The sequence below is a fragment of the Carassius gibelio genome, chromosome B8 (assembly GCF_023724105.1).
Source record: "Carassius gibelio isolate Cgi1373 ecotype wild population from Czech Republic chromosome B8, carGib1.2-hapl.c, whole genome shotgun sequence".
NCBI classification, from domain to species: domain Eukaryota; kingdom Metazoa; phylum Chordata; class Actinopteri; order Cypriniformes; family Cyprinidae; genus Carassius; species Carassius gibelio.
This window is the reverse complement of record NC_068403.1, coordinates 11,922,345-12,206,662: the sequence shown is the minus strand read 5'-3', so window position 1 is coordinate 12,206,662 and position 284,318 is coordinate 11,922,345. Positions and strand designations below refer to the sequence as shown.

The 284,318-nt window shown below is 36.5% G+C and overlaps 7 protein-coding genes, 5 long non-coding RNA genes and 2 pseudogenes across 20 annotated transcripts; 6 read left to right on the top strand and 8 right to left on the bottom strand.

The window, feature by feature from the left end:
- Window positions 1-25,992: 25,992 nt before the first annotated feature.
- Window positions 25,993-27,841, bottom strand: LOC127963863 (uncharacterized). Its single transcript, XR_008154927.1, has 3 exons — window positions 27,728-27,841; window positions 27,530-27,599; window positions 25,993-26,822 (listed from the first exon to the last, which is right to left on the bottom strand). It is a non-coding gene; the product is annotated as an uncharacterized LOC127963863 (long non-coding RNA).
- A 19-nt stretch (window positions 27,842-27,860) lies between these two features.
- LOC127963862 (uncharacterized) lies at window positions 27,861-29,118 on the bottom strand. The gene is made up of 3 exons (XR_008154926.1): window positions 28,904-29,118; window positions 28,197-28,448; window positions 27,861-27,955 (listed from the first exon to the last, which is right to left on the bottom strand). It is a non-coding gene; the product is annotated as an uncharacterized LOC127963862 (long non-coding RNA).
- Window positions 29,119-40,803: 11,685 nt separating this feature from the next.
- Window positions 40,804-64,451, bottom strand: LOC127963559 (tumor necrosis factor receptor superfamily member 14). 3 transcript variants are annotated; one of them, XM_052563533.1, is made up of 10 exons: window positions 58,972-59,160; window positions 57,807-58,786; window positions 57,418-57,554; window positions 51,629-52,005; window positions 51,175-51,300; window positions 42,811-42,966; window positions 42,576-42,663; window positions 41,628-42,493; window positions 41,502-41,544; window positions 40,804-41,292 (listed from the first exon to the last, which is right to left on the bottom strand). In XM_052563533.1, exons 4-8 carry the CDS (start codon window positions 51,753-51,755, stop codon window positions 42,106-42,108), a joined length of 885 nt encoding a protein of 294 aa, XP_052419493.1. In that variant the 5' UTR covers window positions 51,756-52,005; window positions 57,418-57,554; window positions 57,807-58,786; window positions 58,972-59,160; the 3' UTR covers window positions 40,804-41,292; window positions 41,502-41,544; window positions 41,628-42,105. The 3 variants fall into 3 exon arrangements, with proteins under 3 accessions (XP_052419493.1, XP_052419495.1, XP_052419494.1); XM_052563535.1 differs by lacking the exons at window positions 40,804-41,292; window positions 41,502-41,544; window positions 41,628-42,493; ... (1 more) ...; window positions 42,811-42,966; window positions 51,175-51,300 and adding exons at window positions 59,204-59,379; window positions 59,454-59,541; window positions 59,632-59,787; ... (1 more) ...; window positions 60,310-60,497; window positions 64,167-64,451 and having other exon boundaries at window positions 51,755-52,005; window positions 58,972-59,125; XM_052563534.1 differs by lacking the exons at window positions 40,804-41,292; window positions 41,502-41,544; window positions 41,628-42,493; ... (1 more) ...; window positions 42,811-42,966; window positions 51,175-51,300 and adding exons at window positions 59,454-59,541; window positions 59,632-59,787; window positions 60,030-60,155; window positions 60,310-60,497; window positions 64,167-64,451 and having other exon boundaries at window positions 51,755-52,005; window positions 58,972-59,379.
- On the top strand, window positions 44,166-56,082 carry LOC127963562 (uncharacterized). The gene is made up of 3 exons (XR_008154866.1): window positions 44,166-44,287; window positions 44,787-44,871; window positions 55,904-56,082. It is a non-coding gene; the product is annotated as an uncharacterized LOC127963562 (long non-coding RNA).
- A 3,487-nt stretch (window positions 64,452-67,938) lies between the features above and the next one.
- Window positions 67,939-72,212, bottom strand: LOC127963561 (uncharacterized). 2 transcript variants are annotated; one of them, XR_008154865.1, is made up of 6 exons: window positions 72,033-72,212; window positions 69,594-69,726; window positions 69,072-69,196; window positions 68,805-68,957; window positions 68,253-68,334; window positions 67,939-68,115 (listed from the first exon to the last, which is right to left on the bottom strand). It is a non-coding gene; the product is annotated as an uncharacterized LOC127963561 (long non-coding RNA). The 2 variants fall into 2 exon arrangements; XR_008154864.1 differs by having other exon boundaries at window positions 69,072-69,209; window positions 72,033-72,203.
- A 2,847-nt stretch (window positions 72,213-75,059) lies between these two features.
- LOC127963558 (mitotic spindle assembly checkpoint protein MAD2B-like) lies at window positions 75,060-78,039 on the bottom strand. Of its 3 annotated transcripts, none has more exons than XM_052563530.1 (9): window positions 77,954-78,039; window positions 77,666-77,734; window positions 77,455-77,573; window positions 77,256-77,327; window positions 77,030-77,130; window positions 76,848-76,942; window positions 76,658-76,731; window positions 76,207-76,299; window positions 75,060-75,466 (listed from the first exon to the last, which is right to left on the bottom strand). In XM_052563530.1, the coding sequence occupies exons 2-9, from the start codon at window positions 77,703-77,705 to the stop codon at window positions 75,410-75,412; spliced, it is 651 nt and encodes a 216-aa protein (XP_052419490.1). In that variant the 5' UTR covers window positions 77,706-77,734; window positions 77,954-78,039; the 3' UTR covers window positions 75,060-75,409. The 3 variants fall into 3 exon arrangements, with proteins under 3 accessions (XP_052419490.1, XP_052419491.1, XP_052419492.1); XM_052563531.1 differs by having other exon boundaries at window positions 77,854-77,954; XM_052563532.1 differs by lacking the exons at window positions 75,060-75,466; window positions 76,207-76,299; window positions 77,954-78,039 and adding an exon at window positions 76,335-76,592 and having other exon boundaries at window positions 77,666-77,947.
- Window positions 78,040-78,785: 746 nt separating this feature from the next.
- On the top strand, window positions 78,786-79,377 carry LOC127963103 (small integral membrane protein 1-like). Its single transcript, XM_052562811.1, has 2 exons — window positions 78,786-79,135; window positions 79,238-79,377. The coding sequence occupies exons 1-2, from the start codon at window positions 79,044-79,046 to the stop codon at window positions 79,359-79,361; spliced, it is 216 nt and encodes a 71-aa protein (XP_052418771.1). The 5' UTR covers window positions 78,786-79,043; the 3' UTR covers window positions 79,362-79,377.
- A 2,223-nt stretch (window positions 79,378-81,600) lies between these two features.
- On the bottom strand, window positions 81,601-86,499 carry LOC127964155 (leucine-rich repeat-containing protein 47-like; annotated as a pseudogene).
- Window positions 86,500-87,223: 724 nt separating this feature from the next.
- Window positions 87,224-88,374, top strand: LOC127962887 (uncharacterized). The gene is made up of 3 exons (XR_008154680.1): window positions 87,224-87,377; window positions 87,766-87,908; window positions 88,016-88,374. It is a non-coding gene; the product is annotated as an uncharacterized LOC127962887 (long non-coding RNA).
- A 111-nt stretch (window positions 88,375-88,485) lies between these two features.
- LOC127964154 (centrosomal protein of 104 kDa-like) lies at window positions 88,486-110,946 on the top strand (annotated as a pseudogene).
- Window positions 110,947-111,271: 325 nt separating this feature from the next.
- On the bottom strand, window positions 111,272-113,605 carry LOC127962885 (UDP-GlcNAc:betaGal beta-1,3-N-acetylglucosaminyltransferase 7). Its single transcript, XM_052562485.1, has one exon. It carries the CDS (start codon window positions 112,821-112,823, stop codon window positions 111,576-111,578), a length of 1,248 nt encoding a protein of 415 aa, XP_052418445.1. The 5' UTR covers window positions 112,824-113,605; the 3' UTR covers window positions 111,272-111,575.
- An 843-nt stretch (window positions 113,606-114,448) lies between these two features.
- Window positions 114,449-117,920, top strand: cb8h1orf174 (chromosome B8 C1orf174 homolog). Of its 2 annotated transcripts, none has more exons than XM_052563310.1 (4): window positions 114,449-114,577; window positions 115,330-115,407; window positions 115,571-115,960; window positions 116,775-117,920. In XM_052563310.1, exons 1-4 carry the CDS (start codon window positions 114,563-114,565, stop codon window positions 116,874-116,876), a joined length of 585 nt encoding a protein of 194 aa, XP_052419270.1. In that variant the 5' UTR covers window positions 114,449-114,562; the 3' UTR covers window positions 116,877-117,920. The 2 variants fall into 2 exon arrangements, with proteins under 2 accessions (XP_052419270.1, XP_052419271.1); XM_052563311.1 differs by lacking the exon at window positions 114,449-114,577 and adding an exon at window positions 115,197-115,219.
- A 117-nt stretch (window positions 117,921-118,037) lies between these two features.
- Window positions 118,038-120,536, bottom strand: dffb (DNA fragmentation factor, beta polypeptide (caspase-activated DNase)). The gene is made up of 7 exons (XM_052563309.1): window positions 120,330-120,536; window positions 120,100-120,226; window positions 119,775-119,960; window positions 119,248-119,327; window positions 118,938-119,111; window positions 118,705-118,805; window positions 118,038-118,522 (listed from the first exon to the last, which is right to left on the bottom strand). The coding sequence occupies exons 1-7, from the start codon at window positions 120,447-120,449 to the stop codon at window positions 118,312-118,314; spliced, it is 999 nt and encodes a 332-aa protein (XP_052419269.1). The 5' UTR covers window positions 120,450-120,536; the 3' UTR covers window positions 118,038-118,311.
- A 417-nt stretch (window positions 120,537-120,953) lies between these two features.
- Window positions 120,954-271,441, top strand: nphp4 (nephronophthisis 4). 3 transcript variants are annotated; one of them, XM_052563306.1, is made up of 29 exons: window positions 120,954-121,557; window positions 122,357-122,503; window positions 142,550-142,719; window positions 147,579-147,643; window positions 155,673-155,831; window positions 161,570-161,706; window positions 184,292-184,485; window positions 189,738-189,852; window positions 210,930-211,100; window positions 213,490-213,619; window positions 224,278-224,333; window positions 229,901-230,035; window positions 233,555-233,703; window positions 237,404-237,595; window positions 242,437-242,627; window positions 245,994-246,154; window positions 247,623-247,803; window positions 252,604-252,735; window positions 254,559-254,773; window positions 255,563-255,789; window positions 258,992-259,181; window positions 260,174-260,257; window positions 262,469-262,628; window positions 262,768-262,832; window positions 263,916-264,001; window positions 265,849-266,020; window positions 267,533-267,712; window positions 269,234-269,377; window positions 270,717-271,441. In XM_052563306.1, the coding sequence occupies exons 1-29, from the start codon at window positions 121,423-121,425 to the stop codon at window positions 270,855-270,857; spliced, it is 4,284 nt and encodes a 1,427-aa protein (XP_052419266.1). In that variant the 5' UTR covers window positions 120,954-121,422; the 3' UTR covers window positions 270,858-271,441. The 3 variants fall into 3 exon arrangements, with proteins under 3 accessions (XP_052419266.1, XP_052419267.1, XP_052419268.1); XM_052563307.1 differs by having other exon boundaries at window positions 120,955-121,557; window positions 161,573-161,706; XM_052563308.1 differs by lacking the exons at window positions 120,954-121,557; window positions 122,357-122,503 and adding an exon at window positions 129,162-129,503.
- Window positions 271,442-284,318: the final 12,877 nt, after the last annotated feature.

Below are 284,318 nucleotides of genomic sequence, written 5' to 3'. Positions count from 1 at the left end.
AATTTCAACACTGACAAATGGACAGCAACTCCTCTAAGCAGCACTTATAGCACAGCTACGTGATTGTTGGGAAACGCACATGAAACGATTAATGAACCATCGTAAAATTACTGGTAGAAAACGCTCTTAAGTGCTAAGATCAATAGTTATCGGGAAACCCAGCCCAGAACTTTACACACAGGCAAAATCGGCTTGTGTAACGCAGGAAAGCACATTCCTATAGTCTAGTAAAGTAGTGTAGTTACCAATAATATTAGGGTAATGCGTTACTTTACATTGTTACCCAAAAAAGTAATATAGTTAATGTAATCCGTTACTTTGTAACTTGTTACCCCCAACACTGCTGTGTACCTAACTAGTCTTCTACCACGTTACAATCCATCATGCTCAATAAGGTCTCTAATGCTGGACTTTTGGTAGTTCCTAGGATAGCAAAGTCCACTTAAGGAGGTAGAGCTTTTTCACATTTGGGTCCCAAACTCTGGAATAGCCTTCCTGATAATGTTCGGGGTTCAGACACACTCTCTCTGTTTAAATCTAGATTAAAAACAGATCTCTTTCACCAAGCATTCGAATAATGCATGTCTTAAATTGTGACTGCAGTTGCATCTGATCAAATGTGCATTCTTATTCTTTATCTTGGGTTAAACTAATTAATTTTGGAACAGCAGCTATGCTAATGATTTCTCTATTTGTTTCTCTGTTTTGCCACAGGATTTACATCCCGTGGTAACTAGGATATACACAAGCTCCAGTCTGGAACCAGAACACCTGATAAAAGATGATAGCAACCCCTCAGAGGACCCCAGATGATGCTAACCCTGAATCAACAAACATAACTAACGAATATTGCTATAATAATTGCTGTTAATAATATTCATCGTCTGGCTGACTACGTCTTGTATTAATTTTTCTGAAAAATCCTGTAATATGCACACAAACTGACAGTCACCACTTATAAGCTACTACTAAATATTGTAGAAACATAATTTTCTGTAAAGTTGCTTTTTAATGATTTTTATCATAAAAAGCGCTATACAAATAAACTTGAATTGAACTTTTTTTAAAAATCAGCTACTGCTTTGCTGAGTCCTGTCACGCCGAAACGGTCTTTGCGTCCAACAGTTGTTTTTCAACTGTTGCGTGACTGATGCAAGTGGCACATGTATGGCATGTATGCAGTGTTGGGAGTAACGGCGTTTAAGTATAATGGCGTTACTAACAGAGTTTAATTTTCAGTAATGGAGTAATCTAATTAATTACTTTTCCCATCTTTACAACGCCGTTATATTTACTGAGAATGTAAAGTGTCACGTAACTACAATTTGGTTGAATAAAGCGCGAGGTGTCATGCTTTTGGCTACACATCAGCTGCCTTGAGAGAGCAGTAGTGATGTCCAATTCGTGAACGAATCGTTCAATTTAACCGGTTCTTCTTAGTGAACCGGTTGAACCAGTTCACCAAATCAAACTGAATCGTTTGAAATGGTTCGCGTCTCTAATAAGCATTAATCCACAAATTACTTAAGCTGTTAACTTTTTTAACGTGACTGACACTCCCTCTGAGTCAGAATAAGCCAATATCCCGGAATAATTCATCTATTCAAACAGTACACTGACCGAACTGAAGATGAACACCCAGCCGAGCCAGATAATGAACGAACACACCCACTGCTGGAGCAGTTCTCGTTCTCGAATCAAGAACTGGTTGCATCAGTTTTCGGATCAGCAGTACACTGAACCGAGAATCGTTTCTGTCGGACGCGTCCGATTTGAGAACCGATGAGCTGATTCTCGTTCTCGAGTCAAGAACCGGTTGCATCGGTTTTCGGATCACCAGTACACTGAACCGAAAACCGTTTCTTTCGGACATGTCCGATTTGAGAACCGATGAACTGATGATACTGCGCATGCGTGTAATTTTTTTTAAAAGTATATTGTTAAACATCAGAAAGTGTGATAAAATAACTATATTTTATTTTGCTTTTTTTTTTTTTTTTTTTAAGATGAATGTTTCTAATCTGTATATTGTGGATAATGTATAGGCCAAAGGGGTTTTCAGGGAAGTTGGACAATAATTAAGACTCTAAAGGCTCTATGTTTAATAGGAATAAGGGATGATTTATGAAACATCTGTAGTGTATTTATAGTTAATGATGACACATTCACAAATTGAGTTTGTAGTAAACAGAACATGAACATGAGTAGAGCAGTTGATGATACTGAACTGCAGCATGTGCCGGTTAGAGTGATTCTCGTTCTCGAGTCAAGAACCGGTCGCATCGGTTTTCGGATCACCAGTACACCAAACCGAAAACCGTTTCTTTTCTTACGCGTCCGATTCAAGAACCTAGGAGCTGATGATACGTGATTCAGCGTGAAGCCAACTGTCTCATAGCGCGTCTGAACCAAACTGATTCTTTTGGTTATTTGGTTATTTATTCTGAACTGATTCTGTGCTAATGTTATGAGGGCTTGAATGAAGGGCAATCTGGCGAAACGTAAGTTCATTTAATAACAAATACATCGCAATGGATTATGTATAGTAAGTGGATCATGGTTTCTGCGCTGATGACACCTAATTTATTTACTTTATATCTTCAATACTAGGGCTGCTCCGATCACGATCGGCCGATCGTTATGCGCATCTCATCACTAAACCCGGTTGAGAAGATGCGCAAATCCACGTTCATTTTCAGCGTTTATTTGTGCATCTTCTCAGTTAACAACGGCTCTGTGTAGTAACAACTGCTCTATGTGAAATCACGCACCTGAGGGAATTTACCGCTGATTAGAGAACTGTCTTTACTGACGAGATGCGCATAACGATCATGATCGGCTGATCTTGATCGGCACAGCCCTATTCAATACTTAAATCCTCGTATGCACATTATTGCTGTTACTGTTTTTTGTTGCGTTGTTGCAAAACTTAATTGTAAACTTTTCATGATTACGAGGTTTTTAACTGACTAAAGTTATGATTACTGACTTTATATATTTGAATGTTTGATAGACTTGACATCATTACGTCGAGCATAAAAGAACCGGTGAACCGTTTTTTTAACCGGTTTATTGAATCGAACCGTTCGAAAGAACCGGTTTGCGGAAAAGAATCGAACTTCCCATCAATAGAGAGCAGGAGTGGGGATGATGACGCTGTTGCAAATCCAATGATGATTGGCTGGGTGGACGGTGGGCGGTGATCTGCTCACGCTGTCTCACTGCACGGCACGCTAATGAAGGGAAGTTCAGTTCTTTTCTGCGAACCGGTTCTTTCAGATGGTTCGATTCAATAAACCGGTTGAAAAAAACGATACAGCCGGTTCTTGACTCGCGAATCAGCTCATCGGTTCTCAAATTGGACACGTCCGACAGAAACGGTTCTCGGTTCAGTCAGTGTACTGGTGATCCGAAAACTGATGCAACCGATTCTTCGCATTGGGCATGTAGTTCGTCATCTGGCTCGGCTCGGTGTTCATCATCAGTTCTCTCTTCACAGCAGTTCAGTCAGTGTACTGTTTGAGTAAATTAATTACTCTGGGATATTGGTTTATTCTGAGGGATTGTCAGCCACATTAAAAAGTTAACAGCTTAAGTCATTTGTTGATTAATGCGTATTGGAGATGCAAACCGTTTCAAATGATTCATTTCGATTTGGTGAACTGGTTCAACCGATTAACTGAGAAGAACCAATTAAATCGAACGATTTGTTCGCGAATCGGACATCATTACTGCACGCTCTGACAACCACTAAACACAACATAGAGCACTACTTCTCGTTAATTGAAATTAAAGGCAAGAATGTTTCTGTAACATGCACCCTATGCCTAGGAAAAAATACTTTATCCACGTCTGCCTCAAGCAACTCAAATCTTATGAACCACCTCACATCAACACATGCTAACTTGTTACTGTACTGAATATTTAAGAGTTGGATAGTGTTCTGTTTATTGTGCAGTACCTTAGGCCTAATATACAGTTACAGAGATTTGGACTAATGGCCAGGTTTCCTTTGTTTCTTTTTACCCAAGTTTAAATTTGTTTGACTTAACTTTGCACTTGAATTTTATTTTCATTATTTATTCTTTATATGTTTTTATTTCTATGCATATCATATGGCAGTCTACAATCGATTGAATTCAAATAAATACAGCATTTTATAAAATACTTAGTGTTTTTTTCTTCAATCAGTTCATATAAACATCTTATATATTAAAGATGTTAAAGGACGTAATAGCGTTATAGAACATAAAAAATAACGTCACAGTTACTTTGCTGAGTAACTAATTACTTTTACAATGTGGTAACTGAGTTACTAACTCAATTACAGTTTGGGAGAAGTAATTTTTAACTGTAACTAATTACTTTTTAAAAGTAGGATGACCAACATTGCATGTATGGCACATGTATGACACCAGTGACACATTTACGCAAAGACCGTTTCGGCCTGACAGGACTCAGCGAAGCAGTAGCAGATTTTTTTTAAAGTAAACTTTCAAAATGTAGTGTTTTGTTTTGAGTTCTTTGTAGTTGATTATCCACTTCATCCAGGGTCAATGTACATTTTGATTTCATTTCCTATTTGGAATTCCATAGTGAGAAATTTAAAAATGGCTTGTTTATTAGTTTTTCCGTTTAGTTTAACAAACAGAAAATTTAATTTTGGCTCAATTTCATATTTTTCGTTTTGGATATACAAATCGGTTTATGGCTTCAATATTTCATTCGCACTTGTGGGCGAGTTGAAATGCTCCTTTCATCTGATTGGTCATTCTTTCAGGCAGAATAAGAGTGAGTGTGAGTGCTGCACTGTGATGTCTGAAACCAACACTCACTGTTAATTAGCATAATATTTGAATCAGATGTTGCTGGGCACATAATTTGTGCTGCTGCAACTAGCAAGTGACCTCTTTATATTATTTATAGGTTATAGTATTTAATGAATATTGTCCCACTGATGAATACAGTGCAAATAGTTCTATCTTTGAAAAAAGTGAAGTGGAAATAAGAATCAATAATAGACAGAACAGTTCAAAGATAATATGTCTGTAACATTTACCACTCTTGTCTTTTAATTCAAAAGGCACTAGATAGGTGTGTGTGACATTAATAAATAATTGTGAAAATGAATGTGGTTAAATTTATGAAATAAATTGGTAATATTAGTTGTATTACATTATAAATTGGTTGATGTTTCTCTTCTTAGTCTTCTGTGTTGGGCTTGAGATAGCCAACATATATTTAAACATTATTATTATTTATTTTATTATGAGAGTAATTGACACCAAACAAAACTTTCACCAAATTTAGCTCAGATATTCAGACTCGTCTGACTAACGTTGCAGTATAACTGGTCATACTTACCTTCCCAAAAATCCTGTTGACTTTCTTTATCTGACCAATGAAGGCCTTAATACTTAATGTCCACTAGAGGGGTGACAGCTTTAAAAAAATCCAGTGTACTCTTTTTCTGTTTACAGCAGTTTAAATGAAAAATAAATACATGAATTTCATGTGTACTGCCATGAATATGCCTTATACAAGAATAAACTTCACACTTCAAGCTGTAAAACTACTTAAAACGTCCCATTCTGGCTTTTTCAAATTACCTCCAAATTTCTTTTTAGATATTGTTTATTTGTACTGGTTTATGCATTTACTGTTTGTCCATATTGAACTTTTATTTTACATGAGCTGTATATTTTAAAATGTACTAGGTTTTGATAAATCACATGTAATGAATTTAAAGAGCTAATGTCAGGGCTCTCAGTCCTGCTCTTGGATGGCCAGTGTCCTACAAAGTTTAGCTGCCCCGAATAACACACCTAAGCTAAGCAAGGTCTTCAGGATCAGTAGCAATGTCCAAGTAAGTGTGTTGGAACTGAACTCTGCAGAACATGGTTCTCCAGGTTCAGGACTGGGTTTTAAATCTATAAATTAATTTGTACAGTTGGGTGTCTGCATGCAGAGGTATACGTCAGTAAGTATAATGGAAAATGTAATCTGTAAAAACTTAACTGAATCTTCACAAAACATACAAACAAAACTGCAATGTTTTAGAAAACTATCACATTTGCACATTCCCTGCTTGGACCTTACTGACTAAACAAATTTTACGGCAAGAAGTGGAAAAAAATTCAAACTGTTCTACAGAGAATTACACAAAACTCTTAGTGAATTCAAGAACCTTGGATAGGACTTCAACTTCTGTGATGACACAATCTACAGTTCTGCATTTAGGGCACTGCCTTGAGGTCTCCATCCATTGGTCAATACAGACCTCGCACCCCAACCACACTCCTGTAGCATGAGGTGAACACAGGTTCTTCAATGATAGCTTGGGGGCAGGGGATATACCTTAGCTCAATTATAGCTGGGGGGCTATCTATTTGTAACTACTGCAGCTGGTGCCGAATTAAAATGATTATGTTTTGAAAAACAGCAAGTCAAGTGTAGAATAGAGGGCCACGCAGTTGCACTGAATTTAGCGTTGAATAGACTGAACATGAGCAATACCCGTGTTACCGTTTTACCATATTTGTTTCTTCTAGTTTACTGTGTTTTGGTTAGGATATTATAAGGTGCAGTTTTTTAGTGTGGGTACCTCTGCCTCCAACAGCTCCTCGATTTGCGATTTGAGGTTATGAAAAACAGAGGGATCAGCATCACTGCGACAATAAAAAAATGGTAACACTTTAGTATAATAACTAGCTGCTTATTAGCATGCCTATTATTAACATATTGCCTGTTTATTAGTGCTTATAAAGTACATATAATGCATGACATCCGTAATCAGTGTTTGGAATAACGCAGTTCAAAAGAACGGCGTTAGGTAACGACGTTATTTTTTCAGTAATGGGGTAATCTAACTAATTACTTTTCCCGTCATTAGAACGCATTTAACATTACTGGACGTTAAATGCGGTGTGTTACTATTGATTTAATAAACTATGTAATCCGAACGCACCCCTGGCTCACACAGCGAGTGAGGAGGTGGGTTAATTGATAACGAGATAAGCAATTATGATTGGCTAAGGCAGAGTCATGTGTTTCATGGTAGCCAATCAGAGCCAGTGTTTTTACACACATGCTATGGAGCTATTATTATGACAAAATGATTTGGATTTGAATTGTGTAAATTTGAATTATTTGCAAGTGTAATCTAACAAAATTGAAATTTAGGTGGTAGTTTAAATAGTTCTGAATTTGATTTTTTTAAACGAATATTGAACATTTGAAATTTAACAAACTGAAATGTTTTTATGGCTCAATTTTATAGACATGTATTTTCAAACAGCTAGTTTTTTTGTTCTGAATTCTTATACTGCAAATATTCAGTAAAAAAAATCAGATTCAAGTTTTAAAGATAAAGAAATTCGGAACTTCGAATTCAGATTTCTAAAATTCAATGTCAAAAATTCAAAGTCAAAAATTCAGATCTTACAGAAAATAGGTCACAGGTCATCCACAAGGAAGAGTAGATGATCTCAGAAAAGTCGAACAGAGATTTGACGAGCGTGCACTGATATTGGCAGTTCCATTCGTTTGCACATTGTTTCAAGGACACGTCCACAATAAGGGAACTAATGAATATTCATGTTAACTACACCTACGGGAACAGTTTTTCACGGGACCGAATATAACACAACACCGGGCAATTCATGATCATAGTCAGAGAGTGGCAACCTCTTGAACCACCACCACGTTCGCGCTGGAAAACTTCCGCAGTCCCCAATTGGCCAAAATGCTCTGTTAGACTTTTCTGAGATCATCTACTCTTCCCTGTGGATCAGTGATGCGCGGGTTGAATCCAAAATGAGCGGGTGCCCGCGGTCACCCGCGGGTGCCCACGGTTACGAGTCATCCAAAAATATTTTTAATGATATTCGGGTCGCGGTCTGTCGGGTCGTTTGAAATAAAGATGCCAATTAAACCTTTGTAATTTATATAGTACTAGACACAATTTTGAAATACATAGGCCTACACTTTATTGGCTGAATAACTGGTCGCGAAGATGATGCACAAGCTCAGTCTGCACGTAGAGATGGAAGCAGCACGAGAAAAGGTGAAGATGCTGTTTTTGGTAAAACATGATTTTGACGACTTCATTAAGTTTTGTTTTATAGAAAACCCTTTTTAACCCTCTGGAGTCAATTAACACGTATACGCGTTATGAGTCATTTTCTCCTGATAACCCCGAACTTAAATTACACTTTCAGTTTTAATCATACAGATAAGAGCAATACATCAATCGAATCTGTTAAGGGTCTACTTTTTTTTGAATATAGACATAATAACAACAGAACTTTGTGCACTTATAAAATAAAGATAACAAACAAGGTGTGCTGTCTGCAGCCTTTGTCTGTGCTGATCTTCATTTACAAACACGTCATTAAAATGAACCGTAAGTCCGTGAATACTCAACGAAGAGACATGAGAGAAATATCTATAGAAAGCTTGACATGTCTGCTTTTAAACTAAACAAGTGGCACCGAAAACAAATATTCTGTGATGAAAGTAATCCATATGAAAACAACGCAATGTCCGTTTTTCACGTCTCCCTTCATTATATCTAATGCCCCCGGGCTGAATGCGCTATTCATATTCAAACTGAAGCGCGCGGCTTGAATACGCCCACACAGAAGAAAACGCAGCGAGACTGTTCTTCAAGTTTTTTTTATTTTACCGTTTGCTTCGCTATGAGAGGAATAAGACATAATTCACCCCAAAAAGATGTGATGTGGTTGAGGATTTGAGATCTGGATTTCCTCAGAAAAAAAGGATGAAGTGCTTTATTCAGCAGAGATCATAAACATGAGTAAGTCTCTATTTATTTATATACTTGTACTAGTTTTCACATAACGTCTAAACATTTTACTAGTTAGACTTTTTCCAAAGACTTTTTCCAAAATACTATTCCTGACTAATGTTACAAATAGGTGTTTATGGGATGGAGGATACAGACAATATACTACACTTCACAAATAGGTTAAGCTACATATACAGATACAGCATTAACATAGACATTGACATTCACATGCAGATCCAATCACGGACGAGGAGGAACTGAACAGAACGGGTATTTAAACACACAGAAGGTAATGAGAGAACTGGAGACAGGTGGGGAATAATCAATTAACCAAAACAAGGAGGAAGGTGCCCAAATAAGGGAACAGAAAGATCATAAATGTAACAGTTCACCCCCTCCCGGAAAGGTGCATCCTCGCACCGCAAGAGGAATACCAGTGGAGGGAGGGTGGGGATTCTGGAGGCGGGCGAGGAGCAGGTGAAGAGGGAGCATGGAGGTAGGGACCAGGGCGGAGTGGATGGAGGGAGGAGCCCGGAGCAGGAGGAGCCAGATGGTCCTCCAGAGACCAGCCAGGATGGAGATCCAAGGTGGAGTCGACGGCGAGAGGAGCCATGGTGGGGAATGGGCCGACGACACCAGGGGGCCAATAGGCGGAGACTGCACCAGAGGGTGAGGAGCCCAAGATGGAGCAGCACAGCCGCAGAGTCAGGGTGATGTCGAGGATCTGGAGGGCCTAGGTGGAGCAGAAGGCTCAGGCGACCAAGGCGGAGGCAGGGTCCTGGAAGACCGCTGTGGAGCCAGAGTTACTGAGGATAAAGGTGGAACCAGAGGGAAGGAGGAGCCTGACAGAGCCGGAGGGATGGAGTGACGAGGTGCAACCAGAGGAATGGATTCCCAAGGCGGCGGATGGTCGATGACTGACCAAGGTGGAGCCGGAGGGACGAGGGAGCCCGGTGGAGCAGGTGGGATGCCAGGCCATGGTGGAGACAAGGGAGCTAAGAGCCAAGGCGGAGCCGCTGGGTCGAAGGACCGAGGAGGAGTCCAGAGCTCGGAGGCTGGAGGCAAAGACAGGGCCTTAACACACAAAGGCGGAGCTGGAGACTGGCAGTCCAGCGGTGAACCATTGTGCGCCCAGATGGCGTGGACTGAGGGTGAGCTGCGAGACTGACTGGCACCAGCAGAGATGATGTCGATGAACGGGCTGGTCTAGGAGGAGGAGAGAGAGGAAGGATGGGAGGGAAAACAGGAGGATCAGGGCTGGACGGAACCAGCGGAAGTGGAGCAGAGGGACTGGCAGGTTTAGGAGGAGGTGGGAGAGGGAGGCTGGGAGGGAATATAGGAGACACAGGAACTTCAGAGCTGGGCGGAACCAGCGGAGACACAGAAACTTCAGAGCTGGGCAGAACCAGCAGAGACACAGCAGATCCAGAGCTGGGCGGAACCAGCGGAGAAACAGAAAATTCAGGGCTGGGTGGAACCAGCGGAGACACAGAAGATTCAGGGCTGGGCGGAACCAGCGGAGACACAGGAAATTCAGGGCTGGGCGGAACCAGCGGAGAAACAGAAAATTCAGGGCTGGGCGGAACCAGCGGAGAAACAGAAAATTCAGGGCTGGGCGGAACCAGCGGAGAAACAGAAAATTCAGGGCTGGGCGGAACCAGCTGAGAAACTGAAAATTCAGGGCTGGGCGGAACCAGCGGAGAAAATGAAAATTCAGGGCTGGGCGGAACCAGCGGAGAAACTGAAAATTCAGGGCTGGGCGGAACCAGCGGAGAAACAGAAAATTCAGGGCATACCTCCATAGTCCAGTCCATAAAATCCAATAGTTGCTCCATATAATTTCCTGAGACTGAATACAGCTCACCCTCAGTTGCGGAAGTGTGGGCAGGGCTTTCCTCCACGCCATCGATCTCCACTAAGACTCCCACGATGCACGGTGTTGCCGGCTCACACACCTGGTCAGTCGCACTTTCGAGTTCCTGCACCCTGTCAGTGATTGGCTTGGGCTCTGCGGCTGCGGTGGGCTCTGGCTCCGTGCAGCTTGATGGTGGCTGGCTGGTCTCTGGGTCGGGAGTGGGGCTGGAGATATCCTCTTCAGTGGTGCTGATGGTCCATGAAGATCCATACTTCTCCAGCACCCACTCCACAAAAGCGGCGAAATCCTCTCAGGGACCGTTCGCTGGTAGGCGTGCCTTACACCGCTTGCTCAGGCCGGTGTAGAAGAAGTCTGAGAGCGAGCGGTCGGGGAAGTGGGTAAGGCACGCCAGATCTAAAAAGTCCTCCAGCGAACGGTCCAGTTGCTTCAGGCTCAGGAGACGGACTGCTGGAATGGCCATTCCGGGAGAGGGAGGAAAATAAAAAAACAAAAGAAAGAAAAAACACCGCTAAATAAACTATACTGTTTAGGTCCGTGATTCTGTTACAAATAGGTGTAGTGCTTAACGAAAGACTAAAGTGCTCGAGGAGGATGGTGATCAAAATGAGGAGTTTACTGGATGAGGAAGGAGGATACAGACAATATACTACACTTCACAAATAGGTTAAGTTACATATACAGATACAGCATTAACATAGACATTGACATACACATGCACATTCAATCATGGATGAGGAGGAACTGAACTTGTGTGTGTAGAAAAGCAGATTGTTAAGATCTCGTCTTAATTTTGATCAATGTTTTATCAATCAATTGTCCGTATTTTATAAATTAGAAGCAAATATATAGCAGACAATGTAATGCACGATCACTTGCATGTGACCTGGAGGGCGCCGAAACTCAGCTTGTGCCTCACAGATTTGAGAAATATAGGCTATATATTACAGAAAGCTTGAAATGTCTACTTTTAAACGAAAATATTAAAACCAAAATAAATAGGATACTCTCTGATTATGTAATCCATATGAAATGTGCATTTCTCTCTGGCATGGCGAGTCCGCATCGTCAACTTCATCTTTGCAGCAACACAGAAAAAACACCAGTTTATTACTAAACAATTAAATGTCTCCTTGCATATTTTCGAACCAGGCCATTCTGGGTTGAGCGAGACCTCACGGAATGAGCGAACGGAGCGTAATATATTCAGAAATGCGCTCACAAATTCTGAGCGGAACAAACCCGAGCGTCACTGTCTGCGGAACAGAAACATCAAAATAGACATAGCCAGACTAGACTATTTTAGAACAAATTATGAGCTTATTGACGTTGTGTTTTTTTTTCTTTACGAAATTTGAATATATTAAGGATTTTTATTGTTTGTTTGTTTTTTTAGTTTTCTTTTTTTTTGCCTAGTTCTTATGTCTATGGCCCAATGACGATATGATGAGCATTTACTACATTTAAAAAATGCGGGTCAGGAAGCGGGTCAGGTACAATATTTTCTTTTCCTTTTTTGCAGTGCGAGTTACGGGCGGGTTAGTTGAAAATGTCGGTCGGGTGCGGGTTATTAATACATTTTACTGCGCATCACTGCTGTGGATGACCTGTGACCTACTTTCTGTAAGATCTGAATTTTTGAGTTTGAATTTTTGACATTGAATTTTAGAATTTTTCTTCATCTTGTGTTTATTTTAAATTCACACAAAATCCTAATTTTTCTGCTACATATATGTAAGAAAAGAAAATTATTATTTTTTATGAGTTGTGTTTTATGTTAGTGTGAAAGTTGGCCTGTGAAGCGTGTTTTCTATGTTTGACAAGAGACGGCTGATCAAATATGCAATACACTGAATGCAACAGATAATTACTGTATTTTTCAACTCATGCAGGTATGTATATGTATTGGTTTTATGATTTCTTTGTTATCTGTGTTCAACTTAATTGGTTATATAAAATGCTGTTATGTGGGTGATTTAAAGATGTATATTTTATGAGTTTGGTTAGTGTCAATGTATGTATATATATATATATATATATATATATATATATATATATATATATATATATATATATATTGTATTATTTCACTGACTGTTGATACACATGATGTGATATTAATTATTACTATTTTCTTTATATTCTTTATTACTGTAAATGAGGAGAAGGCTGAGCAAATATGCACTTCACTGAATGCAACAAATAATTACTGTATTTTTCAACTCATGCAGATAAAGAACCTCTGAACCAGCGATTGGATTATATTAATTTTCACAATTATTTTGTAACACTAATGAGCTGATGGTATTTCAGCCATCTGTTCAATATTAATGAATCCTGACTCTAACACATCCTGCCTTGAGTGACGGTTATTACACCTACAAGAAATTCCAGAGTCACGTGGGCGAGCCTCAAAGGGGACATGAAACCCCCCCCCCCCCCACACACACACCCAAGCACACACACACAAACAAACCTTTCTTAAGGTCCTGTATCTTCGTCATTTTATTAATATGTATTTTGAATGTTTGTGTATTGCATAAAATGGTTAATCCTTGTTATGCGAGGATTATATTTTTACTAGCTTATAAATTGTAAATGTTTCTCCTCATTTTAACTTTCTCAAATAGAGTCATGTTTTTCTGTAACCCCACTCCTGACCAGGTCGTAAAATTTTATGATCCCACTGGGAAACAGGACAGGAATGCTATCTCTTACAAAAAGAAAGTTAAAATGTACTCAGACGTAGTCTAAAAGTACATAGTATTCTTCTTGTTGGTGCATTGAGATGTTTCCCATATAAATTGGGACTATCTGCAATTTATTAGCGTGTGTTAATCTTTAAATGTGTGTAATTCTGCATTTGAATGTAACTTCATGTTTTGATCATATATATATATATATATATATATATATATAATATTTTTGGTATCTGTTTAATCATCATGCTTTGACAGACCCATTTATCTAAAGCAAAGTAATGAAAAATGTATTAATCTGGAATTACGAACTTGCTAGAATATCCCTGCTGAAATCTGATAAGCCCCAAAGTTAGTAGGGTGGGTGTTTCCACAGAGACAAAGGAACTTTTCCCCCGCTTCAGATCGCGGACGTTCATTGGTTGTTCATGCGAACAGAGGCGTGAACCATCCCAAGCCATAAGAGCCGACCGAACAAGGTCCGCCCTCTCTCTCCGTTCTCTGACACGCTGCTAACCAGCTGCTAACCACTCGTGCCTCTGCGGGGCCTTGGGCCGCGCTCATATCGCCGTCCCCCTTAGCACAGGGACTTCTCATGGCTCCTCCGGAAGCTTTCGTTTTCGTTGTTTTGTTTTTTTTTCTTTTCATTACTAAGTTTATTCAACTATTCGCTTCTCCACACAAGGATGACGAATTCTGGAACATTGTTTGTTGAACCTTTCAAATACCGCGCGATTCCGCAGCAGCCCCGGGCCGGAAGACAAAGGACCACGCTGCTCCAGCGTGCGCCGGTCTCCAGCACGCGCACGCTGGTTTTAAAAGACCAGCGCACAAAGCGTCACGAAAAGACCACGCTCACGCACACTGGACACTTTGCAAGTATAATTTTTCTATGGAGATTTAAATGCTGCTTTAAAGTTGGTCTATGATTTGAATTGTTGGCTTCTAAGGGTTACTGTCTGTGATTTTCATACCTGAGCTCATTCTGTGATCTCTCTCTCTCTCTTTCTCTCTCTCTCTCTCTCTCTCTCTCTCCCTTATTTGGATTCCGTTATGTCTTGTACAAAGTTTACTGTCTGTATTGTCGTACGCATATTTACTCTGTGTGATTTATAGCTTGATGTATTATTAGTCAATTATTAAAAACCCATATATTCATGATTGCCTGATTTGCCTCCACCCCGCTCACATTACGAGTCACTGAGATGTCTGATCTAGCTACAAGTTTTAAATTTAGAAACTAAATTTATCATGATGATAGGATAATGTTTTCATGGCCAGAGAATATTCTTCCTTGAATTATAAGAAGTGATAACTTTATTGAAAATTGATAGGTTAATCTTACGGCCGTTTGCTGGACAAACCACTGTTTGATTTGCAGTAATTTACAGTAAGAGATATCACAATAATTGATATGAAGAATGGAATATTGACATATTAATGAGTAAATTACAGTGCCCTGTAATTAGTTATTGGTATAGTCAATTGATCTATTTTTCATCTTCAATAAAATTTAGTGTAACTGTCATATGAGATGTATATTAATCATATTCCTGATTAATTATTCAAATTCCCTATATATCATTTGAGTTAATTATTATGTACAACCCATTGTTGTTACAATTTATTAGGACCCTAATTCTACCTCTATAATTTAACTTAAACTAATGGCCTCTCTTACTCAATGCGGTGGTTTAGAATTCCCATAATCCTCATCTATTGCCATTTACATGATCATCCTCATCGTATTTCTGTCAAGATTAGACTCTAAACTATTTCACGTAAAACCCAAGGTACAATATAGTACTGTTTGCAAACTACTGGTGGTGGTCCTTCAGATATGCTTCTAATGTTATGTTATGTTATGTTATGAAAACAATCACGGTCTTCTCATACAATGGCCTATCGTGATCATCTACACACAAGGCTTTCATGTCACACAGCCAGTCGGGCCTGACATGGCCTAACGAAGCTTCACATTACTCACCCTATAGCAGCTTTTGCTCATTTGTCCTATTGTGACCTTCAGGTAAGTGACTATTTCGTTTACATAACTGTCTATTATTGTCCTTCACAAAACTGGCCTGTGATGGATTTTCTCTGCCAAGCTAGGCTTTTCTCCGCGACCATTGTGGCTTTTCTTTTAAGGCCTATCGGGGCCATTCCATCTTCTGTGCCCCGCCGGGGCCTTTTCTGTGGCCTAACTCTCAGCATGGCCTATCGTGGCCTCTATCACTGTCCGGCCTATCGTGGAACATCTCCTCTACTCTATAAGCTAAATCCTTTTAAGGTCTAACCTGATACATCTTTAAAGGCTTTCATAATACCTTCTATTTTGACTATCTATTTGTAATTACTGGTGGTGAAATACTATTCTTATTACTACTTTCAACCAATGTTTTTTCTTTTTGTGACCTCTACGGACAGAGCAGGGAGTGCAGCAAGACAATCCCCCCTCGGGTACAGAACAGAACCATTATGAGCATACATAATTACAATTCACAATTACATGAGTTGTAAACAAAATGTGATTGAGACTGCTTCCAAAGAAGAGACTGTAAAGAAAGAACAAAGTTAGATTGGATTACAGGTTCAGTTGGTGGAGTTGGGGTTGGAGGAGGGAGTTAATTGCAAGCAGCGATGCGATGGAAGAGACACTGAAAAATGGAAATTTAAATAGACTGCATGTGATAGGTGTCAAGACTGGATTGGTACATGTCAGGAACAACTGACTGTCAGCTGATGCAAGCGTGACTAACGTGGCCTGACTGAACTAACGCGATGCTCGATTTCTGTTATTTTTTCTGCCCCTTTTAATTATTTCATTTATAAATGTATAAAAAGAAAAAAAGAAAATGAGTCAAGTGTACAATAAAACACAATCAAATCCTTATATTATAATCACATTGTACTTAAATCAAGTTAAAGGTGTAATCTGCCGATTGTCCTGCAGGTGACCACATAAATCTGTCTTCTTGCAATGCATTTAGGGCTTTACGATGACCCAAGAGCACCTGTAGATCTACGATGATTTTCAAGTGCTACTTAACCCTTTGGAGTCTAAGGGTATTTTGGGGGCCTGGAGAAGTTTTGTCATGCCCTGACATTTGTACTTTTTTTTTGTATCTACGTGGCATTTTCTTTCTGTATCCTGTTTCTCTGGCCTTCCCCTCATGGCATTCTTTCTGAGCCTATCTTCCTTTTTGGGTTTACCCATTGTAGCTATGAGGTAGATCTCCTGGGGCCCGCCGGGGCCTCTTTTCCTCAGTACGGCCCATGGATCTTTATCACTGTCTTACTTCACCCGGTGCGTATTACATTTTTCTTCTTTCTTTTGGGGTAGGCTCCGCCCTGCCTTCATCTTCGGCAGGATTAGCTGGTATCTACAAACTTCTGATCCACGCCACGGATGGGGCCTACACCAAAATAATTCTGTTTTTTGTATGTTTTCCTAAATAAATACTCCAGTCTTATCTACATCTCCTGAGTCTTTCTGGTAGAAATGAAAGTGTAAGCGCAAGTTCTACTAGGAAGACTTAATGCCACGTCACATTGCAATTAAGGTCTAGCCAATCGGCTCTCAACACGAGGGATATAAAAGTGCACTTCTCACATCCTATTGTGTTTGCAGATCCTGCCGCTGTTGTTTCCCTCCATCCTCCCCACCACCACCAGGTTGGCCCTGTTCATGCGGGGAGTAGGCTCCGCCCTGCCTTCGTCTTCGGCAGGATTAGCTGGTATCTACAAACTTCAGATCCACGCTACGGATGGGGCCTAAGCCAAAATAATTCTGTTTTTTGTATGTTTTTGTAAATAAATACTCCAGTCTTCTCTACACCTCCTGAGTCTTTCTGGTAGAAGTCCTAGTAACATGAAAAAAGATACTACTATGGCTTATAGATTAAATGTTACCAAGGCTTGTCATACACAGACTTTCCAGTACAGTTTGGTCTCTGTGTTCTTGTTTGCTTCAGATGATTCAACATAGGCAATGAATCAGCTCCTGGGCAAAAGGCTAAAGGTAGTCTAATGTAATGTATTAGCTATGCTTTTTAAGAACACTTTTTAAGACAAACACAAGATATGGGTGTCATGTCATAAAATATTTATCTATGCTACTGTAAAATTATGGTTTATTAATGTCTACACCTACAACCCTAAACCTAATCTTATAATGGAGCAAATACAGTAATTATGTGTTACATTCACGGTTGTAGCTAGAAGGGATACATCTACAGGAAACCAACAATAGATAATTTTATCTACCTATTAGATTGTGTTTTATTAATGTCTATGTTGCAGGCCCCGCCTCCGGAGGCCCGTCAGACAGATTACTGTACCTGTAAAAACAGGATAAAATGAAAAGACCGGGAGAGTCACGTCTGCTCCTTCACAGCTCCTCTGTTGGTATGAGGAAGCATGCGCAGTTCGCCAGTACGTTCGCAACTCCCGGGTCAGAATATCAAAATAAGAGTCCTTTTTCTTTGTCCATGTAAACCAATATACATAACTTAATTTGCACACTGCATAAAGAAATAAGGTGATCATTGAACTTATAACAATATACAGATTTCAGTGAAAAATAAAAAAACACAATTATATACATACTTTGTGTGTATCACATCTACACCTACCTCAATGCTAAACCTATTCAGATACATTAAATATTGTTGTTCAGCATGAGACAAAGGACCCTCTGGGCCTGAGTTTGAGGACCCCTGGTATACACTGTGAAAAGTCATCATATGTACAGTACAGACCAAAAGTCTGGACACACTTTCTCATTCAAAGAGTTTTCTTTATTTTCATGACTTTGAAAATTGTAGATTCACACTGAAGGCATCAAAACGTCTGAGGTTATGTATGTAACCCTGGTTCCTCTTCAGGAACTCGAGCTGCATCAAGAACGTTTGGGAAACACGTCCAGCGTGATGTCTCTGAATAATGTGTATAATCAGTCTAAAGGAAGGGCGAGACGTCATAGGCAGGTGACGTCAGAGACCAGGAAGCATAAAAGCATGAGCGGCGAAGCCAGTAATCAGCCTCAAAGGATGAAGCAAGCGCTGGCCAGAGATGCCGGAAGTGTGGCACTGCGACACAGCTCGAGTTCCTGAAGAGGAAACAGGGTTACATACGCAACCTTAGACGTTCCTCTTCAGGAACTCTAGATGCGTCGAGAACGTTTGGGGAACGAGAATGCCCACGCTGCCAGACTTTCAAATCTCTGCCTAGTGTGGAAGAGCACAGCTAAAGCAAGAGAAGGAGAAGGAACCTGGCAGAAATCAGGGACAAACCGGCCAATGGCCAAATTCAGAAGGAGTGAGTCTTGACCCCCAGGAAATGGGAGATCAGAGGACTCGAGGCTTACGTTAGCATCCTGATCACTGCTTAGCATAAGCTTCTTCCGGCCGGAGGCCTCAGCCTCAGCGCACCATGGAGGAAACATGTAACCAGAGTGTTTCTGCTCACTGACTGGACACCGAGAGGGGCACGGTAGGCCACCCTGGCCGCCACGTAGACCTTCAGGGTGGAGCTCTGGATTGGAGAACGGTCTGACAACCTCGGTTGAAAGACCGGAAGCTAAGAGTTGTGCCTCCTAGAGACAACACCTACAGCCTCTAAGCTCCATGCAGGGGCACTCCCTCCGCCTGCGAGAGGAGATCTCTCCTGATGGGAACCTCCCATGGAGTGCCATCAAAAAGAGAAATCAGGCCCAGGAACCATACCCGGCCCATCCAGAACGGGGCTACTAACAGCAGCCGGACTCCGTCCTGGCGCACTCTCTCCAGAACTCCAGAGAGCAGAGCAATCGGGGGAAAAATTTACAGATGAAGCCTCGGCCATGTCTGTACCATGGCGTCCAGCCCCAGTGAAGCCAGACGGGACAGTGCGATGTCTCTCGAGTCGCAAACAGATCCACCCAAGTCTGGCCAACATCTCCAACTCTGCTTCATCACCTCAGTGTGAAGCCGCCATTCCCTGGGCCTCGGCCCCTGCCTCAACTGGATGTCTGCTCCCATATTAAGATGCCCAGGAATGTGAACTGCTCTGAGTGAGAGGAATTTGTCCTGGGCCCACAGAAGGATCTGGTATGCTAGTTGTTTAAACGGCGTGAGTGCAGACCTCCTTGGTGGTTGATGTAAGAGACCACCGCTGTGTTGTCGGTGCGCACCAACACATGGTGACCTCTTAGGTCTGGGAGAAAATAACGAAGTGCACGAAGCACGGCTAGCATCTCCATGCAGTTGATGTGCCATGTCAGATGGCGACCACTCCACAGATCACGGGCAGGGTGGCCACTCATGACCGCACTCCAGCCGGTGAGGGGCACGTCCGTCGCTAGCATCACGCGGCGACAAGGAGCTCCCAGCACCGGGCCCTGGGACAATAACTAAGGATTCCTCCACATATCCAAGGCATGTAGGCAGCGCCGCATGACCTTTAGCATGCGAAGTGGATTTCCCCTCAGGGAGAACCCCTTGGTCTTGAGCCACCACTGAAGGGGTCTCATGTACAGCAGGCCAATAGTATTCACGTTGGACGCAGCTGCCATCAGACCAAGCAATCTGCGTGACTGCTTGACAGTGAGTGACCGGCCTTCTCTCACTCTCGCAACTGCAGTGAGGATCGACTGGATCCGAGCAGGTGACATACGTGCCTGCATCGTGGTCGAATCCCACAGCATGCCCAGATAATTGGTTCTCTGAACTGGAGAAAGCACACTTTTCTTGCCGTTAAGTCTTAACCCCAGCTCTTTCATGTGAGCGAGAACGACACCTCGGTGCCGAACCGTCATCTGCTCAGATTGAGCTGATATTAACCAATCGTCAATGTGGTTGAGTCGAGAAAGTGTGGGGTGAAAGTGCAAGGCCAGTGGAAGATCCGTATTGGTAGGCTTTTGCCCCCTCAGAAAAAGTGCATCTTCTGATAGATCGTGACACGCCAGTCCTCAGACTTGGCCTGTGCAGGCATGCTAAATTTCAGTAACCTGACTGAGAGGTTCAAAAAGCACAGATCTAGAAAAGGACACAACACCTCATCCTTCCTCGGAACAGTGAAGTACCGGCTGTAGGACCCGGACTCTGCAACCCAAGGAGGGACCACCTCGATGGTCTCCGTCCTCAGAGAGAGTCTACTTCTGTTCAATTACCAGAGCTTGCTTGGGGCCAACCAGAACTGGATTCTGTGGTCTCTCACTACAGTGTGCAGGACCCACTGAGACAAATTTGGCAGTAGTTTTCACACTGCAATATAGTCTACTAAGGGAATCAGCCTCTCAAGACTGATCTCTGATTGCATCAGAGCAATTAGCTCGGTGTCCTGAAGTGGCGCAACGGCAGGAGATGGCCGAACTAGCTGCTCTGGAAACCTCCCAGGAGGTCGCGAGCCTCTTAGCACCGCTACGTTTCTGGGCGGTAACTGAGAGAAGCGCTCGCTGGAGACCGCTGCACCCTGGAACACCAGCAGGGTTGGCAGATCGATCTCCTGAGGGCACTGAGGAGAGACGGGCACCGTGTAATGCGGTGTACACCACACTTCCCCAGAGGGGCCTGCCCTCGTAGGTCCTGAGCCGCAACATCCGGACTCTCGTAGCTAAAGTCTCTTAAAAATGACGGTCCTCAGACCCACATGGTCTGCTAGGAAGACTAGACCAGAGCCTGCTCTGGGAAGGACCCTGTGAAGTACACTTTGCAGGGGCTCCCACAGCGCCATGTGACCTCCTAAGGGAACCAGTCTCTCGAGACTGGCCTCTGGTGTGCCTAGAGCCACTAGCTCGGTGCCCTGAAGCGGTGGACCGCCTGGGGACAACCGTACTAGCTGCTCTAGAGACCTCCATAGAGGTAGCGAGCCTCTCAGCACCACTACGTTTCCGGGTGGTAACTGAGCAGTGTTAATTTCGTTGACTAAATATTTTCGTCATTATTTTCGTCACGAATATATTTTTGCGGACGAAAACGAAACGAAAACTAAAATATAAGGCACTGATGGAGACTAAAACTATGACTAAATTGATTGACATTATCGTCAATGAATAAAGGACGAGACGAAAATAGACTGTGACGAAAATCAAATCAGCAGACGGGAGAGATGCGAGGAATGAACAAAAGAACCGGCAAAACATAACAGGCAAGACTGGATGAGAGAAGAGAACCAATCCGAGCCTGACTTATTGAGACGTGAAGCGAAGGTTTTCAGTTTTTAAATGAGCTCCCGGGAAGACGGCATTCGAAGAGGTGATGTCTAAAAGAGCGACAAAATGTCCACAGCTCACTTCACGTTTGACGACGAACAAAACAAAACAAACTGTAAAGCACGCGGAGCGCTCATTCGTGGTAAGAACACAACCAATTTGAAAAGACATTTACAGACGAGCCACCCGGACATTTTCTCAAATGTAATTTCACAACGATGTTCTTTTGTTTATTGAGCTAAGCAAAATTGGAATAGTGCAGTGCGTAGATGTTGTAGCATTAAATATTACGAACTGAAAAGTACTGTAAAATAGCCCCTTCTTCAAGTTAGATGAGAGCACAATACTAATACGTAATATCATGATAAATACATTTGATTAATACTAATGTTTAGTATATTTTATAATGTTCTACTTGTTGACAATATCACAAATATTTCTATATTAGTCATGTGAAACATGAATGTTCACATCCTATCATTATACATACAAATCTAGCAATATTGTAGTATTTAAAACATACAATATTGCTAGACAAATGAATACCTTATAAAATCTTGTTACTTTTTTTTTATCCACCTAGCTGCCAACTTATTAAATATTTACTTTAAATGTATGCACTTATTGTTCAGCTCAGCTGTAAGCTTTAAGGTCCTGGACCTAACGTTATTTTTCTTTTATTGATGGTCAATTGGCAGCTAGTTATTGTTTACATTATCATGACAGTGTTTGTTGCTGCATAAAAGCTTTTGAATCGAAATAAAGACACAGTTGTGTTGAAATAAAGTTGAATTTGTGTTTTATATATTTTGGTTAAGTTTGTTTCCTATACCAGCTGTAAAAAATTGTCTAGTAAATCTGTTATTGATTTTAGTCTTATTTTAGTCGACTAAAATACCAAGCAATTTTAGTCGACTAAAATACCAAGCAATTTTAGTCGACTAAAATAAGACTAAAATTAAAACAAATCAGATGACTAAAACTCGACTAAAACTAAAAAGAATTATAGTCAAAAGACTAAGACTAAAACTAAATAAAAATTTCGTGTCAAAATTAACACTGTAACTGAGAGAAGCGCTCGCCGGAGATCGCTTCGCCCTGGAACACTGGCAGGGTTGGCAGAACGATCTCCTGAGGACACTGAGGAGAGATGGGCACCGTGTAATGCGGTGTTCACCACTCTTCCCCAGAGGGAGCTGGCCCTCAAAACGTCCTAGGCCTAGGCATCAGGACTTTATGATGAAGGCTATCCAGCGAAACAACGGTTGGTAGAACTGCTTTCCACTAAAAGCCTTCGGCCTGGGAGTGCCACTTTGACTCTAGCGTCTGCGGAGTACAAAAGTGACACCCCCGGCACATAGGGCTGGAACACGGTTGGGACTGCTCCACCCAGCAGCCCCTGACTGCCTCAACCTCCTCAGAGGAAGAGCGGTACACACGTGTTCTCACACAAGAAATCACATCCCTAGAGCCCCTGTACATCTAACTTCACTTAGTCAGATAAATATGCCATTTTTTTCCTTAGAATTAAATGTAGTCAGCAACCAGACTAGTCAACACGGTCTGGTGCAGAAAAAAACTCACATAAAAATGAAATATTTTTAAATATACATATATATTATTTTATGCTACTCAGTCACACAAACAACATCAATCTCCTCAGAGAAAGATGGATGCTACAGCGAGCTGTCTCAGAGGGCGAAGAAACTGTAGCACTGGTTTCCAAGCCTTGAGAATGAGCTCTAGATCTAGTGAACACGGGTGGAGATAGGATGAACCGTCTCCAACTCGTTCGCCAGATCATGTGCGATTCCCGCTCTAGCGGTCGCCGCCGTGCCTCAGCACCAGCGAGACCGCGACCGCAAGATCGCATGCACGGACACACTCCTCGGAGCGTGCCCGGCAAGAGCAGAGCGCTCAACAGCGAGAAAAGCACAATCAGCCCCCCGAGAGCTGACTGCGCGAGCTCCACTCTTCATTAATGCTGTTTATGTTAATTTATGTTAATATTAGGCATAATATGCTTGTGTAACTGGTGCTTGTGTGACTGGTACTTGTGCAACTGGCGAGCTCATCGACGCTTATCTACATCAATGTCCTTAGAGAAAGACAGGCAGCATGTCGCGCCCTCTCATCGGGGAGAAAGTACCGCAAACGCGGGCTTCCGACCACCGAGAGCAGGCGCCGGATCTGGTGGCTAAGAAAGAAGATAGGGACTTGCCCGTCTTACATTCCTTCCAGCAGATCCGAAATCGAATCCCGCGAGCACAACTACCGCTCCGCCTCGGCGAAAGCGGGGTTGGCACAGCGAGAAACGCCAGTGAAAGCTCTCTCCTCAAAGAGAGCCTTCTCAGAGTGAAGCAAAGGCTCGCATTGCAGCCCTCAACTCCCTCGAGAGCTGACAGTGCGCGCTTCACTCTCAAGAAGACAACACGCTTGTGTCCCTACCTTTTATTTTATTTTTTTTTATGGTAGGGGAAACACACAGCCTGAACACTGCCTGCTCTCGCCCAAAACTTCTCTTGATTGAAGCTTTGACAATGGAGTTTATCAGTGGAGAAACGACACTAAATAAGACTCACAAACAGATAGCGACTGACACACACACACAGAGCGCTTGCTGAAGACACAAGGCTGATTACCGGCTTCGCCACTCATGCTTTTATGCTTCCTGGTCTCTGACGTCACCCGCCTATGACGTCTCGCCCTTCCTTTGGACTGATTATACACGTTATTCAGAGACGTCACGCTGGATGCGTTCCCCAAACATCTCGACGCAGCTCAAGGTCTTGAAGAGGAACTATGAATTAACACGTGGAATTATATATGGAATTATATACATAACTAAAAAGTGTGAAACAACTGAAAATATGTAATATTCTAGGTTCTTCAAAAGTAGCCACCTTTTGCTTTGATTACTGCTTTGCACACTCTTGGCATTCTCTTGATGAGCTTCAAGAGGCAGTCACCTGAAATGGTCTTCCAACAGTCTTGAAGGAGTTCCCCGAGAGATGCTTAGCACTTGTTGGCCCTTTTGACTTGCCTTGTTTGCCGCAATCAACTCTTTCACTTTCACTCTATTCAAGACAGCCGTATTAGATTTAGACCCTGTCCACCAAAGACACGTTTAGCTGCATACGTACATTTTTTGTATTGCATGTTCCATGAGAGAGGTCCAAATGCATTCGGCCAGTTCACCTTATAGGGGTCATATAATGCTATTTCAAGTTTTCCTTTTTCTCTTTGGAGTTTTACAATCTCTTGGTGCATAAATAATATTTGTAAAGTTGCAAATATTAAATAAGTCTCAAACCCAAAGAGATATTCTTTTTAAAAGTTAAGACTCATCTATGCCCTACTAAAATGCCTCGTTTAAACATGCCCCCACGTCACTACATCCCTATGTGGGAAGATTTGCATAATGCTGCCCAAATGTTCACCCTAAGAAAGGAGGCGTAACCTTTGATTCTCGCTGTTGCCGTCTGCCCCATGTTGTGTAGACGCTGTTTCATTGTGAAAATGAAACTACTTTGGCCTTCCAAAAGAGGACACAACTAGAAATCAGTAGTTAAGTTGTATTTACAACACTGTTTCAGAACAGTCCAACCCAAATATTCAGATGTGTGTAACACATTTTCTGGAGGACTGTTTCCTGATCCTGGGAGAGAAGACTACAATGCCAGCTGTTCTGACTCACAGACTATAATTACGTTTACATTTGTAAAGGATTTGCCACTAATGATTCAAACTCCAGTTTTGAGCAGTATAGAGCAGCGGTTCTCAATTCCAGTCCTCACGTCCCCCATGCTCTGCACATTCTGCACATCTGCACATTTCTCTTATGGCTTCAAATGTTTGTTATTTTTGAATGTAAGTGCCCTGCGAAGTAGACATCACAGGATATTCTGCCATGATACCAGTTCAAAGCAAATTTATATGTTCCATTCAAAGTGCATTGAAGTATGTGACACGTGAATTTAAATTGTATTTATTTACTGAGGTATATGATGTCACACAGGGGTGGACTGGCCATCTGGAGAAGTCCAGAAAATCTGTCCATCAATGGCCTTCGGCCTGGCTGGTTCATCATAAGAGAAAAAAGGGGTTGCTAATGCTACTTTAACACTGCACTCTAAAAACTGCTGGGTTGAAAACAACCCAATTTGGGTTATTTTGACAACCCAGCGCTGGGTTATTTTAACCCAACCAGTTGGGTTATCATATTTAACCCAGCCTGCTGGGTTGCCTTTTTTTATGGTTTAAAATGACTATATTGCAGGGTTTCAAAAACCAGAGCGGGTGTTTTTTTATCACTGTATTTCAGAAGGAAAACTACTGTATTTAGAAAATGTTCGGTATCATTTCGCATGTGCTTGATAAGGCAGCGTTTGTGAGCTCAGCACCGCTCTGCAGCCGTTACCGGAGAAACCTACCTCTCCCGCTCTCAGCGCCTCCTGCTGGCAGAAAATAAACTCGCAGAGTGCAGCCATGTGGGGAAACGATGCATTTCTACGTTAAAATTAACCCAAATTGAGCTAGGCATTAAACCTACAAATGTTGTTCATTTTAAATATCACTTTTACACACAAATAATAATTATCAAAAGGAAAATATTTATTAAAAACAAGAGAAAAGTCAAAAAGTAACATGTTAGAAGAAATGCAGAAAAGGATGGCATTAACAGCTACAGAGTTCATAAAAAAGCATTGAACATTTGATGAATATAACTTAAGATCAAATTGGACTTTGTTCAATTGTATATATTGTATAAAAATATACGAAAACACTTATACAATAAATCTATAATTAGTTACGTTCTTTACCAACTATTCTGGCATGACAGTACACAAATAAATCACAACATTAACTTTGATATTATAACATTTAACAGACGCATGTGTGTGTGTGTGTGAAAGAATGTGAGCAGGTGTATGAATGACAGAGTGTAAACTCTTCTACTAAACAACACAGAAAAAGCATTTAACTTTTTTTTTTTTTTAACAAATTATACACTTACAGTTTGTTTCATAGTCCATGAATACAGATCATGCATCACAGTCAATTTTCATGATCTCTTTAGCATAACTGATGTAGTCATGAAGAAGCCCCATCAGCACAGCATCTGACATCTTCTACATCATCCAGGGCAGCGTCCTCCTTTAAAACCACCGCTGCATCAGTTTAGGGGAAAGAAGATTCTCCTCTCTGACCAGCATTCATCCCAGTCACCGCCTGTTCTTCATCAGTGGCCTAAGAGAAACACATTTGAAAAAATTAAACATTTAATTAAACTATCGATTTTCAGGTAGAGGTGTATTCACATCCGTAAGGATAGGTAATTAATCGGTGTTAAAGTTTCAACACTTTGTGTGGTTGTTTAATGTCTCAGTCCACCACAGCTCTCGTGAAGGCTACAATGGCAGCACTAGTGTGAGGGCAGGTGATATTGTTTGAATAAATATCGCTTTCAGAAAGCTTCTTTACTGAAACATTAAAACAGTCATGACATTCACATACCTCACAAATGTTCATGTACGTGGAGGGCTGCTCTTCAAACCGTTAGTTCACCAAATAATTAAAATGTTCATAATTTACTCTCCCCATGTTTTTCCAGACTCATACAAACTCTGCTCATTTTTTGGAAAGCATATGAATATATTTAATATTCTCTTTTTGTGTCCTCCATTGCTGGTCTGGGAGACCAGTATTTTATTTTGAACATACATGTTTGCTATCATATAATTTAAGATGTATTCATATATAAATATCAGAATTTACTTCTACAATAACTCTATATTTATGAAGCTTGAAAACACTGATTATCTAAACTATAAATGGATTAACAAATATTATGAGAAAACTAAAAATATATTAATTTATGTTGTAAAGACAGACAAAAGTCTTATAGGTTTGGAATGACTTGAGGGCAAGTAAATTATTTTTTGTGTGAACTTTACCTCTAATAGCGAAGACCAAGAATAATGACTCTCCAAATCAGACAAGACAACTCCAAAGTTGGTTTGATTTCTGCAATAAAAAACACAGACATCAATGGTCTTAATGAAATGAGCATGTAATCACACTGTTGTTGCATCAAAATGTGAAGTAAACCGGCAGGAGACAACAGAAAAATTTATTTTCTAAAAATAACTTACATAAAATCTCAAAGGAATGATGCTCTCCCATGTCTCTTGCTTTTAACATCTACAAAAACAAAAAACAAACATTATTTTACTCTTAGTAAAACACAACAACAACTGATAACATGAAATTATGAAGTTTACTTGCCTTAAACGATCCTTCCCTCTCTTCAGAAGAAGCTGAGAAAACCACCTCCTCACACAAGCAGACTTGTGTGTCCTTAACTCCAGTTAGTTTGAGTTCTGCAAAGAGGGACATCAATGGTTTCAATAATATATTAACATATACATACATATATATACACACATATATATACACACATATATAATCACACATATATATATATATATATATATACACACACATATATATATATATATATATAATCACACTGTTTTTGCATCAAAATGTGAAGTTAACAGGCAGGACACAACATAAACATTAATTTTCTAAAAAAAAAAAAGTAATAATAACTTAACTTACATCAGTCTCAAAAGAATGAAGTTATCTTGTCTCTGGATTGCAACATCTAAAAAAACAACAACATTATTTTAGTCTTAGTAAAAATAAAGATAACGATGTTATTCTGAAGTTTACTCTCCTTAAACCGTCTGTCCCTCTCTTCAGAAGAACACCTCCTCCTCATCCTCACACAGGTCTGTGACTCCTCACACAAACAGCTTCTGTGTCTTTAACTCTCAGCGCGAGGACAATGAAGACACAAGCTTGACAAGTCTGAAATATTACATGTAAAACATACTTTAAACAGTTACCACTTCAACAGCCTCAAAATAATTATGCTAGTCTTTACTACACAATGCCGTTTCCTTTAGGAGACAAACATACATTCAGTTTAACCGCGAAAAAAAAGACAAATTCACATGAGCGTAACCGTGACCATAACCGTCTGTTAACGCCTCAAAAAGTACAGATAATGTAAAATCTTATGTAAATATGACAAAATACATTCACAGACGTTATATTAAAAGTACATCCTCCGTTCAGTACCGTTACATGAGGCAGTTAAGACCTCCGTGTCTGAGGCGAAAACCGCGTCCGTTTTTTTTTTTAATATATATATATATATATAACGTTAAGCTCCTTTGTTTCCGCCTTTCATAAAACCTTCCGCCTTTCATACAACCGGGTAAACAATAAAAGATAACTTTACATTTTGAATATTTACTTACCATAGTCTTTCACTCGCTTCTCGCTTCTATCACGCTGAGAAAATGGCGGCTGCTCGCACTGGAGACGTACGATCTTGACGTGACGTGCGTGCTCTCCTTCACGTCCGCGTCCTCAACCCAGACCCGCTGGGTTAAATTTTTTTTTTTTAAACCTTATTTTCAACCCAAACTTGGGTTAAAACATCCCAAAGTCCTATCCAACGGCCTCAACCCAGCAGTTGGTTTGAAAAAACAACCCAGCGTTTTTTAGAGTGTGTTGACTGGGGTTGTTTTCATGACAACCCAGAATGAAAAAATACCTCAATAACCTGATATTTAGCCCATGAAATGCAAATTATACAAGGGGAAGCCCGCCAAAATGTGTATTTTATCCACGAAAGCGATTGGGCTAGTTTGGGCTAGTTTTGAGTACCGATAGGGATGGCAGGCAAAAGACATGAAGATAAAAGCAATTGGGAGAAGCTAAAAGGAAAAAAAGTTAACAGTTACATCAGGTTACCTTTGCCCACCTCTCTCACTAGACACAGCATGTAGCCTACAGCACTATAGTAAAATTCCAGGCCCGTACATCCACTGATATTTATTACTCCGCATTGTCTGGAATGACTATTCCATTAATTCATAAAGAGACAGCAGTGATTCCACAACAGATTACATTTGAGAGCTATTGAGTTAGAAAATAGAGTAAATGAAGTAGCCTATAAGGTGATTAGTCTCATTAACATGACACACACAAGCAAAGACATATGAATACTCAAATTAAAGAATTTTGTTGTTTCAGGTTTCTAGATTCTAGGTTTATGTTTATGTTTATCATTGTCATATACATTTTTCATTATGTTCTTTTTATGTAGATTTCAAGTATTTTGGTTCATAAAATAATACATTTATTTCAATCCAATGTTGAAAAAATAAGATAAGCACATAATTTGCAATGGTTATGCAGGTTATAGTTAAAATTGTAAAATGTATTGGTTTTAATGGAAACTGTAATGGCTCCTGTTTGTCTCTGCAGGTAATTGGTCACTATCTATTCATGGCTTTTATTAAAGTTACTAAATCCTTATGTAATATTTCCCAAAAAACACTACAGGAAGCCATTATTTGTTGGTTATAATGGTTAAAAGTTGATGGTTTGTAATGTTTGTAATGGTATTTGTATTGGAAATTATTCAACTTTCTGTGATGGTTTCAATTGTTTTTGTAAGCACTCAGCATGGGTTTTGTGATGTTATCTGCCATAAATACGATAGGATTGCTGTAATATTGTGAGATAGTAGCGACTGTTTGTAGTTGTGATGGACCTATTTGGGAGAAAATCCAGGGCAATTTTCTACTCCCAGTCTGTCCCTGATGTCACACTTGTCCGTGTGTGAAGACATTGCATGGTGCAAATCCATGAATGAATGCTCCAAAGTGAGGTAACTAAAACAGATTTCCCCTGCTCAAGGAGTAGGGAGCAATGAACACCGTGTAGGGACCATGTCAATGGGAACTCAGTTCATGCACGGAGCTCAATTCAAACGAGCTGATTATCTGAATCAGGTGTGTTAACAAAGAGAGACATACAAAATATGCATAGCTGGTGGGTGCGAGGACTGGAATTGCAAATTGAGAACCGCTGGTCTAGAATATCACTTGTTGTTTGTCGTTTCTCCAATCACAAATGCAGAAATTGTTTTATTTTTACGCTGCGCGATGAAACGCAACACATAAAAACAGAGTATAAGATTTTAGAATCAGTAATTATGTTCCCCACTGGATGCAACAAATTGCTTGTTTGTAATGGGTTTTATTGTTTTTGTCTTGTAGTGCTGGTGTTTTGACTGGGACACAGATCACAGTATGGCAAGGGACGTAACATTTCCATCACATGCTTTTACAGAGAAATTGTTTCTCAGGTCAGTCAGCACTTATGGTATATACTTACTGTGTGTACAGCCAAGTGTTGCTTTTGTCAACGATAATTATGACTAAATATTGTTGAATAAAAACTAAATGTGGTTTACAAAATAAAAACTATGCTAAAATGTCTCTTCATTTTCATTGACCAAAACGAGATGAAACAAAATGTTATGTTATTTTGTCTCATTTAGTCATGTTATTATTTTGCAGTATTTCTGTTCCTGTGTCTCACTTCAGGGGCATCATCAGGTTGCACTGTGCAGACGCAGGTGTCGTCACTTCCTCAAGCCCCATTCGGGGCATTATTTAGATTCAAGATGACAACAAAAAAAGTTAAGTCTGACACAGAGAAAGGGACCGATGTATGTAGTTCTAATATGTTTGGTTGGTAAAATAAATGTTGTAAATTCAAATCAGAGGGTCTTCCGTGTCTGGAATGGATGTATTCTTGAGTCTATAAGGTAACAATAATATAATAAGATAACCTTGTTTGAAATGGGTTTGGCTAAAAGAAAATTTTGGTTTCGTCTATACTACTTGGTACTTATACTATATTGACTGGGTTAAATAGAAATCAATAACTAAAAAGAAACTAAAATACAACTTTCATTGACTAAAACTAGACTTAAAGGGTTAGTTCGCCCAAAAATGAAAATGATGTCATTAATAACTCACCCTTATGCTGTTCCAAACATGTAAGGCCTCCTTTTATCTTCGGAACACAGTTTAAGATATTTTAGATTTAGTCCGAGAGCTCTCAGTCCCTCCATTGAAGCTGTGTGTACGGTATACTGTCCATGTCCAGAAAGGTAAGAAAAACATCATCAAAGTAGTCCATGTGACATCAGAGGGTCCGTTGGAATTTTTTGAAGCATCGAAAATACATTTTGGTCCAAAAATAGCAAAAACGACGACTTTATTCAGCATTGTCTTCTCTTCCGTGTCTGTGTGAGAGAGAGTTCAAATCAAAGCAGCTGGATTTCCGGTTCGCGAACGAATCATTCAGTTCACCAAATCGAACTGAATCGTTTTAAACTGTTCAGATCTCTAATACGCATTAATCCACAAATGACTTAAGCTGTTAACTTTTTAAATGTGGCTCACACTCCCTCTGAGTTCAAACAAACAAATATCCCGGAGTCATGCACTCAAACAGTAAACTGACTGAACTGCTGTGATGAACACCGAGCCGAGCCAGATAACGAACAATAGACTGACTCGTTCACGAGTGAAGAACCGTTTCTGTTAGACGCGTCCGATTCGTGAACCGAGGAGCCGTGAAGCAGGCCGACACATAGAGCGTCTGAACTGAACTGATTCTTTTGGTGATTGATTCTGAACTGATTCTGTGCTAGTGTTATGGGTGCGGGTAAACCGAAGGCTTGAATCAAGGGCAATCATCGCCAATGATGCCATTATGTCGAGCGCAAAAGAACTGGTGAACCGTTTTCATCAACCGGTTTATTGAATCGAACTGTCCGAAAGAACTACTGGTGATCCGAACAGCGATGCAACCGGTTCTTCACTCGTGAACGATTAATACGTATTAGAGATGCCAACCGTTTGAAACGATTCAGTTTCCAGTTCCAGTTCCAGCTGCTTTGATTTGAACTCTCTCTCACACAGACACGGAAGAGAAGACAATGCTGAATAAATTCGTCGTTTTTGCTATTTTTGGACCAAAATGTATTTTCGATGCTTCAAAAAATTCCAACGGACCCTCTGATGTCACATGGACTACTTTGATGATGTTTTTCTTACCTTTCTGGACATGGACAGTATACCGTACACACAACTTCAATGGAGGGACTGAGAGCTCTCGGACTAAATCTAAAATATCTTAAACTGTGTTCCGAAGATAAAAGGAGGCCTTACATGTTTGGAACAGCATAAGGGTGAGTTATTAATGACATAATTTTCATTTTTGGGCGAACTAACCCTTTAATCTCATCAGTTTTCGTCAACTAAAACTAGACGAAAATAGTCATGGATAATTCTGACTAAAATAAAACTAAAATTCTCAGACTTTTAGTTGACTGAAATTTGACTAGACTAAAAAGAGTATGAACAACATTAATAAAACTAATAAAAACTAAAATGACAGCTTCACACAAGGACTAATCTAAAACTAAAATTTAAACAGGTCACCCAAAATAACACTAGTACAGCGTGTACAGGTGGTCCTGCACACAAGTATAACTGGATTTCCAAATGTAGATGCTACAGTAGGGGTGTTGCTATAGGGTCGGAAAAGATAATGGGCTTAAAAAAAGACTTAAAAGATTTTCTATCTTTCTGTCTTTACTTAAAATAGAGATCATGCTGCTCCCATAATTCTGAAAAAAGACAACTAAACAAAATGACGTAATAGGGAAATAATGAGAACTATAATAACGTGCAGTAAATGGTAAACTGTTTGCACTACAAACCATTGTGCTCATTATTAAGAAAATACATGAAAATAATATGGTAAGACACACCCATTTGCAATATCAAGCAGCAACACAAGCTTTTCTGTACAGCTATAAAATTGCTGGACACGGATAAGACAGGAAGCCAGACCCATAAAAAGTGACTGTTCCCACTCTTACGATAAGAAAAAGGTGGAGATGTGATGGTAAAGTTAGTGACCTTGCTTTCTGGAATTCCCCTTGGGCCTGCCAGATTACACAATTTAACAAAAATTTGTTTCACTTACTGTTTCACTCTCAAAATATGTTTATGGTTCTTCAGTGCTAGTTTTTATGTACTATTTAATTTTCACGTAACATCAGTATTTTGGTAAATATTTAGGTTAGGTGAATTTTAGATCTTCCATCATTATGAATTCATGTGCAGATATGCTATTGTATAAATTGTACTAAAACTATCTGCTTTTTCAAGGATGGGAACATTCCAGAACACTGTATAACTAGTCATAGACAAACAATCACCCAACATACACTTCTGATGTTCTGGACAACTCACTGTTAATGCTAAACTGTTGTTGTTGGATAAGTATTATGTGTAATTTCAATGCATAATAACAAATTAGCTTTTATAAGCTGTCAAAATATTTTTATTTTTAATTATTACTGTTAATGATACAAAAAATGTGATTTTCAAATTCAGCATGTCAAACTTCATGAGAAGACATTAAAAATAAAGTGAAACAAAACATATAAAAATAGTTTCACATTGTTATGGATGCTTTTCAAATGGAAAGCATGCATAACATCTAGGCTGCCATGTCATCAAGATCCTTCGAAAGAAGTCTCAATGTTTTTGAGTCTTAGTTTTGCATCCTTCATTCAGCTTATTTAGACGAATGCATTAGCACTGCGAAAAACCTCACAAATGAAAGCAAAAACAGAAATGAGCTGCAAAAACTTACAGCACAAGCAGATACAATACAGAAATGTACTGCAATACACACAACCAAATATAGATCAGGATGTTAAAATAAACAAAAACTCACCTTGCAGGTTATTTATTAGTTACAGCTGTTACAGCTTTTGTCACTTATGAGGATTCCTCTTGAAACATTTCTGTTGTGGTCTTTGCTTTTTGCAACACATCTCTGTATTTGGTTGCATTGTACAAAACTGACAAAGTTGTTTCCTGAATTTGCTGGTGTTTTGCAATGTGTTCATCTCTATTGGTTGCTGTACCGTACATACCATGAAACATTTTGTAACAGTTTGTACACAACATGTCTGAACTTTGAATTTGCGCTGTACAGTGAGGCAAATAGTGTGACAGTATAATAGATATGTATAATAATGTTTTTGTTTTGTATTTACAAAAAAATGGAGGCAGAAGTATATATAAGTAAATATAAAATGGAGTAACAAATACATTTAGAACATATGCAGAGATTCAGACTCAAATTGGAAAAAGTTACAGATTTTTTATATATTTACCAATAAATGTCATGTCACAAAATTATTCACAAGTACTGTTATATTGTGTTCTAATTTCAACATATCATGCAAGTAGTGTCAAAATTACTAATTATTAATATTAATAGCGAGTGTGTTGATATCCATTTCATTACAGATGTAACTGGTTAAGAATAATTATTTTTATGACATAACATTGTCTTCTTCTTGTAATCTTTTACAGTGTTTAATCTGTACCATAGTAGTGTTAATACATTTTATTATAGGCAAGAAAACACGTGTGCATAGTTGACCTCTCAGTGACCAGCTTGTCTACTATCAGTAACAAGAAAAGTTTTTCTTTTTGTTTCACTTTGACTGGTTGAAATGTAATAAGTAACATTATGTCCATGGATTATGTAAGTACTTTAAGAGCCCTCCACCAACATTTTGTACAGACCTGAAACATTAAAGAGGTATACAAATTATTATTAAATTAATCAGATTAATGCAAAGTACATTATAATGGGGGAAAACTGTCAAAGCCTTACCTTATCACTGGACGAGCCTTTGATTTGTGTTTGAATATGACGAACTGGGTTACTGAGACTATAATAACAACAATAACAACAATGACCACAACACCAGTCACGATTCCAATAACAAGACCATTCGGAGTATATTCACATTTAGCATCAGATGATGTTGTTCCTGTTTCTATTTGTTTACGACCCATACTCTGACATCTGTAGATATGCAACAGTGTGATGTTAGCAAGTACAGACCTATTAGAACAGGAATTTAATGTAAAACTTAATGTAAAGCTACTCACTTTGTATGTGGCTTACAAGCTGTAAAAGTGCCATCAGAGTAGGTGCCATTTGTGCATTCACCACACACAGTATCAGTGCTGGCTGTTCCTGTTAAGATATTAGGACACCGAGTTATTTGAAAAATAAACTTTCAAAAATTCACTCAGTCTAAATTAAATTCAAAACACTACAAGGCTTTAATTAGTATTCAATATTTAGTTTTTAACATTGATTATTCAATATTAAGAATATTGCGAACAGTATACGTACATACGTTGGATCAGTTTTTCTAAAATTGGTAATTTTGACAATAAGTTTTCATTTTTCAAAAAAATAAGTTACAGTGTAAGACTTTGTTTGCTTAGTACCAAAAACTATGATCCACAAGATCCACTTGTGCTTGCTAAAGAGTGCAGATACTTGATTTAGATAGATATAAACTATACTGTAGCTAGAATTACTATATCTCCAGAAAGTTGATAAAGATAGCTGTGGCATTTTCATCATAAAAAAGGTATATAGCTAATTAAATATATTAAATAAGGTCTAGTTTAGTGATTATCCTTTTCTGCTTATTCTAATATGCAAGTAACTTGTGAGTAGTATTTGCCAATTATTTGTGCACTTGCTTCAGTAACATCTACACAAATAATGAGAACATCCGTACCTTTTTGTTGGATGTATTCTCCAGGATTACATTGAGAATGTTTAACAGCTAATTTACAGCTGCCTTTTTCTCTGACCATACAGAAGAATCCTTTAAGTGGCTCACAAACAGTATTTGATAACCGTGTACAGGCCTTCTGTAGCCTTAAACCTAAATATATTGAAACATAACATTTATTAATGAATAATGAAGCATGTTAAATGATTGTACTCATTTGGATATCCTGAACTCTCTGCTTAATAAATGTAAAACCATCACCTGCATCACAGGTTGAGCAAGAAAAGCAAATTTCAAGCCCATTAGGTTCATCAGTGTATGTGGATGCACTACAGGATACACAAGTCGTGCTGGTATCCACTGTGCAATGCCATAAAACACGACTACCTTTAAAAGTATATAGGATATTAGAAGGTTCCTTTTTACAATGCAAACTTTTCTATAAAAGTTTTTCTAAGCCCCGAGTCAAGATATCTTGAAATTCTTCTTGTAAACAATTGTACTAAAAATGAAATATCTCTTTTATTACTATGAACTATTCACTCACCAGGTGCACAAATAGGGCAGCAATGTCCGTTTATCTCATATTCATCACTGGAACAGATACAATAAGCTAGTTCTATGTGTAGCAAGGCAATAGAAACAATGTACAAAATAATCAACAAAAGCTTCATTTTCATAAAGATGCAAAATGAGTCAACTCAGTGTGTCTGTGCAAAGAGCTGATAGTGGATTTTGTCTTTCTATCAGACTTCAGAAGCACTTCTCTGTGTTGAATGTCGCAGGTTCTGATCATTTTCTGATGGATATAATTTTCTGTGGAGTGGGGGGGGGGGGCAGTAAAGGACCCAATACAGTCTAAAATAAAGGAAAAAATATGCTGTTATATACCCAAAACACAAATAAAAGATATTCAACCAAAAATAAACGATCAGTTCAACAGTAATTCTTTTAAAAACCATGAAACAATGCTATTTTTAAAAGCAGCTTCTTCAGTAAGAACACAATTTCTTACTTCTCAAGATCCTAAAAAATTATATTTGGCGTTACCCAATCAACTTGACAAGAAGTGAAGACATTCCTTAAACAAATTTACCAACACAAAAGCATAAGAAAAGCACTTACTTTAAAGGAATAAGATGTTTCTCACAGCTGCAGACCAATCTATTGATAGGGGTGGCAATAGTAATGAATAAAGCATGTGACTGATTGTGTACAATGTGAAAGATGTGATTGTTTCCGCTAGGGAAACAAAAAAAAACTCAAACAATGACTGATTTGTATTTGGCGTCTTTTTTTTCTGTAGTACAAGCTAATCATTGTCCATCGGGTCAGAGTAATTTTTATGTTCCCATGATGCCGTGGAATTACATGGCGCATAACAAACACATGACAAAATGTCCTACTGTGTGTTCACAAAATTATCAGTTAGCAGGCAAAAATACTAAACTTTGTTTTTCGCCTTCAGCACAAAGCGATGTGTTCTTTTACTGAGCAAGCAAATTGCTACTATAGTTAAAACAGTAAAACAAATGTATTAAAATGTTGTTGTTTTCTTTACTTTGAACCGCTGTATCCAGCTAAAATATTAGCTTATTTATTAAGCTTTATCGACTATTATCCTGTGAAAATGCCATCTGACTCAGAAGAGAAATAAGTAGAGATCAAGCACTGGAAGATAGACTTGAATTTACAGAAAATTCACCTGTTCCACTATGTTCAACTATGACTGCTATAGTCACAATTTCAAACACAGTTTAATTTAAAAACTACAAAAAACTAACTTTATGCAAATACAGTATAAACCAATAATATCACTGCATTATAAAGTTTAAAATCATATATATATATATATATATTTGTTACACTCAGGGTCATGTAGGCAAGGTCGGATCCAAATGCAGGCTTTATTGTAGAGAATGGTGAAACAGGCAGTAATCAATGAGCGTCAAGTATGTCGAAGGATATCCAAAATCAGAAACGGTCCAAGGCAGAGGTCAGGGCAGGCAGCAAAACAATCAATAAACCAGGTAATCAGTCCAAGGTCAAAAACAGGTAGGCAAGGCAAAGCAATGAAACAGAAACAGGGTACAGGCTAAACCATAATCAGCAAACTGTGTGTGGATGTGTCCAACCTTTATAGTGTGAGACTGATGAGGTGATGAGAGACAGGTGATTGCAATTGATGAGTCCTGGCAAAGGATTATGGGAAATGGAGTTATTTATATATATTTTTTATATCTTAAAAATAAGGGGTGCTAAACCAACAGGACTTGATTATGATCAAATCACAAACAATCCTAAAATCATAACAAACAATTCAGAAATATTTAATGATTATTTCCCTTTATTATGTCTTTCTTGAGGGTGAGCGTGATTTCACCATGTACAACATCGGCCTGGATCAACATCCTGGTCTAAGTCTATATTTTGGACAATAATGTTGACCCAGGATTATCAAAAGATGTGGATCCAGGAACATTTCTTACTTGGCAAAACGACCCCTTCTTGAGTCCAGTTTGGTTTTCTTTTAAGTTTTCACAATATCTTACTATCAGCCATGACAATTCTAGTCTTTTAATTACAATTCTGCTTATTTACATATCTGCTAATTGTTCATGATTTTTAATGTGTCTGATAATTAGCTGAACTTGTTTAATTTATTTGAATATGGAAACACTTTTATATATATATATATATATATATATATATATATATATATATATATATATAATTATTTGAATATTGGCAATGTGATTCCTTGTACAATACTTCTATGATTAAATCACTCACATATTTAGTAAGATTGATGACATCTTCCATAGCCTTTTCTCTTAATTTAAGATTTTTTTTCATTTCTTCAGCAGCTTTGTGAATAGGTCTTCAGAAAGCATTTTAATGCTAAAATTAGCTCCTAAATCTGTGAAAGGTTAGGAATAATGAAGAGGACTCCTAAGTCACTAAGACCAAATCTGAAATATCCTAAAATGGCTGTTGCTAGCAATCTACCTCGGAATATAAACATTTTAGAAACATTTTTTCTAATTGGTTTGGTTTGGAGGTTATCCCAGTTGTAAATGTTAGATTATGTCCTTGTCATGATCTGGTGATTGAACTTCCAATTATTCACCATCAGAGGCCATTATCCACAACACAGACTCACACTACATGGTACACCCCGGATTAGAGCTGAAGATCTTTGCCCGAACCCGATGGGACACGCGCTTGCGCTCCGGTTTGCGAGGTAAACAAGCGGTCATGTGATGTGTTTCGATTAGCGCGATAAAGATGCGAAAATGAATGCTGAGCAGGTGTAACGGAGGCTTGCCTCTGGTGATTACGTTTTGGTTGCACAAGCAACTAAAGCAAACTCTGAGGTGTGGAAAAGTTTTGACCATGTTTATAATGAGAATAATGAGTGAATAATGACGCACCATCCGTGAGCGCAGGAACGCGCTGAAGACGTCTACAGTGGATTCAATCATTTTCCTCCACAAAAACATGTAGACCTAGCCTAATCTCTGTGAGTAAAGGTTTTTCAAATGATAACTAAATATTCATTGAGTCTTAAATGCATAATGTTGACAGAGTATTTACGCTAATGTTGGCATATTCTTTTATTAAATAAAGCAAATCCGGCGGAGCCTTTATCTTAATTTCGTTATTGCCAAATCTTAATTTAAAATGTATCTTAATTTATTTTTAAATGACTCGTTTTTATTGATGTGTTGGTCTATTTATAGGTTAAATGAGCCTATGTCTAGAATGCTGAGATGTTAAGATGTCACAGAGGACTTATTTTATTTCTTTATTCCAACTTCAAAGTGGTCTAGTCTAGTCTACCTTAGTTATGAGTAAATTATGTTAAAACATGAATAAATTACTCATTGGTGACAAAAGGCAAAAGAGCTGTGTGCGTGCGCACATTTGAATAATGTCGGGCTGTAAACTGGTTCGGGCTTTAAAAAAAGCTGTCAATCAAAATGTACTTGTCGGGCTCAGCCGAAACCTGTCGGGCTCGGGTCCTGTCAGGCCTAACTTTTAAGGCCCGATTACAGCTCTACCCCGGACTACATTCTTCATGCTCAATTGCACCAATCACATTCACCTGATAACAATCACACCATTGGCCTGAGACCAATCACACACACGGCACAATCATCAGACACGCTTAATAAGCATTGGACTTCCCCTCACATACTGCAGAGAATTGTTCTGCACATATCCCTCCCCTAGCCATACCAAGCCTTTCCGTGTTTGTTTTCACAGTTCCACTTGTTTTGGTTCATAGTTTTCATAGTCTTGCTTCAGTTTATAGTTTAGTCTTTTTCTTGCTTTGCCTTGTTTCTCGTGTTTTGACCCTTTGCTCTGGATTCTGGATTAACCCTCTTGCTTAGCCCTCTGGATCGTAGACCCACGCTTGCCATAGGAACATTCTTTGTCTTCTCCTATATATACCCGTTTGCCAGTGTTTGACCCATGCCTGTTATGAACATGTCTTAGTGTAATAAAAGCTTGCACATGGATCTGCATGTCTCACATCTCATCGGCTCCCACGTTACAGTCCTATAGCCTAGCTGTTCTCATGTCCAGTTTGCTTTTCTTTTATGTTTTTGCATCTCTTATGATCACCCATGATTATGCTGCCAATTTAAAGGCTTTTTATATGTATATAACCAACATTTTATTTTGCGATCATTTGCTTTTAAAATACTTCGTCATTTTTTGTCATACAGATCATCATATTTGCCAGTGCAGTCTGACAAGGTTTTTTTGCATGCACTTGATCGATAATTAGCCTTTGTATAATACTTATAAAAAAACATTTAAATACTGTCAGATGCCGTCTTATAGAAAGTGCTAATGGAGTTTTATTCCGTCTCATGTACTTGTTGCTACGTTAAATATTACTATTATTATTATTTTTAGGCTTGACACACACAGTAGTTCATTAGTAGTTGATTAAATAGATGATGACAAAATAATTTGATGCTGTTTGACTTGTTTCAATGACTCTGGCTCAAACTGCTAAATCTCACTCCTTTGATAAATGTAGTGAAAGATCTGAGTAGTGTAGAAACTGTAGTCATTCACAGGTTGTCAGGACTTCTGTTTCAAATGGTTCAGCAATTTTCCTGTCACCATCAACTGAAAAAACAATTGAACCATTACTTTTCAGCTTGCAGTAGCACAAATTTTTTTTACATTAATTTATTGACACAGTCAAATAACCATAGAAGAACAAAATATTATATCATTCACATAATTAAAATCTAATATTGGATCGTTATCTATATAAGCTGAATAAACTGCATCTAGCATGTCTTTGTACTGTATACGATATACATTAATCTTACCTTTAGAACTGTCATTTTCAACAGTAAACGGTAAACCTGTTTCCTTTTAAACAAAAACAAACATTATTAAAACATAGTAAACAAACTGTTTTACCTTCTCTATTTCATGTAAAAAGTTGAACATACCTGTATCCCTGTTTGAACAACAACAACAAAAAAAAGTATATATTAATGTAACTCACAAAAAACTACCTGTCAAATATTTGTAATAATTTTTTGTTGGTTTAGAAATGCATCTTTTATGCTCACCAAAAGTGATTTTATTTGCTCAAAAACACAGTTTAAACATTAATACCGTAAAATAGTATATATTTTATAATTTAATGTATTTTACAATATTATACAGCCATAAGCAGCCATTATTACAGTCTTCAGTGTCACAAGACTATCATTCTAACATGACGTTATACATTTTTTATTATTATTATTATAGTTGAAAACAGTATTTGCTGCTTAATATTTTTGTGGAAACCCTGATGTAATTTATTTTACGATTTATTTGATATTATTTGTATAGAATCATTAAAATGAATGCCACTGATTTATGTTTATTTTTTGTTTTTTTCTTACCCCAAACCTCTAAATGCTACTTTATCACAAAAATTTAAATTGATAATAATAATAATAAATCTGTAGAAAATCCTCTGTACAACACCATCATTTTAAAATGTAGCAATATACTGTGTATATGAATGATTATCAAAGTGACCCAGCCTGGAATAATTGATGAATTTTCAAAGAAAATTCCATTATATAAAAAACACAACATAGATCTCATATTACAAAATATAACTGAATAGCCCTTACCTGTACTTTTTGATTGCTTCTTCTTCCAAATATGTTTAAATATGAAAAATAATATTACTAAAATTATTATTAAAGTAACTATAACAATAGGGGCAGTTATTGCTACAGCTGTAGAGGGATTTGCACATTTGGTGTCAGATGAATTTGTTCCTGGATTTGTTTCAGTAAGTCCCAGGGCCTCACATCTGTGAAATAATATTGCATGCAGAATCAGATTTGTTAAAAAATGACCAACAGCACACATAAACAGCATAAGTGAGCACTTACTTTGTGTGTGCTAAACAGGATGAGAAAGATCCATTTGAATATGTGTCACCTGTACAGTCAGCACATACAGTATCTGTAGAGCCAGTACCTGCAGAGACAGTCAGCAAATTAAACTGTCACTGTTGTGTTTCTCTATTCATTTCTTCCTTTTTCTTTTCCATTTAATGCAGCACAGATAACAATTAAGCAATGTTTCATATGTTTTTATACTTGGATTTTTTTTTAAATAATGTACCTGCTTGTTTGATATATTGGCCAGGGCTACATTCTGAATGTTGCAAAGCTAAAGAACAGTAGCCTTTCTTTTTTGCAATGCAGTAGAATCTCTCTAGAGGCCCACAAACAGTGTCTGATGACCGAGTGCATTTTTTATTCACTCTTAAACCACGGCCTAGGATAAAAAATAAAAAATAAGCATTGCATTTATTGTCTTTTATGCCTTCTTCATACTGTCAGCCAAAATCAGATTTTTGTGCAAGTCTGCAGGGAATCAGATTCTATCCAGATATGCACAAAATCTGATTTGGGCTGACAATCTGAATGGGGCTTCAGAAGACACTGGCACAGTTACATCTGAAGCCACTGACACTATATTCTTGTCAGGCACAGTTTCCTGGAGCAACTAGATTGCAACAATGCAGTTCTTAAATGACTTGAATAAACAGACATGATAACCTTTCGAGGGAACACCAACTGCATCCTCTAGCACCTTGACCTTCGAGTGACCTGTGTTTGAATCACACACCTAAACACAACCACAACACTGGATGACGAATGCCTGTGCATCAGTACTGGCACGACCATCCCAGCAAACATTGGTCCGACGGCGACGTCGTGTGGCCGGCCAAAAATAGTCGCGGTAGGACGGCATAAATCGGTAGAAATATGTAACACAGAACATTTCCTAAAAATGCATTCAGATATGTTTGTACACGTTTATAGTTCTATGGGGTTTCATGTATAATTGTTTCTTTGACTTTTAGATACGCGTAGTTCAAAATTTACCCACGTTGTGAATCGGTTGTGAGAGGACGTCACCTAGTGACGTCATTTACACGTGCGTTACACGTCCATCATGACCCTATGTGAAATCCTTGTGGAATATGCAAAAGCTGTGCTTACACCTTGATTAATACTGCAATATTTAATTAAAGTGCACCAAGTAGTTTTTAAGAGGTTTTAAAGAGGTTGTGAATAGACGTCCGCTGACGTCTTTTACACGTCTCGTCATGGTTTGTGAAAAAATGTCCAAGCAAGACTAGCAGGAAAATATATATATATATATACAAAGTAAATATATTCACTTTATCTTGTTTAAAAAAAATTATAATCACAAAGAGCCCAGTGTAGTTAAGTGATTGCAAAGCAATGCTGCAATTTAGTCATTATTTCAACCTGTTTTATGTATTTGTTGTTATTATTTTTATTGAATATATGCATACACATGTAAAACAGATATATACCCGGTCACAATTTCGGTCTGAGTTGGATGTAATTGCCAAAACGGTGCTGCCAAGATGTAGACACAAAACCTACTGATATATTTCGTGATATTACAAAATCCCGCGATAGATAGATTTATCTCGCGAGATCTCGCTTTCTTCCGGAAGTTCCGGTACATCAAGCAGGCAACCACCACGAGGAGGTGAGGACTCGAAGAGGACTCTTGGAGGGAGATTTGTCGATATAAATTACATAAAATCTACTGTGGGGTAAGTACATTTTGTATTATTTGATTAACGTGCTTGAGTTTTACTTGTTTGACACGAAGGAACCGAGATAAATAATGCCCACGTTGTCAACTGAAATTCACTGAGTATGGCTAAAATTAGCTAACGTTAGAAGGCTAAAAGTTACTTATATTGATGTAATTTTTATTGGTACGCTTTAATTAATTATTCAGGGGACATCACAGCTCTCCTGTCTTATCAGAAATGTCCTGTTCACTTTCTCACAGTTACACTGTGAGTGTTTCTCAAGGGCATCACATTAAAGCATTACACCTTTTGTACAATACAAATAAAATCTAATTCTTGTTGATAACCTTTTTTTCCTAATGTTTCATTCATGATTCATTCATCTTGGTCCAAGTTTTTTTTTTTTTTTTTTTTTGCGGTAGACCATAAAGATATTTTGAAATTAAGTGCATGTCATTTATCTCAAATGTTTTATTTTATTTATTTTAAAAAGAAATGTATTCTCTTGCCTCAGATGCTGTGAAGAGGTGGAGACTCTGAATGGGATGCAGCAATGACAGAACACCTGAAGCTTGTTCCGGGAAGAGATGGGGGTGGAGGTTACAAGAAATGAGCCAAACTACTGTAATGTGTTTAAGGGATAGTTCATACATAAATGAAAATAGTCATAATTTTCTCACCCTCATGTTACGATCATAATAATTTTTCCTACAGTGGCAGTTAATGGATTGTGAGACCTGCTTGGTTACAAACATTTTTCCAAATATCTTTGTGTTTATAAGACAACTGTGTAAGTCAATGACAAGATTAATGAAGAATTGATAAAAAGAAACCATCTTTTAACATTCTAGTAGAAAACATTCTCAGAAATGAAATTTTAATTAATGTTGGTTCTATACCGTTAAAAATCATTTACACCACTTTGATTTCATAAATAGCAATGATTTCAAACATATTTTATGAAGAGGGTCTTATGTTTTATGATTTTCTTGTCACATGACAACAATGGCTCCTGCAAGGTGTTTATGCCACATGTTCAAATATTAATAATATTCTTAATATTATATGATTAAAGTATTTTAAAATAAATACAATTAATATTGATTTATATTATATATTAAAAACATTAATAAACCAACACTGCAAATATAAATTTTTAACAATAATAATGCACTTTAAGATTGAGTATTTCAGCACTTTTTATTCAGTGATGGCCCTCATTAAATCATATTTCTGATGAAAAAAATGGTAGGCCTGTAAACTTATTTCAGAAATCCAAAATGGATACAAAGATAACATTGAAAAACACATTTTTAAATATATTATCATCTTTAAGATTCTTATTTGTCATTGTCCCAGTAAAGCAAACATGAAAACAATATCGTCAGAACACAGAAAAGTATACAGGTTTGAAACATGAGGTTGAGTAAATGAAAGAATTTTCCCTTTATGTAATTCAGTATTTTGTCATTAGTATTTTAGTTTGGTTAACAGATGCTAAACTGTTCAAAAACAATAAAGTGTGCTAAATCAGAACATGCTTCTTTTTTGCATATGTCCACAAATAATGTGTTATTGTTAGTGATGTACACGTGATTAAGATGTTTTATGAACGTTCATGTCTGACTGGACCAATCTTGAACTTTTGTCAAGATGTTTTAAACCTCAAGACATAATTGTGACACAGTGGGTGTGTGATTATTTTATATGCAGGCTTATATATACACTGTAAAAAATTTCCTGTAGAAATTACAGTAACTTACTGGCAGCAGTTTGCCAGTAACTTACTGTAAATTAAACTTACAGTAAAAATACTGTATTCATATTTACAGTACCATTTAACTTGCTGTAAATGTATTTGCAGTAATATATTTTTTTACTGTAAAACACAATTATGTTTTTTTCTCCTTTTATATATTTTAAAACAATAAAATATTACTTTACACTGTGAAATTTACTGTAATTGGTTCACTTTTATTATGTATTGTAAAACTTTACAAATTATTGTATTTCAACAGGTCTCATGTCTCAGTAGTAAAAACTATAAAAAGAAACAAAAGACTGTTTAACTTCTTTTATTGGTTTAATAGTTAAATTGTAATACTTGAAATAACATTTTAATATTCTTGCAGATTGTACTTTCAGTTTTCCAAAAACTTGAATACATTTAATTTATACATAAAAGTTTCATATTAAGAGCATTTTAAAACAACAGACATGAACAGATTCAGTCATAAGAACAATCTTAAAAATTTACAAATTCAGAAAACTCCTGTGTAGAATGTATTTGCTCTTAGTAGCTTAATAGTTTTGCCAGCTGAAATCCAGAAACTCCTTAAAGGGATAGTTCACCCAAAAATCAGAATTAGGTCATTAATAACTTACCCTCATGTCGTTCCAAACCCGTGAGACTTCCGTTTATCTTCAGAACACAGTTTAAGATATTTTAGATTTAGTCCGAGAGCTCTCAGTCCCTCCATTGAAGCTGTGTGAACGGTATACTGTCCCTGTTCAGAAAGGTAATAAAAACATCATCAAAGTAGTCCATGTGACATCAGAGGGTCAGTTAGAATTTTTTGAAGCGTCGAAAATACATTTTGGTCCAAAAATAGCAAAAACTACGACTTTATTCAGCATTGTCTTCTCTTCCGGGTCTGTTGTGAGACAGTTCAAAACAAAGCAGTTTGTGATATCCAGTTCATGAATCATTCGATGTAACCGGATCTTTTTGAACCAGTTCACCAAATCAAACTGAATCTTTTTATACTGTTCGCGTCTCCAATACGCATTAATTCACAAATTACTTAAGCTGTTAACTTTTTTAATGTGGCTGACTCGAGAACGAGTCAGTATTTTGTTCATTATCTGGCTCAGCTCGGTGTTCATCTTCAGTTCTCTCCTCACAGCAGTTCAGTCAGTGTACTTTTTGAGTAAATGAATTACTCCGGGATATTGGTTTGTTTGAACTCAGAAGTGTCAGCCACATTAAAAAAAGTTAACAGTTTAAGTAATTTGTGGATTAATGCGTATTGGAGATGCGAACCATTTAAAATGATTCAGTTCGATTTGGTGAACTGGTTCAAAAGGATCCAATTACATGGAGTGATTAGTTCGCGAACCAGATATCACAAACTGCTTTGTTTTGAACTCTCTCTCACAACAGACACGGAAGAGAAGACAATGCTGAATAAAGTTGTAGTCTTTGCTATTTTTGGACAAAAACGTATTTTCGATGCTTCAAAAAATTCTAACTGACCCTCTGATGTCACATGGACTACTTTGATGATGTTTTTCTTACCTTTCTGGACATGGACAGCAGACCGAACACACAGCTTCAATGGAGGGACAGAGGACATAAATGGAGGTCTCACGGGTTTGGAACGACATGAGGGTGAGTTATTAATGGGTGAATTAATTTTTTGGGTGAACTATCCCTTTAATGAAGGAGGATACATGAGGGTTCAGACCAGAGTTCTTCCTTTGCACCATCTTCCCACTTTGAGGAGCACTTGCTGCTGTCAGGGTTAACATTGAACCTTTACATAACAGAAAAAAAAGTTAGATCATTTGATGTGAAAAATGTCTAACAAAACAACCAAATATTCACAACACAACCAAATACAGAAATGCACTGCAAATGGCACAGAACACAACGGAAATATTTCCAGGGGACCCAATATGTGACGAACCCGGATGGAGCATGTTTAGTACTCAACGTCTACTTTTGTTTTCTTGCAAAAAATACAGAGATTACATATTTATGACATACAACTTTATATGCAATATAAAAAATGTAAAAAGAACATGAGGGTGAGATATTAATCTATACATTAGTAACATTGTAAAAAAAATTGTAATGTTATGTTTAAATAAGTTTCATAGGTAAGAAATGTAAGGTAATGTAGGGTCCAAAGATGAAACAGCTAATTTTAAAGTTGAGACACACACAGATAAATAAAGCATATTACGAAAACTTTTTTGTATAAAATGTATTTATTTGCAACAGTTATTTTAACAGCAATAATAAGACATGTATGTCCTAAGTACAGCTATTAAGCTGATACGAGAACATCCCAGGTTAAAATAATGAGGAAATTACGTTGGCTAAATCCGAAATCGCCCCCTTAACACTCATTCACTCATTTCTACATTAGTCCACTAATACGGTTCACTTGAAGCTGTGAATGAAAACGAGTGAGTGAATTCGGACAGCCGTTGATCGCGCATTGGATGTACACAGTCGGGTTCGTCACTTACTGGGGTCCCCTGAAAACATTTCCATTATGTTCTGTGCCATTTGCGGCGCATTTTCGCGAACGAGATTATGTTATTCTCCCGATGCTGATGTACAGAACAAATGTTACATTTGAAGTAGACATATTTTTCTCTTGGTTGTTTAGTTTCCTTTATGTGTTTAAGGTAACGTTAAATATGAGACTGAGGGGCGGAGAGGCTTTGGAAAGTGTATGGGCATTCAGGAACTGCACACGAAAACCTTAAATTCGCCGTGTTTTTATTCCCTTTGTCATGATTAATAAAGGCGTATAATGTCTCCACAGAGACGCCAGTGTTTGCACACGACACGAACATTGCGGGTTTTACTCTAGCACTACAAGCATGACGTGCATTTATATGGGGTAATCAGTTAACAGCAAGCGATAATAGCGGGAAAAAATCCGACTGACTTTAAGCTAAATCCACGAAAGCTTTGTTGTTCGGCTAACAGTTCACATGAACACTCACCAGCTCCTGGAGTGGTCAAACCCAAGGCAGAGACCCGTTAATGTCCATATTTTGACGGTGAAACGTTCAGAAAAGGGAAAGAAAGGAAAGAAATATGAATGTTTGCACAGTGTCCCCACAACTCTCTCTAGCTCTCTTCACAGCATAAATGTGAGGTGACTGCGCGCTGATCAGTGGCAGCGTTTTTTTTATTTATATTTTTGTTTTAGTTAAACCAAAGATATAATATATTTAAAGTAAAATAAGTAATATTTGTACCCACCTTTGCATCTGACTGGTTCTTTTCGCATCTGTGTGTCTTGTTTTCTTCTTTCTCCAAGTGGGAAATAAAACTTGATCTGTGATTGGTCAGGTTTCGCGCTCATTTTTTCTTTACTGTATTTAGATTTACAGTAAATTAAAAATACTGTAATTTATTGTCGCCAAGAGGGTATTCCCCAAAATGTAACTTTAAAATACAGTAATATGCTGTATAACTGTCCTACAGTAAAATACAGTTCATTTTACAGTTAAATACTGTTAAATTTACAGACATTTCTAACAGTGTACATACACTTAAACTATGCAGCAACGCATTTAAAAATCCAGAAGACAACGACGTCCAGAAATCGACGCATTTAGACGTCCAGAAGACGACACATTTAGACGTCCAGGGACGTGCGGAAAAGACGTGCAGTTCACGTCTAGAAGACGTCAAAGACGTCGGTTCAACTTTCATTTTGGAACTATTTTTCAACCATGACGGGACGTCTCGGATGGACGTCTTTTCAACGGTCAAAAGACGTCCAAATGTTTGCTGGGATGTTATAAAAGGTGCCAGAGAATACGTCATCCACTTCACTCTGGTGATCTTGATTTTGTTGTCTACTATACTTTCCCAATTACTGTAGGCTTTCAACGGCTCTTTCCAGGCCTTGCTGTCTTGGATCCCCCTCCCCTTACTCAGGTATTTGATTGAGCATATGAGTTCTCCTCTCAATCTGTGGGTCAAGTACTCCACTACTTTCAGCTCTGTGAGGCAGTTATACCAGGTTGATAGGCCTTCCTTGGCCTCCCTAATGGGCTGCCATTATGGCTGAATTTTGCAGTGGTTCCCCCTCTCCAGAATGGTTTTCTATCAGCATGCTGCTCCCAGATTGAGTATGTGAGTCCTCCTCTCGATCTGAGAGTTGAGTACTCCACTCCCTAAGCTCTGTGTTGTGGTCACACCAGGCTGATAGGCTTCCCTTTAACCTTCCTGATGGACTGCCTTCAAGGTTGAGTTTGGCCCTGCTCCCCTTACTTTACAAGGTCTCCTATGAGCATGCCATTCCCCGAGCCCTATGTTGTGCTACTATGCGGACTGCCCATATAATGGAGCTTGACAGTGCTCCCCTCGATTTAGAGGGTTGCTACCAGGAGCAGCGTTATGTGTAGTTTGAACCTGTGAGGTTTCCTCTTAATCTGAAAGTCAAGTACTCCACTCCTTTGAGGTCAGTGAGGTAGTCATACCAGGTTGATAGGCATTCCTTGGCCTCCCTGATGGTCTGCCCTCATGGTTGAGCTTGGTAGTGCCCTTTCTAAAATCCATGCTTATGCCAAGCGCACATGCTGAGCATCATGTGCACTTTCTAATATCCATATACATGGTAATGTTTACTCACTACGGGCATCGTACCCTTTTGGGTCCCACTCTAGGTGTGTATTGTCACAGATACCAATGACAAACACTTCCCACTTGGGGTGGGGTATGCCAGTGATGGCTTTCCATCTCATGGGATCTGGAAAAAGGAATCTATAGGAAATCTCCTTTTCTGCTCCAGTGGAAGGTGTTTATTTCCGGTACATTGCAATTTTCTTTGCACTGGATATCTTTTTATCATATCAGCCCTTATCAGGTAAGTTATTGGGTATGTAGTCGATGACGTATTCTCCCAGCACCCTTTTGTACAATGCTGGTAGTGAAGTCATAGGCTGTCACCAGACAATGTTATTATCATATTTAGACATGTACTTCAGACACCACACTGAAGGACTTCCCCACATTAACTGCTAGAGGATGTAGTGTCTTGTTGCCTTTTCAGGGAACCATGGTTACATGCATATAACCTGAGACGTTTGCCACCATCAGTCTGACATTTTCAGATGACCACATATCAAGTGGAAATGGAAACACTCACTTGCATCACATACAGTACAAGGAAAGCATCCAGTGAGACCATTTGGTTCATCAGTGAAAGTTGATGAAGGGCATGGAACACAGGTTGTGCTGGTGTCATCTGTGCAGTGCCAATGAACATGGTTTCCTGAAAAGGCAGCACATAAAATTTGTTGTTGACTTCTAACAATATTGAATAATATTTTTACCATTTTGGAAAAAAATCAAATCAAAATATCAGAGTATTTAGAAAGCATTGGAAAAGCCCTTCATAATTTCAGATAGTTAATTAGTAATTAAATAAAAGAAAAGCCCTTTATAATGTGTGAATGAATTTAAACTGAAACAAATTCTTTATGGCAGACAACAACAAACTTCTAATACTGTAAATCAATAAACAAATAAACAAACATATAAAGATGAAAAAATATATTAATAAAGTTATGAAGTATATATGTTATAACTTGCAGTCTTACCAGGGGCACACATTGGGCAGCATTGCTTGTGTATCTCATATTCAGCATGAGAACACTGACAGGAACAAAGTTTATAGTTAAGAGGAACAATTAGTGTAATAAAAATAATGATCCTTAAAGCAAACATAGCCACAGTCTAGATTTATTCAGTCGATCTTGGATGTCATTAGTACTGTGCTGTCTACAGCACAACCTTCGGAAGCTTTGATTCCTGCGATGATAGATGGTAGATTTATCTCTTAACTGTAAACATTATGGAGTGATTTCGTAGAAAACTGAAAGTCAAGGTGACAGTAGTTCAAGACTCTTCAAGTCTCAGTTCTTCTACAGGTCATGCTTCCACAAGCTTCTTGCAGACATATGCATTCTTCGGAAAACTAAATTGAAACAGAAAAAGCAGAAAAAGGATCAGCTCATTGTAAACCTCATTTATACACTGTATAAAATTATAAAAAATGTCAGCAGCAAAAACTGTAAATTATACTACAAAACCCTGTTAATTGTTTAATGGTATTTCATTTTGTCATTTTACAGTAAAGTACTGCTAAATGTACAATTCTGTGGAGTGTTCTCTGTTTGTCAGCCAACATTTGATTTTTTAAACTGAAATAACTGCTTCATAGTTATTTTCACCAGTTAAGCACATTATAGAGATGTACGTTACATCTTATGTTAAATTAATGTTAACTGCATTATTTTTTATGTTGTGTGTAACCATGATAGTGTTTTGTATTTGTGTGACCACTTTTAGTAATTCGGTATATGAACAATATTTCAGTTGATGAAAAAATGTTTGTACTGTAAATTTTATAAAACTGTAGAAGGTTATAAATCTTAAAAATGTTCCTACAATACTGTATGGTAATATTCTGCCAACTGGCAATTTTTCAGAAATTTCACCTTTTTTAAAACCGGTGTTTCTCCAACAAATGAATTTGCTTGTGGATTTTCGGGGGGTGGGGGGGGGATACTAGTTTCACCATCTCACAGTTTTATTTATTTGTCTACTAACAATGTCCAACAATAAACAGTCATACATCACAAGGCAATTCTGTAATTTTCATTTTTTTTTAACATTACAAACATTTAAAACACAGTCATTCTGACTAAATATATCAAATACATAGGCTATTGCATTCTACAACAGAAATAGTTGAAAAAAAAATTGACATTATTTTGCAGAATAAATGGATGACTATGTTTCATACTAATTTCAGAGGTTTCCATAATGAATTATGCATATGTGCTATGTGCTCAGTGTTGAAACTTAAGTATTATAAACCTTTTTAAATAATAGTTTATTTTCATTAATAGTTTATTTTCATTATTCCTTATATTACATTACTACACAATACTAATAACATATTTTAGGGTTTATATACTGTAAAGCAAATTGGACAATAATTATTGCTTAATGTGAATACATCAATAAATGATAAGTGACATGAATAAACAGATGAAAAAATAAAACAAAATAACCACACAAAATAAACGTGATGAAGTCCAAGTTCCAGTGTAAAATGTCTTGACAATGTTTTTACATCCATCATTATGTGTTTTTTTTAAACTGAATGGCAGTATCTGATGATGAAGTTCTAGGATTTGACAACATCTGTCTGTGAACACAAATCCGTTTAGACAGCGAGTCTCTTTCATAGAAGCAAAAACATAACAGTTTGTGAGCTCTTCACAATGTTAAAATGAAAATTAAATAGAAGCTAATGGTAGTGCATGCTTATACATAAACCAAGTAAAAAATGTAATTTAAAAACTGTTGAAAAATAAAAGAAACAAAGAAAAGGGCGGTCGCTATAAGTTCCGACTCCATCAGCTGACAGTTGCATCAGAGCGCGTCACGAGGGAGCGCCAAATTTCAAATATACTATCTTTCGCCTGTCTTTCATTCATTCTTTTTTCCGGTGGATCGCCTCATTCTGTTTGTGACCCTGTACGCTGCAAAACCATGCTGTGTTTTTACTACCAAGATACAGTTTCCGACCGTGAGTTATTCCATAACGGACGCGAACAGTTCTGTCGTTGAAGAACTGAAATGTAAACAAAGCAATTATGATCCATATTACAACATTATTGCTTCGTTGGACTAAACGTGCTTCATGAGATGCCGTTCAGTGAACCCTTACCCTTAACTAAACCGGGATTTACAGCTGTGCATGTTTATGACTTGTTATTACGATGGATCTTGAATGTACAGCTTTTCTAATGTTCATGTTTTTATGTGTACTGCTTACACAAATGTAGCAAATACAGTCTTTATTAGCTTTCCATTTAAAAACAGCGATCTGTCGTCAATGCTTGAGGTTTAGATCTTTATAATGATACATAGTTTATCAAGATTTAATTTTTCTCGTTTCATTTAATCTATTCATAAACACTGACACATGCAAGTTGAGGGGCGTTCAGGACGAGGGCGTCGGGGTCCAGGCTAAGAGGTTAAGTAATTTGTGGATTAATGCTTATTGGAGACGTGAACCATTTTAAACGATTCAGTTCGATTTGGTGAACTAGTTCAAGAAGATCCGGTTACATCGAATGATTCGTTCGCGAACCGGATATCACTACACTGCAAAGTTTTTAACTTTCTCACAACAGACACGGAAGAGAAGACCATGCTGAATAAAGTTGTAGTTTTTGCTATTTTTGGACCTAAATGTATTTTCAATGCTTCAAAAAATTCTAACTGACCCTCCGATGTCACATGGACTACTTTGATGATGTTTTTCTTACCTTTCTGGACATGGACAGTATACCGTACACACAGTTTCAATGAAGGGATTGAGAGCTCCCTGACTAAATCTAAAATATCTTAAACTGTGTTCCGAAGATAAACGGAGGTCTCACGGATTTGAAACGACATGAGAGTTATTAATGACATCATTTTGATTATTGGGTGAACTAACCCTTTAATTAGCTGTGCAACATTAGGTAAAATATAATCATGCAATATTTCTTTCATGAAAACAGCTAAACTGGATTAAATGGAATGGTGGATGAGAGATGTAAAATCTAAATAAAAATGAAGGATATAAAGAAACACTACCATCATAGGCTTTAGTATCATAGTGGTTTAAACACAGTAATAGACTCCCAGCAAACATTGGTCCGACGGCGACGTCGTGTGGCCGGCCAAAAATAGTCGCGGTAGGATGGCATAAATTGGTAGAAATATGTAACGCAGAACATTTCCTAAAAATGCATTCAGATATGTTTGTACACGTTTATAGTTCTATGAGGTTTCATGTATAATTGTTTCTTTGACTTTTAGATACGTGTAGTTAAATATTTACCCGCGTTGGGAATCGGTTGTGAGAGGACGTCACCTAGTGACGTCATTTACACGTGCGTTACACGTCCATCATGACCCTCTGTGAAATCCTTGTGGAATATGCAAACGCTGTGCTTACAGCTTGATTAATACTGCAATATTTAATTAAAGTGCACCAAGTAGTTTTTAAGAGGTTTTAAAGAGGTTGTGAATAGACGTCCACTGACGTCTTTTACACGTCTCGTCATGGTTTGTGAAAAGATGTCCAAGCAAGACTAGGAGGAAAAAAAATTATATACAAAGTAAATATATTCACTTTATCTTGTTTAAAAAATATATAATCACAGAGCCCAGTGTGGTTAAGTGATTGCAAAGCAATGCTGCAATTTAGTAATTATTTCAACCTGTTTTATGTATTTGTTGTTATTATTTTTTATTGAATCTATGCATATACATGTAAAACAGATATATACCCGGTCACAATTTCGGTCTGAGTTGGATGTAATTGCCAAAACGGTGCTGCCAAGATGTAGACACAAAACATACTGATATATTTCGTGATATTACAAAATCCCGCGATAGGATAGATTATCTCGCGAGATCTCGCTTTCTTCCGGAAGTTCCGGTACATCAAGCAGGCAACCACCACGAGGAGGAGAGGACTCGAAGAGGACTCTTGGAGGGGGATTTGTCGATATAAATTACATAAAATCTACTGTGGGGTAAGTACATTTTTGTTGATTACCTTTTTTCCCTAATGTTTCATTCATGATTCATTCATCTTGGTCCATGGTAATTTTTCTTTTTTTTGCTGTAGACCATAAAGATATTTTGAAAATAAGTGCATGTCATTTATCTCAAATGTTTTATTTTATTTATTTTAAAAAGAAATGTATTCTCTTGCCTCAGCTGCTGTGAAGAGGTGGATGGTGAATGGGATGCAGCAATGACAGAACGCCTGAAGCTCACTCCAGGAAGAGATGGGGTTGGAGGTTACAAGAAATGAGCCAAACAACTGTAGTTTGTTTAAGGGATAGTTCATACAAAAATGAAAATAGTCATAATTTTCTCACCCTCATGTTACGATCATAATAATTTTTCCTACAATGGCAGTTAATGGATTGTGAGATCTGCTTGGTTGCTAACATTCTTCCAAATATCTTCTTCCAAAAGAAACCATCTTTTAACATTCTAGTAGAAAACACGTGAACGCATTCTCAGAAATGTAATATTTGAATTCATGTTGGTTCTATACAGCTTAAAAATCATTTACACCACTTTGATTTTATAAATAGCAATGATTTCAAACATATTTTATGATGAGGGTCTTATGTTTTATGATTTTCTTGTCACATGACAACAATGGCTCCTGCAAGGTGTTTATGCCACATGTTCAAATATTAATAATATTCTTAATATTATATGATTAAAGTATTTAAAAATAAATGCAATTAATATTGATTTATATTATTATATATTAAAAACATTAATAAAGTCAAAACTCAAAAATTTCTATTTGCGTTTGTTTAAGATTGTGTATTTCAGCACTTTTTATTCAGTGATAACCCTCATTAAATCATATTTCTAATGAAAATGCTAGGCCTGTAAACTTATTTCAGAAATCCAAAATAGATACAAAGATTACATTGAAAAACATATTTTTAAATAGATTATCATCTTGAAGATTCTTATTTGTCATTGTCCCAGTAAAGCAAACATGAAAACAATATCGTCAGAACACAGAAAGGTATAAAGATTTGAAACATGAGGGTGAGTAAATGACAGAATTTTCATTTTTGGGTAAACTATCCCTTTATATAATAATACAGTATTTTGTAATTGGTATTTTAGTTTGGTTAACAGATGCTAAACTGTTCAAAAACAATAAAATGTGCTAAATCAGAACATGCTTCTTTTTTTGCATATGTCCACAAATAATGTGTTATTGTTAGTGATGTACACGTGATTAAGACGTTTTATGAACGTTCATGTCGGACCAATCTTGAACTTTTGTCAAGATATGTTAAACCTCAAGACATAATTGATTGCCTTTCACGATGTTATATACAGTGGGTGTGTGATTATTTTATATGCAGGCTTATATATACATAAACTTAAACTATGCAGCAATGCATTTAAAAATCCAGAAGACAACGACGTCCAGAAATCGGCGCATTTAGACGTCCAGAAGACGACACATTTAGACATCCAGGCCAGGGACGTGCAGAAAAGACGTGCAGTTCACGTCTAGAAGACGTCAAAGACGTCGGTTCAACTTTCATTTTGGAACTATTTTTCAACCATGACGGGACGTCTCGGATGGACGTCTTTTCAACGGTCAAAAGACGTCCGAATGTTTGCTGGGCTATAGCTTGTACTGGTCTATGTTTTTCAGTTGCTCTCACAATCCGGACATTTTTTTAACAAGACTTGTGATAAGCTAATTTGGAGTTTAAAACTGCAGGTCACTCGTTTTCCTCAATAATAAAATGTTAAAACCACTTACTTGCAGAAAGGGCTAATACCACTTCTTCTACTTTCACAAAACATAAGTCACAGACGTTGGTTGTCTCGAAATATAGCCGCGTTGTTTCAGTTTGTATTCTGATATGGCGTCGGGACAGACCAAGCCCAGTGTTCTCACTGCCAATTCACAAAAAAATGTCTTTTATTAAGGAGGATTGCGATAACTGAAACCGAAACTACAGCCAGTGTTGTGCAAGTCTTCCAAACTCTAATACATTATAACTTGTTACTGTCATTTAAAAGTAATTCCTAACCTTACAATATTACTGTCTCAGAATTGTAATGCGTTACATATTAATATTAGACACACCAGGACTATATATAAAATCTAATGTCATATGCAATTGTAAATTGTCAAAATGTGCATACGTCCATCTCGCAAGTGTACAGTCTTCTGCCATCATCAGCCGCTTTTCCACTATCCTCAAGCCGGAGCTAACAGCGAGCCGGGCGGAGCTAATAGCCTCGGGCCTCGGGAGTCGGACCTCGAGCACAGAGGCCGATGTCATGCCGCGTCATGCAAGTACCTCGCCTACACTGGTCTACGTCACACAATACAAACAAAATTCCACCAGCGAGAGAGAGAAGAATAAAAATAAAATCGCTAAAAAATATATATATCAGAAGCTGTCGATTGTCTTTATTTCCAAACGTGGACACCACACGCAGCTGACCACGAAAAGAAAATATAACTTATTTGGTGGTTGTAACCATAGAATGTATAAAAACGTTTGTAACGCAAGCTTTACTGAACATGTAGGCTACTAAAATATTACCAAGAGGGTGCCCGTCCAACTAAAATGCAAATACAACTAGTCAATATTCAGTAGCCTAAATAATAATAATAATAATACAAATAATAATTTAAAAACATTTCTACAAAATGCTGAAACAGTTTTTAAAGGTTATCACTGAAGTAGACCATAGTCTATTAAATAAAATGTAAGTGAACACATACTTTTTGTTATTAAAAAAGCCTGTTTTAATATAATTTCCTAAAATTAATTAATTAATTAATAATACTTTTTTTATAAATCTATACAAATATTTATTGTGACTAAACTAATTTAATATACTGTTTCTTTAAAAAAAAGAAGTGTTTTAGAAAGTGAATAGTGCAGATATACAATTTTGTAATAAGGTTATGTTAGCTCATTCATATTGCTGCTACGTTTTACAATACTTAATAAGAAAATCGTAAGTGCCCCTCAGTTTGTTTCATTGGGGTTTTGTTGGGGTCTCTGCTGGACTTCAGACATGGAAACTCTTTCATGTAGATTGAGTTGAAACTGTTGTTAGGGCTTGTTCTTCCATTTTGTCTCCCTCAATATTTTCTCGGCCAGCAACAACTGTATACACAGTGAAGGAAAGCATTACTTTTCAGCTTGTATAAATACAAATAATGTTTTGCATTGCTATCTCAAAGTCAAAATATTATTTCAGAATTAAGATCTAATATGTCACTGAAATTTATCATCTTGTTCATAAGCTGTCATGGATATGTCTACAGTATATCTATATGACTTACTCTCACCTTTTGAGCTGGATTTTTCATTTAAATGCTTTTCTGTTTCCTTACAACAAAGGCAAATAAACATTGTGTTATTTAAAACTTGGCAAATATTTGTTTTATTTAATCATTTTTAATGTTATTTTTTTCTTCAATAATTTTCAGTATACCTGTATTCCTGTGTGAACAGAAAATAAATCATTAGTAATTTAACTAATAAGATAAGATCTATTAAAAAAAATAAAATAATGCTTACTAGATTTTTTTGATTGTTTCTTTTTCAGAACAAAAAAACCTGTGAAAACACTTAAACACATTAAAGAAACTACAACACTAGGACAAATGATTGCTACAGAAGTATAGGGATTTAGACATTCTGTGTCAGAAGAATATGTTCCTGAATTTGTTTCTGTAAGTCCCATGTCCTCACATCTGTTGATAAAAACCAGTATAAGATGAAAAATGATGACCAACAGCACACATAAACAGCTTAAGCGTGCACTTACTTTGTGTGTGGTAAACAGGATGAGAACGAGCCATTTGAATATGTTTCACCTGTACAGTCAGCACAAACAGTATCTGTAGAGCCAGTACCTGCAGAGACAGTAAACATTGTGTTTGTCAGTATGTAAAAAGTGTTTCATGTTGCACTGTCCATTTAAGCAATAGATTTTTATAATTTACCTGCTTGTTTGATATATTGTCCAGGACTACATTCAGAATGTTGCACAGCTGAAATGCAGCTACCTTTCATTTTGTTAATGCAGTAGAATCTCTTTAGTGGCCCACAGACAGTATCTGATGACCGAGTACATGCTTTATTCACTTTTAAACCTTGGCCTGGAAATTAATCAGTAAAAACAATCATGCATTCGGTTACATGTTTTTTTTTTTATCACCATCATTATTATTATTATTATATACACAGAAACAGAACAGTTACATTTTATGTAATTTAAGGGACATGTTTATTGAAGCAACTAATAATTTGCATTTACATACATGATTCCTCACCATCAAGCTTATGCTAAACAATCTATAACAAATTTGTATATTTTTAAATGAACAGTGGAAACACTCACTTGCATCACACACAGTACAGGGGAAGCATCTCATGAGGCCATTGGGTTCATCACTAAAAGTGAATTCAGGGCATGGATGACAAGTTGTGCTGGTATCATCTGTGCAGTGCCATTGAACATGGTTCCCTACATATGTAGTGCATGTCTTTTTAAGATAGGCCTACTTGGAACATTTGTATTATTTTAAGGAGAGGTATTTCAAAGTACTTTTAATAGTTAATTAATTATTAATTAATTATTTCCTATACATACGGCATATACTTTGTTTTGGCATCCTTACCAGGAGCACACATGGGGCAGCACTGATTGTCTATCTCATATTCAGCACGTGCACATCCACAAGCACTAAGTTCATAATTAAAAGGAACAATCACAAGTAGAACAGTGATGCTTAAAATGATCATGATAACAAATCTCAGTTGAGTTTACTTCACATTAATGGCACAGTCTGATGGGTGCCTTACATTTCTAGGAATAAACAAGAGAGAGAGAGAGAGAGAGAGAGAGAGGTGTTAAAAATGTTACAAATAATGATCATGTCTACTAAACTCTGATAATTTATGGAATATTATATTAAAAGGCTATCCAATTTATTTTGAAAAGGACATCAGATGCCCATTTTCCACAAGATATATAGATATGAAAATGAAGTGACATACAGCCAAGTATGGTGATCCATACTCAGACTTTCTGCTCTGCATTTAACCCATCCAAAGTGCACACACACGCAGCAGTGAACACACACCCAGAGCAGTGGGCAGCCATTTATGCTACGGCACCCAGGGAGCAGTTGGGGGTTCAGTGCCTTGCTAAAGGGCACCTCAGTCATGGTATTCCCGGCCCGAGACTCGAACCAACAACCTTAGGGTTAGGAGTGAAACGCTCTAACCACTAGGCCTCATTAACACATTAATAAATTGTTGCATGTTCATCTTGTTTTTGTGTTGGGTTTGTATACAGTGTGCAAGCTTTATGCGCATGCTTCAAATCTTCTCTTCTCTGATCTCTATGGCAAAATTACAGTGCCACATACGTTCATCTCTGAAGGAAGGAATACAGGGCTAAGGAGACTGCCAATATTTCCAGGCAGTTGATATAGGCATCACTGCTGAGCTGTCCAGGAGCCAAATGTCGGAGTGCCCTCGAACAGTGCGCCCCACCCAGAGTTGGATATGTCCGTCATGATCACTTTCCTTCTGGACACCACGCCATCCTCACTCCTGTCTGAAACAGATGAGGGATCCTCCAGGGGGCCACAGCTTCGATACAGCGTTGGTCCACCCTTACCAGAAACCTCTTCAACCGCCATGCGTGGGGCGGGACTTGGCTTTTTTTTAGGGAGGGGAGGGGCCGCATATGGATGTCATTTATTTATTAATTTTTAATAACGATTTAATCAGATAATAGATAAGGTAGCTGATCAAAAACAAGGTGAGATTTATAAGGCTTTCATAAAACAAAGCTACTAATACAAATTATGTGTTGTTATATTCCTATACAGCTGGCTGGCTCTGTTAACTGTTGGATCTTCAAATTGATGGTGAGGAAATAGAAGAATGTATGTGTGTGTGTGTGTGTGTGTGTAATGATCAAAAATGATCAAAGACTATAGAAAAGGACTTTGATATGATGCAGGGCAACTATTTCATAAATGCCTAAAATTCTAGAAATTGGGGCATGTTTGCTGTTTGTCCCAAATGTGATTTTACACAACCGTTCAGTAAATAAGATATAATTTTACATAAAATATTACATATAAAGTAAAACCACAGCAGAATTGTTGTGCATCTCAGAGAAGACAAAGATGTGTGTTTTTATTTTTTATTTTTAATGAATCCACATTTTGAACTAATCCAGTGAACCAATAATTCAAAACCCCATTAATAAACCCCAAGTGTTTACTGAATTCCTGAGTGAATCACCACGAATCAAATGAATGACTCATAAGGACATTTACCGCCACCTGCTGGCTGTTTTAGTTTCTTATTTAGATTATTATTTCATAAAAAGGTGGTGGTGGGGTGGGGGGGGGGGGGGACTAACTATTTAAAGGTATTATTCACACAAAAACATGTAATTATGTCATTATTTACTCAAACCTGAATGACATACTTTCTTCTGTGGAACATGAAAGAAGGTATTTTGAAGATTTGGTTACCAACGACTTCCGTGAATGAACAAACAGTTTCTCAAATGATCTTCCTTTATGTTGAATAGTTTATGTTAGGCTGTTGTAGCCTAAACGTGTAATACATTTTATGTTGAATCAAATAAATTATTTCTTTCTTTTGGGGGTATTTTCATAGCCAAATTTAGTTTGTGATTAATTAGATCAATTAATCAACACATAATATAATTCATTAGATGGAAAAAAAGATAAACTGACAGCAATTATATATATAGGGTGAATACTGATAAAGTGGGACAATGGGTAAAGTGGGACAGTTAAGCTTAATAATTTATATATTTACATGGATATGTTTCTTTTACTAAGAATCAACACTGAGCTCATCAGTAGCAAGTATGTGATAAAAAAAATAAAAAAATCCTGTGGCTATGACATCACTTCCGGGGTGTGGCACATCATATTTAACAACCTTGCAGTCAACTGTGATGGTAAGTAAAATGACATAGCATTTTGGGGTAAATAATGTTAAGGTTATAAAAAATAAAACAACACATGGATAATTTGTAATTGTTACATATTTTTTTATAGGATGTAATGGTGAATCAGAATTTTTAAAAATCACAATCATATTAATCTTCTTGGGGTTTTTTTATGCGATTTTGACACTGTCCCAGTTTCCCAATAGCATATTGTTAAATTACTGGCAAACTGGGACAGCCATTCAAGTCATTCTAATGGAAGAATTGAGTTACCTTTTTATATGTCCCTCATACATTTAGTTAGTTAGCTAGATATTTCAGCAAAGACTGACTTAAACTATGCCAGCTCTCACGCATTCACCGTGAGATACACGCAATTAACACTTTTCAAAAAACAAACAAAGCCTAACAAAAAACAAAATAAAAAAAAAAAACAAGAAAGATGGAGGGTACAAGTTCGGATGGCCAGGACATTTGAAATATTTGTAAAGCCGAATTTGGTGATGCAAATGATCCAAAGAACACTGGATCATGTGCATTGTTTGTGAGGACTGGTTCCATGAGACGTGTGGCGAGGAGAATGGCCTCATTGAAGACGGGGAGGCGTTCACTTGCACTGGCTGTATTGACGTGTAGATTAACCTACCATACAGAAATTAAATTAAGCCTGTGTGCAATAAGTTTATTCCTACAAGAAGAGATGTTAATGAAGTTATTTTTTTTATTTTATTTTTTTTTGTATGAAATAAATTTAACCAAATATAACATTTTGTGGGCAGGCGAGGGAGGGGGTGGGTTGAATTTGCTGTACCTGCACCCCTTCTTAAAAAAAGTGATGTTTATATTATTGTTGTTGTTGTTTATATTGTTGTTTATATTGTTATTGTGTATTTAATTTATAAGGCATACACTTGAATAACAACTGAATGTGTTTTAAGTGTCCCAGTTTTCCAATAAAGGTGTCCCAGTTTAACAGTAGCGCCTTGAAAAATATGGTTTGGGGACATTGTGTGTTTGAGGAAGAGTCATCCATCCTGTGTTTAATGTTTCTTTCTTTTTTTATTGTCTATAGTATAGTAGAGCTCCTAAGCTATTTAGAATAGTATCATATGAGCGGCTAATACATTTGGATCATAATAAAAAAAGTATGCAGAATATAAATTATCAGAAAGTGTCCCACTTTACCAGTATTCACCCTATTAGAATGGATAAACAAAAGTGCCTTCCGTGACATTATATTGTAGCTGGATGATTATTATTATTTTGTAAATAAAAAGTCCCAAATATTAAAAAGATTATAATAAAATTTGTTTAAAGAAGTTGTTACAGAATAAGAATAGGGACTATGTGAATAAATCAGTTTTGACAGATATGTCTGAAGAAGCCTTACAATTCGAATGTGACGAAAATTGGGCTACTGTAGGCAACAGCCTGTTTGAGCGCCTTTACAGTACAGACAGCAAAAGCGTGTAGTTATTATTTAGTAGGCTAGCCTTGCACCGGCGCGTCATAAATGTAATAAAAACTTACCAGCTGTACAGCAAAGTCAGTTCACAAAAAGGGTGTAGGCTATGTATTTTTCGCGTCGTCATTCAAGTCAAGTTTTGCTTTCAGATTGTTGCTTTCAAATATTTTGTTTGCCAAGCCGAGCTTTTAGAATATTGATCCTTCTAAATATATAGTTAAACCATACTGTAATTAACTAAACTGTAATAAGTATTATTAATGAAAAAATTCAAACACTAAGAGCAATGGATTCTACAGCAGTGGGGATTTCCATGTGTTCTGTTCGATAGCGTTGGAAAGTCCCATGACCTCGCATCATGTGAAAGAAAATCAGGATTAAAATTGTTGAAATTTTTTTTACCAGTAGGCTACACCAAAACAGCAAAAGACTCGTGTTCTGTGTGGTTAACAGGATGAGAAATATCCATTGAATATCCTGTACAGTCAGCATACCTGCAGAGACGGTCAATAAACTGTGTTTGTCTTATTGTCTCGTTATCTGTTGTGACAGCAGCACACAACAACAGATATGAGTTTAATGCAGTTTAATCCTCTTGTATTTATATACACAACCGGTCAAAAGTTTAGGATCACAACATTTTTTTTTTTTTTTTGCAATGTAATAATGATGTAAAATAAAGATTTTCTAGTTTAATATACATTAAAATTAAATGTATTCCTGTGATGCAAACTTTAATTTTCAGCATCATTATGCCAGCCTTCAGAGTCACATTCAGAAATCATTCTAACAAGCTGATTTATTGCTGGAAACTGTTGTGCTGGTTATTATTTTTTTCTGGATATATAATTTATTTAGGAAATATAGGAATATAGGAAATATATTTTATTAAAAAAAAAAAATTCAGGATTCTTTAATGAATAAAAAGGTAAAAAAGAATAGCCTTTATTTAAAATATTTTCTAACAATAATCAGTAAATTTTTATTCTTTTTTTTTTTTTATAAAAATAAAAACTTTTATTCAGTAAGGATGAGTAGAAGTGATAGCAAATATTTATATTGTTAGAAAAGTAGATTTTGAATAAATTATGCTCTTTCTTAATTCATCAAAGAATCCTGAAGAGTATCCCAATTTCCAAAAAAAAAAAACCGGGGGCCCCTTTTTAGGCGGCAAGGAAGTCGACCGGAAGTTGAAGTCGGGGGCTTCGGCTGTTTCCTGGGCGGTAGACTCCAGTTGTGGATGGAGTCCAGAAGGGCCAGAAGCAGGGTTGATGGGACATAACTTTTCCCTTCCTCACCTCCAAGCAGAGCAGTTTCTGTGAGAGTGGCGGCTTGGATTTGGTCTGCAAAAAGCCCTTTGCCCAGTGGCTTTCCTTGGACAGTGGTGATCTGGTAGGTAGTGTCATTTTTGCAGCGGGGAATTTAGAATCCAGCAAGGCTGTGGGAGAAGATGAAATTTCCAGATGCTCCAGAGTCCACAAGGATTTTGACAGCAAAGGATTGGTTTTGATACATTAGGAGTGCATCTGTATGAGGCATGCAAGATACATCTGGAGTGATTTGGATAGTACTCACCGGTGGGCATGGTGGACGAACGGGGCAGGAGAGGAGCTGGTGCTTATTAAATCCACAACAGAGACAGAGGCCATGGATGAGTTGACGGTCCGTTCCGTGGAGGGTAGGTGGTAATTATCCGTGATTATGGCCTCTGGTGCTGGAGGTGAGAGGCTGGGTGAGGCAGCTGCAGCAGGTATGGATTCCATATGACAAGCTGGTGGTGTGGTGGTGACGGTCAGTGGGAGCTGTGATTCAGATGAGGATGTGCTGAGGATCCATGTGAGTTTTGCTGAATATACTGTTTATTTTTTGGGCTGGTCTTCTGTCACAACTGGCCAAGGAAGCAATCAGGCAGATTCAAACAAGTAAGTGAGTTAATTAAGGCAACTGAGGAGAAGCTTCCAACTTTGGAGAATCAAGTGATTAAAGTGATCAATGGAAGCAGTGAAAATAGTCTTATCTGAGCTGCAACTTCTAGTCCTTCAGTAGATAGAATAGGCTTCCAGGATCGACAGGCTGACCTAACCTAACAAAACAAACATTATGTTGTTAAAAATATGATGATCCTCCATTAACATTGATTGAGATTCTGTTATAATATAACCCAGACCAATATAGGATGCTAACTATTAATTGATAAGATTATTTTCTGGCTTCAGTATAGAGAGATAACTTCCAGTTCCTAGGAGCTGTCTTATCTCCCTGACAGATTAATTATTTATGCATATAAAATGTATACATATAGAATTCTAGAGGAATGTCCATCAATACTGGCTGATTTACCCTTTTTCAATTCACTTAGAGTTTGTTTAATGTCATCTACTGACAATTTGGAATCACAAATTAGACTAACCTCACTATTAGTAACTGGAAAACGAAATCAGCATCTTCAAAAAGCTGGTCAGCAGAAGGAAGCATGAAGTGCTCCAAGATTTCTTGGTTAATGGGTGCAGTGACTTTGGTTTTCAAAAAACACAATGGACCAACATCAGCAGATGGCATTAAACCCCAAATCATCACAGATTGTGGAAACTTAAAGGGTTAGTTCACCAGAAAATTCCTCAAATAAAAACCAGTAGTCTTATAAACGCGGGGCCTCTTATAGTGGCCGGGGGCGTGGTCAATATGGACAAATAAAGGCCGGGGGAAGATTTGTGCAGCAGAGCCAGATAATGAACGTACACGCCCACTGCCGGAGTATTTCTCCTCGTTCTTGAGTCAAGAACCGGTTGCATTGGTTTTCAGATCACCAGTACACTGAACCGAGAAGCGTTTCTGTCGGACACGTCCGATTTGAGAGGAACTAATGATACTGCGCATGTGTGATTCAGCATGAAGCAGACTGACACAAAGTGCGTCTGAACCAATTCTTTTGGTGATTGATTCTGAACTAATTCTGTGCTAATGTTATGATCTCTGTCCTCTGGAACGCTAACGCTTTTAATTTAAAACGGGTTATTTAAAACAATTACTTATCAAACAGATGGAATGAGAAATAAAGGCCTGCCTCTAATAAAAGCCTGCTTCAAATAAAAGCCTGTTACCTTCTGCAGTTCAGGTAAAAAAAAGCCCCACAATTCTGATTGTAAAGTACCTTACCATTAATATAAAAGCGTATAACATCATTTTTAGAAGTTGAAGAAGCAGCACAAGTGGCACAACGTGATAAGGAGGGTGGATGATTAGTGATGGATACCTAATGCACCTTCGCGTGAAGTGGAAAACCCAATGTTTCAGTGCAAATGTAATTTTAACAACCATTTAAATTGTAATTAACGTACATTATTTCCCTTGAATAGCAGTGAACTTGCTTGCAGTATGATGTGCAGATTTTAGATGCTTCTTTTTAAGTTGTAAGAATTCCATGGAAGAAAATTATTAAGATCTAAGCTGAGTTTTGTTAATTTGCATTAAAATCTATTAAAATAAAATAAAATAAAATAAAATAAAATGATCTGGAAAATTAAAGCTTTGGGAAAGTAAAGTTAAAATCATCAAATAACTACTAAAACTTAGGGTCAAAGGTGCACAGCAAAGAAGAAGGTGGTCTAAAGACCATTTTGAAATCTGTCTCTCATTCACTCATTAGACACTGGGTAACAGTGTTTGTTAAACAAATTTTTTGATACAATTTTCAAACCACATATACAAGGTATAAAAAATCTGGCAGATTCTGAAATGACCACAACAAGGCATTTTATATGGTCTATTATAAAAAATGTATTTTCACAAAATTGACAAATTACATACAAATGAAAAAATAAATCCTGATTTGCTTGATGACAGTGCAGGGTATTTATTTTCTTTACAATAACTAAAACTGAGCCTATAACAAACACCAACGCACACACTCCACACACAGACAGAATCAGTACATGAGAAGGTTCTCCATTACTACACTCAGCATCAGTCGTCTCAGTTCCTGCCTTGACTGTAGTTTTACCAAGAGATTCACACCTGTTAGAGAGAGGGGTAGAGATCAAGTTCAACTTTAACTTGCCTTATGTTTATAACTTTACTCTTGAAACCTTTGGAAAATCAGTGTTTAAATATCAAATGATAAATATGAAAAATAGAGATGAAATGATGATTACTTTGTATGTAATTTGCAGAGTATTCCATCTGAATATGAACCAGCAGGACATTCCTCACACACTGTATCACTGAATTCTGTTCCTACAGAAACAAACTGAAATAGTTAACACACAATTAATTGAACAGCTCTAATTAAATGGTGTGATACTTATAACCTTTGACCTAAGATCAGTTATGTTCTAGCTTAAAATTTCCCTACAAAAACAACACTACAACTTGTAACAGTGTTCACATCTCATAAATTAACTAGTGACATTATTGTTTAGTAGAATCTGGCACACAATAATTTGCCAAATCTGCCTAATCGCAATTGAGCAGACTTTGCCAGATGGTTGTGCTATCAGTCACAAACAAACACTGTGGTAAAAACCTAACCATTGTTTGTGTGTCAGTGTTGCGTATGCAGTATAAAGCTGGAAAACTTTGGAACAATATGCAGAATTCCACATTTATATATTATAAATGCAAGCAATGTTATTGTCCTCGTCATCTCAGCCTATCAGTTTGTGTGGATAAAAATAGGTCATTTAGACAGATTGCAATAGACTGACCCGTTTGGTTGATGTATTGTCCAGGTGAGCAGTTTGAATGTTTAATCGCCTTTTGACAGTTTGAGAAAAAGTCTATACAGTAATATCCTGGCAGAGGTTCACAAACTGTATTTGATTTTAATGTACATGCCTTCTTTACTCTCAGCCTATTACCTTTGACACGAAAGGAAACAAATGAGTCAACTGTAGTCAATTTGATAATGAGAATTCAATAAAAATAAATTCAAAAACCACCATGACTCATTTGAAACAAACAGCTTTACTCACTTGGATCACATAATGAACAAGGCAGACATTCTATCAGTCCATTGGGGCATCAGTGTAGGTGTTCACATGACATGAATCACATGTTGTGCTTGTGTACTCATCACAATGTTTATGAACTCGCTTTCCTAGAAAATAAGTCTGGAGTAAATAATCAGAAAAATAAAAGTAATTAGACTTGAGTAGGGTTGGGTCAAAATACACATGTCCTATCAACAATCAGTATATTGATTCTGTATTGATTCTTGATTGATATTTTAATTTATGCCTATTTTCAGTGAAACCTATATAAATAGATATGACACTGTATCTACATAACTTGGCCTGCCCCAGATACCAAATGCAAATGAATGAAAAGTCCCCTAAAAAGTATAGTTTATGCTAATGAGATTGCACCTGTTGCTTTGCATAGCCAACAGAAAAACTGCCAAAATGGAACCAGGGGAAAAAAAAATATTATATGACCCCTTTAAGTATCTGACTTCTCCTGCATTGTGGTGATAAGTGAAGGACAATCAGACTTACCTTGATCACACATTGGGCAACACTGTCCATTAATTTCATATTCTGCATTATTGCAAATTGCCACACACAGCACGATGTTCATGATGAGAAGTAGCAGCATTGCTAATAGATTATTTTGCCTGAGCTGAAGAAGCTGAAATTGTTAGAAAGAAGAGACTTGTGTTAGATGGCTTTCAGAGAAAAATTACACAGACAAATTGTTTAATTATTAAACATGTCTTCAATGTGGTCATTTGTGCTTTTGTCTCAATTACCCACTTGCCTTCTCTTTTAAATCCATTATACTAAAATGTATGGGTATTATAACTAAACACCAAACATGTCTGTCTTAAGTTTTATTCATATTTCTGTTTTCATGTCTTTTTTTATTTTTGAAATTGTTTCGTTTCACATGATTCCCACATATCTTCATATTAAAGAGGTCAGTGTGTGTTCTTTTGATGTACCTCAACTGTAAGTCACTTTGGAAAAAATACACCTGCTAAATAAATACATGAAAATGTAAATGAAAGAGCAGTTTTGATAAATGTGGCTGGTTGATTATATGTAAAATAATATACAATGGGAAAACAGAAAAAGAATAGAAAAGCCGTATTCTGTCGATTCGGTCAGTGGGATCAAATATGTCACTTTTTTTGCCATGTCACTGTTCCTGTAATTTTGTCTTGCCCAGCCAGTCAGTGGTGGGCAGAACTAGTCTTCAGCAACAGTATGGGCTACTTACATATATATACATAAGATATACACTTAGCCTATTTATTTAATATTATTTATAAAATTATTAATATTGTTATTATTAATATAATTTTTTTTGATAATTGCAATTCTATTAAATCTGATTCTGAGGCAGTTTACTATGACTGGCTGAAGTATGGTCATAAACTCTGCCCTCTTCTTGTAAATAAATGCGACTTGGGAAATGGGAAAAAAATTGTTAGTACCATTTACTGCACTTCGTTATTTGAAGTGAAAGGGAAGTGAAAGTGACGTACAGCCAAGTATAGTGGTTCGATGCCTTGCTCAAGGGCACCTCAGTCGTGGTATTGAAGGTGGAGAGAGCACTGTACATGCACTCCCCCCACCTACAATTCCTGCCGGCTCGAGACTCGAACTCACAACCCTTCGACTGAGGTGCACTTAAGCAAGGCACCGAACCCCCCACTGCTCCCCGGGCGCCGCAGCATAAATGGCTTCCCACTGCTCTGGGTGTGTGTTCACTGCTGTGTGTGTGTGCACTCTGGATGGGTTAAAAGCAGAGCACGAATTCTGTATGTCACTTCACTTAAATTCACTCAGTCCTGTCCTCTGTGAAGATACATGAAAAAACACTTGGAATTAAAAAAAAGGACCCTCAGACTGTGTGAAACAAGATTTTCTTGTCCGATGAACCTCAATTCTAAGCATTACATTTGAAGGAAGCCAGGCACTGCTCAGCACCTGCAGAGTACCATCCCAAAACTAAAGTGTGCTGGTAGCAGCCTCATGCTGTGGGGATGTTTTTCAGCGACAGACACTGAGGGACACATTAGAGTATAAGAAAAGCTTAATGCACCAAAATATTGAGATAGCCTTAGCATTTAGAACCTTAGACATGGCAGAAGGTTGACCTTCCTACAGGACAAAGAATGCACACAGCAATAGTGGCTTATAGACAACTTTGTGAATGTCCATGAGTGGCCCAGCCACAGCCTGAGCTTGAACCCAATCAAATATTTCTGGGCAAACCTTAAAATGCGTGTCTGCCCCCATCCAACCTGACAGAGTTTGAGAAGAGGTGAGGTGAAGAATGGCAGATAATTCCCAAAGGCTAATGTGCAAAGCTTGTTGCATGATACACAAAAATACTTGAGGCTATAAGGGTGCTTCAGCTAAGTACTATAGTTAAATGAAGTTAAATAAACATGCAATGTACTACTTTCATTTTTATATGCAATTATGGTGTATGGAGTGTAGACTGAATAAAGTATTTTAAAGCATAAGGCTGCTCCATAATCCATCATCCATCCATATGTCTGTCTATATAGATGTGTGTGTGTGTCCCTAAAGCAGTTAATGAACTGGAAGTTTCACACATTACCAGAAAACGGCTTACATCTGAATTGAAAAATAATGTGGATAGCTCACCCGAAAATGAATAAAATCACAGCCAAGAAATATTCAGCCATCTCCCAATGATCCTGAGGGATCCTTCAATACTGTGGATTGTAACCGTTTACATTCTGTGCACAGAACATTTCTATCCCTGTCCTTTTAAATAGAATGTTGACAAATAGCTTAGTGACTAAAGAACATAGTTTGAATCTAATGTAATGTTAAAGCTGTTTTTAAAGTGAAATCTTTAAACTTTCTTTGTGTGCTTCCAAACTACATCCATTCTCACTTTGTTATTATGGAGCAGTCATAAAATTGTATAAAATAAATAAGTAAATTGTTACTTACTTCTTATTTCACTTTTCCTTTGGAAAATACCATGTATTTGATTTCTTAGTGGACCATCAAGTTTGCAAAAACAAATTAAAAAAATAAATGGCAAATAAATGTAGAAGTTGTGTGATGAAAAACAGACCTGGCAGATTCAGTGGCAATTTTAATTACCTTTATCAACTAAAAAAAGTTTCATGTATGAAAATATATTTGCTTATCCAGTTCTATGCAAAGCATACTGAGAACGAAAGTCCACTGCCAGGTTGTATGTTATTAAGAGAACTTAAGTGTTTAAAAAAAGAAAAGTATTATTATTTTGATGTAATTATTAACAGTATTTGATTCAGGATACTGCTGTTCATGCCAAGCTGGAGAGAGAGGTGTTGTAATAATGTAAAATATGAGAAAAATACATTTTTTATTTTTTTTTAAAGAGCATAATAGAGCAAAAACATGTCACTTCCCTTTTTTTCTAGAACATATTGACATTTTGCTGTGATGGCCTTTTGGTAAGTGTGATTGTTGTGATGTAATTAACAAATGTCAGAATGTATCAGTATTTAGTTCCTCTTGCAGTTTATTGACAACAGCGCTTGAGCTGCATATTTGAGTCAAACTTGATGATCATGTTCTGCAGCATGATTGGAGAATGCATTTGTGCTTTAGTTGAAGCAATGAAATCTGACTCTCTGTACAGAGCTGTGAATGTCTCACCTTGAGAATATCAAAAGCCATCGTTTCGAGAGGAATAAGTTTTTACTCTTCAATTCAATTTTAATTCAAGTTTATTTGTATAGCGCTTTTTATGATAAAAATCATTACAAAGCAACTTTACAGAAAATTATTTTTCTACGATATTTAGTAGTAGATTATAAGTGGTGACTGTCAGTTTGTTCGCATATGACAGGATTTTTCTGAAAAATGTATACAAGACATAGTCAGTCAGCCTTTTTTCTGCATCAGAAACAGGTAATATGTTTTGTAGCTTGGCAATGTTTCTAAGATGGAAGAATGTAGTTTTTGTAACATGGGAAATAAGGAACAGTAACAGTACATCCATCTAGTTGCAAATTGTAATTTACAAGATTCTGTGTACTGTTTTTTGGTCCAATAATTAATATCTCTGTCTTACCCAAATTTAATAGGAAAAAATTATAGGTCATCCAGTCTTTTAAATTTTTAACACACACTGTTAGCTTAGATAATTTAGAATTTTCATCTGGTCTCGTTGAGAGCTGAGTATCATCAGCATAACAGTGCAAACTAATAATACTACCAAGGGGCAACATGTATATTGAAAATAGAAAGGGACTTAGGACGGATCCTTGTGGCACTCCATATTTTACTGGTGATAAATGAGATGACTCCCCATTTAAATAAACAAAATGGTAGCGATCGGACAGGTAGGATCTAATCGATCTTAGAGCCTGCCCTTGAATACATGTATAGTTTTGTAATCAATCTAGGAGTATGTCACGATCTATAGTGTCGAACGCAGCAGCACTAAGATCAAGTAAAACTAGCAATGAGATGCAGCCTTGATCTGACGCAAGAAGCAGGTCATTTGTAAAGTGCAGTTTCTGTGCTATGGTGGGGCCTGAAACCTGACTGAAATTCTTCATACAGATAATTTTTTTTGCAGGAAGGAGCTCAATTGAGCAGACACGACTTTTCTAAAATTTTAGACATAAATGGAAGATTTGAAATAGGCCTATAATTTGCCAGTTCACTAGGATCCGGTTTTGGTTTCTTAATAAGAGGCTTGATAACCGCCAGCTTGAATGGTTTTGGGATGTGACCTACAGATAACGACGAGTTAATGATATTGAGAAGCAGTTCTTTGGATTCAGGTAACAACTCTTTCAGTAATTTAGTTGGTACAGGATCTAATAAACATGTTGTTGGTTTAGATACAGTGCTACATTTATTTAGCTCTTTCTGTCCTACAGTTGTAAAGGCACTGCAGTTTATCTTTGGGTGCGATGGATGAAACTGAAGTGTTAGACGCTGTAGAATATACATGCGCTATTGTATTTTAATGTTATCTATTTTATCAGCGAAGAAATCATAACGTCTTTACTATTAAACATTTATGGAATATTTGAATCCAGAGGCATCTGGTTTATTAATTTAGCCACTGTGCTAAATAAAAACCTTGGATTGTTTTGGTTATTTCCATTAGTTTGTTTTAACATTGTTTTAACAATATTGTGGATAGTAAGCATTTACATTCTGTGCACAGAATATTTTGTGACTAAATAACATAGTTTGAATCTAATGTAATGTAACAGCTGTTTTTAATGTGAAATCTGTAAAGCACTTTATGTGCTTTCAAACTACATCCAACCTCACTTTTTTATGAAGCGGTCATAAAATTGTATAAAGAATTAGGACAATTTCAGCAGTGATAAATACCGAGAAAATAAAAACACAATAAAATGAAACAGAGGCAAAAATAGTTATACTTACTTCTTAAGACACAATTCAGGTTGACCTTCCCTACTACTAATGATTTAAACAATCCTGTTGACAATGTTTAAAAAAAAAATCCAGTACCAATTTCCTTTGATTTCTCTGTGGAAAATTGAGTTTGCTAAAAAAAAGAGCAAATCATTTGTAAAGAGGTTTCATATTTGCAAAAAAAAAAAAAAAAAACAAACCTATGTGATTTCTGGTTCTGCTTATCCAGTCATAAATAAACCATGCTGAGAACTAAAGTCCACTGCCCAGTTGTATAAATTATCAAGAGAACTGATAGCCAGGCTTCGACTTCTACTCAGTTTATGTTCGCTTCTGTACGGTCTACAAAGCAAATCGAAGTAGCAGACTTTGGTATTACCAGGTTAGAGAACTGAGGTTTTGTTTAAACATTTTTGTTGTTGTTACTTTTATTATTTTGATGTAATGATTAACAGTATATCAAAAGAATGCATCAAAATAATCTTTGTGAATGAAAAAAAAAATGTTTAAATCAATAAATTAGAATTACACTTCTGATTGTCTTTGACTTAATCAGGGTAAACACATTAAAATGAGGTTCAGTTTGTTAACATAAGTTATGCATTTATTATTATGAACTACCAATGGACAATACTTCCACATCTCATTTTGTAAACGTATCGGGAGTCACAGAGGTAGAAATTGGCAGTGAAAGAACAAAAAATATATATTTAAAATAAAACGGGACAATTTCAGCACAATGAACATGAGAAAAAATTAAACAGAGGTAAAAGATTCAGATATACTGACAAACATTAGTCCAACTTACTTAATAAAATGCACAGTCCAGCTCAACATACTTGTCATGTTAGCAAAACCTAGTTTATAAATAGGCCCGTTGTCAGCGATTATAAAAAGTTCCTGCTTCCTGTGGTAAACAACTGCAGCTGCATTCATGTGTTTGCAGAGCATACATTTTTCTGTGTTCTTTCTTCTACATAGAGCTGCATCTGTTTAAAGGCAAAAAGAAAGCATTCTGTATAATAATGCATCAAGACAACATGTAACTTTCTTTTTTCACGAACACGTTTTCATGTCGTTGTGATGTATGTGTATTTATGTATACAAAGTCTCTCTATTATAAAAACAGTTATTAGTTTCTCTCTCCACAACAAATCCAAAAAAGTTTAGGCTTAAAAATGTAAATCCAAAAACAAATGAATTTAAGGTGAAACTGATGCCTACCTTTTTCATTCGAAACTAATCCAAATGTTTCCACATTTGCAATGTATCTGGATGCTAAAATGCCTATTATTTATTATGTAATAGGCTTTGTACTTCACTCTCATCTACATTATCCTTTGCATCAGCTAATGCAACAGAATTGTTGCAGATTGCAACAGATTGTACAACGGAGCAGTGCAACTTTTTATAAAATAATGATAAAGTTATTAACTGGTAAATGGCCATTTCAAATTTTTCATTCTGCCCGCAACTATAAAATTATATTTTGGTTCTGTTACAAATCAAAATTTTGTTTGATTTCAGTTCTTGTTTTCGTTCCTTGGACCGTTTCAGAGCCCTGGTATTAGTTCCTCATTCACTTTACTTACAAACTTGTTCATTCAGCTAACTCACTGCTGTGTCACATGTCTGATGATCATGTTCTGCAGCATTATTTGAGAATGATCCTAAAGCATTTGTGCTTCATTTGAAGCAATGAAATCTGACTCTCTCTTTACTTTCTCACCTTGAGAATATTAGAAGTCATCGTTTTAAGAGGAATGAGTTTCGCCTCTTCCATGTGAACTTCCTGCTCATCTGCTACAATCCACGGAAAATCCTGTAAAACATACACAAAACATAAGACAAGAATGTGAATTTTACATTTTCTTTTGTCCTAAAATTACAAACCCATATTTGGTTATTTTGTTCTGCAAAAAAGGAAATTTGGAAGAATTTTCATAAACAAAAAGATTTGGTGACCACTAGGAAGTGTGAAAACCATAGAAGGAACTATATAAGAGTTCACATCAGGTTTGCATGTAGAGTGTCTTTTTGTGGGACATCTGAGAATAACGTCGTTGTTTTTAGGTTTTCCAGCAGTTCACTTAGATATCCAGTCAACAGAGTGAACTAGAGACAAGAAAAGACAAGAGTAAAACAAATTATGGTTAAAACATACAGCTGCTTTAACACACCTTGATGACCTGAACTTTCTCCATGTTTCTTGTGGCAGCTTCCCTGGTGTGTACCAGCAATGTGAATGTGCATCCTACAGAGTGGAAGACAATACACAATTTAAATATAAATCTATTAAAACTTTATGTTTAATAAGTGTGAACTCAATTACTGGAACCGATCATTTTGTGGCAATGGCTGAGCTCCTACCTGGAGGATTATTGTCTAGAACAGCATCACATACGCTGATTTTTAAGATCATCGCTCTCAGCAGCTGCTCCACATGAGACAGCAGAGTCTCTGAGCTGACACAGCAAAACCCAACACACACTTATCAGAAAAATCCATGACTCCCACCTGGATTTTAAAACACTAAATCCACTGTCACTCACCTGATGGACAGCAGCGGAGGCTGTGAGATCTCAAACACAAATCTCTCCACTGGATGATGCTCTTTATCCATGATCACCAATACAACCTTCTCAGCCTCATTCTGCACAAAGAGCACAAAACAAGTCTTGTTTTCCCACTGTTCAGATGGAAACCATTCTAATCATATCGGTTAGCCTGTTTTTCTGTAAGTAAGTACATTAATCAAATATGAAATAAAAACCTCACCTTCTCTATCAGTGGCTTGACACAATGGAGTGTGTCTTGAATGTACTGATTTAACTCAGGATGACATGACATCTGTCAAATTAAACATAAATGGTCAAATTCCTTCAGCAACATTTTCTGTCTATTTCTCTTCTCCAATCGCATTATGAATTAGCAAAGCAGTGCTCGTTCGTACTGTCATCAATCTTAAAATCATTACCTGCACAGGTACGTTGTATTTCTTCCTTTTCTCAAAAATACCAGATGGATAGATCTCTCGGACATATAGGATGAGGTGAATGGCCACTTCCAAAAACTCACACAGAATGTCAGCAACAACTGAAAAAGACCAATATAAAAAGAATATTCACAATGACGTTATTTGAAAGGTGTACAGTGAATTACATTAACACACGAAGTACAAAAATTACCTTGGCCAAAATTAAGGTCCTGCCTCGTCAGAGTGGCCATACTGAAGCAGCCAAATTATATGCAACAACCTTTAATGAAAAGAGGAGCGTCTCGTTTATAAAATATCAGCGATCATGCATTATAGTTGCTCCAGAATTACGTTTGTGTTTAGAAAAAAAAAAGTAAAAGAGAAAACTATTAACGTTACTGTAATACACTCAGTCCGATTACTGGGAAAGTGTCTGTCATCCACAAATAAACAGTAAATAAACAAACATTTCATAAAACATTTCTCGAAGGATGTTTACCCTAGAATGATGTTTACATAGATGTTTACACTTTTCTTCTGTAACCGGCAAGAGAACCGCAGCGTTTTATAGCTTTATACCTGCTGCCACCTAGCGGAGCGGAAGAGGAACGCGACAACGAACCTGTGTTATAAAATAATATGATAAAACGGAACAGATGACTGCATCTTGTATGTATCTATTTATATGCAGTAAATAATTATGTCGGTAGTAAGACCAAAGATCTCATATAAACTGTATGACAACATGTAAAATAACTTATTTTGGTGCAAAATAAATGACACCTCTCTGAACAAACAATCGGCAGGTGAGAAAGACTATTATCTGAACAATCTAACCATTATCTGACATGTCTCCACTTCTTCAGGGATTTCATAAAATATTATTTATTTATTTATGTAAAGCAATTCATGAAATAATTATTAATTCACATGTAGTCCTGCATAATAAAACCCTATTTAATTCAGGGGACCTGACCAGCAGTTTATTTTCATTTAACCAGGACAGCATGTAGCCTAATTCAGGGATTTCGTTTATGACAGGCTGTGAGCAAAGGTTTACCTAAATGACCTTATGGACCTGCTGCTCTTTAGATATTACATACATAAGACTAATTGTATTTACTTACCAGTTAATGTCCTGAGAACCTGTGAGTATTCAAATTATGCTTTGATTCACAATGGATTTGCCGATAAAGTAGGAAAATAATCAAAACAGTCATTCAATCAGTAACTTACTAGATTGTAACTGTATAACTGCAGTACATACTTGAGTACTTAAGTATGCAGTAAATACTTACACAAAATAGCTGTATATACTATGTACACTGGACTCTGTACACTGTTTTATCTTATTTATTAACACTTTATTGCGGATTACTGAATTGCTGAATTATTTACAACTTTATAACTTTTCAAAACACAGCAACATCCATAAGTGGAAAGTAAATACAACCTTAAGCTATCCAAAATACATTTTCTTGAAGTGAAAAGTAGCAGGATAAGCCTTTGTTCAAAGAGTTTGCTAGTAGTTTCTCCTTTTTATCGGTCTTTACTTTGTAGCTGATTGAGGAGCAGAGAGCTGGAAGGAAATGGAGTCCAATGAGGCCAGTGTTCAATACAACTGCTGGAATGAAGACAACATGAACATGCAAGTGCTGCATTCACAGTCCAGACTGATTGAGTGAGAATATATTTCATATAACTGATGAACTATTTTCAGAATTGTGATTAGAGTCAATCAAATAACTCAGTAATAATGTCAGTCACATCTGTGCCCATATAGTCTCTATAACAGACTGTGCATCGAACGTCTTGGCATTGTAATGAAAGTGGCGGTGTCTTTGGCTGTGATGGTAGTTATATACATTATTGGATACATCACAGGATACTACGTTCACCGATGCTGAAGAGGACACTATATTGATGGAAATGACTATTTATAGAAATGGCTGTTATTTGAAACATGTATTATGTCCATTAAAGAAGTAAAATTTATAAAAATGTGTTTTTAAATAAATTACTTTTATTTTAACAGAGTATCTTAACCAGTGTTAACAAACCAAATACTTAAATTCAAAAACAGATTTTTTTTTTTTTTTTTATTTGAATGTCAGTGACCATTTCATATCCAAAAGTGCATGTAAAGCAGTCACCATACATTGCCTTTAATTTGCTATTACACCAAGAATAAAATAAAGTTAACAGTAAACACTTTAAAGAGAGGTTTCATTTTTGGTTAATGCCTTATCATGACTAACAAGGAACAACACTGTTACAGCAGCTTTTAGCAGTCTTTGTACATTTGGTTCAAACATTTGGAGTCAGTAAGATTACATTTTTTTTTAGAGACAATATTTTTATTTAGCAAGTATGGATTAAATTAGTCAAAGGTGAAATTTTGTATAGTAAAGGCTGCAGCTTTTACTTCACATGACTAAATATAAAACTGTTTTTTAAATTGTAGTAATATTCCACAATAGAGTTTTTACTGTATTTTTGATCAAATGAATGCAGCCTTGCTGACAACGGGAGACTTATAAAACATTAAAAATATCTTATCAACCACAAAATTTGGAATGGTGTATACCAAGTATTTCATCATTTTAAGTTGAATATTATTACCATTTTAAGAATTAAAACAAAACCTAATGCATTAACAATTGTTAGCAAATTTAAAATTATTTTACACTGTTTACACTTAACATTGCGTTTGACATCACTCCTAGTCATAGATGATTTTAATAGTATCCACATCCTGCTCTTCTAGCATTTGCTCAATAATTTCATCTTTGAATGGAGAAAACAAGCTTGCATTTACTTTGACAATCCATGCCGTGATCCTTTGGTTAGTATAATACTCGTCCTCCTGATTTTCCATCATTTCATTCACTTCGTTCTCATTTTCCATCTCAATAGCCGAATCAGAGAATGGCAGCGTAAGTCTGTCCTTAGCTACACTCGATGAATCCTTCATCCTTTCTGTCATCACTTCTCTGTCTCTGGCACTGATGTTACTGGGCTCTACATCCTGTGGCAGCCCTGCTGATACACCAGGGATCTTGTCCTGTCTCAGGTCTTGGTTATGAACCTGCGGACTATCATTAAAAACAGCGAGTCCATTGCAGATCAGCGGACATCCCTGCCTTTGTCTATTGAACAATGCCTTGTCCATCCTTAAGCTGGTGGACAAGATATTGGCTTTCTTCTCCTGACATCCTACTCCCCAGCTTGACACACAGGTTTTTGCACTAGACATGGAGATAGTGGTTATTCTTGGGCTGTGTATTGGAGGCAGCGAGCTACTCTTCGTCAAAGTCCTGCCATCGTTCCCCTTCGCCATTAAAACCTTACGAGGTTTGATAGTTTGATCTTTTCCATTTCCAGCCAGTTTCCACCCTGATGATAAATGGTAGGATCCCTTCGTTCCAATCAACTCCAGACAGATGGGTAGAGATGGACTGGGGGTCTTAAATGTCTCAAACGTATGTAAATTCTCCTGGATGTTAAGAGTTTTGCTAGATCCACTCTTCCATTTTGTCCCGTGGTCCCAAATGTCATTCCTCTGGGTCATTTTCAGAACTTGTTAATAGGAGCAAAATGGACAACTGTCAGTGTCATGTATCATGATGGACTGTCCTGAGGGATAGGAATCCTTCTTGCATCTCTTATAGACAGCTCAGACTTATTCTCCTCCTCTTTACATTTCCTGAGTTGGCCAGTCACCTGATCTGTAACCAAACCCGCAGCATTGATGTGCTCCACAGGCACAAACAAACATAGGATGCAAACAATGCTACTGTCACTTCACTAAACATGTCTGAAGATGTGCATTTTAATATAGTTACTGCAAACCTAACCTAACTATAAACTGAATTATGAGACTGATAAGTAGTTTAGATATTGATGCAGATGTCTCTCATCCAGAGGTTCAAAGGTTCTTATACAGAGTCATCCTGAGGTTAAAAACCTTGCTCAAGGAAGTAAACTTGACATTGAAAGATTTGACAGTGTACTTTTATATCTTACCCAACTGAAAGATTCAGCAAAACAGGGAAAGTGTACAATTTTTATATTTATTTTATTGACAAGGACAAAGTAACTTCAACAACATTAATTATATTAGAAGTGTAAATCTGTACACTGAGGTGGAAACAAACTTTTATACAAAAGACAGGAGTGTAAATGAGAACCATTGAATCCAACTTTTAAATTAATAGCAGTTTTAATTCGATGAGAGAGAAAACTATATGGAGAGTGGGGTAAATTAATTACAAAATTAGAAAGAAAACCAACAGCTGAATTTTGTTATCGGATGACAGTTAGATTGCTGATGTCAGACATCAGGTCAGTTTTTGATGGGTAAACCACTTTAAGGTTTCCATCTATGTCCACGACCTTCACTTGTAGTACGGTCAGCTCCGAGGAGGTTAGGTCCTCTGCAGGACGATCTGAAATCACATCCATCTCTTCATCTGAACCCACATCCTCCTTTGCATCAAAGGCTAATTTATTAAGCTCTGCCATTTTCTGAAATAGAAGCAAGAATAGTCAGTGAAAATGCATGAATATACGCTAATAACATGGATGCTGTTTTCCACTGTAAATATGCATAGCTTAGTAATGCTACTAACCACCATGTTTGTTTGTTTGTTTGTGTAATTGACTTTGAATGAGGATAGCAGTGTAAACAGATGCCTTTTTTAATTGACTTGGTACTTAGTAATAGCATAACTGCTAATGAATGCGGATAAACTGAACGCAATGACCCAGCTTAACGACTGATTTAATGGCACTGATTATTCAGACTGTCTTTTATAGTGAAATATTTAGTAGTTATTTGAGCTGTCGTAAACGAAGATTGTGCGAAAGTGGAACAGGTCATTCACAGGTATCACGGAGAAAATCTCACAGCTGCAATCTAAACCAAATCCTCGGTTTTATCTTCCTTGTCACATTTCAGGGTTTTCCATCACGTCAGGTAGTTTTTACAAAATTGCAAAATAGGATTTTTAAGTTTTTGCTATAAATTAGGAATGTTAATTAAACCAAACAAAAATGGACTGATAAAATCAGCAGCAGCCAAGGGGCTCTTGAATTGCACTTGTATTATGTGATGGTGCAATGCCTCCGAGACACTGTACACCGTGTGTGTGTGTGTGTGTGTGTGTGCAGAAAGATGAGCTCATTTCTTCCACTAGAGTATCAGCATTCAAAAGCTGTGCTGTCAAATAGCATAACAATGCTAATCCAATCTAGCACTCTTACAGACCCAAATCAGTGCCATATAAAATATGATATATTGAAACAAAAAGCAACCAAAATCAAACAAACAAAAACAAAAATGAACAATCCTACCCATCTCTTGACTACAGACACTGCAGTATTGATACTGGATCGAGGAATGATTTAGTTTTGATTCTATTGTCATACAATTTGGTTGATATCTAAATAAACACAAAATGCAAAATTAAATACATCTTATAACAGAATATAAAACAAAACACTAGTAGTATCTTACTATTATCAGTGCGTCCATGACATCTTTACAGATCTGCAGACTGCTGGAGCTCGTCACCTCTAAAAACAGCTCTTGTGTGGACCTCTTAATCTGCAGAGACAGAAGTTTGCTAAAAATGCTGTTTGACAAAAATAATACTATTATAATAAAAAATTCAATAATTTTTTAAACAATTGTCATGTGAAAAAGATTAAAATAAATAAACATTTGCATTAATAATATTGTATTTTATTTTGATGACATACTTTCAATGCCATTCTGGATAAAGAAATAATAAATATCATAAAAAAAACACAAAAAAAAAACATATGAAGCCATAAAATCAGTCGAGTTGATCATGCCATTCACCTTCATCATTTAAACCCTGAAATAATGTTTTCATACTGTACTTCACTTAATTTCCTTAGATTACCTTTGTCCTCTCGCTGTTCGTGATTGGTGGGAATGAGACCATGATCCTCTGAGTCAATCAAGCACGGGTAAAGATCTTTCCCATCAAGGAGTTGAAGGGATCTGGGATGAAGAATTAAAAGTTGGGAATACGTCCATGAAACGCTGAATAATGAATTAATTCACTGTGTCACAGTTCAGTGTTTGTACTTAGTGTTCTGTGCAGTCTTGGATGAAGTGCGATTACATGGATGAAATTACACCAATTACCCACAACAACAGGATAGGTGTGTGACAAACAAGGGATATTTTTCGGATCACTTAGAAAGGGCGTAGATAGTAAACAATGCCATTGAAGAGCATGACCTAGCCCTTTTACATTGAGAATGATGTTAGATTTTGCACAAAACCACTCATTTTCTTAACAGATTGTGCCCTCCACAGTTTCAAACTATATTGTAGACAAACGAAGTGAAGTGAAGTGACATACAGCCAAGTATGGTGACCCATACTCAGAATTCATGTTGTGCATTTAACCAATCCAAAGTGCACACACACAGCAGTGAACACACACCCGGAGAAGTGGTCATAATAATATTAATAATATTAAATATTTACCACTATTAATATTATATAATCAGGTATTCAATATGCACTTTCTTACTTATGGAGTCCTGAAACGTTTTGTCTCTTTTTCTGTTTTCTCTGTTCATCTGCTTCCTCCTGAAGCATCTTCAGAAGTTCAGCTGCCTTCATCTCCTTACGACCCAGAGGAACTATCTACACACATTGACAATACTTTCATATATATATATAACTCTGCAGTAGGTATGTTTTTTGGTGTTGCAGCAATACTTAAATGAAAATTATTATCATTTTAAATTTTTCCTTGGAAGTGCTTGATTGTGAATATAATCAGCTAAAAGGGTTTATGTCACTATATTCACAATATAGCATAAAATGTTTCTTAGATTACTACTTAAGTCTGTTCTTTTGCAGTTTGGGATCAGTAAGTTTTTTTTAAAGATGTTTATTATGCTCATCAGGGCTGTATCTATTTGATTAAAATATTTTTTGAAAAAATATTTTGTGAAAAATGATGGCAATTTAAAATAAGTTTTCTATTTCAATATACTTTAAAATGTTATTTCTTCCTTCCTGTAAGGCAAAGCTGCATTTTCGGCATCATTAGGCTACTCCATTCTTCAGTGTCAAATGATCCTTCAGAAATCATTCTAATATGCTGATTTATTATCAATGTTGGAAACAACTGTGCTGCATAATATTGTTGGGGACCTATGATATTTTTTTCAGGATCATTTGATAAATAAGAAGTTAAAAAGAAATTATGTTACAAACAATATACGCTACTAATCAAAAGTTTGGGGTCAGTATTTGATTATTATAATTATTTTTTAATTAATTATTTTATTTAGCAAGGATGTGTTAAATGGATAAAAAGTTATAGTAAAGACTTATATTATTACTATTGTTAGAAAAGATCTCTATTTGGAATAAATTCTGTGTTTTTTAATTTATTTTTTTACTTTTTTTCCATCAAAGAATCAAAGAGAAAAGTATCACAGGTTCCAAACAAATATTAAGCAGCACGAGTTTCCACACTGATAATAAATCAGCATATTAGAATGATTTCTGTGACACTGAAGACTGGAGTAATGGCTGATAAAATTCAGTGCTGCATCACAGAAATAAATGATATTTTAAAGTATATTTAAATAGGAAATCAATATTAGAAATTGTAATAATATTCCACAATTTAAAAATTTTTAAAAAAAAAAAAATTTTTTTTTATCAAATAAATGCAGCCTTGATGAGCATAAGAGACTCCATTAAAAATTTCACTTATCCCAAACCTTTGAACAGCAGTGTAAATGAAACCATCAATTATGAGAATGAAGCAATGTAACACATCCTTCCGTGCAACAGCCTGTGGCCTCTTAGATAGGTGCCGAATTCACTGTCAACACAAAAGAAACAACAGCCAGAAAAAAGACTGTTCATTTATTATTAAAAACTGAGGATTATGGGACTTCTCTGTGTCATTAGTCAGCTGGTGGCCTTGAAACCAGATTCCTGCAATTCACAAAAACTGTGCGGTTTTTAAATATTCATCATTCCTGCATTGTTTGCCGGTTATGCAACTAGTGGAGATGCTTTGATTGATGAGTTATGTAACAAACCCCTGGGACAGTTTAGACTGTGTCAAGATTATTTAATTGTGGATTTTTTACAAAAAGAATAATTATCCATACGAAAATACCTTCAGTGTATCTGGTGGCCTGGCGTCATACAACAGAGGAGCCTTAAGCAAGCCAAGATCATGAGTTGCAATGGTTGCTGTTGTTCTTTTGGCACAAATCTCATCGTGAAGTTTGGTCTGCAGACAGAATACATGATATTTGTATAAGCTTATATAAAATATATCTTAAAAAGACAGATAGACAGTACACAAGAGTTCTGATGGATGAGATATTTATTTAAACTTGTGTCACCTGAGCAACTAAGAATCGCTTGAGTGCATTTCCTTGTCTGAGGTTCATGCTTTTTACAATACAGCACACAATGTATGGCCGAACATCCTTGACGCCTGCAGAGACTTTGACTGTCACAGCCGTGGGTGCTTTGGATACATGCAGAACTCTGACAACCATCCTATTAAGCTCATCCACTTCCTCTGCCTCTTTTCTGCCTTTCTGCTTTGCACCGCTTTTCTTCTTTGAGATGTTCCTGACTCCATCAAGCTTCTCGCTCACCTCTCCATCCTGCTACTTGCCTCTCCCTTTCTCCCTCCCACCTGCCCTCAGGTAGTCTAGGACTGATTTAGTCTGGCAGCCATTCACCATCTTCTCAAGCCTCTTGTCCTTCAGCTTGTTCCCTTTAAAATATGAGGATCAAACTCTGTAGACGAGACAGATGTCTGATGTTCTCGTGGATCTCATGTAAAATGGGACATTGACTGATCTCCAGGTAGTTTAGGAGCGAGAGGGAATAAAGTCGCCCGTGCTGCTCTGGATCTTTTTGTCAACCGCTGAACCCTGAAGCACCAGCTCACGCCTGTTCTCGTTTTCTGCCTTTTCTATTTCTGGCCAAATATTCAATGAGCTGACTTCAGCCATGTTGTCCAAACATAACCCACCCGAAACGTGGTCGTGGACTCCTGGACGCAACCAGGAAGAGTTTAATTAATAAGATACCGGTTTTTCATCCAATTCCTATGACAATTTAATTAACTTAATTAGGCGTTGGATTTGGAATTTAGGATTGTCATATTTCATATTTTAATACTAATATTTTACAAATCGTCTTAGGGTAACTCTCCCATTTTTAACCAGAACCATTATTAATGACTACAAGAACCAGCATCCTTTCTTTTTCGATAGAGACTGGACTTTTGATTCACTAAAGTGTCTCGAATCTTTTGAATCAGTTCATCTAAAAGATTCTTTAATCGATTCTTTCTTTTGCTTGCGTCGTGGGCCAGTAGGTGGCGAAATAGACATTAAATTATATAATTATTCAACGTGTATATTATATACATAATAATTTACATACATAATTTAGAAAAATAAAATAATATGATTAATATAATTAAAATAAATATAAAATTCAGCATGTGATGGAAGTTTATAAAATGTTTTACTTAATTTCTCGTCCCACTGTGCATCTACAAAGAATTTTGGCCGTACACACTTATATGAAGATAGAATACAATAAACTATTAAGAAATGTGTGAATTAAATAGAAAAAAGAATGTAGAATATAGAACAAGAATAGAAGATTCATTCAAAAACACCGGATTCTTTCAAGAACGAACGAAACACTCGCGCATGCGCACACGATTCAGTTGTAAGCAACTGCTGTATCTGGGTAAACAACTTATTTGTCGAAATTGTATCTGCCAATTAGTGAATAATAGTACTACTCTAAGAATGAGTGAGCGTTATATGATTAACGTGTGGTTTGTGATTAAAATCCTTAATGCTGTTTTTGAAGAGTAAGTGATGTTACTGTTTAGTTGATTGCACGCTAACGCTAAATACTTCTTTTTAATACGCGGCAAAACTCTGAATACATGTGCAATATTTAAATGCAGACTTAGCTGAAATTACAGTGTTACAACAAGTAGCTACCTATGTGGTAGTAATGTGGATTTAATGTGGATTTAAATAGTTTCACCTAGCATTGCTGCTGTTTAATTAATTGTTAATTTGAACAAGTATTTTTTATGATATTCTAGAGATATTTATGTACTCTTAAGCATATTTCATAAACGACATTATTCTCATGTGAAGGAATGTTGCCAATTTACAGGTTCTTTCTGTATAATTTATGTTACAGTGCTGGTGCTTTGTGATATTAAACTTTGTGTATTGTTCATACAGTTTGCCATATCCACCAGAACTCAGGTACGGATGCCTCATAAGATAGGCTTCACTGTGATCAGCTGGTCTGGGAATGAAGGAAACTACACTGCCAAATATCTGATGGTCCACGCGCCCACTGTCAGTGGCTGGAGATCCACCAGGTAAATTAATTGTATAATATTTATGCTAACTGTTCATGGTTGCTTTTACCAAAGATTACATTCTGAAATACTTTTTTAGGAATATTTTTTCTAATGATTGTGTGTAGGTTCTGTCCATTCCTCTTAGAAAATTATATTGCAGTTGTTTGAGAGATGTCGCATCCGGAAACTCCAGCTACTGGCCCATCAGTACCTGATCCCATCCAAGATCGACTTCCACATTGGAGATAGACTGCTGTTCAAAGTGCTGTGAAATGTTTTTGCTGAACTAACTGTGTTGAGTGTAATGTGTTGTCTAGGCATGTGTCCCTCTCTGACAACGTGAAGACTGGTTTCAGACGAGAGAGCTGAAGTCTGTTCATGTTGATGCTGTTGGGTCTTACTTAAAGCTCACTTTTCACAGAAACCATGTTAATCAATACAGCATCTACAATCAGGTACAAACAGATTCATGTGGGAAATTAGGGATGATTTGTTTATTGTAGTGTCACATCAATGTTATAACACATTCTTTCCTAAATTCTAGGTTGCATTGGTGGCCATAAATATTTTGGGTGACTCTGTGGATGGACATGAAATGGGGATGGAAGTAAGTAACTTTTCAGTTTATGGAATTGTTCTCTTCACATCCTCTAGATGGCGATGGATTTCTGTTGAGCATGTTTCTGTATCAGATTTAGAATGGCGCAAACAAACAAGTTTAAAATACTAGATTTCATCTGTTTTCTTAACTGTGGTTTGTTCAGTCATTGTATTCACCAGAGACTATAACATATGTTGGAATAATTCCTCAGTCTTTGGCTGAGCAGTTGGAGCAGTGTTGTTCATCATTCAGAACTGAATCGAAAATACTTTTGAAATTGTAGTTCTGCTCCCAAACTTGAATTAATGCTGAAAGCAGGATGTTGATTTTAATTTAAATTTAATCACATTTTATATAAATTTAGCTAAATGAATCTGTTATCTTAAAATATAATTTACTTGAAGTACCCCTTGGTGTTTTAAGTAGTGTTAATATTCTGAAAATATATTTCATTTATGTTTTGGTTTTGTAAGGTAAAATTAAGATTTGGAGTTTATCATTTAAATAGTATAAGGTAAAAATATGTCTTGTAAGTTAAAACGAACCAGCCCTTTCTTGGCACAAAACACGCAGTGTTGTTTTGGACTAAGGAAATTCCTGTGAATTGAAAGACAGTTTTAAAATTCAGTTTTGCCTAGCATCGATTTGGAAGCTTCTCATACTATCCACTAGATGGAGCAGAACTCATCTAAATGCCTGTATGCATGCATCAGTTTTTTTTTTGACTTTAAGTTTAAATAATAATTCCAAATTTCAGTAGTCTTACAGCAATATTTTTGTGTATATGTGTGTTGTGGTTCTTGAGCAGGTCAGTGTTTTATGTGGATCTGTGTAATGTGAGTCTGAGCTCCATAAGCACAGCTGAGCTTCAGATCAGATCACTCATCAATATATCCTATTCGCTTTATCCCACTACCCCCTGCTTTCTTTCTCATGCTCTCTTTCTCCTCTTACCTTGTCTCACCTTGTCTCCCCCCCTTTTTTCCTCCACGACTTCCTCTCTCTCTCTCGTCCTCTCCCACCTTGCTAACAATCTCTGCATTGTTAATCTCTAATCCCTCTCTCTCTGTCCAGGCTGCAGGCTCTTTGTGTTATCTAGGACTCTAGTGATAATACGATTTGGTTCACAGGCAGAAATCAAGATTTTTAACCTTGAAATTAATAGCCGAAAGACATTTGATTCAAAGGATGTTGTTTTTATGCTATTAAATTCAGAAACATTTATAAGTATACTATGTACACTACTGTTCAACAATTTGAGGTCAGTTAGCTTTTTTATATTTTTCAAAGATGTTTCTTACGCTTACCAAGGCTGCATTTATTTTTGGGAAAAACACTGGAGTAATTGTGAATGTTATTACAATTTATGAATTACTCTTTTGTATTTTAATACGTTTAAAGTCATTTATTTGATGGCAGAACAGAATTTTCAGCATCATTACTTCAGTCTTCACTGTCAAATGGTCCTTCAGAGATCATTTTTATATACTTGATTTGGTGCTTAAACATTTCCTATTATTATCAATGTCAAAAACTCACTTATTTGCCACTTTTAATACATTGAATACATCCTTTCTGAATAAAAGCATTCGTTACTTTTAAAACTGACCCCTGTTCAAACACTTTTTTTTTCTTTGCAATAACATTAAGCCAATTTGTTGTTTTTGTCCCAGCTAAGCAGAGATCAGCTGATTGATCAATATCTAAACAACAGCCAGCACAGCTCAGCTTTAGATGGCACATACACCTGGTAAAAACTGAAGTTACATTGCATTACATTAAATTTGTGCATGCAGGCTTCTGTCTTTCTCTTGTGTTTACTCTTGTTATCTTGCAGGCTCTAAAGTTATAAATGTGATTCTTTCTCGCCACTCGATGACTTGGCCAAAAAAATCAAGCAAGCTATTGCAGACCTACAAAAGGTTATTAGATTTGCCTTATTTGTCAGACACATCTTTGTTTGCACATGTAGTTTAATAATCATTTTACACACTGGCGTGGTGAAGCTGGAATCGAGATGGTTGAAATGCATCCAGGTGTATTCTAATAGAGCTGTAACGTTCCTTTAGTTACCTGTTGATTTTAGCCTGACAGTAATTACTAAGCACTAAGCAGATGGCAGATGTCTCTTTTTAATATACCTCAGATAAGTGTTTAAAAACCTCTCCTTTCTTTTTTTTTTCTAATTTTCTCTATTTCTTTTTAGGTGGGCGAGCGTTTGGGCTGGTATGATGTAGAGAAACACAGTGCCATAAAACGAGAGGACTATGACACAGCCAAGCAGAAAAAGGAAAAAAAAATGGAAGTTTACAGGCTCAAAGTCTACAAACAGCTGGAGGTCCTTGACCTGCTGGACGTCAGTCAGGTGAGCATCCATCCGTTCATCTGTCCACATATACACTAATGTTCAAAATTTGGGTTCAATAAGATTTTAAATAAGTAAAGAAAATAAATACTTTTATTCATTGAGGATGCATTAAATTGATCAAAAGTGACAGTAAAGGTATTTGCAATGTTACAAAAAAATGATTCGAGCATTCTGTTAATCAAAGAATCCTTTTAAAAAGAATCATGGTTACCACAAAAATATTAAGGAGCACACTGATAATAATGAATGTTTCTTAAACACAAAATCAGCATATTAGAATGATATCTGAGGGAACGTGTCACACTGAAGACTTGAGTATTATGAAAATATATATTCCTGTGAAAATATTCCTGTATGCCTCTCTAAATTTCTTCTCCTGCAATAAATGCATGAATAATGCATCTCTTGTGTTGTGAGGGCCTCCAGCTCCAGTGAGATTAGTACTGTGATATGACAGTTTCCCAGCTGAATAGTGATTGTGCTGGTTCTCCTGAGATCAGCTGCTTGCTTTTTACTCGTCTGAAGCCAAGAGACATATATATACAGCAGACAATAAATGACTCAGACATTAACCGAGCGCTTGCGACAAACACTTAACCGAGCCAGTATTCTGACAAACCTGTAGTTTGTAATTGATTTTTTCATACAATCAGTGTCTGAAAAATAACATTTCAACATTCTAAACACTTTTTAGCATTTTATTCATTTCAGAATTTTTCGAATTTTGATAAATAGCTTTTATGTACTTTGGTTCGAATGTGACTGATTAAAAAGGTGTGAAACTTGTTTCAGATCCACAGAACTTCCGAGCTTTCAATCTCTGATTTTCCCTCTCTACGTTTTGGGACACGGAAAGAGACGTCCTCATCCAGGAGACTCACCCAGGAAGAGAAGACAGAGGCAACATGTGGAGAAGACAAATGAGCAGGACACTTCAAAAACCGCTTGCCCCAAATATACAGTCGCCCCAACACCCCTCGCTCCTCCTCACGTCCCCAAGCTAGATGTAAGTCTTGATGTACACAGAATAAATACAGAAACATAATGATTTTATTGTTCAATGCATTACTGGTGTCCCCTTTTTTCTTGTTCATTATTATATCTTATCAGAAATGCTTGTTTCAAGGATAAGTTCTGCTGTAATCCTTAGTCTCCCATGACGAAACACTGCTTCTGTTTCTTTCCACCGATGTAGCTCATTCTTCACTTACACAAGGCTCTTTGTAGATTCATTATCTAAACGTGTGTGGCTTAATATACTTGTCAGGGATTTGCATTAGACAGAGAGTTTTACGTTTCAAGATTTAATTAAAGGGTCTAATGGTGAAGTGTGCAATTTTTGTGCTACTACCGTAGTACAGTCCTAAACCATGCCAGAGGTCGAAATGTTTACACACTTCTTGAAGACATTTTTTAACATTAAAATGAGGTCAGTATATATATATATATATATATATATATATATATATATATATATATATATATAATGTATGTATATGTGATCTATTATATATAGCATATATAGTAATTAATTGTTTTGTGAAGAAAAGTGGTGGTAAAGGCATTTCTAATAATAAGGAAGACTTTTTTTTTATTTATATTTAAGAATATAATTATCAAGGGGTTATTTGACTGTGTCAGATGACTTAGACATTCTTAGTGGACCTTTAATTTTCGTTCTTATGGAGGTCATTCTGTTAAAAATCATTGAAATAACACGTAAGATGAGAACACAGATAGAGATTGGAAATGGTTGGTTGGTTGTGGATCTATGCTTCCCGTGTGAAATAAACCCTCAACAGTAAAGTATTTATATTTCTGCTTGTGACAGAAAGTGCAAAAATTATGGGGCCTCGGGACAACCAGAACCGTTAACAGAGAAAGCTCAGAGAGAGGCCAGTCTTCCCGTCGACATCTATGGAGAAAGTCTGGTGAGACACCCAAAATTTACAGCCTCCGGTTGGTTGATTTTATCCGAGTATTTACAAACCGGGTCTAAATTATTTGTTTGCAAATCATACATGTCTGATTCAAGAGTTGGAAAAAGTCTAGTTGGTTTGGAACAACATGAAGTTTAGTTAAATATTGCAGAATTTAAGGTTTTGGGTGAATTATCCCTTTAAGTATTTAACAGTTCACTGTAATGTCCATCTATAACTGTTGTTTACTGTCTCACAGCACTAGGCAAACTCTACATGACAAAGGTCAAATGGTCAGCTGGTGTATTCTGTTTGCGTGCTGTTTTTGGAATGTGCTCCTCACTTTCTCTTTCTCAGTCTTTCTCTCTAAGGTGGCAGGGTCCTACAGGGAGGATGCTTTGCTGGCAGTCTACAAGAAACTGATGGAGGTTCCACCTGGAACCCCAAAAGCAGAACTGCGGAGCATGACGAGAGCAGCTGTGTTCCTCTGCAAGAAAGCTCTCACAGATAAAGTGTCATCTGTACGAGAACTCCCACTCTTATCTTTATTTTGCCCAGTCTTTTTCTCCGATTTTATCACCCCCTTCTATTATTTCTCAGCCTCTCCTAGTCTCTTTCTTACTATGACCCTCTCTTTCTAATTTCTCTCATGTTCCCATCCTTTCAATTTGGTTTCAGGCTGAAGACAGAATGGCACCATCTGCACGACTGATACTGTAGTTGTAACTGTTTAGCAGGTGTCCTGTTCTGTCTAGTATTGTGGATTATATGTAGAAGTTATACAGCAACAAATGTAGCATAAATCTTAGCTTATCTCTCCCAAGGGGGAATTTAGCTTCAGGTTTGAGGGAGACTTTGATACAATGGATTTTCTGCTAAGAGCGGGTATGAGGGGGAGGAGATGGACAAAAATAGCACTCAAAATCACTGAATTAGAGAATGAATTGGTTTTAGAGAGTATCTTTACTGAGAATTGTAATATTAAAATTGTTAAAATTTTACAATCTGATCCTTTCTGATATAAGGGAAGCAACTGATTAAAATGAAAGATATACAAACCATCTACTAAAGGAAATATTTAAAACCTTTTTCCTTGTTGATAAATTTAGTATACAGTATTTGTTTTCTTTACTTCCTGCAGTGACATGTATGAAATATTCTTGACATTGATCAACCAAAACAAATTTTAGGATCACAGTCTGTAACTGTTTGTTATAAATGTGCATGAACAAAACAGATAAATATTATAGGCAAAAAAAATCTAATAACATATATATTGAAATTTGAAAAAAAATATATATATATATTTTATAAATTTTATATATATATATATATATATATATATATATATATATAAACTTTTAAAATATATATAATTAATTTTCAATTTCATTTCATTAAATTAAAATAATCAGTGTTGCATAACGTACATTTTGTATGTGTGGCTATTATAAAAGTAAAGTAATATAAGTAAATATAATATACTAATATAAAAGTATTATAAAAGTAGTTTTTTTTTGTTCATATATTTTTTGCACTGACCTCAGGCTCTTACAGATCAAGGTTTTTTTTTCAATTTGCCATGACATTGAGTTTAATGTGTATCTACGTTTAGCTGTTTTTTGCATGTAAATGGATCAATCTGCATTTAAAACGCATTCTCAAAGTGCATGGATATTTGTGGTTGTGTTGTGACAGCTGTTTTTTTATTATCCTGTCAGTCCTTAGATAAATCACCCAGAGTAAAAGTCGTGGCCTTCATTCTAAACTGTTTTAAATGGTTGCACTGAGAGTCTGAACAATGTGCCCACTGCTGGACACATTCCAGTGACCCTCTCACCACGGTTGTTTGGCTAAACTAACACAGCACAGCATTTAACTGTGTGCTTTATCTGACCTGTTGGCGTTACTTTGCGCCATGTGTTGCTGTAAAGATTTTAGGCGGTTTCTTAAATGGCTTCTATATTTAATTGCACCTTAAAACCGAAATTCTGAGAAATTTTTTTTCCAGATGGTTGTAAAATAGAATGTTAATAGAATGCAGTGTTAATGAATACATTTTAAAATATAATATTCTCTATTTTTCTTTGGTTACATGGTCATTTATAATGGGTACACAGAAGCAGTTTTTTTATAAGCACCATATAGACTCTAAATATAAACCTTGCATATGAATTTTAATGTGTAAAGTAATAACTGTCTCTGTTTAGCATTTTAAGTGTTTCTTGCATCTCTGAATCTGTTTCGAATGATTCTGAGTGAGTTTATTCCCAACCACCACCTGGGCAAATCTGAGATCAGTCACTGTGTGGAACAGACTTGGAATAATCTGCTCTCCGGGACCAGAGAATCAACCCAAAGACTGAGAACGCTAGCTATTACCTTCATACAGGTCAGTAGACTTTTGAAACACTTTATCTTTATACATCTGCAATGAAGCAACTCCTGGAGCTATTTGAGTCAACAGGAAAACATGTCCAGTTGACAAGAAAAACTATTCTTAGCATGCCATGATGACCTGACTTGCTGACAATCTTCATAGATGACTGGGAGTGAATGTCTGAAAGACTGTCTCTAGGCATTATATAAGGTGAACTTTATAGTGAACTGGTCAAATATTTCTGGTTTTCTGTTAGCATGAATAGATATCTTATCTTTTACCGTTACTCTACTATAAAATTTCCTCATTTCAATCTGCCAAATTTTTGTCTGATGCAATGTAATTTCAGAAACGAGTCTGGCCACAAAACACTTATAAAGGACTCATAAAGAGAGTTTTGTGGCTTCCCATTAGAGCTGGGCGATATGACCAAAACTTTATATCACAGTATTTTTCAAAATGTTACCGGTTTCATTGTATATGAGGGTGTCACGTATCAAGCTCAGCGGACCGAACGTTTTCAATTCATTCCTATGGAAGTTGAGCTTAAACGCTTTGGCGGTGCATTATGGGACTGAAAGACAAACTATGCTCATATTTCATTTTATAAATCCAAACAGTCAGTAAGCAACAGGTGCTTGGAAACGCTGTTTTGTATTCAAATAGTCTGCTGCGGTATGGCAAACTGAAAGCCCCTCACTGCACAAAACAAGAAGCCGAGAGAGGCGACACTGCGCAGGGGGAGTCAGACCTTGCACTCATGGGGCAGTACTTGCGACATCTTCCAACTGAGCCAGTGTGTGAGAGACGTGGGAGCCTGATGGCAGCAGGCGGTTGATATTTGTGGCAGTCAATGTGTATATTTTGGAAGAGTTCCTCTGTGTCATCACGTTCTACTGCTTAAATTTCAGAACTTTCATGCTTAGTTAAGAATACAGCTGTTCCCTCACCACAGTGCAACAGTGAAAAGAAACCCCTCTCAAACAGTGTCACTTTCCGAATGTTATTTAAATGACATAGACTGGTATTGCGGTATTAAAAAAAATAATATAATGAGGAACATAAACACCTGTGTTTGGAATGAACTGGTATACCTCCTAACACTACTTCCCATCCATACCTATTAGCTATGTGAGCTTCTACATTGTATTGTAGTCCTGAAAGTTGACAAAATGGTCTTTTAGCAGGGACAGCTAGTCGTTAAAATTTTTATTTTAGTAAAAAATATTCAAGGGCATATATTACATTTTTATCCAATTCAGTGTTCTCTAAAATAAAATAAAAAGTAGTCAATTATTGACCACATTTAGAATATGGTGACATGCCAATCAGCTAATCAACTCAAAACACCTGCAAAGGTTTCTCTCTCTCAGTTTGGTTCACTAGGCTACACAATCATGAGGAAGACTGCTGATCTGACAGTTGTCCAGAAGACAATCATTGACACCCTTCACAAGGAGGGTAAGCCACAAACATTCATTGCCAAAGAATCTGGCTGTTCACAGAGTGCTGTATCCAAGCATGTTAACAGAAAGTTGTGTGGAAGGAAAAAGATGCACAACCAACCGAGAGAACCTCAGCCTTATGAAGATTGTCAAGCAAAATCGATTCAAGAATTTGAGTGAACTTCACATGGAATGAACTGAGGCCGGGGTCATGGCATCAAGAGCCACCACATACAGACGTGTCAAGGAATTTGGCTACAGTTGTTGTATTCCTCTTGTTAAGCCACTCCTGAACCACAGACAACGTCAGAAGTGTCTTACCTGGGCTAAGGAGAAGAACTGGACTATTTCCAAAGTCCAAAGTCCTCTTTGTTTTGTATTTCATTTGGAAACCTAGGTCCTAGAGTCTGGGGGAAGGGTGGAGAAGCTCATAGCTTGAAGTCCAGTGTTAAGTTTCCATAGTCTGTGATGATTTTGGGTGCAATGTCATCTGCTGGTGTTGGTTCATTGTGTTTTTTGAAAACCAAAGTCACTGCACCCATTTACCAAGACATTTTGGAGCACTTCCTGCTTCCTTCTGCTCACCAGCTTTTTGAAGATGCTGATTTAATTTTCCAGCAGCATTTGGCACCAGCCCACACTGCCAAAAGCACAAAAAGTTGGTTAAATGACCATGGTGTTGATGTGCTTGACTGGCCAGCAAACTCATCAGACCTGAAACCAATAGAGAATCTATGGGCTATTTTCAAGAGGAAAATGAGAAACAAGAGACCAAAAAATGCAGTAGAGCTGAAGGCCACTGTCAAAGAAACCTGGGCTTCCATACCACCGCAGCAGTGCCACAAACTGATCGCCTCCATGACACGCTGAATTAAGGCAGTGATTAAAGTAAAAGGAGCCCCTACCAAGTATTGAGTACAGTAAATTAACATACTTTCCAGAAATTCAATAAAAATTTTTTTTTTTTTTTATTGGTCTTATGAAGTATTCTAATTTGTTGAGATAGTGAATTGGTCGGTTTTTGTAAAAAAAAATTGTTACATTCATAATTTATTGAGATGCACCTGTATGTTAATCTGACTACAGTTGACCCTTCTGTAGCTCCATTATAACTGTGCATGTAAATGTACTCTATTTTATACATACTAATAACCAGTGGTACAACCAAAGTGTAAAATGTTGCAAATTGTATATAAGAAATATAAAATGCATACAGTATTTAAAAGGCTGTAGAATGTGACCCAGACAGATCAACTTGTTGTTCAGATAAATATGATGTGAAAGAAAGGCTGAGGTACCTTATCTTGTGAAAGTCATCATGCTCTATATGTGATAAGGATGGGGCTGTTACAGGTTCCTGGAAAATTGATGTTTTAAAGTGGCCTGTGACTGACATTGTTTTGTGTTGGTTTTGGCTGTTGATTGACTGGTTGTGTCTTTCAGCATTGTGTGGGAAAACTTTGTGGTATTTTGCACTGTATGAATAAAGACATTTGTGACTCATGCTTCTGGATGGTGGAAAAAGTAATCAAAGACCCCACCTTTTTATGAATAATTTGATGATGTACTCTGATATCATTACTGTAGAATATTATAAATCATATACAATCCAATATTATGATAAATTATAATCACACATTATTGTTTAAAGTACTTTAAAAAAATAATTCTCAACCCTTCTTCTAGAACTAACATAAAATTATTGACATCTTTTTTGTCTAAAAGGGCGTCCACAGTGACAAGAGTGACCGCAGCCATTGGCAGTGTATTTGGGTGTACCTGACTATTTGGCAAGATTTAGCCTAAGGCAAATTAGCAGTGATGTAATCACCTTTTTTCACATTTTGTTATGTTGCTGCCTTGTGTTAAACTGCTTTATGTTACTTTTTTCTCCCACATCAATTTACGCTCCACACCATAATGGCAAAGCAAAAAACTTAAATTATTCCATTGCATAAGTATACATACACTTATCTGGGGCAGTTGAAATTTAGCTCATATTCATATTGCTTGTAGATGTTACTACCCTTGATGATGTAGATGTTGTGAAGTTAAACCGTGATATATTCAATTGAATGGGTATAATTTGCACAACTCTCAAAAAAGTTCTAACAGCTGATATTGTATATTGTAGTAAAAACCAAGCCCTGCGGTCAAAAAAAAAAAAAACTGCCTGAAGTGCTCAGAAATAGGATCGCATCAAGTCACACATCTTTGGAAGAGTTAAGAAAAATTCTGCTGCATTGAAGGTTCACATAAGCATGTGGTCTACGTTACCGTTAATGGAAGAAGTTTTGAACAACTAGGACTCTTAACTAGAGCTGGCCTCCTGGTCAAACTGAGCAATCCATGGAGAAGGGCTTTGGTTAGTGTGGTGACCTAGAACCTGATGGTCACTTTAGTTGAGCTCCATGATTATATGAAGAGATAGGAGAAATCTACAGAAGGACAAACATCACTGCAACACTCCAACGATCTGGGCTTTATGCCGGTTTGACAAGACTCAATCCTCTCCTAAGTGAAGACAAATGAAACACATTTTTAATATTTACTTAGCATTTGCAAAAACAAAACAAAAAAGACTGAGAGAAACAAGATTCTCTGGTCTGGTGATTCTCAATTCCAACCATGTTTGGAGGAAACCAGAAACTGCTCATCATCTGCACAACATAATCCCAAAAGTAAAGTGTAAAGTGTGCTGATAGCAGACTCATGCTGGACTTGTCAGAGTAGAAGGAAAATTGAGATAGCCTTAATGAAAACCCAGTCAAGAGCATTAAGAATCTCAGACTTAGCACTCAGTTCCCCTCCCAGCAGGACAATTATTTACCAGTATACCAATATTGTTTTTGGTTTTTGCTTTATCTTTGTGTGGTAAGACGCTCAGCAATTATAGTTATTATGCTGCCCACTAATAACAATAGAACAACTAGCAGTAAAAATGCTTATTACCAAATGTACAGCAGCCTGCCATCTTCTATCCGGCAATAAAATCGCAGAAATATATATATTTTCAATATATTTTTGAGAATTTATAAGTGAGTTAGAAAAAGTTTGTTTTATAACTATAACTTGTTGCATGTTAATTTTGGCAGGAAATGGCTTTATTTAAGGAGGTGAGAGCTCTGCAGTGTGTTCCTGTGGAGCTTGTGAGGCCCGTGCAGAGCAGTTTACCCACTAGACTGGCGCTGATCAGACTGGAACTGCTGGAGAAGCTTCTAGAACAGCTGGGCATCAAGGAATCTGGCTTCACTCTCGACAACGTCATTCAGGTACTGGCCCAACTTCAACTATTTCTGAGATGATCTCACTGGGTGTCAACCCAGTGGCTTTCTCTTCTGTCTAGCTGTAAGCTTGAAGTTTAAAGAAGATTTTTTTAAGCTACAGCTTTAAAGTATTATGTTGCAAATATTCAAATGGCTGGTTAGATTTATTGATGATACATGAATGGTTATGTACTAGTCTGAGCGCACACACACCGACTGGCATTAGGTGCCTGCTGTGGTGGTGAATGTTTGCAGTTGGGTGCATGTACAAATCCAAACTATGCTTTAGCATCGAAGACCACACACACAAATATTTGATATTTGGGTTTTTAAGGCCAAAATATCACAAATGTAACTTTTCTGTTGGGATATGAAGGTTAATTTCATTCGCCCAACTTTCACTAAGATTCTTGAGGGCTTCATTAGACTGAAACAAAGTGGTCTTTGTATGACAGAGAGGGTGCAGTCGATCCTACGTAATGTCTGGTACCATTAGTTTCTTGAAAGGGCTCTTCTGACAACCAGTTCCATGGCATAGTTTATGAAAATCATCCAAGCACTGTCTCATTCTAACTCTCTGTTCCAGCAGTTAGTTATACAAAGTGGTTAAGCTGTTAAAATTACAGTTCCTTAAGGTCTTATTTTCTCCAGGTTCTTGTGTAAAGACAGTGTTTTCTCTTTTTATTTAGTTTTCTTTTACTACCTGTGCAGTTGAAAGTATATTTGCAATGCAAACTTGTGTCACTGTTGCAACAAAGACTGTGAAATTTCACTAGGATCTGCAAATTGCACGGTGAGGTTTCTGTCTATATTCCAGCTGGGCTTTGTTATTTTAAAATAACAGCTTCTTCTGGTTTTGTTTTTTAGTTGGAAGGTTTAGGTCACCACACCTAGGTGGCCTGAAGTCACCACATGGTTTAGCTGGGTGGGTAATAATATCATATCTGTTCTCAGGCAATGTTAGAGAGTTTTTAAATGATATATAATTAATATAATTACTAAACATTTAACAATACAGTTAGAAGTAATCTTTAATAAATATCAACATACATGTCCACTTTTCATATTGTAATTTTATGTTTTTGCATGACCTAAATTCACTTGTAGAATATAAAATTATTGATTTGAGTTTTTAGTCTTTAGTGCCAAATTAGCTAAATAGTGGAAAATTTTAATATTGACTAAATAGTCAATTGTTATTGGCCATAACATTACAATAATTATCATCTTATCTGTATTGGACAGAATTCTTATTTCATCATTAATACACGCTCATATAATCTAAAACCTATATGATTTGAGTAGTCAAATGGTCCACTTGTTGACTTTAAAAAATAAAAAAAGATTTGCTGGTTATAGTACGTATGCTTGTGTTGTGTAGGTAAAAAGTCATATAAGTTTGGAATAACTTAACAGACATTAACAGAAACATTTTTTTTTACAATAATCAACAATGAATCAACCCCCTAAATGTCCTCTTAAATATTTATTGCGTCTTTCTGTTAGTTTGGTCTGTTTGTTGATGATCTCCCATGAAATGGTTGCTGTAGGTTACATGCAGGGATGGCTGCTAAATGCCTTCTGCCTGCTGGTTTCCTTGGAGATGAGATGGGCTTCAGGGCACAGCAGAGAAGCGATTGGGTTTCCTGTAATTAAAATGAGAGATCCAGAGCCTAGGGGCAGATGAATGGGATCTGTGTATAGAGAACGTAAAAGAGAAAGTGAGGGGCAAATACTGTGACTATAATAATAATAATAATAATAAATGTAATTTTATAAAGTGCCTTTAACAGCAGCTTCTCAAAGCGCTGAACATAATATAATCAATACAATAAACAACTAAACTAAATCAGCAAGCAAATGCAAGTTTGAAAAAATAAGTCTTAATTGAATTTTAAAATCATCATAATTCTGAGCATCCCTAAGTTCAAGAGGCAGAGAATTCCAAAGGACAGGAGCATAGAAAGAGAAAGCCTTATCACCCATAGATCTTAGATGTGTTTGAGGAACAACCAACAAGTTTGACTGAGAGGAATGCAATCTACGACCAGGAATGTATGGGTGTAACATACATTCTGTAAGGTAATGTGGTGCTGGTCCATGTAATGCTTACTAATGCAAATGTTTTACAGAATGTAACTAAAAATATATGTTTAGTTATTATTCATATTAAAAACAGTGCTGCTTAATATTTTTTAGAAGCCATGTTGAATAAAAAAATCAGTATTCTAGATGAATAAAATTAATCCTTATGAAAAAAGTATTCAACTCTTTTAAATAAACAAACTAAAAAATAAGCTGACCCCAAAGCTTTAACAGTAGTGCATATTCTAAAATCACTTGATTTTATGTAAATACATTCATAATTAAATATATTTGTGTGTGATATATGTTGTGTTAGTTTCTGGCAGGTGGATTGGAGCACAGCGCTGCCTCAGTGTGGGAACTCTCTGTGAGAGTCATCCAGGCTTTGTACCATCTTCATGGAAAAGCAGTATTTAATTTTCTGCCACCTAAAAAAAAAAAAGTGAAGTGACATTCAGCCAAGTATGGTGACCCATACTCAGAATTTGTGCTCTGCATTTAACCCATCCGAAATGCACACACACAGAGCAGTGAACACACACACACACACACTGTGAGCACACACCCGGAGCAGTGGGCAGCCATTTATGCTGCGGCGCCCGGGGAGCACAAGGGCACCTAAGTCATGGTATTGAAGGTGGAGAGAGAGCTGTTCATGCACTACCCCCACCCACAATTCCGTCCGGCCCGAGACTAGAACCCACAACCCTTCGATTGGGAGTCCAACCCTCTAACCATTAGGCCACGACTTCCCCACCTGATGACACCAGCACACGTAAAAACATCCTCTACAAGAACCTTTTTTGACTCACTCACCAAGAGGTCAGTGTAGGTTGTGTGGTCAGAGGTGGCCTATTGTATTTCTTCTGTTTTGTTTTTAATGCTCTCACAATATAATCTTCTTCACACCTGGTGTTAAAGAGGTCATATGATGTGTTTAATATTTTTCCTTTCTCTTTGTAGTGTTACAAGCTCTTGGTGCATAAAGAAGATCTGTAAAGTTGCAAAGACTTAAGTCTCAAATCCAAAGAGATATTCTTTATCAAAGTTAAGTATCTGCTACGCCCCCCAAAACAGCTCGTTCTAACAAACCCCACATCTCTATTTCATTATGTGAAAATATTAGCGTAATGTTGCCCAAATGTTCACGCAATGAAAGAAGCCGTAGTTTCAGTAACCACAGTTCGTGTTGATGCACCCATGTCAGGGTGATGCTGTTTGTTTTTAGGCACAAGCAAAAGCACTTTATTTGGTCTTCGGAAAGTAGATGCATTTAGGAATCTTTAAGATTACTTACAACAGAACAGCGACACATTTCATGGACGACTGTTTCATGAACCTAGGAGAGGAGGCAATTCTGTCTTTTCCTACGACAATCTGGTGCTTCTGAATCAGTTACTGTATGTATGTTTTGTTATTAGTTTAAGTATTTGCTACTGACTGTTCAAATGTGGATTTTTGCGCGTTGTGTGTGTGTGTGAGAGAGAGAGGGTCACACAGTGGAGTCGTCTGTCTAAACCGTCCGTGGCTTGTGTACTGCAAACACATACAAGTTTTATCGCTATGTCTGTCATACATACTTCCCCTTTCGAGCTTGAGACGTGTTTGAGAAAGGCGGGAAATACAGGACCTACAATAATGTACAGTATTTGAAAAATTATGTGTTTTTTGTACGTCAACATACAATATTCTGTTACACCAAATACACAAAATAATGATCTTTAAAAAAGCATCATATGACGCCATTTAACATTTTCGTATATGAAAGTTGCATTTTGCACATTTGCACCTCCTGGACTGAATGACTGTAGAGTGGATCGCTGTTGACACGTTTAGCCCTTCATCATCAAATGTGTGAATAGATTAATTCGTAAATGCATTAAGATGTGAATATGTTTCTAAGGAGAAAGGGAAGGACAATGCCAAAGTACCTGAGAAAAAAGCTGAGAAGTCAACCAAATCAGGTGTGTAAATTGGTGTATGTGTGTGCTGCCAACACGATCTCATGTCCAGTTCGCATGTATTTTACAATGTGGTTAATTTGTATGAATTCTTACGGCCTCACTTGTGCGATTTTGTATGATTTGTCTTAGTGATGACACTTAGTAAAGATAAACTCCTATATAACTGTAGCAAACACTGCGAATCATGCACAAGCTACTCTTTTGGCCTGCAAGCTTTTTTGTTTTGTTTAAAGGCTTAACTTGTCAACATGTTCAATTGTCGAGTTGAAAGAATATAAAGGATCAAAAATATATCTTGAGGCTTCCAGTCAAAATATCTGATGCACATGTTTTAAACTTAACCTGCCGTATGATACTTAACCTCACATATGAACCTGAACCTACTGTAGGCAAACCAGCTATAGTCACATAAAGTATATATTTATTTCTGTCTTTAAGCTGGATGCATGTATGCCCTTCTTTGTATTCGCTTGTCATTTTAGTCAAATGATAAAAACAGTGAGAACCAGACCATTATGCTCTCATTATTCTCTCTGAAGCACGCATCGCATTGCACTTCCTCAAAACCAAATAATATGCCTGTAGTTGCCAACCAACCTCTCTGTTTGTGAAGCCTACTTAACCCTCAGTTTCTGTTTGGTAACCAAGAGAGGCCAGTTTAATAGCTTGAAAATATGTATTTAACATTGAACCATCAGAATGATTGTTATCAATTAAACTTTAAATGAAAACTGAAAAAGCTCATTCATATTTTAGTAAATAGCACAATATTATATAAGTAATATTAAAATAACACTGGAACATGATTGCAAACCTCAAACAGGAAATTCAGTCTGAGCAGAGTGCGATGGTTAATTATGTTTCCCTTGGTTTCAGCAGGTGTTAAGAAGATAAACCAGTCTGTTCCTGCTGATGCGAAAGGAAGCCAACCATCTGTAGCTAACTACTCACACAAGTAAGGACTACTTCTTGACACTTCATTGACTTCCTCAACTAGGCAGTTTGTAATTCTCCCAGTCTGTGGAATCTCAATTTATGAGTTTCTTATTCAGTGCCAACTTGGCAAAGTCAAGTCTTGTGTAGCTGTATAATAATGTGCAGTGTTAATAGGCTCTCATTTAATGAGTTTCTCTTTGTACTGCTGGGAAAACATCTTAATAGCATGTTGAGTGAGAAATGAAAGATCAGATCAGACTTGATGCAGGTGCTGTTTTGTCTAGTCTGGGTATTTTCTGTGGAGAAAGAGATAAGTCATTTACTGAGGATGGACTCGACCTGCACTACTGGAAACACTGCCCGATGCTGCAGCACTGTGTTCAATTAAGACAGGTGCACACACACCCAAGCACATGGCTGACATATTTCAAAATAATTCATATTGGTTTAACTACATCTCAGTTTGCAAAGTGTGCTAATGCATTTGTTTGTGCATTTGTTAGGTGGTGGAGATTGCGAGCCTGACTGAGTGTGAGCGGAAGGGAGATTTCACCCAGTGTCCTCTCTGCTCCGAAGCTCTCACCCGAGATAAGCAACTGAACATGCTGAAAGCGCTGCTTGCAATCGTGAGTCTTGGTGTGGTTGCACAGTATTTTTATTCCATGCTCATCCAGAAACCACAGTCAGTGCTGTTACAAATGTGATACCAGGGGACAAAATGAACAAATACTAGGAAAGGATTTTGTCCTTACAATGGTGTCAGTTTTCCTTGCACATTTGTGATGAACACTGCTGCTTATTGAGTCATTTGCTACATCAGAAACTAGCTCAGACAATTATCTGTTTTCCTCCTATATGCATGTTGACAGTGTTGGATCAGGAATGAATAGACAGGAAGTCCGGGGTGGAGATGAAGAGTCTTTTATTAATGTTGCTTACTTCCCTCTATGCCTGCCCAAGTATTGGGATACGTCCCAGTTCCTGGGTGCATCATATACTTGTTTATCAGTTCTTAACAAAAATAAAGGAGGTAGTTCAGTCTTGCTTTTATGTGACACAGTATAAGAAGACTGAAGACTGAAGACTTTGCTTTTATGTGGCACAGTATAAGAAGACTGAAGACTGAAAATACTAAAAGCATGTATGTTCCCACATCAAGTTAATGAGAGGAATATTTTAAATTCCATGTCCCCACATGTATTTCTTAAAAAAATAAAAAATAAAAATATATATATTCCTGTACAATAAATGTTGTAAGTTTATTTAAACATTTGTATTATTTTCCAGTTCCCAAATAATATCTATATATCGAATGATATAATATGGAACTTTTTTTTACTTGCTTTCTTTAACTTGCATTTGGTGTTTGGCGAGTGTTCATTTTGGTCCCTTTGTGTCACACTCTTATACCTAAAAAGAAGATAAGACATTACACTCTATCATCAGATCTGTTAATCCATATGAAGGTCACTACAAATCATCCACATTTCACACCTGCAGATTTATTGTGTTATTTCTATTTAAGAGAAATTTCTGCATTATTTGTTTGGGAAAGAGTGAAAACTGTTTTGGTTCCTGGTGATGGATTTATTATTTTGTTATTTTTGTCAGCACCAACTTCTGGAGAAAATTGTAATCACTCTGCCATGAAAACCTCGCCTCAGGGGAGGAGGTGAGATCACACACAAACACACCCATAAGGTGCCATTAACAATAAAATAATAAAGAAAAACACCTGGTGCACAAATGCAGTCTGCCACAACAGTAGCTGTAAAATAATAACTTGAAAAGTTCTTGTTACACTCGGTTTGGTTCTCTGTTGCACGTCATACAGATGAGCTCATGACTGCGACTGACGCTGGAAAGGTGTTCACTCGAGAATACTTTACCTCTCAGCTCTGAAAAGTCACATGAAGTAACACCTCCAGCTGACAAACAATGTTTTAAGTATTCAGCGTTGTATGAATGATGCCTCACGTCATGTACCACACAAACTCATACACTATCCAATTTGTCATAAACAAATGTTTTTGCAAGGGTTACACTGTGCCTGAAATACAGTGTTAGCATTGTTTTGAAACCATGAAAATATGGGCAATCTTGTTTTGATAAAGAGAATGATGTTTACCAATATGTAAAAAATTAAGTTCAGACACTGAACAAATTATCACATTAAAAAGAGATGAAGTTGTCAGTATCTTAAAATTATCTTTGATAAATTTTAATGGATTTAACACATGTCATCATAATTCATGATTACGATGAAAAACACATTTCCTTTTACTTTAGGATCAGCTAGGGCTGCAAAACGATTAATCGCGATTAATCACATTCAAAATAATATCTTAAATAATAGCTTCTGTTCATATAGAAATTATTTATATTTATACAGAATATAAATTATACAAGTAAAATATATATACATACAAATATTTATATTTTTGATTTATACATATGTGTGTGTATTTATATATACGTAATAAATATACACAATGCACACACATATATAGTATGTAAACAGACTTTTATTTTGAATTTGATTCATAGGGATTAATCATTTTACAGCCCTAGTATCAGCACAGGGTATGGTTACTTTAGTATTTTTTAATACTATTATAGTGTTTATTAATATTTTGAATTGGGTTTTATTTTTATATTTTCAGTTTTGGAAGGACTTAGTACTTTAATGCTTTGTCATTAATATTTTTGTAATATTTCTGTTTAGCTTTATATTTCCAAAACAAAATTCAGTTAATGATTTTAATTTACAATAACAACAACGGTTTAGAATGGATAAGTTGTTACTGACTTTGACTGGAAACACATTGAATCTGAAATGTCACGAATAGCAGAACATCACTAGATATGATGTAAGGGTTTTCCAGTGTGTAAGATTGTGTTTCTAAGGTTTAGGAATGTAAAAACACTCATCGAGACTAAAACCAGCTCCATAGGTAGAGATTATTTACATGAGCACCCATGATGATGAGTGAATAACTTCAGTATTTAGTGAGCATTAAAATCTCACACACAGATGTTCCTCATACAGCAGTGTAACAGTGCACGTCTTGTATTTGCAGGGCTGGAAGTCTCACCTCATGGGAACTGAGGGATGCAAACAGAACTCACGTAGGAGAGCGGTACAGCAGAGCACTCTCTCACATGCACAAGGTGATCATTCATCTCCTTTGGCCTCAATAAGACCTTTACAACCCCACACTGTCCCCTACTGCCCCACATTGCCCCATAAAGCCCCTATAGATCCCAACTGCCCTACACAGCTTCCACAACGTACAAATCTGCCCCACGCGACCTCAAAGAGTCCCACAATGCCCCATCCTCCACACACTGCCTCTGAATAGACTGTTCAGTAAAGTATTATTTTGAATACTGTTTACTTTGGTTAAATTATATAGCATTGCACAATGCATTTCTCATTAACTCCTCAGGTGTTTGTGTGTTGCCTTCAGGAAAAACAGGCAGTACAGCTATAGCTAAAACAACAATGGTCATATCCGAGCCCAAGGCTCCAGGGCTGAGCAGAGGCAGTCGCATCCCTGCTCCAGCTTCCAGGATCAACAGACGCTCCAGACTTCAAGCCACCGACTACAACAGGCATAGCACACAGACTACATGCTAACTCTAGTACCTTTGCTGAATCTCCTGTGAGAGAGAAAAAACACAAATCTACTTTATATCAGGTTTCAAATAATGCATTATTGCACTTTTATTGCTGTAATGATTTAGAAGTATCCCTGTAGGACAGCATCATTATTCAAAGCACACATTATTATTTACCCATAAATGAATGTAAAATATCTGAAATGTGTGTGTGTGTGTGTGTGTGTGTGTGAACAAAAATACTTTTTTTAAATGCTGAAAAACAGGTTTATAAGCAGATAACGCAGTTTGTATTTAACTCTGTTTACCATTTCAGGTAAATCACCTGGATTTTTTTGTTATCTAATTGAGAATTTTATGTTGTTTTATACTTGGTTGTTAAGTGTGTGTGTGTGTGTGGTGTGCGGTGTGCAGTATGTGAATATTTTTATAATTGTAGCACTTTTATATTTGGTGGTTTTTAAAGCATCGTTAGCACCACAGCCAAACATACAAAAGTAGCCTTTTGAAAAGAAAGCAAAAATTCTGTTCAAGAGATTTGAACCTTAGATTCTTATTGTATCTGATTCAGATTAATGCACTTAAATGTCCAGCAGCAGCCACCTTGCAACGTTTAGTTTACAAACAAACCAAAATATTGTTTTTCTTGAAGAGAGCAAAGGTTGAAGTCGCAGAACTGCCTTGGTGCTTCTCAGAGACTTGGAACAGAGATGTTTCCAATACATGAAGCCACTGCTGAGAGAATAGTCCTAAGGGATGATGAAGCTCTTAGACTATTATTTAATTTGTTTGGTCTTTGCATTTGCTTCAGTATTAGAGAAACTCTTGGCCTGTTTTGTTGGCACGTTACCAGTTTTGTCTAGTGTGTAATGTGTTAAATCACTTGGTATCATCCGCATCAAACTGCTGTCCTCTTGACTTTGTTAGAAATGAAATGCTTTAGTCCAGTTATGACAGAAGATATGAAACAACATAAAGGCAGTTTGAGTGGAATAGGATGATCATGTGCCTGAAAATTAGCCATAATGTCACTTTTTAAAGTATTTGCATATAGTGAAGACTGGTATGCAGTCCAGAATATTATGTGAGACGTGAGTCCAGGGACTTCAGGGAAGGAATTTTCAAGGTACAACCCAATAGGCTTTAACAGTATGCTATACCGGAATAAAACAAACCAGTTTAAAACTCTTGGAGTGATCGCAACACAGAGGCGTTTCTTTTTAAGAATGTTTTCTAGTGTTGTGGCTGACAAAATGCATTGTCTGTTCCTTGTACAGCTCACTTCTGAGACATGCATTATATAAATAACAAAAATCAACCCATGCAGACACGATTCACTCATGTGACATGACTGAGATGTCTTATCTAATATTTAAATATCACTTATTTATCAATTTAAATAAAGCAACCTGAACAATTATTTCAGAGTGGATAGAGTGATCTGAAAGTGATCTGAAAGTGTCAATTTGTTTGCAGAGATGACTGACACATACCCAATAGTATTAATTTTTCAGGCAAAAGTATAAATATCTATACAATATAGATAATATATAGGTGAATATGGTAGAATATCATATATTGTTTGTTTCTTTTTTTTGTGGAGTAGAGCTTTTTTGTTGTTTGCTTTCATTTGGATATAATTTAATTATAGTAGCAGAATTAAGAGGCACAGCAGAGTCGTATCGTAGTAATCTGGAGGAGATGCCTGAAAATTTTTGGGAACCATAAATGAATTTACCAGCCAATTAGAAAGTACTTCATAGGTTCAGTCTTTAGTCTGGCTGCTTTCCATTTTCCTTAGGTGTGCAGTTCACAACTTCAATGTTGTCTGCACAGATTAAGCTTTTGCTCTTAGACATGCAATGAAGACAATTTAAAACATTAATGTGAAACAAGATGTATACTGATGGTAATTTGAATTGTCAGTCAGTACACATTATTTCAATGCCCCTCCGCTGTATGTGCATTGATATCAACAGAAGCTAATATTTGCTTTGTAGCTTGTTAGAAGCTGTTTTCATAAATATATTTGAAATTTAAATGTATTTGTCACATGCTTGTTTGTTTGATCTGTTAAAATACTCTAATGCAATAATGTAAATATACAATTTAGCTTTGTAAAAGTTTTTTGATTGTGACACAAACACCAAACCAAATCAACGATGAAATTTTGATGGTGGTGTGTTTATCATGAAATGCTATTCACTCACAAATGAAATGATGCAGATCAATGTCATTTACTCACCCTCATGTCATTTCAAACTTGTATGACTTACTTTCTTACATGAAACACCATAGAGAACATTTCAACTGAGTTCTGTAAACAGTGAATAATGACTTCAATTTCAGACTGTTCCTCATACAAAGCTGATGGTGCAGATGATTTTAGAATGTGAAATAGCGCATAACATGCATTCTAAATGTTTTAGAATAGGTTAATCATACTTTATGGTGTTTAAAAGCTACAGTCTCCATTCATTTTATGACATTATTCAAACATTCTTCTAATGAATTGGTGCATCATAATTGGCATAGAAATACATTTTAAATGTATGTTTGATCTAAGTCAAACATTTTCCAGGTTAGGCCAACTGGCATGAGTTTTAAATGCTATTGTTTTAAATGTAAATAAATATAATCAATTAATTACATTATTTGTTGGCTAAAATAGGTGTTACATGTATGTAGGTTACCTTTTACATTAGCCTAATGCTTTGTTCCTCCACTGGAGCATGTTGTCAGGTCCACTTGTGTTTAATTGGCATCTTTTTCTATTTATATATTATATATATAAACCCCCCCGTGGGTTTTATCTTTTAAGCCAAGTCAAGGAATGTGTTCAGAATAATTGGAAGAAAAAATCCAATATTCACTTGAGTAAACATGGTTGAGCAAGGTCTATACTAGGCTTACACACTGTAATATTCAAAACTGTATTGATTAGGTTTGAAGTTGTTCTCTGTAGATAAGACAATAATAAAAAGACTTGCGATTTATTACATTTTACAGTTGATAACACAAGTAATCATCATCCTTCCTTACAAAAAAAAAGAAAAAAAAAGAAAAAAAAAAAAAACGTATCTGTCTAAATAAATAGTGATCATATTACGACTTGTCTGGCGCAGGTCAAGTCCTCGTTTTGAACAAGCCTCCACATTTGCAGCAGCTCCTGCGGGTCGAGTTTGTGCACCACGATGAGGCTGCGAAAGAAGCACGGCTCCCGGTTCAGAGGAGTCACTTTACGCTTAATGATCCCAAATGTTCGGAAGGCCAGATGCAGCTCGGGCACGATCTTCAGTTTCTGAAGGCACATGCCCAAAAACACATCATCAATGGGGTAAAGCTCCACGCTCTCAGAAACCACAAAGAGCTTGCGGGCCACCAGAGAAGACATGAGAAATCCCCCTCCACCCAAATAAGGTGGATAGCGATCATCATACAACTCTTTGGGAATGAAATATTTACTTTGGCGGTTTCTGATCGGTTTGGCTTCTAAAATGGTGTCTCCTACAATGAGGTTTTCCACTCTGTTCTCCTCCACCCGAAAGCCAATTAGTTCCACCAGGTTCTTGATCTGGACAAAAACGTCATCGTCCCCTTTGAAGATGAAGGGAACTCCACTGCAGTAGATGTTGAACCATCTCAGAAAGTTCACCTCCTTTAAGGTGAGGTTGAAGAAGGTGTCCATAAAGTCCCACTGTAAGATGTCCCCGTAGGTTCGGTCTTCATATTGGACCAGGGCTTGTAAATTTCGCGCGTCTTTGCCAGTGGCTGGAGTGCCTAATAAAAATAGTGTTTTGATTTTAAAGCCCTGGATTTCTTGCTCCTTTCCCCAGGTCTGCCTCACGGCTTCTCGCCGGTCATGTTCTTCGATAACCGATTTGACCACGACCAGAAGATCCACATCGCCGCTGCACTTCTCCGGGTGATTCAGCAACATTGGGTAGTACCTGCAATGTCTGTGCAGGACAAATTCGTGAAATCTTGGGCTCAAACGACGAAACCAGGCTTCGGTTTTCATGGTTGAATTTTCATGACACTGAATTGTATCCATGTCCCATTTTCTTGCCATGGGTTTTCCCACCGGCGGCAAGCCTTCACCGTTTGATGCATTTTCGATAGCCTTTATGCTTTTACATGTGGGGCCACACCATTTGCGTTTCACGTCGACTTTGATATCTTTGAAATTCGTGTCAACTGTTATTAACTTCTGAAGCATCAGTAAAGTGGCAAAAACCAAAGTCAGGCTGACCGCAGTCCTTAAATTCTTTTTCTTTCGAAAGAACGATTCCATTACGCACACGCTCCTAAGAGAGCAGTCCAGTCGGGTCGCCAGTGGATTTGTCATGAAAAGTCAGTCAGGTCCGCTGTAATTAATTTCCCAAGTGTTATGGAAATATAAAAATGAGCGAATAGTCCATAAAAAGGCATTTTGATAAAGCTTAAAAAATGTCTTCTCTACTTTCCTCCCGTCAGACTACGTTTTAGTCTCTTGTGCCTTCGCAACAAGTTCTTCTCGCTTCAAGTTCCATCGTTGAACTGCTGGAAATAGAAGGCAGTCATTCTGTAAAACAATCGACTGTCTGCCCTCCGCACTCCTCTCTCCTCCACCTTAAGGACACCTACCTGCTCAGGATCTCTGGTTACACACGACAGCTGTGCAAGCGGAATAAATGATGGTCCCCAAGAGGAGTACTACTTACTTATTCAATGCATGTAAATATTGGAATTGAAGTAGGCCTGGCTTATCGTAATTTTAAATGTTTGCAACCCACTTTTCATGTCCCTCTCACAAGCACAATCAAAAAGATGCGCGAAGATGTCAAGGAGTTGATTATGATTAGCACTACACTCATACTTTTAGTATTTAGCGCCACCGTGTGGTTCTTAACGATCAACGTGTCAGTCAACATGAACTTAACCAATTTAAAGGCATTAATGATTCTCAGAATTTGCAATATCGCCAAGACACATGAAATTAGATTGTCCTATCAAATGTAAATGTATCTAAATTATATTATTAGTCATTTACAAAGTCTAAGTCATATTGTTTTCTGCATCATAAAATCTACATATCTTCAGAGCAGGTTATAGCCTACAATTTAGCCTAATATTAGATCTGTAGCTTACCTACTAAAATGTTTCCTTACTGACCAGATTAACTGATGGTTATGTTGGTCCTAAGACAACTGAACAGTTGCCATTGGTTTATAGCCATAAATGACAAGCATGGCCCAGAGACCATTTAATCATCACAAATCGTCATAAAGTAGGTCTGTAGTGTTGGGTGCATTATCCAGCAGGATGCCACATAATACTTAAATGCTTTTAAAACCGGTTAACATTTTCATTTGACATTCGATTTTCCATGTGAAATCTGTTAAATGTTTTAGCTCGACTAATAATGTACACTATGAAGATGTCATGTGTCTGGCAAATGAAGCAATGTTAAGAATGACAAAATCCTTTATGAAAATTGTTTTATGATTGTTACATACTCAGAGTCAAATATTTGAATATAAACAGCAGTAGAAGCTGGATTTAGGGCCTGTTGCAAAATCATAGCCACTTTGTTAGAACTTTCTTAAAAAAAAAAAAAAGTTTGACCAACAGTTAAATAAGGGGCCATCTGTTTTATTTATTTACTCAAATTTGACCAATCTAACTTTTTTGTAACTGATTTAAAAGAAGGAAAGAAAAAAAAGAAAGAAAGAAAAATACGAACTTTTTAGGACTGTTCTAAGCAGTTTACGCAACCTGTCATTAGTAGCATATCCATAACATCATATTCACGTCACAGTCTTTAGGCCTATGACTCATTCGACATATTTCCACGATGAATAACTTAATAATTAATAATAATAATAATTCCTTACATTCCTTGCTATTCCATGTATTTTAATAGTTTGCACTGGTCATAACAGACAAGGACTAATTTATGGGTATCGGCCACCGCCTCAGTAAAGTCTGGTGAAGTTTTCAGCTGCAGTCTTGTGATTCTGTGTCGCGTTTGGGCGGGACTTGTGCGTTCACCGGAGATAAACACTCGCAGCACTCCACACTCGGTTTACGACGCCGACACTTCCAATGAGGGCGAAGCAGGTAAGAAAGCTGTTACGCTTTTTTGCGAACTCGTTTTTTATGTTACATGAACTGTCACGATCACTTTCGAGTTTACACAGACTTTAATGGAACGTTTACAATTCGATGTTTCAATGTGAAATTTAGTTTATTAGGATAGACTATAAAACAACGTTAATTTACAGTTTTGGTGAATAGACTGAGTTTTTCTTGGAGCTTTGTGCCTTGTCTTGTAGTATTATAATCAAGATGTCTTTTTTCACGGGTTGTTTTCATAAACTTAAGTTTGTTAACTTCTTCCAGCAGCAGTGGTTGGGGATTTTGAATCACTGAGTGAGTCGAATCTTTGAATCGGTTTAATATAAAGATCCGTTTACGTACATGCTTTTCGTGTTGATTCCTTTTCTAGTTAAATCGAAAATCTTATCTTTAAATTTTTACATGTTCATTCCGCAACACTTCTCTTCTGGTTGCGAACTTGACTGATTGACATTTTTGTCATAGTTCATTGTTTGTTCACGAACTAAACGATAAATTCATTTGGTTTGTTCACGCATGGTTGCTTGTTTATTAAAAGGCATATTCGTGCAGTAGTCGGTCTTTTAAGGCAGAAAAGCAAGAAATGGACTTCATTTAACAACAACAACAAAAAGTCTTTGAATGGTACTTAACAAAAAAAATAGTTTACCCAAATCTTTGTTTCTAGCGAAACGCCACTCAAAAGTTGCACAAAAGTAATTTGTGACGTGATAAGCTGTGTTCTCTTGTTTCAGATTGTCGTTGAGAGCCACAGACTGCGCGTGCGCGGCACTGTCTCTTTAAACGCGCCTGGTGTGAAAAGTTCAGTCAAGGTCAGTGTCAGTCTACCCAACCCTCTCCTCCCCGCAGTTTCCGTCTGTCGGCTGCAGTGAAGCGCTACAATGTATCAAGCTTTCAAACGATGTATCAGACACGTCTAAAACGGCGCTGATATTTTATTTATTTACACATTTATCATTGGACTTATATCCACAGAAGGCTGTGCGGAGGAGGGTTCTGCGCGGTTTGATGCAGAGATCGGCGTCTGATATCGCGAGCGTAAAGCAGCAGATGGCTGGCGACAGCGACGAGGCCAAACGTCTTCCAAAGAGACCCTTTCACGGCGAAGTAGAGGAGACCTCCAGCGCGAACATGAATGAAAACGTCAAAATTAAGCCCGGAAAAAAGACTCCGGGTGAACGGCGCGGTAAGGAGAACTCTGCCGCCAAGTGTACTGCTTTGACAAGCGGCTCTGCAGAGGCGAAGATGGATCAGACCGTCATTCACAGTCCCCAAACGCGAGACGACCCGAGCATTTTCTTCGACGAGGACAGCAATCACATTTTCCCAGTGGAGCAGTTCTTTGGGAACATGGATGTTGTTCAGGTAAGCTAAACCTTTTCAGAAAACGTTGTTGTGTTTGGGTATCATTTCAGTGCAGAAATTCAGCAAAGTAGCGCTGGTCTGAGCTTAATAACGAGCTGTGACCAGAAATTACGTTTGACTTTCAAATTTAAATGTTCTACAAACATCTTTTTACATTTATTTTACAAATATAATTTCAAGTACAAACAATCATAATTTCATTTGAATATTTTCATGTCTAATGGAAATGGTCACGTGACCAGAGTTTTACGTTTAGAGGCTCGATTATATATATATATATATATATATATATATATATATATATATATATATATATATATATATATATATATATATATATATATATATATATATATATATAGCTTGCTACTTTTGATTCTATATCTGATCCACTTGTTTTAACAGTAAGTATGGGAAAAAAAATTGTTTTAGAAAAGACGTGTAGTTTCTTTTATTGTGATATAAAAGAAGAAATACATTAGCTTAAAAGTGGAATTAAATGCTTTAAATATCAGTTGGGGCCCATGCAGGATGTGTCCTTTGCCCCAGTGACTCTGGTCTAAGTTAAGCTTTCCAGATAAATAACATGCAGCCAGATGGCTTTGTTTGCACACAGTAATTCTAAAATAGAGGTCAATACAAGACCATGTAGGATTATTGCAAAGAAAGCCTGATGATGCTCCGTTGGGTTTCAAAGGACAGCAGGTGTCTGATTTCGTGATGCATAAACTCAATACCCAACTATATTCAATAATGCAGTTTTAATGTGTGTTTAATGTGTGCAGTTTTAAGATTCTGACCCGATCTGTTGCAGGATTACCCACAAAGAACCCCAGGAAGCAAAAGAATGAGTCGAAGAGAGTACAGGAGCATGCATTACTATGCCAAAGAGGACAGTGAAGATGAGCAGCTATGAGGACACAACTCCTCTCACAGAATCATCAATCTATCTGCCTTTGACCGGGAAGGAGTTTCATGTTGGTAAAATGGACTTGATTGTTTTAAAGCAAGCTATTTTATTCCAAAAGCCTTCTTAACGTTTGAGCTACACTGAGATGCACTGTGTTGATAAAACTAGGGCAAAAATGTTTGTGCATCACTAATTATAAACTTAAGAACATTATATATGTGCCACTAAACAAAATTATATTAAGAGGATTTTGTGCTAGCTAAAACCACCATGTTATTAGGGTTTGTGCTGAAAGAAAGCTATACTTTCTATATCTTTATGTACACTGGGTTTTCTACCACTAGTTGCACACAGAATGTGCTCTGAAATCAACACATACAGTTTTATCAATCAAGTGCCTCAAATTTGCTCTTTAGACCTTGGAGGCAATTTGAACATTAGTTTGGACAATATGAATTTGGCACTTTTTAACATTCTCTGCTGAGAATGAATAGATTTGTTTTGGAAGAAAACACTTCAGATTTGGTGCTGAATAATTGAAAATTAAAGCATGTAGCCATTTTGTTCTTTGATATGTTTATGATGTAAAGATATTGGTTAGTATCTCAATTTAAGAGGCTTTTATTGTAAAATATGAAAAGTTGTAATTTTAAACCAACAATTTCAAACTATATTATGCATGTAGCTTCAACAGAAATTTAATTTTGTTTGTATATGATGATATTTGTATAATCTTATTGAACAGAATTTGCACTAACTTCAAGTGGCTCAAAGATGTAACATTTTAAAATGTAGTTTCTTTTCTACTATGTACAAATTATACAAGGACAATTTTTTAGAAAGTGTGATTTTGAAGTTTATATTTTTCTATTGAAGTGATAAACCAAGTGCTTTTTTTTTTTTTTTTTTTTGCTACCAAATGCTTTGTATGGATATGACATGCAATTTTTGTGAAATTATTTAATGGCAAATCATCTGTGTATTATCATGTGAAAGCTACAATACTCCGTCCAGAGAAAATAAACCTCATTAACAGCTTTGGAAAACACATTTTTCATTGAAGTCTCGAATATATTTTGTAGAAAAAAATAAGGCAATTGTTTGTTGATGGAAGTACTATGAACATTAACTGTACATGATAAACTGTTCCCACACGATTCAAATGGAGACTCTTTTCAAAGACATTTAGTTAAAATATAAAATCGGTCACAGTTATAAAACCCTGAAAAATGTTTTCATATAATTTAAACAGAAATGTTGCTTTGGTACAAAAATTGGTATATAACTGAAACTAAAAGTTACAATAAAAAAATGTTAACCTGAAGCACAATATAACTTCATAAGATAAAATGGCCCTGAGAACCTCAGTGCTTGTGATTTATCAAAAGCTGAAACTTTCACACTAAGCTGCATATTTCATAAGAGGATTATGGATGTGCTTTCATTTCACAGTCCTCCTGACCCGTTTGTAGATTTTTCGGGAGTCACAGCTGAGCTCATGGGCCCCTTTCTTGTGGCAGACGATATGAACAAGCTTGAGGTTTTCCCTTGTGAATAACAGTTTGTAGAAATAATCCACGTTTATATCGGCAATCTTACTGCCCTTCAGTGCCTCAGCGAGTGTGGGGATGACCGTCCTTTTCTTTTCTATCCTAAAAAAAAAAACACCAGCTTTTTGATTTCAGAATGTTATTTCTAGTCTCTAAAATGTATTTTAAAATGTTATCTTAATCAGAATAGCTAAATACTGATATTTTGATATTAAAATGTACATCAAAATCTAAGAGTACTTATGTTTTTATTTTAACATCTCCATTTGAGATGTAGTACTCACAGGTGGTCCAGATTCCAGGTGCTGAAGAGGATTCTGCTCTCGCGGCTCCCGTACGGGTTTATTGAGTGAAGAAATGCACAGTTGTTCTGATCAAAGGCACCCTGTTAGCACAAAAGTCTTTCAGAATCTTACAGGAAATACTGACAAAGCAGTGATTGAGAGATGTTTCATTACTCTCCTTCAAAGAAAAATGACACTAGACTGAACTAAATAAGACTCATTAGAAATGACACCTGGCAGGTGAACCAGCCCTCTTCAGTGCAGAGCCTGTTGATGTCCCTCTCCGATCGGTCAAAGTATGTGCCGTTATACCGTGCAGCCTTCAGCTTCTCTGCCAGGATCTCCACCATCTTTTTATATTCACTTTTTGCCTTGACATTTGGAATAGTCTTTGTATATCCATCAACCTGCAGACAGTGAACAATGCATCTCCTTCAGAATAACAGCAGGGCTCTTTTCCTGCATGAAATAACTGATAAACTCTACTAAATACAATAAATATCTTCAATACTTCAAAAACCAACTGAGCGCCGTTTGTCACACCTCTTTTAAATATCCTCGGATTCTGCTCTCACAGTTATACCTCATGTAAGCAGACTTGGTTTTAAACCGTCCATCAATACCTGTTATATACACATGAGAAAATGTAAAAAAAAAAAAACACAAATATGCAACACATTTTGTATATGAAACTTACTGTATACAGTCATTTTCATATTACATTTATATTCACATTTAAAAATATAAAGATATCATTAAATGTCTAATATATAAATGATAAACGTTAGATGTAATTACTATATATATATATATATATATATATATATATATATATATATATATATAAAAACCAATTATTATCATTATTTACTATTATTAAGTGTGATAACAAGGTAATAATTTGAAATAATTCAGGTTAGGTTTGTGTCAAATATACTCCAGAAAAACAAATAAGAATCACAGCAATTGAGTATGTATGAAAATGTGTAACTGTATTAAAGTTGCCTCAGTTAATCAGTTACAGGACCCATATGTTATAAATGCACATTATGTCATTTCCCCTCACTTACCTTCAAACCAGTCCTTGTCTTCTTCTCTGTTCTCCACCTCTGAGTTGTCCCTCAGGTTCCACAGAAGGTCTCCCAGTATTCTGCGCCTCTTGGGAGACTGTTCATCTGACAGAAGATCTTTTGCTGCACTGATCAGAAGGTCTGAGTCTCTGTCCAGACCCAGAACTTGATTTATTTCATGTACAACTGTAAAGAATGAAAAAGCCAAAGCAATCTGATTGGTTACATTTTTATAATTGATCACAACATCATAGTTATTATATTCAGGCAGCATCAGTTTCCAGTTTCAGGCCAAGTGTCAGTCAAGTCAACGAAACTCCCTCACGTCCATTCCAGCTCTGTCCCTCGGGCAGGAGAACAAGTTCTGTGTTATCGGGAACATTTTGGAAATACTCTTCAGTAAGCACTGTCCCATCATCGTATAAGCAGACATGCACTTTGGAGCTAGATACCTGTGGATAAAATATGAATTATGAATGTCTGACAGCAGCGGCATCCGAACGCTTTGTACAGTTAACGTTATATATCAGACAGTAATAACCAAATTTTTTATACCTTTAGTAAATTACATCCTTTTTTAATCAGCTCCTTCAGGTTAGCAGCTGCAATTCCGTATTTTTTGGCTTCATTGGCACTTCTAATCTTAACCAGTTTGGGTTTTGTTAATTTGTGCATGTTTTCTTTTCCGCAAATACGAAGTTTCTCTTTCGCTGTTTGTCTGCAGAGAGATGGAAACAACCACAAGACGCGCGTTGCCACCTCGTGGATGAAAATGAAAACAACACTGAAAGTTTGTTTAATTTCACTTATGAATAATAAGATTCATAATTAAATGACTGAGGTCTGAAGATGTCCTAAAATGTACACCGTATATGTGTTTAACATTACTTCGACAGACTTTCACATTTATCCACCACATAAAAGTGAATGCTGAAGCTTCAAGGACTACGACTACGGGAGAATCGGTCAACCATTGTAGTTTTAATAAACTTTTAATAACAATAAACTTCATTAATATTAGTATTACTATTTTAATGACTACGGCTTCAAAATTGTCCGTGGTAAAATTGAACTAGCAGTGCGAAACCGCAAACAGCGCTTGGATCAAAGCACCACCGAGCCACACGGGGGCAGTGTATGGCAGACCCGCACTTCTCTCCTGCAGGAAAGCGCCAAAACACTCTTTATTTCACCCTGGCAACGGCTGACAGACGCTATGGCAACCGCTACAGAGAAAATATCTTCCTGGCGACCAGCTGAGCCCGCATTTTCATTATATGTGTTATGATTATGAACATAACAGTGAAATGGAGGAAGTTGTTATTGTGTAAAGTTAGCCTGGTTACATTCGAAATGCGTTAGCAGGAGAAAAAAAGAGTTGTGTACTGCAGAGAGAGAGACAGAAATGAATGAGCAGCCTAAACAAAGTCTCTGCGTGATTTAGCGTCGCATTCTGTCAATATCCCGGATCTGATTTTAATTAAGTAACAAGCGCTTCACTTCGCCTGCGGGGATGATTTAACAGTCTGTGAAGCTTTTAGGCGTGTTCAGGGATGTTTGCCAGGGGACATTAACGCTTCACTGACCGACTTCTTTTAACAATCGTTCCCCGCTCGATTTATACTGTAGTTGTGAAGAAACTCCGCTCATGTCTGACTGGAACACCGCTTTCCTGAGCAGCCGCGTGATCCCGCCTCACAGTCAGACAGCCAGACAAGCTCCAGGAGCTTCTCGAGGTCTACAGCTGCTCTTCAGACACATCGATGGACTTCACCTAAAACAGGTGCATGTTATACATGACATTGACAAGTAAAGATGTATTGTTAAATTGTGTCATAATTTCTCATATTTAAAATTTTAACCATCAAGTGTACCCATGAGCAGTTTCAGAATTTTTTCCACCCATATTTCTTATTTTTAAGTTAAAAATAAGATATATATATATATATATATATATATATATATATATATAAACATAAAAACATTATTTTTATGTTTTTATATATATATATATATATATATATATATATATATATATATATATATATATATATATATATATATATATATATATATATATTAGTAAATATTAATTGATTTGTTTTTCCATTATCTAACTATCTATTGAAAACAATTTATAATAGTATACAATCAGTATGTATAATGAAATTGTAGAATATAAAATACATATTTATTAGTAATAAATAAACACACCTATTAATATTAATTATCAGAAAAAGTTATATTGTATTACATAATGTTTTATATATTTTGTAGGCTAGGTATAATGAATTTCTAACCTATAAAATATTTATTAGTAATAATATATTAGACACACACAATTATATCACTTATCAATAATATTTATTTATTATTTATATTGCCTAAAAACTGGAAGTTACATACACACACACTTTGTGTCACACTGCGGTACACAGTCACTGCTTGAAATCTTATGTCGGCTACCGAATTTTTATTTTTATTTGATGAATTATTGTAAAAAAAATGTACATGCCCTTGATTACAGCTATGTTTTTGTTTTCTTTTTTTCTCCTTTTCTTCCTGTGGTTGCATAACAACAGTCAGAGTCACCGGCATCGCTCCAGTATCAGCTGCGCGTGACCCTGTTTGACTCGGGTCACCAGCACTTCTTCGGGCGCACATGGAGGAGCGGCTCATACTCTGTCAGTGGCATGCAGGGTCAGAGCGGTCGAGTGCTCTTCAATGAGGTAGGGTGACTCATTTCTCTCTGACTGATGATATTTAGTGTTTTTTTTTTTTTATAATGCAACACTTTTCCTGCTTGACTAAGGGTGTTATCCATTCAGAAGTTGTCTTATCTTCATGCCCTGTTCCATGTACAGAGCTGACCTCTTTAGAGTGACAACTCAAAATGGATCACAGAATTACAGTAGCTTGAACTGAGCATCTGTACAATAAAGCTGTACAACACATGACTCTCAGTATGCTTGAGGAGAAGGAATCTGCTCTTAGGCCCTGTCCAGCTTTTGTCCTGTGTTGGTTCTGTTGTCTCACTCTGTAGAGGGAGTATTTACAGAAACAGTGGTCAGTAAGTCTAACATCCAAGGCTTGACAAAAGTTTTTTTTTTTTTTTTGCTGGACCAGTTCAGTTTACCTTGCCTGCCGTTTTTCACAGCAAATGTGATAAAATTGTGATTAAAAACAAAAATAGATATTAGAAAAATATTTAAAGCATAGAAAATATACATAAGTCATTCTCGCAAATTTCAGAAAATCCTTATATGTGACCCTGGACCAAAAATCAGTCTCAAGTCATAGGGGTGTGTGTATATATATATATATATTAGTAACAATAGCCAAAAAAACATTGTATGGGTCAAAATTATTGATTTTTCATTTATGCCAAAAATCATGAGGATTTTAAGTAAAGATCATGTTCCATGAAGATATTTATTACATTTTTGATTAGTAATGTGCATTGCTAAGAACTCGTTTGGAAAACTTTTAAGGCGATTTTCTCAGTACCGGTATTTAGATTTTTTCTTTGCACCCTCAGATTCCAGATTTTCAAATAGTTGTATCTCAGTCAAATATTTTCAGATCCTAATAAACCATATATCAATAGAAAGCTTTTTTTTTGTTTTAATAAAAATTGGCACTTAAAGTTTTGTGGTACAGGGTCACATACTGTATATTACCGGTAATTGCTTTACATCCATAACACATTTAATCACAATTCTCAACCAAAAATGAAGCATTAATCATTCCTTTTCACAATTGTTTAGTCAAAATTTCTTTTACTGTTTTGACCCCACCAATGAAATCAAATTGGTCGAGTAAATGCTTTAGTGACTCATGGAAACAGTCACTTGTAGCAATGCTATTTTAGCATTATTTTGAAGTAGATTTTATATTTATATTTTCTTTTCATTTTTAGTAATTTTGTTATGTTTTGTCAATATTTATTTAATATGTATGTTTTATTAACTTATTATTGCAGTACTTCACACAACTTTAACAAAAAATAATAAATTTTGCCTTTGCAAGTAGCTGAAAGTTTTCTTTATTTTATTTTATTTTACTTAACACTCATTTTATTTCAAGGAATGAAATTGTATTTTATGGTTTGTTAGTTTCTAAATAAATCAGTGATTTGGAAGGAAGAGTTTGAGGGAATGACTGTTGCCACCTACTGGTGTACCGATATAACTTGCAGAAAAAAAAAAACCTTCTTCAAAATCTTTTTAATTCAGCCTTATTTCATTGGGTATTTTTGAGTGTACTTACAAACAAACCCAGTTTTTTTCATTATGCCATTGAGGCTAATTATTATTATTATTTTTCAGTAATGGCATTCACCCTGACCCTGGGTGCAGACATTTTTAATATTTGTTACAGCTCAACCTGTATCAGTATCAGTGCTAGCAGCGCACAGCACAAACAAACCGAACCCAGCAGAGTTTATTGGAGATGATGGACGTGTTGTGGCCTCTCTCAGCAAGCACAATAAAGGCCCATCTGAGGCTGTGAATTTACTGTCTAGCTGTCCAGAAGACCGCACACTCTTCTGTCTGCATGCCTGGCACCACTATAATTCACTTAAATCTCCCATTAAGGGCTCTTAGATCCACCGAGTGGAAATAAAAGTTCTTGAAAATGTCCACTCTGAGTCACAGACCGTGGAGACCGCGGTTAATGTCTGCAGCACGCTCCATTTCCAGCTACTCGCTGTGCCTTTGTGTTTTATTACATGTTGCCATTTCTCTCCCAACAGCTGTGTGGCTCTGCTTATTTATTGAAAATTGTCTCCCTTTTGACTTCCTGTCCTGTTTTGTTTTGTTATCTAGTCGGCGGTTCACAGTTGCATTGCCCTGTTTTTGCCGCAGCTGCCCGTGCCAAGCAAATGGAGAGAATTTACACACCACAAAACTGTATTTTGCATTATTTTTATTAAAAAGGTTACAGTCAGGGCTCTCACAGATTTAATGCATTTTAATGACTTTTCCAGTCTTTTGTGATAACTGCATAAGATTTTAAAAAATGCAGACTTCAAATCTGAGAATTTGATAATATAACATTTCTGTTTTTTGAAAGAAAGATTTTCTTTACACAACAGATAAATTCAGAATATAAAACATTAAATGGAATATTTTAGGGCATAACTAACAAAAAAAAAAAAAAAGTTCCCTAGAAATGTATTCCCTAGAGATTAGTTTCCATGACTTTCACAGACCTTCTTTTGCCCTTCAAGAATGTGTGTTGGGTATGATTTTAATTCAGCAATAACGCATTAAATTGATCAAAAGTCAAGGCATCTTTATAGCGCTTTATACAATAGAGATTGGTTTCAAAGCAGCTTTACAATATTAAACAGGAGAGTAACAGAATCAGTGATGCAAACTTCAAATATGATACAAATTCAAACTTTTGCTATAAAACAACTCTCATTATTTATCTCCAGTCAGTTCAGTGATGCTTCAGTCCAGTTTAATAACTGTGTAAAGTTCATTTTTTTCTGTTCATCAAAGAATCCTGAAAGGATCCCACAAAAATATAAAGCAGCACAACTATTTTCAACATTGAAGATAATAAGAAATGTATTTTTGTGCACCAGCAAATTTAAATTATAATGTTTTAAATTGAGACTTGAGATTGGAGTAACGGCTTCTGAAAATTCAGCTTTGTCATCATGGGTTTAAATTAAACTGGAAATTGATTGTAATTATATATTACAGTATTATAGTTTTCAATGTATTTTTGATCAATTCAGTTTAGCCTTGGTGAGGGTAAAAAAATCTTACCAACCCCGGTCTTTTGAACAGTAGTTAATGTGTTGCCACACAGACCTAGATCAACTTCTAATTTGGCAGAAGTTATTATGAGATGCTAATTTCATGACCACTTTTTCTTTAGTAGACTATTTGTATATCTTTTGTTTTGGATCCCTTGCATCAGCAAGGGGCAGACTATCATTCTCATAATTATGCTTGCACCATTTATGATGTTGTAATCCTCATTAAGACACCTACCACTATCCAGAAACTTGATTATTTACTTCCCAAAGCCAAATGTTACTTGCATTCAGCGCTTGACGAGAGTTCATTTTTGATCTTGCGTGAACCCCAGTGGAATTCACTAATTAGCCTGGCTAATTCATTTTCTGCCGTCTAACACCGAGTGAGAGGTTCTTGTTTATGGAATTGTGATGTGCTAATTTCCATCGTTGTCGGTGCTGAAGCCGAATAAAACGTCTGCTCCTCTGTGAAACCCCCAGGAGCAGCAGCAGCACAGAAGAGGGAGCGTGAGATCACATAAGGTCTGTCAGACATGATGGATCTGTTTTAATATACGCCTCAGAGAGAGACTCCAAACAAGGGGAGTGATTACAGAGGAATGAAGATAGAATTAAAGCGGGACTCTCCCTCTGGCCCAACTCTAATGGAGGGGTGTTATGACAAAACTGATGTTTTGTGTGGAGATGTAGGAAATCGATAGATCTAATTTGATCTGCGACCTTTGGTTTGATAGACAAAGATTTGAAGCCTGCGTTGATTTAGGTGAAAAGGAAGCTGATTGTTGGATGAAGTCTAATTTGTTGTGAATCGCTATCAGGGTTATGGTATGAGATCATGCTTTCTTTCTTTCTTAAAGGACCCCTAAGTTCCATTTTGGTTTTAGACCTAATCAGATGTTTTCTGTTGCTAAGGATGTTGGAGCGTCACACCAGGCCTCTGTTTGTAAAGGTCCAGCCTCTTTTTAACCCCTATAAATCACAGGTTGTGTCTGGAGAACATGGGTTATTCATGATGGAAGCCATAAAGCTGTTCGGCCTGTAGAGGGCAGTGCTGTCACACCGTTGAGTGGAAGCGTTCAGAAGAGTCAGGCTACCCTTGTGTGATGTTAAACTGTCTCACTTCACTGGCTGTATGATGGGCAAAGTGCAAAACACCAGTGTCAGTGGGGAGCTGGGAAAACTAGAGAACCATAGATTTATGGGGAAATATGTTCAGGTTGTATTTCATCCCTAATTCTAAAGGGAAAGGAAAATATATATGTTTTGCATGAACAAAATTAAGCTTGTTTTTAGGACCATTAAGATTTTTTGCCTTGTGATATTATTTTCAGGACAATTAAACACATTTTTACCCCTAAATTCTTATTATTGAAATGCAGTAAATAAATAACTAAATGATTAAATAATGACATAATGTAATTCTCATTACTGGAATATCAATGCTCATGCCTATTGCTTTGTGGATACAGTTATTATTATATGTATTAATTTATTATTATTTGTATAAGTGTGTACAGCATAACATGCCCCCCCCCACCATAAATGAAAAGAAAAGAATAAGAAATAATATTTTGCATTTAAAAAAAATATGAAGCTTGTTTTTATGACCATTACGATTTTTAGCCTTGCAATGAATTTGTCAGGACAATTGAGCATAATTATTTACCCTTAAATTCTCTTTATGAAAATTGCAGTAGATAAATAGATGAATACATAATTAAATGCAGTTCTCATTACTATAATAGAGAAAAATCCTGTGCTAATTACTGTGTGGAGTAAATTCATGTTAAAAACATGCTGCATAAATAAATAATCTATTTTAAGTGTGCATTATTCTCAACTTTTTGTTAGCTTTGTGAGTAACTGTCGACAAGGTCAACAAAACCTCTGACCCTTAAACAACATTTAAACAAAGTTAAGGGCTAAATTTACAAAAGAAGCTGGTGACATATCTGTTCAACCAATTAACACAACATTTTATGACATGGGAAGGCACACTGTAGAGGACTTTTAGCTCTATTAGTGCTAGAACATTCTGGACTCTTAATTAGAAATCCTTAATGGATAGGCAGGAGTTCATTAAATTCTTAAATAATTAGTCGAGAAAGAAACATGATTTTAAATGCAGTGTGATGTAGGGTTGTGGGATGTCCATTCATTCCCCTGGGTCAGTCTGGTTTCCTCCACGAGAGTCTCTCAGCATGCATAGAGCCAGAGCCGTGTCAGGTGCTTCATCTCTTCAACTTTCACAGCGTTCAATAGGCTGGACCATAAGGTCCACGGATCTCCCTCTTTCGGCGTGATTCATGTTCTCAGGCTCTAAGAGCCTCGCGGATGTTTCAATACCCCTTTTAACTCTTCCACTCGTTCTGACACAAGCCTAGAGATTCATTTCAATTATATATGTGGCTCTCCAGCCGTCCAGGAAATGATCAATATTTCAGCTCATGGAGAAGCAAACATCCCTGAAAGCAGCCGGTCCTTAAAGACACTCGCCCCCTAAAGAAGAACAGGGCTGTTTTTTAAATTGCTGAATTTTGGCCAGTAATTACTCCAGTCTTCAGTCTAACATGAACCTTCAAAATGGATGTTAGTTTGGTGCCAAGAAATATTACATTGACTTCATTAATACTTTTATTCAGCAAAGAATCAAAATTAATCAAAATTGACAGTAAAGATAATGTTACAAATATAAAATGTCAAATAAAAACTGTCAAATAAAAATGTGTGTATGTATATGTGTATGTATATGTGTGTGTGTATTATATATATATATATATATATATATATATATATATATATATATATATATATATATATATATATATATATATTCTTATATTCTTATATGGAATTGTTTTGACATGGCGTTAAATCATAAATAAATAATTTCTTATATGTTGAGCTCTCTCGCTCTCTCTCTCTCTCTCTATATATATTAGTTTTAGCAATTGTACTCCTCAAGCTTAAACTATATTTTAAGTTATTTGCCAAATAATTATTTTCTTATTTATCAAACAAGTAATTTTATCTAATATTTATACTCTTAATTTGTTTTCAGCTTTTTTTTCTATTAGTGAAAGATTAAAAACAAAGCAAAATATACATTTCTATATATATTTTTTTGTGTGTTGTTTTTAATTGTTGTCTATGTAAATAAATACTCTAAATGTCTTTACCTGTTGCTTTTGTCTCCTTGTTTTAGCAGTGTTTTGTGCCATTGTAAAGATGGCATGCATTAGGCAAACACCTTTGACTGCTGTGATGCGTCTCGCTGTGTTTTTAGCTCCTCCTGCTGTGAGCGCTCTGTCTGTAAGACGCTGTGTAAAGGTCACAGAAAAGAAACTTTAAAAAGCTTCGTAAGATGCCTGCATTCTGTTCCATTCTTCATTTCTAGCTCTTACTGAGTGCAAAAACATCCATTTAGCCGTTTTTTAATGGACTGCATGCGCACATTTAAACATTAGGAACCAAACCCATGACCTTGGCGTTGTTCTCGCCATTCTCAAAACTTGTTGAAAAAGAACGAATTTGAGCTGACGCGGAGTGCAGGTACTCGTCAGATGAGAGGCGGCGAACAAAATGATGCCTTTGAAGACTATGAACATGATGAAGAGAGAGAACAGAGGGCGAGAAGAATGGTTTCGTCTCCTCAGTGTGTGGTGTGAAAATAATTCTGCAATCAGCACTCCCCATGGCTTCATCTGCTGCACTCGTTCTCATTCGAACATCTCCACTCCTCCTCTTTATTCTCTTCTTCTCTGTTTGCTCAAAGTCTTAAGAGCAGCTTGCGTCTTTGTTAGTGCGTTGTTCTCTCTTTTAAGTCCAAGAGCAGCTTTTGTGTAGTGTTTTTTTAGATGAGAGCACCATGCAGAGAAAGAGCCTTTAGAAGTGTGACGTTATGGATTTAACAGAACTGTATGACTGACTGCATGAGCTTGCAGCTCTACACAGTAATGACTCATTTTAGCAGCCGTACTTCACTTACATCTTGCGTTTGTTACAGTAGTTTCACAGGAACATAGAGAGCGCTGACGTATATGGGCTGAGGTGAATGAGTGCGTAGGCAGAGCAATTGTGTTTTACACTGAACTGTCATCAGGAGGATCGAGAGTTCTCGGTTTATCAGTCAGTCAAACTGTCACGCTTGTGTTCGAGCACATCTTTTTCTCATTATTTACTAACCATTTAGGACATTTAGATGGCATTTATGGTACTTGTATTACTGTCATAGCAATGCTGAATTTTCAGCATCCATTACTCCATTCTTTAGTGTCACATGATCCTTCAGAAATCATTCTAATATGAAACATTTATTATTATCATCAAAGTCGAAAACAGTTGTTCTGCTTAATATTTTTGTGGAAACTGCTCATTTTGTTTGAGCATTTTTGATAGATAAAAAAGTTCAAAATAATTCGAAACTGATGTCTTTTGTGACATTATAAATGTCTTTACTGTAGATGTTATTTTTGATCAATTTAATGAATCCATGATGAATAAAAGTATTAAAAAATTAAAAGTCCCAAACCTTTGAACACTAGTGCGTGCTAAGCTCTAAGTAAAGTAAAGATATTGGGTGTAGAAAATGCATTTTAAAAGCCTTTGTATCCAGCGAATCATGGAAAACTGAGACATTCATGGAGCCAAATACTATTGTAGACATTAGCAGGCCTTGGGGTCAGAAAGGACCACTAGCAGTTGAGGCACGTAATGCTTTACTCTTCTTCACAATGGCTGACTAAGAAGATGAAAACGATTTGTGTGCTTGTGTGCTTAAAGATGGCCTTACTTTAAAATCCTTCAATTTTTTTGAAATGCATGTAATTGATCTTATTGTGAAGTGCAAGCTCGCCTCCAAACAATCAACAACCATTGCATATAGAATTAAGTCCACATCCAATTTTTTTTTACATTTTTTTTTGATAATCCACAGAAGAAAATATCTGTTGCTACTTTTGTGTGCCATTTCATTATGACTTTAACTTGCATTATGATAAAAGAACTACCCGTACTATTAATTGTAAAATAAGTCTATTTTGCTAAATAGGAATAAAAAAATTATTTAAAAAAAACGTGCTCAGCAGTTCCTTTTTTAATGAGGATTATTGTAAATAAGTTATTGATATTTAGTGTTGGTATTGTATCATACACCATTAGAATAAGTATTGTACAGAATTTTCAAGAAATATATTATGTACTTGTCAGAAAGTGTGAAATGAAGTGCTAACTCTTGGAGAGAGAGTTTATGCCTACAACATTTTAAACACTTTTTAGAAGAATGTTCTGTGAGTGGCCATTTTTCTATATGCCAAAGCTATTATCTGTACATTTATGCCTTTTTTTTTCCTAGTTAGACTTTTGACATTGTTCAATCTTGTTCCATGCTTGCATCCTTGAGAGCAGCTCTGTAAAACCTCTTTTTTTTGTTAACTCTTCTGTGTATATAGTTTGTCTGAAGGTGAGGAAGGAGTCAAGCTCTTGAGCACAAATAAGGAACAGCTGAATTGTTAGCGGCCCCATTGTGATGCTTCCCTTTGAAATGCTACTAAGAAACAACTTTATCAGGTCTAATTGCTTCTCTGCTCAAGGAGATCTCTGAGCCGGAAGGTCTCGCGTCTGTGAGCGAGTGCAAACAGCAGATCTATCCACAGCACAACTGTGGACATTGCATCCCTGCCATTCACTCCCACTGGCTTTTAGAGAGACTCCTTTAATGTAGCCTGTGTCTTGCTAGAAATATGCAAATTGCTTCAACTCCAGCAGCACTTTTGCCAATATTTTGAGAGATTTGGTGTATTTAGCGAGCTGACAGAGATGTATGCCCTTCTCTTCACAGAGGAAGGAGCTGGTGTGCGGGTGCATACGAGCATGTTGCTGCAGCCCTCGCTTCAATCCTGTGGCGAGTGCAGGGTGTCAGCAAATTTTCCAAGTCATTAAAGTAGGGCTTCCTCATGATCTTTTGGTGGAAATGCAGACCGTGCCATTTTAAGATGTGCAACGGCCCACAGATTATTGTTTAGGAAATACAGGTTACCTGTTGCTGGAGGGACTTCTGCTGCAACTAATGATCATATCAGAAGAATGGAAAAATGGGTTTCTTTTAAAGAGAGGGTTAACCAGAGTTTGAAGTAATTTTCATTGCACAATTTTATCTCATTGCTTTCGTATGAGCTGATAACAAGAGGATAATGTTAAATAACAGCACAAAAAAAAAAAAAAAAAATGAAACAAACAAATAAATACATATAAGTTTTGGTTTAAGTTGGAATTATTTTCTATATACATCGTAAATGCAAAAACTCTCAGGACAATAAAAAAGGGGAAAAAAAGGTTTATTTACACTATTTCTGTTAATTATATATTTATTATGTTTTATTACAAAAACCCATTTTTTTTCTTTAGTTTTTTATTTATTTATTATCATATAACTTTAATGTAGCTGTGAATATTGGATTTTACTTTTAGAACAAATTATTGCTGATGTCAAAGTTATTTTAGCAATTTGGCCCTACATCAAGGGTATTCAATTTTGCAGGTTGTTTGCAACCTTCAAAGAAAATAACTCTGATGAAAAATGAAATGAAGTACATATTTTGAAGCATATTTGGAATCAATGGTATACATTTACCAGAGGTGTCCAAACTTTTTACTACATAAGGCCAAAAACCAGACTTGATTGATGGCTGTGGGCTGAAGGTAAATGATGCATTACCAAAACATATTCTATTAAAAATTACGTTTTTTTTTTCACATTTTCTTTTATTCCCAGGCATTTGAAAGCAAATATAAATGCATATATGCAAATATATGCATAGTGGGACAATTCAAAGGTCATTACAGGCCTCATTGTGGGTCCTGGTTTGGTTATCTCTACAATAATAACACATGCAAGTCTTCTTCTGTCTTATCTGACTGCTTCTGATTGGCTCACCCAAGAATTAATTCCAGGTGTAAACCAGGCCTAAGATTTAAAACTTCTCCTCAACGTCTCAAGGTTGTTGCTAAGTTTAGAATTTGCCTTTTTCTTATCGTGTCAGTGCTCATTAAAATACTCATCAAACGTTTTCTCTGTTTGGTATTGAATTTGCGTGACTTGTCTGTGTGTTCGACACGACAAGAAGAATCTGATCTTCGTCCTCCCCAGCACATCGGGCCCTTGGTTTTTAATTTGGCCGCTGTGAGCAGAGCTTCTCCAATTCCCACCAAAATAAACAAAGCGTGGCCTGGGCATCACGCCTGAGGCCAGAGCCGCAGACACAACACAGCCAAAGTAAATAGAGTCCTGCAGCAGTCAAACAAAGCAGCTCACAGACCTAACACACTCGGCTCCATCAAATCACTCTGCATGCTCACACGCACCTCCATACTAAAAAAACATTCAAAACTCACTTGCATATGTATTCAGCATATCGTATTTTCAATATGGAGTCGAATTTTAGACAATAATGAGAGACTAGGGTGGGTGGCGATGAATTGGATTCATTTTATTGATTTGGTTTGTTCGGATGGTTTGTTTCATTTATCCATTTTAAAAAGGAGTTCATAAAATGTACAGATTCTTTATCCGTGTTCTATTCTATTCTCAGCTTCTCTTTACATCTCAGAGGCCTCTATGCATCATCCTAATAAGCCCCGATTTCTTTTTAATGCTTCAAAAGGAACCGTTCTCCACTCATTATGCCCGACTCGTCTCAGAGCTAAAATAATTTTAATAAATCAGTTCTGTAACGCATGGATCATATTAATCCACTGTAAAATGATTAGGTCGACTCGTCTCCCTGCTGGCTCCATAGGCACCATTCTGTATGAATTCCCACACGGGTTAGCGAAAGAAGGCAGTGTTGGGTGATCAGAGAAGGTTAACCCAGGTTATCTCGTATTGATCTGCGAGGTCAGCGAAGTTTACCTGCAGGGTACGGATGTCCCTTAAACTAAATCATCTACTCCCTGTCCCTCAGACACCTTTTGTACATCCTGCTCAACTTAATTGAGTTGTTTGTATTGATTTGCTACACCTTTCTGTGTGTTTGGGTTACTCGTGGCCCATCGAGGCATGTATCGATGGCTGGCTTCATTCTTAGCGTAGATGTCCAACACCACAGAGAGCAAAGATGAAGCCTGATTTGTTGTAATGACTAAACATGGCCAAGTAAGGCACGGTGGTGCCACTTCGAAGGATGATTCACATTTTATTTTAAGAAATCCAGTCAACACATGAATTGTAGTGTTGGGAAGCTCCTTTGTAACTGTACCCTCACAAGCTACTTATAATTAACTGGATAAAGGTACTGCAGTCAAGCCAGGGATTTTTTGTTGTTGTTGTTGTTGTAATCTATTAAAAAGTACTAGTGGTCAACTGCAACTATACTTAAAGGTGTAGTTTCTTTTTTTCTGTCTTTTTTACAATTTACAATAATTGATTCAAACATTTTAATATGTTTTAAAATGTAATTTATTCTTGTTATAGCAAAGAAGAGTTTTTTTTTTTCAGTCCAGAGTCACATTGGTCCTTCAGAAATTATTCTAATATTCTGGCTTTTTTTAATTAATATAAATGTTGAAATCTGTTGTGCTGCTTAATATTTTACTAATTTTAACATTTTTAAAGGTTTTATGGATGAATAGAAAGTTAAAAAACCTATAGCTTTGGACACACCTTCTCTTTCAAAGAGTTTTCTTTATTTTCATGACTATGAAAATTGTAGATTCACACTGAAGGCATCAAAACTATGAATTAACACATGCGGAATTATATATGGAATTATATACATAACAAAAAGTGTGAAACAACTGAAAATATGTCATATTGTAGGTTCTTGAAAGGAGCCAGCTTTAGCTTTGATTACTGCTTTGCACACTCTTGGCATTCTCTTGATGAGCTTCAAGAGGTAGTCACCTGATATGGTCTTCCAACAGTCTTGAAGGAGTTCCCCGAGAGATGCTTAGTATAATTTATTATAACAGTAATAAATATATTTCCTTGTTTATTTATTTAATAAATATATACATTATAAATGGAAAAAATAATTGACCCCAAACTTCTGAATGGTAGTATATAAATATCACATGATGCAGTGTATAATTGTCTCTTTAGCTCAAAACATTGGAATGTTTTTGAATGAGCAATGTTAGTTGGCAATATTGAACTTGAAGAGATAATTTGATTCAGATTTAATTTTCAGTTTTAATTGAAAATCTATGAGTAAGAAGTGAAGTGCAGGGACTTGAGTCAGTGATTGTTTTTTGAATAGATTAATTTACATACCCCATCTGAACTGATTCACTACAGTTAATCTGAATCTCAGAGTCTTCTTTCAACCAGTACAATGAAATTATTTCTACTGCTTTCACTGTACCACATATGATTAGCAGGAAAATCCATTTGCTACAGTGAACCCATGCAGCAATATTCAACCTAAATCTCCAGCAAAAGAGAAACCTCTTTCTGGAACAACTTGCACAGGGGTTTTGTTAATTGTAGCACTGTGCACAAATTTTGTCAATACACAACTTCAGCCAGTATACAAGTGATTGTATCCTTAAACTTTGTTTTACCTGTCAAATGTCTGTAGTATCACTGCATGAGCTCTGATACATGGCACCAGCCAATTCATTGACCTGAACTGTTGTGTAATTTTTACAAGTCCGTGACTCTAACAGATATAGTTTTTCTTTCACAAGGCATTGAAGTACTGAATTTGCTTTCCTCTTCAGTGCTGTTTAGAATCTCATAGCTGTTTGGTTTCGACTCGCTAAAGCATTCAACCATTTGTAGCTCCCTATGGGTTTATAACACAGAATTTTTGTGTCTAATTTAAATGAGTCGCACGACTCATGCTGCGCTTCCTACTGGTTTGTGCAGCTTTGTACAAATTGGCCTGGTTTCTGTAGTTGAAACCGGTTTTGCATCGTGCTGTCCGTTGGGCCAGTAGATAATTGGTCTGCACTGTGCAGTTCATTTGGGAAGTGCTGTTTCATCCCGCTTTTTGTAGTTGACATAATTTAGTTATACAGCCAGGAAAGATTGTCAAAGGTTTCATATGAAAATATATACATTTGTAAATAAATGTTATACTGTATTTAAGATAATAATAATAGTTTATTATTATTATACCAGTCTTATTTAAAAGGGTAAAACAGAATAAAGCCATTTAGTAAAATGTGTTGGATCAAAGTGTCATGAAACCCTAAAACACGTTTATATGAACAGTTTGCACATCAGTGAAAACAACAATAGCGCTCATTATGTCTATTACTACGGTAAACATATTTTTTTGGAGTAGTTTCGTTGTTCTGGTTCAAAAAGCAAAGTTGATCCAACGCCACGAAATGCGACGAATATGTGTTAATTTAGAGTGGCGATTGGCTGCCATGACTGGAGAGTACGCGTCTTTTCTAAGTATTATTTATGAGAACAAACTCTTATGATCCAATTACTGTGCTGTATTATTACTGTCCCCATTCAGTTATTAACTCAACATTTTAACTGGACTGGTGGTGGTGCTTTGTTTGTCATTCAGTGTTTCTGTAAAAAAGAAAAGAAAAAAAAGGTATAACAATAATACTAATAGAATCATAAAAATAATACAAATTCTACTAATAAGCACATTATAAAATGCACTAAGGATTAGCGAGCTACTGGATTCATGAATATTAATCAGGTTGTCTGCGTCCGCTCGAACTGCTTTGCTGAAGTCAAAACAGGGACAATAATAGGTGAGCACCAGCCAATTAGATTGTTGTTTGCGCATCAGCTCCGCCCACTACCAGAATACCTGACAGTTCTTAAAAGCTGAAGAAAATCATAGGAACTATGACAGGAAAATACAACAAAGTATATTGTTTGCATGTAGCTTGTCAATTCTGCATGCATGTAATACTCTCTCACTCTCTTTGTTCTCACCAAAGCGACAGTGAGTGGTGCGCCTTTACTGTAGAGTTTACGGTACGTCAAACACAGGTACGCTGTGCATCCATTGAACTAAATATCACAGATCGCTTGGCGGAGAGATGAAACTCTGAAGCACTCAGTCAGATAGTGTTCGGTCAGAGAACATATATCTGAGCTAAACTTATACTTTGCCTCCAACTCACACAATGGCGACTAAAATCTGAGAATTTATTAGCCATTGGCTAATATTAGACCTCATTTAGTAGCCCAGAGTGAAGATTTAGTCGCATATGAGAGTGATTGGCTCGCAATGTAAAGGGTTGACTGATACAGTGGTACATCTGAGCATGAATGCCATGACACGATGGATTATTGTGATACACGGCAAACAATTATATAGACAGAAACTTCAAAGAGTAAACCAAGAGTGACTATGCCTTTATTCTTTCTATTTGAAATATATTTTAATTAGTGCTGTCAAATGATCAATCACATCCAAAATAAAAGTTTTTGTTTACGTAAAATATATGTGTATAAGGTGTATATTTATTATGTGTATATATATAAATACAAACATGTGCAAAAAATATCTTATGCTTATATATTAAATATTTAAATATAAAATATAAGAATATGTATAAACCTAAATATTTTCAAAATATATACTGTATGTGTGTGTGTGTGTGTATGTATATATATATATATATATATATATATATATATATATATATATATATATATATATATATATATATATATATATATATATATATATATATACACACACACACATAATAAATATACACAGTACACATACATGTACAATGTAAACAAAAACTTTTATTTTGGATGCGATTAATCATGATTAATCGTTTGGCAGCACAAATTTTAATATTCATTTGTCTGTATGATGAGTATGTCATAATAGGTCTGTGTTTTATTGGTTTTCTCTCCCCTTCCCACACTCTACACTCCCACTTTTCCACAGTTTTACAAGCCCATTTCTGGAGTATTTTTCAGATTTAAGGTGTGAAAGACCAGTGCTGAAACGGGGGTTTCATGACACTTTAAATCAGCCCTGTTAAGTTAACAATGTTAATTAAACTAAATGTAATTCATCTCAGGAGTTACCTTTGGCACCCCTAGTACCTGTTTTTTCACCCTGTCATTGAGCAGTGAGATGTCATGTACAGACATTAACAGGCTGGCCTTCTTGCTTCTCATCTGCTGGACTGCGGCAGTAGACAGCAGAGTCCCCTCGGCAAGAGCCCTGCGCTCTATGATTCACTCTCACAAGGTTAGTTAGAGTCCCTAGAGTCTGTGTTTGTTATCGGCTTTCTGCTGCTCATACATTTTAGATTCTTTCTCACACACACACAAATACACACTTTTATATGCTAGGCAAATTACACAGTTGTAATGCAACATTTTCACAGAGTCTTGAACTCAGTTCTTCAAAAGGTCCCGTTTTTTGTTAATGAGCCCATAACAACAGAACAGCCTTGAAGTAATCCCTCTCGCTAGGCATGACAAGCTCAAACCTGCTCCCCTGCTCGCCTGCACTGGATCACATTATAATGCTACTTTACTAGGACTTGGTGCCCTTGTGAATTTTACAGGGATGTGTCAAAACTCCTGACTAATGATTTGTTGACTGTTTTGGGGGGTGTCTGAACGAGTGCAGACTATTTTTGGCAGAGTGGATCAGAAGCCGTACGCTCTCTCTGCTGATTGGCCTGTGAAGAGCGGGAGAGGGTAGATCTGTGTAATGATAATCTCAGCATCTCCTCTGCTGAATTTCTGATGCCCATTTATTTTTATGAGGGTTTATGGGGTTGGCAGAGAATTAGGAGTGAGTGTTTGTGTATTGAAATGCCAGCCTTGCCAGTCTTTTAGCTACTGTTCTCACCTCACCCTCAGCTAGATTCACAGTTTCCAGATTATTAGCTGCTAATGAGAGTCAGAGGTTCAGAAAATTGGACGTGTTCAAAAATCCAGGTCTGTGACTCATTTTGGAGATGTGAGGGTTTGGAAACGCTAACCTTAAATTACACGTAAACAACGAGTATGCTGATATTATATCACAAAAGCTTCTTTTTTGTTATGTTTTTTAGATATTCTTTATTGTTTTTTCGATTACCTTTGCCTTCATCTAATGCTCGGTTACAGTTAATCTTTTAAAAACATGAATAATTTACTAACACTGTTGAATGTCTTCTGTAGCTCTCATATATCTGAATATTTTCTATATTGTACATTATAATGTTATGACTAAACTCAATTGCAGCATTTATTTATTGTACTTTTTAGAGCTTTGTTTTTGATTTATATAGGCAAAATTCTATAGAATCATATTATTGGCTGATTATCAATTCATCTAAATAATTATCTGTGAAATTATCAATATCATCCAGAATTTTAATATTAGTTATTTCTGGGATTTTGCTGTGATCCAGGCACCTGGTTCAGCTCTTTAAAATGATACAGTTGTGTTAAAATTGGAACCAAAGACAGAATTAATCATAACTTATAAAAAAAAAAAAAAAAAAAAAAAAATTCTTCAAAACTTCATCAACAGCCTGCTGTATGTTGAGAAAGATCTTATGCTGTTTGGTCTCTCATGATAATGTGTGTTTTAGAAAAAATGGACTTAAAAAAAAACATGTTGCATAATTAATCATTATCTATAGCACTGAGAGGAGGGGAAAGCAGTCAGAAATGGAGGAGTGAAAGAGACAAAACCGTGCCTTTTGAATTGAAAATGCATTTCCAGAGCTCTGATGAAACCATGTGAGCTGAGGGAATGCAATGCAAATCATTATTTCCAGTAGAGACCAAACACTCAGAGTACAGATTCATATAAGAATGTTTTTCACCTCACTGCGGTTCATTTGAAGTTCAGGGTAAGGACATAATAGGTTATGAGCAGGAGACAGGTAAGCAGTGAAAGGAGACCTTTTTGAAAAGTTTGCTTTTACATAACCCCTGTTTCATGCTTGAAAACACTCATGCAGAAGGGTTATGCGAGGCTGACCTTCAGAGTCCCGCTGTAGCAAATCTGGAAAAGTTGATTACATAATAACAATTTATTGCTAGGTGATAGCTATGAAATATAGCTACAAAATACTGTCTTATATCTTTAAGCATTTTGATGGAATTAAATATTAAAGGCATGATTCACTCTACACACAAGAATGTGGATAACCAGACAGTAGCTGGTCCCCATTGACTTCCATAGTATTTTTTTCCCCATACTATGTTAGTTAATGGGGACCAACAGCTGTTTGGTGAGTAATGCTTCTTTCTTTTCTTATTAATCTGATGGGCCATTTTCTTACTGGTTTTTGGATCTGAAGTTTTATACTAAACTTTATACTAAATTCCCAAAATATTGTGATTAGAATGTTTTCATAATCAATGGATTAATAAAAGCACTACGGATGATGAAAGAAGGATGAAATTATATAATTATCATCAGCGCATGGGTCCCGAATGCTTGAACATCTCAGATTCTGTTCAAGATCTGTGGTAACAAAAACTGAATCAGTGCACTCTGGAAGCACTTCTGTCATGGTTCTATTTCAGTGCTTTTGTTTGAATTCTGCTCTGTGTGAACCTGTACTTTATTCTATGCCTCTTTAGTGCCTGTAAGTAGTGTGAATTCAATCAATGGCACAACCTCTGCTCTGCATTAAACTAGCCTCAAGTTTCAAACCCTTTCAACCCACACAACCCAAACTTAGCTTGAGCTCTTGTGATCTGATTTTAAGATTCAAGCACCATCGACCCACATAGCCCAAAAAATCAGCCGGAGATCAAAATGCTGTTGAATCACTTGTAAACGGACACACATAAATCTTTGTAGGTCGATATTTTGGGAACATGAGTTTGCGACGCTTAAAATACTATATGCTTCATAAAAGATTCATGATCTAAAGACTCAAGAATAGAAATACAATGAGCGTTTATTCATTTCGTAAGCCTGTTATATCATAAACAGTAGCTTGTGCCACATAAATAGGGCAAATATATAATCAGGTTATGGAAATATAGCAGCTTGTCTTATAAGTGTGGTTACATGGACAAGGACAGGGTTGTCTTATTAGTTTTCAAATGTGGAATCTTGTTTGCATTATGCATACAAATGACCTAAGCAAATATGAGTTGCTGTGCTGCTTGTGCAGGGTGCTAGTACTGACTGTGCTCTGCACTTCAGCTGATTTAGCAGAACTCTTTGCTTTGATGTTTGTGTAGATTTGAATTTGATTTTTTTCCAAAAAGCCCCTTCTGCATAATCAGAGCTGCTGGTGCTATTGATCGGTGTGGTGTAAGTAAGTGTTTCTTGTAATTGTTAAACTGGCTCAGTGGTTGCTAGACATTAATGGGTGCCTCCATCACTCATTTGGCTTCAAAGCTTTAAGTGAGAACACATTGTTATTCTGGGAAATGAATATTTCCTTGGGCTACACATTCAGCTTGCAGTCTGTGAGAGAGACACATTTGTATTTTCTGTGAAAGTAGCATGAGGTGGCCTGCGCTTTCTTAGACATCCTCATCGAGGTTCCTCCAAGAGCCACGGGATATCAGACCATGACTCTGCGTGCTCTAAAACAAATCATTATGTCCAGACATCATCTTTAGGTTCTTTCTCAACAAACCTCAGGGTTTTCATTCATGAAGTTACGTTTACAGGTTTAATCATCGTCCTACACAATTTTTTTCACTTTTCAACACATTTCTTCATATCCATAACATCGTGTTTCTCTCTCCGTTTTCTCACCCTCTCACCTCAGATTCCTTTGTTTGCTGTTTTTATTAGTGGTGTTTGCCAAAGCAAGCTTGTTTGTATGTAGGAATATGCTTTTGTTTGAGGACTTTTTTTCTGAACTCCTAACCTTAAGTATTACGCTTCAGTGGGTAACTCATCCCCCAGTGTTTGCGCTACGGACATGAACAATACCACAAATTGTGTGACTTGTGCAATATTACATTTCTAAGTGGCTGAACTTGCTAATAATAATAATAATAAAACATTGTTTTATCTAAAAATACACACTAGGGTTGTTCGTGTTGCCAGTTTGGGTTGTTCATGGTGTCAGTTCAGTTCTGACTGGTTCTGGATTGGGATAAGAGACTCTCCAGACACTGGATGACTGCCTCCTTCCAGCTGAGGTTGGTGGTGTCTGGGAGCTCTGCGGGACGATGGCAAGTTATCCTGATCTGGAACAGTGTCACAAGGGTTTCCCCCTCGAGGGAGCTGTCGAGGGTGAGCGGCACGAACACCCGCGTAAAGTCGATGGGGTCTGGGCATGCTTGAGCCAGTGATATGGACACTGCTTGTTCTTCCATTACCAGGGTGAAAACAGACAGGAAAAAACTAAACAAAAACACTTTTCAGAAGAAATGAGAAATAAAACACAGGGAGAAAAAGGTGCTGCTTTACTTGTGGGGCTGCTGTTCTGTCACTATACACTCTGGAAGGAGTGAGGAGACGCAGGCTAATTCTTCAAGAAATAGCATTTAATCATCAACAGACATACACAGGAACTATACTAGACATTTAAGACATTTGTAATTTAACAGCAGACCGAGAACTCAACGCAGGGAACACTATTTGAACACATGACACAATGGGACACACCTGGGAACCAAATTAACTAAATGGGGAACACTTAAAACCAACATAACTGAAGACAGGAAACATGACAAAATAAGGTAAACCAGAACAAACATTTGACAGAGCCTTTTACATTACTATAAGAGTGCAATTAAAAACAGAGATATTTTAAAATATAATCATATATAAATATTATCAAAATTGTATGCAAATGTGTAAACTGCATATAATTCAATTTTTAAAGTAGTTTTACAATTTTTATTAATTTACACCGTGCATGTCATAACTTGTTTCCTACAATGCACCTGTGCACCGAACCAAAAGACCTGTATTGAACATTTTCGATACGATTACATGTACAGTTACACCACTAATATACAGTACAGTATAGCAAATCTCGGCTGCATGATTGTTTATATCATGGCAAAAATGAAGAAAAAATAAATAAAAAGTTACTTTATAATTGTCTCTGTCTGTCTTTATTGTAGGTTGTGTACTTCCACACTTCATTGTGTTTGAGTTCTGTGGTGGCAGTGGTGGAGTTGGTGTCTCTGTCAACCAGAGCAGACGGTTCCCAGGATGCAGTGGGGTCAGGGTTTGGACTGCTCCAGCTCTTCACAGGTCACGCAGACACCAGCATCTCTCAGGGGGAGGGCAGGTAACGGTCACTTCAGAGCGGTGCAGTATGACCATTTCCATGAGTGAGAAAGATGACACTCCAGAGCAGACAGTCTTATTGACTATGCAGCAAATCTTGAAACCTGTAATGAGTGAATAAAGTGGGCTTATTATAATTGGCCTGCTTTTCATCAGAAGAAAGAACTGAATGTGCGTCTCTCATAACTCCTTTAATGGGTCTGTAATTTCATGTTCTCTTTGTCATACTGAACAAAGAAAACTGTATAACAGCGGAGTGTGCTGGACCTCTGAATGAATTCAGAGTACTTTTTGTAAACTGAGTACTATACTGAGTACATTTTTAAATGTAAACCCACCTCCTTAACTTCATTCCACATTTTAGGACAAAAAAAGAGCCCACTTCTAAAACTTGATCTGCTGGTGTTGCTTTTGGACAATGCTGCTTTTGAAAAAGTGTTATTATATATACAGGTGCTGGTCATAAAATTAGAATATCATCAAAAAGTTGATTTATTTCACTAATTCCACTCAAAAAGTGTAACTTGTATATTATATTTGTTCATTACACATACTTGTATATTTCAAATGTTTGTTTCTCTTAATTTTGATGATTATAACTGACTACTAAGGAAAATCCCAAATTCAGTATCTCAAAAAAATAGAATATTACTTAAGACTAGGGATGTCAACGTTTAATCGATGATCGATTAATTGTCGATAAGAGATGCAATCGATTAAGGCTGTCGATGGTCGGTTAACCGATTCAATGTTGGGCTGCGTGCGGCTCATGCGCACTCAACACGTGCGAGCGGCTGTGAGTGACGGTGACGATATATAAAAGCATCATCATTCATTCACAATGTACAAATTAAGCTTTTAATGTGATTTAAACTTTAAAGTACATTAAAATAGAAACAACATAAAAGTTCTTCAACATTAAATGCAATAGAAATGTAGTTACTAATCATTTCATCAGATAACTGTTTTATATCGTGCGCTTTGCAGGGCTGCGGGACACAGTGACAGGACATGTAGTCTATTCATTCCTACAACTTGTTAATTCATTCCTACGAATTATTAATGTGGCAATTGTCCATGTTTCATTAATTTTGTTCCCTAAATAACCCATGATTTAAGTGAAATAAGGGAACAAATTAATAAATCGAACGAATTCTTAATTCATGAAATCTTTAATTTCCCTTCCCATGTTTACCACAGTAAGAGATGCGAAAACAGTTATTAAAAGCGAAAGATAATAAAATAAACCTGGGAAATTAGAGGGTTAGACTATGAAGATTTAGGAAAAGAAACGATGCCTAAATATACTGAATTTGTGGAAATTCGTGACCAACCGGCAAACCAGAACAAAGCCGCGTAAATGAAGACTATGGGGTCCAAAAGCATGGTCGCGATCTAACATTTTCCAGTTAACCTATTATTCCTCTAATAAACAAAGCTTTTATACCACACTTGTCATAATCAGATCTTATCATTTCTAAATAAATAGTTGCTGGATTCAAAACAGCGATTAATAGGCGCTGTGACCGACACATTCCTGGAGCATTCACTGCTGTCACTAAACGGTGACGCCGAGCATCGTTCACAAGTTTCTGCATGGACCTGACTAGGGCACAGGTTCTAAGCCCTGGGACAAAATGGGATGCTTTAAGGAAAATGTATAGCCTACTAAGTAATAGGCCCAACATAAAAATAACAATTTGTTTTCATGTTTTTTTTTTTTTTTTTTAAATAGGCTATGCGAAATATATCCGACTTAAATAGGCTAATTAAGATTAACGAATTTAAAACTGAAGTGTGGGCGCTCCATAAGTTCACAAAAAAAAAAAAAAAAAAAGAAGGATGACAACGCATTCTGTTTGTTTGCTTTATTTTACAAGAGCACAAATTTTCTGTTTTTATTGTGAGTGTGCACAAATGAAATAAACACTTTTGCGGAAAATATATATATTTTTTTAATGTCTCAGCTGTTTCGATCGCCCCCGGAGCCTGCTGCACACATATATTCTAGCGATTCAAACTTACATCGCAGTCTGTTCATTATCAAAATAAAATGTCAACTAAACATTAAAAGGTTACACTGGTCAGTTTAAATAGACCGTAGTATACCGGTCCACTCTGCTGTTATGCCAAGGACGTTTTTGCTCATATGAAGAGGATCATCTTTTCCGTCTATATGCGAATGCGTGTTACGTACAAGCCTAGTTTACATTATAAATAATAGTTTAACATTCAAATACATTGCGAATATGGAAACATTTCGATTTGTGCCGAATGAGACATGAGCAATAACCTCCAAATAAATCTAGCCAAAGCCGCGCTCGCTCATCCTCGTCTGCACGCATGCACTGTCACGATCTAATGCGCTGTATGCCGGATTTTTAAAAATCTGACATTTTCTAGGACAGAATCCAGCAGGATCAAATTAATGTGAGCAACTGTGTTTTGGTGCAGCAGCGCCGATGTAGTTCACTTAATGTGCAGCGCAGTCACACGCGCTCCACATTTCGGATAATTTTATACAATAATGTCAGTTGAAAACATTGCAATTGTGCTTTAAAATACAACAACGAGCACCACAAAACCATTTAAAGATGCGCGTTCAGCGTTCTCCGTGCGGGATTGGAAACTGTCAACAAAGTAAAATGACCTCAAAAGTATGGCGCACTCTCTTCATTTTATCAAATGATCATAATCGCATCTATTCATTTTATAATCCTGCTACTAGCATTTTATTCAGACTAAAACCTCTTTAATTCAAGTGAGAAAGTGTTTTGTGTGTGTGTGTGGCTTTTGCACATCCTGTCATACCGCTGACTGCGTGCCTGCAATAGACGCATTTTGCAGTATTATGGTTAACGATTAATCGATTAATTGATCGTTAATTTAAACGACGATCGATCATGGAAATAATCGAAATTTGACATCCCTACTTAAGACACAAAGAAAGGATTTTTAGAAATCTTGGCCAACTGAAAAGTATGAACATGAAAAGAATGAGCATGTACAGAACTAAATACTTAGTTGGGGCTCCTTTTGCCTGAATTACTGTAGCAATGCAGCGTGGCATGGACTTGATCAGTCTGTGGCACTGCTCAGGTGTTATGAGAGCCCAGGTTGCTCTAATAGTGGCCTTTAGCTCTTCTCGGGTCCGGCATATCGCATCTTCTTCTTCACAAGGTCAGGCAAGTTTGCTGGCTAATTAAGAACAGGGATACCATGGTCCTTAAACCAGGTACTGATAGCTTTGGAACTGTGTGCTGGTGCCACGTTGTGTTGGAAAATGAAATCTGCATCTCCATAAAGTTGGTCAGCAGCAGGAAGCATGAAGTGCTCTTAAACTTCCTGGCATATGGCTGTGTTGACCTTGGACCTCAGAAAACACAGTGGACCAACACCAGCATATGACATGGCACCCCAAACCATCACTGACTGTGGAAACTTTACACTGGACCTCAAGCAACGTTGATTTTGTGCTTCTCCTCTCTTCCTCCATACTCTGGGACTCTGACTTCCAAAGGAAACGCAAAATTTCTTTCATCAGAGAACATAACTTTGGACCAGAAAGCAGCAGTCCAGTCCTTTTTGTCTTGAGATGCTTCTGACACTGTCTGTTTTTCAGGAGTGGCTTGACACAAGGAATGCAACAGCTGAAACCCATGTCTTGCATACATCTGTGCGTAGTGGTTCTTGAAGCACTGACTCCAGCTGCAGTCCACTGTTTGTGAATCTCCCCCACATTTTTTAATGTGTTTTGTTTCAGAATCCTCTCTAGGATGCGGCTATCCCTATTGCTTGTACACTTTTTTTTCTACCACATCTTTCCTTCCCTTCACCTCTCTTTTATGTGCTTGGACACAGACCTCTTTGAACAACCATCTTCTTTTGCAATGACCTTTTGTGTCTTACCCATGATTGTACAGAACTTGACTGAGAGACCATTTAAAGGCCTTTGCAGGTGTTTTCAGTTAATTATCTGATTAGAGTGTGGCAACAGGTGTCTTCAATATTGAACCTTTTCACAATATTCTAATTTTCTGAGATACTGAATTTGGGATTTTCCTTAGTTGTCATTAGTAATCATCAAAATAAAAAAATAAAAAAAATTGCAATTTATCAGTATGTGTGTAATGAATGAATATAATATACAAGTTTCACTTTTTGAATGGAATTAGTGAAATAAATCAACTTTTTGATGATATTCTAATTATATGACCAGCACCTGTGTATATATAAAGGAACACAAACCACCACTTAAAAGTTTGGGATCAGTAAGATGTTTTTAAAAAGATGCCTTCTATGCTCACAAAGGCAATTTTATTTGAATAATAATACAATAAAACAGTAATATTGTGAAATATTATTACAGTTTCAAATAATTGTTGTATTTATGAATATATTTTAACAGTAATTACAGTACTACTATTTGGTGTCGTAACATCCTTCAGAAATAATTTGCTGGTATGCTACTCAAGAAATGTTTCTTGTTATTATTGGTGTTAAAAACAGTTGTACTGCATAATATTTTTGTGGAAACTGATGCATTTTGTTTCATTATTTTTTTTATGAATATGTTCGTAATTCCAGCATTTGTGTAAAGCATTTTTGTTTTTACATTTTTTTTTTTACATTATACATGTTTTTACTGTGATTTTGATTCAATTTAATGCATCCTTGCTGAATAAAATCATAAATTTATATAAAAAAAGGAAAAACCTAACTCTAATCCATCTTTTTGACCCCAAACGTCTTTACATTGTGTATATATGCTGTGTGTATACATTTCAATCCATTATTTAACATTTACACTAAGATTCTTAACTTAATATTACTGTTTTAACCACCATGTGGCTTTTTCAGGTTGAGTCTGTTCAATGGGACCCCCAGAGCCCTCCTGCACCCAGAGCTGAAAGACCCTCTGCAGTGTGAGTGCAACCCTGAGCTTCACATTCAGTCAATAGTTCATAGTCCACACTGTTTGCATTCAGTCAAAGATTGAAGTCAACATAAAAAAAAGAATATACATAATATATAAATATATATATAAAAGTACATACACACAGAGAATTTAAATTGCGTTACTTTCAGACCCTTGGTGCATACAGACAACTGTTATAGTTGTCTGTATGCACCAAGGGTCTGAGAGTAATGTAATAGAACGTTAAAAATGTTCTATTGTGTTTAAAAAAAGTAGAACATTAAATACAGATAAAATATAAAGTACAACTATACAGATAGGTCATGTAAAAAGAAAGAAAGATGTAAAGAATAAGTAATTCAATGCCAGTTAATTTCGATGTACATATTAAATGATAGATTTTAATAAGAAGTGGTACCATTGTGATGCATTGAGGCTAAACCTTCAGTCTCCACGTCCCAGTCAAAAATGCTCCTCAGGAGAGAGTACCAGAGGCCTTTCAGGAGGCATTCAGGTGTGAATGTGTTCTGCTGACACCCTGTTGTTATTATCCAATCAAATCTCCCTCTACTTTTTCACATGAAAAATCTTCAGTGACACGTAAGTGTCCCATTACAGAAGTGAAATAGGTTGTGAATTGTGTTTAATGTTGACTTTTAAAGCTGAATTGTTTAGTCAGTATAAATGTGGTTTTGAAATGAAGACATCATTCTCAGTTCTCTTCTAGGCAGTTCTCCATGATTTTATTTAGTTCGGTACAGTTGATAGAAGTTTCATTGATGTGATTACCCCAGCAGCACAGCAGGTATTTGAAGGCTTGACTGAACCGGCCTGATTTCTGGGAAAGCACATGTAGTGAAATTTGACACTAGATAACACACTCTACTCATGGTCTCAAAGGAGTCAAACCGAGCTAGAGACAACAGCAAGAGCTTAGTAATAAATAGTTGATAAATAGCACTTTATGCTTTCTGTCAGTAGTGACGAGAAACTATTTGCGTGTGTGTGTGTGTGTGTGTGTCTGTGTGTGCATTTGCCTCATTTTTCAAATGCTTTCAATATTCAAATCTGTCAGCTTGCCTTGACTTTCCCATTTAGATTCATTTCCACCTGAAAGCAAATTGAATTAGGACAATTTCTTGCAGTGCTTTTTCTAAGCAAACAATCTCTGTCATGACCATTTCATATTTTATTTTCCTACCACTGAAAGGTGGAGGAGAATCTTAAATGTGTTGGGACTCGCCTATAAATAATTAAAGAGATTCTTGAAACAGATTTCAGGAAGTAGCCTTAATTGATGTATATTCTTTAATGTTGGCCTTTTTTGCTGTTGTGTTTGGCAGACTTTTCATACCCTGGAAGATGATTTATTTGGGTTTGACCTTGCAAGTGTTTTATGTTTGTGAATCACATTCAGATTGCTTCGTCTATTTATGTTCTCATCTTTTTATGCCTTAATGGATATTTTAAATTGATGTTTATACCATATATTGTATATTGCTTCATGTTCTGTGTCTGTAGTTTTAATATAGCATACAGTCAAGTAGGTTGTCTCCTTTTTGGATGCAATTAACTCGCACTGTACAGTCACGTGCATCCATAGATGTTCTTCCGAAATTATATAATCCCAAAATGAGTTTTGGGGATTAATTGAATGCGAATGAAAGGCTGAAAAAACAGCAGCAGGTGGTACGGAACAAAAAAAATAACAATAATCCATGATTGGAAACAAATCCCATTGTGAAAAAGAAGTACATGTTTAGCATACTAACTTTTTACATAAATAGTATACTTTTAAATAATATACTTGTGTGTGTGTAAACTGAATGTTTTCAGACATTTAATTGCATGTTAATTTGTTATCCGCTAAACATTATCTGGTTTTTAGACCCACTTAGGCACATCTTCATATGTAATTGCATGATTAGGGTTAGGGTTAGGTTTAGGGATTAGGGTTTTATTGTCTTTGAAATACTGTTAAATTTTTGAATGACCAGCATAAATATAATTTAATGCAATTTTCATGTAATGCTTTTAATTATATATGTAATTACATTATATTTTATAGTATATAATATATTTGTAATGATGAAGTTGCAATTTAGTACATTTCAAATATATTGACTTTAAAAGTAATTTTTAATAAAACACTGCAGTTAAAAATATAATCAAGTACTTGTGGTTTAGTGTGTTAATGAACACATAAACATTTGTTTAGCTGCTTTAAAGCACCACAGAAGATTATTAAACAGTGATTAAAAAAAAAAGTTTTTAGAAGAAATTTTTTTTAATTTGACATTATTACAAAGTGCACTTGAAAAATATAGTAATAATAATTTGAAGTACACTAAATGTGTGCAGTTAAGCACATTTCTTTTCCGCAAGGGATAATTTTAGAAGATAGAAGATAATAGAGATGTAGTTTTGTAGTTGTCCCATCATACTGCTTGCTTTGTAGATGCGTTAATCGCGAGACCGAGAGCACCATATGAGAGTGACTCATGGATGTAGTGTATCTGCAGGGTGTCCAGCTGTTCGAGTGGAGAGGGAGCAACACTGATCTAAAATTCTTTCTGAATCCAGCCTTTCCTTCTAGCCGTGTCTCTCTGCTACCTGCCATTCTGTCTCAATTATGCCTCTCCATGCTGGAGGGAGGAGATGTCCTGCTGTCTCTCTGAGAGTCTGAGCCTCCTAGGGCCTCTCAGATCACACATAAACTTGCTGCCAAACACACAAAAACATAGGTGCAAACATTCTCTCACATGACATGATTGTATAGCAGCCACTGGATGGTGCAGACGTTGGGAAAGTGAGAGGATGAGACCTAAAGCAGTTCCTCTCCACTGGATTCTTGTTAAACATTAAAAAAAAAATCTACATACTTTCTCTTACAAACTGTAGTTTGCATCATTGTATTTATTTATTTTCGGATGAGGGTACTGCCTAATTTTTACCATTTGACAGATTTTGCAGCAAAGTACCTAAATAAAATAGCTAGATTTATTTTGGATGCATAGCCTGTTATGTCATAAGCAACAGATGATACGTGTTTGTAAAGAAATTAGAGAGCAGTATATATTTTTGCTATATTTAATGTTCTGTTACTTGCATGGTTGGTTAAGTACATTTTTTTTTTCTTTCTTAAAATTTTAGGATCACAACCCACAAGTTGAGAGCTACTGGCATAGAGAACGTGTAAACAGCACTGGCAGAGCCTAATAATGCTGGCACGTTGAAATCTGTGCTTTATTTGATGTGTTCGTCTGGGCGCATGTCTTTGCATGTGTGTGTGTGTGTGTGCGCGTAGAAGAGAGAGCTGGAAAGATGCGAGAATGAGTGAGCAGTTTTTCATCTCTGAAGATTAGAATTTCTATTTTGACACACTTTAGTGTTTGTAGATGGCTGAATTTGACAAGCACAGTAGCTTAGTCATTCCTTCAGAATAGAGACAAATATTGTTGATGTTGATGTTGTTACATCTGCTGTTCCTTCTCCCGTGAAAGAAACACATAATAACTCTGAAGGCCAAAGAAAGATCAGTCATCTTGAATTAGTTGCTAAATCATAGGTTTTATTCATGAGTATTCAGTGGGAACCAGCAACAAAACTGGTGGACACAGAGCTGTACACTGTTTGCTATTTTTTATTTTAATTTGAATAATTGTATTGCTGTTTTTGGAGCCTTTGCCTAGTGGTTTGTACATGTGCTTCACGCATGCTGAGCCTGGGTCTTTGCATAAAAATATGCAAGTTTGCATCTAGACTGCAATATGTATTGGTCACATAAAAAAATAAATAAAGGTAAAATGCAATACATATAACATATATATACATTTATATTTATACATTTTTTTTGTAAATATATTATTTTCCCTGCTTTCCATGTTAAATAAATAAATAACACACTACCATTCAGAGGTTTGGGGTAAGTAAGATTTTTTTAAATGCTTTTATTTAGCAAGGATGGATTAAAGTGAATCAGAAGTGACAGAAATACTATAGTAAATTTTATTCTTGTTGCGTATAAGAGACTTCCTTCAAAAATATTAGACATTAACATTACATTAAAACACTTCCCAACCCCAAAGTTTTGACTGGTAGTGTCATCACAGTAATACTACACTATGGTAGGTGTCTTATTTATACAGATACAGTGAAATAGGAAAATACATACTTAAAAAAGATCAGCAGGTTATATCTGAAATGCAAAGTGTTGCATAATAATGCTGCAAACTTTGCTACACAGACTAGAAATATGCAGGCCCACACAAAATCTGTGCATAGATTTCCTCAGGATTGGTATTTCCATCACACACCGTTCCATTCTGCAGATTAGCCCCCCAAATTCAGCGCAGAGAATAGAAAAAGTGTCCCGGTTCTTTTTGTGTCCAGTAATACATAATCATTAGAACAGCATGTTTAATTGCTTCTAAGTGGATGTTTTTTAATCTAATTTGTTGTACTCTAATTGTACAGACTGGTCCATTAGATAAGTAATCCCAGCAATTTTGTCACCCTACTTGTGATTGAACCTGTGACCTTTTTTTTTTTTTTTTTTTTTTTTTTTTTTTTTTTTAAAAAAAGCCCTGATACCTAACCATTAGGCAAGCACCACTCAGAGCTGTTATAAAGAATAAACAGAACGACACACTGCAGCTCAGTGATTTGCACAGTGGTACAGAGTAAGCCAAGTGCAATTCGGACCAATTAGAATGAGTTTGTCTATTAAAGTGAATGCGCATGATCTCGGGCTATCGCAGTGTTCCAGAATGTGTTTCATCTTTTCCCCACTCGCTTTCTTTTTGGAGTTTTTATGGTAATTGTTGGCATATTTTTAATATTTAAATCCATCCCAAAATCCCCAAAAGTTTGCAGATTGCATCTGAGCCTGTCATTTGGTATGTGAATGAAAATATGTGTGGTGTCATCTGCCACCGTATGCAGGTGTCACCATCATCCATTTCCACAACTCAAGCAGGTGTGCGCACAGGCATTTGTTTCATTCAGAAGCGGCCCTGTTTTTTTCCCCAATCGAGCGGCAGTGATGCACGATTCTGTGTAATACGGCTTCGAAGTAATGGAGCGGAATGCGTGCGCGCCTGTATCCGTGTCTGGGATAAATGGCCTAATGAAAAATGGACAGCTCTGCTCAAATGTAATGACACAGACTGGCATGAACAGCATCTTCCAATGGGTTCACACCAGCCTCCTCTTTCTTTCCACAGAGTGACGACAACAAAACAGAACACACATAGAACCATGTCCATTTGCACTATGGGTAATTGTCTCTGATATTGTGGACACACCTTGCATCTAAAAGCCTTATATAAGTCAATATCTTATATAATTTCAATATCTTACCTTGTCTTACCTTGACTCGCTGGTTTTGGTTTGCTTGAGAACGTAAAACATAAAGTGCCTGTTTTAAAAGTAAATAAGGTTTAGAAACTCATATGGGGTCCTGGTGGGTGTTTTTCCTCTGCTGTGAAAGTGTCTGACAGTGAAAGTATTCTCGAAATCATGTAGAGTGGGCAAAAGTGTGGAAAAAAATTAAATTAAAGTGGAGATTGCTCGCATACAATATAGTTGTTGACTCTAGCATGAAATGAAACTCTCCGCTTATGCTCTCATATGTTGTACCAGTTTGAGAAAAATATCTCTCGTTTTTAGTAATCTTTTATGATGGTGACTTTCATTGGGTGCAGCCAACAGCAGACATTTGACAGGGATGTTTTTCCTCCGTATTTAACGATGATGTGTAAACCTTGGATTCATATAAATCTAGATTTTACCGTGCTGTGGGGTTTGACAGTATCCTGCTTTTGATCTGTTTATAGTTATTAGTGGTGCTTGCTAAGACAAGCATCACTATTATTATTGCTCATACTTGATGTTAGATGTTTATTCTAAACCCATAACCCAGTATTAAACGTCAGTGTGTAATTTGTCCTGCACCATTTGAGCTACAGATATAAACGATACCTTCAACTGTGAGGCTTGTTGAGGAGAGGCATGCTGTTACCTTTCAGACTTGTCAGCTAAAAAGGCAGATGATACATTGGGCATTAAATCCCATAAACTAACACTGAAGGAGGGAACAGAGGCTTATATGTACCAATATTTCATAAATCCAGTCAGTAAGGAGGCTTCGCCTCTTTCTGAAATCAAACTCTAGATGACACATTTAGGCACATCTGCCAATGATGATCATATGAATAGAGAAAAATTATATCATAGTAATATTATAAATTCAATATAATATAAAATTCATATCACGTAATGATGAGTGTTCGGTGAGTGAAAATATGTATGTGCTAAACATCAGAGATTTTATTAGTCTTTGGCTAGTGGTCACACTTTTATTTTAAGGTCCAGTTCTCGCTATTAACAAACCATTACTGATTACTTTTGCCTCAATAAACTCCTAATTTGAAAGTGACGTGACATTCAGCCAAGTATGGTGACCCATACTCAGAATTCGTGCTCTGCATTTAACCCATCCAAAGTGCACACACACAGAGCAGTGAACACACACACACACCGTGAACACACACCCGAAACAGTGGGCAGCCATTTATGCTGCGGTGCCCGTGGAGCAGTTGGGGGTTCGGTGCCTTGCTCAAGGGCACCTAAGTCTTTGTATTGCCAGCCAGGGACTCAAACCCACAACCCCTAGGGTTAGGAGTCATACTCTCTAACCACAAGGCCATGACTCTCTAACCACTAGGGCACAACTTCCCATTAATATGCATTTGCTGCATATTAATAGTTGGGCAGGATTAAAGCTGCAGTCTGTAACTTTTGACGCTCTAGCGGTTAATAAACAGAACTGCTTGCGTCTTGCGGAAGAACATCATAGCCGGAACTACTTCTCTCTGTTTATGTCTATGAAGAATCACAAAGGTACTGGGTTACTCCGCCGCGGTACCCCCGAAGCAATCTAAAATAGTCTGAATATAAACACTTATTATAGGTGCACCCTAGTGATTCAGGACAAGCCAAAAGCACGGTTTGGAAAATGGATTCATGGTGTACTCGCTTATTATATACATTTTTCTACATTTTGAACACAAACAAAGTTATAGACCGCAGCTCTGATTGGTTGTTTTCTTACCGGGAGCGGTCTGTAACTGCAAATGGCAATAGGACCACTGGGAGGAGCCAGAGGAGCTTGATTTTTTTCACAAATTATCTGTCTAATATTCTACTGTCAGGACATAATGACAGGTTTAACAGATATGTAAAAAAATATATATATTTACAAAAGTTACCTACTGCAGCTTTAATGTATATGTATGGTCATACAGAATATGTGCTTTATAAGTACTAATAAACAGCAAGTATGTTAATAATAGGCATGCTAATATTATCGCAATTAGTTAAAACTGAGAAGTGGTCCCTATACTAAAGTGTTACATATTTTATTATATATAGCTGTTCAAATGTTTGTGGTCAGCAGAGGTGTGTTAAATTTATAAAAAATTAACAGTAAACATAGTCAGAAAAGTCTATTTCAACCTGTTCTTAACTTTGTAATAATCAAATAACATATTAAAGAAAAGAAATATTGCAATGCTTCACCAAATCAGCTTATTAGTATTATTTTTTTTAAGGATAGAGTGACACTGAAGCCTGGAGTAATGATGCTGAAAATTCAGCTTTACCATCACAGGAATAAATTACATTTTAAAGTATATTAAAATAGAAAACTGTTATGCATTATTTCAAATTGTAATATTTCTTGGATCAAATAAATACAGCCTTTGGAAGCATAGAATACCATTATATGTTTTTGCTTATGTTTTTTTTTAAATGGCCAAATCCATCTGATATTTATTCCCGTTTTTACTCTTTGGAATGATTGAGTAGGATTTGTTTCTTATGAGTGAAACCACACCTAGTGTAAGATGCATTGCTGACTGTATCTAGCAACCACCCAAAGCACACTAGAAGCCATAAAGCAACACACTGTAAACATCTAGAATTGTGTCATCTTCCGCTAGATTGTAATCATGACTGTCTTTCTCTCTCTGTAGTGAATGCTGTATTATCAGTGATGGAGGGCTCTCAGCTGCTCTACTCCATACAGCCACACCCAGCTCTCACTCCCATCATGCACCTGCTCCCGCCCAACATTCTGGTGTCTGGACATGACAGCATCCCCGGTGTGGTGCCGTCCACGGACACAGGCACAGGTATGATTGCCCACAATGCTCCCTCTCAGTTTATCATTTGAATGTGAGGGGAAAGGCTTTAATGTGCTAGATTCTCACTACAGTTATAAAACAATCAAATGACATCTGATGACTGCTCATCTGTAACGAGAGAATGTGTGTTGCCATGGAGACAGCAGAAGGAACTCTAGAAGCCTCGCTAAAGAGCTTCCCGTTTCTTAGAACATTTCCTTGATTAGCTTCAGAATCACTTCATACCAAAGCAGGTCCTAAATGAGGCCTTGAAGCAAAAACACTTGAGCCTTTTCTCTTTTTTTTTTCTGATTCACAGCACTGTGCTCATGACTGGTTTCTTTTTGGATTTCTGTTCTGAGCTGCTTTCAGGGGTGGGTAAAGACAGACTTTCTGAACGATAGTAATGAAGCGTGGTGGGTTTCACAGTGGCGAGGGGATTGGAAGTTGAGCACAGTGTCGGGCTAATCCTCCAGCTCTCCAAATATCTCACAGGGAGCGTGACCCACGACCGCAGTCTAGATCCAGAGAGGGACGCAGGAAATTAGAGAATTATTCCACAGTGATATTTCTAACTCTCTCGCTCCCCCTTACTCTCTCTCTCATTATAAATCAATGTAGGAATGGGGTTCCTCTGGAGCAGGTTTCTCTTTGAACTGCATCTGAAATTTGTGCAAAAGTGCTATAATCTGCATATTCCTCTTGGGCCCACACAGACTGAAAGTAGAAAAAGAGAGAGATATTCCCCCCTGACTGTTAATATGGTTAATAAGACATCATTCAAAGCAATATATTCTCTTTGTTTATAAACTTTTCTTGAATGGGTGTCATAAAAGCCAAATTCCACCATCAGCCTCTTGTTTTTGCTGCTTTAACTGTATCTAAGTGAAAAAATGACATTCAATTTCCCAGTAGTCTTAGCACATTATTGATCATAACACAGATCTTTGACACACCCACCTTTTTTAACACTGTTGAAAATGTAGGAAAATATAGTAAAAGATTTAAAGATTAGTTCACTTCCAGAATAAAAATGTCATGATCATTTATCCACCCCCATTTCATCCAAAATGTTCATACCTTTCTTCAGTCAATAAAAAGAAAAGAAAAGTGTAGTTGAATTTAATAGGACCCAATGGGTAGAAGGTCCAAATTGCAGTTTCATTCAAAAAAAATAAAATAAATAACAACAAAAATCTGATAAGATTGTTGTTTGTGCATTAGCCCTGCCCACTACAGGAGAACCCGGCAGTTCTTAAAAGCTGAAGAATTCCAAGGGAGCGGCATTATTTTGACAGGAAAATACAACAAGGAATATCGTTTACATGCAGCGTGTCAATTCTCTCTCTCTCTGCCCATGTGTGTGAGACAAAGTGACGGCGAATTTGTGCGCCTTCATACTAGAGTTTACGGTATGTCAAATACAGGTGCGTTGCACATCCGTTTCAGATAAACTGAAAAACAGTACAAATCTCTGTGAAGTGAAGTGCTGAGTGTTTGGCGAGTGAAAATATGTATGTGCTAAACTTATACTTAGCCTCAGACTCACACACTGGTGAGTAAAATCAGAGAATTTATTAGCCATTGGCTAATATTATACATCATTTAGTCGCCAGAGTGAAAATTTAGACGCATGTGCGAGTGATTTACTCGCAATGTAGAGGGTTGCTTAATCATGTTGGAAAGTTCATGTCACATGGTCAGTTCTTCGTTTGTGTGCTGGGTCTGGGTTCAAAAATGGTAGGGTAGGGTGAAAAGCTCCATCTCATTTTCTCTTCCAATTTAAAAATCTTAAGACATCGTTGGTTAACTTTTTTTTTTTTTTTTTGCATGTTCGCTTTGTAAACACTGGGTCTGTACTTCCACTTATGCCACTCATGACCTTTCCAACGTAATTACGTAATGCGTGAAGACGAGCATTTGTGGTTTAAAAAGTATATAATTATTTTCTTTCTTTAGAAAATAAGAGATGGTTCTGCTTGAAAACATCCTTATTCCTCAACTGGGCTTGTTCAGATTATGGCATTGAGCCCTTTTGAAGCTGCATCGAAACCGCATTTGAACCTTCAACCCATTGGCTCCCATTGAAGTCCACTATATAGAGAAAAACCTTGAAATGTTTTCCTCAAAAATAAAATTTTCTTTTCGACTCGAGAAATAAAGATATGAACATGAATAAAGATGACATGGGGTGAGTAAATGTAAAGCCATAATACAAATATATAATATATATTTGGGTAGTAACAGAGTAAGTGTGAAAGTGTGTATAACATATATATATATATATGTGTGTGTGTGTGTGTGTGTGTGTGTGTGTGTGTGTGTGTATGAAATTCTGTACTTCATCAGTAACATCAACTAACACACCTTTTCAAATATTTGTTAAATTATTATACAAGACACAATATTATTAATACATGGTATATTTGTACTTCTTGCAAAAAGTATGCATATCTAGTAGGCAAAAAAAAGCTTAGTGAGGTTGTTCAACCACAAAAAAAAAAAAAGAAAGAAAAGGGAAAATGTTGTCACACCATAGTTCTAAAAGTGGAAAAATATTTATAACATGTTCTTACCAATAAAACAAGTCAGGTGAAGAGCCACATGGCTCGAAACGTTATATCTGCACTTTTCAAATTTAATTGGTCCTACCTCAGGACTAATTAATTGGGCTGCAAAAGCTAAGAAGCAGATAAAAACAATATATCATGGATGTAAATATTATTTATCATCAAGAACACAATTAAAGATGTATAATTTGAAACGTGCTAAGAAAGTAAGAATATTGAGCATACAAAAGTGTGAAAAACAATGTATTTATGGAAAGGTTGGAATTAGTTGGTATTTGAAGTCAAAAACTTTAGCAAAACTAAGACATTTAAAGAGGTACATTGAATCTCCTCCATTCTCTTCTGTTGAGCCGTCACCCATTGGAGCTTCTGTAACGCATCTCTCTTGGGCTGCAGTGGTGGAGTGTTTTGTATGCTGTAATGTCCTGAAGATGCTGCACTTGTTTGGCTGTCAGGCCTCAGTGCTGCTGTACAGATAAGCCTGGTTTGGTGTGTATGTGTGCTAGAGTGTTGAGTGATTGTGCAGTGTGTTTGAGGTAACAGACTTTGTGTACGGTAAATGTCTGAGTGCGTCGGAGCTCTCCGGGCCTGGCTTTGATAGTGGCAGACTGTGTGAGTGTGTTAAAGCTAAACTGTGATAGTGATCCGTGAAAGTGAAACTCTCCTGGTTGTGACTCATTCAAACCAGCAGGCCCGCTGTCTGCTGCCACTGCAACTCATGTATTATTACACACACACACACACACACACACACACACACACACACCATAACACAAAGTTTTTGTGATAAACAGACCCAAATGTAGGTGGTTGTTCATTGAAACACTCTACTTTGTGAAAAATCAATTGCTTCAAGTAGCAATGGTGTTCTTTTTTTGAGTGATTGAACAAATAAGACTCTTCTGAATGATTTGTTCATTAATTAGGTTGTTTAACTCACTGACCTAGTGAGTTGTCTGCATTGGTCTTTTTTGGCATTGAATTGATCAAAAGTAAAGACATATATAGGGCCAGTTTTACTAAGCATGGCAAATTACCACAAGAGCGCAATTCCAAAACAGCACGGAGAGGCTTGGAAATTTCTGTGCGTGATTTTACTTACAACTGACCAAAATGAAAGAATGCAGACGCAACATCTTATTTACATATTGACCAATGCAATACCAAGCACAAATTAGCATAGTCATGAATAAAGAAATAAAGAAGCCACAGTACGTTGAAAAGAACTGTAGGGCCAGAAATAAAGGTTTGCTAGAAGTTTTGATTGACCTGGTATTGCGTGACTTCTAGTTGAGGGTTCCAAGTTGCCTTTTATTTCCTAAAGCAAATTAAAAATAACAGGAAGATCTCGGTGCTTCTTTTTGTTGACAACAGCATGCAGATTTCTAAATTATTCCCATTTCAAATTTGTGAAGATGTTTGTTGCATGTATCACATTGTCACATGCCTTCATTCACAAAAATGAAAAAAAAAACCAAACAAAACATTACTGAGCAAATGATGAGTAACAATATCAGCGCAGGTTTTCCTCGGGCTTTGGACTTTGAACCCTGGCGCTGTGAGCTTGTGCAGTGCTGTCAGGATACATGCAATTTGTGCATGCATTATACAATATAACATTCAGAAGTGATGCAGCATTAAACGCTCTCGATGCTTGTGCTTCATGCTTGTAATGATTTCCGCATCTTTCTCTGATAATTTTAAATACTTTCACACTGCCAACATTAATTGCAGTAGTCATTGTTCGATACATATTTTTTGGCATTTTCGCTTATTCGGCCTAATAATTGCGGTTGCCGAATAGAAGTTGCATTCCATAAAAAATGGTTTGTGCTGGCGCAAGCTGTTAGAAAAACCGGCCCATGATATTCATCAAAGAATCCTGATAAAAACTGCATAATGATTTCCTCAAAAATATTAAGCTACTGTTATTAATATTGATTAAATCAGAAATCAGAAATCTAAAAGACTCCAGTAGTGGTTGCTGAAAATTCACCTTTTCCATCACAGGAATAAATTACAGTTTAAAATATATTCTAATAGAAAACAGTTATTTTAAGTCGGAATAATATTACACAATATTACTGTTTTATTATATTTTGATCAAATAAAAGTAGACTTGGTGAGCATAAGTGACTTTTGAAAAACATCAAACACTTGAACGGTTGTGTACATAATCAAATATTTCACAATTATTCTTCTAAACATTCAGGCCCAGTACCTTTGAGAAGAAACTGATTTATAGACCGCTTTCACTTAGGGAATGCACATCAGTTTTAGAAACTGGTTAGCCTAGGGTTAAATATTAAGATGTTTATATTGGAAAAATTATGGGGGATAATTCACTTAACCTGTCTGTATGTGAAGATTTTATTTCATTTTATTATTGTTATTTTCTACATATTTCTCTGAGAAGTCTAAATAAAACATCAAGGATGAGTTTTTCAAAGAGAAGCAGGTTTGCGTTGCTGTGAGTTGAGCTTGTTTGGATGTGCTGAGGCAAACCAGGCAAATCTTGACAATCACAAACATGTGATGTGACCATTTTCAGGACGCTTTTGAACTGATTATGGAGTGTCTTAGACTCCTGTGGGTAAGTGAGCTCAAATTTTGTCTTTACCAAAAAGAATGCAATGGCTTGGATATGCAGTAGACTTTCTCAATAGACAATGTTTGAAACGCTTCTTAACGAGACCCCTACTGAGATCGGAAATGGGGCCAGCCAAAGATCTCAGCTGGAGGAAATGTGCTTGTGATGCAGCCATACACACTCCAAATGATAAATTATCATTGGTCCTTATTCTTTTTTAATTCAGAAGAGGAATTTGGGCCACATGGAGCTCCATAACGTTGGCCTCAACTGCATGGATTTTTCCCAGCTTCTGGAACACATTGGGCTCTCTTGTGCACCACTCACTAGTTTGTTATCCCGTGCACTTGTTTTTTTTTTTTTTATGTATTTGAATGCATTGCCATGAGTAAGAGGATCTTGGCATTCTGAAAGCGTGCTGATAAATTAATTTTTACTGTCTAATTAAATCCTTTGTTGCTGTAATGCTATAAAAATGAATGGCCATTAAATATAAAGGGCAATAATAAAATGACTGGATGGAATTGGCTGTGCATGCAGGAAATGAGTACAATGTTAACGTTATATTCACTCCATCTCTGTTGCAGCAGATGTGCTGCGGAAACCTCGTCTATTGAAGAGCTTCTCGTGTGTGTTGGATGGCCTACGTGTGGCACTCTTGCCCTCCGTGGAGGTCTTCGAATCTAACCTACTCCAGCTGCTCAACAGAGACTGCCAGAATACAGTAAGCTACTAAATGTTTTCAACCAAACGTTTAGGCCATTCAATTATGTAAATTAAACTTAATTATGTTGTTATTTATGTTAATTAAACTACTTTTTTTGTTCAGAAGTTATGATATGACTCCTCCTTAAAGGGTAATATACAGGTTTGTAAACCGACTGTAGTTGCTAGGAACAGGGTTATTATAGTTAAAACTGAAACTAAATTATAAATAGAAAAACTATATAAAAACTATATAGTGTTTCTATGTATAATTTTTTTTATACAAAAAAAAATTAGAACAAAATTACTAAAATTGTAGTTAAAATTGAAAACAGAAAATAATATAAAAATAAAAACATATTTAAAATCAGGGCTTGAAAAAATAAATAAATTATCAATTGGTTCACTCCTTGCAGAGTCTATATTTTAACATATCTGTTCCTGCGTTCTTCTGTATTATTACCGTTCCGAAACTGGTTCATGTAGAATAAAAACAGGTTATAATAGTTATTAAATAACGTTATTTAAAAAACAAAACAAATTATTTGCCAATAATAATAATAATTAGAATAAAGTACAGTGGTTTCTTTACTCAAAAAGAAAAATAAAAAAACAGGAAGAGCGCACAAATAAAAGCCAAAACATAAAATAATGTCCCAGGCCTGGTCCTCTCTCGTCCTTCACGGTCGTCGCTCCAGTTTTATATCCTTCCATCTCCTACGTGGGACTCGATACTGGCGGTGGGGCGCAGGTGCAGCTCATCTTCAATCACTACACCTGGCCTCACTCCTTGTTCCAACGCCTCTCGGCCCCGCCCCACTCGCCACAGGCACAATATTTAAACACTAGGGGTGATCAAGATCGGCCGATCAATTGCGCATCTCGACTAGCTGCGCAAATCCACGTTCATTATCAGCGTTTATTTGCACAGCTAGTCAGTTAACAACGGCTCTGTGTAATAACAGCAGCTCTATGTGAAATCACGCACCTGATGGAATTTACCGGTGATTAGAGAACTGGCTTTAATGATGAGATGCGCATTCATTATTGGTCGATCTTGATTGGTGCCCCCCTATTAAACAGTCTCAACACTCTGCAGTAAGTGCAAAATGTGTAAGTGACGTGTGCCAGTAAAAAACCTAAAGAGCCAACAGACTAAAGAAGACATACATGAACCGCATGTGTTCAACCCATTTTTGGGCCACAACAAGACTTTCTGTCAGATTGTCAGGGAGCTCAATCTGAGAAAAGAACATGACAAATAACAAATAATAATAAAAAAAAAACTTTAAATATAGTTTTTAATTGTGTGTGTGTGTGTTGCATAGGTGTGTGCATGGAGACTCGGGAAGGGGTTGTGTGTGTGTGTGTGTGTGTGTACGTGAGTGAGAGACGCAGGGAAAGGAAATGCAGCTGAACGTTATTTGACAAAGATGGAAACTATTGACAAAGACGAAAACTAAGGATGTTTAATATATAATTGTATTTTATTTTAGTTAGTTTTGCCAAACACACATTAGTTATCTTTTTTTGTAATGTCTCGTTTTTTTCTTTTTCAGTTAACGACAATGTTTTTTTCCCACCTAGTTTTCATTTTTTCGTTTGTTTTGGTTAATGATTATAACCTTGGTGTGTGCACGCAAGGTGCCGGTGTGATGGTCATTCCAACACTGGTTGGTTATATAGATAGAAGCGAGACATTATTCAAAACTGTCAAGCTTTTGTAAATAAATAAAAATGTAAAGCTTTTGCAAAATAAAGAAATCAACTGCCATTTCTTTCCAAGAACTTTGGAACGCATCACAATGATCCGTAACTCACACATTTTTTTTCCTTTCGTTTTGTGAATCTGTCGACGATTTAATTGAAATAAATTGTATATATTCTATATGCTAGGGCTGTTCAAAATATTAATAAAAACTTCTAAATAATACTAAAATAAAAGTTGTCAGAAATATTAATTCTGTATTTTAATACTTTATTTTCATACTTACTGGAAGGTGCGCTAAGACTTTTTAGTGATACCTTTCTTTGTCAGAATCCATCATAACACAAAAGCAAACATTCTGCTGTTGTAACTAATCTATTTCCACACATTTTCTTCCTGCAAAATAATTTATTCCAGAATTTCCATTAATTTGGTGGTTAATGAGGTTAAGTGAGTTGTATTCGTATAATTAAAGCAAATTACTGTAAATACACTATAGTCTTTTTTGCGTGCCGAAATAAACACCTGGAATGAATGGACTTTTAGGTAGATTATTGCCTTCATTGCTTTAGCAAATGCACAGGTGTTCTGAATGCAGTCTGGATAAAGTAGTCAGCATTGCAAACCATTGTTGATTTCATTGGCACAGTGTGATAGGTTTTGTATTAGAATGTAGACTGTTCTGCAGACTAACTCATTGTGTGTTCCAGATTTCTCATATTAGAGTTGCATTGTCTCTCTCTGATTAACCTCACATATACATTATAAATCTAACAAAATTCCTACAGTCACAAACACCATCTGCTCCTGTTTTTCTATAATGAAGATCTAAATGAACAAAGTAAGTGCAAAGAGGCTGTAAAGAGCTCCAAAGCATCAGATGGTAGAGATGTTTGGGTTTGGTGGGTGGATGGTGGGCATGGTTTGCATGCAGAATAATGGTTAATGTTTGAAGCTTGTAATTGAAAGGTAGTAGGTTAAACCCCACAAAATATCATCCAAAAGCCATAACCTTGACCCAGTGTTGTCAATGTACCAAAATTTCAGTATTCGGTACCAACACCAGTGAAAATCCACAGTTCTCGGTACCAGTTTCGGTTCAAAAGCAAAACACAAAAACACGCTTATTGCACTCTATTTGTGTCGGCATATATGCAAATTCATTCTCTGCCAGCAGGAGACACTTGTAGAGTGGGTGAGAGAGGTTTCTCCAGTAATCAAATAATCACTGAGCCAGTGCTCACAAACACTGCTCAGGCATTACAGGCAAGAAGAAATAGAAATGACATCCATAATTTTCTGAAGACAGCCGGTTTCCTTCAGAAATACAGTGATATACTGTATTTGTTTTGACTTTGACACACGCAGTGCTCATGTCTGTTCAACGAAGTCAAAGCCTTTTGGAAAATCTGTTTGTTGGGGTCAGTTTTCATATTGTGGCAGGCCACCACAAATAAATCAATGTATGGGAAACACAGTGAAACTAATCTGCTTGAACTCTTTCATTTGATCTGGGTGTCTGTCTTTAAAGTGTTTTGTTAGTTTGCACACCAAACTCCGTCAGTTTCCTGCTTTTGATGTCGCCATCTCTAAGTACTTTTATAAAGAGAGCGCATTTGTGCACCTTTCGTATAGTGCATCAAGAACCGGGCTGACCGGGTGCTCGGTACCACCAGTACTTAAAAAAGTAGTTTTGACAACACTACCTTGACCTAATGTCTTTACTATTAAAGCTACACTACTGTTTTAAAGTTTTTCTTTTGAAGGAAATTCAAATCATTTATTTATCAAGCATGCATTACATTGATCGAAATTGACATTAAAAACTTGTAGGTTTTTTTTATCTTCAAAAAAAAAAATGTAATAAATGCTGTTCTTTTGAATTTTCTATTGATCAAAGAATCATGAAAAAAGAATCATGATTTCCAAAAAAATATTAAATTCAGAAATGTTTCTTGAGCACCAAATCAGCATATTAGAAACATTTCTGAAGGATCATGTGATACTGAAGACTGGATAAAATAATGTTTCAAAATATTACTATTTTGTTGTTGTTGTGTATTTGATCAAATAAATACATTCTTGGTAAGCATACTGTAACTTATTTCAAAAGCGTCCAAAGTTTTGCTGACCTCAGACTTTGTGTGGTTATTACAAAAACAGTTATGCATAATTAATCTAAAAATGAAAGGTTTATTTAGCTTCATGTCTTTAGAAAACTTCACAGACTAAAAAAATACTAGAACAATGTATGTTATTACTCACAAATTGATTTATTTTTATTTATTGATGTATTCCTGACAGACTTATCGCTTGGCACTTTTGCATCACGCTTAATTAAGATGTGATATAAGTCGCTTTGGATGGAAAGTGTCAGCAAATGAGCACAAATTAGTAATTAGTTTGATTTGGAGCTGTGGTCTGTGCAATCTCAAGTGATAAGTCTTGTTACGGCAATTTCTTCACCCCCCAAGAGGCTCACTTTGCATTGTGGGAAGAGAGCAGTGCAATTTCCATTAGACAGTATTCTGTATTCTAGTGTGGTTGTGTTTCAGGCTGTGTGGATCTGTGAATGCTGTCTGCACACTCTGTGTGTGTGTGTGTGTGTGTGTGTGTGTGCGTGTGTGTGTGTGTGTGTGTGTGTGTGTGTGTGTGTGTGTGGAGCCTGGACCCCGGTAACCATGTTTGACAGATGCACTCATGCGTTTGCAATTATTTACACACTGCAGAGACACCGCTTTGGTCATCCCTTAAACTTGGAGAGAGAGAGAGAGAGAGAGAGAGAGAGAGAGTGAGAGAGATAACAGCAGAAGTACAAGAGGGGGAAAATTGAAGTATAGTGAAAATTCATAACAATGTCATTTTTGACAACTTGTGACAAACTTTTGTTTCTCACCCTTTCATGGTGGTGCTTCTCACTATTTAATTGTGTGAGGCATTACACCTTCAGTACTCTTTAATCAGGTGTCCTTAAAGCCCAGACAGAAATGCGCACCCACCTTACACAAAAGCCTGTTTTAATTGTGCTTCCTAAACTGCTCAGGCTGTGTCACTTTCCCTGCTGTGTCAGTGGAATGTCAAAGGAACTATTTTAGCCGAGCTATAATCGGCTCATAGGACGTTAATTGTTGTCATGTTGAAGTGAGTCTCTTTTTTGTTGTTCTTGGTGTATAATATCATTACAGTTTTTGAAATTCCTAGTTTTTTTTTTTTTTATTATAGTGCTTGCAAGGCAGTCCTGTATTGATATTCGTCGGAAGTTCTGGGCAGGGCTTGTTTAAAATAAACCTCAAAATAACCTCAGGTGTTAAATGTCTGCTATTAATTCACCCAGAACTGCTTACAGTACAGACTCTGAATTTTGTTTTGTAGAAAACTTCAGCCTTAGGTGTTATCTTTACCTTTTTACCTTATTCAAAATAATTTAAAGATTTAAACTCTCCATTGACCTACACGGGGTTGCTGAACGTTCAGCATTCAAAATCTTTACCTGAGCATAAATGTAACATTATACTATTGCAACTTATAAGCATTTCCTTCTGGAAATGTAAATCTAGTTACATAACCAGAGCAGCAGGATCGCCCAATAATAATAACTTACTTTTTAATGTACCAATGCACATATTGATTATAATAATAATATGCTTCTTAAAGGGTTAGTCCATCCAAAAATGAAAATTAAGCCATAAATGACCCTGAAGACATCCTAGGTGTATTTGGCTTTTTTCAGTCAAACAAATTCAGCTGGAGTTATTTAAAAAATTGTCTTCGATCTTTCAAGCTGTTTGATGCCACTTAGCGGTTGTTGCATTATGTTCTGATCACAGATTAAGGGTTCTTTTGCTCCGCACACATACATACATCTCTGATTAAATCATGGAAAAACGAAAAACCATCTCAAAGTCAGAGGTACTCAGATGAATCCGTCATCTGTGATTGTCCAGCAGCTTTAAATAAAAAAAATGCACTTTCTTCAAGAAGTATGGAGACCATGTTGACAGAAAACAAAAAGATAAATCGAGATAAATAATATGAGAGAATTGAGGGAGGGAATATTCATCAAAATCTGCACTCTCATCGCCTGACGTCACTTCTCTGCAGTTCTGAGGTGATAATTCACATGTGATAGCAGTTGACAGCAGGCTCTAATTGGCCCTCATGTGGGTGGTTGACCTTTAGAGAGTGTGACTCTCAATGCATTGTCATCAGGATATTGTTGACAATCTAAACACATCTCACTCTGTTAAAGATGCCTGAAACCCCACAACCTCCCGAGGTGTATATATCTAGGCAGGTGAAAGAAAAAGGAAATCAGGGGATTGTTGTTTTTAACAGTATTGATCACCAGGGCATGAGCCCAGGGTTTCTTCCTCTGTATTCTGTAGGTATTCAGTGCCGGTTTATTGCTTGAAATGTATTTAGACTTCTCAGAAAAAACAGTGTGGATTTATGATTCATTGACTCGGGAACCCTAATTCGACTACAAAGGTGGTCAGCAGGTCCTGAGCCAGAGTGAGACTGAGACTGAGTTTCAGGTCGGTTAATGGAAGTGTCACTTGACTTTTTATGCCAGCGCTTTCCGGACTATAAGTCACACTTTTTTTCATAGTTTGGCTGGTCCTGCGACTTATATTCAGGTGCGATTTATTTATCAAAATCTATTTGACATGACCCAAAAGAAATGAACCAAAAGAAAACATTAACGTCTACAGCCGCGAGAGGGCGCTCTAATGCTGCTCAGTGCTCCTGTAGTCTACACTGAAAACATATAGCGCCCTCTCGCGGCTTTAGACTGTAATGTTCTCTCTTGGTTCTTGGTTCTAAATAAATGCGACTTATAGTCCAGTGCGTACATATATATACATATATACACACACACATTGAAACCTGATGTGTGTGTATGTGAGGCCCAGTGAAAATGTTACCACTTGAACTATCTGTGGTACTAACCTTACTAACTTCTAGCAAAAAGAAAAAAAAGTTGTTGAAGTTTAGTCCTGTCCTTTTCCTTTTCATCCTTTTCCTCATCCTCATCTCATCCTTGACCTTCTCCTTCTCCTCATCCATATCTTCGCCCTCGTCCTGATTGAGAACACTTTTTACTGTTAGCAGCTGTGTAAGATAAGCCTTGGCCCAAAGCTCGAACACTTCCTTCACAATTACCATGGCTATTTTTGTTCACAGTTTGGCAAAGCCTGGTGAATTTGGGCCATTATCTAGATCTCTATTTTCAGGCCTGCCTAAAAAAAACCCCAAATCATTATAAATTCAATACAAATATAAGCACAGAGACACCAAAACAATTCCAGTTGCAACAGAATTAGCTGCATACGCAAAATTGATCTAGCAACTTTAAAACAAAGTTTTATCCAAGATTGGATTCTAGGTACAATTTTCTTTTTATTAAATATCCAACTGTTATCCACTGTTTTCAATTATTCCTTCATACAACCTTGCAAGATTATATCTTTTTTAATTTCACTACTGTTTAATCTCATTTGATTTAAACATTGTTTAAGCTTATTGACTAGATGTTTTAAAAATACTTCTTTTTACTTTCAGAGCTGCGCCGTTTTTTAAATTAGTTGTAAATGACATGCAAAGATGGTCTAAAAGAACACAATACACCTAAATTGAATCAAACTGTCTGAAAAGACCTTCTAAACAAAGTGCGACGCTCAATAAATGGCCATGGTGGTTTTAGATTTTATCATTTCATTACTGCTGATGTTCGATTACTGTTTTCAATGGTCAAAGAATAAAATGTGAAAAGACCTATTACCATCGTGCTTTTCCATTTATCAATTTTCAATTTAGGACACTACTTTATACATTGGTGCCTCAACAAAGCATTTTCCCACACTCTTTCTTCTCTGAATTATTGACCTTTTGTGTAAAGCCTCTTCCATGTGGAGGGAAGTTAGCGTCAGCTGAATCTTCCCGTCTAGTATTAACTGGATAATCCATTTATGAGCCACTAGGAAACTTTTGGGTGCTTTTTTTTGGACTGGCCTTTGACTAAAAGTTTGCAGTATTTTGTTATGTTTTGGCAACGGTGTCTGAAAATTTTGTGTACATCTGTGCAATTGTGTGTTTTGTTGATATTCTTCTTAGTAGAGGGCATTGATTAGCATCATCAATGAGAGGTGTTTGTCAGCTGCAACAATTGAAAGCTGTGTGTGTGTGTGTGTGCAAGAGAGGCTGAGTGGGTGGATGTGGATAACATGCTAATGATACTGCTGTTACACTTCCTGCATGACTCATCGCAGTGTGATCCAGCACACTCTCTCAGTGTGGGCACACACACACTCACAATCTCTTTTAAAGCCTGAGATATGATATATAACTGCATTCATTCTCCTCTTTGTGAAGGCATGCTGGGATGCTCATAAGCATATTAAGCGCATTTATCACAGACTGCGTGTTCCTTCTGAAATGCTACAAAACTTTTAGATGTGCAGTGAAATCATTTGTGAGTGAGGACTAAATGCTAATCAAAACCGTCTAAATATTTGGAAAACACTGTTAAATGTAATCCTTAGCAAATCTCAAAATGATATTCATACTAGTAGTCGACTGATATTACTTTATATATTAAGTGAGATTATTATTTTGACATATACCAGATTACTGCTCTACTGTTGGTTAATGCTTAGAGTGTTTACTTGCTTTTAATTTGTAATTTTAATTTAATTTCTGTAATAGGAGTACAGATTCAAAATTTGGATTATTTTTTTCATATGGATTTGTGTAAATATTGTGTAAACCATGCATGTGTTATTTGCTATTTTTTAATATAATAGTGTGATATTTTATAGGTCTACGTATATTTGATACTGGCCATCAGCTATTGCATTGGCCATCAAAAATCCATATCCGTTGATGACTCATTTATATTGTGAATGATAAAATTCATAATCATAAAATTAGTGCATGCCTAGTTATTGAAAAATATGCAAACAGACACACATGGCACATAGGAGTACAAATATTCCATAAATAGTGTTTAAGATTACAAAGATAAGGAAACGGGCAGCCATTTTTCAATATAACCTGTGGTACTTTATCTTAATCTGTAGGCATATTGATATAACTCAGTCCCTCCTGGTGCTTTTGTAGGGGCCTCAGCGTTAACAAAGGATCCCGGTGTCCAATTGCTGTAAGCAATGTTCTTCTCAGAGCTCTGATTTGCTGGATTTCATGGATTTCAATGTCATTCATTCTGTGTCGTGCTGTGTTTCTAACCCTCTTGTAGAGTTTTTTAAGTGTGTCTGACGGAGAGCTTCTTTACACCCTAATATTGTTTTCAAGCACGCTTTGTGATGTAAATGCACATTTTAATTCCTGTGACAAGCTTTAAACAAAATTGGGGAAGAAGTTTCCACATTTACATCCATGATTCCGGTCACTGTTTTTCATGTAAAGTCTACAACAGCTGTCAACATTCAGTGCGCGTTCGACTTGCGCCTGTCGCTGAGGCGCAGTGGAGTGCGCATCTGAAAAGTATCCTGTTTGATGCGCTTGTAAAGATGTTCTGAGTCTAAATAAATGCAATTCTTGTCAAGAAAAAGATGTGAAGTGGCCAACCCAAGCTCTTTTTAATGCTGATAAACTTGAAAAATGAATCACCTGTGTTAACACGCTTATTTTGACAGCACTAGCTTAAACACATTTTAGCAATTGTAAAGCGATGCTATGTCAGCCACCTGCAAGTTATGCAAGTCTACAGTATCCAGGTCTTCATGACTATGCATCATTTTAAACTATTAATTTCCCCCAGTATAAAACATTTAGTGCAAATCATTACTTTGCACCTTTAAGGGTTAATAGTAATTGTCTCTTGGTTCTTTAGGCACTCACACATCATTTATATTATACCCTGGATAATTTTCTTTTTACTCCCAGCTCTTTCGCAAGTCATTTGTCAATAAATCCCAATAAATTTTATTGTAAATTTTATGAAAGCCATTAAATGTCTATTACGTGGGAAGAGCCGCAGTGCAGATTCAAATTAATATAAGGAAGCTCGTCTTTGTTCTCTGACTTACCCTTGACTCTGAATTCTTTTGACCACATTGCCGTCTCACAGAAGTCAATAGCTTAGTCAGACCCCTTTATAATTTGCAAAGAACTGAAGACTTGCTGACCAAAGAACTTTTGTGCCAGAGTTATGTAAATTGTTCATCCTGCAACTCTGTAGTTATAGTTTGCTGCCACAGTAATGTAATTGATTATTGATTAGAGGAACTAACCCCTGCATCACCATTTGACAGATTTTTACATGTTAATACCTGCAGCCGTGTCACCCTGTAGCCCAAGACAGGTTACCCACTGAAGCTAAGCAGGGTTGAGCCTGGTCAGTACCTGGATGGGAGACCTCCTGGGAAAACTAGGTTGCTGCTGGAAGAGGTGCTAGTGAGGCCAGCAGGGGGTGCTCACCCTGTGGTCTGTGTGGGTCCTAGCGCCCCAGTGTTATGATGGGGACACTATACTGTCAACAAGCACCGTCCTTCGGATGAGACGTTAAACCGAGGTCCTGACTCTCTGTGTTGATTAAAAATCCCAGGCATCCTGGCCAAATTCATGCATTGGCCTTTTCACCACCATGGCCGCCCAGCAATCCTCATATCTACTGATTTGCTTTATCACTCCGTCTCCTCTCCACCAATAATCTGGTGTGTGGTGGGCGTCCTGGCGCAATATGGCTGCCGTCCCATCATCCAGGTGGATGCTGCACACTGGTGGTGGATGAGGAGATACCCTCTGACAATGTAAAGCACTTTGAGTGCTTAGAAAAGCGCTATATAAATGTAAGGAATTATTATTATAATTATTATAATAAATTTAGATGTCCACATTTTTTTGCATTGTTTTGAATCATAAATTATATTTTATATATGTAATTATCTATACAAAATTATTAATATAAACTGAATTTAAGTGACAGTGAAGTAATGTATTTGGTTTAGAAATTCATGTGTGTTTTTTAAAGTATAATTATTTTATAAATTTGCATGATTAGAACTGATCACTCCTCAACAGACAAAACAATGCTTTCCCCTCGATAATCGGCCCACTGGTATTAAATAAATGCTGATTGCACTCCGCAGTTATGCCACTCCTGAAATAACACACTCTCTATTCAATTCATCTGCTCACTACAAAGAAATAACCTTCAGAAACCAATTTTATTTCTCAGGGGAAAAAAACCCTCTTGAATTCTTGAGTCTGAATGGGAAGATGACCCTCACCCCTCCAGAGCTTGTCTTTTCTTGCTGCCATTATTCCTGTATTTGGTTTAAATGACCTTCCCAATCATTTGCCTGAACCAGAATATTCAACACACGGCAGTTTCTGTAAAATCAATGTTCTTCTTCTATACCCCTTATTAGTGGAATTGTTAGTGCTTTTGTTCATATTGTTGACAGTTGATCATGAGTATTGTCAGAGTGAAAGTACTACTTGCAAAAGTCCTTTTTTATTATTTGAACGGTCTTTGTAGTGACCTTTATTATCAAGACTGAGGTGAAATAAGAGAAAAGTCGGTTGTCATTTTACGCCATGACACTGCGATCCAACCCACACATCCGTGAGTTAAATAAGTGATATTCTTTTAGAAAGCACTGAAGTCTTTCATGAAGATTCAAAGCAACTGTTTCTATTTTTAAGTCCTCTGTTCTGATTCCACCGTCGAAAACATCAAAGACATTTTGGTTTGAGGCTGAATTTGCTGCTTGTGATGCCAATGGGAACGTGTCTATTCCCTGCAAACTAAAATCCAAGAAAATAATAAATCAAGAAATAAATACAGAACTCAGGGAGCGAGGGGACTTAACCAGCTCTTCTTTTTTGCATGTCTACTTGATCTTCCAAACTGAAATGCCTTCGTGTGAGACAGCCACACAAACAGATGCAAAATAAAAGCAGCCATTATGTTTTTTTTTTCCTTTACTTTGACATTGAGTCTGAGAATAAACTTTTGCGCATTTCATATAAGCCTCTCATCTTTTGTGCATTTCGTTCAATTCTAAGTAATATTCCTCCATCCTTGTCGCCGGCCTTGTCTGTTAAAGGGCCTGTTGTCACGGCCGCTGGGCTAGATGATGCGTGACCCGCAGAGTCCAGAAATTTCACAGATGAGAAACAGAGGCCAATGAGAGAGGATGAGCTTTGTCATTACTGTGAGAGACACTGCGCTGCATTCATCACTCAGAAAAGATTCTCCTCCCTCCCTCGCTTTCCTTCTCCTTCAGTCTCTCTCTCTCTCACTCAGTTGCTCTCTTTGCTCTGTGAAGCTGGAAATGGGGTATGATTTAACTTCAGGCCATTTCATTGTTCCCTTTAAGCTTCTTAGCTCTAAAATATTCATATTTTGGGCACAGGAAGCAAAATCTGTGACAGCACAAGAGAGCAGACAAGAAGGAGAGTGAGAGGAAAAAAAAAAAAGAGTAATGACAAGAGTATGAACCAGAAATAAGATATTTCTGTAGCCGATGTGTTTAGATAAGCTCCAGACAGGCTGGTTTTCTTATCTCTTTCGCTTTATCCTTTTCTGCTTTTCTGTCTCTTTCCCCGCTTTCTGTCCATCAGTCACGTCTTTTTAAAGTAATAGTTCACGCAGAAATGAAAATACTGTCATTATTTACTCACCCTCATGTCGTTCCAAACTTATGTGACACTTTTTTTTATCTTCTGTCGAACTTTCCATATAATGGAGGTGAATGAGGATGAGAGCCTGTCACGATTCAAAATGACAAAAGTGTTGTAGAAGTGATCCAAAAAAAAAAAAAAATGCTCAAGTAAAACGATAGGTTTGTGTGAGGAACAGACTCACATTTTTCACTGCATATCTTGACATCAGCCCCTGCTGATTTTTTGCTGTGTTTCAGACAAGTAGTGGTGTGCAATTGAACAAAACATTGTTTTAGTCAGTTATTTTCAATGAATCAGTTGATTCAGTTCACTGAACTGGTCTGAATTTTTTGTTCTCAAATCACTACTCACTTATTGATCATGTTACAGCAGTTTACAGCTCATTGAGATCAGTAAACAACTTGATTATCAGTCTGTTTTTCTAAAGACTACAAATACATTACTGTTCAAAAGTTTAAGCTCAGTGAGTCTTTTATCCAGCGAGGAGAACAAAGAAGTTGAACAAAAGTTGTAGTTAAGACATTTATATTGTTAAACAACATTTCTATTTGAAAGAAACTGCTCTTTTTAACTTTCTGTTCATTCAAGAATCTTGAAAAGTTTTCAACATTGATCATATTTAAAAATGTCATGATCAATCAGCATATTAGTATGATTTCAGAGGATCATGTGACACTGAAATCTGGAGTTATGGTTGAAGAAAATTCAGCTTTGCCATCATAGCAAATGATTACATTTAAAATACATTTAAAACACTTATTTTAAATTGCAATAATATCTCACAATATTACAGCTTTTGCTGTATTTTGGTTTAAATAAATGTGGCCTTGGTGAGCATAAGAAGCTTCTTTCAAAAACATTTGAAACTTTGTGTAGTTCATAAACAAAGCTCGGAAGCTCCAATCCTTATTCATTTGTCTTTTTATGTTCCCGCTTTGTCATTCAGGTTTGGAATTACATGCAGTTTTGCAAATAAAAAAAAAGGGAGTGAGCTGTCTCTTTAAGTCTGTAATGCAGTGCACTCTATGCCTGTTTGTGTTTTAAAGTGGAATCCGTTGTGGGGTTCAGTGTCAAAGCATATTGCACTAATTATACATCATTATATTGTTATCAACTTGTTGCAGTGAGCTGGTGTGTATGCTCCTTCCGACACACATACGTCGCTTGTGTCGTTCTCTAGGGATTTAATTGGCAGTGATAAACAGTACATACACACTCACACACAAAGCTGATTTGATTGGATTTAAGCCATGGTGACATATACTTGTCTCATCACTGTGTGTTTAGTGGCTCAGCTTCTTGCTTGCTAAATTCGTTTTCAAATGGAGAGTAGTGACACAGATAACAAAGTTTTTATTACGACAAATGAAACCATAATCAGAAACAATGTATAAAGAGAAAAGTACACCTCTCACTGAAGGCATGTGGAGATGCTTTGATTTTTAGATAAAGTCTGTAAATTTGATAAGTATAATAAATATTTAATGTTTTATAAATGATTAATTAATGAATATTTTTAATTCATTATTCATTGACTTTTTTTATTATATATTTTATAGTAAAATTATACAGTACCATTGATTTTTTTTTATATTTTTATATTTTTTATATTTTTTTTTAATATTTTTTTTTATAAATTAATACATTTATGCATTAAATTTATCAAAAGTGATATAAAAATCTTACTTTAACATTATTACAAAAATTATATTCCTGAAAGTGTCATGAATATATAAAATCCAGGTTTTCTACAAAAATATTAAGCTGCACAACTGTTTTTAACATTAGTAAATAAATAATAAATGTTGATAATATAAAAAATATTAATATTAAAATATTATTACAAATCATAATAAATGTTAAAATAATTTCTGGAGTGTTTGACAATGAAAAATGAAGTAATGAGCTTCAGCTTTGCCATCGCAGGAATATTTGACAATTTAATATAATAAAACAGAAAATAGTTATTTTAAGTTGTAATATTATTTCACAATACTTTATATTTTAAATTTTTTATTAATAAATACAGCTTTGGTCAGCAATAGACTTAAAAATCTTACCTCAAACTTTTGGTACTGTAAATAGCATGACACGTATTCTTTCTCATGCAAATATTGGTCAATCAAAAATGCTTTGACAAAAATTGAGATTTATGAAAATCTGTGTGGAGCTCACAGGCGATTCACGGTGTTATTATTATTTATTTTTTTCTTCATTTGCACATTATTAGCAAATTTGCGCTCAAATAATAATTTGCTTTTTCCTTCTGGTTAGATGCTAACTGTGTTTCATTAACTCCATATTTGCATGATTACTATGACATTAATATAACCATAACCTGGAGGTGAGGAGGCAATATATTCCATGACCTGAAGTTTTAATCCCTGTGTTACTCAAAGCAGGACTGTTAATTCCTACATTAATGTGTTATGTCTGTCCTGCAGAGCCTGTAAGCTGCCCACCGACCTTTCACAGTCACGCAATCGAACGCTGCGCAGGGCTTCACCACCTGAGGGCTTTGTGTTACATGTATTTGCTGAAAACAGGCACATCGCTACCGGATTTAATTACTTAATTATCTCTCTCGACGGAGATCACTTTTGTTCGTGAAAATAGGCTTAGACTTTTCCATTGCTGAAACAAATAATAGCTGAATATAAAGTCTCTGGAGTACTGTGTCTCTCTCTGCTTGTTGCACTGCAGCGTTTCACGATATTCTTCCAGGTAATTGGACCTCAGATTTGTCATGTCGCCCACAGGTGATTTGAGACTGTTGACCAAAAAGTCTTCAAAAGCAGCAAAAATGGGTGTACCTCACTGGGCCACAACTGCAGACAAGTCAGAAAAGTTGTTGATCAATATCTGCTTTTTAATGACCAGTATACATATTGGTGCCTTGGTGCCATATCGACACATAACTTTTTATTATTATGGTTTTTAACACTTGTGCAACTTAATATATTTATGGAAGCTGTAATAATTTTTTTATAAAGTTTTCTGATAAATAGTTCTAAGGAACAGCATTTATTTGAAAATATTTTTATGACAATGTAAATGTCTTTGCTGTCTTTTTATATATATTTATTTATATATATATATATATATATATATATATATATATATATATATATATATATATATATATATATATATATATATAATATATATATATATATATATATATATATATATATAATATATATAAAACAAACAAGCCCTGCTAAGAATTAAAAAGGAAAACAAAAGTAACGTAATGCATTACTTTCCATAAAAAGTAACTACCGTATTCTCCGGACTATAAGTCACACTTTTTTTCATAGTTTGGCTGGTCCTGCGACTTATGGTCAGGTGCAACTTATTTATCAAAATTAATTTGAAATGAACCAAGAGAAAACATTACCGTCTACAGCCGTGAGAGGGCGCTCTTTGCTGCTCAGTGCTCCTGTAGTCTACACTGAATACATATAGCGCCCTCTCGTGGCTGTAGACGGTTATGTTTTCTCTTGGTTCTTGGTTCTAAATAAATGCGATTTATAGTCCAGTGCGACTTATATATGTTTTTTCCTCGTCATTACGCATTTTTGGACTGATGCGACTTATACTCAGGTGCGACTTATAGACCGAAAAATACGGTAAGTAATGTAATTAGTTACTTTTTAAGTTAGTAATGCAATATTGTAATACATTACTTTAAAAGTAACTTTCCCCAACACACAACTTCAGATTTAGTAAACACTGATAAAAAATGCATTGCAATTTCATTTCTGAAATAAATTGTATTTGTGAAATTCCATTTGCTATTGAAACACAAAGCTAAGATGGAAACACAAGTGAAGTGACATTCAGCCAAGTATGGTGACCCATACTCAGAATTTGTGCTCTGCATTTAACCCATCCGAAATGCACACACACACACACTGTGAGACTGTGAGCACACACCCGGAGCAGTGGGCAGCCATTTATGCTGTGGCGCCCGGGGAGCAGTTGGGGGTTCGATGCCTTGCTCAAGGGCACCTAAGTCATGGTATTGAAGGTGGAGAGAGAGCTGTTCATGCACTACCCCCACCCACAATTCCGTCCGGCCCGAGACTAGAACTCACAACCCTTCGAGAGAGGAGAGACCAACCCTCTAACCATTAGGTCACGACTTCCCAAGGTTCAGTTCGTTCAAAAATGTAAATTTTGTTGTCATTTAAAGGGTTACTCCACCCCAAAATGAAAATTTTGTCATTAATCACTTGTCGTTCCAAACCCATAAAAGCTCCATTCATCTTCAGAACACAATTTAAGATATTTTGGATTTGTGGCATGGATAACACAGAAGAGCACATGCAGCAAGGTGATATGGAGTGACACAGAGGAGATGGTTGACAAAGAAATGATTGAATAACCCAGATTGCACGTCTGATGGCAGATGAAGTATTATGACGACAACTTTTCATAACTTTTATGGACCTTGACACTGTTATTTACTTGGCAGTCTATGGGACAGTCTCAAGCCTCCTGGTTCTCATCCAGAGTATCTTAAATTGTATTCCGAAGACGAACTGACCTTTTACGGGTTCAGAACGACATGGGGGGGGGAGTGATTTATGACAACATTTTCATTTTGGGGTGGAGTAGCCCTTTAACCTGTTTGATTCTCTTTGTATAAAAATCAGTGGATAACAACTTAAATTGCAGTGTGTCTCTAATGCAGACCTACAGCTGTATCGTGTCTTTAGAAAACTATATTTACTATAGTTAAATATATCTTCTGGTAACCATTAATTTTCTTGTATGCAAAAAGAGCAGCTTGAACATATTGCTAAACTTCTACTTTTGTGTTTCACGGAAGAGAGAAAGTCATAGTGTTTTGGAGCAACATAACAGTGTGTAAATGATGACCGAATGTTAATTTCTGTATAACCTTAGCTTTGTGCGTAGACGCCCACAGGGGTGATAGCGTTCCGGCACCACGCCGGATTTCCGGCGTAGGCTACTGTGGCTGCGAAAAAAAAAAAAAAAAAAAATCAGGTTGGTTATATTGGTCTACGGCGGCGTTTTAGTGCCATGTTAAAAAAATAATAAAAATAATAATAATGATAAAAAAGATTGTCTAATGTTTATTTGATGTCTGTTTTTAAAAGCACGGAAGAGAATATGTGCTGTTATGTTAGACATCGTTTCAGCTATTAAAATAGTTCCGTTTTGTATGTATGGCAAAATGATTTCGTTTCTGTTTTTATTAATTAAGTTGTAATGGGAAGATTTTTTATTAGTCAGATATACATAAGGTATAGGCGCATATCCAATGGTTTGTGCGGAGAGTGGAAGCTTGCACAATGCAATACAGAGTCGTCACTTGCACTTTTTTTTATCCAGTAGAAACGAATTATCCTCAAAACAATACATGCCTTACCAACATCAAATACATAGATGGGGAGATTTAAATTATTGCTTAACGAAATAAAAAAAAATCAAACCAAAAACTCTTTCATTATATCTGTAAAGATGCATTTCTCGCGTCAAAGTGGAGATTTCTATTAAGGATCTTGTCACTGATTTAGAATACACTAGTTTATTCATAAATAATTCAAATATCCCCTTACCCTCCGACACATTCATTGTTATTTACAAGGAATACAAGTTGATGTAGACTAATATAAATTTAAAATACATCGTTTTAATAAATACAAATCAGCAAAACTGTTTCAAGTGATAGGCATTATTCAATTAAAAGTATCAATGAATAAAACATTATGTTGACCAGGTGGATTATTCATTGAAATCATGGAGAATGACATTTAGTTTTATTTTCATCATGAATGACAGCGCACCGTGTATTTACAGACAAACAAAATCTGCAGACGTCTCTTTACTGCGGAAGTGAACTTAATAAAACAGAAACGAAATCAATGTGTCATACATACAAAACGGAACTGTTTTAATAGCTGAAACTATATCTAAACGTTTTGCTATGTTCTGTCTATGCAAACAGAACAGCAGTAGGCTACATAGGCTAATAAATCAAGTGCGTCATCGTCACAACCATAGCCTTGTTTCCGCACGGAATAAAGTATTTTATTCTCGGAACATTTCGACTTTATTCTCCGACTTTATTTTTATTATTAATATTATTATTATTTTTTGCAGAGGTTAGATATTTCGACTTTATTCTCTGAATATTCCGACTTTAATCTCGGAGTTTCGACTTTATCTCGGAAACTTAGATTTTTTTTTATTAAATATATATTTTTTTTTTTACATGGCACTATATGTCGTCGTACTGATCTGTCATTTAGATGTGAGATGCGCAGGTCAGAGAGCAGCTTTAACGCTCAACGACTCATGAGCCAATCAGAAGTAGTTAAGGGGCGGGCCTCGTGTCTTTGTCAAATAGATTGATACAGGTTAAGGCAATGCTCCATGCGCGAAGGTGTTTGCAATTGTGTCTCATATTTCTCAACTCCAAACGTAAGTAATGGCACTTACTGACCTGTCTTGGTATGACTGTAGCATCTGCAGCATTTACTTCCAGTGATTGTACTAAGATGGGCTAATAAGGTCAATGTAGGCACTGAACATATTGAGAAGAAAATGCTGTGTTTTCTTGAATAATACTGAGGGCATAATGCAAATATGAAAATATCTAAAAAAGAGCCACTTGTCAATAATGATGATCAGGGTTATACATACTTAGGCTGTTTATATATTTGGGCCCAGGGGCCAACAAGTTGTGTTAAAAGTGCGTCGCATACATAATACCCTCTCGGGGGGCAAGGAAAAAAAGTTCAGGCTCAGGAATTTTTTTCACTATCAGCCCTGCGCCCAATGGCATTTTACAGAAAAACATTTAGTCTCAATGTATTTGTCACACAAAATTTACCCCACAAATCATTTACATCTATTTCACTCACAAGAACCGATCAGACTCGTGGAAATGCACAGATCTGACCTATTAAGCTGTGCACCGGGCACAAAATTGCATTACATCCACTTAAAGGAAGGATTCAGAGGTACTCTGACGGTCGCTGCAGTAGCTGGATGATTCACAGTGTAAAGTGGGATACGCGTGGACTACTTCTTGTAGGCCCTGAATATAAAACACTGCACAAAATTGATATGCTAATTGGAGGAGCGGTGAGTGGGAGGCCTGAGCAGATAGATGTGACTCTCACCCTGAGGAGAAGTGAGAGAGAAAAGCTGTTAGTCCCATACCTTCTTTTACTGATCCTCTGTAATGCTGCAATTAATAACATCTGACTGCTGCTGCCACATCGTCTCAGAGGCGATGCATCTTCCAAACACCAGGTGTCTGCCAAGAGTCGCCACACAATGGCAGCAGGCTGTCGTTTAATTGATGTGTTATTGTAAACATGTCTGGACATTGACTTACAGAGACAGCTGCTGGACTCGGAGTTGCACCCTTAATATTAAGCAACTGATGACTGGGGTTCAAGTACCTGTGATGGATTGTTATGTAACACGAAGGAACACTGAATCAGTGCTGGGGACAACTGACTGAAACTACTTTACTTTTCTAACTATTGTTATAACCCTGTGCTTCCTTTTCTCGCCTGCTGGTGGCGGGATGACTTGGGAGGGTGTGGAGGATTGCACACCCCTGTCGAATAATCTCCTCTAATTGTGGATAGGATAAAGATGGGACTGATCCTCTCAGTGTCACTTTCGCTTTTCTGTACAGTGAGAATAGTTCATAAATAGTTCAGTTTTTAAAACGGTGTCACTATTTCTGTAATAAGTGTAATATGATTATTTTCAGTTTGATTGACAGGCGGCCTGGCCAATCATAATGCAGAATCTGCCATTGTTAATGTCAGTGAACTTGAACAAAAAATGGTTTGCACTGATGTCTTTCTGTGGTTGAAACAAGGTACCTTCTGATACCTTCATGTTTGTGAAGGGTCAGTTAAATTGATGGTTCACCCACAAATGAAAATTGTCAATAATTACACACCCTAATGTCGTTCCAAACTCCATTCATCTTCGGAACACAAATTAAGATATTTTTAATGAATATCGAGAGCTCTCTGACCCTCCCATAGACAACGATGTAATTAACCTGATAAAGGTCCAGAAAAAATATCAAGGGCATCATTAAAATAGTCCATGTTACATCTGGGGTTCAGCTGTAACTTAACAAAGCGACAAGAATACTTTTTACTTTTTGTGCACAAAGAAGAACTTTTTGTACGTGATGCAGCTGACACAGAACAGCATATGTGGTTTATGTTCAGTAGATACTCTCCAAAATGGCTTCAGGGTGATGCAGAGGAAACAAATTGTTGAATTAAAGTAGCTTCAGAAAGTTACGATTGAACAACTAATGTCATGTGATTATGGATTATTTTAACAATGTCCTGTTTCTGGACCTTGACCTGAGAGCTCTCAGAATTCATCAAAAATATCTTAATTTGTAATTTGTAATTAATGACAGAATTTTCATTTTTGGGAGAACTAACCCTTTCTAAAGCCCATTCATGGTTCATTCATGGAACTTATTCATGAACTGGTAGAAAAAAATATTCAGATTTCGTGTAATTATATATTTTTTTTGCATAAATGTATACTGAGCCTGATTTCTCTCAAGGTTTTTTCTCCATTCTGTCACCGATGGAGTTTTGGTTCCTTGCCACTGTCGCCTCTAGCTTGCTTAGTTGGGGACCCTTCATTTACAGCGATATCATTGACTTGATTGCAAATGATTGCTAAGATACTATTTAAACTGAACAGAGATGATGACATCACTGAATTCAGTCATGAACTGCCTTTAACTGTCACTTTGCATTATTGACACACTGTTTCCCTAATTAATGTTGTTCAGTTGCTTTGAAACAATCTTTTTTGTTTAAAGCGCTATATAAATAAAGGTGACTTGACTTGACATAACACTTTACAGTGATTCCACTTGGTTAATATTAGTTAACTAGTTAACATGAATTTTAAAAAATAAATAAATAAAGCATTTATTAATCTTAGCTGATGTCAGTTGCAATATTTGCTAATGCGTTATTAAAATCAAAAGTAAAAATCAAAAATATTAACTACGCTTAATTTCTACTGTCCACCTTATTCTTCAATGCGGAAGTAAGCCTATATGTGCAATATTTCCAGGTCATTAGCCACTATAGGGAAATAAAAAGAAGAATTACAACATGCAGTAAATGGTCAAACTGTTTGCACTGCAAACCAGTGTGTTTGTAAATAAGATAATACATTGAAATAATATGATAAGACACACCAATCTGCAAAATCAAACCGCAAACTAGCTTTTTTGTACAGCTAAAAATAGCTAGAAGCAAATGAGACTTGAAGCAAAACCCATAAAACTTTTTCATTTTTTTAATAATAAAAAAAATATATATTTTAATGCATTGTCCAGTGTTAACTAACGGAACCTTATTGTAAAGTGCTACCATATTTAGTTAAATGTAGATGAATCAAAATAATATCATATTGTTTGGGAAACTACAGCTTCAAAGAATTGTATTATTACTTACTTTAAAACACTGTTTGGGCCTTGTGGTGTGTCTAAACTAGATAAAGCATCAATCATCAATAAAAATGAACTAAAAGTGAAATGCTGCACAAAAATGTCAAATTTATTTAAAATAAAGTTGTGAGGAGCAGGATTTTGGGCCAGTGAGATTTGACATTGGGTGGAGCTACCACGCAGTATAAAAAAAGAAAATAAAATCCATTCAGCCGATGTACTGTTTTCATTATTGTCACTTTATTCCATTTTGTAGTCTCAGACCATATTGCAACATTTAAAAGGCAATTAAATATGTGGAAATGAAATTAATCCCAGTTATTTTCCTCCTGACTCTCTCTGCTCTGAGGCAGTTGGTTTCATTCTCTGTATCTTTTCCCATAAGTTCCACACTCTTTGCTTACCAGAGAAATGCCATTTAGATTCAGTCCTGAGGATAGAATGGATCAATAGAGCTTACATGCCCCTCTCCCTTTCCAGCACAGAGCAGTCGTAACTGGTAACTGTTCAGCTTTCAAACACAATCCACAGATTCCATTCCCATACCTCCTCTGAGGATTAAATGCCCTTAAATTAAGGATTAAAAGAGACCCTGCCAGACTCACTCCAATCTATGGCAAAACATACAGTACATGGAATTCCTCTCACGTGTCTGTGTGCACAAACACATGTTCCTGTAGTTATGCATAAATATCTTTTGATCAGAGTGGCTTTTGAATTTCCTTTCACGTGTGTTTTCCTGATTAGAACAGGGGTGTGGAGGGACGCTCTGTCGTGGTGCAGGAGCGCAGACTGCTGGTTGGGGTTCATAACGGCTGGGGTTGGGTGGAGAAGCCTCATGTGTTGGTGCTGGAATGTGAGGCCGGAGGGAGCGGAGCATCCAGGGCTCATGGAGCCAGTGCAAGCGGCAGCTTCAGACAGACCTCCACGGACAAACTCAGGTGAATACTTGGCGCATCTGGCCTAATAATTTACCATAATTCTGAAAAATGTTGCCACACTTCCATAGACTTTGCTTCCAGTTGCACCTAAATTAGGGTTAGGGTTATATTAATTTCATTGAAATTATTTTTCCAAATATCCTGGCTCTTTAATTATCTATGTTTCTTTTCTGCTGCATTCAACTACAGTGGCCATAATTATACTACTGTCTATACCAGGGGTCTGCAACCTTCAACATCAAAAGAGCCATTTTGGCCCCTTTTCCACTGAATAAAATTCACGTGGAGCCAAAGTGTATTTGATCCTCAAATGAAGATAACACAGCATATAACTAAAGTGTTATATTCAGTTATGTTACAGGTAATCAGGAGTAGCAATCATTTCAGAAGTAAGGGGATTGAAATGTCAAATGTAGTATTGATAATAGGCCTAATAATATTCATGTAAGTCTAACAGATTTTTCAATTTTTCATGTTCGCTACCCCTGATCTAGATATTGTTTGAAAGTGTTTTGATTCTTTATTGTTCGTTCACACTTTACATTAGGGCTTCATTAGTTAACATGAGATAAATCATCAGTTAACATAAACAATGAAAAATTCTCCCTGAACATTCATAAATCTTAGGTTTTACAATATTTAATAACACGTTGTAAAGATTAAAAGTTGCAACTGTGTTATTTAATGGGCTAACATGAACTAAGACTTGTATTTTTTAACAAAGATATATAACTTCTGTAGCAAATGTAGCTATAGCTCATTATGAATGTTAATGTTAACATTCTAAGATTACTAAAAGTAATGCTAAGATTACTTTGTTTTGTTAGTATGTAGGCTATGTATGTATGTGAAGTATGTTTTTTTTTTTTTTTTTTTTTTTTTGAGGTCCCCTCGAAAACGAGATGTTACATCTCAAGGGGTTTTCCTCTTCACAATAAAAATTTACAATTACCTAAGATGAGGTCTTATTGTAAAGTGATAAATATTGTCTTTATAGTTCTTTTGCACTTAAATCTGTGTTAAACTTTTACCTATATATATTTTTCTGTATTGCATTATTGTATTTAAATATTCAGTTATTTTTGTTATAAGAAAAAAAGTTGTTGACCCTGTTAATACTGTATTATGAACAAATTTTATACCAAATTTCAATAGCATGATAATACCGTATACCGTGATAAAAGCATTAGCAATTAATCGGAACAGGAAAATTTGATACCGGCATATCCCTAGTCAGTTACCACTATATAATTAATATAAAAGACATAAAAAATATGGTTGGGGCCGATAGATGATGCCAATCGTCCATCGCCGATGGCTGATAGACTTCTGTTGTTTTTCTTACATCATGTCCCCCTTGTTCCTCGCACTTATACATCGAGCGGCCGTACTTACCAGACATTTTACAAGATTATATGTTTGTCAGTGGTGCTGAGGATCTGCAAATCATTCGCCATCGTCCTCAGTCAGGTCAGTTAGCTTGTTATTCAGCTTAGCTACAGCCATAGGGATTTCCTGGCGTCAAAAGTTACTTTTATCATATGAGTACATTTTGAACTTTCTGTACGAGAGAGCCCTTTTAATTTAAATTTAGATTTATTCACATTGGTCCTTGAAAACCTCTGAACACACTTGCCTGAGAAAAAGTGCATTGGGAGGTTTTATTAAAAGTCGGGGGGGACAACTCCTTCACGTATTGTACACCCTTGCAGGGAGCCACCGCAGAGGTATGAAAAAGTCAATTATCTTTTGTTCTATACAAAAGACAATTGATTGATCTATGACTCCTTGGCTGTACTGGTTGTTTTGATACAATTATTTCACACCATTATTGATTAAAAAAATGTATAATGTTCATGCTGATACAATGTGGGTCCATCAGGCTCTAAAACTGGAAAAAGTGGTTTGCACATAATATTTTGTCACATTCTAAGTTTTCTGAAGCCATAGCTTTGTTTGGGGAACAGATTTAAATTGTTAAATAAAAAAAATATATATTTATATCATTTAATTTAAATATATTTAATTTAACAAAAACAATAAATGTAACAAAAAAATCAAGATATTTTTATTTAATTGAAATTTTTAAATATCTTACTCTCACATCTAATTTGCACATGCACATTTTCAAAATTAGCTTTTCAAGACTCATCATGAAGACTGCATGTATTTGATCAAGCATTTAGAAGTATTACATTAATAAATAAATATTAATAAACTTTGGTGAATATTGAGCAGCCATTGGACCAGTCTTCAGTGTCACATGATCTTTCAGAAATCATTCTAATATGCTGATCTGGTGCTCAAGAAACATTTTGTATTATTATTAATGTTGAAAACCACTCAATGTTTTTGTGGAATAAATGTTTTTTCCAGGATTCTTTTATGTTCAAGTAAAGTTCAAACAGCCAGCATTTATTTTACATAGAAATGTTTTGTAATTTTATAAATGTCTACTACCCCTGTACAGAAAAGAAAAAACAAAAAAACAATGCAAACCCCAAACTTTTGAGTGGTAATATATGCAGACATCTTGAATTTCACTATAAGCCACACATAAAGCTGTTTTATTCATAACACTTGAAATATAGTGCTCAAGTCATATGAATTACTGTTATGCTTATTCCTTTTTAGATCTTGTTCTTTTCTTCTTTCTTTGTAAAGAAACACAGCAGCCTTGAGGTTTTTCAAAACATCTTACTTTGTATTCCACCCAAAAACAAAAGCATTTCTGTTGAGCTCAGACTTTTCATTTTTGGGTGAATTATTTCTTTAATCTAAACACTGTCAGAGAGTTCCAGTCTCTCTCACTGGCCTCCTCCAGTTTAGTGCTCCATCTGTCCTGCTTCAGTGACTTGAACTCTCAAAGCCACACAGGTTGTCCTCCCTAGTGCTCACCCAGCAGAGATCCCCTCGTCCTCACCTCACCCCGTTGGTTTTCATCCCAGCTCTTTTTTGAGCACAGTCCTTATCAAATATGGATTTTTAGGTTGATTTACCCTCTTACTCACTGGATGTTAAATATTTTAAAAGCATCTTTTCCAGAAAGTATTACAAAAAGTTCCGCTTTCTAAATTAAGGTTTCTCGCGTCTGCACACTTCGTTTAATTAAAGTGCTGATAAGCCGTCGCTGTACAACGCAAATGAGAAATGAGGGTTTGATTGTTGATGTCTGCTTCACTCCATCTGCTGCAAAAAAGAAAGCCCCTCCCCCCACCGCCACAGAGTCACTGCCATGTGAGGTCTCGCAGAACAAGTCACAAGCACCGTTCCTGTGCGTCGAGAGAAGGAGGTCTATAATTACCCAATGAGAGAAATTAGGTGTCTGAGAGAGTGGAGCATCACATTCTGCCCTTTTAGAGGAGAGAGAAATTGGGTGTAATTATGGAGAGGTTAGCACTAATAACTTATGCTGCACATTCTCAACAACACTTCTGTGATGACGGCAGCGAATGTGTCTATGAGAGCGTGTGAAAACCCGTCAAGAATGATGCAAACGATCTGATGCCGACCTGCCAGTTTCTTGATGAGATGTTGGCATGAAACCCGTGCCTGGAATTTCAACACCTTATAGTAACACAGTCTCCAAAAAACTTTTTTTTTTTTTTTTAGTCCTGTTTCAATTTCACATCTTTGTTCTTTGTCTTCCTGTATGGAAAATGTGAAGTGAACTTCATTTTGAAGTTTTAATATATATATTTTTTGTACCTTGCTGTGCTCATCTAAGATGCTGTGTACTTTTCCTCTGTTGTCTGCTTATGTAATAATCTGCAATCATTTGTTAAAGGCTTTTTTTTTTTTTTTTTTTTTGATTTGGAAGATCTATAACATGATGACTACAGAATGTGTCATAGCAAGAACAAAACGAAAAAAAAAGAAATATAAATGCAATTTGAGCAACTTACCATGTTAGAACGATAATGGTTTCATTCTAATGTTGCACAAGCATTAAACTCAAGAGAGAAACGAACCTTTTTTTAGCTCAAAACTTTAAGTTCCTGCTAAATTGCTGTTCTTTTTCCTTCAGCTCTGTGTGGGTTTTTCAAACCCCATTTGTCAAGTTAATGTGGCAGAGCTGGTTTCTTTCTAGAATTAGATTTTTTTACAAAATTTTTTAATTGCATAAATTACCATTCAAATGTTCAGTTTGTATCATAGACTGTAAAAAAAAATATGGACATAGTGTCCGTGACGTCACCAATAGACTCCTCAATAGCGGTTTTGAAGCCTAAAGTGTGCAGAGTGGGCCGTCGCCATCTTGGCAGCGCGTCACCGCGAGACTCTCCCGGACAATCGAAAATGGGCAAAAAGTCGGGAGCTGATTGCTGAAGCCACACCCACCTAGCGCGACTTCATTGTCAGCAGCGGCAATCCACCTGTCACTCAAGTGGCCACGCCCTTAATTATGCAGAACTTTAAGGCTTAAAATAATTTAAACGGATGAGTTATAAAAAAATTCACCCCCCTCACAGTTGTCATGAAGGGCAAAATTAACAATTAACAACTTAACAATATAACTTAACAAATTAACAATATAGACCAAAATCATTTTTTGAACCAGGCTGTAAACATGTTTTTTTCTGCTGTAAAGTTGGGCATTTTAACATGGGGAGTCTATGGGACTGACTCTTTTCTGCAGCCAGCCTCAAGGAACTGGCCTCGGCCAGTGATGTTCAATTCGATGAATTGCGATGAATTTTAGTCACTTCCTTATTGGCTTCACAAGAGAGAGCGGGAGGTTGCCGCTCGGTTTGTATACAAGTCTCTAATGCTCGTAAAATACTGTTTTCCATTTCAATACTTTTGTTGCTGTAATTCGAATTTTCAGTAGCCAGTTCTGAAATATAATCTGATAATATGGTGCTCAAGAAATATTTTTGTTGAAACCATGATAATAAAAGTATTAACTGATAAAAAAATAACACTAACTCCAAACGTTTTAACTGTATGTATGTGTACACATATATACATCTCAATGATATGTTTCCAGTTAACAGCCGGAAAAATCATGGAATACTTTTTTATTTATTTTTTTCTACAGTATATGTGGGAACCCTATATAGGGCTTTGCAATGCACAATGGGTTTGTCTTTTCCAAACTCATAAAGCAGTGAACTGAGACACTTGTGTTAATGAATGTCACTTGACTAGTTGTGTTTTGGGTCAGTGTGGGTGTGTAGGTTCATTACACAGATTCCATGCCGAGCTGTGATATTTCGGTGATCTCATACTCTTCTTTCTCCCTCTTGCAGTGATGGACTGTCTCTTCGTGGCAGTGTGGAGCTGAAGATGATGAGGGACGTGGCTTTCAGCATCGTCTTCCAGCTCCAGTATGTTTTCTCTTGTCCTCTGGCTGGAGATGGGCAGGTGAGTTATATGCTAATAATGCACCTCTCATCATTCTTTCTCGATTTCACTCAGGTGAATATGAGGAGTGAAAATCTTGTTTAACGCTGCTTTCACTTTTTTTTTTTTTTCAAGCTAGACATTTTGCTTATGAAACCATTCCAAAAATAATTTGGGAGGACCAGACTGTTTCCTTGTGTTTACCTGCAGTCTGCAGGCACAGAATCACTAGCAGCCGTTGAAGTGTGTGGGAAGAAGTTTCCCTTGATTGATCGGCCCACTCTGAAATATAGAGTAGTTTTTTTTTTTCGAAACTCCTGACCCTGACCTTTGTATGTCTGAAAATTTTGGCCAGGATCTTTGGGAGGATATTGTATTAGTCGAGCACACCAAAATATGATTTTTATTTCCTGACCTGCCTCGGAGAAACTGCACTAATGAGTCCTGAGACCCTTGTGTATTATACATTATAAACACATTCATCATCATTTTCATCATCAAAACATTAGAAACCGTAATTGTCAGTAGATATAGTAGTTCAGAACGTTTGAGACCTCCAGTCCAGTGGAGCCCAGGGAACTTCTGTGACAAGATTCAACTACTGTACCCCCAAGTCCACAGGGATGGAGGAGAGTTTGCCTTTTCTGTTTAGAGCTCTTTCTAATTGAGAATGGATCTGAGATAACTCTCTCTGTCACACTCTCACTCTTTCGCTTTCTCCCCTCGGTTATCTCGCTCCTCCTCTCTCTCTTGAGTATTGCCATGTCTGTCATTGCCTCTCCCTGAGGAAATTAAACAGCCATCCTTGACCAGACATACTTAGTAAATAAACATATTGGTGGAGTATGGGAAGAGATCGGGGGGTAAAATGGGAATCTCAGGTTCCAGGCAGCAAGCACAGAAGCTATCCAATCAGGCTTTATTCATCCGCCCATTCTTTGCTCAGGGCTCTGGTTTAATCTTAACACCCTCAGGATTAGCCCCCTCTAATGAAATGACACAAATGTGCCTCTTTAGTCTATCTAAAACTCAGCACACATACGGTTGTCTGAAAACCCAATACGTCTCCAGGGTGCCTGTTTTTCTCTGCCAGGCAACACAGAAGGTTTTTAAAAACACTCGTCTCTACAGTTAAGTCATGAGAGATATTCCGCCAATTACACGTGTGGGCGGAATTGCCATAACGCGCTATGGGACAGGCGCTCTTCATGACCGGCAATATAATTTTCCACCTGCGAGGGTTAAAGTGTTGACAATTAAAGCCTGTCAGAAAACAAGACGCAGTTCCGTAGGCATGTTAAATCCTAAACGCTCGCTATCTGGACTGAAACAGCTAGTTTCTGAAATTCTGGCTTAATTGGAACTGAGAACTCTTCACCATTTCAAATTGTTCACGAAGATGAAATTTCCAAGTAATTATATGCGAGTGCCAAGCTTTTTTTGGAAGCCGAGAATTTCTCGAGCTGTCAAGCTCCTGGTTGAGGAGACAGGCAGAGGTGTTGGACAAGTATCGCCTCACATGATCTGCAGTCTCAAACTGTGCTGAGCTTGAGGTTAAAATAGGAATTCGAGAGCGTGTGTGTGTGTGTGTGTGTGTGTGTAAATTCCTAATGATGTTTGAGATGGCGTTTGTGAGCGAGAGAGGGAAGACAGACATGGAGAGAGAGGGAGACAGACAGAGAGGGATGGAGTAATTGCGTTATAGGTGTATTTATAGAGCGTGTTGAAGGAAGGTGTCTGGAAAGTCATCATAGTGACTAATAAAGGTGCGACGAGACTCGACCTCCTGAAGATAGAATGACCTGCCTTGCAGCGGCGTTAAAGAGAAAGATTTTTCTTTACATTTGAACAGCTAATGGGTTGAGAACATATGCTTTTCTCACCTCTAGTGTGTCCTTGATTGTTTGTAATTACTAGGCAGCAATTCTGATTAGTTCTTAATTAATCTCTGGAATACTTCATTCTGATTAGTCTGCCGTTCCCTTCCGTCATATTTTTATATAATGACTTATATACTGTATATTTGACCATTGTGCCAGGTAACTGTTTTGAGTCTCTTGTAAACTCTCTTGTGGTCTTTCTTCTCGAATATTGAAATAATTTCATCTCAAAATCATATTAAATGTCCATTTATTTGTTTGGCAAGCAACTGTGTAGCAAGCAGGATAATGTAATCTTTCGTCATGTGTCCTTAGCATTATCATTATCACTTCGTCTTTAATAATTAAGTATTTTCATATTTTTTTATTAATAATAATGTCATTTAATTTAATTTTTTTTTTTTTTTTTTTTTTTTTTTTTACTTTTTTTTTATTATGTATTGTCTGAGATCACACTGAACAAAACATGAAATTTAATTTAAAACTAGAAAAAAAAGTAAGGATTATATAAAGGATCTATAAAATGTCAAATATGCAATCTCAGACTCAGTAATTTATATTTCAGATTTATGTATATATACTGTATATAAAAACGTCATAATATATAAATATGAATTTATAAGCTATATTATTTAGTTAGCATGAAAGTTAGATTAGTTTAGAGCTTCTAAATAATTATTTAAATATTTATAATTCATTTACATTTGTCCTCAATGTAATGAAGTATGTGTGTTTATGATAATAACCATAAAACAACCAATTATACAACAAAATTTTAATGCTCCCTCTCCATCCTCTGTGATCTACAGGTGGGATACTTTTCTGCGTGGGTGCACTGTGATTCCCTATTAATCAGTTTATAATGGATCATGATGGCCTTAATGTTGTTTATTTTTCCCTTTCTCCTCGAGTCATAAGACAGGACAGATCATGCATTTACTTTTTCACCAGTAGGTGGAGCTGTGTAACTCATAAACCGTCTCAGAAAGAGAGCGGAGTGTACACACTATTGCAATCATACCGTGTTGACCACTATTTACTGCACCCCGTCTCTCTCCAATTGCTCTCATAATATGGTCTGAGAGATTTGCTGAATGGAGCAACATAAAGTCGGCCAGTAATTAACAAATTGACTACAAAACAGACTGCAGTACCTCACTTTCAAAGGACGCTTCCTAGAGCTCCGAAACTCTGTCTGACAGACTCAGACTTAAGTTTGAGGAATTCTGAAGTGACGGTTTCATGCTTGTGTTTTGGTTCTTTTACTCTTTCCTTCGTAGGGTTCAGTGGACCTGTACTCACATCCTTATCAATGTGCCCATGGAGAAAGTGAAGGAATAAAAGAGCTGAAAAAAAAATACCTAGAGGGATGACAGTTAGAAAGACTCTTTGGCAAGTAGAACAAAGTTGGAATGTGTATGTGAGAGGGATATAAACTCAAGCAGCTCTGTGAACCTCTTCCCATGCAGCTGCATAGGGAGACTGAGGGCCGAAACCACAGTTGCGTATTGATATTTCAAAACCCTGAACCTCCCACAGTGCATCTTAACCAGCTGCAAAATGTGCTGAAAGTGCCCTGCGCCTCGAGCATTTAAATGAAGTTATTGTCATTGTTTTCTTTGCAGAAGATACATGCAGGTTGTGGCATCCTTCACAAACTGCCAGTCAAAACCAGCCTGCATTGTGATGTGTAAAATAGCATTTTTGGAGATGTTTGTGTTATTTTATTATATTCTCATACTGAACTTTTACTGAAACAAATGCTAAAACAGCGTTGACATGTAGCATGTGCAGATAGACAGCGCTATCAGAGGAATCAGTTCAATCAGTCAATTCCCACTGCGGAACTTTGGTGTAGTGTACTTCAGATGAGAGAGAGAGAGAGAGATGAACTGCTCACTTGGCATGATCCGGTTTGACTCAGCACAAAGAGACTTGTAGTACTAAATCTCTAGCACAGAGAATCTCAATCACCCAAACCTCTGACCTAAAAACACCATCTCTATAATCTTTCTTTTTTCTGCATTACATTGATCACATTTTTCAGTCCTTTAGTAACCTATATATACAAATTCCTTTCTAAAAATCCTCATCAAGATCAGCTGATTGACACAAGAGGTAGTAGTTTCATTAAGAGCCGACTTGGGCTGTAACCATAGTGACATTTCTGACTGATGATTGAATAGTTGTCAATTAATTAATTAAAGCTATTTCATTTGTACATGTTTCAACATTTCTTAATTTTAACTATAAATTTTTTTTTTCTAATTATTTGATACTTTTTTATGGAACCCAGTCAAACATTATATTACATTACATTACATTGTGTTAATGTTTCATTTATATAGCGCCTTTCCCAGACTCAGTGATGCTTTACAAAAGCAGTAATATAACAGACAGACATTTTACAATTAATTCAGACAGAATTAATTCAATTAAGAGGACAGTAGACCAGTCCAGAAACAAAAGCGATTGCAGTTGCATATCATGATGCAGTCGAGTACAAAACAGAGCCACATAGCATAGAAATGAGTAAACTTTGGATATTATAAAAAAACGGACAAACATACTGCAAAGAGCAGTAAATGCAAGACACATACAGTACACGTAACAAAAATACTTCAAGAAAGCATTACAACTGGTAGTACAGGAGTTGAAAAGTTTTTAAAGAAACCTAATTATGACTGGTAGTATGGGTAAACAAGTAGGCTTTAAGTTCAGAGAGTGAGGTTATTGTCCTTAGTGCCAGTAGTAGACAGTTCCATAGTTTAGAAGCAATGACAGAAAATGACCTGCCGTCCACTGAAGAAAGACAAAATCTTGGTACAGTAAGAAGATGAAACCCTGAAGATCAAAGTGATTGAGATGGAATGTAAGGAGAATGTTAGGAGAAAGTAAGTCAGAAAGGTAACAAGGAGCATAGCCATGAGTGATTTAAGGGTACGCAGAAGAATTTTGTAAATAAAGCGAGATGACACCGGTAGCCGGTGGATGTTGAATAAGATGGGTGATATGAGCACATTAAGGGCCCTATCTTGCACCCAGCGCAATTGACTTTGTACACCGACGCATGTGTCATTCCTATTTTGCACCTGCGCAAAGCGCGCTTTTCCCTCCACAGAAGCACGTCGCTAAACTAGTGAATGAACTTGCGCTCCCTGGGCGGTTCAGCGCAAAAAAGGAGGCGTGTTCCGGCGCAAACAATCCCTGGTGCTATTTTGCTGTTCCATTAAACAATTGCGCCACTGACCAGAAAAAACCTAGTCTAAAGTCAGTGGCGCGTTGCGCGTTGTTCATTATGCTATTTTAAGGGCGCATGCTTGACCATAATGTATAGCGTGCACAACGCGCGTACACTTTGCTCATGTAATCTACACAGATGCAACAGTTATTTTTGCAAATCATAAATTGTTACACTTAAAAAAATATTAACACGTGAGATGACGGAAATCATTGTGGTGTGCCACGAAGATGTGAAAAAATAGGCATAAATCTAGCTTACAAATTATTCAGGCTAATTGTAGTAATTAAGGATCAGACCTGTTTGAGGTCATATATGTATATAAGGACATCTGACAAATTGGTTTGTCCGTCAAGAACCAGGAAAAAAAAATAGATGAAACAATTGTGGCTATTTCCTCCTAAGCCTGTTTAACCGACGCTATTTTGGGTGGGTTTCTCCCATCCCCATACAACACAACTTCTCTGTCTTTCACTGCTCTTACAAGAACATCAGTCTCCTCGGCTGTGAACCGCTCCTGGCGTGCGCCTGGTAAATACGCCATAATAATAGCAATCCATAATGGAACTTGCGCACCTGCTCTTAAAGGGAATGTTGGATGACGCTCTGATTGGTTTATTTCACCTTACGCCCAAACCACACCTATGAATAATGAAGCTACTTCAGACCAACCCATTTTAGATTTGCGCCGGGCGCAAGAGCCATTTATCCCGCCGGGAAAATAGCAACAGCGCCGAGACCCGCCCACAAACTTACTTGCGCTTCGCGCTTTGACACTTGCGTTTCAGATCGTTAAAATAGGGCCCTAAGTGTGGGTTAATATTCTTGCTGCAGAATTTTTGAATTTATTGTAAGCAGAAAGAAACAATCGTCAAAAACACTTTATATGCTTAATTATCTGTAATTGTAAATGCATTGTTGTTAGTGATTGTGGGTTTTCATTTTTCAAGGACTTAAGAAAGAATAATCCAATACAGAAAGTTCAAAATTAGTTTCTGGAATTGTATTTTTAATTGTACCATATGTAAAGTAAAGGTACTGTATTGTCACTGTAAACTTGCTATTCAATTATAGAAGGTATATACTTTAAAATAACTATTTGGCCATTACATGATACATATATTTTCAAATAATATATGCATCACACTGAATGTTTAACCTTTTTTTCATGTAGCCTTAAAAAAATAGTTGCCTGCTGATATTGAAATACAATATATGTGACCCTGGACCACAAAACCAGTCATAAGTCACTGGGGTATATTTGTTGCAATAACCAAAAATACATTGTATGGGTCAAAATTATAGATTTTTCTTTTATGACAAAAATCATTAGGATATTAAGCAAAGATCATGTTCCATGAAGACTACTGTAAATATATTAAAACAAAATTTTTGATTAGTAATATGCATAGCTAAGAACTTCATTTGGACAACTTTAAAGGTGATTTTCACAGTATTTAGATTTTTTTTGCACCCTCAGTTTCCAAATATTCAAATAGTTGTATCTTGGACATATTGTCATGTCCCAACAAACCATACATCAATGAAAAGGTTATTCATTCAGCTTTCAGATGATTTGTAAATCTCAGTTTCGAAAAATTGACCCTTTTGACCCTTATTTTGTGGTCCGTGGTCACATATATACATCTTCATGACTAGATAGTCACAGGTGAGTTTCTATTTAATATACATGTTAGGCTTCTCTATAGATGTGAGTCACTCAACCAGAGGTAACTGTTAATCCTGTCAGATCGTCCATCCTTTGAGTGAGCATCAGGTTAGCCTGTCTGGTTTCGTCCGTTAAAGTTATCCTTTTCAAATAACAATTTCGGCCCTAGACAGTGAGTGACCTTACATATGCAGGTAAAAAATATTTTTTCCAGTCATAAAAAAAAAATCTTTCTGCCTCCACCTAAGCTCCGCCTACAGAAAATATCCAAATTTTTACTAACAGAAAAGGGGTCTATAATCCACAAACTTATGTAGATTTAAAATAAAAATATAAATAAATACAAAATAAATAAATGACATTTATTTTTTGTTCATTATATTATAAATGTTATAAAAATATATCTACAAACCTATAATAAGGACTAAATAAATAAATGTGATATTTGACAATAATATAACTTTATACCCAAGACGTGCTCTAAGGATAGTTTGGTCTGTTTAAGATTGCTTAAATATATACAGTTTATTAAATTTCTTTATTCTCTTATTATAGGCAATATGTGATTTATAAGAATTTAATATGCACGTTGATTGCTCTTATCTCTAATAATGATGGTCAGGTGATAACATAGTAATCGTGACAGCCTCAGCGCTGCTTTTGTCTCAGTCATTACCATAAACTCTTCTATTCTGCTCTCTATCTTTTTCTTTGCTCTGTCTGTCATTCTCCGCTTGAGTTGCAGCTGTACAAGACTGACAACTGATCCCCTGCACAGATAGCTGGTCTGTCAACACCAATTTTGCGACGAGGCAGCTCGAACAAGACCCATGTTCAGCCTGAAATGCTGCTTTTAACATTTCTAGATGAGCTTCTGTCAGTTTAGCCACGCTAATGTAATAAAGCGTTGCGTGATGCTGAGGGACAGGCCAGCTTTCCGGGCGATGTGGGGTTTTGTTGCCGGTCCTCTGCTAGCTGTGACTCATGGATAATGGAGAACGAGCCAGACACTGAGACTTTCCCGTTCCTGTCCCGCGGCCAGTAGATAATTTGTGTTACAGCAGCTTTCATGCGAAGACACTGATGCTGGTGTGAAAAGGGGCTTCTCCTCTGAGGCCTGGAGGAAGGGTGAGCAGAGTCGTCATGTAATTGTATTTGTAGTAACGAATGCAATGGCAACGGGTCCTGACATGCTCATGGACACACTAACGGTTTCCACTGCAACCCTGAGCTAATGATGCCCCATCCTATCTGGTGACCTGCAGCGGGCAGAAAGATTAATAATGAATTATAATTGAAACATTCAACTGTTCCTCACACAAAGCTATCGTTAGGCTCCAAAAAAAATGATATAGCACAAGTAATTTAAACTCATTTTAATTTTACTCCTTTAGTCGGTCCCTCCAGTTCTTCATTATTTGATCACACAGAATGTAGCTTTTTTGCAATCCTGCATGTTTCACCATTTAACATGAAATAATAATCACACAAAGGGCAGTCCAACTTGATGTTATTGACATTTTACTGTAATAAATATGCATGCATGAAGGAGAAATTAAAGCATAGGATGGTCTTTATGTTAAAAAGAGTCATATACACATAAACAGTCAGTTTTGTTTCATTAATCAGAAGTAGTTAAAGGTTCATGAAAGCCCCAGTATATTAGATCTGTGCATTACTTCAGAAAGTGTCAGTATACTTGCTGTCTGTGTCTTTAATGTTAATCAAACCACAAATGAAAAAGGAGAATTATTCTTTCATTTGTTTCACCACAAAATCAGTCATTTTGATAGCAAAAAAGCTAATCTTGGTGGAACTATTTAGTGCTTTGTTGTTTTGTAAGCTTAACATACTGTTGTTTGGACAGGAGCTTGTGAAAAACCATGGAAAACAAAGCAGTATGCATTAGTGCATAAGAATATGAATCAGATTGCATAAAATAGTTGCACAATGACTGCATTTTAATCACGGTCCAAACATGCATGCTACATGTAGCATGTGCAGTTTTTGATGTAAATTGGATTGTATAATATCAACATTTAAAGCAAAAAGAATGGTCAGACTTTAGCTTTGAAATATTATGCTACATAAAACATATCTGCACAAAACAAAAACAGCAGACAGACTGAATGAGAACGGAGATTCACTCTCGGACAGCTGGAGGCACTTATGGAACATAATATGCAATAATATGCATTATATGGAGGTAAGATGAAAAGAATAAACCATCTCATATTTCCGAAGACAGTCAGTTCCCCTCAGCACTACATTCATACAAACCCCTCACCCTCAGTTCAGTATGAAGGATTTTCTTTCAATATTTTGCTCATGTTGAAGTGTGTTTGCCTGTACAGTATTTTGTCCTCTTTGTAATCAATGTCGCTGTAATTTACAGTTGATTTATTTGCCCAGTTAAATAATTAGTTATTACTAGTTTTAAAAGTTTGCCAGTCATTAGTCTATGCAGTTAAATGGAATATATCAATTCATGACAATGTCTACATTGCTTAGCCATTTGTTTGCCAGTTAAAAAAAAAAAAAATTGCAAAATTGTGTATAATTTAAACAGGTTTAAAGTTTGAACCAGTATATTGCCAAGCACCAGTATGTATAAATGTCTGAACTATCTGAAGACTCTCTAAAACAACACTGTAGGAAGTGTGAAGTGCTTAGTCAGATTAGCCTTCAATGGAGTTCTTACCATAAGGCATGAGGACCTACAAAAATCATGCCGTGAGCTCACCTGGGGAGTTTTGCAGGGATAACGATCCATCTCTGATTTGACAGCCATTTTCACCATTTCGTTAGCAGTGGAGCGCCGCGGAGGAGGATAGGCAGACTGAGTAAATTTTTTTTTTTGATTTAGCATGGAAAAAGAGCACGTAACCGAACAAAGCACTTCAAAATCAAATAGACCGCAGCGACCATGTGGGCTGCAGCATGCCGGGGGGCGGACACAACAGTTTTCAAAAGAACAGCTCTTTGACAGCATCTGAGAATTCATGTTGATACGTGTGGAATACATTTTCAAACAGCGCCATGGTGTAAATGAAATGCAATGTGTCCTGCTGCAGAGGAAAGTAAGGTGACCAGTGACATGCTGCAGGTCAAGGAGGTTCTAGGTATGATACCTAGTAAAAGTGGTTTTGCTAATATTCCCATTCATCTCTGTGGAAGTTGCTTGACTAGCCTGAGACCTTGTGGAAGTAGGCAGTTTTGTAGGTGTTTTTTTTTTTTTTCCAGACTTTTCACTATAGTGAATTATTCAGTCACTTTCAGAGAACTTTTTTTTTTTTTTATCCAAATCTAAGGTTAATGTCCTGTATAAATATAGCTAAAACCAATTTAAAAAAAATTAATTAATTAATTAATGTTATTTTTAAATCAAGTATTTTTATTCAAATGTATTACTTTTTAAATGTTTATTAATGTTTAGTACTATTTAAATTAAAGTAAAACATATCATGTAAACAGAAACACGTTTTCTCTGCCAAATTTTGTCATTCCGGCATCTACCAGCTAGGCAGTGCTAATCGTTCAAACCTTGCACCCTTGCTGTGGGTAAGTTAATGTTCCATATCACACAATTCTACATTAAGAGCTTAACCAACACTCTTAAGAGCACTGAAGCTATTGGAGAAGAAATCGATGGAGCTCTACAATTGATTTGCCACTAACATTCAGCTCTTTTACAACAGCACTGCTACATGCTTTGGTAAGAAGCATGATTTATTTTTGCAGCTAAACCTCGCTGATTAAATTTCAGCCTCCATGTTTCGTCTAGGAAGACACTTCTTCTGTTAGTCAGTGTAACTTGCGTGAAACTCTGTCTAAGAGCTTGATGAAGGTATTACTCCTTCATTTTGCATTGAGTAAATTGTGGCCATCTTTCTGCTCACATGGCGTATAAATTATGCAATGCCGTTGCACAGCCCATATCAACTTAGATGCTCCTTCACATCTGTGGCACAACACAAACAACAGCATTTCTGCATTTTTAAAGGGTTGATGATGTTGTTTTAATTGGGATCAAGTATTGCGCATTTTTTATGTTCTTCATGCATAATTTTTATTTTTTTTTCTCTGTCTACGATGTTGATTCAGTTCCTGGTTAAGGCCTGATTTCCTACAGGCTGTCTGGCTGCACTCCCTCAGTCGTGTGATAAAAAGATGATTGTGGAGCAGTAATGCTTATTTATACGTTTTTCTTTTATTTGTATTTCCCCATTCTGTCGGAAATGTCACACAAATGTTAATTAAATGTTAATCAAACATCACACAGTAAGAGAGCCCATGTCTTCGCCATTGTGCTGCTATATTTAGCAGTAGAGACAGGGTCGGTCTACGGCAGGGTCTGATGCCTTCGCTCCAGGGGTTTGCATGGGAGAGCAGGAAAAGGAGAAACAATGGTCGACTAATTAGTATGAATGTCAATTTCTCAAACTGAGAAGTTCATAAATCTCCTGGCCAGCCTGCTGGGAGTTCACCCTGTCACACTGAGCCTTACTTTCCAGACCTCTCCTGTGCATCTGCCTGCATTGATCCCATCACATGCCGTACTTCTGAGTGTGTGGGAGCATGAACAAGGCTCTCCTGGGAAGTACTCTAAAGTGAAAAGTAAATCAAGGTAAGCTGAAGCAGTGGTATTCAAGTGCTTTTGCTTCAGAATTTTATCAGTCAGGACCTTCAGGACTTAAGTTGGCAAAACAGCATGGTACCCGAATCATACAACAGTAAACAAAATGTCATTAAAATAGAGATAAAAAGATGTAATATGTAGAAGTAATAATCAACCCCTGGTTATACAGACAAAAATGTAAATCTCAACTGAAATAAACTTAAAATATATCAATGCCTTTGTTTTGTCTCAAGTGGCACACCAGCTATGTTTTTGAAAGTTTACACCAGTAAACTTTGTATAGATTATATAAACCGAATACACCATAAAACACATTTTTGTTTGTTTTGTTCACTTTTATTTTAAACTTTATCTAGTTTGACATGCAGAATATGTTGGATGTTTTTCTTTCTTTCTTTCTTTCTTTCTTTCTTTCTTTCTTTCTTTCTTTCTTTCTTTCTTTCTTTCTTTCTTTCTTTCTTTCTTTCTTTTATGACTAGTCTCAAAATGTTCAGGAATGTTCCAGAAAGCATTAGAACAATACAGAATATGCCAGAATGTTACAGAAACTTCTAGAATTTTTCCATCCTTGCAAAAGCAACATATCTCAAAACAAGCAAAATTAGTACAAAAAACAAAAGTTCTTAATATTTATCAAAATGTTGATGCTATGTTTAAATAAATAATAAAATAATAATTAGCCCCACACAATTAAAGAAGAACCGTAATTTAAGTGAAATGTCACTTTTGTTATGTACTATTGCTATTGGTACAATTGCTATTATATTCATATCACATTGTTTATATTTAGTATTCATACGTTTCTGTCTTTTGATGTCTGAGTCCAGTTGGCTTGATTGGCGTGAAAGCATTTTTCCGAACTTTTCCGAAGATGTGTCAACACTTTTTCCTTTTGCATTTGGTAATGAAAACAATTCATCCTAATTTCCTTTAGTTAATTGCAGTTGATGACACAGTTTTGTTCAAAGGTTTGGGGTTGGTGAGGTTTTATTTATTTATTTAATCAAGGCTGCATGTATTCACTAAAACAAAATACAGTAAAATTGTGAACTATTTTCACAGTTTAAAATACATTTTCTATTTTAAATTATTTACAAATGTCCTTTATTTCTGTGAAGGCAAAGCAGAATTTTTAGCTGCCTTTACTCTAGTCTTGTGTGTCACGCAATCCTCTATTTGATCTGGTGTTTAAGAAACGTTTTAAATCCGTGTTGACAACAGTTAGCTGCTTTATACTTTTGAGGAAACCATTGTTTTCCAGGATCCATTGATGCATGCAAAGTTTAAAAGAACTGCATAAAAATCTTTGGCAACATTATAAATGTCTTTAATTCCACGTTTGATCAATTTTAGGCATCCTTGATAAAGAATTATCCTTTGGACCAAAGGAGGATCCTTGAAAAGTATTAATTCCTTACAGAACCCAAACTTTTAAACTGCAGTGTAATATACAAACTCTGATTAAATCAAAGCAATCAAATCAAGTATAAAACTACTTATTTCATCCAGAGTTTTGGAAGTTACAACTTCATTTAAATTCAGGAGTGGCTCGCGTAAATTACCTTTTCGTGTGTAATAAATACAGGTGTCACTCCTGAAATTGATACTCGTTTTGATGTCTTGCGGCAGTAAACGAAGCATGAATATCAGCAGAAACCTATTTGATTTCAGCCATTTTTTGTTGGAGAAAATGTAAAGAGAAACATATTTACCCCTGGCAGTTGTTAGCAGACGTGCCAAGGCACATACTCTAGAGTCCCAAAGAGTCACTGAATAACATTTCGGATTGGTTTTAATGAACATTTTATCATTACATGAAAAGTGGACAGCTCTGTTTAGCTGCACCGTAATCAAAGACCAACCAACCAGCATTTAATAGGGTGTCACTCAGTCAAAAACGGTTCTTCTTTTTTTATTTATTTACAACAAAATTTCTTACACTGCCCCCTGATAAGAACATACGACACATTCATCGCCGTCCCTTCTGAGAATTTTTAAACAAAGAGGCGAGACAGTTCTGCGTTAGTGATCCGAGAGTGTGCTGAGCTAAAGACTCGACACAGCATGTGCAGGAAAGGCCTGGCATCATCCTCTCGCCATGACGGCGGCAAGAGCCAACAATACATGGCCTTGTCCCTGCCACCCGCCACATGGTTGAGCCGTCCCTGAGGAATACGCCAGCCAAATGTCTGAGAACACAGTTTCATTCATCAGTATGCTGCTGTCTCTGCCGGCGAGGTGAAAGAGGAGTTTCCTGACTACAACAGTTTCGCTGTATATTCATATCGACTTCAGTGTTAATTCTGAAGTAAAAGGAGGACCGAATGATCTGTCAGACCTAATTGTGTGTGTAGTTGTTTTGCTTTTTGTAGTTCAATATTCTTTGACATAATCGTTCTGTGGTCTTCTCAGCACTTCGGGGCCTCTGTGGCTCTCAAATGTATTATTAGTTTTGGATTTCTGGAATGTTCCATTCCACTCTCTGATGTCCTGTTTTATGAATTATGGATATTCAGCTGTCTGATGGCTGTAAAATTGCCGGCAGCCATCTGTAACAGATGTTTGATCTTTCACCTTGATTGGTTTATGCATTTATCCATTTCTAATGACGAATTCAGTCTTAATATCAGTCTCTTTCGTTGATGTTGTAATTCTTCCTTCCGCTTATAAACAGGAAAAGCTTAATTTCTCCCTCTGGCAATTTCCTGTTTCTTGTAATAGTATTCTCATGTGGCAAAGTTTTGCTTGTTTGCTCTTTAAATTCAGTTTAACATTTATGTTCTTCAGACAGAGCGGCAAAGTCGTGACTTTGATGTGGAATTCCTGTTAGCTATGTGCTACAGTGAATCTCATCTGCGGCTGCTTTGATTCGATTTCTCTTTGATGCTTTGCTCTGTCTTTCAGATGCTCTCTGCTGCATTGTTTAAAATGGCATAGCAAGGGCTTCATATGTGTCTTGCAAAGATAATCAGACTTGAAATATAAGCCATATGAAGAGGTACAGTGCTTTAACATGCATAGCTTATGATATTACTACAAAGTTCATTACTACATGTTCCATTGGGGTCTTTCATAGCGATGCATTGATACCATTTTTTCAGAACCGATCCGATCCGATAGCAAAAATTCTGAGTAAAGGCTAATTCTGATCTGATCCGATACCAGTCCAGTTTTTTGTAGAATTTCTATACCTCTGTGGGGTTGACCTTATAATCACTCTTGTGTGTTAAACACAATCTGCTAAATATGGACAACATAATTTGAATGAAAAATAACAAATGAAAAAAAAATATATTCATAATCTATGACAAAATGCTAAAAATGATTGATTTTGAAATCAACTTCATGAAATTAAGCATCTATTTTAATTATTTTTATGCAGTAATAAACATCATGTAAACACTGCAGAAGGTTTTGCCATGAGCTCTACTGACAAGTAATTGCACAAAAATTATAAATTGTATAAATAAAAAGAAAAAACACAAATATCCCTTTAAAGTGAAAATGAAGCAGTCAGTCAAGTTTATTATTTAGTAAACTGATTTCCACTTTACAAAAAAAAACTATATATAATATACATGATTAATGTATCCATTTAAAATAATAAAGTAGTGGTTCCCAAACTAGGGAGTACAGCTAAAATGAGCGATAGTTAGGGCCCTTTGAAATCCATTTGATTTTTATTTTATTTTTTCAAAATTCATTTTTTTTTTACCATTTTGATTGATTGTTCTTTATTGCTTTTTTCAGTTGAAATTTTTCTCAACTCCTTTTTAATAGTTAAATAAAATTTTATCAATTACAATCAACGTATACATTTTCACTTAAATTTATTAAAAGTTTAACAAAAATTACACATTTAGGGCCCTATGATTTTCTTAAAGTAGCCTTATGATTTTTCCCTCAGAAATTGTGTTGTGTATTTAGAATTTTATTGTTATCACAATGAAAGTGTAAATCATTAATTTAATTTATCATTTATCTTTTAATTATTGAAAATTAAGAACACACATTTTTTTGGCAAACAATGGAGATTTATTATTAAAATTAAAACATGGAAGAAATGTTGTGCGATTAATCCATAAAAAATATTTTTTGTAAAATGTTTGTAGAAGTAGAAGTAGTAGCTGGCTATGTACATTCTACTGAAAATTAGTACTGGACTTTTATCGCCTCGGATACCTTTACAGTACTGTATGTTTGGTATGATGCTAGTTTTACTCAAATTAAATGGTAAAAAGCTCATGAAGTGTCCCTCAGAGCAGTTTTGGAGACGTTGTTCCTGTGTTTCCGTCCTCATTTAGTGAGACGGCAGATGCTGAAATCACTGCAAGGGTCATGAGTGCTTCTGTGTGTAGTAAATGAAACGCGTGTCTGCGCCATTCATTAAAAGAGACACGCAGAACATGCAGGATTCATATTTAAATAGACTTTTGCGGCTTTATATTTACAGATACATATCTTGATTTGATTTAAGTGTAATGACCTAATGTTACTTTTGATTTATTAATAAATTCAAAGTTTGGCAAATTCCGTGACATTCTGCATAAACTGTGAATTCTGTTTTTATGACTGAATAAAGACTACACAGCGTAATTTTCCCGCTTATCATGAGTCCACTTGCCTGATGTGATCATAAAATATCTTACATACCACCACTGGTGAAAGGGCCAGTGTAAAGCAAATATATTTGAGAGGTCTGGGAGGATATCGTCCCTTATATACAGTATATAGTCTATAAAACTAAAATACATTTCTTTTAAATGCATAACACTGTAATGAAGGCAGCAACATATTATAGAAAAGAACTACTGATAATCTTCCACTGCTCAAAAGTATACTACGAAAGGGTATGGCATACAGAGCGGCACAAAGTGCTTATGTGCATCCCGTGCGCATAATGATGCACTTGAAGCAACAAGGGAGTCATAGTGCGCAGCGTGCCGAATTAAAAAGGAATGAGATATTGCTGCGTGGTGTATTCTATCTGTAAAAATTATTATTTTTTTTTTTTAGCCTTCCCTTTTAAGTTTCAAATCTCTGTTATTTCGCACTCTTGAAGAGAGTTTCAACTTTTTGACTGTAGTAACCGAACGCGGTTTGAATGCTGAATGGAGGATGACAGACAGACGCAGCGGAGAGAAAGGTTTACGTGAACTTGATTTAAAGTTAAGATAAACGAAGGTCTCATGGGTTTGGAACGACATGAGGGTGTTATTAATGACATAATTTTGATTTTTGGGTGATCTATCCCTTTAAATATTCATTTATACTTCACATTAGACTATGGGATGGCTTCAGAACACTTTATAGTGATTTATAATGTTTTTTACCATTTGTGGGGCTTATCAATAACTCAGAATAGTATACGCACTATATTAAATTTGGATTCGGCCTCATCTGACTGATACCCGATCTGACAGAAAATGTCAGTATCGGAGCCGATACCAATAACCGATACTGAGTATCAGATCAATGTATCCCTATCTTTCATAGTGCTTGATTATCTGATTTTGTGCTTAAGACAAATTAAATGCTTTAATATGCTAATGTATTTATTTATTTATTTTGGTGAAGTTACTAAATGGGCTAAGTGGGAACATAATTTTATTATCCATATTTAGGACTCCTTTAATGCTACTTTTACTTTAACCAAGATGCTTGTATTGTGAAATACGGTGTTCTTTAATTCCCAGCTTGTACAGAATTGATAAGGTTTAGAATTTCAGAACAATTCTGCTGTAAATTGTGTTTGGATGTTTTATTCTGCTGCTTTAAAGTGTGTTTGCCACACAGTTTCCACTGAAGTTTGCTACACGAATGGACTTAAGGATGGATACTTCATTACTATTCCGCCTGCTCATCCCCTTCCCATCAGTCCTGCTGGCAGACCCAATGTAGCATAGCTCACACCCGCTGACAGTTCTTCACACTGGGCTGCAGCTCACTGCCGCCTTGCACCCCTGCCCGAAGCCTCGTGCCAACCACCACACCACCAGCCTCTTTAATAGCTCAGCTTGTTACCAAAACCAGCAGTTATCAATGTGTTTCCAGAGCTAGCAGTGATTCCGCCCTGCTTTGATTTATTGTGTGGAAACTGAGGGTAAAGGACATTATGGTGTGTGTTTTATGATCATTGCTGACTTGGGTGCCATGTCATTGCTTTGTTACTGTCTGGGCACATTTGAGTTTTCTGCCATTTTAAAAGAGTTACTTATGATTGCTTGTGTCCATAGGGTTTGTTCTGAGCAGTGTTGAAATCATACGCAATACCTCTGATTCATTTTACAACTGGAGTTCTGGGAGTTTCATCACCGTGCTTTTAAAGTCCACAGCTTCAGTTTATATCTGATAATGGTTTGATTTATTGTAATTATTTCTTTATAATCCATCTTGCTTGCTTCAGACAAGTTAATATGCAAATAGTTTGAAAACATCTTGATATTTTGCTTCACAGTGACATTTTAACTACATTTCAATCTACCATTTACAGTCATTCAAGCCAAATTCATATATATATATATATATATATATATATATATATATATATATATATATATATATATATCATTTTTTCTTTTATTTTTTTGCTCTGAAGCTATATATTGTCGTTTTTAAGGCAGTATGAAAAAAAGTCAGTTTTTTAGAAAAATATTGTAGATATTACTTTGAATAATTAATCCAAGTCTTTTTTTGACATTTTGGCACAGTCAAAATGTCATAAACGGACCTTTCCACTCGCCCAGACCTATGTCACCAGACAGTACTTTAGACTGCGGTGGAAATGCAGAAAGCAACAGGTCTGGGGGGAAAAAAAGAAGAAAATAATTACAAGCAATGGGACAAAAAACTAGAATAGAACAAATAAATAAGAAGTGCTACATCGTATAAAGTAATCCAATGTATAAAAACACTGCATATTCTTCACTGTATAAATTAAATATGGATTTCTTATTATAAGTTTACAAAATTGATTTAGTTAAGAGCAGTGAGAGATTTTCTCTCTTTTGTCGTTTGATCAACATGAATGACAGAGTGCAGGAATATAAGACTGCTGTCACTTTAAGAGGTGCCCAGATCCAACATACTGTTACACATGTTTTATCACCCACTCCTAGTCGGTAGCTACTTCCATTTCAAAATATTTAATTAATCCAGGCTTCTCTGAACCTTGATGTTGCGGCTGTATATCAATGCCGTTTCTTGTTTCTCAGTCAATAGGCAGGAAAGATAGCAATTAATGTGTTATATAAAAGACATCATTCTAATCATAGTCATCTCCAGAGAGAAATTCTGCATCAATCTCTTCAAAAGCTCTTGCAGAGCGGGAAATGCTCCAGAATGAAATTGTGTTGACTCCAGTGAGAGGGGAGCTTGGGAGCTGACGAGAAGGATTCAGGGTAAATTATGTAGCAGCGATTATTTCCATCTTCAGCCCATGTTAGGTTGAACAAAAGCTGGGGAACTTCAGTTTAAATATCTGAACTGTTCTAAGGATTATCTAAGGATTTGTAGGAAATGTCTCCTTTGTGGAAAATTGGCTATATGCCGAGTCTGCACCTTTATGAATAGAATGCTATTAGAAAGAAAGTGTCTCTTGGAGCTGGTGCTTTATTTAGGAATATGGTTACCAGTTAATATCCCAGAATGTGCTATGTACCTCTCCAGGTGTCAGTAATTGAAGAGTGCATATGAGTTCATTTTGGTTTAATGGCGGCACTTGAGCTGCATCAGCTCCATAAGGCTGATGATGATCATGGTCTTTAGCATGATTTCAGAATGAGCCAAAGAGCATTTTCAGCTTCAGTGGAAGTAAGGACATCTGAGAGTTTATTCAAAGTAGTTTACTACTTTATTATATATCAATAAAAAATTTCCGTCAATTACATTTTAAATTGGTGTATTTTCTTCATTGTATTTTAGGTTTGTCTTTGGCTGTGAAAGGAGATGACAGTACTTTCTCTGAGAACCAGGTTTCTTTTGAAAGATCATTATTGAGTTCATTTGTGACATTTGTACTCAAGGCTGATAGGTCTGAGAGACTGAGGGACTGTTGTCCTTATCACTGAAGGTGATTGTAAATCTCTCCCTCTCTCTCTTTCACTCATCGTCTCTCTCTCACCGTGTGAAGTGTGAAATACATCTCTGTGAGAGAGATAAAGCTCTTGTATTAACGCTCTTTGCTGAACTGGAGGGTATTTACCATACAGCCTATATATCACTGGGCAGATGCATCAAACCTCGGAGGAAGGTGGGAGCGAGAGAAAGTGGGCCTGAATAATTCCTTCACTCCCTTGCTCTTTTTCTATCATGATTAATTAAGGTGAGCTGAGCCTGACCAGCTCATTTATTGATTGGCTTTAATGCCAGATCCCAAGGGATCATCGCTAAGCCGAGAGGAGGCTCAGTTCTCCATCTTTTTTCTCTATCCTTCTCATTTTATCGGTCATCTTGATTTTATTTTACTCTGTTTAGTTTATGTATATGTTTTTACTTGTTGTGAGATAAAAGGTTCATGTATTTCTTCTATGTGTGATTATAGCTACTGATGTTACATTTTGGAAAGTGTTTCTGGAAGCACAGTGTTCAAATATGAAATCACTCACTCTATATATCATTTATTTAATATATATAAATAAATAATTTTTTATTTATTTAAAATTTGTATATATTTTATCTTTTTTTATATATATATTTAAATGATTACATTTAAATTTTCTGTGTTTTATACTGAGAGGGATTGTTCAATCAAAATAAATTTATGTTGTTCCAAACCCGTAAAAACTTTGTTCATTTTCAGAACACAAATTAAGATATTTTTGATGATATCAATAACAATAAAAGCTTTCTGACCCTACACAGACAGTAATGCGACACATTCAAGGCCCAGAAACATACAGTAGTAAGGCAGTAAGCTACTTTTAAATACTTTTTGTGTGTGAAAAAATAATACTGGTAATGGTAATACTTCAGAATAGTTAACACTTGTTAAATATTAACTACAAATTTTTTTCTCAATAGATTCTTAATTTGCTGCTTATTAATAGTTAGTAAGTTAGTTGTTAGGTTTAGGTATTGGGTAAGATTAGGGATGTAGAATAAGGTCAAGTAGAATAAGGCATTAATATATTCTTAATTAGCACTAATACAAGGCTAATAATTTAGTAATATGCATGCTGGTAATCAACTAATAGGTGTTACCTATTCTAAAGTGTTAACAAACCTTTTAATTCATTATTTTTGTTAACTCAAAAAGTGTTCTTTTAGATTCATAACATTACAGTTGAACCACTGATGTCATATGGATTATTTTAACAATATCCTTACTACCTTTCTGGGCTTTGAATGTGTCAGTTTTGTTGATGGATGGTCAGAGAGCTCTCGGATTTCATCAAAAACATCCTCATTTGATTTTACTAGTTTAGATCGACAAGTGGGTGAGTATTTAATGATAGAATTTTCATTTTGGGGCAAGTTGGTAATAGTGCAGATAGTCCAAAAACGAATACCTAAATCTTGGTTTCTTCTAAGAAACTTTGACTTTATCCATCTAACCAAGTAAGTCATATTCAAAGAGCGACAGCCCGTTCTGATGACTTGAAACATCAGACGATGCTATCTGGGGACAAACAGAGAGTGAAATGTTTCTTTCTCTCTCTATTTTGCTAGATGACATCCACAGCTGTGCCCAGAGCAGCGTTTATGCAGTGTGTGCGTTGGTGTGCTTGGAGTCTGTTTTCGGATCCTGAGGGCCCTGGAGAGAATGTGTGCCTCCACTTGCAGGGCGGTGCTCTCCCCAACCCTTGGGGTGTCATGGTCTATTCTGCAAGCACACAGCAGGTAATGATTGAACACATACAAACACACACTGGAATAATAGTAAAATCACACGATGTGCCACTCCCATGCAGGCAGTTTTAGAGTCCTTATGCAATGCCTCTAATCAGAAGGTTGCAATTAAATTAATGGTGGCAGACTAATTATGTAATTATATGTTAAGAGCATAGTGCGAAAAGAAATCTGATTCTGTTGTGGCATTTATGGCACTGATTTAAGAAAGAAGACAAAATAAGAGCAGTTGGATTTTTTTATCACTCATAGGGACCACATGTGTGGAAACTCATGAAAGTCTTACAATAGGTCAGCAATCTTATTTTTAGTTGTTTATTTTGCATATTTATTGTAGAATAAACATTTGTTTTAGTATATCAAGTTTGAGGTCAGACTGCTTTTTTTTACTATTTTAATGTATTTTAAAGGTAAATAATCCCTTTACTGGTAAAGCCAGGTATTTACTTGTATTTTTAATAGTCAAGAAACATTTTAAAAGTATTATTATTAGTGTTGGAAACAGTTACGCTGCTTAATATTTTTGTGGAATCTGTGATACTTTTTTCAGAATTCTTTGATAGATAGAGATTTCAAAAACTGTAATTATTTAAAATATATTTTTTTTTGTGATTATTATGAATTTGAATGTTTCTTTTGATCAATTCAATGAATCATTGCTGAATAAAGTGGCTCCAAACTTTTGTAGAGTAGTGCATATATGTGTTTATTGTAGATCTGTTGAAGTCATTGGCATCTGCATGCCAAACGTCCTCTTGCAGTATTTCTTCAGCGTCACGCAGATTGTTTTGTGTCAGTTATGAGCTAAATGGGAAGTCAAACCCTGTAAAGGTGTGACAAAATGTGCACTGCAAAGCTGTTAATAAAGGAAAAACATTGTAGAAAATAAAGGGGGGAGGGTCCAAATGATTTACCTATTATGAAAAATAATGCCAAGTTGCAAACATTGAATCAGACATCTTAAAGGGATAATTCACCCAAAAATCTATATTTTTTGTCATCATATACAAACTTGGAATGAGATGAGGGTAAGTAAAAGTTTATTTCTTATAATGAACACAAAAGAAGATATTTTGAAGAATGCTGATTTGGTCCCTACTGACTTCCAGAGTATTTATTTTCCTACTATGGACAACCCTCTACATTGCGAGTAAATCACACGCATATGCTACTAAATCTTCAATCTGGCGACTAAATGATGTATAATATTAACCAATGGCTAATAAATTCTCAGATTTTGCTCGCCAGTGTGTGAGTTTGAGGCTAAGTATAAGTTAAGCACAGTGTTCGGCAAATTAATATATATATATATATATATATATATATATATTAATTTGCCGAACACTCACTTCACGCACTTCAGAGTTTCACTCTCCATCAAGCGATCTGTGCTGTTTTTTTCAGTTCATCTCAATGGATGCACAGTTATTGTACATTGCCTATTAATTATACTAATTAGATAAAGGCACTTTATGTCAAAAAAGTTGCAGACAACTGAGATGTACTAGCCCCCTACAACTAGATTTTAATATGTGGCTCATTTTGACAGTCACGTTATTGGTCTAATCAGTCCTGAATGACATTATTACATGATGTTCTTCATTAGTTGACAATAAACCAGACATCCTCTTTTTACAAGGTCTCGAACATTTCCTAGTCGAAGGCCATTTTAACAGGAACATCTCAACAAAGTGTCCAAGTTGTCCTCTAACTGCTAGAACCATCATTACTCTTTCATTAGCCTGTTATCCGTCTCTTCTATTGCACTGACTCATATTAAAGTCGATTAACATGATTAGGAAATTGTGGGCTGCAGTTCCCGTGGCTCTTTCACCATGGCAACTTTCCCAGGCCGTAGTTACACTAAATGCTTCATCAGTAGTGATGAATAAGTTTGGATTGAATGTGTGGGGATTTCACACTCTGGAGGTCACAACACCTGCTTGTTTGGGTTTGTGGAAGTGTAAAGACCAATTACGTTGAGCTGAAAGGTTTCGTTTATGTCATAAAGTAGCATAGGGGTTATTTGAAGGTCAAGTGTGTGATTTCTGTTCATCTGCTATTGGTCAGATAAACGTAATCCTGTCCCCAAACATACTACATTGGTTGAGCCAGTTTTTCTATGACTGGGAGCAATTTTGTGAAACCTTTTGGGAAAATCAATCTTCAAATGACTTATTTAGAATTGGTACAGAAGAAAGTATTTAAATATCGAAAAATGACACACTTTGACTTTAATTAGGGTTGAAAAAGAAATTGAAACGTGGAAAGTAGACAAGACTAGGTTGAGCATTTGAGAGAAATAACACAAAGTACTCAACATCTGGTAAACATGCATGAATACACTCCCTTGAAAGAAAGTTTTGCAATTTTCTCACAGACTAATTCGGGGAAATGTGTCATCAAGTTCAAGTTTTCGTCTAGTGTGGAAGGAGCTTCTTGCGGCACGGCATTGAATGTGAGCCACCGGGAAACATCGCCACCTAAGAAGTTACTTTCAGCACCCCAAGGTGAGTCAGGGTTTATTGTTGTTTTTCTGCTTGGATGTGAGACCTTTCATTTGCACCTTGTGCAGATTTACAAGGCTGTGATGCTCCATCCAGAGATTTAATCAAAGATTCGACACAGAAATTAAACACCACTCTCAGTAGAAGGTCTTTCTTCGGTGCTGCTACATATCCAGCCAACTGTCTTGCATTAGTCATTGAAAAATAGGTTTTACAAGAATATGCTTAATCTTTTTATTGACTATTGTATAGGAACTCAGAAGCAAAGACTGTGCTGTATTTTCAGAAGGATTCTTTATTGAGTCATCAATGTCTGACTAGGGATCTGTATGTTGTGCTTAGAGACAAAGCACCTGGGAGATGAACTTTGCTTAACAGAATTATTAATCTGATATCATCATCTTTATCTCAGATACCAAATACATTGTAATTCCCTTTAGTTTATTCACTTGATGTTATGTGAGGACAGATTTTAAACAGATTCTTAAATTTGTAGTTCCAGTGTGTAAATAGGCATCTGAAGTTCTGGGTTACTCAGTTTTGTTGGTTGAGTTGTTGTCAAACTGTCCTTTGGAGTACCATACCTGTGCGTCTCATGATGTACAAAACTGTTTGTTTGCTGTCTTTATTAAAAAGTGAAAGTGAAAAGTGAAGTGAAGTGAAATGACATACAGCCAAGTATGTCAGTACTCAGAATCCGTGCTCTGCATTTAACCCATCCAAAGTGCACACACACACACACACAGCAGTGAACACAGACCCGGAGCAGTTAACCTCTAAGACAGGAGGTTAACAATAGGAAGATCTCCCATAGGTTTGTTAGATTCTTCGTCAGCTAGAAAGTATTACTTCCATTCAACATGGATGCATTAAATTGATCAATCCTATCCAATCCAATTCAATCCACTTTATTTATATAGCACAATTTAAACAAACAGCAAGGTTACCAAAGTGCTTTACACTTTTTAGAGATAAAAATCTAACACAAAAACACACAACATAAATAAAATAGCATCAACAGTAACAGCGACAAAGAAGACCACGACAGCTCTTATGGTTAGTCAAAAGCCAGGGAATAAAAATGTGTTTTATGCAGTGGTAAATCATTCCACAATTTGGGAGCAACTGCTGAAAAAGTGACAGTAAATGTATTTTTTATAAAGTTAGAAAAAGTTTCTATAAAAAATAACAGATTTTTACATTCTATTCATAAAATATATATTTTTTTTGTTTATCATGGTTTCTACAAAAATATGTATTTTCAACAGTAGTAATAATAAGATCATGTGAGTAATGACTGCTGAAAAAGCCATCACAAGAATCAATTACATTCAAAAATATATTAAAAAAGGAAATAGTTATTTTTTTAAATTGATAATTAGAATGAAAGATGTGCGTGGAAATTTCTGAGTGATTTACTGACAATGCATAATTACCAGTAATTTCACGAGCGCAAATGTTAATAAATCTTGTTGCGTGATTCATTTGAAAACTCCCCTCCCATTCATTTTGCATCTGAAAGGGAAGCTCCTACAAATTTATATTCAGTAAGATCAGACGCAAAAATAACTGTCCATTTTCATCGTAGTAAATCCTGACAGTACTATTTTAAAACCAAAAGATGGTTTGCACTGGCCCAAACTGTTAGCATTAATAGACTTATTTGAAATATATACAGTTAGGTCCATATATATATATTTGGACACTGACACAATTTTCATAATTTTTGCTCTTTATGCCACCAGAACATAATTAAAAATAAACAGTTCAAATAAAATTAAAGTGCAGGCTTTAATTCAGCTTTAATTAGCTTTAATTTAAGGGGCTGAACAAAAATATAACAAAATGCTTAGGAATTACAACCATTTTTATACACAGTCCTCTCATTTTCAGGGGCTCAAATGTAATTAAATATATTTATATTAATAAAATAAATATATGAATAAAATTTTCATTTTTAATATTTTGTTGAGAATTGTTTGTAGAGAGTCTAGAACTCACGGACATCACCAGAGATTGGGTTTCTTAATTTGTGATGCTTTGCCATCACACTGCTCCACCATGTTTCACAGATGCTGTCATATGCTTCGGATCATCATCGTTTCCAAGCCTTCTCCATATTTTTTTTTCCTGTCATTCTGGTACAGGTTGATCTCAATTTCAGCAGTCCAAAGAATGCTTTGCCAAAAAACAACTAAAAAGCCAGATCACTTCTGGAAAAGTCTAATCTGGCCTTGGTTGCACCTTGTGGTGAACCCTCTGTATTAGCTGGAGAGTTTTCTTTACTTAGCTGGATGTTAAGAAAGGGTTTTTCTAGACCATGGAGAGGATCCTCCGATCATCCACCACTGTTGTCCTCTGTGGACGTCCAGGTCTTTTTATGTTGCTGAGCTGACAAGTGCGTTCTTTTTTCTCATACCATGCTGTTGATTTTGCCACTCCTAATGTTCCTGCTATCTCTCTGATGGGATTTATTTATTTTTATTTTTTTATTTTTTTTGAAGTCTAAAAATTGTCTGTTTCACTTGCATGGATTGGAGAGATCCTTTTATATAACTGTAACTTGAATGTGTTTTGATTAGTTAAAAGAATAAAAAAATTTGCCTGTGTCCAAATATATTTGGACATATCTGTATATATTTTTATATAAATATATTTAAGCATATTTGAATAAATCTTATTCAGTCTTTTTGTATTTGCCTGTTAAAGTATTATGTCCTGTTTCTATGTTGTGTGAATAATTTATTTGACATTTTTGTTATGAAATGCTGTGGATCTGACACTCAATAGTTCGAGAAAGAATTGTCATGCCCAAATGCATCACCCTTAATATGTTGGGGGGAAATAATTACAAAATTAATGAGTACTAATGACTTTTCCGTCACAATCTCTGCCTTCCAATTAAAAGGGAGTTTTTGCATATCTCGCATTTTACAGTTTCGGATAGAGATCAGCTGCTGGTGGGTGAGTTGTTTGGAGGTTGGGGGTCTGACCCAAAAGCATGACTTCTGTAGTGCTGTGTGGGTGAAATGTGATCTGGTCAATTTGAATATCCCAGGTTTTGCCAAGTCATCTAGTACGGGGCAGAATGAAAGACGACAGTAGCATATGCTTGCTGTCTTCTTCTTTCACTCTTGCTTCTTTTAACTCCTCCTCACTTGAGCTGTACCTTCTTGGGCAAAGAGGGATGAAGCTTCTGGCCTGAGGGCCAGGCACTCGGCCAAGTCTATAATTTCTCTCTCTCTCGCACTCTTTTCTAAGACATGGACTCCCAGCATGCATGAATCTTCAAACACCTTACCATTTTTATATCTCTACTTGTGACTCTGAGATTTAGTTATTAATATTGACAGATAACCTACAGCTAGTGCCATGGTTGAGTCACAGTTGGTTGGTCAGGATGTAATGTTTTGACACTATTCAGGGGGCTTATTCATAGTTGTCTTAAGAATTTAAATATAAAATGAATAGGCTTGGATTTAAATGCTTAAAAACAAATCTTCTAATATTTCGTGAACAACCTTGTAAACTTCTCCCATCTCTTCACAGCAAAAATGTGCATTGTTTTGATGCGTTCTGACCGTCAAAAAGCCTGAGAGCAAGAGAAGAGTGCAAAGCACAGGCAGCGATGATCAGAATGTGTTCATTTCTCTCTTTGATGTTGGTTGTTCTATCTACTACCGATGAGTGCTGATCAAACGCAAGTAGATCGCCTGTGATTTTTGCCCTTTAGCCAGTCGTGCACAGTATTTACCAATGCATGATTCATAATGAATGTGTAGTTTTGAGAACATCCATGCATATTCATGCGAGCGGTTTTCGTAGTGCACATGTCAGCAGTTCGATTAGCCCGTGTGAATCAGCGCCGATGTGGCAACCTGTCCGTCCGAATTATGCAGAAAGTCAATCAAGAGTTGATTGGTTCTGTCTCCAGAGATCTCGTTTCTGAGACTAAATACTTTCGAAGTAGCTGATGCTGCCAATCAAACTGTATATATGTGTGTATTAGATGTTTTCTAATGCATCGTTTGATGTGATTTTGGCTTTCTGAGTGTAATGAGTTGTCAGAAAGAGAGCAAGATGTGAGGTAATTGGTCATCACTTGTCTTTCTCTCCATTGTTCTGTCATATCAGGATTAATGGGAAGAAATATACTGCATTTTGGAGTTTCTCCAAAAACCTCCCAAAATTTGATTAAAAAGGTGTGACTGAAAGTTAGACATGAGGGAATAAGAGGGCGCGAAGAAAGTAGAGGAAGTGTAAATGAGAGGGAGGGTGTAAGACAGTCAGAAGGTGAGTGAGAAAGAGAGCGAGAAAGTGTGTTGGAAGGGGTGATGAGTTCACACATGTAGCAGAAACAGATTGAGCATCAGACGGAGGTATTACTGAGAGAAATGTTGTCACCCAACAGTGTGGTCACCTTCACTCAGCAAGGAAACACCACAACATGCAGACACATCTCTGGATGTCCTCTTTTACAGTTCCAGCAATCATGTAGAGAGGATGCTATTTTAGTGTCTCGTTTCATTTCGGAATATTTAGGCATTTTATAGCTTGTTTAAGTATCCATACTAGTGTCTTGGCGATATTTACATGTTATTTTTCAATAGATACCTTACTAGATTTTTTTTTTTTAAACAAAGTTATACTTTTCAGAAAGGCTGCCTTCAACGGATCAAAAGTGACCCTGATAAAGCTAGACATTTATAAAACTACATTATATTTTTATTTCAAACAAATTCTGTTCTTTGAAACTTTTTATTCATCAAAAAATCCTGAAATAAAATTATCACAGCTTCTACTAAATTATTCATCAGCAGAACCATTTTCAAAAGTGATAGTAAGAAATGTTTCTTAAGCACATAATCAGCATATGAGAATGATTTCTGAAGGATCATGTGACACTGAAGACTGCAGTAATGGCTTGTGAAAATTCAACTTTGCCATCAATAGAATCAATTACATTTTAAAATATGTGTTGGTTATTATAAATTATTTAAAAAGAAATATATTTTTTGCAAAATTACCATATAGTTTATTATTATTATTATTATTATTATTATTTAATAAATGTTGCCTTGGTGAGCATAAAGAATTCACACACCATGTGCACTATATTGCACTATATCAGTTTTTTTTTCTTTTCATTTCATAGAAGCTGCTTTTTAATGTGTTTTTTTGCGCTTAAAGAGAAATGCATTCTCTGGTTCAAGCAGGTTAATTAGAGTCTCTTGTCACATCCGTCTGATTATCAGACAGGTTAATCGTTAATGTTCCCTTCACAAACTCAGAAAAATCACCAGGCAGGTTTGATATCTCTTGTTCCAGACAGGGAGGTGAAAATCCAGCTGACAAAGCACACCAGGGTGGCTGAGAGGATGTTCTCCTTAAATAAAAATCCATCCAGAACGTTTACTCAGTCAGGCTTTTGGGAAGTCACAATAGCCTGAAGCGCAAACCCCCTCAGACCCGTTAACCAGGTGTTTTACACTTAATGGATGGACACATCAAGGGTCTGACATTCAATACAAAGCCAGAACATTAGAGAGCTACCCCTTGTAGCTCCTATATTAAAGCAGATTTGGGCTTTTTTTGGGTTTTGGCTTCACTCTTAATTTTAAAGAATTTATCAATGTACACTTATTTGTTCGCCCATGTCCCATAAGCACAGATGGTTTAGCAAATTCTGTTGAGTTACATCACTTCTATTGGTGTCAAATCCCAAGCGCCCAATTTCAGACTCTCATAGGATTTCACACTTGTCAGGCGCTTATCTTATAAAAATCAGTTTCCGAAAACAAGAGTGAGTCATAAAAAGTGTCTGGTTTAACATAAGGCAGCTTATGGCCTTCTCAACCAAGCATCTGGTAATTGTATTTGATGAGGTTTAGATCAGATAAAGGAGCACAAATGCACAGCGTTCGTTACAAATGAGAATCTGCCATTCAGTTTCCTCACACTTTGGCCCGGTTTATACCCACTGTTAACATCCGTCTCGGGTGATTCGATCACAGGTGGTCAGAAGAGATGATTAGCAATTACATCTGGAAGTAATGTGTGTCTTTTGTGAACAGCAATGATGTATTAAATTGATCAGTAATGATATTGACAGTAAACATATGTATAGAAAATGTAGACAGGCCAATGAAGTTATAGGTGATACACAATTACTTGCATATTATAATCCATTACTGATTGATAATTACATGACAAAAATTGTAGTTATGACATAGTCCATTAAATTTCACATTTTAGGATACATAATCAGACTACTTTTAGATTATTTTTGACCTATCTTGTTTATTACATTGGTTGATAATCTTGTACCATATTGATATAAAAATACAAAGATTAAAGAACATGCATTTCATTCATTGTTATTAATAACATGAAGTGCATTAAACATTATTTTACATCAAGATTTCCTAAACGGGTTTATGAAGAACCTGTTCTTTGAGTTTAATAAAAGAGTTAATTATTAAATAAACCATGAAATGTTAAATAAAATAAGTCATTATGACATCAACATAAAACCCTTACTTAAAAAATTAAATATTTTATTTGTTTACTCAAATGTCATTTAACGTTATTGTCAAATGTATTTATGTATTTTAAAATCTCAGGGTTACTTCAAGTAAATATATCAGATGAAAGAGGATTAGATGTGTTCATCAGCAGTTGATGCAATATTGAAAAACTTTTTAAACCTGAAATGATTTTTGTAACTTAATAAATGGTCAGATGCCACCTGACTTATAACTGGTCTTTGTGTGAATGACACACTTTCTGAGTGTACTGTATATAAGAAATAGTCTATTTTAGAAATGAACGTTTTAAAAGATAAAAAAGAGGAAATAGGGAGGATCAATAAATTATGACTATTGTATTGCTATTGTGTGAATAATATGTAATCATGTAATCCATAAAAATTTAACTGTAGTCTGATTACGAGTATTTAAAAATGTAATTTAAAGCTGCAGTCCGTAAATTTTGCCTCCTTTTTGCCATTTCTGTTTAAAAAACCTGCATTTGTAGCTTTTTGCGGAATTATCTTCCTTGCACGGCTCCAGATCTGAGGAGTATGTGTGGCAGCCAGTCATCGCACCAGTTTGGATATTTACTGTACTTTGCAATCACAGATTCTAGCCTACGTTTTGGAATATGTGACCCAAATAGGAATTTTCACTGGATATTGTCAGCTGAACAAGTATGCCATATTTGTTCTGACCAACTGAGAGAAAAAAAAAAAACCTAATAATAAATTGCGCTACAAATGGTGATATAACTATTTATTCATTTATTAAATTATTATTATTGCTATACTTTATTCTCAAATTGTTAATGTTAACAACATCAGCATTACGTGACTATGTGAATATAGTGTGTATAAGCGAGTAGATTTCAATTTCTGTGCAGTCTAATCTCTAATTGTAAATCCACTCGGATTGAAATTCAAATTAAGAGATTATTTTTACCCAAAAAGCCATTTATGCTCCCCCTTCGAACTGGTTGTCTTTAAAATACAAATATAATGGAATATATATAATATATATGGAATATAATTACATTTCATTCACATGTGTTTCAGAAACACAAAATCCTATCTAGATTACATGAATGCATCTAGATTACAATCCGCCATCATAATGATGCATTTAATTTTTCTAGTTGCTGTGAGAAAAGGCTATAAACGATCCGCCACCTGCGGGATCCTCACATTCGATAGCCTAGTAGCCGGGACAACTTTTTTTTATGTTTATAGACGTGATGTAATGATGCAGTGGCATGCTATAATTTCCCCTGAAAACCTACCCGGATCTCTCAAATTAGAAAACGTTATCATAATCTAACCCTTGTGAATCGGGCTAAAGAAAAGTGATAGTCTTGAACACTGGCTGGTTATGTACTTGCTCAAATATTGATTTTGGATCATTTTTAATTTAAACTGCATCTTTAATCAAATAACAAATACTTAATTTTGGAATCTGATTATGTAATCCAGATTACATATAATCCGTTACTACCTGGCTCTGGTAACATACAGTAAAACTACATGAAGTGGTCATATGCATTTGAAATTAAATCTACAGTTATACTTATATTTACATTTAGTCATTTAGCAGACACTTTTATCAAATGATCAAATGATCAGATCGCACAATTCTTTCGATACCTTTTAAAGGTTGATGTTAATTCTGGGTATAAAACAGGTATAAAACAAGTCAGTCAGTCAGTCTTAAGCCCTATTTGGACGGTAATTGTTTCTCAGGGGGACATAAGTTATTTTCACAAATTTACAGGGGGTAGTTGGTGATTTTAATGCTATCTGGTTTCAGGATTTTTGTGTTTTTCTCTCACCACCCCCATATAAATTCCCGGCCGAATTACCTACTGTTTTTTTTTTTGTTTTTTTGACAAACACCAAGGTTATGTGGTAATTTAATTGCCATTCGAATCCACATCTCTGAGTTTATGAGAAGAAATTGATTCATAATTCAGTGTTAAAATCCTTTTTGAGCACTCCCTAACACGTCTGGGAGGTGAAAGAGAAGAAAAGCACATAAACATTCGAAATGGCTCTTTATTATGGCAGCAGCAGCAATACAATTTTAAAATGTGTATTATTAAACAGACCCCCCTTTGCCTTCAGAACGGCCTTATTATTCGTGGCATAGATTCAACAAGGTGTCGGAAACATTCCTCAAAGATTTTGGTCCATGTTGACATGATAGCATCACGCAGTTGTTGCAGATTTGTCAGCTGCACATACATGATATGAATCTTCCGTTCCACCACATCCCAAAGCTGCTTTATTGGATTGAGATCTGGCAACTGTTGAGGCCATTTGAGTAAAGTGAACTCATTGTCATGTTCAGGAGACCAGTCGGAGATGATTTGAGCTTTGTGACATGGTGCATTATCCTGCTAGAAGTAGCCATCAGAAGATGGGTACACTGTAGTCACAAAGGGATGGACATGGTCCGCAACAATACTCATGTAGGCTGTGGCGTTTAAACGGTGTATAAGTGGTACTAAGGGGCCCAAAGTGTGCCAAGAAAATATCCCCCATACCATTACACCACCACCACCCCCAGCCTGAACCGTTGAGACAAGGCAGGATGGATAAATGCTTTCATGATCTTTATGCCAAATTAATTTTCATCCACACAACTCTGCAAACTCTAGAGATGATTGTGCATAAAAATCACAGTACATCAGCAGTTTTTGAAATACTCAGACCACCCCATCTGGCACCAACAACTATTCCACGTTCAAAGTCACTTAAATCCCCTTTCTTTCCCATTCTGATGCTCAGTTTGAACTTCAGCAAGTCATCTTCACCACATCTAGATGCGTTAATGCATTGAGTTGCTGCCATGTGATTAGCTGATTAGCAATTTGTGTTACCAAGCAATTGAACAGGTGTACCTAATAAAATGGCCAGTGTATATATATATCGCGTGTAATTATATACAACTATAGCGCATCTGTTTTCCTATTTTTAAACAGGAGATATAAATTATAAAATAACAAATAGGATATTATAAAATGTATTTGGAATAATAAGAATACATTTTACATAATAATAAGTATTTTAAAATGCATTCTACACAATAGTAAGAATAAATTGGTAAATAAAATTAATTTTTTTACAGCAGACAATTATGTGACTGCTACGTAAACAGCGTATTCCCAGGTTGTAGGATCACAGAACTCGCTCCTACACTGTTAATAAATCGCCATCCGAATCCATGAGTTTTATCACTGAGTTGGTATGTAAATTTATTTCTAAAGATGTCCATATGAGAAACAATTACCATCCGAATCGGGCTTTAGAGTTAAATCACGACACTTTGCTGTTACACAAATGGGATTTTGGATGACTAAATGCGCATGGACCAATCACTGATTAGATTTCCACAAGCCCCTACTGGCAACTCCTAACCACTTGAGAGACCTCTTGAGCTGTCTTAAAAAAATGAGAGAGTAAGAGACTCTTAGCCTTAAGAAATTTGATAACTTGGTTTTGTGCTTAAGTTTGAAAGTAGGAGTAAATTTAATGAATTCTCATCAATTGAGACTAAAATGGCACTTTGAGAAGCTTGATAAATACGGGGCCAGGTCTGTGTGTGAGGTCATTCTTAGTGGCGTATAGAGCTGACCTCATTATCTGATCGAGGGAATGATGTTCTGTTCACTGTGACTCTAACCTCATCTCTCGCTCAGCCAAAGCCTTTTCTACTGCTGCCAGGCTTATGTGACAAATGTGATTCATGCGGTGGGTCATTCAGGCTGTCTTTACACCATGAATGCAAATGAGTGTCGGCCAGATAGCCTAAGGACCTGTAACAAATGCCACCCTGATCCTTAGCATTCCTCAGAGTCCACATTTCGGTGGCGTAATGCTGTGTAAATTGGGATTGTAAAAAAGTGTGTCATTTGCATGGTTTTAAATTTTGATTGTTAACCATGAAACACGTAATAATCCATAGTTATTGTCATTGGTATTATTGAGCAACCCATCTCAACCTATGACATTATTTAACAAAATTAGAAACCTGTTGCAAAGGAAATACTTCAGTTTTTGCAAATGTAAACAACTGAGGAGGAAATTAGTGTTTAAAGTGCTCTAATTTATATTTTATTTATTTGAATTTTAGACGAACGCATCTTGGAGCCGATGGCTTCGACGCAGCAGTCTCCACGCGGCCCAGCGGTAAGTCACTCGAAATCATCACACGCTAAAATTCTTGCTCTCTCCCAGGGAGCAGTTTGTTTCTTTGTCACTAGAATGGCAGCGGTTTTAGAACAAACTCTGCTGTGTCCTCTCTTTGATGCTGTAACATGTCTGAGAATCTGCGCTGGACAGAATCAGAGCAGATCTGCTGACCCGAGCACACGGGCGCCGGTTTCTGTGAGTTACGGCAGCATTGCACCATGAAAGCTTGAGAAGTCTTATGGAGGGTTTGCAAACTGAAGGAAAAGGTATTGAAGGCCAGGATGGAGAATGTACCACTATTCTTCAGATAGCACACTGCGTTCAGTTTCGCTTCCCAGTTCCCACAGCGACTCAAGAGGCTCACAACCTCTGTTCAGCTGCTGATCCATGAGGTGTACAGATATACCAAGCCAACTATCAGATCAACATTTCTGGTCTGTTCATTAAAGCAGGGATGTTCAGTCCTGCTCCTGGAGGGCCTAAGTCTTCCAGATTTCAGTTTCAGCCTGCTAAAAGGATTGGAGTTAAACTGAGCAGGACTGAACACACCTGATTTTAATGTATAGGTTCTGATTTGATTTGTGAAATTCTCATATACACGCTAACAAATGTTTTAAACTCTAAAATAACCTGCATTATGCAAAGTGTAATTAAATTCAAAACAAATATCTCCACTTGCCAAGATTGCCCCAATTCATATTCCATGTGTGTGCAAAAAAAGTGTTTTAAGCTGAGATCTAAAAATCTCCACTTAATGGGACTGACTGAATATTAAGTTAAAATTGAGATAAAACAAGTTATCCGATAGACACACACATTGTACACATGGAGTTAGGTCTTTATTTGCACTTTAATGGCTGGATAAACTACCTCCATTTTTAGATGGTGTATTGCAAGTTTCCCTGTCAGTAAAAAACGATTTTGTTGGCTCACAAACACAAATGTGTTGATTCCAAATTGCTCAGACTTTCTCTCCCTTCGGTGAAGCCTGATTTAACACTTCAGCAAAACAAAAGAAAACAAAGCAGATGCTGTCAGACCTTAAGGACCATTTAAAATATCCATTGAAGCTTCCAAGGCTCCACAGCGTGGAAGCATGGATCCTGGTCCACATTGATTGTGGTATGGCACTAATTTAGAAGGAAGCCAATTTGGAAAGGTTGATTCAAGTGTTTGTTTTTTGTTTTTTTAGCGACCCTGCTCCCTGTGTTTGTTCTATAAAGCCTGAGTCCCTCACTTGGTCTGAAATGCCTGTCAAGGCAATGGCGCATCTCTTTGATTGATGGGATGCTCTGTCTCGTTCTCAAATTCTCTCTCTCTTTCACTCACACATGTAATCAGAGTGGCATGCACAGACTGGTTTAATCATTCTACATCTTGCGAAGTATGCCTTGTTGTCTAATATCAACCACAGGGTGGGTTTCATAAATGTTTCACACACATTTAATGTGTGTGTTTGATTGTAAGTGAATATATCACAACTGTTCCATAATCCGGTAAGCTTTCTTCTGCAGGTGTCAATTTAACAGGTCATTTTAAGGCATCATAATTGTATGTACTGTAAAAATTCTATGGCAGTGTCACATGTATCCTTCATGGACGAGGAAATAGCATTGCAACAAACGCAATTAAAATATGTAATGGAAATCCAGGTTGGTGAACAGTGCTGTTTTATAAGCAGACTTATAGACTTATAATCTATCTATCTGTCTGTCCGTCCATCTGTCCGTCCTGCATGAAACCCTCTGTATTAGAAATGTTTTGAAATCCCTATGGAGAAATAAATGTAAAAAATAGTGGAACCAAGCTTGAAAAAGTAGGCTCTCTCTGTTCTGCTTTATTAATGCTTGTGGTTTCAAAAATAAAATGTTCAGCTAGCACATTTGTATATGATGTTCAGGTGTACAGTACCTTGTTGCATTTCTGACTTAAGGTGCTTTAATGCACAGGTTCTGAATAATGCCGCCAGCCATCTTCACATCCCATGCACTTTATTTCAGAGTTTGTGAGTTAAAATGCTTTGGATGCATGCACTCCCCTTCTATTTATAGTTAATGCTTTAAAAAAAAAGAGCCTTTGTCTCTCTCTCTCTGTCTTTTTCTCTCTCTCTTTCTGCCACCGCTATGCCTCCGTTATTGATTGTATGTTTTTTAGTATGCATGAAAGTGAGTGTATGTCAAACAAGAGCTGGCTTTGTGAATATCGACTTGCATGATTTTTATTCCAACCTTGTGCCTTTTTTGTTGGCACTGTGTCTGTCAGTAATTTTGCCGTCATGTGGATCTGTCTTTCTTTCCTCTCCCTTGGTTTTCTTGCTTCTCTTTTCATAGTGATAGGTGTGATAACTCATTGTAGTGAGAGTCATTTGTTTTTGTGTCTGCTGTCTGACGAGGATCACAAATATTGTTGGCATTCATCAGGGCAGCACAATACTGATATCAGCACAATGTAAACCAGGGATTCCCAGCTAATAGTATATTTGTTTTATTTATATATATATATATATATATATATATATATATATATATATATATTAGTGGTGGGCATAGATAAAATTTTTACAAAAGGGGCTCATCTCCTGTTTCCAAAATGCATCACAAAGTGCTTGAAAAATTCCACATTGCACAAGTTGCAAACAACCTTATGCCTGTTTCACACATACTCTGTCTGCAGTGCGTATGCGTTTCATATTTTTTTACACACCCATGTTAATGGATTCCAGTTGCGTTCCAGGAGCGTTGTGTCTGCAGCAGTGCAGCGATCATTTACGCATCGAGTAGCGGACTGCAAACGCGTCCTGTGAAAGCACATCGAGTCCGTGCTGCACCACATACGTAACGCACACGGACTGCATACGCACTGCAGACGGAGTATGTGTGAAACAGGCGTGAGCAGGGCTGTAGCTGGGGTCAGCGGGGACCCGGTAAAGGTTGTACCAGTGGGCCCTGTTTGAAATTGTTTAATTTGTATGTTTGTTTATTTTTATTTATTTGTGCTATTTACACAATGTTTAAGTTTTTTTCAAGTTTGTAGGTGTCAAGGTACAAAAACCAAATGATTAAATGTAAAATAGCACTGGAAAGTCGTCAATGTAAAAAATAAATACACAATCAAACCTACATTTATTCAGACACCTTCAACATTTCTCACATTATTACAGTTTTGCTATATATATCAAAAAATATATCTGGTGTCTGAATAATTTTTGATTTGACTGTTAAAACTACAAAGTGATTCAGTCAAGAGCAGTGAGTGATTTTCTTTTTCATTTTCTTGGATTAACATTACAGCAGCCAGTCGCTAAATTAGTCGTGGTCACTTTAAGAGACGATGAACCCATCCGATATAATACACATCCCATTTTTTTCCTCAACTGTTTACTTTCACTTAAGAAATAACTGACAGTTTTTTCGAGCATAATTTCCAAGGTGGATATTTTGTATGTATTTGTCGGCACAAGAGCAAAAATAAGCAAATTCGATGTTCAAGTGTTTTGAGACGCCTTTCTCTGCGTGAGTCCTGAACACCAGAACACCGCGAGTACTGAATTGGGCTCTTTCACATCTTTTTGTTTGTTCAAACTGCGATTTGTATTTATTCGTTCAGGTGCAGGAGGGACTTCGAGGAGAACTTCGCAGAAAAGAGCTCAGTTCAGTGTCGCTGTCCGTGATACGCAGCTCTCTCTCTCTCTCGTGTGCGAGTAACCAGCTACTCTGTTCAGCTTTTCCGCTTGTGTTTGGATGCTTTAATGTTTAAATCGACAAGCGGTAAGGCTTAAAAACATGTGAAATAGATAATATTTCATGACAATGCGCAGCAGTGGCTCGTCAACTGTCCTGAGCATCTTTTTAGGCTGGCCTCAGCCGGTCGGTTTTATAAAATATCAAGGTGAAGGTCATCATAGCTTGCTTAGTATAGACCCAGATCTCAACCCAACTTTGAGAATAGATTAACAGCGATTTTTTTTTATCGCCCGATAAGAGTCTCACGTTAACGCAGCACGTTAACTCCGATAACGGCCCACCACTAATATATATATAAAACAAAGTTTCAAGTGGTTCACAAACCCTCGGTTGGAAAGCCATGGACTAAATCTCTGATATGCGGTCAGTTGATCAGACAGTTCTGGGCAGTGTGAGTTTCGGGGCTCGTTGTAGTCATGCGTTTAAGCATTATTGGGGTCAGTGAGTCATAAATTTATGCTGTATTGGGGTCAGTAGAGAAATGCTTTTAGGGTCTACTGGCTGCCAGTGATTTAGGAGGCAGTTGAGTCATGAGTTTAACATCACTGACCCCATCACAGTCTTCCAGTCCTGTGCTACACAGATCACATCACACAGCCTGTGAATCCATCAGCCTTTCTTAAGGCCAGAGAGGTGCTTTACATCAGCAACTGATGCATGCTAAAGTCTGTACAAATCTCTGAGCATTAGCGCTGGAGGGAGTCTTTCAAACCGTAATTTTCGACTAAATCTGATTAAAAGCAGCACAGTTACATCACCACAGCCTTAATGTCTTCATTTAGATAAGTTTCAGAGTGCTTTTTATGATTATGATATGATATGTTATTGCTTGCTGTAATACAGGGATGCAAATGTATGACCTTTGTCTGAGTTTAGATCCCTTATAACTTTGAAATTGCAACATGCCAATCATCTCCCAAATTTGTAATGAGAATCGTTTGTAATAATAAATGCTAAAATAAAAGCTCTATGGTTTAAATGATTTGAAAGCAAAGAAATATGTTTCACAGAGATGAATATTAGTATTGATATTTTACTGCTGTTTTGTAAAGTAAATTTATGATTATTTTGATGTATTGTTTAATCTTATAACAGCAACAATGAAAACATTATTATTATTGACAACTTTTTTACATTTTTGATACCATTTACAAAATAATAAAATAAATTTTATATATATATATATATATATATATATATATATATATATATATATATATTACTAATTAAATTAACACAATAACTGAAACTAACTGAATTTTTCACAAAAAAGACATTGTGGAAGAAAGACAATATATTTGTCTTTCTTCCACAAAAATTAAGAGTAAATCTGACTAAATTTAATGAGCATATAACGTCAAAATGCTGGAAATTTAAAGGACAGTTTTGTCCAAAGACAAAAACTCAGCAGCTGAGATGAGTAATATCAGACTCTGAAAGAGGCAGAAATCGATGACTGCGTCAGAAGTGCAGAAAGTGTATTGGTGTTGATGTATAATGCTACTTTTGTCAACAATAGAGACTCAAATTACGAGCATGAGGAAAACAGGAACAGCGAAAGGCTCAAAGTAAAGAAAGAGAAATTAGATCTCGTATGAAAATATGTGCGTAGCAGCACCCAAAGCTGGATCTGTCACATTTATACCTAAACAGGTTTCTAATTTCATCCTGCTGTTGTGTTGGCTGGATGTGGGCTTTATGTAGATGCCAGCTGCGGGGGATTGCCACACCGTCAGATGCTTCTGCCCGTTGTTTTGTAGGATAAATATGTATTAATTTTTCTTCTTTCTTTTTTATCCTTTCTCTGGTTCTGTTGTTCAGCTGTCTCTCTCTCAGCTGGTTGCGACTTCACGCTACCCAACCATGAGCCACACGGTGGGGTCTCCATGGCAACAACAGCTCCCCTCTCTGCTTTCTCCCTCCCCGATGGCATCGGCCCACCAGCTGTCACATGTCGTAAGTTTTCCACCCACATACGCACACACAAACATACTCAACACGAACACACAAATGTATATATGCTCTTTTAAAACAAAGCACAGAGATACATTCACGCAAAGGAATAAAACGCCTACACTCAAAACATAATATAGCATAGAAAAAAAACACAGCACTTGGAATCCCTGATTAAAAAGACACCTGTACAACACAAAACCCACACCTAACCTGTTGAGAGCAGCATTAAGGAATTTCATACTAAAATGTGTTTTTAACATGTATTGACGTGAACTACAATTGTTCAGTTCCATTTTGCAGACTTTGTATCAAACTGCAGAACTTCTAAAAGCACCATTAACTGTCCCATCGTTTTGACAAAATTAGCTGCACTATTATAATGTTTCATGCTTGCATAAGATCTACTGTAAGTGCCAGTTTGAGTTTTTCCTTACCGTAAAAACTGGAGAGAACTTTAAAACTTGATCTGGTTCAGTGAGTCTATGCCACTAAATTGGAAAATCATGCAAATGAGATTTAAGGTGACTGCAGCTCCACACTCACAATATATCCATCAGTGGTCCAGCAGATTTGTTCACTTGAGCTCTGAAGTACATTTTAATGATTCATGATTCACATGATCATCAAACATTTTATGTACAGCAAGGCTTTTTCCACTGTCAGGCTTTACGTTTTCCTGACGATACGATACGCAAGAGTTGGCATCTACATGAGACTGCTTTTGTAGGTAAACAATGGAGCGAGGGCTTTAGGGAGGAGGATCACATTATAGAAAGATAAAAGTTCCCAGAGTAGCTAAGAAAAGATCATGTATTCAGATTATATTCTATTATTTAATTAAAGTAGTTCACCAAAAAATGAACATTTGCTGAAAATGTATTTACCCCTGGCCCTATAGGCCATCCAAGATCTAGATAAATTTGTTTCTTCATCAGAACAGATTTGGAGAAATGTCAGAATTAGAGTCCAAACTGCAGATAAAACATCAGAATGATCCACACGTAATCCACGTGACTCCAGTCTATCAGTTAATGTCTAGTGAAGTGAAAAGCTGTGTGTTTGTAATAAACGAATGTATAATTAAGGCATTTTAACTTTAAACTGTCTCTTCTGTCCAGAATCCATAATAGCACTTTCTCTATTTAAAAAGTCTGTCCTCTGTTACCCTATCACATTAAAATCCATTGACATGTTTTTTAGAGCTATATTGAACTGTTTTCTCTAGCAATTGGTGCATGGCCTGTGCATATTTCTCTTCTGATTCAGACAATATGTCTTTTCTCACTGGAGAAAGCAATATTATAAATACAGGACTCTTAGCTGAAAGCAATAGTTTGACGTTAAAAATGTCTTAATAGTGGATTTGTGTATTACAAACAAAGCTCTTACTGGAGTCATGTGGATTATTGTGATGTTTGAGCTCTCATTCTAACGGCACCCGTTCACTGCAGAGAATTTGTTGATGAGCAAATGATGCCATACTGAATTTGTAGAAACAAATTTACCTTAAATTAGTGTAATGTCCCTTGTTGTGTAAAAAACATTGTGTATTATACTATAAAACCATCAGTGCACTATTACAGTTTTTTCACAGCAACATCAGCAAGACATGCTGAGAAAACTGAGCTGGAACGGTTTATAATGGTAATGGGCTTTTGTTGTTTTAATGTAAATACTGTGTACATACAGTCTGTATAGAGTGGGAACATGTCATACATTTTCACAGAGCTATCCATAGGTTTTATGTTAATCGTGTGTGGGAGCATATATGTTTATGCTGTTGCCTTTAGTCATGCGGTGCATTTGACTATATGATGTACTGTATGATGTCTGTAAATAAACATACAACGTGCTTTGTTACCGCCTCCACAGTTGTTTAAGGCTGTTTGTGCCATACATGGGCTGTTCTGCTGAGATTAAGGAGAATATCTCTGCTATGCTCAACTTCCTGCATGTCATTTCTGGGTGATTCTGGGCTGGTGTTAAATTATTCCCTGTGCATTTTGTTTCTCTGTGTATTAATTTACCATTCCTATCTTAAAGTTAGAATTTCAAATTCTATTTGGATTTGGTTTCAGCTAACTTAAAAAGATCAGTCAGTATGGACAAAGCTTTGCGAACATCTTGAGCTGCACCATTTTTAAAACACAAATGCAGAATGTTAGAATTCACTTGCAATTTGGCTGAAGTGTTACAATTGCATTTTTAAGTATACTGCATAGCATTTGTATGTGTGTATAGTGTGCATGATTGAATGTGGTTTTGAATGCATATACCAGCATGCCACATGTACATACATATAATGAGGATTACTACCACCCAAGCAATTCATTAAAAGTGGGCAGTAACAGTGTGATACAAAGAGCTAAAGTTTGCCAGAAAAGTACAAGCTAATAGATAAATATAATATATAGTACAGTACTGTAAGTCTGTTATGCTCATCAATGCTGCATTTATTTTAAGTTTATATTTAAGTTTTTTTAACAGTAGTACTGTTAGTGAAACTTGCTTTATTAATTCATACATTTATTCAATCCTTTTAAAAAAGGTTTTTGTAAGGATGTAGCCTTACTTGGCTTGAAGTATTTTGTTTTATTTGTCTGTTTGTTTTGTTCTTTTAAGAGTAGGTTTATCTAATATGATATTTCTAATATACCACATTATTAGACCACTGAGGAAAAATGCAAATAATTCCAAATAATAGCACAACAATTTTGTTCTAGGTCAAGAAAAAACTATTTAAAAGTTACTTCATAAACATTATAATGCAACAAATATACAATTCTATTTGTGGTAAGTTAGTTGTCTCAGACTAAACTATTTGATGTCACTAAGCTTCAAAACTTAAGGAAAAGAGTGTGTCTTCAAAAGAAACTAGTTTGGTTTCCAGGCAAAAAAAGAAAAGAGCACCTTGATTCCTAGAAACTGTGTAAAGCCAGCCAGTCAGATTCAAGCTCGCCTGATTGAGGAAATACTTTCCAATTTTTTAGCAATATAAATCTGACGGTCAGTGGCCTGTGGGTGTGCTGTCTGAAGCTAGGTAATGAGTATAGAAAATGCTGCAGTTGCTTTTTGATCAAGTCCTTGGAAGAGTCGTGTCTTCAGGCATTTCATAAAGAACTTGTAGAGCATTGGTTGTGCAGTGTCTGTTGGCAGTGGTATGTTATTCTTTTGTGAAAGTAATAATGAACTTTCCTTACTGATTCTGATCTGTTGACCTCTCTGTTGTCTTAACACTCTCATCTGCTTCCTAAACATCTGTTATTACCCTCAAACATGGATATTTTTGGCACATTTTAGGAGGTTCTTTTTAGATTTGCTGATTAAATATTCTCAGTATTTTGCAGTCCTCACAGAGAGAGATATTCATACACTGAAGATTTATGAGCCAGAACTTCATCGGAGCCTCTGGCTTTTTTGTATTGCAGGATCTGCTGCTGAACTTCAGTCCAAAATGATTCTTGAATTTGTCTGTTTTCCTCTCTTTCTGCCTATGTGTGTTGATTTATATTGAATCAGGAGCGTCCAGTTGCCGGCAGCATAGCTCATCTGGAGCTGAGTGTGCAGGAGAGAGAGGGAAACAGAAGTGAGGAAGAGGATGAGATGCAGGAGCTGACCTTCACTCCAGTGCACGCCCCTGTCATCACCCTCGGAACACACACTGCTGGGTGAGAACCATACAGACACACTTACAAATAATTCACTTATTCAGTGGCCATATTCTTCACTTTTGTAGTAGTTTCTATTTTCTAAGAAGTCTTCTACTTATGTTCCTGGCACCAAACCAGCGATAGATAGATAGATAGATAGGTAGATAGATAGATAGATAGATAGATAGATAGATAGATAGATAGATAGATAGATAGATAGATAGATAGATAGATAGATAGATAGATAGATAGATAGATAGATAGATAGATAGATTGATTGATTGATTGATTGATTGATTGATTGATTAGAGCCGATAACATTTTCTGATACATAACAAGTGAAAATCAATGCACGGCATAAATTATAAATGAATTATTATTAATTATTTGGCAAAATATTACAGAAAGTGGTTTTCTTCCTTTATATTATACATGACTTAAGCGTGCTCTGGCCCAGAAAGTTTAGTGCAAGTGTGAGTGCAGGCCAGCGGGGAAGTGGGAAGAGGGGGTAATCGCGTTCGGGATCAGTTCAAGGCAACCGTGCCTTGTGTGAGTACACCCTAAAATGCAATGCGTACACATGGATTAAAATCGTAAAACAAGAATATAAAGTCTGAGACAGTGAGGATTTGGAAGAAGAAACAATAAATATTAAATAAGTGGAATTTCATGACCAACCAGCAAAACAGAATATAAGCTCTGAATGGCTTTGAATGGCTTTTAATGGCGTGAATGATTTTAATTTATGAGCTTGAACAGCATAAATCCAAAAGCATGGTCAATTGCAAATGTTGCGATTGTTTTAAAATACAATAACAAGCACCATGAAACTATTTAAAAAGGCGCACTAAGAGGTCTTTGTTACAGGATATAAAATGATGATCCCAAGCTACGGAGTGCTCTCTTATATGACAATCAATTATGGGAATGATTGAAAATTTACATCCCTATTATAGACTTTGTGTATACAGACAAGCTGATGGATGTAGGATAGATAGATAGATGGATGGATGGATGGATAGATAGGGAGCATTTATTCTGTATCCCCATCATGCACAAATTTGCTGTTTCCTCTAATGCTAGTTTCTCTCTCAGTATCCCTCTCTGTTGCCATTGCTCCACTTTCAAGAGACCAGCACATTTGTTTATGTCATGTTTATTTTAGCTGAAGTATTTCAGGGCCCCGTCCGTTTTTATATGTGGACTTGTACTGTCCTTTAAAAGTGGCGACAGTTTTGCTGAAGCCGTTGAGATGAGTTGAGATGGCCAGTTCAGAGATGTCATTCAGGAGCTGTTCGGTGTCAGTGCATCATCTGATTCTGACCAAAGACAGTTGACAGGCCAACATAATTGACATCTGGAACTGCAGATTCACACAGTACAAGGAACCAACCTATGTAGCATGAAACTTTATTTAAAATGAGAACTCTAATTTGGGCCAGATGTCATATCTGATTGAGACCTATGAAATTAAAGTTGAAGTCTGAATACTAAACCAGCTGGAATGAATTAAGTTCTTACATTTAGACTAGAGGTGAATTCAAATGATATTTTTTTCTATATGAGGGCCCTTCATTTGGTTAGATTATTTATGCTTGTATTTTATGAAGCACTCAGACAGAAGTCCTTTTGATTTCCTGAGACATTATGATAAAACATTTATATAATACATCTCTTGAGTCTTGTATATATATATATATATATATATATATATATATATATATATATATATATATATATATATATATATATATATATATATATATATATATATATATATATATATATTATATATATATATATATATATATATATATATATATATATATATATATATTATATATATATATATATATATATATATATATATATATATATATATACAATTTAATCATGCCCATAAAACTCAATTATAATATTGAGTCCACATATGGGCCAGTTATAGGATAATGTTCAATAATAAATGATTAATTAATGAATTAAATAGGTAAATAAATTAAAATTGAAAAACAAAATACATATTTGAAAATTACATACATGTGTTCCTGTAGCTCAAGCGGTAGAGCATTGCCTTGTCAAGTGATGTATCAAGCAATCTTGGGGGTTTGATTCCCCAGGAACACATGATAGGTAAAAATTGATAGCCTGAAATGCATTATTATGCTAAATGCATAATTTTTTTTTTTTTTAATCCATAAAGTCCCTTGTTTATTCTGTTATTTAGTGCCACAATAATGTTTTGAATTATCTTCATTTGGGGGCTTTTCTCGTGAAATATTGATGTGCTAATTAACTGTGATTTGTGTTAATCAGCATATCATGTAATTAATTCAATATTCTTAATTCATTTATAGATTATACATTAGTAATGCAAACAAATTAAGTTAAAGAAATGAATGAACGTTTTTTTTTTTTCAGTCTTTTTCTGCCTTTAGCTTTGTTTATGTCTCTCTCACTTCTCTCTTTCAGACTTAATCTTTTTTTCTGTGTAGATCTTCGTAAAAAAAATTATTGGGCAGGCGAGTGTGAAAGTAATAAGCAAGGCTTATTAATGTGTAATTCAGCAGAAAATTACCATGATCCATAGGTAATATTATATTCCTCTTTGTCTGTGGTGATTAAAGTGCAGGCCTAATTACTGCGTCTCCTAATTAGTTGTGAGTCACTGGAAGAACACATTAAAGTCCTGCTGTCGTTTTCCTCACATATATTTTTGCTTTTCTTATTGCTGGAAAAGGGCTTTGTATAGCTTCAGTTCAAGTTCACATATTTTACTGAGGAATCACATTGCTTATATAGGGATTGTACAGGGAGTATGAAATGTTTTACATATGTGAAAGTTTATGTAGTTCAAACAGTCAAGTTTGACATCATATTGACTTTCCATATTCACATTTCCCTTATTGACATACCTCTGATTTCAGCTCTAGCAGTGAAAATCTGTGGCTATATTATGTTCTCAGATCTGTTCCGACAGCAGGAAGATTGTAGTTCTGCATTATTAAATAAACTACACCAAATATATATGAAAACATCCACTATTTTATATCTTATGCCATACAATTCGGCACAACAGCTGTTACATCGGCCACATTTACTAAATGTATTTGCTCTGTTTGCTTTCTCTTGGTCTGATATTCTTTCTATGTCTAACAGAACATATTTCAAGTGCGGCAATATCGTTTTATCTACAACAATGCAATTCTACCAGGAAAGAAGTCTTTTCTGATGTTCATAAGAAAGTGGTGCTTTGATGTAAGCCTCATAAAACCATGAACGATATCTCATGTGTGAGATATCACAGCAGTACATATTACCAGATCACGTGAGGATTTCATTGGAGCTCTAACATTTGACACAGTTCGTGCTGTGGCTAAACAGGGTACTTGCATGTGAAATACATGGAATGTACCTTATAGTGCACAGTTGGCTGCCAATTCTGTTTACTGATCTGTGTCCTGTGTTGTCTCGACAGCACTTGGCATATCATGCGCTTCTGGTATAGTATTTTAACTAAAGATCTGTGAAGCACGCAGAACTGAATAAGGCTCAGTATGGCAGATGTTCAGTAAGAAAATGCCTAGGTAATGGGAAAAGCTGCATTATGTAATGGTAACATGTCATTAGATATGTCAGAAAATTGTATGACAGCCAGATTTCCTTTATTTATTTATTTATTTATTTTTTTCACTGTGCAAATGTGATTTGTCTTTCTCAGCTCCTCCAGATCGACCTCCCGGAGATCTTTGGCCCAGCTTTTCTCCTCTGGTTTTCCACAGATCCTGGACACTCAGAACCAGGTTGCTGAGGTTCTGGATGCTTCTGAGCCTGTGAACTTTAACCCCCAGAGAGAAGAAGCAGATCCTCTGCAGGCCAACACTCTCATCCTTCAGTTCCTTGCTTTTACCAGGTATTTCTGAATGTCAGGCCATAGCAACACTAGTTCTATTGTATGGTTTCAGTCTTATGTTTTTGTTCTATTGTGTTCTTTTCTGTATGACCGTATATGTCCACAGTAATAGCTTTTTTTTTCATATCGACATATGGGCACAGTTTACTTCCTTGCACGCCATCTATTTAAATTGTAGACATGTCTGGACAAGGACAGACATTGGAATTTAATGTGAATGTTATCTAATTTTTTTGTAATATCATCCATCTGGACTAATGCTGTTTATTTAAGTACTCTACTAAATTAAATCATTTATTTCAGTTGGTTATTTGTATATTCCAGGAAAAAAATATATTTAAAGCATTGGGAAAGGGCCAAAAATTGCATTGAAACTGTATAATAATATTAAGAAGTAATATAATATATGAGTATTTTTAATAGTTAATTACAAAATGCCTTAATCTGCTTAAAAGGATTCACAGGCGGGTCTGTTATAGAGCAGTATGTTCTAGTCTACAGCCTTTACAAGCAGTGCTGAAACACTAGCTATTAAACAGGAGATGTCAGGTCCTTTATTTCAGTAGTAATGCAGCTCTTCAAGTGTTGGTTCGGGGCCAAGCATCTCTGGCTAGCTTATTTCGGCCTCCAGTCAACAAATGTTCATATATCACTCAAGTATTGATGCTAACTTGTCTATATAAGAAACGGCGCTTGTCAAGTGTGCTTGTGACAGACTCAGGCACCTCTCTGTTTTCAGATCAGGCATTGATAGATGTAAAGCACACTCTCCTTCTCCCTCTCTTTCTCTTGTATCTCTCTCACTGTCTCTGTCAAGTCATTGTATTTCTCAAACGGGGAGAGAAGGTGAGGAAATTGGTCTCTTTCAACTTTAGGATCCATTTAACACATACAATGAAATATGAGTAATTCCCCAAAATAGAATGTCTGTCTGTATGTTTGTATGTACTGTATGTCTGTGTATATATAAATATAAATATAAGGGTGTCAAACTCAGTCCCTGGGGGGCACTGTCTAATCATTTAGGCTTATTTGAAAACTACATGATACAGTATGTGTTCTGGAGCAGGGTTAGAACTAAACTCTGCAGGGCTACGGCCCTCCAGGAACTGAGTTTGAAAGCCCTGGGATAAGCCTATTAATCTCAAACTAGTTGTTTTTAATTAAAGGAATCAGTTATTTAGAATAATAAGACATTTGGGCTGTTACCAGGCAAATCAGTATCAGCAAAATTAATCTTTTCAATGCAGAGGAAACGCAGAAGCTTCATTGGAAGTGGCATTTAGATGTATTTACACCCTGTTTAATGCAGGAAATTAAACCTGTAGTTACAAATGCATGAATAATGTTTTGATATACAAGACATAACATGTTGAATACTCATTTGAAATGATAAGAAATTAATTGTAAAAATAAAAATCAAAGGATACTTTGAATGTGAAATTAAAATGTGTCAGCAAGTCACTGTTAATAAGTGAATCATTGCGATTGAACCAAATCATTCAAACAGTTGATTAATTCAGGAACGAAAGACTGTCAGAGACAAATGTTGCTCAGAGACACAAAACTGTGCTTTGTTTGGAATTATTTTTTGTTGTAGAAATAGAGCAAAAATAGGCAAAATTGTATAGAAAATGCAAGTCTCTTAATTAACTTGTTTACTGAACTGAACTGTATTAAAACAACAATTATGATATTATCGCAGATGATATATATTGCACACTCAGCACCACTTTTTGTCTTTTTGGCAAATTTGTGCAAATCTTTTTGCTAAAATGTCAAAGCTTCATTTTAACAACCAGTGCAACGATGCAATTATTTAGCTTACCTCTACATGCTTGTGAAGGGTTGATGTCTTGTCGAGATTTTATAAGCTGCTAGTTTGGTCTCCCCAGGCAAGCACAGCTTACACTGCACAGAGCATAAATATGGCCAGGGGTTCAATTTATTTCCTTTGAGTTCAACTTCAGAATATGACAGGGTTTCGTTTTCAAGGGTGTGTGCACCACTAATGCCTGTTTTGTCCGTCTGCATCTTTCTTGTGATTTTAGCGCCAGTTTGCCCTCCTGCCCATTATTTACTGCAGTAGTTTCCAGGGAGCGATTTTTATTTATTTATTAAATTTTTTTTACTCCGTAATTAATGTGTTTTAAAATCTAGCGAAGTTCAATACTTCAAACAAAATATACTTAAGTAAAAGTAAAATTACAGATTTCCAAAGTAGAAGTACACAAAACAAGCTACTCAATTACAGTAACGCGAGTAAATGTAATTTGTTACTTTCCACTTCTCTATATATACAATTTATTATTTGTATGCATAACTGGGTGTTTGCGAAAGTAACTGCAGTGGTTTTGTGAGCTTATCAAAAGCTAAATTTTAAATTAATAAATAGGGCTGCACGTTTAATTTAAATACAATTTTAATTGTGAGATTTAGTCTATAACAAAAATTTGCCAAATTTGTCAATTTGTCAAAACACTTACAAAACATGCAGGGTTTTATCTGTTTACCTGTTTGTCATGTGACTGTTAACCAACAGCAGAGAACCATGAACTTGCAAACATACTGCTGTCAAAAAAAAAAGTCCCTGATTTATTGAATTTAATTACATTTTATAGTCTATATGAATATCATGTATGATTTAATGTAATTTAGATAAATATCAAAGAGATATTATTGATTAACAGCCCTGATATTAATGGAGATAATTTAGGTTCTGTTAATGTAATGTTGATTTCAACAGTAAATAATAATAATATTAAGTATTTCTAGTACTAAAAACATGAAGTACTAAAAAACTAATGTAGTAAATTTACCAATTTACCCAATTTTATATTTCATCATCCAGGGTTGCCAGCAAATGAACTGGGTTGAAGGTGACAGATTGTACCTGACCTAAAATACCTGCGCATCCACCAAAAAAAAAAAAAAAAAGAAAAGTAAAATGCTTCATTTTAGATTTATTTATTATGTGCTATTATGTGTAAGTGAAGGAGGGCAAACACTTTGATAAGCTAATGGATTTTTAAATAGATTGGTTAAACGTAATTTTTTTCTGAAAACTCACTGTAAAGGCTGGTGAGTCACCGGACATGACATTGACCTGCTGGCCTTCGGAAATACCTGCATGCATTTATGTTTTGTGAAGGAAATAAAACTGTGTGATTTATCTGCTAAATTAATATCCTTTTTAAAGTACACCATTATTGTGCATGTGTGTATATTCTGCATTCACTGCAAATTTCAGTTTTTCAACTCACCATGCTGAGTTATCTGTCCCTTTGTTTACCCGGTGAATATTGATGTGAAATCCTTGCGTAGCTGTAAGGCCTATTCTTTTAATTGTGGACTTCAGCTCATTTGATTGGCTCTGAGGTCAGAACTGACATTTTGAGTGAATAGCACTTAAACTCTGGAATTGTGATGTGATGGCGCTCAGTGGGCCTGCCAATTGTCCGCACTCTAAATAGTTTCTATCCTTATCTAACTCTGAGTGATTGATTGCTAATCTTCCTCACAAAGAGAAAAGAAAGCAATCATCCCTCCCTAATCTATCCCTCCATTTTAATTCATTCTGCTGAAGATGGAGACGAACTCTTCGCACTGCTCTGTCAGCTTTCAAATGTCACCTAGGACTTTGATTAATTCATTTATATCCTTTCATTTAATTATTTATATCTTTTGTTTATCCTCTTGTCCATGTAATGGCTGCCTGGGGTTCTAAAGCCAGCTTTTTGGTTTTTAAACCTTCAGATTTGAATGACTGAACCCATGGCTCCCTGAGGCTGAGCTCCTGGTGTTGAGTGAAGTTGTTTCTTCAGGTGTGGAGCGGTTCAGTGATGGATGATTATTGCTTACATAAAATGCAGTGGACCATTACTGGATAATTAAATTGATTTAAAAAAATCATGTTTTTAAGGAAGTAACTTCTCTCCAAAGTCCTGCTTCACCAAATTACAAATAATTGTATTATTTTATTTTATTTTTATTGATTTTTCTGTTCTGTGAAGGAGCCACAGTGCAATGAATTTGCAAGAAAGTTATTGATTTTGCTTTGAGGAAAAGCTAAAGTTCCACATGATTAAATAGATTTGTTTTATGATTTACCTGCTCTTTCTTACTTCAAAAAAAACCCTGAAGTATAATTATTTCAAGCTCTGGCTAAAAGGAGACTTTTTTATCGTTTTTGATTAGGTGAGCGGTTTCAGTCGGGCAGTTATACACCATTAACTTTATTCATGATAGTGTTATTTCATTATTTCATTTCCCACGTTTTTTTTTTTTTGTTTTTTTTTTGTTTTTTTACGGTTCGAATACATTCATAATATCAGAAGTATGGAAAGGCCCTTTTTTGCAGTGAGTTTTAAGAAATATGAAGGAATTTTTATTTTTGAAAGTTTCATATTTCAATAAACTATCTGAAAAAGATCAAGAACATTTTGCCTCCTCGTGATATGACCTTTAACTGTATATATATATATAAAACTTTAAAATGAGTTGTATTGATCTAGTTGAAAGGAGTTTGTCATAGTGTGACAGATTCTTCATCATAGAGTGTTTTGAACTGACTTTCCATCATTGCATCACTGATACTGGTTCTTTATGAAGGAGTCACTCAAACTGGCTCTTTATCATCGAGTCACTGAGACTTGCTCATCATTGTGAAGTCACTCAGATTGATTCTTCATAACAGACCGCCAACAAATGATTCCTAATATCTCTTTCAGATCATATGCAGTGCCGTCACTGATCCAGAAGTGTCTCAGCGTACTGTGTCATCATTGCTTTTCAATAATTCCAAATTCCCCAACGCCAATAAGTTTTCTATCTCTCCCTAGGGTCCCACAAGCTGGTGTAATTTCAGACTGGCCCAGAACTGTCCATTTCACCTTCCAGCTTTACCGATTTCCCCCTGTCACCACCGAGCGTCTGAAGCTGCTTGACCCGGAGAGGAACAGCAAGCTGAAATCCGGCTCTGATTACCCCTGTGTTCTCTCTGTTATCAACAAGGACGGCACATTCAGCTCTGGTATGATTACCATCTTGATGCGAATGCTTTACGATTCTCTTCAGCACTCTTAGACATGTTTATTTGACTAATCAGTTATCTTGTTTCAGAAGCATTCTTGAAAGCAAACGCATATTTATAGCACTCCTCAAAATCACCAATATCCCTTTTTTCCGTTCTAATGAATTCGATCAATGTCTGTTTAAAACTTTATAGCCATTTTTAACAGCAACATATGCAGCATTTTAGTGAATAAAGCTAAAAAAAATGACCAATTAGAGTTTTACGGCTCTTGGCTGAAGTCCAGTAATTGCTTTTAAGAAGGAGTCTTCATACACAGCAGCCTGCTGCGGAGAAGTATAGGAGCGGCGTGACTTTGTGATGAACTTGGTAGTGCTGAGAAAACAGTTTTGGCTCAGTTGGTTCATACGGCTGCCAAAAATACTTATTACCTGCCCCTGATGTGAGTTATTTTTATCAATAGTTTCTCACAGATTGGCAGAGGCCGATATTTCAAAGCACCTTAAAATGTTGAGCTAAGAGCACTTTAGGTACACTTTTCCTACCGCCAGAGAGGGGCTTTTTGCTCTCTGAAGCTCATTGCCTTGATTTTTATGTGTTGCAAGCAATACTTTGACTGAAAAGGCTCCCACTTTGAGAGAAAACCACAACTGTGCAGTGATTTCACCAGTTGTTGCATTGAAATGGCTTTTACTGATTGGCTAGATAAAACATCGGATGAGGTGCAACATACATGACATGAGAATGTGTCTGTCTCATGATGAGTAGGCAGCTTCTTATTTGCCTACAGCGACCAGCTTAGAAGAATGAAGGGATAGATGATAGAGATAGAACAAAGGTATCAAAGTGTGAGATAGAGTGGTGGAGAACAGAAGAAATGAGACCGATAATGGGAGATTGATAGAGCATGAGAGCATGACGGAGAGATGCAAGGGTAAAAGAGGATCAGCTCTAACAGCCCGCTTTCAGCCTTTTTATTTCAGAAGTGATGTAATATCATACATAAAAAATACATTTAGCATCAGCATGCAAGCCCTGTCCTCACAGTCAGCCCTATAAGACAGGAGATTTCAACCATTTTCAGGTTAAGGACCACTTGGTGAAAATAAGTACAGAAGAATATCACGTATACCAGGGTTGTGCAAATCTGTCTGTATGTCTATTTGTCAGTTTATCTATTGGTCTGTCTGTTGGTCAGTCTGTATCTGTCTGTGCTGTATGTCTCTTTGTTTATCTGTCTATATATTGATCTGTCTATACTGTCTGTCTGTCTATCATTTGTCTGTCTATCCATGTGTCCATCCTGTCTGACTATAGATTCTACATTCTGTATACTATTGCATACTCAATTCAAATTATAAACTTAAATTCATTAATTGAATACAATTTTAAAAGGTACAGTATTCAGTTTAATTCTAAATGGTGCAACCCTGATACATATGGAACCACATTAATGTATTTATATACAGTAATGTGCTTACATTGCAAATAAAAAAGAATTAGCAGTTATGTACAGTGTATACTGCATGTGGGAGAAACAATGAAACATTTACAGTAGCTTCTTTATGATTGAACTTTTGTAACTACATTTAATTCATTTTTTTTTTTCACAAAAAAAAAGAGTTTGAAATCAAATGATAGTTTTCTTGCACCATATTGGTTACAGACCCCCTATTGAAGACCCCTGCTATAAGGCGTCAAAGCATTATGCCTCAGTGCACTGAGCTCAGCCCTTAAACCCACCTCTGGCCTGACTATACAAGGCAATGAGCCATACAGTGCCATAAAGATTAAAGGCTGAATGGTGATGTTGTGCAGAAGGCCTTTTGATGTCTGTAGAGGGAACATCTGTATCCTGTGGGATATGATGCTGTTATTGTGCAATTACTGCTTGTTGCATAACATCTTCTCATCCCAGATTCTCGGCTGAGCATTGCACTTCCTTCCAATGAAGAAATAATATTTTTGGCTCTATGCCTGAAGTAGTACAATGTAAAAGCAACAGTCAGTTTAACATTTTGACTTCATTAAGCATTAGTGTTGCATTTGCCTGTTTTGTAACGAATGAAAATGCATTCATTTATATTCAATTTTGACTGTGCTCAACCCGCTTGGCCCCATCAATCAGGCTTCAAATCCAGTCACTGTTGCTTCCATAACCTCACATCATCGGAGTGTCTTTGCTTAACTCCATACTGTTTGTTTTGGATCTTTTGGCAGCATTTGATGCTACAAACAACAAACTATTGATCTCTAAGGTGGTAGAAATGCTCATTTCTAGGTCAGTGCTTTTCTAGTTTATATCCTACCTGGATGACAGCAGGTACCAAGTCAACTGGAAAGGCTTACATGCCTTACTCCACTGGGATTCCACAGGGATTGATGACTGGACCTTAACCACTTTCTTTTTACACTTAGATCATTCACAACTAAGATTGTATGTGTACACACTGTGGCATAAAAAAAAAAATTATATTACAAATGATTTCAAATACATGCTGTTCTTCAACAATTCATTAAGCAGCTGTACCAAATCGGCATGCTACAGTGATTTCTAAATATATATACTCTCAAAATAACCTCCAAACTTATTTTTTCTGCTAAGGTGGCCGAAGGGTCTGTTCAGTAGAAAAAAAAAATGCTTTTCCTTGGCCACTATTCCTCATCCAGACTAAGGACATTGCACGGTTTGACTACTGCACTTCCCTTTTTGCAAGTCTGTCAACATCTCCGCCATACATCAAACATGCTGCCTTGCACTTCTTTACTCTTTTTACACGTTCCTTCTTTTTTGGCCTACCAGCTTCTGCTATAAATCCCATGGAGCACATCAATAATGCTGCCTTACACTTCTTTACACTTGTTTTTCTGACTTTAAATCACTGCTCAGATCTACTTTAAATCACTGCTTAGGCCTGTACATGAAGTATTGGTCCAGGACCTTCTCCAGCTTTGCATAAAATCATAAATGTAAATGCAGTGTTACCCAAGCATTTTCAACACTGATTACTGTCATCACTTTAGAAACGGGGAAACATGTGGGAACGCATAGAAAACATTTTGATATTCATGACTGACAGGACATCTCAGAAATGTTTATGTAAATTTTCCCACACATTTCGCTTGGTGGCTCAACTGAGCTCAGAGTGTTTGGTTTTTACATAAAAGCCCTTGATTGCTTGCTTCAGAGAATTGGACGTTGCGTTATCTCACCCACCTGAGATTTGCGTTAAAGATGGGAGATTTACTTCACTCTCATTCCATATGGCCACTAAACACATACCTTTAATCACAAACCTTTTTCTATCTCCTCTCAGAATTCATGTTTGTTATTTCCTTTTGTACTTTTGTTTTTCTAATACTTAGGTTGTCCTGGTCTGCAGCTGCAGTACAGAGTTGACCCGCAGTTCCTCAAGCCAGGCGAACGTGGCTGGTTCCTGCGATACCTGGCACTCCACTCCCTGCAGATTGATGTCTGGGACAGTGAATCCTTAATGCTTATTGGCTCAGCTGCTGTGGAGCTGAAGGTAAAATAACCTAAATTTACTTGCAAGAAAACCATGATTTAAAATGTAAACAAAGTAATTTGTTCCAAAGACATTTGCCAACTAAATTAGCTGACAGAAAGCCAATAAAGGAATTTACATGACCTTACATGTTGTCAGCTTATTCTCTAAGGTCATGCATATAAACACACTCATAGACTCAGCAGTAATATTACAATAACCCAACTCACCTCACATAAACAATGACAAAACAACATTACAACTCACCTCACATTCCTTGGCAACAGCCTTGCAAGTCCTCAACCTGCCATGTTGGTAGTAACCCCACAAGCCTTACACAGAATTTTGACACGGGTACAAATACTGCCCTCATTAATAGCCCAACAGAACTCACACAGCTTTTTAACTCAGGCAGACAGTCACCCTGCACATCGAAACCTTTCTGTGGTATTCATTATTTAGTGTGCTCAGATGGGAGTGTCATGTCGAAATTATGAAATATGCATGGCATACTTCAGGACACCTGTGTCTGTTAGATCTCGCCGCCGCAGGTCTCATGGCTAGAGCTCTCATTGATGTCAGCTGTTGAATAAAGGTTAGAACAAAACAAGACCAGAAATAGATACAATCACATCAACATAATTGGACTGTTCATCTTTAGCATGGATTTTGACCTTTTCAGAATTAACAAAGGATCCGTTTAGGATTCAAACACTACCACAGGGTCATCATGCGGTGGCATTTGTCAGTAGCCTGTAACATATGTCTTAGTTGCTCATTATTTTTGTTTATCTTTTTGTTCTACATGGTAAGATCAGTAGAATTGATTCAGGGGCCATTACGAATCGCCTTCGTTTTTAGCACAATTTTTTATAATTGATCACTCTAAATTTAAGATCTTAAATTGACAGCTTTAAAGGGTTAGTTTACACAAAACATCCTTGGTGTATATGGCTTTCTTCTTTCAGACGTTTCCAATCAGAGTTATATAAAAAATTGTCCTGGCTCTTTCAAGCTTTGTACGTTTTTGTTCAATAGTCCACGAAAACGAATTCTTGTTTACAGGAGCAAAGGAAGCAAATTTTCCTTAATTTAGCAAAGGTAAAACGGTCTCCTCTTGGATTATACTGAAATCCTCCATAATTTTTCTTTAAAAATCCTTGTTTTGTGCTTCTAATTCATGACCATCTTTTTTTTTTTTTTTACAAAACATCGATTAGCTACTGGAGCCTTTATTCACCCCAAAGAGCTGTGTGATCCACGTTTTTATATGGATGTGTGTGCTTTATTTGACTACTTTTGGACTGTGAAACAAAAACACCATGCCATTATAAAGGTTATAAAGGTTGAAAGAGCCAGGACCATTGGATTCATCTGAAAGAAGAAAATCGTATACATCTTGGATGTCTTGAGGGTAAGTAAAACAAAGACAAATTTTCATTTTTGGGTAAACTAACCCTTTAATAGTATGTGACGTTTGCTTTTGCAGCATATGCTCCGTCAAGGCCGTGCAGCCGTCCAGGTGAACCATGAGCTGGAAGTGATCACTACTGAGTACCTGCAGGATGCCAGCTTTGCCAGCAGGCATGACAACAAGCACAGCGCCACTCCAGCCATCAGTGTCTACACTACCGTAAAAGGAATTCTGCATCTGCGGCTTGGCAACGTCGGTAAGGATTGATTAAGCACCATGAATTAAAAATGCAATTTTCAAGGTCAAATACTTAAAAAAGCAGTTTGTAACATTATTTAGTTTAAACATAGTTTTGTGGCAGTATCAGAAAATTCTGTATCTGTCAGGGATGTGCAACATTCAGCATTGAATTGAAAATCCCATTTAAATTAGAGTTCAGTTCTTAAATTTGAAGTGAGGAAGCAAACTAGAACTAGAAATTTGACCTTTGGTTTGGAATAATAAAAAACATAAGTAAAAGGAGTAATTTTGTACCTAGGAAATGTTGAATGTAGGCTTGACACAAAGCTTTCAGGAAAAAACAAAGCAAAAAAAAAAAACATTTAAAAACTATAGACTGTTGGATGAATGGATATATAGACATACCTAAATGATACATTTGGTCTTTAACTTTCCAATCTCTGAGACGTCACTATAGCGTAAAAAGCATCCGTCATTAGTGACCTTAAACATCTGAGCTGTTTTCCACTCTGGAAATCCAAGCTGAGTCAAAGCTATTCACAGTTTGTCTTTATGTTTATCTGCTTAAGCTCCATCTTAGAGGCCCGATGAAAATGCAAGTGTTTCTTGAGAAATTAGCCAAACAGTCAGATACCCATCGGCTTTCCTCTGTCTCTCACTCTCAGCGGTCGGAATCAATTAACTCATCCACAACCCGTATCTCAGTCTGAGATTAATGCGTTGTCCATTTATTTGTTTCCTAATGAGTGGTCGCCGTTAACAAGAGATCGAGGTTTAGTCATTCTCCAAGGCTTACTGAGATGTTTATCCTTCAAAAGCGCCTCAGAAGGATTGGCTTGGTCAAAGCAAAGACAATTATCAGCCAGAAGAGTGGGGGATTGGGGCTTTCATTATGTACATGCAAATGGATTGATTGGTCCATTGAATACATTGTCAAGTTTTGATAACGTGGGACGGCGTGAGTCTACCGCTTTGGGTAATGCACACAGGATTGATGTCTTAGTTCTCGACCCTGCTCTGTTTCGACATTTTCTGCTCAGATAGGATGTGTCACGTCATTGGGAATTAATGAAGCTCCCGTGTAATTGGACTCGGGATGATTGGCATCTTTTCGTATGTGAAAACATGATGGGAAAAGCTCTTAATGAAATCCTCTTTAATTAACTTCAGCTTGATACGAAGAGACAAGCGAATAATTAAACAAACAGCGAATCCACATAAAAGAAATGGATAACTTAATTTGCCACTAATGGAACAGGTTAAATATCATCTCTGAATTCCGAGTGTTTCGGTGCATCTGTCAAAAGCTTCTCACAGTAGCAACAGGCTCTATCACCTCCGGATTCTTTATGCCTTTATACTGAACAGAGAGAGAGACGCAGGGCCAGTTGGAGGGGAGGAAAGATTAGGATTTTATAATTCGCCTGCCTCTGGCCCCCACGCTGCTCATCTGCAAACGTTTGATAAGCGTGGCGAAGATTTCAGTAGAGAAAGAAGAGAGATGGGGAACGGGAGAGAGGGAAAGAAAATCGCATTTCCTCGACAATTATTTCCAAGCGAGTCCCCTATCTCTGCTTTCAAGCTAAAAATACAAAAAACAATGGTATATATTTGCAACAGGGGCCAGTGTAGACTTCTGTCTATCTCCTTTAAAACAAAGCAACATTTAGAAGATAAGAGAAAGTGCTTCCTAATGGAAATCCTATCATGTGCTCCACTACAGATAAAAGAGCTCCATATGTGAATGATTTCCAAAGCTATAGAAAGGCATTCTGCTGGGTAAATAGGGGTCTAATGGAGGCATCTAAAGATAATGAAACACCCAACCGGCAGGTGTAAAGTTATCGGGGACACTGAGAAAGAACTGAATCATATTTCCGATGTCTTCAGGATTAAACTTGCTGAAGTTTTACATTTTCTAGAGTCTTCTGTGGGTTTGTAAGGCTTGAGGGCTCACTTTGGTTCACAATATTGTACAAGATTGTTTTGGGTTGTGTATGTAGAGGCATGAGAGGGTTTTGTGGAAGTCTTTGAAAAGTTTTAGGGAGCTATGAACTCGAGAAATTTACTCTGTTAGTTTAAGAACAAACTTTAGCTCTTATAAAGGGTTAGACTATAAATCTTAAGATGTGCGTTCTTTGAAATCTTGAAATCATCTTTCTTTAATATTTATGCTGTTTGCTCTCGGAACAATCCAGCAAACCCCTCATTTGTTCAGATATGGCTGATGTGATTTAATGCCGTATTTTGAATGTGAAACTGAATGTGAGGGATTTGTGTGAAATTGCTATGTATATCTGATCATAAACCTTCTTCTAATCTTAATTTAAACAACATTATACGAATAGTCTGCTTAAGCAAATAACATACAAACAATGACTCCTTTGTATTTCGAATCATTTTTATATATCATAGACATGTCAACAGGGATGCATGCATATTCAAAAGATGCCATAAAAGCCTTTAACTGACACTCTTGGTTTCTTGAAATGTCCTTTTGCACTCTTCTTTGTAGGACACCCACTCTTGTGGAGAGTAGCAATGTTGCTGAAACTTTACCATTTGTAGATAGTTTCTCTTACCGTGGACTGATGAACTTTACAGCTTTTAGAGATATATTTTATAACCCTTTCCAACTTTATGCTTAATATTAGGCATTCTGAGATATCATTTGCCTAGGGACATGGTTCATACCTGGCAATGCTTCAGTAGCAAACTTTGTGAGAGTGTGTTTTTTATTTTTTATTTTTTTATACGAGCTGAATTCTATCTCGTCTCATTGTTTGGGTTCCAGGTTAACTGACTTCTGACTCCGATTAGCTTTTAGAGAAGTCATTAGTCTAGGGATTCACCCTTTTTCCTTCTTGCACTTTGAAAGTTTACACTGAGTGTTCAGTAAAGGCATTAATATCTATCATTATTTGAGTAGACTGTTTGTTTGCTCGTTATTGTGTATCGATCACATCAATTGACTAATCTATTCTAAGTCCATGGTAAATCCAAAGTTTCACATGTGTTTGTCACTGTTAAATCTCTGACAACATTACGTATGTGCAGTGTACAGAGAGGGTACTCAGGTCATAAGGTGTAGCTTCTTTGCATGGTGTATTTATGTTTAATTAATTAGCGAATATTTAAATCGTGTAAAAGTCATAAAGGTTAGTATTAATTTAAAACTTTGGAGCACATTTCTTGAGCCTCCACTGAGAAATCTAATCCTGTGCTGGGTTGAATATCTCTGATTTAGTCCCCCCCTCCCCCACTTTGACCTTACTTGAATATTCTGTTATTAAAGCTAAATATCTCATTGTGCTGCCTGGAGCACCTTCATTATGCATGTATATGTTTTTTTTTTAACCAACTTTCCAAGTTAAATAACGGTTCAAGTGCTGCTGGCATCCCATTCAACTTAAAAATAAATAAACAGCCTCATCATCTAATATACAGTAGTAGCAGCAGTGAGTATGAAATACTTTATATCAAACAATATATATGTGTATAGGTTTTTTATATATATTGATTGTTATTGGTATATATACACAGTTAACGCTCTTAATTATGTACACAATGTTAAATCACGTACTGTATGCCTTTTTCATTACAAATAACCACCAGTCTGAGATCAAATGCATTGTTCTCATTCACCATTTCAAAACATAATAATGATCTTTAAATGAAATGCTCTTCATTTAAATACTGGAAACATTTGTCTTTGTTTATTTGTTTTTCCAATTGACAAAAGAAGTGTGTGTTTAAGTTCTAGACACCTGACTTGTGTACCCCTCTATCACTATTTTCAGTGGATTTTCAGTCAATCATTGGCAGTGCCCTGAAACACACACTCCCACCTTCAATCACTTTTGTGCCTGACCTGTGTCTCAGACTTGTAATTACAGCTCTCACATGTCTGTAATCACAGGTAAAGCTGTTGAATGTTTAGGGCGGTTGATGTTTGTTGTGAAACCACTTACACTGCAGTTTAGATAATTTACTGCCTCTCAATCCACAGCAATCACAGTTGAGAGATAGAGAACCAGTAAGATAAGGGTCATTAGCAAAGGAGAATTCACCTACGCCAACATTTCAGTGTTTTTTTTTTTGTTTTTTTTTTGCTTAAGTATTGTTTTTGTAATTTACTTTTTTTACCTATCCACCTCTTCTTCCATTTCTCCCTGTTTAAGATTCCTCCCTGTCCTTTTTGACCACAGAATGTTTGTCGTTGCAAGGCACCAACCAATGCATCTTTCTTTGTGGCATTGTGATGGTCATCATCAGTTCAACCGAATAACAGCAGAGACAGTCTCTGTGGTAACAGACATATCTCTAATGGTAAATCGAACTCTTCGGCTGTCATTCTTAAGTCTGTCTTTGAGGGATACCTTTGCTTCACCTATATTTCTCATACTAGCAGTGATCAGACTTCTGGAGCCAATACACAAAACAAAAGAGTCTATGTATCTGTTGTTTATCTAGGGTATATTTACATACACACAATACAATGTTTTGTGTCTGATTGTTGACACACATGAAAATGTATAAAAGTAATATTCATATGTTTTATATATTTTCATTTGGCAATGTGGTTGTGAGACAAATTAAAGTGTGTGTGTGTGTGTATGATAATACTTTATTCTATATATATATATATATATATATATATATATATATAAATAATTAAATACATAGAACAAAGAAAATGGTAGTAACACAGCTATCTTCTGGAAAGCTCTGTTTAAATTGACATACATTTCTAAGCTTAATTTAACCAAACTGGACTGATTTGGGCTGAGCTTTGTTGTACTCTTCTTTCCAACAGGTGGCAGTGTGAAAAATTCCCAGAGTTCTTTGGATCTTCCTCCATCGCTCTCCCATGTGGTCCAGCCCAGCGATGCCCCTCAGGGTTTTGCAGGAGGAGGTGTCCCCGCTTTAACGGTCCTCCAGCTTAACGGTATATCACATCATCCCTCTAAAGAGAAGCATGACTTCATATGCGCAGAACCTAGGAGCTCTGCAGTTCTACAGATCTGGAGAATTTATAAGAAGTACATCATGTGGGATTTTCTTGATAATTCCAGAAGAGGATTTGGCGGAGAATTCCCTTATCTAGTTGTAGTGGCTGTTTTTATTTATCTTTCTTCTCACTCTCTTATTATCGCTTCATTCTAATGACAGAGTGTATCACAGTATTATGACATACTGTATGGAAACGTAGCATGCTAATGTCTTCTTCCAAGAAGACAATATTAGTCTTTTCATTACCTTGTTGTGTAAGACATAAATCTAGACATTTAATCTTTTAAGCCTCATGAGAATGGCCAATGAATTGCATATGGGTGATGCTGTTTTACATATTTAATAAGCGATCCTGCAGTACTCTAGCAGAAGGCTACCTGATGTACCTGATACCTCGGTCCCTATTCAGAGCAAAAAACATTGTTAAGGACTCCTCTTACTCTTACATCATCTGTTTTACCTGCTACCTTCGGGAAGGCGATATAGGTCAATCAAAACACGAACGGCCAGATTTTCAAATAGCTTTTATCCAAGAGCTATTCAGTTCCTGAACTAAGGCATGCTTTGCACCATTTATTTATGTGAAATCCTTGTGGTCTGTGCAATCATTTCTGTACTTAGAACTGCACTTTATTGTCTTACCTGCATTATTCACATTTTTTTTACACAGACTTTGTTATTGTGGTCTATTTGGTTATCATTTTGTAGCACCTCTATGTGTAGTCTCTGAAATCTCATTGCATTCCAATGCAATGACAATAAAAGCTTGAAATTGAAAATTGAAATATAGTCCTATAAATATCCTGCCATTTATGCTGAATATTTTTACTAATTTTAACTATCCTGCTCCACAAGATATTTCTAAACTCTTTCTCTGCAATGACGGTAGTAAAAATTATAATAATATATTTGACATTATAAGATGCCCGTTATAGCATCCCTTGCAGCAATGCTGAGAATGCAATATGTATTTGCATTACATTATGAATTGCATTTTGACACATTTTAAAACGCAGCGATGTGTGAAAACAAAGTTGCATAGCTAGAAGCATTTGTGTTCAATTAGGTAGGTAGAGCAGTGGTTCTACACTGGTGGGTCGTGACCCAAAAATAGATCTTTTCTGACTGGATAAACTGTATAATCATACATCGTTAGTATGGATTAATGATTAGACAAGTTTTTTGTTGATGACCTCACAGGCCATATAAATATAATACATAGTTATACAAAAATTATAAATGACACACACACATATATAATATATAACATGTATATTAATGGGGGGGGGGTGTATATGTCAGCCTGATAAGACGGAGATAAAGAGAGTGCTTCAACATGCTCTTATTCATCACAGAGAGGCCCTGTTGTCTCAAATGCAATGTAGGTCTTCCTCACTCTCTCTCTCTCTCTCTCTCTCTGTAGGATGGGCTACAGTGGGAATTTAGGTTTAGGAAAAAACACTGGCAGGCTCTTTTTGATCTTGCGTCTTTTGATCCCTTGTCGTTCTGTCTTCATTGGCTTTAAATCACAGGATTATGTTAGTTGTGATGTTGAATCGCATTGAAGCGTGAATCTCAGAGCAGGTATATCTGAAAGCAGGTCTCATTGGGTGGGAGGGATAACTGGAAAAGACCAAGATGGATTTTAGGCCAAATGGAGGTTGAAAAGTGGCCCCCGAGGAAGTGAGGAAAGAGAGCATGTGTGTCTCGTAGGAGCGAAAGATGTTGTTTATGCGCGTGTGTATGTGTGTGTTGCAGCAAGCAATGCCAGACGAGCCCGCCGATTGCCAGAAATTGACAGTGAGCTGGCCAGACTGCTACAAAGCACCATGAGGGAAGTAGGCGGAGCCACACTGCATCAGCAGGCCGAAGCAAAGGAAGTGCGCCAGAGGAAGATTGACAGAATGGCAGCTGTCCGTCAACTTGAGGAGCAGAAAGCCACGCCCCCTTTTCAGGACAGCTCAAACATCACGGTAAGAACGAAGGACGGTTTTAAATTGAGTGGGATCGAAAAGCTGTCTGTCTCAGCAGGAGCTGATTGACATTCACTTCCACTGTGCAGCATGTGATCCTGACATTCACTCCAATGTCGATAGTGAAGGGATGGTCAAAAATGTCATTTCAAACCAATGTGACTTTCTTTTTTCATGAACTAAGGTTTGGATCACTTGTTTTGTTGAAAAGATCTAATTGAAAAGAGTCATTTGTTTACAAATCGGAAATCTCTTGAACGTGCAAAGAAGAACTAAAGATAATAATGAGTGACATTTTCATGTGTTCCTCTCACAAAGCCATCATCAGATGACCTGAATATAGCATATGGGCCATATGGGACACTTATGTGATACTTTATTTATCTAATGTCGAAGCTTGAGAGCTGCAGTTCTCATTAACTTTCATTATTTGGAAAAGTGCTCGCACTCTATTCTTCGGAAATTCAACTTTTATGAAAGAAGGTAAGTCATGTTGGTTTCAAAATACAGTAAAAATGATGAAAAATTTATTTTTGGTTGATCTATTGTGTTCCTTTCAAAGCATGAGCTTTATTTTAGCTCCAAAGAGGAAACAGCTGAAACTGAGCAGCATTATTCGCCAGTTCCTCCCACTCTGTGGGAATGATGAAATCGAACCTAAATTCACTTTTTCTTTCGCTCAACAGCCTGGCACGGTCTTGCCATGCTTCAGGCACATCAGTTTTATTAGTTTCTAGGTCTTTCCGGTGCAGTTTCAACATGTGAATTTCTTCGGATCCTTTCTTTCAGAGTCATCGGGCAGAGCGTGTGCAACATTCCCGTGACCTGCGTGTGATTGAGGCCTATCGTGAGCGCTGTAAAGCACAGGAGATCACCAACATGCTCTCTCAGGCCATCACTACCAAACACACTCTCTACGCCTCGCTAGGAACGGCAGAGTTCTTCGAATTTGTGCTCAAGAATCCATTCAATGTTCCTCAGACTGTCACTATTGAATGTGATGACCCAGAGCTCTGGTGAGATATATTATGTCTTTGAATGCAATACATCAGTGGTTGTCAAACTGATCAAATATGAACATTTATATACCACCTAGACACATTGACATCTCTTTCCTCGCAAGCTTAAAGGCAGTGTGAGCCACATAATGTCATATTTTGATTAATAACAATTTTCTTACAGGTAGATAAATGATGGTGCTGTAAGAACATTGAACAATAAGAACAATCCACTGACTCGCGTCTTTCCAAATCTGTATGCTCTTTCTTTCTTATTTGGAACATAAAAGAAAGTATTTTGAAGAAGAATTTTGCTCACACAATGTAAGTCAAATGTGTCCAAAAACAACACTGGGCAGAAACTTTAATTTCGCAGGGCAAAAGAAATAAATAATGGATGAACTGAATGATCACAAAACGAAAAAACTTTTTAGTTTAAGTTTCATGATCATTCCAGTTTTTCATTTTTTTTAATTATGGGAAAGTTACTTATTCTCTGAGCATTCTGAAATAATTAGTAACTTTAAAAAAGTTTAGACTTTTGTCTGTTTATTAGTGAAATGTTGTAAAGGAAGTGAAACGTGTGTAATATGTTAATGCAGTAATTATACAGTTAATACAGTTAGTTATTTCTATCAGAACAACTGTGTGATTACACTATAATAAGCAATCTTATGAGAGCGTGTTCTAGTGAGTTTTTGTCTTGAAGTAGTTTGTGTGTTCACTATAAGAAATGTAATTTGATTCATTCTCAGTACAGTATGCAAATGCCCTAAGAAGACCAACTTAATGTTAATATGTACATACAGTAGTATGCCTATACTTTAATCATGCACAGCAGGCACTGTGTCCATTCAAAGATCAAATAAAGCCTTTGCCTCTGGCATTACAGCCCTGAAAGAAATTCTGCGTAGATCAATGTTTCGTTCACGTGTGAACAGCCTTGTCTGAAATGAACATCTGAATGAATGAGTTTTCCTCAGCGGGGCATTACTGGGGCCAAGAGCTTCCCAGGGGGTAGGAAAATAACACTGAATAAATAATCAATTCCCCCCATTTAAGCTGATTTTAATTGCAGCGTGATGTAAAATATCTTTCCCCGACCAGGTTTCCTGCATAAAGCTTTTAATTCAGGATTATACCACACAACATATGAGTTTTCTGCAGGCCATAGAATGAGTCCACACTCTCCATCGTGATGAGCACAAGCCAAGAAAGTGAGAGAGAGGAGTTAGGAGGACAAGGTGGAATAAATTACAGCATTAACACCCCTGCATCTTTCAGTGTTTAATTAGGAAAGACATTAGTAGCCTAAACTCCACACACACACACAAACACACACATGCTGTGATTTAGGACGAGATAAATATTCTCCAGCGCCTCTCTCCAGGAAGTATGTTTGCATGGCAAACGTCTTCCAAACTTGCATTGTGTTGTGGCATAAAACCGCAGCACTTTGTGATGTGTCATGGAGGTAACTGCTAGCCCAGGAGCGGTGTGTTTGTCTGTGCGTGAACCCTGCGAGTCAGTCCAAAGCACTCTTGTATGCACAGAGCTGTGCCAGGGAAACAAATACCTGAGGTCTGGACTTTGCATTCGTACATTTGTGTTGAATTGATGCTTTTCTCTTCCAGTGCAAAGGATATGTCAGGCCCGTGTTTGTATTGCTGATGTATGCCACAAAGCCAACCTTATAAAATCACCTCTCTCTTTCACTTTCACTGAAGAGATTGTTTCTCACCTGTACTCACATATTATATATGGAGTGGCAGGTTAGAAGATACGCCAGATTTCAGCAGAGCTGCGCCATTCTTTCTGCCTAATTCATTTTATCCACGCAGGTCAGGTCCCGCAGCTCATAATTTGTTTTCAGTCCTCTGAAGCAGTTTTTTAGTTATACTTCAGCTGAATTTTATTATCTCTCTCTCTCTCTCTCTCTCTCTCTCTCTCTCTCTCTCTCTCTCTCTCTCTCTCTCTTTCTCTTTTTAAGATTTCTCTATCTCTTTTTTGATTTTATACAATACACTCAAATGTTTGGGGTAACGTTTTTTGAGCAAATATTTTTCTTAATCAAGAACGCATTCAATTGATCAAAAGTGACAGTAAAAATGTTGATATTGTTATGAAAATGCTTTTAAACTTTCTATTCATTAAAAATTCCTGAAAAAAAAATATTTTCACTGTTTTCACAAAAATTTAAAAATTCAGTTTTGCCATCACAGGAATAAATTACATGTCAAAATATATTAAAATAGAAATTGTTAATATATTTCACATATAACCATTTTTACTGAATGTTTGATCAAATAAATGCAGCCTTGGTAAGCAAAGAGATCTTTCAAAAAATCGTATGTATCTTACCAACCCCAAACATTTAAAAAGCAGTTTATTAATTTCAATCTTTTTTCTTTTTTTTTAACAACGTGATTTAAGCTTGATGCATTCAGTACTCCACTTCGGATTTTCAATTTACCATGAGAGAAAATATTTAAGTAATATAAACTAAACATGTAGCAATTTATAGTCACCCTCACCACAAGCCCTGTTTGTTTATGTCTACCTTGTTTTATTGCTGGAAGTAATGTGAAGAGATATTATGCCAGGTCATATTCCCCATTTAGGCTTTATAACATTTCAATGTACTTTTCTGTCATTATAGTCCTCTTTTTGCATTTTAAAAGATCCCCTTGCATATATGCTTCTATATGAAAGAAAGGGAAATGGGCTTTGCTTTTGTTCACGTAAGTATACTTTTGTGCCACCTGCCTGGCTCTCTGTTATTAAAGAGAGAATGTGATTGAATTTTCCGAGACTTGCTTTCACATCTACTGTACTGTACATAGTACAAAAGAGTTTTTACACCTCTAAATTCTTTTTTTTTTTTTTTTTTTTATGGAGAATGATGCCTTCTCGGGCCCAGAGGTGCTGCCTTTGATGTTTCAAATGCCCTTTTCCTTCATATATTTGTGCATGAAATTTGTCTCTATGAAACAGAAAGTAATATTTCACACCCAGTGTGTGTTATCTTTAAACCGTACCCTCCCAGGAGTTTCAGTTCTGTGAGGGCTTATGTTTGACTGTATCATGCATACTCAAATACTCTTTTTCATTGCCAATAAAATACTGCTGGCAAGGCAAAGAAAGTCCTCAAGCTGTTCCTTCCTTTTCTTCTCCTCTCTCTCTTTGCTGTTTTTCATCTTTTTCTCTTTTTATCCCTCAGTGTAATGGTGAAAACTGAGGAGTGGAGATATTTCAAGGAGTTGACGAAGACTCTGACTCCTCTAGAGGAGGAGATGTTTCACGTGAAGGAGAGTACACAGACTCCACAGGTTTACCTGCGGCCCAAAGAAAGCGTCCATGTCCCCTTCAAGTACCAGACCTTCATCTGTGGTCACACCTTCCCTCTTCAGGTAAATCTAGGGGGAACTCTCTCAGACTTATACTCAGTGTTCAACCGTTTTTTGTTCTTGTGTTTTCAAAATACTTTTCAGACCAAAAGTATTATTGATTATAACACTAATAATAAGTTTTGAGTTTTTTTGTTTTGTTTTTAATTGTACTTTTCACCTTGAAGATTTAGTGATACTACCAGTTGTTTTGTTTTGTTTGATGAAGAGAAAGTTCAAAAGATTTTGATCATTTGATCAAATTAATTTGTTGTTTATATATATTTTTTGTTTTGCTTTAAAAAACAACAAAAAGGTACATTTTCACCTCAAAGATTTAGTGCTAATACTAAATAATAAATATTTTATTTTATTTGTCTTTAAATGTACTTTTTACTACAATAGTACAACCAATAATAATTTTTTTTAATTTTATTTTGTATTGTTTTCTTTGATTTGTATTTTTATATATATATAATTAATTATATTTATTTTATATTTATTTTATATTTTCACCACATTGGTGTAAAAAGTCTAGCAGGCCCACTATGTAGACTCTCAGCTGAAGTAAATCTCAACTGAACTGTCCACTGAACTGCTGATACTGGAAAACAATGTAATCTGGAGAAAATGTGAACTATTTCATTATTTTTATGTGTTGTGTTGTTTTGTAATTCAACCATGAATGATGTGTCATCACTGAGAAACTGCATTTGTTTCCTCATTTCCCTTTTGCACTGATGAGACTTGGATTAGTTCACATGTTTCCGGTTTAATTGGATTTGGGTTTGTTTATAGTCGGTAGTATTACAGCGGCACCCACAAGTGAGGGAGTGGAGTTTAGAATGACTCAAAGCATCAGCAATAATGAAATGGATTAAAAACAGCCTCATCCAGACAGTCTGAACAGACCTGTCCAAACAATGTTTTTCCATCCCTTAATGACATTATTTCAATGTGATTGTTCTCTCACCGAATGCTGCACTGTTCATGATGACTCCTCTGTCGTACTGCAGGATATGAAAGGCTTAAAGACTTCAAGAAGTCCACAGATGGCTCAGAAACATCTGTCCAATACAATTAATGCCAAATCCATCAAGGTAAGTGCTTAGCACTCACTGTACTGCTGAGCACACACAGGAGCTCGGTCTCTTTCTATACATCCTGATTAGTAGTTGTGCAGTGAGAGAAGTGGTCCGGCACTCTTGCTGTGGTTCGAACAATCCAGACTGAAAACATGACTTGGTCCTCAACAGTAAAACTGAATGTAACTGATGCACACTTACAAGAACCAAACAAAGGTTACATTCTTTTGTATTTCTGTATATATTGTTAAGGTGAATATGTATTAAATGAGAAAAAGAGCTCTTGATCACAGCCCTTGCACTGATGGATCTCTTCTATTGTTTTGACCTTTTAATTGTGTATTTGAGATTTGACCTGAAGGACCAAATACATTTCATTTCAGCCTGCCATTAATATTCAAATTGATTAATTTCAGCCTTTTAAATAAATGAAGTCTGTTAATGAGCAACATTGATCAACTGTCCTGTTGCCTCTCATTAATGTTTCATAAACAGGTCCACGCAGGTTCTGCAGACTTTCGTGGGCAAATTTACACAGAAATTGCCCAGCATTCTCAAATGTCTATACTTCTGCAGTCCCTTACATTAAATATTTTATTAAATATTTCATATTGCTTATTAAATATGTTGATAAATGCAATAACACAGACAAGGTAATGAACAGGTTATTCTATTTCTGTAGGGGGAAAATTAAAGTACACTTGACCCTGGACCACAAAACCAGTCTTACGTGTCAATTTGATATTTATACATAATCTGAAAGCTGAATAAATACGCTTTAGATTGATGTATGGTTTGTTAGGATCAGAGAATATTTGGCCAAGATACAACTATATGAATGGAATCCGATTGTGCAAGAAATACTGAGAAAATCACCTTTAAAGTTGTCCTAATGAAGTTCTTAGCCATGCATATTACTAATCAGAAATTACGTTTTGATATATTTACATTAGGACATTTACAAAATATCTTCATGGAACATGATCTTTACTTAATATCCTAATGATTTTTGGCATAAAAGAAAAATTGGTAATTTTGACCCATACAGTGTTTTTTTTGGATATTGCTAAAAATATACCCCAATGACTTATGACTGGTTTTGTGGTCCAGGGTCACATATTATATTATATTTATAAAATATGAAAAAAATGTTTTTAATCTTATTTCTAACCTTTACTTTTCATTGTATGCATATTTTACCCAGATGGTTAAGCTGTGTACTGTATGTGGGTTGATGTGCTCTTCTATGGCATTGTGGTTCATCGTTCATTTGGGTTGTTTCCTGCCATATGTAGCCAAGAGAGACTGATGCCTTGCAGTACTGCTGACACACACACACACATACACACTCACACACACAGGACTCCCATATCATATTTAGTTCAGTTGGGGTCAAGCATTGCTGTGCACAAACTGACATCACCTCCAGAGGAGTGTCAGTGTGTTGTCTTGGGCTGTGAATCCGACAGCCAGCTCGACAGGATCTCACGTGAGAGAGGTTGTGCACTCAGACTGCAGATGACTCATGGTACTTCATATTTCACTCCATACTGTCAGTGCTGTTCATTCACTGCGGAATGATTTCAGATAGGCTTGTCATTTAGAGGCAGACCTTGACCACCTGTGCTGAAAAGAGCAGCTTCGACCATTATACTGGTTCAAGGGTGGGCTTTTACTGGTTTGGTGCTGAACTACAAAGAGATGTCATGCAAGTTGCAATTAAATTTTGTTCATCTCTTTTAAATAAAAAATCATGTATTGAAAGTATATCCAACAAGACAAATAACTTGCATTGTCCAGGATAATTTACATAAGTGTATAAAAAACACAAGAAACGTTCATTACTGTGCACCAGGGTTATGGTTAACTAAAACTAAAAGCATTGTTGTTACTTGAAATAAGATAAATGCTAGTTGAAAATAAAATCAAAAAATAATTTTATTTCCCCTTGTTTCCAAGGCAACATTTCTTAAAATACTAAAATAACTAAAACTGAAAAATACAAATAATAAAACTATATAGGCATGTTTTAATACAACAGAAACAAATACAAATGACTCTGGTCTGTGGTAATCGATAGCATGTCGCTGGTGTGGTGGATATCTGTTGTCTTGTTGTGAACCCGGACATTCCTTTTATTTTCTCAATTGGTTTAGTTCTCCTGTTGTTTAGCAGGAAGGCCTTTCAAAATTTGTGTAGGTTGCAAGCGATCTGCTTGTCTTCCAGGTGCTGTTCCGCGGGGAAGACAGAAAGCCTCTGGCGATCTGCCAGGTGGATGTTGAACCCATGCCACATGTGGTGGACCAGACCTTCCGATTCTACCAGCCTGAACTCACCTTTCTAAAGAAGGCCATTCGCCTGCCTGCAGCCTGGGACGACACAGCAGGTGCTGCTCATTACAAACATCCCGGCCGCTGCGGACGCACATACATAAACCCACTCACACAAACATGCTTCAGTGTCTGCTATTAGTTCTGAACTAAAGACCCCATTTGTGCTCTGTCTCCTTTTGTACTTGCTCACAGATGGTTCTGCCACCCTCCATGTGCGCTGCAGCGACCACAATGTCATCTGCCACACCACCAACCTGGTGAGCCAATCACAATCCACTCTTAAAGGGGTCATCGGATGGCAATTTTCCAAAAACTTGATATGATTTTTTTAGGGTCTTAATGGAAATTTTTTACATACATTGGTTAAAATTTTGCAATGGTAGTGTAAAAAAAAAAAAACACCCTGTCAGAATCAGCATGCTGTTCTAGTCCATGTTGCTATAATAAGATTCTGAGTATGGGTCACCATACTCGGATGTATATCATGTATATCACGTCACTTTAAATGCTAATGAGCTCTGTTACTACAAAAGGCGATTTGCAAAGATTTGTGGCTTGGGTGTTGGGAGTAAATAACAACAGCTATGTTCATTATTACATCTAACAACTAAACACCTCATTCGCTTAATCTGAGACTTTCTTATCTTCCTCTGCACCGGAGTCGCCACAATGGCGAACTGATGACTGCTCACTCAAGGCGGGTCAAAGGCAAGGTGCTAGTGTCAGTCAACTATCGTGGGAGGAGCCTGTGCAGAACTACGTCATTCTGACAGGAATCTCAGAACAGACTGATTTGAGAAAAAGGATTTTAAAATAGCAATAAAAAAAACCCTGGGTGGATTTTTATCAGTATAGGATACATGTACAGTATACACACACTTTTAACACACGTTTATGTTCAAACAACTTGAATTTGGAATCCGATGATCCCTTTAAAGGGTTACACCATCCCAAAATGAAAATTTAGTCAGTAATCACTTACCCCAATGTCGTTCAAAACCCATAAAAGCTTTGTTCGTCTTTGGAACACAATTTAAGATATTTTAGATGAAAACCGGGAGGCTTGGGACTGTCTCATTGACTGCCAAGTAACTAACACTGTCAAGGCCCGGAAAAGTCTTTTTCTATTTAAAAAATATAAAAAAATAATTATTTTTTATACAATAATTTCTATATTAAGTTTTCATAAAACATTCAAGATTTATAATTCATTTTAATGTATTTTTTTCATTTTTTTTCATACAGTATTTTTTAGAAATTGTTTGTATTATATTTGTATTTTACTTACTGATGAAACATTATTATTTTATAATTAATTTCCTTGGATTTTGAAACTTTAGACTCCAGGAGAACCACAGGATGTTTACCTGAAAGTACCTGGTAGCCCAAGTCCACAGATTAGGAAATTCTTCATCACAATTTTCACGTATGTACACCCTCTTTTTCACCTTCTCACTTATGAGTACATGTGGAAAAGTGTACTTTTTTCTTTTTTTTTTGGAAAGTGAGAACCTGTTAATTTTCACTCCTCCAGATGCATGGTGAGGTGTGTGCGTGTGAACTTCTGTGTTTGGCTGTGTGTGTGTGTGTGTGTGTGTGTGTGTGTGTGTGTGTGTGTGTGTGTGTGTGTGTGTGTGTGTGTGTGAAGCCTGGTCCCTGATTAATCCCTTCATGTGTGATTAATGACATTTGCTTAATCAGGATGTCTCATTTACTGTCTGATTGCATCAGATCGTAATATACATTTATTCATCGAAATCTGTGACATCTCTTGAGTTCATAATCAGTGAACATGAATAAAAACACGATTTTAGAACCTATGCATCACACATCTCTCCCTGGAACTGGAACCAGTGAGAGTGACTGCAAATGTACAGCAACACATATTAATTAAAGGCAGACAGCTCACATGCTTTGTGCTTATGACTCTACTATTATCCTGAATGCCATATATTATAATTTAGATAGTATTATGTAATCATATAATACTTAAATTCACAGATTCTCAAACTTTTTTCGTTCAACTAAACCCATTCAACCTATAATATTGCACTTGACGTACCCCCATTTTCATAATTGATTAAAATACATATGCATTATCATGAGTTCTCTTTTTGTTTGTTCATGCAGGTATTTTTCATATTTTATATATTTAAATAAGTGGTTTAATTTTATATTTTTATTATTTAATTAATTATTATAATTGTTTCAACGCATTCAGTTCCTCACAAACCTTTCACAGACCGTAGTTTGGGAAACCACGTTTTAATAAATGTAATCTATTATAACAATAATATAATATGATCTAATATTTCCTGAACATTCCACCCATCTGCTACTGGTCATCAAACAGAGTCAAGCGCCAAAGTCATGCCATTGTCTGCTCTGTTTGTCTGGTTATTTTGTGATAACAGACAATTATTTCATATTTTTCATGATTTTTTTTTTTTTTTTTATTATTAAATCACCAAATCAATTATTCATTACTGATTTTATAAATACTTTAAAAATATATATATAATTTATTGGTCTTTTTTATTATTATTACGAAATTAACTTTAACATTGATTTAAAACTTTTTTTAACATTAAAAACTTCAGCGTTAAAATTTTGTTTGCTTTATTCTTTTTCTCTTTCAACCTTACAAAAATGAAAATGTAGTTTGTCAGTGGAATAAATGCATTGGTATCCACTCTAATTAGTGAGCTCATAATAGACTTAATGGTTTTAAATGACTGAACAACAGACAAGCTCGTCAGACACACAGTAACCCATCAAAACTGAATTTTTGAGCAATTATAATAACCATGAGATCAATCAGCTGTAGCCTTTTTTTTTATACGCAACAACAGCTGCTGTTGAGGACAACTCGACAACCAAGGACGGTACAAACGTTCCTCAAATTTTGTCCCTTTTGAGCTTGAGCCCCTGAGGCAGGGTCAAGAGCTCACGCACAAAGTGCTTCATTTTTAATACAGTCCAACTGTAGAAACGCCGGCAGCCAGAGTGACATCAACATCTGCAAAGCTCCTTCGGGGACACGGGTGCCCGCTGGCACGCGAGATGCTCTTAAAGAAAGGGTGAATGGATGAATTTAAAAACGGTGACATTTGGGTCTTTCTGAACATCTCTCTTTTGAAGATTCGAGTTATGCATGCCTCTCTCTCAGGGGAAGTGGGGCCTGTCAGACCCGTCCTGCTATTGTGTCAGTGTATTTGAGGAGAAAAGTGATAAAGTGTCTTTTGTGTGTCTGTGTCAATCTCTCTATGGCAGTGACCCTTGGCTGGCCTCCCCTGCGCAGATCTGGCAGGTATACGTGCATTACCTGCAAAGGATGGACCTGAGCTGTGTGTGTGGCACTCTGAGCTGGCATTCCCTGGTTCTGCACGGCACACAAACCATTCGCAGGGTCAAGTGCTACACGTCGCATCCCCTCGAGCTTCAGGTACGAATTGAGGGGTCAAAGTAAAACACACTGATCGGGGGTAGTGAGCTCTGATGGGGGATTATGTGGCCTTTTTTCCTGTAGTGGGAGAATGATGAAAAATAATGAGATGGTAAGTAAGAAGACTAGGTTATGTATATTTTATTTCTAATTGTGTTTTATTTAAGGGCTTTGAATATGATTTCGAAGTTTCACTAGCTAATTGCATATTTTTCTGAATAACAATTAATCACACCTAACATTTTTTTTTTTTATGTAAAGTCCCACTTTAGACATAACTAATTAACTAATAAATACATTTAAAAATTATAAATATATATGCATATTAAATCCCCAAATGTATGTATATTAGTAAAGCTTAAGTCATTAAAAATTTTAAATAATTCTTAATTTTTACCATCTAAGCCAGTATCGTCTTGGTTATGTATGGTAACCCACGTTCCCTGAAGGGGGGAATGGAGACGTCGAGAGTGACTGACTGAAAGGGAACTGAATATTATATTTGATCAGTTATATTAAATAATAATCATAATCATGCAACATTCAGTTTTTAGTCCTTTTAGCTTTTAATAATGGTAAACTACAAGTCATCATAGTGCTGTTTAGCATTTTTTTAACAATTACCGAACATTAGTTTTTTTTTTTTTTTAATAAACACAACAAAAGTGAACTAATTATATATAAATTATATATATATATATATATATATATATATATATAAACACTCACATACTGTATACATATATGCTTTTTTATATGTTAAAAAGTCAATATTAATAGCAGAAATTAATGTATATTTATTTTCCCCATCCATCAGTGATTTTACAGGAGATGGATTTAGAGATGCAATTACTCTGAGAAGGTTTTTAGCATGCCTATTTGTTCAGCCTCTTTAGCCTAAATATTTGCTGATTATCTGTCAATTACCAAACCAAGGGACTGTAAGGCATATAGTCGAGTATGAAAATATGTAGTTTTTGCATTTCGAAAAAATGAGTAAAGAACAGTGGAGTCAGATGCAGTTAAAGTTATGTGAGCGAGGCAAGTACATTGAGGGGATGAAAATAATAAAACCCTTTTGGCTGCAGCAGTATCATTAGCTTCCAGGGTTCAGCACACCACAGCAAAGAAAGTGGTGCTTTAATACATATTTATACAGAAAAAGAAAAAACATGTGGATTATACAACCAGCATAAATCTCAAAATGGGTATTTCCTGTTATCCGAAATATGCAAGCAGAGCAAATACAGCAGCTCCCATGTCAACAGTGCGCTGTGTGCTGGTAGAGACCTTACTGTTGGTTTAATTGGCCGTGTGCTAATGTTGTACAGCAGGTGCCAAGAAAGATGATGAGGCAAAGTAGATATACATTATGAGCTTCAGGTGCAGCCTCGTGTTTTCTGAAGTTCTGCAGAGGAGGGTTTCCCTGAAGTTGCTTTTTTTCTGGGTGGGTTTTCTGTTTTCTGTGCTTGATGCCAGAAGCTCTGTGATCATGAGATTTGTTTGTTCCAGGTGGATCCAGGTGAAGTTTTTGCTCTTCCTGCTCATGGAGTTCAGGATGTCTGTGTGGGCCTGAGGACTCTGCGCCCTGGAAGCCGTTTCTTTTACCTCAATGTGGTCGACGTGGACACTCGGCAGCTGGTTGCCTCCTGGCTGCTGTGCATCACATGTCGACAGCCTGTAATCTCCAAGGTGAGTAAGCAAACTGCATCAGTAGAGTGCAACAGTAGGGTTCAAATCACTTTAATTTACTCATAGAGAAACTGATTTGTCACTATAACACATAAGCCTTTCAATACTTATTTACAAGATCTCATCACCTATACGGTCAACGGTACAAGACCACAGGAACCAGATGAGTCCTCTGCACAATCTGACTTTACTGCAACCTAGAATTAAACTGCTGGCTTCGTCTGGCCAGAGGAGAACGGCACACTATTGCGTCACACTATTTCCCTAATACTGGATAGCTGCTTTGACACAATCTGCATTGAAAGAAGCACTCTTTAAATAATGGTGACTTGAATACTGTTTAGGGTCAGTAAGATTTTTTATTTACTTGAATGCCTTTATTCAGTAAGTACATTAAATCGATTAAAACAAGTACAAAAAAAATTATATCTCAAATATATGCAATAAATATAGCTTCTTTAAACATTCTATATAATCAAAGAATCCTATAAAATAGCATTGAGTTTGACGTTTCCACTAACATATTAAGCAGCACAGTTGTTTTAAAAATGAATAAGAAATGTTTCTTAATCATCAAACCAGTATATTAGAATGATTTCTGAAGGAGAATGACACTTGAGACTGAAGTAGAGGCTGATGAAAAATCAGCTTTGCCTTTACATATTCCATATTCAAATATATGCAGATAGAGAATGGTTGTTTTAAAATTTAGGAATATTTCACAATATTACTCTTTTACTGTTTTCTTTTGTGAATGTTAAAAACATTTAAAAATACAACATTTTAATGTCTCCAGACTTTTGATTGGTACATAATACAATGTGTAAATGATCATTAATATTATTGAGAAATTATTATTACAACAAATTAATATTTGTTTTTACAATTTAAATGTACGTATATTTCTGTAGTTCATACAATGGAGCATAGCACTAGCAATGCCAAGGTCATGGTAAAACATGAAATGATAAAATGGATATAGTATCCTGAATGCAGTGAAAGTTGCTTTGGATAAAAATGTCAACCAAATGCATAAATGCAGTGAAAATATGTGACGTGATATATGGCAACAACATCAACCCAAAATTTGTGAAAAAAGTACAGTTATAATTGGCTTTTTTTTTTATACTATGCATTTATATGTCTCTGAGCACTGTACATAACTACTTGATTATGTCATTTATTTTCCTCTTGTGAAGTGCTCTCTTCTAGCAACTATCCAGTGGGTGCCAATATAAAGTGTCCAATAAAATGGCTTTACTTTTAGTAACGATTAGACAGCAACAAAACTGACACTTTTTTTTCCCCATAAGTGTGATGTGATGCATAGTCCACCGTGATCGTTTTTCTCCGATTATGTAAATTTTTTGCAGAGCAATGGCAAGAATTGAATGGGTCTTTAAATTTCAGCTCTGTGACAGAGGATGTGGTGCATGAAGTCAGTGCCAGTGATTTAAACCTGACATTTTTACTTCAGTTATTTTACAATACGTCTCTGGGCTTGTGCTTTAATCTCCCCAGGCGTTTGAAATCAGCGTTCCTGTAGATGGAGGGAAGGGCAGCAATAAGAAAATCAGTTTCACAAACCCCTACTCGTCCTCCAGAGTATTCAATCTGCGCACGGATCGCCCAGACCTGCTTCAGTTTAAAGAGGAGCAATTTCAGGTGAGAGGACCCAAAGCTAATTCTTGCTCTATCAACAGATCTCAGACTCTGTCAGGAGGCCTTGCTGTTTAACATTGAAGAAGAACCATATTTTTAAAGCCCCATTCAACGAAAAGGTGTCTAGAGCCCAGAGGAGAAGGATCTTGACATGCCTCTGTCTAGGAATCAATTTGTGTCCATCTAAACTGTCATTCTTAGACACGTCTCACTATGTGAAGTTCTCAGTATATTGGAGAACTCAATTTGTGCCCTGGCTCCTCTTGTAATGCCGGTCCCCTGAGGAAACCATAAAGCTGCGGCCCAAAAAATGGGACAAAAAGAGAGACATACTCACAGTCGGGCTGGGGACATCAATATCTCTCACCTCGAAGGGCTCGGAATGAAGCGTGTAGGTCTTACAGCTCTACGTTAGACTTCAATTAAAAGCTGTTAATTGATTAGGTAATCGATACACAACCGTTGGCTATTACTCCAGAAGGAGACAGAAAACATTAGTTAGCCACAGGGACAGAGTGTCTCGGATATATAACTGTGGCTTTAGGGGTCACAAAGTCATTTTTCCCGATCATCATTTTGCACAGAAATGGTGTAAAACAAAACGGGGTAAAATGTTAATTTCATCATTCAGTGCCCTCATCGATCGCTGTATGGTTTAGTGAGTTTCACATCCCATATCTGGCCAATAAATAGCGAAACAATGTAAAATATGCAAGTGACAGTATTGAACCCAATTGATTAATGATACCTCAGCGTCAAATAAAAGCAGTGAAGCTCATACAGAGAGGAAATGGCCTGTTCCAGTTTCTTGCTAGTCAACACGGCTTCAATTATCTTCTCTCACGTTGGATTTATGGTGTCTATATTTTTGAGAAATGCAGCTAGAGATGTTGCTTTTTTCCCTCTTTGAGAAATAACAACTGTGTCATCGTAAAATAGGAGCAGAGCCAAAAGACAACGGAAGAATCGATACGTGCGTGCCTTTGAGGAGATTATGAACTAAATCCTCAACAGAATTTAATCGTGTGACATCAGGAGATGTGGTGTATTTTTTTTGGGGTAGTACAGTTGTCTTTTAGTGTTCCATGAAAGAAAGAGAGTGATAAAGGTTTAGAGCATCATGAGGTTGAGTAAATCATGACAGAAGTTTGAAATTCAGGTGAACATTTCCTGTTAAAATAAAGTATACGTATTGGATGAAAGAAAATGTAAATATATTAAGAGGAAAAACATAAATGAAATGTTTAAATGCTGCACTGGGCTAATAACTTAAACCTGTACTTGTGTGCAAACACATACCTATTCATTTGTGTGTGTGTGTGTGTGTGTGTGTGTGTTTTAGATTGGGGGAGGGGAGCTGTACACCATCGGGCTGCGCTTTGCTCCAAGTCAGAACCCTGGCATGGAAGAGATTCTCATCTTTATCAATGACAAACAGGATAAGAACGAGGACACTTACTGTGTTAGGGTTCAGTACCGATAACACAACACTATCAGCCTGCATTACAGCTGCTGCTTTTGCCCACAAACAGACCTTCAACCAGCAGATCGATGTGGATTTACTCGCATCATGCACATGCATTTTTGCTTACACAGTGTGATAAGTTGATCCAAATAAGATATGCATTGAAGTACAGACCAAACATACTCTATATATAAATGCAGAGTGTAAGTAAGGTTAACTCCATCCAGCTCATTGAATACATGGAGTAAAGTGTCTCTCACGTGCGCTGGAGTAAAGCTATCCTGTGGTGCTGCAGGCTGAAACTGAGAGGAGCTTCTGATGCTCACATCGGCACTCTTGATGTGTGTGTTTATTATTACGCTGAATCCCTGCTGTGATGTGTCATTAGCAGCGGAGAGTGGATGGCCACTTGCCCAGGACTTCAGCCATCTTCAAACAGTGAGACGTGTTTGTATGACCAGTCATTTTATTTTGTTAAGTGTTCGGAGTGTTACGTTCGCGCTCACTGACAATAGAGTGCTACATTTGGGGAAGAAAATAGTCATCCTTCATTCTTTTCACTGTATTTTTTGTACTAGTATCAATAAAAAAAAATTATCTGATTTATGATTTGTTGTATCAGTAACGACATGCTGTTCTTTGTGTTTGCATGAACAGTATGTGTTTGCAGTAGCTCTGAAGGGCTTCCATTAACATCTGTGGACTAATCTCCTGGCTCCTGTTAGAGCTACAGCTGTCGGAGTCTGACAACAACCAGATAACCTGCCAACTTACCAGTCCAGAGATGGAAGAAAGAGCATAAAAGACAGAATATACTTTGGATTGTGAAAGTCTGAGTCCGCATTGAAAATCTAGAAATGTAAAATCTGATTTTAATGTGAATGGTGTCAAAAAAAAAAAAAAAGAAGGTAAAATGATTCAGAAATATTTCAATAATCAAACTAAAATTTACAAAAAGAAAAATACATTCCAATTAGCAAATTTTAGTGTAAGCTGTAATTTAATAAGATATCCTTTTTTCGTTCTTTCTTTCTTTTAATAAGCAATTATTACTTTTATTTAGCAATGATGTATTAAAATTATAAAAAGTAAAGACATTTACTGTACAGGTGCATCTCAGTAAATTAGAATGTAGTGCAAAAGTTCATTTATTTCAGTAATTCAACTCGTGTATTAAATGAATTCAGTGCACACAGACTGAAGTAATTTAAGTCTTGGGTTCTTTTAATTGTAATGATTTTGGCTCACATTTAACAAAAACCCACCAATTCACAATCTCAACAAATTAGAAAACTTCTTAAGACCAATACTTGATAGGGGCTCCTTTTACTTTAAATACTGCCTCAATTCAGCGTGGCATGGAGTAGATCAGTTGGTTTCTGTGACAGTGGCCTTCAGCTCATCTTTATTGTTTGTTCTCTTGTTTCTCATTTTCCTCTTGACAATAGCCCATAGATTCTCAATGGGGTTCAGGTCTGGTGAGTTTGCTGGCCAGTCAAGCACACCGACACCATGGTCATTTAACCAACTTTTGGTGCTTTTGGCAGTGAGGGCAGCTGCCAAATCCTGCTGGAAAATGAAATCAGCATTTTCAAAAACTGCTCAGCAGAAGGAAGCATGAAGTGCTCCAAAAATTTTTATGTAAACTGATGCAGTGACTTTGGTTGTCAAAAAACACAATGGACCAACACAGCAGATGACATTGCACCCCAAATCATCACAGACTGTGGAAACGTTCAGTGGCGCTGCTGACGTATGACGCTATTGATCTTTGTTATTGGGCGCGCCAGAAAACACATCAGCTGGTCGTACGTCAACTGTCACAGCAGTCGCACTCACAACAGACCAGGAAGAGAAGACCATGCTGAATAAAGTCGTAATTTTTTATTTATTGTTTTTGGACCAAAATGCATTTTCTATGCTTCAACAAATTCTAACTGATCCTCTGATGTCGCATGGACTACTTTGAAGATGTTTTTATTACCTTTCTGGACATGGACAGTATACCAGTATAACAGCATACATTTTCAATGGAGGGACAGAAATCTCTCGGACTAAATCTAAAATATCTTAAACTGTTCTCTGAAGATGAACAGAGGTCTTACGGGTTTGGAATGGCATGAGGGTGAGTCATTAATGACATAATTTTAATATTTGGGTGAACTAACCCTTTAACACTGGACTTCAAGCAATTTGGGCTATGAGCTTCTCCACCCTTCCTCTAGACTCCAGGACCTTGGTTTCCAAATGAAATACAAAACTTGCTCACATCTAAAAAGAGGACTTTGGACCACTGGGCAACAGCCCAATTCTTTTCTTTCCTTAGCCCAGGTAAGACGCCTCTGACGTAGTCTGTGGTTCAGCAAATTCCTTGACACGTCTGTGTGTGGTGGCTCTTGATGCCTTGACCCCAGCCTCTGTCCATACCACTGAATCGATTTTGCTTGACAATCCTCATAAGGTTGTGGTTCTCTCAGTTGGTTGTGCATCTTTTTCTTCCACACTTTTTCCTTCCACTCAACTTTCTGTTAACATGCTTGGATACAGCACTCTGTGACCAGCTTCTTCGGCAATTAATGTTTTTGGCTTACCCTCATTGTGAAGGGTGTCAATGATTGTCTTCTGGACAACTGTCAGATCAGCAGTCTTCCCCATGATTGTGTACCTTAGTGAACCAAACTGAGAGGACCATTTTGAAGGCTCAGGAAACCTTTGCAGGTGTTTTGAGTTGATTAGATGATTGGCATGTCACCATATTCTAATTTGTTGAGATTGTGTATTGGTGGGTTTTTGTTAAATGTGAGCCAAAATCATCAAAATTAAAAGAACCAAAGACTTAAACTACTTCAATCTGTGTGCATTGAATTTATTTATTACACAAGTTTCACAATTTGAGTTGAATTACTGAAATAAATGAACTTTTCCACAACACTTTAATTTATTGAGGTGGACCTGTATATAACAAAAGATTTATATTTCAAATAAATGCTGCTTTGAGCTTTATGGTCAGCAAAGGATTTTTTTTTTCTTTTTTTTCTTTTTTTTAAGAAATGTTATAGGATAGTAGAATGATTTCTGAGGGATTGTGTGACACTGAAGACTGAAGTAAATAACTTCCAAAAATTAAGCTTTTACATCACAGGAATGAATACCATTTTTTAGGGATGCACCGATCATGATTTTTCATGGCCGATTCCGATACAGATTTCCGATTTTTTTTTAATTAATTTATTTTTTATCTTTAAGCAACAAACAAGAAAGAAGGAAAGTGTGCATAAACAAGATGTTTATTTGGTATTTAATAGGCCAAACTGGCTTTTGGCTATTGAAAACAATGACTGCAACCATCTGAAATTAACACCTACATTACAGACATCAGCATTTTGTTTTTGAATTGGGTTCAAACTACAGAGAACTGGCCTTAAATTTAAAGATTAACTGTAACCATGTGAAATTAAAGGCAATAACTACATAGTTCTACAATCCAAACAACACAATCAACACACATTCAATAAGATGTTTCTTGATCAGCATTCAGTATTTTAGTTTTTAAATTTGGTTTTAAATAAAAAAAGGTCTTTACCAGTGTCTTTATTTACAGACTAAATAAAAGTATGCTATATAAATAGATTTTTCCAAAATGTTAAAATCAAATAATGTTGGTGTGAATAAAACAAAGATGCAAAGTGTTTTCATTCATCCAATAAAAAAAAAAATTAGGGTATATAACTATTAATAACTATAAATAACTATTCTCTCAAGTAAAAAAATATAGATGTGAATCATTACACTGTTAAAGAGTTGGATTCCCATGCTAAACATGGACAAAGTTTCAAAAATTAAGTTGTTTTACAAACAAGGCCCAGTTTGACGACGGATTTGCGTATCGTTTATTTCTTAAGGATGATGCAATCCCAACGATCGTGTGTTGGAACCGCAGGCGGTGAGTAAAACTGCTTAAAATATCTCTGACTCCTTGTTAGTGCGTCCCCTCCCATGCCGGAGACCCGGGTTCGAGCCCCGCTCGGAGCGAGTCATTGCTGCTGCTGCTCTCGTTCAGTTTCAGCCTCGGAATCTGATTCTGGATCATAAATAAATGGCTGAATCTGACTGTTAGCCATGGTTTGTTTTGGATGATGTTTTTTTCCTCAAGGTAATGTCAGCTTCCAAACTTTCTCTACGCAAAAGCCTAATGGCGCTCGTGATTCTTTAGCTCCGCCCACACGTCACGCCTCCAGCCGGTCGTGTTTTTCCGGGAAAAATCGGTACAGACTATCTTTCTCTTATGAATATAATAAAACTAAAGACTTTTTGGAGTTATGAAGGATGCAGTACTACTCTATAGGTACTCAAGATTAACAGGATATTGAGTGAAAACGAGCATTTCACCCCCCCTTTAAGGTAAAATAAAAATAATCAGCTGTCGTTTACTTCTGGCTTTTCAAACGTGTATGCAAGTTCCACTTTACAAAAAAAAATTAAAAAGTTTCGCCACAGTTTAGTCCGTTTCGTTCTGGTGGACCTAAGAGACTTTATTAAAACAAATCCTACCCACCCCACACTTTTGACCAGTAGTGGTGTATATGTCTTATAAATTTAAATAAATTATACTTATTATAATTTGGGAAATTAGGTTGAATTTTACATTTTTTGTATTGGGGTATAATAGAGGTGGTTGCAAGAAAAGTTCAGGAATTCAGGCAGCTTGAGTGCTGCTCTCATTAAAACAAATGGAGGATGAACCAAATAACAGGGATAATTTTTCATTTCTGCTTTCCAATTCATTCAACTTTTTCACTCAAATGGCTATGCTGATAATCTAATTTGTAATGAAAAATGTATGAAATTAGAAAAATCCTAGACAGAAAGTTTCACTAGAATTTTCTAACTTTTAGACCCCACTGATGTTATGTGTGTAGAAGCAGTGGCGGCTCCAGACAATTTTGATTGGGGGGGCAATGGGGGGGTCCTGGTCTTTTCAAGGGGGGTCTCATGAAAACCAACAAAAAATACAGTGGACATGGCTAATAACTGCATATTTCTGCTACTAAACAACAAAAACACCTTTGCAATGTAAACAAATGACAGGCTACATTTGTTATTCATATCCTTCACACTGCACTTTCATGTCAGGTATATTATGCATTTTTACTGACATTGATATTTTTACATTTATTTCCAGATAGATATTATTGAGTTTACAGGCTAAAGTGGTCTTGCTGTTGTAAACACTGTTGCTTTTGCAGAAAAAATATTTGCATCACATTTAAAATATAATTATATTTTAATTCATTTCTGAATTGTTTTTATTTTTATAAATGATAATTCAGAGAATGAGAAAATCTGAATAAGCCTTACCAGTGTTGTGATAATTATTTTTACGTGTTAAAAATAAATAAGTACTGTAATATAATAAAAGTTTATTCAAATAACATAAAACAGACCAGACCCCTCGATGTCTGTGAAACTTTTCTCCCTCAAACAGCAGCACGCTAGTGTTACTTCTACACTACAGGCTACACACAGCAATATAAACAACGTATCTGCATGTTCTCACATCACATCGTTCTTGTAAAATAATAATAAGTAAATAAACACCAAAATCACTTCGCTGAGAATGAAACACCACTTACCAGCTGCCACGATGTTGAAAATATCCTCTAGCAATTAAAAAATGCTCGTGCAGCATGAGGAATCTTCCCGGTTGGATGAGGTCGTAGTCAGGTGAACAGTCATCATGTTGGTCATTTTATTTACGGCTAAATTATTATTAATAAATTGTACTAATTTTATGATTGGGCGTGGGCAGGCATTCACAAAAGTTTATGTTATTACAAAAAAAAATTGAGGAAATTTTGCTTTGACAAAAGGGCACTTAAGGGGCAAAGGAGCAGGTGCTCAAGTGAACCGGTTCTTTCGGACAATTCGATCAAATAAACCAGCTGAAAGAAAAATGGTTTACCGGTTCTTTTGCGCTCGATGTAATGCCGTCATTGGCGATGATTGCCCTTCATTCAAGCCTTTGGTTTACCTGCGCTTATAACATTAGCAAAGAATCAGTTCAGAATCAATCACCAAAAGAATCAGTTCTGTTCAGATGCGCTCTGTGTCAGTCTGCTTCACGCTGAATCACGCATGCGCAGTTATCATCAGCTCATCGGTTCTCGAATCGGACGCGTCCGACAGAAACGGTTCTCGGTTCAGTGTATGAATAAATGTCGAAATAATTATTATTTATTATTGTTCTGCGTAGTTTGAAGAGAAACATCTTTGGATCTTTATCCCGATTATATATATTTTTTAATCAGGAAGAGGCTGGGGGGTCAAATGGGGGGTCAAGGCATTTTTTGGCAGGGTCTTGAGACCCCCCAAGACCCCCCCTGGCGCCGCCGGTGTGTAGAAGTGCGATAAGTCTTCACTTTTTCTCAGGCCTATTAGTGACGAAGTTGTCTGTATGTATGTGCCATGTTTATATCCCGGTATCTCGCTCTTACATTTCTCCTGGAACCCACAGTGGCAGAACAAACATCAAACAGCGAACACTCCCGAGGCCCTTGAATGCTTCCTAAAGACTGTGTGTTCACTTACCTTAGCACTCCCACTCAAACACTTCACAGCTAATTTCAATACTGTTGAAGTGCATTGTGGGATTTCCCTCTCGTATGTTGTTCAGAGGCCTTCGCTGTCCACAGCCTGTTGACACACTGTTTGTAGAGGGTTCTTTCCCCCAGCATACATGCATTTTTTCCTCCGACTCGCACACTCAGAAAAACAGTCTCAGCAAAGACATCGCCTTGATGTTGTTATGTGCTTCTCAGAGAGCGTTGCTGCCGCTTGCGTGCGAGCAGAAGGAGTAGGAAACACTATCAAAGACCCAATGAAAATGTATCATCTTCCTCCGAGGTGCGTCACGAGGGCTTAACGGATCGCTCGCTGTGCGCGTGTGTACGTAAATCTGAGCGCTGGTGTGAAATAGTGTATTTTTGGGGGGCGAGAATGAGAGAAGATTTGAAAGTTCGAGAAGACTTGAGCGGAGGGAGGGAGCGAGGTTGATGGAGAGGTGTTGAGACGGAGGTTAAAGCGAGCTTCTCTCTGGTAGAGCGTAGGATTAAACTCTCTGTCTCTCTCTCTCTCTCTCTCTCTCTCTCGTAGAGAATAGATTATCTCAGCAGCAGTTAACGCAGTGGTGTCTTAATGAGCAGATCTGGGTGAACATATGGAGCGTGTTTGTAACACGCATCAATTTCCCCCCGTCTTCGTTGACGTCGTCATCACCTTGTTTCTCTTTCTCGTGATTCTTACCGGTCTGTAGAGGGCAGCCTTTACCATGACAGAAGAGAGACCGTGGAAGAGGGCAAAGCAATAAAACACAATGCCTGGAAACCACAGATCCGATGGTGTGTGTGTGTGTGTGTCCAAATAACAGCCCCTGTCTTGTCTATGACACATGCTGTCCCTCACTCTCTTTTTCATTTGGGCTCCCTAAGGTTTCAGCCGTCTCTGAGCTAACGAGAGCCTTTGTAGCTTTAGATCTGTTTTATTTTGATTAAAGTTCAGTGCATTCGAGGATATATTGTGGCTTGGGCTGAAGGGATCATTGTCCGGGGCCAGTGACTGCTTGGGGCCTCACGTCCTGCAAATGCAAATTTTTGAGTTTGTCATTATTGTTTTTGTCATTGTTCCAATGCATTCATCTTTTTTTTTGGGGGGGGGGGGGGGGGGGGGGGTGTGAATTCTTTTTATTTCTCATACCTACTGTTTCTTATATTTTAGATTTAGTTTTTTCATAAGTTGGACTTTTCATAAATAAAGGGATAGTTCACCCAAAAATGAAATTCTGTCATTAGTTACTCACCCTCATGTCATTCCAAACTTGTAAGGCCTTCATTCATCTTCGGAACATTACAAAGAAAATATATTTTTGATGAAATCCAAGAGCTTTCAGAGGAGAAGAATTGTTGAATAAGGTTGTTATTTTCGTTTTCTTTGCACACAGAAAGTATTATCATAGCTTTGCAAAATTGTGTTTTACATACCCATACATACCAAGTACATATCATTACAGTTTTCAAAATAAATGAACTCCTACTCATTTTATTCCTTTTCACACAAATTTAGAGTTTTGATTAATAATGTGTAATTTTTACACAATTACTTGAACAATATCACATTATGACTTCAAAACTATATTGATATAATGGGAGATTTGAAAACTGATGCTTTTGAATGTTAGCAGTAAGTACCCATTTCAACGTAATAAAAGCGTGCCAGGGTTCATAAATTGAACCTGTGTTTTAGCACCACTCAGTGAACATTTCTGCAGTGAAACGTGCAGTAAGGTACGTAAAAACGGTGTTGCACAAAAAGTGCAAAGAGATACACATTTTTATGAGACCAATTTGACTATTTTACTGATGTCCTCGCTACATTTCTGGACCCGGGAACATTTCAGTTGTGTTGCTGCCTATATGCAGGGTCTGAGAGATCTGAAATTCCATAAAAAATATCTCAGTTTGTGATCCAAAGATGAACAAAGGTCTTACGGGTTTGATGACAGCATTTGCATTTTTGGGTGAACTGTCCCTTTAATACCATGCACATCACATCAAACACCTGTTGACAAGTGAATTGTAATTCTTAGCTTATCATAAATCTACATTTAAAGTATAAAATATTGGGGGGAAAAAGTTAGAGTAGTTTTATAGTGATTTACATTTGAATCTTTTAACTTTAATCTCTTAAATTGCAAGTATGAAAATAAAGATTCCTTTCCAAAAAAAGAGACAATCTTTTTCAAATATTTTTAAATAGCTTCTTTTGTGTATTGCATATGTTTCTTTTTCCTTTTTTTAAATATTGTTTTCACCTTTATTATGATATGACAGGCAGCTAAGTGGGAGAGAGATAAGGGGGCGGGATACAGACTCCTGTAGAGCAGTACTGTATGTCAGCATGCTGCACACAAGGCTATCGCCACTGACACTGCATGTTTTTTTATGAATTTGTGCTTGTTTTTTACAAAATAACTTAAGACTGTTATACTTTGTTGATGTTATATTTCTCAGTTTAACATTTGATCAAATGCATTTTCCTGCTGTGAATGGTAACAACACAAATTTGATTTTCATTCTCGAGCAAAACTTAAATGTGTAATTTGCTCTGTTTCGAAACTGAATAACCACCCATCAAGGTAATTTACCTTGAAAATATTGGAAATATGACAAAAAAGGCAATTGATTTTTTTCAGGTGGTACAAGGAGGTGAATTTTCTCAAAACCCCATTTTCTCAACGCATCAGTAAAATGTGGAGTAATAGTTAACCTTGAGAAAAGGCTTGTCCAGAAGAGAACTCATTAAATGATTTTTTGAAATCCACAACACCATTACAAAAAGTGCTATAAATGTTTGTGCTCCATTTATTTTCGTGTTGATTATATTATCAGTATATTGGCCTTGGCTTATCCATTTAGAGGGCTTGAGAGATGAGGAAAGGACCTACAAAATAAATTCTGGATGGTCTGTTGAACTTGCCGGAGGTAAAAAGAGCATCGCTTTGATACAGAGACGGGTCAGAATGTCTTCTCATACACACATTTCCTGAAGATGACCCACAGGTCACAGCAGAGATCCGTCCAGGTCACAGCAAGTTTATACTTTCAGGAAATGTTTTTTTTTTCTGCCAGCGGTACTTTAAATTCAGCTGTAGGAAGTGTATTTAAGGTTTTGACACTTTTTAATGGAATGTTACATCATATCATCTAAGCCAGGCTTTCTTGTGTTTTCAAGGCCTTAGAACTAAGTATATGAATAATTTAAAAGGATCAACACCAAATGAAATACCTTGAAAATATTCAAGTTAAGTACAAATCCGATTTGCGCATTCATGTCTTCAAAAAAGTTTTTGGCCTTGGTGATTTTCTGCCTAAAGCTTCACACAGTTATATTGTAGATAATGTGTACAAAAGAAAAACGATGCTAAATAGAATGTCTCAATCTCTGTATTCTTTCCCAGCAGTGTCCACTGACAACAGCCTGTCATTTCTATCACAGAGACTCTGGCACAAAGGCAAAAATGGACCAGAATCCCTATTGTAAAGATACTGATGTCTGTCACCACTCCTCAGATGATCTGTATGCATTTTGTTTGTTTGTTCTCTTTGAGAAGCACTCAGGTAATTACATGATAATTGCAAGTAAGTGCATGATACAAACAGCATTTTGCAAATAAGAAAGTCACAACATCATAAACAGGCAACAGCAGTGTGGCTTTTGGAAATGTACTCTAATTCACCTATAATCAAATAAGTCTGGGCTCAGATGGAGACAAGTCCGCCATATAGTCCTAATTACAGCTCATAGCACTAATTACAGTGAGTAGTTACCACTCCTTGACTGTAGTGAGACTTTCATTTGCATTTCAATGATGACATTACCAAACCTTTGTTTTGCATGTTTCTTGTATTCATTAAATGTTTCAGTGTTGTCTTGGCACTTCAGACCATATTGAAGCCTGTTTCAGCCTTGGAGTGAAAATAAACATTTGTCAGATAGAAGTTTAAAATAAGAAATCTAAAGAAAATGAGATCTGAAGTCACAACATAAAGTCACAGCTGTACTTTTTGTTTCGCATAATTGTTACGTTAAAGCTCACAATGTGGAGTTGCAAGTATGAAAAACTTGAGAGATATGAAGTAGCAATTATCTTTTGTTTGACTGCGATGAAATTGCATCTATAGGACATTAACAGTAAAAAAAATTGAAAATGCTACAGTAAAACATGTTAAATGGTTAACGGTAATCTACTGTAAAATTTACAGGAAAAAAAAAACCCTAAACTGATGTTTCTTTGCATGTTTTAATGAGTCTCACCATGATCATGTTTAGTGCTTGTATGTATCTTACTATTTAAAAGTTGCTTGACTTTCTCATCACCACCTGCATTTGGTGGGTTATCAGTGGATTTCAATGTACAAAACAGATTTCAGTACTTCAGTAGGTTGGTATATTAACATTACATCAGTTAATGAAATTATGGTATTTAACTCTAAATTTAAGGTAAAACTAAAAATGTTGTTACCATATTTTTTACGTCTAATTCTGGCAACCACAGCTGCCGTTTTTTTTTTTTTTTTTACTGTAATTTTGACAGATTTTATTATTATTATTATCATTATTATTATTATTATTATTATTATTATTTTACAGTGTATATATAATCTGTGCAGTCAGAAATACTAATTCTTCTGTTAGAACTTGTGGTAACACTTTAGGGACCAGTTCTTGCCATTAACTAGTCACTTATTAGCATGCATATTACTAGCATATTGACTGTTTTTTAGTAGCATCTTAAAAAGCAAATATTAATGCCTCATTCTGCATGAGCATATTTTGATCTATTAATTATACCGCATACCTAAACTTAATAACTACCCTAACTATGAATAAGCACCAAATTAAGAATTTGAGGCCAAAGTTGTAATTTAATTGTGCAAATTGGTCCTTAAAATAAAATATGACTGAACTTGAATTAATTGAGCAGTAAAGCTGTTTAATTACACATTTACTGTCAGGGTTGTAAAATTGGATATAACTTTACCCAGAAAATGTTTTTAAACATTAATATTAACACAGAAAAAAAAAATAATATTGTGATATATTATTACAATTTAAAATAATTGTTTTTAAATTTATTTTACTTTCAATTATCATTTATTTCTGTGATGCAAAGCTGAATTTTTAGGATCATTATCACATCATTCTAATATGATGATTCATTATCAAAGTTGGAAACAGTTCTGCTGCTTAATATTTTTTCAGAACATGTGATACTTTTTGTAGGATACTTTGATGAATAAAAAGTAAAAAAAAAAAGAAGACGCTATGTTTTTAAAATATAAATATTTTGTAATAACAGTATACACTACTGGTCAGTAATTTGAGGTCAGTATTTTTTAAATAAAAATCAATACTTTTATTCAGCAAGGATGTGTTAAATTGATAAAAAATGAAAGTAAAGAAAATCTATTTTTAGAATGTATATTATTAGAATTTTTTATTTTTGTTTTGAATAAATGCAGTTTTTTTTAACCTTTTATTCATCAAATATATTAGACAGCAGACTTGTTTCCAACACTCATAATAAATCAGAATATTAGAATGATTTCTAAATGATCATGTGATAGACCGGATGGTACATGTGACACTGAAGGCTGGAGTAATGATGCTGAAAATTCAGCATTGCATCACAGGAATACATTTTTTTTTTTTAAGTATATTCAAATAGAAAACTATTATTTTAAGTTGTAATAATATTTCACAATATTACAGTTTTTTTCTGTATTTTTGATCAAATAAATGCAGGCTTGATGAGCAGAAGAAACTTCTTTCAAAAACATAAAAAATAGTAATGTTTCCAAACTTTTGGTCTGTACTGTATGTTTAAGTGCCTGACAGCTTTTCTTTTTTTTTTTAAAGAAAAGAAGTGAAAGTTAATGCCACAAATGCCGTTGATTGGTTTTAACTACCACCGAACCTAAAATATTATTTTATTCTGACACCTTAGTTTGAAATTTCTCAGAATATCCTGTTTTAAATTTCTGTACTGAAGCTTTCTGGGTAATCAGCTTCAGGTGTTAGCCAAAGGTTTATACTGAATCTTAAACATAGTGAGCTTCTTAAGAGGCATAAGAAATATCTTTAATTAGGTCTCTGTAATAATCAGGCTCAAGCCTAATTAGAGCAGCGCTGGTATTCCATTACTTCAAGCAATGGGCCTGAGGCATAGTCTACATAGTAGCTTGAACAAAAGAGCATTCAGTGAGCACACGATAATGAGTGGGATTGTTTGTATATATCTACAGCTGACAGTGCTTTCTCCTTTAACAATAGACATATGCACTAGACGTACAGTATCTCTGACTGCCCAAGAGCAAATTGTAATTGTAATTTATTTTCAGGCACAATTTTATTAAAGAGAGTGCGCTTGGATTAAGAAAGCAAATCTATGGTTTTTACTTAGCAAAGTGCCACAAAGAAATGTACAGCTTTTAATTGCGTGTGTAACCTTAAATAAAAGCTGGTGATTGTTTGATGTACCAAACATCTAAAAAAATACTAATTTTATTTTCCTTAATTCAGGTTTTTCTGAATTGTCTGAAATGTTAGGAGCAAAGACTGAATCTACTGTAACATCAAAGTGAATCAAAACCAACATTGCAGGCGATGAAAGCTTTTTAATATACTATATTTTTTTTTACAGTTGAAAATAAAATTCAAAGATTATTGATCGAACATGAAGCTTATTGTTTTCACATTAGAAAATGGCAGCCATTGACATAGCTTTAAAGATGTTTATACTGAAATATGTTCTAGTTGTGTGAATCATGTGGAGTGTACACTAGAATAAAAATGTTTGCTAGGGTTAAAAAAGGGTGTTAAAAATATTTACTCATTAGTAAGGTCAAATTGACATGGTTTAGA

Coding starts and splice junctions, on each gene's coding strand:
- LOC127963559 (XM_052563533.1), bottom strand. CDS start 51,755: ATGTTTGCTTTAAGGATCATTATTTTTATTACACTAATTGTTCCTCTT. Junction 42,967..51,174: donor TTGTACTGTATGTGATGCAA/GTGAGTGTTTCC, acceptor TTTTTATCCTAG/GCCGTGGTTTAAGAGTGAAT. Junction 42,494..42,575: donor TCCTGTTTAGCACACACAAA/GTAAGTGCTCAC, acceptor ATTATTTCACAG/ATGTGAGGCCCTGGGACTTA.
- LOC127963558 (XM_052563530.1), bottom strand. CDS start 77,705: ATGGCCACTCTGACGAGGCAGGACCTTAATTTTGGCCAAG. Junction 77,328..77,454: donor AATACAACGTACCTGTGCAG/GTAATGATTTTA, acceptor TTAATTTGACAG/ATGTCATGTCATCCTGAGTT. Junction 76,300..76,657: donor AGAAAGTTCAGGTCATCAAG/GTGTGTTAAAGC, acceptor TATGTTTTACAG/GATTTTCCGTGGATTGTAGC.
- LOC127963103 (XM_052562811.1), top strand. CDS start 79,044: ATGGAGTCCAATGAGGCCAGTGTTCAATACAACTGCTGGAATGAAGAC. Junction 79,136..79,237: donor TCACAGTCCAGACTGATTGA/GTGAGAATATAT, acceptor GTGCCCATATAG/TCTCTATAACAGACTGTGCA.
- LOC127962885 (XM_052562485.1), bottom strand. CDS start 112,823: ATGACAAATCCACTGGCGACCCGACTGGACTGCTCTCTTAGGAGCGTG.
- cb8h1orf174 (XM_052563310.1), top strand. Junction 115,408..115,570: donor GTGTGAAAAGTTCAGTCAAG/GTCAGTGTCAGT, acceptor TTATATCCACAG/AAGGCTGTGCGGAGGAGGGT. Junction 115,961..116,774: donor GGAACATGGATGTTGTTCAG/GTAAGCTAAACC, acceptor GATCTGTTGCAG/GATTACCCACAAAGAACCCC.
- dffb (XM_052563309.1), bottom strand. CDS start 120,449: ATGCACAAATTAACAAAACCCAAACTGGTTAAGATTAGAAGTGCCAAT. Junction 120,227..120,329: donor AAGGATGTAATTTACTAAAG/GTATAAAAAATT, acceptor TTTTATCCACAG/GTATCTAGCTCCAAAGTGCA. Junction 119,328..119,774: donor AGACAAGGACTGGTTTGAAG/GTAAGTGAGGGG, acceptor TGTATATAACAG/GTATTGATGGACGGTTTAAA.
- nphp4 (XM_052563306.1), top strand. CDS start 121,423: ATGTCTGACTGGAACACCGCTTTCCTGAGCAGCCGCGTGATCCCGCCT. Junction 211,101..213,489: donor ATTCTGCAAGCACACAGCAG/GTAATGATTGAA, acceptor ATTTTCTCACAG/ACTAATTCGGGGAAATGTGT. Junction 254,774..255,562: donor AGGACAGCTCAAACATCACG/GTAAGAACGAAG, acceptor CCTTTCTTTCAG/AGTCATCGGGCAGAGCGTGT.